Source organism: Patagioenas fasciata, chromosome 3, assembly GCF_037038585.1.
Source record: "Patagioenas fasciata isolate bPatFas1 chromosome 3, bPatFas1.hap1, whole genome shotgun sequence".
Classification (NCBI taxonomy): Eukaryota; Metazoa; Chordata; class Aves; order Columbiformes; family Columbidae; genus Patagioenas; species Patagioenas fasciata.
Window position 1 is genome coordinate 27,876,835 of NC_092522.1, and position 251,796 is coordinate 28,128,630.

Consider the following 251,796-nt stretch of genomic DNA (forward strand, 5'->3'; position numbering starts at 1 on the left):
TAACATGTCTGTCTCTGCTGCAGAAGCAGTGCTATCCCATGCTTATTATCTGTGTTATTTGTTAGCAGTACTGTCACTCAGGGTTTGACTCAGAACTTAGTCAGCAAACACTGCAGCAGCCTCAGGTCAGTTCTGCCTCCTGAGATTTGCAAAGCAGTTTCGGGATTTTTATTGCATTCAGGATTTGTTCCACAAAGACGTCCATCTGGCTGTGTTACAAGCTTTGTTATTCACATGAATGCTCAACTGTTTTCTCAGACTCACACAGACTCCAAGGATCTCTGTTTAACATGCATTCTGACAATAGGAATAAAGTCAGGACAATCAGAAGCATCCACATGCAAGACAGACATCTTTAAAGCATAACATATATTTCTGCTAAAGAAGAGTCTCACATTGTAAAATCTTTTGAGATCCCCAGATACCAGACTGCCTCCTTGTTTTCTTTTTTCAGATGGTGCAGAATTGCTGTCACATGTTCCCCACAATTTTTTTAAATTTCCTATGATCCTAGTGAATTTTTACAAAGTTAGTAATCCACCTGGAAGCTTAAATATACACACACTTGACATTTGTTACTCCAAATCACACCACATCCTTTTATTTGAAAGCCTAAAAAGCATGTTGGTAGTACCACCGAACAATTCAACATTCTGCTTACAGGCACTATACTCAGCTACCAAGGTGGCAAAGTCAGGGCTGAAAACCCTGTGATAAGCATTTCACACATATTTTTAGATTACTTTATTCTCTTTTTACTAGAAAGACATACTAGTTTATTAAAGTGATGCAGAAAATTGAACACACCTGCCAATGCTGAGTCACAGCGTTCCACACTCCCACTTTCCCCGTATGGCTTGTAGCTACCAACTGGTTGCCAATGAAGAAGAGAGCATCTACAGGGACTCCAAGACTGAACACTCCTACAAAAAATGAAGAGTCTATGAAGCTCATCTAAAACAAAGAGAAAAAAGCCAGTAACAATGGAATCTCTCTACTATTATTAAATGTCACATTTATTACAGTAGTCAGTAAAGGAAAGCCAGAACTGGGCTTGCAGTGTGCCAGGTAAGCTACAATTCAAGCAGCAAACTGGGTTCCGTTAAATTAAATGAGAGTGTGATGTCACCTCTGCTGATGCAATCATTACTTGGAAAAAAGGAGGCAATAGCAGGAAGAAGAGCCTATGCAAAATACGCATTCTTTATTTTTCTACAGCCATCAAATTCACAAATGGTTTTAAACATCCCAAAGTATTTTAAAAGCCCCAAAATCCTATTACAGCAAGCAGGACTCCTTTGTGTTGTTTTGTGGTTTTTTGGTGGTGGTGGTGGTTTTGTGTTTGTTTTTGTTGGGGGAAGGGTTGTTTGTTTAGGTTTTGTTTGGTTGTTTTTTGTTTTGTTTCTTTTTATCTGTGACTATTAGATGTCATTTAAGAAGCAGTAATTTCATGGGTTTTGCTAGACAGATGAATTTATGCCATACTAGTTTGCAATTACCTTTTAAAGTATTACAAGTTCTCAGAGCTCTTTTGTTTGGTTGTTTTTTTTAAAGTCAAATCAAATAGATGCAGTCTGACAACATATTTTAGAAACTAAATTAGGCTACAACACTTCATGTTTATTCTTGGGAAAAGACTGAACATCGCCAATGTGACACTACTTAAATACATTCAAATTTCTTTTTTAGCAGAAATACTTGAAGCCATAAAAATAAGCAGCCTGCAAAAGCCTATTTCTTTCTTTCATTCTCTTTTCATCTCCAGATCTTTAAGTTTGGTTACAGCCCATGAGTAGACACTACAGGCTATTAAAAACTGAAACTATTTATGGAACCAATTTCACCAATCATCACATACTATTCAAAATCTAGAAGATAAAACTTACCAGCAAATGCTGGCCTTCCAAGTAAAGAAAATATGGCATCAAGAACATTTCACTTAATAAAAATCAAAACACTGCAGAATATGACAGGCATTGATGACTACAGTTATAATAGACCTTAAACATCTGAGCTTTTCCACAAAATCTGTCCTCTCTTTTAGCTTCCTAGTCTCACAATAGATCCAATATGAATATTTTTGTTGAACTGCAAACTGGATAGCATACCACATTTTGTACTACTTATTGTACCATGGATTTAAAACTTACAGCAAACTAAAAAGGTCTGAGACCATTTCCAAGTTTGCCAGCTATGAAGTCCAGCAAACCAGCCCTGTAAGCAACTCAGTTTGTAAGTAATTCCAGACTATTAAGTTTTACTGCTTGGTAAGTACAAAAGTGGGGATACATTACACTACCGAGTATCAAGCTTCACTCACAAGTTTCCTATTCCATACTGCTCACTCTACATATTTATATTACTCCTCACTAATACACTTTAACTGCAGCAGACAGATGTCTTCAAAACAAGACTACCCAACAGCTGGAAAATCTCCCAACATTGTTTTAGATAAATTCAAATGAACAGAGTGCCATTCCCAACCAAGAAGCAGCCCTCTGTTAAACCCCAAGAAGGAACCTCAGGAAGCTCAATATATACTTATGTTTTAATCAGGATGCTAAACTGTTTTCCAGGTCATGGTACAATCACTCGATGCAGATAAGATTCAGCAGTACAGGGCACGTGAAAAAGGCCGTAATAGAAAAATCCACAGAAACAACTAGAATTGATTCCTCCAGAGAAGGATGAGGTTCAAGGAAATCAAGGAAGACAGCTTGAATGGTCTGGAGGAATTTGAAGTGTCAGTCCTGCTTAGTCTCAACAATCTTGAGATCCATCCACAGGGGAGACAATGCTATACGTAATGACAGGCTCTTGTCTTAAGGGTCCCTCTCTAAAATACTGCTTACAGCAGCAATCCAGCAGCAGTGTCTTATGTAAGTAATATTGAAAGGAAAGCGAGCGCTCTGGGAGAGCTCTATCACAGAGATGCCAGCCCACACAATTTTCTGAGGATGGTGTCGCCAGGCTCCAATGACTGTTCGAAACACACAGTTTCTTTCAGAAGATGATAGCAATGTACTACATCTCTAACACAAAGCAGGACTGCAAGCACCTGCCACTACAAAGAAACAAGACAGCTATAGTCAAGTTATTACTATTTAACACAAGTATATTTTAGATTTTTTTTAAACCAAGCAGCATGACCTATTATCCAAAAGAGGAACAGGACATTTTGTTCGATGTTAGCTGGACTAAAGATTCGATCCTGTGGGCACTTTCTCTCTGCTCCTCCTGGTCCCAAGCGGCACTTCATTTTACAAAGTCACTTCAACACAGTACAGCCTGTTTAGCAAAAGCGCTTTCTTCAGTTTTGTTGCCATGTTCAGTCATAGTCTGAGTTACCAGAATCTTATAATAACAGCATATTTTAAAGTTTTTCTTTGAAGTAAAAGTCTCTTTATTGTATTTGCCTCTCTTTGCACTTGATTTCCAAAAATTCAAGATGTTGCTTCACATGGCTTATTGCAAATCCCAAGGTAGCTAAGTCAAAACAGAAAATGCAGGAGGAATGTAATAGCATAGTGCTTAAAGCAATGCCTGTTACAGGAGTACACCTGTCATTCCAGCTCTTCCCTGCCTTTAAGAATTGGTCAAGGGCAGCATAACAGAAGAAAAGGCTTCTCAAGTATAACATTTACTCCCTGTTTAATAGAGATATTTCACATTTGACTGTTAAACACACTTTTCAGATTTTTTTTTTTTTTTAAATACAATGGAACCTCCTTTTCTGTTTTGTGGACCCCAATTACATAAAAGAACTCTATGAGCCACAAGTAAAAGAGGTTATGGCTGCATCATGTCATACAAGACTTCTGCTTTTACCCATCTCTAAATCTGACTTGCTGCTTCTACTCATTCAAGTATGAAAAAAGCAACAGTAGTTAACATAGCTAAAAATCCCTGGAGCATCTTTCAAGTAAGGTTTTCCTTTAAGGGCACATGGATCAAAACGTGAGTTTTGTCATTTTGACTTTAGTTAATGACATTAATTCTCATTATTTCAACTACTGAGATACATCTAATAACAAATTAACTCAGAATTAAGTTTCAGAGAAAAGCGTTCACATAAGGAGATTGCTGTCATACTTTGTTATCAGTATCCGCTGCCAGAGGAAACAGACATTACTGCCATAATACCAGGGATTAGGCTAGCGGAAGCTCCTATTAATGTTCCCTTCACTGTCTCCCAAACTTGCCTTGGATTTGAATGACAGTGAATCAGACAAGCTATCATATCAGTACCAAGGAATGTTTTCTTCTGAAAATGTCTTCTTGTTGTTTCTAAAGCCTTCCTAATTGTGTGTCCTTCAGCGCCAAGGTGCAGAAGCAGCAATTCCTGTATGCTTAGGGGAGTCGAGCGTGCTTTTCCCTATCTAGACACGTAAGTTATAAAATGAAGGCATTTTCATCTTCCAAATTCCATTTATGAACTACATTTGGCAGAGAACTGAAACCTTTTCATCATCTCTGTGCAACAATAGGGCTTTAAGACTACAAAGGAAAGAAAAGAGAAGAATCTCTCAGTAGTGGTAGCTTTCCATCTCAGAACCTTAGTTCCTCTGTGCTATGATGTAGATTCAAATGCAAGTTCAGGGAAAAGTTTAATTTGCATCTTCACACAAAAACTCAAGCTGAACTAAACAGTAAGTATTAGTTAGTATTACTTAGTATCTGTTCAGTAAATAGGCTACTTTCTTATTATTCATCATTTTGTTTTTGAGAAAGGATTCCTCTAGCATGACAGGGAAGAGAGTTAATATGCTCCAATGTGTTGCTTACTGTAGCTTGTTTTGTCATTTTGTGCCATTTTGTCATCACCAAATGTGGAGGGGTTTCGTTAGAAGGAGATATGTTGTTGAATTAGTCAGGCCCAAAGGAATGTCAAGGCCACTTTGAGAAGCTGAGAACAGAATCTGCTGTGAGAAAGAGGGGTGTTTCTTCATTAACAGGGCCTCAGCATGGCGTGAGTCGTCAGACCTATCATCGGTGGGGCTCCAGCGTGTGGACTGCCCATGATATTCATTTAGCGAATCCACGCTTGGAGCGTGGACGCATGATTAGAGAATAGTTGCGCATATAAGGAGACTTGTTTCTGTAATAAATGGTTTTGCGTGATTCACATTGAATCGGAATGCTGAGTTCTTTATCGCTCCAACAACCAAACACTGCTGATCATCCACACCTCAAAGTAAGGTCACAGACTTCTTTCTGGTTACACCCACACACCCCAACCACCAAGGCATTATAGTTACCAATTTCACTGCCACTACCACCATCTTGAATGCTCCACAAAATTATGCTACTCTCTGAGGCAACTGCAACCATCTTATCCTTGTCTCCATGAGGTCCTCCAACCACCTTCGCGTTGAGAGCCACTCGCTCAATTGTCCAGTCCAGGTAGGGACTCGTGAACACCTGCTGCCATCCAGATGATTCTTTAATTCTGGAAAGGCAAAGGAGGGAACAGGGAGCAGCTTAGACATTCAGAAACAGACATCTCAGCCTAACCCTGAACCACCGTGGATGATCCAGCCAAAAGCTTGGGTTAGCCAAATGCTAGAGAATGAGGTTCCACATAAGACTTTAGAAGAAATCTCTAATTTCCAGAGGCAAGGTGTCTTACATGTCCTGTAAGATACCCAATCACACTCCAGCATAAAGCTGTGCTATCTAGTCAGGTTTTCTGTTTATGGTATACTGTAAACAGACCATACTGAATTGACAATAAGCTTTTTTTTTTTTTAGAGAGTCATTTGCCTGTGCAATTTTAAAGACTTATATGATGCCAGAAAAGCACAATTTATCTGATTTAATTTTAGGCAATAGTATAGGATACTTTGCAACTGAGCTAGAGCACAGTGAATCCGAGCATTTAAATTATATGAATGCTAACATGGAAAGCAGAAACTTATCTATAGTATTTTTTGCCATTGTTGCCATTCTTTCATTTCAGCATTGCATCCTGCCTGGAGATGAAGTACCTCGGATCACTGTGCTCTCCCTATATGTGCAGAACAAATTGCAGTGAAGAGACTCAAGAGCAGGACTGCAATATCCATAAGCCTTTAAGTGCAACCAACACATTCTCACAAGCTTTATTATCAAGTTTTGAAGACTTATGCCATATTTCAAAGGGGAAAAAATACTACCTTTAGGATGCATTGTGCCTTGCTGTAGAGCTTTTTACTAAAATAATTATGATACGTATTTAAATAATACCTGTTACAAGAAGCATAAAAGGAAGTCACAAAACTAAACATCTGAGTATATTTCATATTTTACTGCATGGGATTCACTGTCGAGTCCACTACAAATTACCACTTATTTTGAGAAGCGATTCTGGCTAAAATTCAGGTGTTGCCCTTACATGAATATAACCCTTACAAGAATCTTAAAAAAATCACATCACTTGACTAGAGCACAGCAGTATAAGCAAATTTGTGGGTAGAGAGAAGTACTTTAAGTGTATGCCGTTCTCCTCAAACACTAGATATTCAAAACGTCTGGGCAAATTCACTTGTCAAGCAATAAAAAGGAGCAGGTACTAAGATGCAGCAGAGAGGGGAAAAAACTTTTACCAAAGCTGTATAATAGCAGAATGGAGGAGGGAAAATTCCACCATTGTATTCTTAGAATTCCTGCAAGATCCAGAAGGAAAAAAATATTCAAATCAAAACAAGATTGCTACCTTGAGCCATTATGAAGAAAAGCAGCATTTTAAATTGGCATATTGACCTGTGTCCTCTTTCAGCAACCGTTCAAGTATGACATGCTTCATCAAAAGCATCACTAATGACTTAAGTTCAATGGTAACAAGTCTCATGAAGAGATTACCAAGCAGGAAAGAAGCACTTTCACTTAAGTGACCCAGCATCCAAGGAAAACAGTCAGAGATAAATTCCTAAGGAGGGGACAATTAGCACAAAGACAATTGCAAATCATTGCCTTTTTGTCCAGTCAGACCATATTAATGTTCTTGTTTCCAATTATGCTTAAGTAGAGCAAAAGAAGCCACATCTAGCACAAATTAAAGCAGAACAAACTGCTATGGTGAACACAAGAGACAAGTCAGATGTGATTTAAGTTACGAAGTTTAAGCAAGCATTCTATATCGTGAAAAAGGCAGCAAACTGTGGCTTCAGCTTGGCAGTAAAGAAAGAAGCTATTCACATTACACTCTTTACTCTCTCTTCTGTTTCTGAACCACACTAGGACAGCAGTATTTGGTTTTGGGAACAGCTCCTGTTCAAACATTCCTTTCCTTCTTTTGGAAAAGACAGCCACTAATTAAATCAAGACTACCAGATGCAAACTAAGAACAGCTTCTGTAACATGAAGATGTTATTTATCTTTATCTAATCTTAAAAAAATAGCCAGTCTGTTAATAAGACATTTAAAGACATTTTTCATCTGTCCAGGTGAAGTAGCAAGTGCATAACAGTTTTGCTAAGTCAAAAAAAAAAAAAAAAAGAAGTTGAAGATGGGGTACATCACTTATGTAGCTAAAATCCATTAACCGTTTCAAGTTCTTTGATAGTCTAACTTCAAGGACTGTCTTCAAACCCATATAACTAGGAAGAACATTTAAAATTATTCTTTCCTTTAAAAGCCTGCTTTAAAACAGGCTTTTGTAATAGTTAAATTGTAGTCTGTTACTTTCAGAATGACACCAAAAATTGCCATAAAAGCAGCAAAATTTGAATTCCTATCAAGCAGTTTATTTGCACGAGCACAAGTGGCAACTGATATTTATAGAAGTAGACAACGCATGTGATCTACTGCCATTTCAGAGTAAAGCAAACTTTTTGCTTTACTCACAACAAATTATCATTTGTTTTTTTAGATTCCTGTAACCTAACAATCAATTATATTCATACCTGTAGCAAACAGCAAAATGGGCATAGGCAGCTACTATCCAGTTGTGGTGGCCAGCTACTATTAGGACTTTCCGTGGGTCCACAGGAAATCCTAAAAACAACATAGCTAAAGTCAGTCAAGCGATGGGTATGAGAAGATGAACAGAGACATCTAGAATAGGATAGAGCTCTCTGCTAGGATATGCAACAACACCTTTGATAATGAAGTTTCTGAACAAACATTTGTAGCTAGATTCTAGTTAGCAACATTGTTCCTCACAATCCTTAAAACTGTTACAGTTCTTATATGGAAAGAAGACATTTCATCACAGTGACTACAATGCAAAGTGTTCATAAGAAGAAAGAGGCAAGTATGCGCCTTGGTTTCAAAGCCTGTCAAATAGATTAAAAATTATTTTATCAAATAAGAAACACTGTTTTATTTTGTAAAAGTTCTTTTGTTTGATGGCACTGGAAATCAATGGTTATGGTCCTACTCTCCCTGAGTTAGCTCTCAACCTTGATATGCCAAAGAACTAATGCCTCGAGACTGCATCTTGTGTCTCATTTTCCCCAATACTGCCCTCTTCCAAACCTTCACAAAGAAGAATTAGCAAATCATATCCAAGACCTATTTTCATATTACATGGATACAGATTCACCTTTTAACACACTAAAGATTTTCCTCACACTACCACAATTTACACAATTATAGCAGAAACATAACACTATAATAGTATCATTTTGCTTGCAAAGTCAGAGCTGGAAAATAACATAATTCAAGCTTATCTTATTTACAGTTACATATATTTTATATGGAAAGTACTCTAGTCAAACAACTGAAGACCACCTTTGCTCTAGAAATTCAACTCTTGCAGGGCAAGATAAGCACCAGGAGCAAGAAAGAGGCACAAGAGCAGGAAGGAGATCCCAAACAAAGACCAAAGAGACACTGGTCTGTCTGGTTTTTATCATGGCTTTGGTACAGCGTGAGGCCTCACTAATACTGCATGAAGAACTTTGATTTGCCTTTCTCTCAACCTCATGTCTTGGTTGTGCAGCAGCGAGCCTTAAATACTGTTTAGGGTGTAGTGTTTAAGTAGTGTTCAGCAATGTAAGATCAGGCAAACACAGAATAACAGAGTGAAACAAGAAACAGTCACTCAGTTTTTATTTCCCAGTGACAATCATCTCCACAATTTGTTTTGGTTTTAAAAGTGACATTTCTCACCTAGCCTGACTGTACCTTCCCCAGTACCAGCAAGTGTAGGTTGGACACCACCTCCATGAATCTCACTCTCAGAGCTGTTTTGACCAGTTCTAACATCAGCTGGTGGCCCAGCAGTATTATTTATTTTACGGTTAGGAATGCCTATAAAAGAAAAGAGATGTTTTGTGCCACTTCATAAACTTCAGCAATATAACAGGTATCAATTAACTTTCAAACTACAGGATTAATACTTGAGCATTTTCATCTAAAGTCTAATTCATCTGCTACAAGAATGAGGCAATATCATTAACACTGAAACAGAAAATGCTTTTGCTCTCCACGCTCACATTCACAATCTAAGGAACTATCTTCAGAAAACTTGTCATCAATTGGCTAGATATCCCCTACACTTCATGTTAGCACATGAACTGTGTTCATCTGTACAGAGAAGTAAAAAATTTAACACGTACTTATATTGTTAAGGAAAGCTCATTTGTGCTGATATGTCATCTAGACATAGGACACCTAAAGCAATTGTACCTTCAGAAAGAAGAAAACGCTTCATACTGATAACATTTAGCTGAAGTATACTTGAAGAACCTCTACTTTTGTCCGCTACCAAACACAGCCTGTTTAGTATTAACATGCCATCCCCTCAGCTCAGTACTCTAAATACGCCATTTCATACAGCATACAGATAAAAGACTTGGTTTTGAATCAGAACGATGCTCGGTTCAACTATTCTTCTTAATCTTTCCATAGGAAAGCCTTCTCTGAACAGTCTGACAGCTAAACTACCTCAGCCAGTCACTCCCACAAACCAAAGCAATAAATGACTGCAAGCGACATCAAATCATGAACACAAAAATACCTGGAGGTGGCAGGTAACCGTGAAAAAGGACACTGCCACAAGAGGAGCGTTCCAGTTCCTCACATAGTAGCAATCTTCTCACTAAGGTGGAAAAACAGATATGACCATAGCTTTCACTTCCCAGGAAACATCACATTATTTCAAATAACCTTCTGTATCAGTAAATTTGAAAATCTTCAGGGTCACCACTGCTCAGGACTTCTAAGTGGATCATTACTATGTAATAAATGTGAGATTACCTCATATTAAAAAATATATATATATATATACCTAAAGGAGTAATTCCATAGAATTCAGCTTCATGCCTGAGAACATTAATACTCACTCCCCTAGAGAAAGAAAAAACAAACAAAACAACCACACAGAGCAAGTCAGTATCTTGAATATAAATACTTGCATATAACTAGATTACACAATGTGAACGTCGAGCGACCCATTTACTGAATTACCACCAAATGCATTGAACATGTGGATGTGTGAGATTTCAAATTGATCTTAATATCTAGTATCTTTCATTAAAACAACGATAGAAAAAGATTGCCACAAGCGGTTTAAATTACAAGAATCCACTAACAAAATATAATGCTACCATTTCTGCCTCTGCCACACCATACATATACTCTTTAGACATGATCTCAAATCCACAAGGGAGCTACTTATACCAGGCACTCAACTAGCTGAGTAAAACTAAACAATCTTCATTTGAAAAAGTTTTCTAATTCATCAGATGAAATTAATTTTCAGTTGAAAGAATTAGAACTTCTTACCGTAAATCTAACTCCTTTGTGCGAAGAAAATTTAAAATGGGTGCAAATGCTGCTGGATCTCGATCAATAAATATCTGCAAAGAAAAACTGCTGTACTTTTAACATTATTATGGAGCAGCTGTCCACTAAAATGCTTTTTTATGCTGAGCATGAGAGAGGAGTGGAAGATGAGGCAGTCAGCAGACAAACATAACCGGAAGTTTTTGGACCACCCCTTTGCTCTCATTATTCTTCTACCATCCACTAATTCAAGATTCTTAAAAGATGTGTACAAACACTGCTGCAAATAGATGACACTTAATAAACATGTTATTTAAGCTCTAGAGGCTCCACAAAGTTCAATGGGTATTCTCACTCTCCATCATGTGTTCGGAATGCAGTAAATGCATTAAGAGCAAAGGAAGTTTAGACTTTTTTTTAAATGAAGTCTATCACCATTACAACTACCTCTGTGCTTTTACCTAAGTAGTTGTGTGCTTTACTATCACTCAACTACATTGCTGTAACTATAATTTCACATAAGAATATCATACACACAGACTGAAATAGCCATTTTGCTAAGTATGTTTGCCAACAAAAGCTACATTTCCACATCAACTACATATGCAATACTGTCTAATGAAAATTATTCCTCCTTCTGCAATACAGCAATTAGCAGTTCTTTCTGTTTAAAAAAAGTACAGATTCTGCCTCTGCATTGTCTGTACAATTCAGAATGAGTACAGTAACATGCATATTGTTCCAGTCTCATTTATTTTGGAACGAAGATGAGAACCAAGAATTCCAGAGATATCATCAGTTTACATGAAAGTCTGGAGACCAGACCAGTGTCGTGACATTCAAGTAGCTATACCTGTGAGACCTTTATTCTGTCCTAAAAATCTTTAAAACTTGACTAGACGTAACTAAATTAAATACTCCCAGTCATTCTTGCACTTGATACCATGAACAGTATTCCAACTAGGCTTTGAGATAAGAAAAAGGATTATATATTTTGTATCAAGTACAAGAAAAGGAAAATACATGGTGACATTTTGAAATTAGTTTAAAGTCACGTATTTTCCTCCTGTTGAAATAAGTGATAAAACATGAACAAAAGGTCAAATCCAATTGAACATTAATCCTCATGGACTCTGCAGCAGAGATGGTGCTGTCAGCATTTTAAATGTGGGCTTCTGCAACACTTACCATTAGGGGTTATGTAATACAATAGTGACAGAGAAAATACTGGCAAAAACCAAAACAAGCTTTTTAAAGTCCAGGAAAGTAGATGTTTTTAATTCATTTGACCCATTGTTTTCCATGCTTTTAAGCATTAGCTGACTCAGGCAGTGTAACTCCCATTAGCACCCACAGTGAACAAGTCTCTAGCAGAGAACCCAAACGAAAATATAACATTAAATTAAGAATTTATCAGCAGGTTTATTACTCACAGCACCAGTTTCATCCTTCAGTGTGGAAATTCTTCCGCTCAGCAAACTGAAACACAAGGAATGGTCATTAGATGTCCCCCAGAAATGTAGTAACACAAATAAAACAGAGCAAACTGACTGAGAGTATTGCTATATTTGTGTATTGTACATTGCATTTTGGTAAAAATGCAGAGCTGAGCAAAGAACACTATCTAGGTAAGGCAGTACAATGGTGAAGTATCCCTCCTGAACAAAGGAGCAAGGAAAGGCTAAGTTTTCCTGGGCACCCAGAAGACTGCATAGTTTGTTAGAATCTAGTAAATCAGTAAGAGCTGCTCAAGTGAAAAGGAAGAGTAAACAATCTGTTCTGCAAGGACTTACTGGGGTGAATGAGTTTTTACACCATGTTATTTGATAGTTTCTTTCCCATCAGATCAAAGTACTTTTGCTCCAGATCAGTAGAAAACACAACATCAAAACCTTGTTTTACAGATGTGAGGAAAACTAAACCATGTCAACAGTTTTATTTCAAGATTGCATCCCAGTCTGGATGACAACTACCTCTGAGATTTTCCAGTACTGGATGATTTTCAGAACAACCTCCTTAGATTAGTGCTGAGAGATCAGGGAACAGCAAGGGACTTCCTCCTTGTGCCTTTCCTTTCATGCCTCAAAGAACGTGACGTTTCCCTGGCACTCCATTTATCTGAACATTTCAGTAAAACAGGAGCAGGTAATGCTGCCTGTGTCAGCTGCCAGGCTTTTACTGAGAAAGAGGTCTAGAGCACAAAAGTTAAATGCAAGGAAGCAAACCTGCCAGCCTTTGGGTCTTCTTTTATGTGTTTGGGATTAATTGGTGTGATAAAAGCAGAGAAACTACAGCACAAAACTACTAGGGTACAAACTGTAAGCAGCACATTCTACAGAAGTAGTAAAAGTTACAAGAAGGCTGTTCAATAATCCAAGAGCTCCTGTACCGCAAGTTAAAATCCTACAAAACTTTGACTAAATTCAACCTACAGCAATAATTCAAACAACACTGAAGACAGTTCTACCTTCCATGGTCAGTAAGATCACAACCAGCAATATAGTAATAAAGTCAGTGGCATCTCTCTTTCCTGCAGACTTGGAGCTTTATTTCCACAACACTTCATCTAAAAAGTGACAACTCTGCAGCACACATAAACTGCCATATCATCATTCAAGATAAAAGACACCATTTGGATAACAGCTTATTTCAAATTAACCTGTCTCATTGCTTGAGACAGGGAAAAAGCATAAGGAATAAAAACACTATTTACAGCATAAATTAAGAACTGAGAACATGTATATATTTTTTTTAAATGGCTGATAATTTGTCTCTCTCTAATGTGGCAATACATTATAAATACCTGGAAAAAAAGGAGTCTGGAATCCACATCAGTGTTTGTCTTGAAGTGCTGAACCTAGGAGACCAAAGTTACAAGTTTAGAATCAGTTGTAAAACTGGAAGGAAGTACGCTTTATGAAAATTCTTTGATTTGTCCTACAAAGCTGATATCAAATGGGTTTGGGAAATTTGAGATCATCTAAATGTCTGCACAGAGTCAAAGAGGTTGCACATTCTTTGCACAGATCGTCCTTAAGCATGAAGCAGGCCCATCCAGAGACCTCGAAAGTGTCATTCTTTGCATGTTTGTTTGTAACACACTGTCCCAAACATCCTGCAGTTTCTGGTTCTCATACTTAGTCAACATCAATGCTTTCAAAAAAAGAAAAACAAAAAAACCGTACAGACAAAAGAAGTTACTAAAATATAAGTTTATCAACAGCGTGCTACTTTTGTCATTAACTGCATGTTACCCTTACTTAGGATTCAAAAGGGTGCTACATTCTGCAATGCAAAAGACTACCATGAGCTTCAAGCTAATATTTTACAGTAACTTCAATTATTTACCATTTTGCTATTTGGGCCGTCTTAGGGGAAGTCAATAACAATACCAGTTAAAAGAAAGCAAGCATTTACTCCAAATCAAATTATTGAATAATACAAATTAAAGTATTGCTTATGATGTTTTGATTTAACATGAAGGAAGACGATGAGTTCATGCTCCACATCAGCTCTCTGTATATATCCTCCTACTAGAACCATAGCTAGGAAATCTTTGATGACCTCTTAATTAATGGGAATCAAGAAAGGAAATCCAAAGTAAAATTTCATGACAAGTTTACATATAGTACAGGAATACATTACAAAATATTTTTTGAATAACAGTACTTAATCATAACTTATCTAGTTTTCACTGCTTGTATTTTCCAGATTTGGAGAAGAAAAAAAAAATGTAAACAAAAAGCATTACTTTATACCCCCTAAGAGGCAGAAATACAAAGGCTATATGGAACTACCATCCTGCATAAAAAACGGATTGTCTAGCTGCTCACTTCAAGCGTAACAATAACAAATCTGTTCTTAACAGAAAGTCTACAGTACCAGTGTTCAAAGTGCAAACACGCGCAAGTCTTTTCTAAAGAATAATTTAAAAAAACTAAAGATCAAATAAATTTGCTACTTAAATGGAAAGTGACTTCTATTTGCAGTTTTGCACAGCTTTTACCATCAGTAACATATATCACTACCCTTCTCTAAGAGTAAGGGATAATTCATATAACTGTTATATTTTGTGCATAATAGAAAACAATGAGTTACATCAATTTTATCCAAGATTGATCCAGACACGGGTGATGCTGCATCTTTCCTCACAGTTACAAGCACTCAGCCCTTTTAAAGGTCTTCACAAGCTAAAGACTTTTATTTTCTTATACTTTAAATACTTTACAACTTTCCATTACATAGAAAGATATGGAAAAAGTACTAGAACCACAGCTAACTGGCAGCTTCTACAACACTGAATGATAAACACTAAGCTAGTTCTGAAGCAATAAACAAGTCTGATGACACCACTAAAATATTGCAGATCTTTAAACAGACGTTTGATGTTTGAGGACTCGATGGTACTGTCTTCTCAATACACTACAGCACAATCTCTGAACTGGAGGAATGTTTGCACTTAAGCACATGAGTGACAGTCAACTATTCAGAGGTGTCATTATTGACATTTTGCTGGTGTTTTGACCAGCTGGGTTCCATTCAAGCATTTCCTAAGTCAGTTAAAAAGCTTAGTAGCAAAACATCTGGTACTAGAAGATGTTTCAGAAGAACAAGCGACACAGTAAGGAAGACAGGATAAAGAGCCATCAACTGATTCCACATTCATCTCCTTGCAACTTTATCAGTGGGTTTAGACAGCACAAGGGTTTTCTGTCTTGTAAGCAACACCTCATACTAACATATAGGTTAAAACTTTTAATATATACATTAACCTATGTAAACCATAAGACTCCTCCTTTCCAGGATCCAGAAAGAAGCTTGGCTAGCAACATTTACAGGTGTAAGTGCAGCTGCAACTCCATGTAGCTAACATGCGGTGGTCACAGAGACATTGCATGAGGAAAATTACACAAACCCAGTGCAATATCCTCAAATACTCTTAAGCAAATAGCAGTCTACAGTTATTTTAAAGAAAACAAAGGCAACTGGAAACAGACACACTGTTAGTTATAAAACAACCATTTCATAGTCTATTGCGCTTATCTTACAACCAGAGGCAGATAGAGAGTCAAGAAGATTCATCAAATGTGTTACAGTAATTTCTGTGAATGTGAACTTGCAAGAGGCTTGTGCTCCCAGCAAACGAATTGACAAAAACTGAGATCAGGAACTGTTGGAGCAGCCACACACAGAGAAGTTCTGGCAGTCCCAGTGAGCAGTGGGAACCTCCTGTCAGAACATGGAAAGCTGGGGTCTCTGTACTAGATGCTCCAAAGTACAACTAATGTCAGAGACAGAGGAAAGAGCTGATTTTCTCTTCTCAAACAAGTCAATGAACAAAACTTTAAAGTTTCTGTTTTCCTGAAAGGGAACCACTGAAGACAGGGAAACGTGTATAGTATCCATGGTTTCCCATTTCCTGTCCAGATCATCCACTCCACTATCAGCTTTGAGTCACCTTCCTTTCCAAGCTGAGAAACCTGGCCCAGATATATTTTTCAAAGAATACTGGCACTACAAGGGAAGTTGCACTTGCAAAAGACCAAAACCTTGTACACAGGACCGTTGCCCATTGTCTCCCTATGGAAATGGAAATGTTCATGCACACATTTCCTAGTCTCTACATGCAATGGATAATTGTTAATAAGAATCTAGACCTTCAACTAGAAATGAAATACACACAACTGTTAGTTTGCCTTATTCTTCATACTCTGTGTAGGCAAGCCCTCTGAGGATGCATATTTCTTCCCCAATTCATGCCCTCTACATAATTACCTGTGTGGTGTCATTTAATAAGTAAGTTCTATTTAAAATTATGAGACTGAAGCATCTTTGTGATTTCACTTGTAATAAAAAACTAAAAGATGAACTGGTCTGTAATTTCAGAGACAGAATTCAATGAGGAACCTTATTCGGCGTAACATGAAATCTGGTCCAAGCCAACATCAAAGTTATCCTGAAAGCATCATTACAGATGAGCTTTGCCTCTGCAAGTGACAAACAGCTTCTCTGGGCTGAACCAGGTTCTTAGCATCATAGAAAAACAAACGAATTCTGCAACAATTTTTATGGTGCCTTCCTTTAACAAAGGCTGCAACATACAATTTAGTTATGAGAACAAGTTCATCTCTTGGGTAATGCAAGAAAATTCTTAAAATAGTAGTAACAGTTACCACTATTTATAGCTGGCTTCATGTTGTGTGCAGACTCAAGAAGTCACATCACTTCAGTTTCCACTAGCTATGGTAATCTGGATGAGTTCATGCCTGAGCATTTTGACAGGAACATTCACACAGATTCTGACTGCAGCTGTCCCACAATCATCTGTGCAAGCCTGCCAAAATGCCTACGTATGCCATATTCCACACTTCCAGCATATATTTGAATACAATATAATTCTTTATTCTCTTCAATACCTTAGTCTCTGTGGCTACTAAACAGGCTGATCACTAGAAGCCTATGGATCTGATGGCAAAGCAAAGCTGTCCCGAAGCAGCACTGTCCTCAGAGAGCCCATAAAAAGCACTACCGAAGTACATAGCTATAAACCCCAGGCATTGCAGGCAGACACCCCTCAGGACAGCAAACCTTCCCCGCACCTGCCTCCAGATGCCCCTGGCTCAGCTCCCCTGCAACACGCTGGGGGAATCTTTATTCAGCCCCCCCGGAGCCGGCACCACGTCCAAACCACGAAGTCCCCGCGGGCAGGTGCCAGGCGAGACGGAGCGGCACCCGGACCAGCCGGGCAGCGCCCCACGGGGAGAACCCGGCAGGTCCGGCCCCTCGGAGCGTGGCTCCCAGCGGCCTCCCTCGGTGCTCCCCCGCTCCGCCACCCACCGGCAGGACCCGGGGCCTGTCCCCCTCCGGCAGCCACTCCCGCAGCCTCGCTCACCTGGTGCCGCCCACGTTGAGCTGGATGATCTCCCCGCTCCCGGCGCCAGCGAAGCCGCCGCCGTTCCCCGCCATCTTCCCCGCCACCTGCTCCAGCCGGCGCCCGCCGGCGCCTCCCGCCGCCGCCGCCGGAACCTCGGAGTCGAGGGAAGCAGCGGCGGGGTAAGGGGAAGGCGGCGGGGAGGAGGGAGGGGGTGGGGGATCGGCCAGGGGGGCCGTGCAGCCCTGTGCGGCCGCCGGCAGGCAGGGTCAGCGTCCGGCCGGGCCCCCGCCCCGCGGGCTCCCCGCCGCTCAGGCCCGGTCAGGCCGCGCCACCTCCCCAAGCCGATCGAAAAACGCCATGGCAACACGACAGCGCCTGGGGGAGGAGGGTGGCCGGCGTGGGCCAAAACGCCTCTAACCGTTCGCGGAACGGACCCGGATGCTTAGAGACGAGAACCCACACACACAGCAGCGGCTGGGGCGTTAAGTCAACGCCTCTCGGGCGAAGGGGCGCGTCCGGAAGGGGCCGGGTGTGCCCGGCTGCCGAGGCGGGGGCTCTCTGAGAGGCGGAGCCGTGTCGGGCGGTGTCACCGCCGGCCCGGCCTGTGCAGCGAGGCCGGCGCCAGGAGCCCGCCCGCCCCGGTTGCGGCGTCACGCCTGGAGGAGAAGGAGCCAAGAAGGCGGAATTCTTGTGTTTTGTGTTGTTAAAGGAATTGGGGAGCCGCTTGGGCCGCCGTCAGGCGCTCGCGAGGGCGCCGGGGCCTTGTGTGTCCCTCTGCCCGCAGGGACCCTGGGCGGGGAGCTCCCGCCTCCAGTGAATGGCGGTGCCGTGCCAGAAGGAACATGGGAACAGAAAACTTCTTGAGAGCGAGAAAGCAGCGGTGGCAGCGTGGAGTTTAAAGCCTGGGCTGCAGCCCGCCCTCGTTGGTCAAAGTCCACACCGACAAAAGAGAAAAAATAGTAGACACGACAAATGGGAGCTTACAATGCAATTTGAGGAAGAAATCTATCCCTGCAAGCGAAGGAAAAATGCAGAGGAAATAAATGACCGTGTGGTTAGCAGAGGAAGTAATAAAATAGTGGTTTAAAGTTGTGAGGGTAGGCTTTATTATTAATTCCTACACTCAAACAAGGAGAGGAATTGGCAAATATGAGCCAGATACTTCAATTTGTTATAAGTTAAATTTGCCTAAAGATTTGAAAATGTGCTGTGAGGATCCACACCCTATTTAAACCTCACTTTTTTGTGAGGACACATGGATAGAGTTGAAGTGTGTTCAAAAATTATATTTTGAAAATAGTGTGAGAGTTATATGACTAATCAGCCAATACAATGCCTGGAGTTACATGGCCACTTCCTCACTTGCATACCTTGGAAATTCAAGTTTTGTTCCTCTAGTCGTATCATAGAGCCCAATTGGCCCAATCTATGAAGATACCTTTGCCAGGCAGTTAAATATTTTGGAGCAACGACTTTGCTGTCACAAGACCTTATCACAGAGAAACACAGAGCCACGTTAGGCTTCTTAGGCTAATTGGCTAACCAGCACAGTGTATTAGGTTTGGGCAAGGAGCTTATGAATACTGCTGTAATGCGTTCTGAATACGGTAGTACAGATGCTTCTATGGTGTGTTTTGCCCTACAGCCTAAAGGAAAATTGAAAAGCAGCCCAATGTGTCATCAAGGCCTGGACCTTCATTCTTTATGTGTGTATTGTAGTTTGGGTTTCTTCTTGGGTTTAAGAAGAGCCTGGTTTTGGATTTCTGCTGAATTGTCTTCTCCTTCCCCCGAAGGAAATAAAACATATTCAGGTGTGCTATCAGGCAGAGAAGGGAGTTGAACTTCCTCTCCTGTGTCCTGTGGGAGTCCTCTAACTATCAAAGTATTGGGTAAGCAAGTGGAAAGGTATATTTATTTTTTTATATTTGGAAGGAAGAGTGACTCCCTACTTCAACCTGTCAGCTTTTATAAGAAAAACTTAAGTTAGAGAGGGTTTGAGGCTCTGGCTCATGCTCGAAAACCATACCCTTCAGCTTCCCACTGTGGAAAGACTCTGTGTAGAATACTTGCACCTCTTCTCAGTGTTTCCTATGGGCCATTTTGGGTGGCTCTTAGGCTCCTAAATCATGTTTGCTTCACAGTGCCTACATACCATTAAATTTAAGATTCACCTCTTCTTAAATAAAACATAAACACCGTTGGCATTTGTCATACAATTTATGAAATTCGACCTGGGAAGATGCAATGCGAGAAAATCAGTGGTGCTTCAATGCATTCTCTGACAGTTGCAGTCCTCAAACACTTCCACTAGATGCCTCTGTTGTTTTTAAAGTAAGCTTCCAAAGGTAATTCCTGTTTAGCCTCACCATTTAAGGCATATTCTCAGGACAATTTCTCTTGATGCTGCAATTAAAATACGATTTGCAATCACTCCAAAAAAAAAAAACAAACCCAAGCTCATTTCAAAGCACACATTACGTCAGCATTATACCATATTAATATACAAAACAACTCTATGTTGCTAGTTTCTATGATCTTTTTATTAATTCATCCAGAAAGAAAACTGCCAGAAAAGTGTCACATGTAGTGCTATGCAAAAAGTAGACTTCAGAGTTAAATATGCATGCTTCTGAGTGATGATGGTACAGTTCAGGAAATAAGGAGAACCATGAAACAAATTATTTGCTGTGTGGTGTTGCACATTGTAATTTGATCTCTTTAATTGCAATAATTCAAGCTAAGAGTACAAGAGAGGGTTTCTTCCTCACTCTTATCCACTTGGGTATGAGTACAGTTTTCTTGTGGAGCATTCTGTTTTCTGGCCAAGCAGGGAATTATTCCATTCATAAGAAGGCAAATTTTGCTGTATAAATTGTATTCAGAGACACCTCCCAATGGCATGATTGCCCTTAAGCTACTTAAAATACAGGTCTAGGGAGGAATTTGCTGGGTACCTGTTTTGCTAAGTTGTTACCTGAGAAACAGTTTGGCTCCCCAGGGAGCCAAAAGAGGTTAGGTAATAAATTCCTTCTCTGGCTCCTGAGCAGAGCCATAGCACTGGAGATTTTGCTCCACCCTGGAAAATCTTTTTTCCGATCACTTACACCAACGCTAAATGCAGTGCAGCAATCTGTGCAACAGTATGGAGTGGCTGGATACCAATTCCCAAAATATCTTTTTAGCTGTTTAGATAAAGCTGAAGTCAAACTTTTTTCTTCTTTTTATTTTTCATAATATCTGGTTTGAAAAACCAATTAATGGTTTGGAAATGAATAAGCGTTTCATTTTGTTGGTAATATAATGTGTTACATTATTATTGACTAGGACTCTATTTTATAATAAAAGTCACTTTGCATATTTGAGGGGAGAGGTAGCCCCTCAGCATTTTAAAGTACCCATCTGAGTTTTTTAAACTCTTTTCTCACAAAACATGAGAACTTTGTGACAGGGACCTTGTCGCTGGATCATTCTGTAAACTGTCAACTTGATTGCTGGTGTTACACAATAATAATGCCAAATTAAAATTTTTCTACCATCTGCTCTAAAGGGAGGAGCCTTGGAGCCTCACCAATATAGTCACTTGGGGAAATAATACTGTGAGTCACTAGGAACAATGGCTAGTATATGCTCAGTTTTTCCCCAGCTTTGCTTACAGTTACTTAGCTTGAAGGATCTATAGTTTTTAGGTATTCACTTAATAGCTGAAGTCCAATAAAGACTACTAGAATAACTTTAAACAGGCCACAGGGGAGAGAGGAAGCTCATGGAACCATGTGCAATACGCATTTCTTCATTCCTGAATATATGGTTGTTGCTTGCAAATTGGGAAACCACCTTTCTTCTCAGCCCCAGATGCAGTGCTGCACAGTGGGTGACTACCAGGGATGTTCCCTTTGCCCAGAGCAGCTCCAGCCAACAGCCAAATAAAAGGAGTGTTGGCAGAAATGTTTATAGAGGCCTTTTTCCCTCCCTCTGAAAACAGAATTAAAGGAAGATAGATGATAGATAGATAGATAGATAGATAGATAGATAGATAGATAGATGATAGATAGATGATAGATAGATAGATAGATAGATAGATAGATAGATAGATAGATAGATAGATAGAGATCGATCCAGGAACAGATCAGAAGCAGCTTCCTAGAAGAGGAAGAAAGATTCTGCAATGTCCTGTAGAGAACGATGTATCCAAGTCTGCTGAATCCCTGGAAAATTCTTAAAACCCTCATTTTCAGAAAACAAGTCTGAAAATCTTCATGTCCAGCGAGTCTGGAGGAGATTATTATTATGCTTCAGAATAGCATTTGTTCTCAGCTGCCACGTGTGGGACATCCACTAATCCTGCTACAAAGGCCTACCGAGTTCTGCTTCCCAAAGGGCTGCAAAGGCCACATACCACTCAACAGTTTATTTTTCAGAATTTCTGCATTTTTTCCCCTGTAAAACTAAAAAAAAACAACAACAAAAAAAATCCAAATCTATCAACTGTCTTTTTGAAAAGTTCCTCCTCTTCCCAATACTCTAGACAAATTTAATATCAAAATAAGTGTTAAATTAATCACAACACGACAATATTCAGTATATCCTGGCAGAGCTGGGTGAGACAAGAGCTCAAGTGCAGTAAATTTGCATGTTATTTTACTAGTACAAGCTGTGTCCACAGTGTGGGGCTGTTTGCTAGTACATGTCTGTTGTGAAAGCCGAGGCTTTTTTCTGTTCAGGACTGTGGAATAATGTCACTGCTGCAGGCCCCAGCTTGATTTGCAAAACCCTTGAGTTTGTGTGCAAAGTATGCATTTGTGGTCATCGTTTAAGTCATTTGGCTACACATTTCTGTATTTACTCAGATTCTATTTGTGATCTGGATGTAGTGAGTAATCAAATATCTTCTGTAAGACTGCAGTCTGTCCGAGACAAACAGGCTTAGATTGCAGTAAGTTAGCACAGATTCATTTATGTTGGACTGCTGGGTGAGCAAACACTGCTGTATAGCAGGCTGAAGGTCCAATAAATACCTGTATGTAGTCTCAGGTATGAAATAATAAAGGCACTGGTTGTAACATAGACATTTACCTGAAACATTAACTCATTTATATCTTTTGTTCGTTTGTGAAGGACTGTTCATCAGTCTGGATTGGTTTGTGAGAGTCATAGAGAGGATTAAAGAACATGCATATTAGGAAAGACTACCTTAAAGTTAAGAACAAAACACAAATTCTGGAAGTAATCTGTGAAAAAAAATTATATATTCGATTATTTTGTTCTTTTTATGCTCTTTCTGAAAGTTTTCAGCCCATCAGTGTTGATTATGCTTAAGCATTTTAATGCTTGTTTTGTGGTTCCTTGTTTCAGTTACAATAATTCAAGGGTTAGAGACAGAAGCTTTGTATTCTGTATGTGAAGTTAATACTGGAACACCAAAAAGTTTTTTTACTTGTGTGATCTGAAAAGACAACTGTTATTTGGCCTGACCATCAGTATAGTACCAGCAAAATAACCCCACGTAATACCTTCTTCCTCAATTTGTCTCTTAGCATGTAATGTATGGTAACTTCTGGATGGTAACATCTGGATGTCTTTCTGAAACGCTGAAGGACAACAAGTGCCAAAACATCAAATCCACTGTGTAAGCAGGTGACCTGTTTTGCATTTATTTACCCATTCATGGATAAAAATCCATGCCATCTTTGTCATGCAATCTTGTCCACAGAATTTTACAGCCATCAGTTTGCGTTCTAATGAAGAAATGTTGAAGTGCTTTCTTCAGATAGGTATGTACTCAATTACTCTTTAAAAACTGAAATCTCCATACCATACAACAGCACAAGGGGGCATGCTTTTGCCAAATGTTTTCTGATTGATTGAGTTCAGTGCTAACGTTGGCTGCAGGATCAGAAATACCTGATAATCGACAAATCCATATAATGTTGCCTTCGGTGGCAGTGGCGACCTGGTTCAGGAGCGGCATGGCGACCAACCCCAGGCCGCTCAGGCCATCAGCTCACAGACACCAATGTGGTGGACGGCAAATGGCATTTATTGGTGAGTGACACAGCGTTATATAGCTTGGGTTTACAATGTCACTTCCGTCTGCTTACATCATAAACTATATGCTATTGCCTATCAAGAGAGGGGCTCTATCTTTCTGTACAGCGCGATATCTTCCGGCCGCCAGACCCTAACTACCTACAATATAACTCCAAAATACATCTCTCAAATGAGCCCTGAAAACTGTAGTAAGGGTGAGAGAGAATCAAAGTTCCTTTCAGCTCCTTTGTTCTAAAGGCTTTAGCAAATGTAGTTTATACACACAGGAAATTACAGCTGTCTAAACTGGAGGTAAACTGTGGCAATGAGAGGAAATACAACAAAAATGTCATATTTGAAGTCTTGTTACTACTTAATTTTGTTTTAAGAGAACATGGAGTTGTAATCTATATAAACAGCCAGGAGCAACCCGGATCTCTAGGAGTCCTTCCAGCTTTATCCACAGTATGCTTGTTGAGTTGATGAATACTTAAACCCACATATCAGGAACACTCACCTGAGTGCAAGGTGCCATGAACTGACCTTGCTGCATTTGCTGCAAGAAGTCCAAAACTCTACTGCATCCATTTTATTTCTGTGATCTTTTGTAATTACCTATATTTATGTGTAAATCTTGATGGAGCTTTGGGAGGTTCAAAATATACATACAACACCAATACTGACATAATCTTCACTGGTCATTATTTTAAACCATAACACGTATTATGTTAGCTCTTCACCTGAGTGACTGATTTCCAACACTTAGCAAAACGTGTGTATGTATGTATGGGTGTATGTATACATAATTGTTTTTTGATTCTAGATGGGTAGGGAAAGGTGCATTTTAGCAAATATTTTATTTACAATACTTGGTAACGGCTAAGCAAGTGCCTGAAATTTTTATCCATGGAGAGGAAGACTCTATTCTAGTCTATTCTGTCCAAAAGCTGTTGGTGGATCACTTGTACTACTTATACATCTTTTCATATGAACTTTTGATTTATGTTGGCTGCCACCTGCATATTCTGAGCGAGTGATCATATTTCTTTTTATTTCCTTTTTTTGAGGGCATGTTCAGTAGTGGGCTCTTTGATTTGCAAGCTTGTACATGACATGAAACTGGGAGGGGTGACTGATATGTCAAGGGGTTGTGCTGACATCCAGAAGTACCTTCAAGAGGCTGGAGAAATGGGCTGACGGGAACCTCACAAAGCTCAACATTGAGAATTGCAATGTCCTGCACCTTGGCGAAGGGCAACCACAGGCCTCATATGCTGCGGGCCACCCAGCTGGAAAGCATCTTGGCAGAAAAGGCCCTGAGGACACCAAGTTGAACAGGAGCCAACAAGGTGCCCTTGCCACAAAGAAGATTAATTGTATCCTGGGCTGCATTAGAAGAGAGGTCGATCCTTCTCTACTCAGCACTGGTGAGGCCACATCTGTAGCACTGTCTCCAGTTCTGGGGTCTTCAGTACAAGAGAGACATGGAGCTACTGGACACTCCAGTGAAGGACCACAAAAGTTATTAAGTGTGGAGTGGAGCCAGACTTTTGCAGCTCACCTGGAAGACTCTTGGCAATTTTATCCTTCTGTTATTTTTTCTCTCTATTCTCATCTTCACTGGTGATGATTTCCAATGGTGGGGTTTTGTTTATTGTGTGATGTGGTTTTCCTTGTCTCTCAAATCTGAGCATTGCATAGCTGACATTTCTGTTATTTTTGCATAGTTCACTAAGAGTATAACAAGAAAGTTTTAAAATGCAAGATCTAATTCTAACAGTATGTAAAGTAAAAGGCAATACAGCACTATTTTCACACCTTGCCAGAACTCTTTCTTCTTACCACAGAAGCAATTAATGTTGCATCATCTTTCTTTTCATATCACAGTCACAGAGCTTGACTCAGGAAAGGAAAGGTAATTGTCAGTTTTCTGCATTACAGTCACACACACACATGAAATCTTATTCATGAAAAAATATTCTGATCTTGAATAAAGCTTCCAAAATCTCGAGAGGCCAGAAATGAATAATAATGAAACCATTTATCACTTATTGAAATGAACTAATTACAATGAAGGTTGCCAATATTTTTTTTTTTCTTCCATATTTCTGGAAAAAAATACCCCAGTCCAGAAATGCTGCAAAGATGGAAAAAATCTTCTGTGTATTGGTATGTTTCAACTTTGCACAGGAGAACTAAGATTTTGGTTCAAAAATCTGTTAAAACATTATCTTAGCTAATATCACTAGAGGGACAAACAATACTAAGTATGGAAGGTTTTTCATTATACAGAAGGCTCCAGCCATGACCCAAACAGACACCATTACTGTCATTTCATATTTATATCAACTAGTGTCCTGTCCTTACCTTGCATTCTGCTTCGTATCTTGTCATCGGACATTGAAATGGAAAAGGGAAAGATTTCCTTGGGGGTATGGATTGAGGAGGAAGAGGGAGTAATTTAGAGGAGGTGTTTGAGGGAATGGGATGTGAGAGAACAGCGAAAGTCATATTTTGGAGAAAGCATAGCACATAATATAAAAAGGTCCTTGATTTGATTCTGTATTAAAAAAAATAAAATAAATGAAAATGAGATCTTTCAAACTTTGGTTGTACTAATAAGAATACAAAAAAAAAAGGCAGGTGGAAGAAAATATAGTTGTTCTTACTGCAGTCAGTGAGCCAAGTAAACAGAAGAAAAAGCATCTGAAACATAACAATTAAGAAGAGAAAACGAATTTTCATTTTTTACTCAACACAGTCGTACTTTCAAACAAGCTTAAAAGTGTATCTGCACATGAAAACACCATATTTACATGGCATGTTTATTACAAGCAAAATATCACTTTGTGATGCTAAGAAACACATCATTTTGTTGCTTAATATTTTTCTCCTGTGGGATTTCTGAATTGTTCTGTGGTGGTTTTAATGTTGGACATTGGAGAAGGAAGTCATTGAACGGGCTTCAAAGGGGCTGACTTTCGATGCGTGGGTACCTTGCTATTTCTGAAGTTGTCTTGAAAATATCTCCATTTGAAAATCCAAATATTAAGACATGCAAATGAAGTAGTCATTTTCAAAAATCATGACTGTGAAGTCCAATATCCTTTAGCAGTCCCTTGAGTCAGAGTTATTCAAATTCTAGCTATGGATTTTTTGCACCCATGTTGGCAGAGAAATGCTATATAATTACAGATCACATTGTTGATTGATGGTAACTTCATGAGTCACACAAAGGGATAATGAGCCGTTCCTTTAATAAAAAAGTATTTAATGGGTGGTGTTTCTACTTATTCCTTTCCCATTTTAAATGGATACTTTAGCTTTAGAGCTCTCATTTCTGTTTCCAGAAAAACACTTCCTATACTCAACCATACATACCAAATTACAAATCGCAGGCTTTTCTGATTTTCTTTAGTTGTTTAATAACACAAGATGTGAAAGCCAGTCAACAGCATGTCAGATAAAATTCGAGTAGCAGTTTACTGGGAGAGGAATACCAGCAGTGCAGTTTCACTTGAGGCTTCTTCATAGAAATGTGTTGCCTTAATGCAATTTAATAGTGTATTCCAATTTAAATGTCATTCTCACCTGATATAGAAAAGACTTAATTTTAAAATGCTGTCATATAATAATATATAAACAAATAATATAAAAACTATACCCAGTATTATCTGGATTTGTTTTTGTCTCTTTCATAAGTTAAAAAAAAAAAAAAATAGAAGCACTCGTATTTTCAAACAGCTGGGAATGATGTTTCTGGTTTGTAAATCTACAAACTGATTTAATAAGCAGTTTGTTAATGCATTATAGTATTTCTTTAATCTCAGAAATACTATATTCTATTAGAAAAAAAAAAAAAGTTGGTTTTTTGTTTGGGTTTTTTTTTTATTATTTCCACAGTCTTGCATCTGTATGTTTCTCTGTTTCCCTCTTGATACCCTATTTGTTAGACCTCTCCACCTTGTACCCATTCAGTACTGGTACCCTTCTCAGAAGGCATTTAGGAACTACCTTCAAACCATTTAATTTACTTGCATTTGCCACACAAAAATGTTCAAGTTATTATTTCCAGTGGCTACCACGTTGTGGTTCTAAACAAAGACTTGAGTTGCCGATTAATTAAATAATCGTTTCTTTGCTATTCAGGATCACAGAGTTTAACTGAAAGCCTACATTGGAGGAAAGTGATATTATTTAATCTTAACTGAACTTAATGCCATGATGGTACTAGGTTTGCTTACAGCATAGCACAAATGTTTTAAGAATTTTCAGGCCTTCTTAAAGAGCACAACATCTTCTAGTAGCACATCCTGGTGATGACAATGGTCATTGCCAGGTGCTTCTTTATATCCAGGAAACTGCCATAGTGACCACAATTATACAACTAAAAAGTGTCTTCCTAACCCTTGGAACTTACTGAGTGTCTTAAGTCTTGAAGTGTAGCTACACTTTGTCCTATGTAAACCAAATATGCCTGATTTTATTCTTCATGTGTAATTCCTATGATTCTTCCACTTTGAATTACATAATTTAGCAACTGCAGAAGTGTTTTGTCCTTTTTCAATCATATCCAAGGAAACGAATACCAATGAGGTTACAACTACAGGGTATTTCAAAAAGATGGACTCAATTTGAAATCACTATATCTCTGCAACGATGAACCACCCATGAGTGAAACTCTTACCATTTGAAAGGGCAGGGCAGAATTGAGGACATAATTCTCCACCCCACGTGTGATAAGTGCATAAAGATTATGACTGACACATTCAGGTCCTTGAATTTCTTCATAATATATGCAATATGAATTTTATTATATCATTTGTATCACAATAAGTCTCAACTTGACTCCTATTTGAAACAAATTATTTTAATTTCATTAAAAACATTCTGTAATGATGAATCAACTTACAGAAAACCCACAGCTCTTTCTTAATGTACTGAAGTCTCCTAAGAACCTTAAAGTTGGGAGTCATTTAAAAAGAAACCAACAAAACAAAACAAAGAAAAACCCACAAAAAAGAGAAAGAAAAAACAACCACACACAAAACCCCAAACCAACGAACCAAAAAAACCCCAAACAAACAACCCCCCCCCCCCAAAAAAAACAACAACAAAAAAAACCACCAACAAACAGTGACAACAAAACCAAACCAAAACAACAACAACAAAAACACACCACACATACACAACTTTAAATTAGTGATTCAATAAAATAATTTCTGGACCAAATAGAGTAATACCAATATGTTTCATTATTGAATATACTACTGAAGGGAAAGCAAAAAAATGCCTAGAAATATTGAAGTTATTTATACTAACTATGGTTGCACTGAATCTTGTGAATTTATATCTGTAGTTTTTGGTAGTATGAACTATATACTTCCTGTTTAAGAGCATATGCTGTTAGAAATAAAAAAGATATCCACATAAAAGCAAAATTATTATCACCTTAAACCAGTCAAAAGATACACCCATTTTTAATGGCAGACTGTAGTATGAAAACATCAGCACTTATGATCAGTCTGAATGACAGGGAGAGAATGATTATTCAACTGAAAGACAAATGCCACTGCAGTGTGTTTTTTTTTACTTTTTTAAGTCCTAGAAAAGCAAATCTAACGGAAAGAAAAAGCTCTACAAACTTTGAATGCACTTTTTGGAAGTCTGGAAAACAAAGGAATTTAAGTTGAGAGGGTGATAAAAGACGATATGGGGGGCTGAGCGCACTTTTCTTTAATCTCGTTAGTTATACCGAAAGTAGCCAAAGGCTGAATGACAGTTTTGTTTAAACTCTGTCCTGAATTTCAGGACCTTTGGGTACTGGGCTCTAACATTAACTGCATCTTTTTTTAATGTACTTCACTCTAAATAATAAATTATTAATGCTATTTTTTCCCTTTTTTCTTTTTCTTAGAAAAAGGAGAAAATGTCCTGAATAAGTCATTGTATAAGATTCTAAACAAAATTATTGCGTATTGCATTTCCGAAAGAACTGCATACATTCTACCTACATTGTAATTTAAACATAGTTTTCAAGCATTTATCTTGTTTATTATTATCTTACAGAATAAATCTAACAATACATTAAGTTCTTTTCCAAAGTTTAAAACAGGTTATTTTACTACGGTTTATTTGGCATGTCACATCATTTTCCCTTAAAAAATACAAAATGTAAAACTGCTTGAGAATTGGTACTTAAATATCCTGGCACATGAAAGTCATTGTTTATAGGGGTATCTGAGGAAGCAAGAATAGCTTCTTGTTCTTCCTAGTCTATGCATAGATAAATATTACCAAACTTCCTACATTGCTCCTTATCTAATTTATTCATCAGCTTCCTTTAATGTTTCATGTAAACATATTGCAGATAGCAAGCAATACTGTGGAGTTATGTATTAAAGTAGGAACAAACAAAATAAAACCAAAAAACCCACTGAAAACAATAAAGCATGAAATTGAAGATGTTTCCTGATTATTAGGTAGAACTTGGTCTGCAATCTTAAATGCTTTTTTGGGGTATGTGTAATCCTAAAGAGAAGATTGTACTTGCTCTCTTTGATGCCCTACAATCAAGACCTTTCAAACGCAAATCCACAGAGATGTCAATTTACAGCTAACCTGGAGTACCTCTTTTTACAGACAAACATTTATTCAAACAGAAAGAAAGACCTTTTCCTGATCATAATGTAAATAAAAAAAGAGTTTTAAAATAAATTAAGTGTACTGTGCTTGATCTGGTGTTTAGGGCAAACCCTAAAACCAGACAACTCTAATTCTTCCTCCCATTAGCTGTGATTCTATATAAAATATTAGCAATATGTCAGAGAAGCCTCCCTTTTTCAGCTCTTGTAGCAGCCAACATTTAGCAAAATGCTTCTCCCTGAGGAGATGTGGAGACACAAGTCTCTTCTTTCCATTTATTCACCACTAAGGAAAAAATATTTGCTTTAACTTCAGGATGTTGTCAGCTATTATATTCTTATTACATGTCAGGAATAATCAGTACTTTAGGCCATCAGTGCCAAATTGAAGGAGGAGCAAGCAGTTTAAAGTATTCCCTGAATTTAAAAAAGAAAAGTTAACTTGTGTAATTGTGCTCTCCAGGACCAAACTAAGTTATCTGTTTACAGGGAGAACTTTCCTTAATATTACCTATCCAGCGCTTACTGTGGTTTATCCGCCAAAGGTCCAGAGAACACTGCAATAAACCAGGCGAGGGGTTGATTGCAGTATTTTGACTGTTAGAGCAGCTCCTCAAGCAGAATGCAAATACAAAGCAAAATGTGGTATAGAAAGTACTGCACAAAATGCCATCTGTTCTAACCAAATACGGGCAAATCATATACTACCTTCCAACATGTTTGAATAATCCTTTAAAGAACCACCCCCCCTTTTGAAAACATTAATCACATATCTACAAACATCTAACTACAGAGTACGTGGTTTGACAATGAATTAGAAAATGCAGAAAGTGGTACCTCTATAAAAAAAAATCCTTTTACTACAGAGATACCTGTACTCAAAGCCTTCTGGCCCAGCCCTGGTATCTGTAAATGCAAGCAGACAAGACCAGAAAAATAACACACCCATCCTAAAATTTAATTGTTTTTTAAATAACAATACATTTATTTCTAACGTAGGCATTACAATATTATACTTACTTTTGAATATTCCACACTTTCATCAGGAGATGAGTGTAGCATTATAATACACACGTATCCTTAATTAAAATACAGCAACAAAACAGCCCATGCAGAGTAGAACCCACAATATAATACAGCTGCACAGCTCTTGGTGTTGAAGCAGTACAGAATTCTAGTAACTGAGAATATATGTGTCAGTGCCGCAGCTTGAACTAAGCTGAAAGTTAAGGACAAAAATGTTGACAGAAAGAGTAAAGCTGCTCAGCATGGTATAGAAGATTAGAGAAAAATTGTTCTTCTATCCAAAGGGATTCACAACTGTGATCTTTGCAATATTGTTATGTTATCAATTTTTCGTAATTATAAAATTTCTGAGCCATGTGACATACGTACAAGCGTATTAAAAAAAAATCAGTGAGGTAATGTTATAAGCAAGCAATATGGTTTTCCTCTTTTACAACACAGGCTTGAATACAGCAAGATGACACACACATTTGAATGCACTGTATATTACCTTTCTACTGAGCTGGATTTATTAAAATGCAATCCATGTAAAAGAGTAGAAAACCCCAATAATTATAAAAAGTAGAGCAATTCCCATAAGAAGAGGCCTTTGTAATCTACTCCCCTTCTCACTTCAGAGCTGCTGTCAGAAAAGAGCTGAGTGGAAATTCTGCATTGCAGCATAACATTGATGTCTGTAAATCCAAGCCTTAGGGTATCAGGTCAAATTTTTCTTAATTGACAAAGATCCCTTACCAGAAATGCCCTCTGCCTGTATCTCTGTTTAGAATATTCTATCACATAACCTAAGGAAGCATTTTGTTAAACACTAGGCAACCAAAATTCGTATTAGTTTCAGTTCCTAAATTTAAATCATAACTGAGGTAGAGTTCTCCGTAATAACACATGTTGATAACCGTGGCAAAACCTCACTATGAAAAAGAAGGGCTTGCACTTTTTATTGGTTAAACAATGAAAACATGCTGGCACCTCGCTGTGGCTCTAACATGCTAATGAGAACTCAACCAGCAGCTGAGATGTTTTTGACACATCATGCAGTTCTCCCTTAGACTGGATGTTCACTATCATGGGTGTCTGTCACATAAAATATTAGTTAGGCACCAGCATATATAGGTAATAACGATTCATCTGTTGGAGGAACAAGAATGTAACAATGAATGGGTTTATTGAGTATACAAATCAGAAGGTTAAAAAGGGTTGTAAGAAGTCATCTAGGCTAGACCTTCTTCCAGGGCAGGATCAGCCATTGTCATTAGTACAGATACTACCTTACTTGTATACTTTGCATTGAAAGGTTGCTCTGATGTAAATATATAATTTTCAACAGCTGTTATATCAATATCTAGAAAACACACCATTGCAGCTGTCACATAAATGTGAGGTAGATGGGAGGGGAGGAAGCTAATGCCAGGAGCAATGAAATGCCTGTTGCTGATAGTTGTCTCTTCAAGGCAAAAACACTCATCCCAGTGTAATTCCCCTATAGCCATGTTGTTCTGCAGGTCAGGTATTAATACTTTTGTAGCCAATCTTGTCAAGATATCCTGGATTCTCTACTCAGTGGTGGAAGTTTATGAAAAATAGTTTTATACCTAAACCATGTAGACAAGGTCTCGAGCACCCTTACTTGGGTGAACAGCTCTTATTTTTGTGGGAGGCCATTCAAATCCATTCCTCTCTTAATTGCATAAATGGATTTAGTATATGGTTTATGGAGAAGTGCTGTTTTCCTTCAAGCTATTTTTCCTAGTTTTACAATACCAGAGCAGAATTGCAAAATTAGAAGAAAATGGCAAAACCTGCTGGTTGTAAAGTCCTGACTATAGCTCCTGGAGAAAGTCAAGGAACATTTTGACAAAGGATCGAATTTACTGAGGAAAATAAAGCAAAACAGTAAAGCATGATAGGGTATTAAGAATAAATAATTATAAACACCTCACCCTGAGGTCTTATATTGTCAGCAAACTATGGATCAGAGTAGGGCACACTAAAACATGCCAGCTGTGTTTTATCGTTTTGTTCTCCATCCCTTTGTGTTATTTAAAACATATATCACGATGGCATTCTAATGCAACTGTGTATTGTAAAAATAACCTCTTAAAACCGTCTAGCTTCTTCCATCTCATGCTGAAGAGACATTACTGTGGAAAGAGGAAAGCAACTTGTACTGAAAAATACTAAAATATACTTATTTTTCCAGGGACCAGCAGTAGTAGGGGTAAAAGGGCTGGGAGCTGAGGGTGACCGGGGCAAGGCAATGTCCTCACCCACCGCAGGATGGTGCCACAGGGGCTTAGCTGGACAGACAAAGACATGCTAGAAATGAGTCCACTGACATGCCCAGGCAGGGCCAGGAATGAACAAAGTCCAGGGACCATCCAGGGAGCCCCAAGACCCTGGGGCTCTCCGCCAGCCAAAGGCAGCAGGAACCAGAGCTAAAAATAAGCGCAACAATCACCTTAACTGAGAGACAGACCAATGACCCAGGGCTGGCCTTAAATGGAGGTCCTGCATCCATGGGCAGAAGGTGTGGGTGGAGTGTCCCTGCTCATTAGTGCCCTCAGGCATCAGGCTGAGCATCAACTAAGGAAGTGCTCATGAGTGGAGACGGCCTGCAGGTTTAGCAAAATGGCTGTTATTAAATATTGCTCTAGATTAAATGTGGCTCTGTTCCTATCTCCATGTGGCAAATTCACGTGGGAGATCCTAGACTGGCCAACCTGTTAATGATGTGTGGCAGGTGGGATCTCTGAAAAGACTCACTGTGCTGAACAGTGAAGTGGAAGTACTAGTCCTGTGGTGGAGATTTGGGAGATGAATTGTTCTAGGAATTGGAAAAGTTCAAGTCCAAGCACTGAGATGGAAAAGGCATAGTAACAATATTGGTTGAAAACTATTTGTAGAGAAGTCTGACGCCTGTTTTGTTCAAAAATCTGTACCCTAAATGACCTGCGTTATGCAGCACAGGCATTTGCACAATACAAAATCAACTCCCAGCTAGTTCTTGTGCAAACTTCTTAAAGGTACTTTATTTCCTTGATTATGTAGTCTTTGGAGTTATTAATCTGGGTTTACATGAGTGTAAAGACAGATGAGATTTAAATGTTTAAATTTAACTTTCCGTTGTCTTAAAATTACTTATTTATGTTGAATTCCTGTTTCTGCCTTAGTAAGCCAAATGACTCCATGCTGTACAAATGCATGTAAGTAAATATGCAGAAGACAGTGAAAATTTCTTTGACACCATAGAAACTATGCAGAACAGGATTCAAACTTTTTATCGGACAGTGACACTCCAACTCATGTTAATGTGGTGACAATAATATTAACAGAGAAGCAATCTCTAATGCAGATGTTCTGTTCTGTGAAGTCGATACAACATATTTACCTTCTTCCAACTGCTATCATCTTGCTACTAAACATGAACAAAAAAAATAATCTCGTTGGACATGAATTTATTTTGGTTTTGTCCACTACTGATTTGTGGACAAACACCATGGTCATTTGACCAATGCTTATATATGTACAACAATGTAAATGCATACTCACTACATTATAAAAGCACAGAGATGCTGTTTTTCTTACACAAAGGTTTCTTGTTAGTTTATGACCTGGAAATGCCTTGATCTTATCATTTTTATAAGGTGAAGTATAAATTGTACTTCTTGTGCTGTCGTTTCACATCTCAGGCTTTTCCCTTACATTATCACTTTTGTTGTAGCTCTTTACCTGCTTTTTTGAAGATATTATGAGCAGTGTGGTGGGAGGAATATTACATAAATGATTCAGATGACACTTCGTACTTGCTACATGTCATTTTTTTTTTTCTAAGTTAGCTTTTAGGTGTATCTTAGTGTAAAAAAGATAAGAGGTTTTCACAAATAAATAAAAACTGGAGCTTTATCCTGAAAGCCATTTCAGTCTTGATGACTAGTATGTAGGATTTACTGAATGTGGCTGCATCTAATTCCTACTAAACAGTTTTCTAAATCATCAAATACATCTACCAATATTCTTGGTTCTTGTGGCATCAATCCAATTATTAAAAGCCAAATACAGAGCTAGTATGTGGATGGAACTACCTTATTCTTTTAAGATGTGGTCTGTTCAAAACAGACTTACTGCCACAGTACAGCCAGGGGAAGAAGTTGGGAATTTCTCTTGTCTGTGCTTACCAAATTTTTTTTTCTATAGATATGTAAAGGACTTCAGGCCAATTCCTCCTGTATACTCTTCTCCTTTCAAATCAGTGAGAATGAGATGTTCAAATATCTTTTAATTAAAATACTATCAATGGTAAAACAAATTTGAAAGCAAATAGAAATTAAAGCAAGTTACAACAAATGAGAATGACACTTCAAACATGAATATTTAAATAAAAGTCTAGGTTCTACTTAGATACAACATCGCATAAAGCTAAATATATTTTTAAACACTACTGTCAGTGAATTCTGGTAGGAAAGAATGCAATTGCAAAATGAAACATTAGATGGTACGATAATGAATACATTATCCTGTGTTACTGAATACCAAGCTAAGTCTTGATTATCCTACACAGATTGCTGGGGTGCCCTTGGTTCCTTCTGGGTTGAGTTTATGGACAAGATTTGGGTCATCCAATTTGCTAAGACCTGTGGGTACTTTTTGGTTGTCGAATCAGGGATTACAATCTGCTGTAGCTCTATGATTACAATGTAAATGAGTTATTTATAGATGACTGGCTCCTTCCTTCTTGATGCTAATGAAGAAACACCTATCAATTCCAACATAAACAGGAAATTAAGAGCCAAAGCAATGACTTTATTTTGTTAGCAAACATTTTCCTTTCAAATTAAACAGGTAAATGAAGGATTACCTCTTAAAGGGATACACATGGCATAAAAGCACCAACAATATTTCTATACAAGCATACAAGTAAAATCTCTAAGGAAAAAAAAAAAACAAACCACCTAAATGTAGTTTTAAACACCAGAGATTTTATATTAAAAACAACTAATACCTAAATGAGTTTGCTAGTTCAAGTCTCCTTATCAAGTATACGTGCATTCTTACATATTTTGGAGTCAGATTCCTCAACAAGTCACATTCTAAGAATTTTTATTCAAAATGGACTGCAGAGTAAAGCTCAAACATTTGTTTACCCTGAGCAGAATAAGGATAGCACTATAACATAATGAAGAGAAGTAATATTTGATCCAGCTTTGACACACTTAATAATTAGTTTCCAGCAAGATGAAGCTACTGCTGCAATAAGGCAGCTGCAGAACATAAGAAGAGAAAAAATAGACACAAATGTCTGTTTGCAGTAGAAAAACAAAATGCAATGTTCCTTCTGATAAAGTGCCTCAACTATAGGCTACTTCAGCAGATGCTGAAGGCACAGGAATGCTTTTGGTGGTTTCAGCACATTCAGAAAGAGCTCTTGTTTTCTCATATTCATCTGTCCATCCAACAAGGCAACATTTATTACAAGAATATATTCTGGAACATCTGCTTGACCCTACAAGGCTGTCAATGGTTGTCAATTATTGGCTATTTTTGAGAATTCCTCTCCTATTGTGGGGTCTTGAATGTCTGTCTGAACTTTTTCCTGTTGAAATAGCCATTCCACCAAAAGATCTCAAGGAATGTTGTGTAAACGGTGAATTCATAACCCAAAACATGAGAAAGTAATCTCCAAAAATCATAATTAAAGTAACATCTTTAGATTTATTTTGGCTCTCACGAGAATTTTATCTAACTAAATTCAGACTTCAACACAAGAGGAAAGAGAAACAGTACTTTCTGAATTTACCAGCAACTTTTCAGTGTGAGTGAAGATTCATAACTAAAAATAACATTATGCAAGATATTTTGGGGATCTAGTGGGAATTTCTCATATATATGAGATGTTTTTATTTTTCAGTATCATAACAACTGCATGCCACAGACTCTCAGAATTAAATGACCTGAGCCCCAGCATAATAAATAAAACTTGTTTAGAAAAAAATGAGGAACTGAAAAGCAGAAATTTCTCCTTCCCTGACAGCTTTTCCCCTTTTAGCACTCCAGTCTAGAATATAATTTTTAGAAGCAATGAAATTAAACTTGACAGAAGCTTGACTGTAAAAAGCTATAAATAACTTGAACCAACCTAGGAGCTTGCATGCACATCATTTTTATCACACTTTCATCCTCAAAAATAAGATTAGACTAGCTGGTCTGTATTAAAGCAGTTCATCAGTTGAAGAAGTTGCCTTTGAGAGATAAGGAGGCCTTTCATGAGAACCCATCTGGCTTCTGTGGTGTCAAGACAGGCTGCCTTGTTGCTGCCTGAGTGACAGTCTGTGTCCTCCTTGCTTTTCAGGATATCTGCTTGATGATATCTTAGCCCTTGCCTGCCCCATCCTCAGTTTCCTGTCTCCTAGTGATTCTTAGGGCTGTTGTGTACACTGACCCGAGAATTTCCTTTCAAAATCCTCTGTTTCCTTCTCCCACAGCTCTAGTGAAGAGACTTCTCTCACAACAGGCATTTCTTTCACTTCCACTTTGAAACCAGCAAGTGTGAGGAGGGAAAACTCCAAAACTGGAGCCAAAGCAAGGGTTTCCACTCAGGCAGGCCAGAAGCTGCCAGAGGCAGCCCAGCTAAGAGCAACCACACACATGAAGAAAGCATCTGTGCTGGCCAGTGAGGAGCAGGGACTGGTCCATGGCCTCTTCCCCAGCAATCATCCTGTCTCAAGGAGACACCTGCTAGGTTGAGGTGACATGGGAAGGCAGGAAGGGTTAGATTTATGATTTGGCTTTGGGATCATCTACTTAGGAAGAATTATCTGAACACTTCATTAATTTGTCCTCCTAGTAACGCACGGGAACAAGGAGAAAAGTCTACTCTTTTGACTTCAAAGCTCACATCTCACCTTCTGAGCCTCCACCCATTGCACACTTGACCAAGGGCCAGACATCATCTAATATGATTTTATGCCTTTTGTGACGGATACCACCAATGGCTTTGGAATCGCAGGAAAGACATTCCATACTGAAGCTAATTTTGGTCATGAGTTCTGGCCCAGTAGTTTCAGAAAGCTAAACCAAGACTTCATGTTTGGACAGAATTTGTGAGCATATCAGAGGCTTTTCTGTGAAACCACAATTTAAGGACTAGGCCTAGGCTTTATCTCCATCCTAGCCACAACACTAGCTCTAGGTCTTGACAGAAACTTACCCCAAGTCCATAGTTAGGGCACAAATAAGTGCTCGGTGAGAAAATCTTGCAGCTTTCTCCATCTTTCAGCAGCCCCTGGCAGCCATGTGCCACCTGGAATTCTAGGCTTAGTCTGTCTCCTAGGTAGCCTTACCTCAAGACCCATAGCAATGACAAACACAAACAAGTCTTGGGGGAGACTTCATATGACAGCCTTTCCTACCCTTTGACAGCCTCTTTGCAGCTCTACACCACCTGGAGCTCTTGGTTTGGTTTTATTCAATCATCTACTTGAAACTGAACTCTAGGCTTTGGCCAAGCCTTAGCCAAAGACCAGCAACATGATCTACATGAACAAGCTCTCTGAGGAGCATTGTTTATGCAGTCTACACCATCCTTTGGCACTCTTGTATTCCAACACCACTTGGAGCTGTAGGCTTGCTCTTTCTCCCAACCTTAACCCTGACTCTGGGCCTTGGCAGCGTGTTGACCCAAGATATTCAGCCATGGAACCACAGGGACAAACTCTAATGGGAGAAGGAGTGGTGTTGGTAGAAGCAATGGTGGTTGTTTTCATGAACAATATATTTAATTTAATGTTACAGTTGACAGTGCTATAGATAACTTAAAATAGCGTATTTTTCACAGCTAGAAAATTACCCTGAAAGAATATTTTAGAGTTTCTTTGGGGCGGTCTTAAATTACAGGAGCTGCTTTGCCTTGGGGATGCTAATGCTTCATGCTTATATAGAAACATGGATAAGGGGAAATAGTATTTCAGTGCTAAAATTATATTTAATTTATATTAAATTTAGTACTTGGTGAAAAATTGTAATTATTCTCCTTTTATGTGCTGTTACTTTATGGCATATTAATGTACTAGAAGTACATCCAGAGCCTACAACTGAAATTTAAGTTTGTACAAATACAGAAATACATTAAAGAATTTATCCTACAAAATAGATGCAGAAAAAATTCCCCATTATACTTATTTTACTGCCCAGTCCACCTTGATAGCTAACCTAGAAGCATCCCAATACTATTGTTGCAGCTACTTGTGACATTAAAATATCCTTAACACCTAAAAATTCTGCTTTCAGACACACATGGAAAAGTCATACTTTTAAGAGTCTTGTGGAAATGGATGATCATTGCATTCCTTATATTAAGTCACAAAACCCAGACATTTTCTGCATAAATCCTTCATGAAGGAAAAAGTCTTGAAATTCCTACCTGCTTGTTCATTTGGTATTAACAAGATGGGGGCTTGACAGAAAATATGGTGGCACCATTTTTTTTTGGTTGGTTGGTTGTTGATTTTTTTTTGGCAAGGCAATTACGTTGGTGTAAAGGGAACTGAGTTTCTAGACCCTGCCCCAAGGACTGGTTATGTACTTTATCCTATGGGTAATAACATAGAATTGAATTGATTGCATCTTCAGCACATTGTAGTGCTATACTTTTTTCAAATCTGGTTCCAAGGCTAAATGTTGTTACTGAAGTAACTCTTTCAAAGCTGATTTAAACACACAAATCTGAGGTTGAGCTGCCAACATATTATTGCTTTCAGAAACAAAGGTTCTTTTGCAGAAGCTATTGCACATTTTTCTTGTAATTATTGTCAGCAGAAAATGCCACAGTTGTCTCCACGCCATGAAGTTTTCTGAAAAAGAATTATTGAAGGAGCAAAGTTCAGGATAAAGCTGTACACAGATCCAAAAGTCTTTCAGCAAAGTTATAGACTTGAGTGACGCTATAAAAATATATACCTGAAAAAGGTTTCTTCTTTCTAAATATGTGTAGGAGAAAGCAGACAAGTTCTTTGTGGTAGGCATCAAGGAAAACAAGGAGATGACAGTCTTCTGCAGTTCTCTTTTTTGCTATCAAGATATCTTCGTTTTTAAAAAATGTTACTCCCTCAACTCTGCTTCTTTTTTCTCTGTTTTTTTGTGTTGTTTTTTTTTTTTTTTTGTAATATAAAGGCTGAGATATCTAATAAAAAAATATGTATTTCTCCAGATTAAATCATCAGTGCTCTACCACTGTCCCCTTGTTTGATGATGCTTGTGTGTTTAACTTCAGAGCCATCCAGACCCCAGCTATCTGCTTGGATCTCAGTTCTGCTTTAAGTTTTTGGGAAGTCTCAGTTATTACACTGAGTAGAAAAAGCAGAAAATAGGGTCTTGGCAGCCCAATGTGTTTGATTTTTAAAATAATGCTCATAGCTTTAGACAAAGTAAGTCCTTTTTGTTTGAAAGAAATATTTTAATACATAACTTCAAATGCACATATTTGAATAAAACTAGATTCTTGTCATCCAGAGTTGTTTTGTTACAATCAAAATTTTCCCATTAGGCAAGGAACATATTTCACTTGAGCAACTCTAAGATTTCCTGAAGCCATGGTCCCCACAAGGAATGTGACCCATTTGCCAACATCCTTAAGACAAAAATATTCTTGCTGATGAGCACACCCATTTCTCAGGGAGAAATAAAACCAGAAGCCACTACACTTTGTAAGGCTCACTATGCTCAGCCCGAATTACTGATAAAATATCAAACCATTACGCAGGTCAGAACAGCGACTGGGTGTTTCCCCTTGGTTTTATGCCTTTTTCCGGGTAGGAGAGGCTGTGGTGGCAAGACCAGCAAGTGGAGCAGAAGCAGAGGAGAAGGGTTAATAATGCAGCTCCATATATAAAAGGGAAAAGGAGGCAATATTAGGAAAGGAAGGCTATTCGTTAAGAAGTCAGGAATGAATAGGAGAAGGCCTGGTCATTTCCAAATGAACATGTGGTATTTTAAATGACTAAAGATAAAACAATCAAAAGAAAATTCCTAAGCAAAGTTTAAGACATTGCTGAAAATTCCAGCTTTTTAAAAATAATATCTTCATTGCCTTTTTTTTTTGTTTGTTTGTAATGTACCTTGCAGGGACTTAAATACTGAGCTCAGAGATGCTGGTTCAGCCTGAGGACGAGTGAGCAGTGAGTCAGGTGTGGAAACCTGAAGTATTACAATTCCCTAAATGTTTTTTCTAGGTTTAGTTTATAGCTTCAAGGACATGTTCAAAGGCTTGCAGAAATTGACAATAGAGGCCAGGTCTCCAGAGATGTTTCAGCACCTAATCCTAAAGATATATAATGAAAATGTTGGAGCCTATTATGTAATTTTATGTATTGAGTTCTAAGTCACTCAGAAATGTTTTTCACATGGGAAGACATTCTTTGTATATTAAGTGCCAGATTTACAAAATTTCTCAGAATCCTTAATGGAAAAAAAATAGGATATTCAGTGAACATGACTATCTGGCCATCTACATTTTTCCCCACCTGTAAGTTATAGAAAAATATTATTTACTATGCTGTTTGTAAAATGCAAAAGCTAACCAACAACCAATGGTAGGACAAGGGGTAACGGGTTCAAACTGGAACATGAGAGGTTCTACTTAAATACGAGAAGAAACTTCTTCTCAGTAAGGGTGACAGAGCACTGGAACAGGCTGCCCAGGGAGGTTGTGGAGTCTCCTACTCTGGAGACATTCAAAACCCGCCTGGACACATTTCTGTGTAACCTCATCTGGGTGTTCCTGCTGTGACAGGGGGATTGGACTGGATGATCTTTTGAGGTCCCTTCCAATCCGTAACATTCTGTGATTCTGTTAACATGCTAGAAGCTAAAGAGATTCATCAAAACCATGTTGGGGCAGGGAAACTTCAGGGGAAACTGCAAATTTGCATTGAAAAAGAACCCTTTTCCTCCTTTTGTTCACCCACCAAAAAAAAATCCTACTGAAAATCTTCAGCAACAAATTATTTGCTCAACAACAGTTTTACCAGAAAATGTATGCCTTATGAAATAGTTTTTTTTCCCTTTGTCTAATAGAGTCAAATTATACTATTCAATTTTCAGTGTATAAATTCTTGAAGAAAAATTTGGATCATGCTTTGGTCTCGGTTGGTTGGTTTTCCTTTTTCTGTTGTTTTTGTTTGGTTGGTTCGTTTTTGTTTTGTTTTGTTTTGTTTTTAAAGAAATATTGTGAGTTTCCATTTGGACAGTTTGCTTGTGCTGCTTTCAGAACAATGCAGGAGGAGGGAAATTGTCTGCATGTGGATAACAAAGGAGAATAGAGTATAGCTATAGATGCAAAAATGTAGATCTCTGTAAATCAACCAGAATTTGCATTGTTATGAAAGTGTTAATATATGCTTTCTCTTGGCATAGATAACCATTATTTTTCATTATTCATGCAAGTTAAAAAGTCTGAGATAGAGTTGGTATACAACACCAGCTGTGGGATGTTTTTTCCTGTTTGTCTTGGCCAGACAATATATAACATCCATAAAGCCAATTTTGATCATGGCATTATAAAAAACGTACGAAAATGCTTTGAAATATATTATTTTAGAACTAAATGGAAGGATGCTTATGTGAAACAAGAAAAATTACATCTGGGCTTCTTCATAAAATATATGTTTGATACATTATTCCGAACTTCTGAGGAAGATGATTAAGAAAGCAAGCCAAGCTAACTGGCTTTTTCTGATACAACTGGATACACAATTTTTTAAAAACAGATATACTAGTTCTGATACACTGTATAAAACCAATTTCTATTCTGATTTCCACCACCACCCTCCCCACAAAACCCAAACAAACAAATAAATAAATTCTGAGCTTCTATCTCTGCCTGTTCATCCTCTCTGCTCAGCTGCCATGTCAGCATTAGGGTCAGGATTTTACATCAACTGTTCTAGTCCGCCTCTTCAAGTCAGTTTACTGTTGGTTTCCTATTAATCCATATATGACTTGAGAGATGTGTATCAGAACAGCCCTGCTATTTTGGGGGCTTCCTTCATTTTACTGGTGCTATGGTATCTGCATTTTTGCCTAAACATAATGAAAATCAGGATTAAAATGTACATTATAAAGAAAACCAGAGAAAAAGCTGTAAATACACTTTAGAGCACTCTAAAAACCAGTGCTTCTTAATATTATTCATGGGAAGACCAGCTTCTCTGCCAGGAAGGATGCCTAATCTTCAGCTCATTTTTAGAACTCATCTTTACCAAAGCAGCTGCTATCAAACCCTTGTATTATACAACCAGCATTCCTATATGACTGAAAAGTACAATATCAATTCCTATTAACAGGCAATTTACAAAAATATTAACCTGAGATTTGCAGTATTTCTGGATCAGAAGAGATTTAGACTTCCTGGGTGAACCTCAGAGACACAATTCTGTGTTTCTGCATCGCTGCACTTCTTCGTTCAGTCCACTTTAGCAGAGGCATTTACAAAGCAGTAGCCTGCTATTAGGGTAAGCCAGTCCAGACAATGATCCCAGGATTGTGGGTGTCTAAGTGACCACCTCCGTCCACAAGAGTTACACCCATCCTACAGCGCCAAATTCGTATTTATGGATAAGCAGCAAGACATTTAAAGAGTCCGGATGCACTGAAAATCGATTAAGATTCAAATCTAAGCAGTCACCAAGACTCTGAAACTGCCAAAAAATTGCAAATTAGTTTAAAAAGAAAAAAAAAAAATTATCATGTAGTGGACCAGCCAGAGACTAGTTATGTTACTTTTTTCCTGACTCACAACAGATGTATAAACCATTCTGGTCATTACAAAGAAGCTCATCTTATTCTACTAAATATTAAGTGCATTGTTAAAACTGATGTCAAAATATACTGTAGTGTTCTGCCTTTGAAACACAAGCTAAATTTACTCTGATTTAAGCTAATGCACATTCCTAAAAACTCATTGACTGCAAATAAGTGTAGAACTTAGCTTAGGACATTCCCTCAGTATTAATTACAGTTTTCATTGGTTTATTTTTTCCATTTATTTTAATTGTTAGTATTTGCCTATTATTGCTGCAAATGTTTCCTTAGAAGTCTAGAAGAGTAAAATTACTTGATTACTGAAGACTTCTTTCTGACTGTTATTCTATGAGGCTGTGTTAACTTTTACTGATTAGTGAGACACAACTAACTTGGTCTACTAAAATGCCATTGAATTTTCCTTTGTCGTTGGACTCGCCTTGTTTCACAGGTACTGTAGAGCCCCCATCATTTTTACTCAGCTTGTGATCTCTTTCATTGAATCTTACCAGAGATTCATTTATCACTCCTATTCATATTAGTAACCTACTGATGTAAAAAAAAAAAAAAACAACCAACCAACCAACCATCAAAACCAAAAAACAACATCAAAAAACCCACAAAAAGCAAATGAACAAACCGCACAAAACACAACACACACAAGACAATAATCAACACGAAGGGCTAAGTCTGCAAAGCAACCTGGGCCACCAGTTGACCTTAATTATTATGGCCACCTTCACCTCGGTCTTCTTCACACCCAGCTTTTCCTCGTGGCTTATTTAAGCTCAGGCCCTTGAGCTGTGTTGAAGAAACACCCATACCTGGCCTTGTCCTTTGCTGTCCTGACCTGCTGACTGGTTTTCCTACATGAACTTCAGCCCTATCTCCTGGTACTCCTGACTGGCATCCCTGGGTGGACACTGGATTTATTTCATTACCTCACCATGTCTGGGACTGTCAGTAGACCCTAAGAGTAACCCAGCTGTGCTCCCTGACGTTTTAGGATTGCATCCTGGTTGCTGAGGTGAATGCCCAGCCTGTGTCACTGTTGGCTCCCAGCTCATCCTCTCTCTCAGATGAACCCTACTCTTGCTGACACTGGGAATCTTTCCACCTGGAAAAACCTCTAGCTTTGACCTAGGAACTGAGCGCTTCAGGACAGTATTTACAGAAAGTATCGTGGTCGATTAGAAGCTATCCCATGCAGACCATTGGGCATGATTAGGAAAAGAGAAAAAAAACAGGTAGGTCTTCAAAAACAAAACAAGTAGTTCAGAATTAGCTCTCCTAGAGCTTATGCCATAGGAAGAGCCATACTGGAATACATCAGAGATTGATCCAAGCACATCATCAGTGACAAGTAATAGATGTTCAGAAAGCCATACAAGAAACATCACATATCAAAACATTCTTCCATGTATACTCTTCAGGAGGTACATAGATAGAGGGACTTCTGAGGCAAGGTGACATCGTGTTTCTGCATTTCGTAGTCCCCAGTGGACATACCCTCTGTGATCTTTTTAATCCATTTAGGTGTCTGACCTCTACAATAACCCACGGTAATGAGTTCCACTATTAAGTTATCTGTTGTGTGAAAAAGCACATCCTTCCATCACAAGCCTGCTGCTTGGATGCTTTCTATTTCTTGCACCACTGGATCAGAAACAAAATCTCAAACAAAAACAGAAAAAAACCTGAAACAAAGCAGATCAAGAGGAAAGAGAGCAGACTAGCATGGATGACAATTCCCAAGCTGTATAGTAGACAAACAACATTACATGTGTCCTCCTGCACTTTTTATGATTGATATAACCAGGCTACACGTTCCAGAAAACATGCTGCAAACAGCTCAAGAGCCTAAACAGGCCAAAGCTCTGAGGAAGAGTGGGCCAAAGCGACAAGTTTTTTTCTTTCCAGAAGAATCCAAGTGACAGAGTTCAAATCTGGACGTGCTGTATTTGTGCGTGAGGTAAACACATGAGCCAGTAAGGGTTCCTGGTTGAAGCCAGCATAAATGCAAGGCATGCCTTCCCGTGGAGCATGCTTTTTTGGAAGAGCAGTAAAACAACAAACAGAGCTGAAAGAAATAACAAGAAATAAAATACTTTGTGTTCTAATCTATTGTGAATGTTTATCTAGTAAATACATAGTTCAAGTGCCTGAACCATCCAGATTGACTTAATTAAAAAAAAAAAAATCTTATGTGCAGCCTGTGTTCCAGGGAGGACAGGTTTTATTGTAATACATGACATGTCACTTCCCTAGCTGCACAGCAGAGCTTTTGAACGGAGCTTTGAAGGCCTTGTTTTACTGGGAGGAACAGTCATCTCTCCTTGCCTGGGCAGCAGAGCTCATATCATGAAACAAACTGGAGATCCTGTGCTTCATGTAAAGCTATATTATTTATTTCTCTGGATGTCTAGTCACTCTGCAAAACAATCACTCTGTTGTTAAACAATTCCTCATTCAGCCGTTTTCACTTCTGTTCACAACCAACCCATCACGGGCTCTTTTATGTCTTTAAATAGTAGCTGGTGGCATTTCAGCAGTTCCTGGCTGTCAGCCCATGCTCACCTACTGGAACATGCTTACAGTTTTACTTTGAAGTGAGACAGACGGGTTAAAATTACTATCAAACAGAAATGAAACGTTCTGAACTATTTTAGTAATCAGGTTGTTTCGTGAAGTCGGTAGTCATCCCAACAATTTTATTTTTTTAAATCTAAAACGTACCATTTTTCCCTTTAGTCTGAAGAACAGTCCCACTGATACTAAATGTCATTTAGCACCTGAGTAATGGAAGTAGTCAGCACATATTCTATTTTCCTTTCAGTTTGACAATGTACCTTTGAATATTATCTAGTTAACCAGAAGACTTGAAAAAAGACTGTTGTCCAAAAATGCTTTACTAAATTAAATTTAGTGTAAATGATCATAAAACTATTTGAAGAAAAACTTCTTTCCACTCACACCAAAATTTAGTTAAATGATTAAATCAAAATTATATTTGCCTCTATTTTCGATACTCCTGAAAGTTTCACCATTTTCCCTTACAAAAGAGAAAATACAACCTTCATAACAACCATGCGAATTGCTTGCTCAGAATGCTAATGTTTTATATGTTCTACATTTTTATAGGCTGAATTCCTGCTTTAGCTCTGTGTTACTGTAATGTTCAGTATAGTCAGGTCTGGCATGGATCTGTTAAATTATTTCAGGTCTGCAAGGAATATGAATGTCTGGATTAATGTTCTGCTGATATTTAACCTTAAAGGCTATGTTTCTGAGAAAAACACCAGTGTCCTGCCTTAATATGTGCTGCTGGTTTTAGTGGCATAACAAAGCAACTGAAGATAAAACAACAGACAAAATCTGCAGTTTTTACATCTGATTTGTCTTCCTCAGCTCTGATTTCACCCACGCAAGTCTACTGTCAGCATTATTTCTTCCTTCAATAAGGCCAAACGGTACTTGGTTTTTTTCCTACTGACTTGCGAAAAACAGGCTTGTTGTTGATGTACTATATGTTATTACTTGTTTAAATTTTTGTGCAGTTAAAAAAAAAAAAGAAAAATTGTGGCTTCTGGTTATACAAGTTTTTCAAAACTCTACTTGCTGCTTTCTTCAGGTGCCAGTAATATTTTCTGATAAGAAAACTAAAACATCCTAATGTATTTCATTCCAGATTGATTTTAATTTATTAATTTCTCTACTAGATTAAAAGAGAAGGTATTACTTTGAAATGCTGAAAATCATGCAGTAAAAGAAAGACCAAAAATATCGTAACTGAAAGAGTACAAAGATCTGTCATGAGCTATCTGAACATCCTGACAGAAACTGTGAGACTCTTCTGTAACCTAGTTTAATGCAATCCTAAATCTAGCCTTCCCCTGATCCAGTCTTACCTTAATGGTTTCATTAATGCTGAGCGTCCACTAATGCCCAAAATTAAGCAACCCTATTAGAAATAATTCTCTATTCATCCTTATAATCCTTCTGAAAATAAGCCTGCAATTTCATCAGCCTCTGGAAGACAAAATTCTATATCATAACCCTAACCCAGGTAAGACTGCAGTGGTATCAGGAAACATCCATCATTCACTTCATGCAGGCTTTTCTTTGCAGTGCTTCAGACCTCCACCCTGAGTCTTGAGAATTCCTAAAACCATTTCCCAGAAGGTCCAAGGTATCAGAGTAACTTGCTAACCCTCTCAGAAGCCTGTGCACAGAGATCACTACACAGTCCTGAATTTTAATGCTGAAATCTAACTGTGGTGTCAGGAGGCACTCCAGAAACCCTATGGAAGCTACAAGCTCCTGATTTTTTTGACCAGCTCTAGCAGATTTACATGTTAATGTAGCAATTAGTGAGGTAAAATATTTACCGGAACCATTCACCCAATAGCAAAAAAAAAGCTGCAGGGTCTATTTGCCTGACAGACTTTTCACAGAATCACAGAATGTTAGGGATTGGAAGGGACCTCAACAGATGATCCAGTCCAATCCTCCCACCGGAGCAGGAGCACATAGATGAGGTTACACAGGAATGTGTCCAGGCAGGTTTTGAATGTCCACAGAGAAGGAGACTCCACAACTCCCCTGGGCAGCCTGTTCCAATTGTTCTGTTACCCTCACTGAGAAGAAGTTTCTTCTCGTATTTAAGTGGAAACTCCGGTGTTCCAGTTTGAACCCATTACCCCTTGTCCTATCATTGGTTGTCACCGAGAAGAGCCTGGCTCCATCCTCATGACACTCACCCTTTACGTATTTATAAACATTAATGAGGTCACACCTCAGTCTCCTCTTCTCCAAACTGAAGAGCCCCAGCTCCCTCAGCCTTTCCTCATAAAGGAAAGGCTCCCATAATCATCTTTGTTGCCTGGACTCTTTCCAGCAGTTCCCTGTCCTTCTTGAACTGAGGGGCCCAGAACTGGACACAATATTCCAGATGCAGTCTCACTAGGGTGGAGTAGAGGGGAAGGAGAACATTCTGGACCTACTAACCACCCCCCTTCTAATACATCCCAGGATGCCATTGGCCTTCTTGGCCACAAGGGCACAGTGCTGGCTCATGGTCATCCTGCTGTCCACCAGGACCCCCAGGTCCCTTTCCCCTACACTGCTCTCCCACAGGTCATTCCCCAACTTATACTGGAACCTGGGGTTCTTCCTGCCCAGATGCAAGACTCTACACTTGCCCTTGTTATATTTCATTAAATTTTTCCCCGCCCAACTCTCCAGCCTGTCCAGGTCTCTGGATGGCAGCACAGCCTTCTGGCGTGTCAGCCACCCCTTCCAGTTTGGTGTCATCAGCAAACTTGTTGATAGTGCACTCTATTCCCTTATCCAAGTCATTGATGAATATGTTGAATAGTACTGGTCCCAGTACCAACCCTTGAGGCACTCCACTAGATACAGGCTTTCAACTAGACTCTGCCCCCTTGGCCACAACTCTCTGGCTTCTTCTGAGCAAGTCATGCTCAGGAGATGCATGTATTGATGCCCTGGCTAGACTTCTACATGCAGGACCAGCACTCTGACCTGGAGTATTTTTCTAGTACTCCTGGATGAGAAAAACTGGATTCACATTTTAAGAGAACAGAATATTTTTTTCATGTTAACACATGAAAATGTAAGGAACTTTGTGGAGCTGAAGAGCAGGCATGGAGGTACAGGCATATTTTCTCAAGACAAGCGTGGAAGCAACACCATGAATTCCTTATATTTAATCAGCATTTGCACTATTTGCTGAATGTAACTGTTAGTAGATGGTATAAAACCTAAAAATACAGCTAGTAGTGAGGTTATGGATAAAGAATCCATACCTCCATAGAAGCACACTTACTACCACTATGCTAGATAACATTCTGATACATTAATTTTTTTATTTTTTTCAATGTTTGGAAATCTGTGATTGGCTCCCAAATAAAATGTGTCTTGTTTTATGAATAAGGAAAAATTGTGGTCACCTCCAAGCCTTAAGTGCTGTGGAAACTGAACACAAGCACAGAAGGGAACTTTTCTGCTTAGACAAGTGCTGTGTAAGACAAAAAAAACCAAGAGAACAGACCTTCAGGGGAAACCTAGTTTGGGTTCCCTTTTATTATTTAAATAATTCACAGCATGGTACTGATCAGAGAAGAGGTCTACAGCTTTGATGTGTGGTTTATCAATTTCATTTCTGAATTGGAATATGAGACCATTTTCAGGCCTGAGAGTAGGGGTATAATTTCAGGAATGACAAAACCAAAGAGTAGATAATTTCAGGAACATTCCCAGTTGAACAAATTCTTTTCCGTGGTTATTGTGTCTTTATATTTCATCTGCTGAGATCACCTAAGACAGTCAAAGTGATAAAGTCTCTATTAGCCTGAGCATACCAATAATATTCAAACTGCAGCCCCTTTAATCTCCAAGATCACATCATTTAGCAGAGATATCTATCTCCAATCAGAAGTATCAAGCCCTTTATTTCTCAAAGGTTTCATTAAAGAAAATAATTTTGGCAGACTTCAGAGTAAGAGCTGTAGAAGTAGAGCCTCCCTAGAAGCACAATTGCTCTCCAACTACACAGGCTGAGCTGCCCATCTCTGGGGCTTCCCATGCTCAGTGTCAGCTGCCATGTCGATCTCTCATCACTGGTGACCTACAATTTGTTTTTTTAATCCATCAGCTTAACCAAACACCACTAAAATCAGATCTCCCCATCTGGCTGCAGTTCTTCTAATTCTTCCTTTTCCTGTTCACATTTGTCCTTTTTCTTTAAGAACGTATGGAAAGTAACATTAAAAGGGTGAAGTTTTCCTTTTATGTTTTAGAAGAGACCTGGTCCATCAAAAGGGAAATACATTTCCTCATGCTTTATTATACTGCTCCAACAGAGGACCAAATTCATTTTCATTAGTTCAGTATCACTCTGATATCTCTGAATTGCCAAAAAAATTAAGATTTTTTCGAAGTGTCAGTGGAGATTATTGTTAAAGATTATGGGGCTTTTTTTTAAACTGTGTTTTCTCTCCTCAAAAAGATACATGTCTTCTGAATCTCCCAAATTTAGAAAACTGGGTGATTAGAGCTACTTGGATTCAAGACTAGGTAGAGACTGGGGACAGAAAGACAGAGAAGTAACCCACATTTTGCATTGACAGCTATTCATGATTATTATTTTCAGCTGGCAATGACTCTTGAAGGATCACTGCAGGATTCCCTTGAAGGAGTTGGTTGTACCGAAATCATATGTGATCACACAAGACCAGAGAAGAATGGGTTTTTGTGTCTTTTCTCAGGCATTGAACTCAAATAAGGGTTGAAAATATTTTTATGTTGTTAATAAATCCATACTTGTGAGATGAAAAAAAAAAAAAAAAAGACACAAACCTACAGACCTTTCTATAAGGACACAAATCAAATAGAAATGCAGAGGGAAGGTAGAAATAAATTTTGTGCTGAAAAAATTTAAATATTCAGTGGAAAGAGTAAGCAAGAGATTTACTCTTGCGTACTATGTCTAGCTGTTTTCTCCCCATCCCAGGAGAGCTCTTGCTGCCATACTGGAGGGATTCAGCAGAGGAGAGGCCACCAAGATGTGCAGGGGACTGGGCACCAGGAGAGGCTGTGGAAGTGGGGCTTCCTCTGCCTGCAGGAATGAAGGAAGGCTAAGCAGGGAGGCTGTTGGGCTCCTCCACTACCTCATGGTGATCGTAGACAACACCCAGCCAGGTTCTTCTCTGAGGTGCACAGCAAAAGCAGGAGGCAGCAGTCACAAGCTGCAGGAAAGGAAATACCAGCTGGACAGAAGGAAAAAATAATCTTCCCACGACACTGAGCAATCGAAGTCTGGAGTTAGCCCCGGTGTGAGCAGGGGTTGGACCTCCAGAGGTCTCAGCTAACCTAAGTTTTTCTGTGGCTTTATGGTACAGAGGTAATATGTACTACATTCTTCTGAAATGTTTGAAAGCCTGTTCCAAAAGCCATTATTTACGTGAGGTGAAGCAGTTACAAGAGACAGTATGTATGTTTGGACTGGCAGTTTTTTGGGGGGCTGAAGTTCATGCTGGCCTCAGCTCCTGCTCAAACTCCTGTGTCCATCCACTAGAACCACCTGAACTTTTCCCAATAAGGTCTCTAAGGCAGCTAGCTGGTTCCAGATAGGAACCAGCATAAACCTCTACTGCACTTCCACCTGAAAATAATTAAAAGCTCAAGAGTCTTTTAATAGGATTGCGCATTTTTTAGGTCCTAAGAGACAGCCTTAATTAGTCTGATCTTTTGCAGGCACTTTTAGTTAAAGCAAATTGAGCAACAGCATCATCTGAGCTTGCAGTTCACACTATGATTTTTATATCGTTTCAGCAGATACAAAACTCAGCCCACAAACTTATCCTCACAGTCAGCACAATCTGCTTGCAAGAGTCCACATTTGCTAAACCATTTCCACGTCCATTAAAAAAGCGATCAATCAAAACCAAACCAAAATGAAACCAACCCCCTGTGCTAAACTTAAGGTCTGTTGAGCAAATGGAAGGAAATGCTATTTTAAATAGCCCAAAGCTAGCTTTAAACAGTCTTATATAGTTACACACATGACCATGATATCACATAGAGGTATTAGGAATCACCTCAAAAGTAACAGACCTGAGGTGACAGAGTTTGTGCCTTAGAGCAATTCGCGGTACACAGCACCTTCCTAGCACGATGTATCAAATGTGTTAACTACAGCAAGTCATCATATGCTACAATCCTAGTACATCACAAAATGTCAAGGGCACAGCCGCATTTCAGACACCCTCAAATTTCAGAAGTACAGCTCCAAGATGAGCTTAGAAATTGATGGCACCATGCGATCTAATGAAGTGTTAAGAACACTTTCATAACCCTTGTTCACCTGTTAGGGTTGTCTGGGGAGAAAATTTGGTCTTGGCCCTAGATCAGTTTAACCATGAACATATAAGCAAATTATAGCATGTGGTGTCATAAGAGTGTGGGAACACCTTTTCTTGTTTTACCTGTGGCCAGTCTGCAATAGTTCACAAAAAGTGAGCTAAATATTGGATCGAGGGAAGTTTTGTCATGTCTCAACCGTTCTCAACCTGCCTCCAAACAGGACAAGCTGTAAGCAGAGGATTAATACAATAAAAATACAGTGAAAGCAAAGTAATCTATTATCCTTCCAATGAGGAAAGCTAATTCTTTTGGACACAACACTACACAGGTACTTCTATGCTGCTGCTTACTCCTTAAATAAATAAAGAAATCAGCCAACACTACCTTTGGGATTACCTATAAGAAACCAACCAAGCAGCTATTTGCCTGATTTTCTTGAACCCTCTTAAGTCCTCTACATGATAAATGCTCATGCAGGAAGTAGTATAAGTGTGATTCCCTTATAAAAAGCTTCCTAGGCCAAATATAAGGTCAAAAAGCTCACCTTTTTGTGTGGTTACTACATTAACAAGTATCCAGGGACATATTTCCTGGCTGATACAAGATACATTTTGCATGCTGTAGAGTTTAGCACATGATGGTGGGTTAAGCTGGAAATTCCCAGTTCTCAAAGAAATGGTAACAATTAAAAACAGCACTTCACTTCCAGAACCAGCAGCACTAACACGGCTTTTGCGTTTTTGCAAGCTAACATCTTTCAGCACCCAGACTCATGTGTGTGCGTGCATTCACCTCCCAACATATAATTTGTTTCACATGAAGAGGTCTTTATTAGCCTAATTTTGCATCTGTGCAATATGCAAGCCACAACCATTGATCAGCATCGCACTGTAATGGACGCTGCACAACAGGAACAAAAAGTATTTCTTCTGCCTCAAATAATTTATAATTTAAGTCTGTAGGGCAAATGATAGTGAATGCTAAAATATCTTGCTAGCCAAAAGCATAAACAACTGCAAATATATTCAGTTCCAAATCTGCTTCAGTTTTCACTTATTCCCCACTTGAGGAGAAAATCAATCCCATTGCTATCAGTGAGAACCTTTAACTAAATGAGGGGAGAGTTAATCCACCTCTTCTTAAATCCCACTCAACATGTGAACAGAATCAGGGCCATTTGTCTCACCTGTCTCTGATGTCTGCCTGCTTTTCAAGGCTGTTTGCCTCTTTCTCTCTGCCTGTCTGAAGGAACTTTAGGAACAACATACCAGTTTAACTAATTTAGACAGAAAATAAATTGTTTACATGCATCAAATCGTAATCAGTATTGGGTATATAATGAGGTGCAAGGTAGAAAACACTTGAACAGATTAGGGAATAACTTGAAGTGAATGATGGAGAAGAAGGGACCCTGTATGGAATATTTATAGAAAAAAAAGGAGACAGAATGAGGTCAATAAGAAGTCAAGACTTGCTAGCAAACAGTGGTTTAAATAAGCCTTTGTGCAAGGAGTAAAGGAAAACAAACAACTGTAGGAGCAGGGGTGCTAATGAAGCCAGGTTTCCTATTGATTTCTGTCTCCTGCTTGCTGTTTTAGGTTCAAGTTCTGACTAAAGCTTTTACCACCAGGGTGGCATTTTGTGAGGCCTCTCCTGCCTAGACTCCCTAATGGAGCACAAACTCTGCCTGCCCAGGCAGTAAGATAACCACAGTTGTTCTGCACCTTTATCTTTCTACTTGTTTTTATGGGCCTTAGAGAAACCTCACTATTAAATTGTACTGAATGTAGCCAATGGATTCAAAAAGCTTCTAGGAAAGGAATGGATGCACAGGCAAACATGTCACAGTCCTGCACAGCATGGTCTCATAAGCTTTCGTGACCTTCAGAGAAGAGAGAGAGAAAAAAAAAGTTAGAATAAAAATAACATAATAACATGGCACCAAATGAATTAGATCATCCACATCACGTAAAAAGGGATGCAGCAGTTTTTAAAATGCACAGTCACTCTCTGCTGCCCTTTGTCCCACTTCACACCCATTTGCTTCTGCTCCTGGTTACACCAAGGTGGACTTCAGTGCATGATTCCCGAAAACAATATGACTATATGACAATTTGCATCTGGTGGCAATACGTGGTATCAAGCAAAAGCATTTGCTGTTCAGATTATTTGAACTAAACATTTTAACACAAGTAAGCATTTTGTCTTCTTTAAAAGATGGTATGGTAAATCAATAACTGCAAAATGTTATTACATTAACACAGCAGAAGGTATATGTAGAGCACCATCTGATCTCTATTAGAAAGTTAAAATTGTCATCTATTGGACATTATTAAAAGGACCTAAATGCAAAGCAGAGTCCTGCTGCTCCTGTGCTGAGTTAAACAGCTTTATAAACTGGCATTAGTCCTGTACTAGCACTCAGCACTGTTTCACAAGCAGATGTCACCCTTCAACCCCATTCTACTATGTCCCTGCCACGCTGCTTGCTCTGAGGAAGGTTTGAACCCTTGTGTGCAGAAATCACAGTGACAAGAAACCTACACACACCCCTACTTCTTTCTTTCCAAGGTACTTTTTTCTTTGTAATTTCTCCTTTGCGGTCATATAAATTTGGCTCCTTGCACTTTGACAGTAATATCTGCTGCTGCCTGGTCTGGGAAAGATATTCTGGATTTCTTGGGCTCCAAGAGAAGGCAGGAGCAAGCCAGCTGCCAAACTCCTGCAGGGATAAAAATGTTTATTTGTACATTGTGCTGGTGCTGTAGATACTGGGATGAACTAAAGCGTGCTGTTTCTGTGCCGTCACACCTAAAATATTATAACTAAGGACAGGCAACAACTGGGAGCTGCCCTGACAAGGCTGCAAGAAGTGCAGTGCAAGGTGAGCGAGCAGCATGCTGGAAGGGGACCCCAGCATTCGAAAGGCTGGGCAGATGCACTGAAAACATGCAGGAAACTACCACCTGTCTAAAAATTAACTGAAATCAGAAACATCCCTGCACAGAAAATCCTGAGTCAAGATAATGGAGTTCGAATAACTCACAGGGTTTTGTTTGTTTGGGTTTTATTTTGTTTTGTTTTTTCTTTCCTTTTTTTTTTTTTTTGGTCTCTTTTAAAGGACTTTGATCTAGCACCTTAAATTCTCCACTCTATACCACCTCAAAGTGCTGTCATCTTCCCTTTTTAAAATGACAGCTGAACAAGGGCAGGGCACAGAAGGAACTGCCTTCTGAAGAACCAGTTTCTTCCCTGGTTGTTTATGTGTTATTGAGATGTTCTCAAATACATGCTTCCAGCAGAATATGCAGACAGGTGTTCTAACAACACAGCTGATGCACATGAAGCAGAAAAAGAAATATGCAGAAAATGGAAAATCAGCCCTGCAAGGAGGTCCAGTCATACAGAAGGCTGCTTTTTCAGATTAAATAAATTGCAAGGTAAATATATAGCATAAACATCTGAAACACGGTGCCTTACTGCTCAAAATTTCACAGCAAATCACCTGTGTGCTGCACTTGGGTTTGAGGGTAAGAATTTAGGCATTTTGTTGCTGGGTCAGAAGGATTGGCTTTGAAGTGGCTTCCAGCACTAAGCAACAGCACTGAGTCTGCTTGCAGGGGCCTGGGTTGATCTTGGCCTGAGTATCCGTTCTCTCCTCTGGCACAAGCTAACATGCATTTTTGAGAAGATATTCAAGCTTCAAACTTTGTTCACTCATTCCTGCAGAGAGCTCCGTCGTCACCTCATTTGCTCTAGGTTATAAGCAAGTTGGCAGCACAAAGTATATAGATGATTTTGAGCAGTTACATTCTCTGATCTCTGGCTCCTTTCCCAAGTCACATATCAATCACAGTCTTGTGTATAAACTTAGAGGGATTTTTTTTTTTTTTTTTAATACCTGTTTAATTCAGTTCATGCAAGATCAAAATTAGAAGAAGGAAGAGATCCAGCTTTTTTTTTGTTTTTAATTTAAGAAAGTGCTGCATGGCAGACAGCTCATTTACACTGCTGTCCATTGGCAAATTGTTATTACGCTATTTAGACAAAATTGTCTTTTTGGCAGCCGTTCATTAGTGGTAATTACATTACAAACAAAATAATTCAGTTTAGAACTTCTTATTTTATTTTTGTAGGAATTAAGGAACAGAAATGGCAAGAAATTAAACAGAGTATGGATATCTAATGAACAGTAATCAAAGCACAACAGGTTATCCAGTTCTTGTTTATCAGATAAGCTACAATAACCAACATTGTAGGCCCTACTGGTAGTGTCCATCCTCACAGCTCACACTGATAGAGATGTCATGCAAGGCATCTTCACCACCCACCTTCTTTATGGTCCCTTTCTCATCCCTGCATCCAGAAAGGGTGAAGATCCTTGCAGGATTTAACACAACCACAGAGCTGCCATGTGTCTGGACTGAGCAGAAAAGGAGGAGGCAAGAGTTCTCTGCTTCCCCCCTCTGCTCTCAGTCAGCCATGGATCACTGGTGGAAACTGCCTTCAGCAGCCTGGAGCTGCTCATGACCTGGGCAGACTCAGAAGTAGGTTCCATCTCCTGCCATCACCTTCTTCTGCCGGTGCCGTGACAACCTCTCAGGAGGTCCTGGTCTACTGCTGTGGTAACTAATGGGTGCTGCTAGGCATTTAAACAGGCTCCTGACTGGTGTTCTTCCACCACATTTCTCAAATATAGAATAGGATGGACTCATTCAGCTTTTACCTGTTGGAGAGAGGAATACAGTAAGCAAAGAAAACCTCACCTCTCCATTTAAATAGAGGCCTCATGTTCCTGTTGTTTCAGAGCCTCATGCAAGCAACATGGGCTGGATTTTCTACTGATAATTTCCCATGGATCTCTCAGGACCTCTCTTTTCTGTTTCTCTACACACTTTCCATCAACAATGCTCAGTAATCAGTTGAGAGAGACTTCTTTGGTAGGTTTCTTCTTGGATTAATTTTTTCTTGAAATCTTTTCTTGTTTGGAGCTGCTCACCTCAGTGACTGAGTGCTAGTTTTGGTTACAGCACATTTAAATCTTCCCCAAGTTCTCTTTCACCTGTTTGAGCAAAGAAAAAGTTCCTTTACCAGTGTTTTCTGTTTTCCAGACTAACATGAGCTGTATCTAACCATTTTAAACTTCTCTCTACTAACTCTGTGGCCCAAATCAGCATGAAATAAAAGGAAATTTTACTGTTGAGAAGGAGAAGCTGACAGAGGCAGCATCTTTATATTAGACAGAGTTGTAGAGACAAAAAGAGACTATTTGTAAAAGTATGATAAATTCTTGCTTAAAAGATCATTGATAGCTAAAAATATTGTTTTAGCATACTATTTCTAAATCTAGGACATCTAGATGGGTGCATTATTAATGGCATCTCCTGTGGCTCATTATTTCTGCAAGGCACAAAATGACTTTATGATTTAAAGATGAGAAGATTCTGCATATATAAGCAATAGAGTAAGCATGTTTAAAATTATAAACCTTACACACTTGCTTACATAGGAACACAGTTTCAGTGGATGAAGGGCTTTGTGCACCTCTGTCCCTACCATGAAGCTGGACATTCATAAACAAAAAAGACTTATGATGTATATACAATGTGTGCCACTTGAATAGGTGCTCTGTACAGACTCATGGGATAATGTAAGTCCTAAGGGGCCTCTGTAGACCATCTGGTCCAACCCTGCTCACACCAGGGCTAACTCCAGATTTTGATCATGTTGCTCAGAGCCCTGGTTAGTCAAGTTCAGAACATCTCCAGATTCTGAAACTCTCCCTGACCTACTCTCCATCTTGGTATCATTGGTGAGCTTGCTGAAGTTAACTCTGTCCCATCATCCAGGAACAAAGACATTAGATATTACTGCCACCTCTGTCGATATCTGAAGAATATAATTAGTAACCAGACATCAGCTGGCTTTTAACTGCTAACCATCACTTTTGAAGCCCAACAGTCCAGCCAGTTTGATACTCACCTTGTAGTTCACCGATCTAGTCTCTGTATCTCCAGTCTGGCTACAAGGATACCATGGGAGACCATGCTGCAAGTCACTGAAACAGTCGCTTCATGATAGAAGGAAACGAGGTTTGATGAGCAACTTTTGTTCTGAGCAAAACCATACAAACTTTGCTCAATCACTCGCTCTCTGAAATAAATAACTTCTAGAAGAGTTTGCCATGTGATCTTCCCAGGGACTGATCAGCTGGTAGTTCCCTGGCTTCACCTTCTTCCTCTTTTTGAACATGGCTGTGCAATTGTCGAGTGATGAGGAACCTCCCCTGACTGCCATGACCTGTCTAGGACAATGGCAGCAGCCTCAACAATGACATTGGCCATTTCCCATGGCGCCACATGAATGCATCCTGTCCAGTCCCATGGTGCTGAGCACAGTTACTTTGCCTCAGTGCTCCCTGACTGACCTTCCTCTGCTACATCACTCCCTCAACTCTGTCCCTAGTCAAAAGGACCACAAAGAGCAGGGGACAAAAGCAAGAGAGACAGCCTTTTTGTCCCCAAGACTCCCACGTAATCCAGCAGCAGGTCTTCACACACACAGAGCAGTTGCACGTGCTGAAAAAGACCAGGCTCAATAGGAGCACATAATCTGGTACATCCTTGTGGTGTTGGGTATCCTCCAACTGGCTGGAGCAGACTACTCACTAGATCACAGGGCCCATAAAACACAGGCAACACATGCACCACTGGGTCTGTTTGCCAGCGGAGAGCTTCTGCCCAGGAAGCCCAAGCAACTAAGTACGAAATATGTGCTTGAACTCTAGATTTATATAATACTTCATTTGGAGAGGAAGAAAAGAAGGGTTTTTTTCTCCATTTTGAGACAATTTTTCCTCATTCAGGACTCAAACTTCTAATGAAACTATTAACGTCTATGGGACAAAATAAAACTGTGATCACAGTTTGTATCAAGATCAGATTCTATCAAAAATTGAAGCCATAGAGCATGCATATTAATAGTTTATCACTTATTCATACTTATTCCAGATTGCCATCTCAATAGAGTGCAAATACTACATTTCAAAAGGTCTTAGTCCTTTGTATGTGATATCTCTTTCTTGGAGGCACTTATGAATTTAAACTTTAAAGGTGAAAATTATAAAACTCAGTCTGAATAGCTAATATAAAAGAACTGTAATCCTTTGTACACAGTTTATACTGGCATGTTTAATCATATGCACAAATTATACCTGATACTAGGTGTATTTTATAAATTAATATGTGGAATTAAATAGAGAAAATAAGTATCTAATGAAATCTTCACATAGTTTGGACTTTACCTTAGAGAAGTGTAAAGGGGATCCAGTTGCAGTAATCTGCTGTTAAACAGAAGCTATCAAGAGGATAGCTAGACTCCCCGTAGCAGTATAAAATGAAAGAACAAGAGGCAATTTTTGAACATTGCAGCAGGTGAAATTCCAGATGGACAGAAGAAAAAAGTTTTGGTTAAGCCCTGAAACAAGGTGCCCATAGAGACTGAGAATGTCCACCCCTGCAGATATTCAAAACTCTGCTGGGCAAACCGTACATGAATATATAGAATATTAACAATGAGTTTAAAATTTATGGTGAAGGTTTGAGGAGTGTTTTATGGACAATATAATTCTCTGCTGTATTCTTGCCCTCAGCTTTGAGACACTGCATTTCTTGAACCTGGTCCTGCATAAACTTTCAATAGGTACCGTGAGTGATTCGTCCATCTTCACATAAAAGTGGAATTTCACTCTTAATTATTCTGTGCTACCCGGGGAGAGAGAAACATCCATTTGGAAATGGAACAAATGAAATGCTGGGATTTTCAAGGAAATTATTGATGACAAGAAACATTCAAGAAGCAGAATGTGTATTTTTGACTCCCTTTTAGGGTGGTGTTATCTTTCTGCTCTGATGGAAAGAGTTTTTGGCTATCTCTACACTCCACAGAAGTAAGACACAGTGAAAACATTTATATTACTGTTATGCTTAAAAATCTTAAATGTAAGTGTTGACAGAAGTGATCCTCATTTACACTTGCATCCCATTTTTATTGCACTTACAATGTAAAGATGATGAAGCATTGAGAGTTGGAATTGATACTTTTTTAATAAGTGCTAATACAGAAGACCAGAAGAGGCCAAATGAAGGATTCAGAATGTCCTTTCCCTCTGAAATACTTTGTGGTACCTCTGCCAGGATTAATCAAGCTTTGGCCCCCTAAACATGAAATAGCAGCTAGTCTAAGGCTCAGAAAAGGGACTAACTCTTCCTTCTATTGAGATTGCTGCTTGATCAGTGCTTGGAATTGTATTACGCTTCTTTTGTTGCCCATTTGGAATGGCTAAACTGAAAAGACACCACTCATTCATATTCTACACTTCAAGGTTCTCTTAGCAATCAGGAAGATTGAAATTTGAAAGCAGCACATTTAAGGACATGGCTAAAGGTCCTGGATTTATCACATTGAAATTCTCATGTACTACATGTCCTATTACCACTTGTGCTGTTATTACTGCTGTTTTCAGGTTGAAGGCAGCTTTTTTTTTGTTGTATTTTAATTACGGTTGTTATCCTTCCTTCAAATAAATTATCATTATGTCCTGAAGTTCCTTCTAGCACATGGTCAGCCTCTCATGCATCATTTTCTGTAAGATACTATACATCAAAAATGCAAATTACTGCTGACCACTGACCCATTTGCCTCTAAAGATCTTACTCCTTTTTGTTTGAAGCTCACAAGGAAGAGGTCTAATTAATCACTCTGGGTAGAAAAGTCCTTTCATTTCCAATGAAAGAATCAAAGAACAGCTGAAATACACATTTCACCTTGTCCCTCAGCCTTGCCTGCTACAGACTTCTCCCAGTTTGACTTCATTCAGTCTCCCTGCTAAGACAACTGTTAAAGCCTTTCAGTTTTTTGTGACAGGTGCATTTATTCACTAAAAACTGGTTAAATATCAGCTTGTTTCTTATTTACATGTACAACAAGGGGTCCCAACACCATTCTTAATTACACATCTGTAAATAGAGAGTAAATGTTTAAACAGAAACATTTCTGCATATCATCCCTAACAGGGCTGGTGTTGGACCCACTGAGTTTTAACTAACGTACATCATTTAAAAACAATCTAAAAATGGCACAAAATATATCAATGTAGCAAATCCTACTTCAGGTGAAAGTGAACTCTCTATGGAAACACTGCGTTATTACTAATAACATCCAATTTTTGTCCAGATTGTTTCTGCTCTGACTTCCTTGGTTTTGTCTTGGAGCATTCCGGATTTCATTTTAAGGATTACAAAAGCAACATCATTTTATTTTAATCTCATTCAAGTTGTAAAAATTTCATTACAATGTTTTTATTCTTCTGCATGTTGAATGGGAGGAGGATTTTTTCCTGAAGACAGATGTTTTTGTCTGCCCGCATTTCCCACCAGGGCTGTCTGGTGGACACATAAATGTGGAATTGCTTTAAAATCATACTCCAGATACAATCTCTGCTTTGTATCTGTTTTGTCCTGTGCTGCTGGCACTGTCAAGTGTCTTAGTGTGCTGGAGGTGAGCAGGAGGGAGCCTTTTACCTATAGCCCACTGAACTGAGCTTCTTCCCATCTCATGTTAGCTGGAGATCTCTCCCCAGTTCCGAGCGAACATGCACCCACACAACGACATGACTCAACTTACATCCTTTACGCTCTTCCCACAAAGTTTTTGTCCTGAATTCATCACACCTCACTGAGGGCTGTAATAATGCCCTGAAACTGAATAACATTTGTTAGATTTTTAGTTCCAACCTCAAGGTGTGAATAGCATGGTGTTTTCTGAGTTGGACTTCCCATCTCTCTCCTGTCTCAAAACCAGGTTGTGTGTGGCTGAGATGGAGACAGAGAGGTGCATCTCACCACACAAAGCAGCAGAATAGCACTGCATCCTCCCATGAGATCTTGAGGGCTGATATCAAACCACAAAGACCCTCTTCAGAAACCACATGATGACTCAAGGTATGAACATTCACCACAGAAACACAGAGGAAGATGGTGAGAGATATTTATAATATTGCAGCATTAACTTCATGCTCTGGTGTTTATTTTGAATCCATTTGCACAGAAATGCTTTTGTGAGCAATACAAAACCTTATTCAAGAGATATGGAAGTTTGCCATTTTCTGTTAGTGACTGAGTAATCAGATTTTGTCTTACGTAATACTGGGAAGACTGCGCTGTTTCACCTTAGTTTTCAGTTTCCATTACAAAAACCTTACATCAGCTCAGCTGCAGTATTTCCCTCCACCAGCCCACCTTTATTTTCTCCTTACAGAACCTGGGAATATAGGCAAATGCAGTCCTGCTTCCAATAACCTTTTTTTCCGCTTAAGAAAAAGGCATGTTTTATATTTTCCTGATACAGGCATCTCCTCTGTGATTTTTGTCTACAGATTATTGATCCTCCAGATATCCTTTCACAGGCTCCAAATTCTCTAGCTTTCAACCTCTAGGGATGTAAGCTAGATGAGATCTTCAGACTGCCTCAACAACACCATTTGAAAACAGCTCAATGGCATCTACTTAGGATTTGAGAGCCGGGCTATTTATTGCAAATTAGCACAATGCTTTGACTCCTAAAAGGCATATAAAATCCAAAGAAGCCACTTTCATCTCTGCTATTCTTCCAACAGAAATACACTTGTTCCTGTTGTTGAATAACTTAATTTTTAAAACTAGAGTGTATGGCCTTTTAATATAGTTCTCTACCCAGAAGCTATTAATGAAATGTACTTCACTACAGGGTTCCATGTAGTTTGGTAGATGAGTCTCTGTGATTACCCACAAAAACTGCAAGGCTGCAATGACCTCATGAAGGTGAGGATCTAATTTGATAGGCTGTTGATGAATGGAATATTCTTGATTATGTTGTGGTACAATTCGGGACTCTCTTATGCCATATCATTCGTGGGTACTGCAGTGATGTGTTAATGGTTTCTGTTCCTGCAAATCCTTCCTTAAACTCACAGAAACTGATCAAAAACATTAACTTTGGGGATAAGAATAATATGTATGCAAACCCTGTGTGATTTCATTTTTTTAATGCTCTTGAATAAAGTAACTCTCCTACCAACATAGAGCACAGAGTCCATAATTTCAAATATATCTCTATGGAAGAGGTCTCATGTGGAGATGGAGGCTTTTCCTGTGTTGACAGCCCGCTTAATATTTGATGATTAACACTGATTCTCTTCTTAGGAGACCTGTAGAACAATGGTCTAAGTAAAGTATGAAAACATCAGTTAAACAGTTAAAGCCATGCAGTGCTTAGGATTTGCTAAAACAGAAACTAGAATTGTGGTGTTTTTCCTGGTAACAATACACACTTACGAGATTGCAAGGTGTCACCTAGGGACACTGTCCCTATACTGGGACATTTACTGTAAACGTTACAAATGGCCACCTTGTCTCAGAAGGATGAATGCTATTAATCCATCAATGGATGATTTGAAGCATGAGCATAAGTCATGTTTTAACATTTAATAAGCATATTATATGCTATCCTGGGCCACAGGACACATCCAACAATTTGCATGATTTACGTTTCATTAATTGTGAAGAATTATCGACACAACTGTTGCCAAGAATTAAGTGATTGCTGTTTTGGTGTACTGAGAGTAGTTAAGAAAATGAGATTTGTGCTAGAACCTACATGACAAAGTAGAGCTTAAGAAGTAATTGATTTTTCTTTTTTTTTTTTTTTTTTTTTTTGGCACAGATTACACATCTACAGTGTTGTCAGCTAAGTAATCTTAGAGAGCTGTTGAGCATCCTTTAGTTGTAAGATTCACTATTTGTTTCCACAAAGACTAGAAGATGCATGCTCCATCACAGTTGTTTTTGCTATTTCCTAACACAGATGCCAGTTTTCTTAGGTATTTCGAAAAGATGTCCACAATGTCATGACCATAATCAACTAAGATTACACACATATAAAAGCACAAAAATGCCAAAAAGAATATTCAGGAACTGGGTAGATTTTAACTCTAGCCAAACCTGAATAAGTTCTCTCTCGTAAGACTCACATAAGATCATTCAGTTAGAAGGAAAGTGACAAAAAAACTTCTGAACTCATGTAAATATACTGTCTTTTCGCTTATGTCTTATGCAGGTCTATTTCTGAACTGCAGGTGTCCAATTATATTAATACTGGGAGTAGCACTTCCCCAGAAATGCAGAATTACTTGAACATTCATGAGTTTTTCTTACGACTTTTTAAAGAGCAGTGTGAGACATTAAAAAACACTGGATAGCAAAAAATAAAAAGACTGACTTGCCAAGAAGAAATGTGTCCTGATGTGTCCAGGTCCACTAACCTGGCATTTCTGTTGTTAGCATGCCAGGTGTTCAGGATGTCTAAGCTGGATTCATAAGGATTACCAGTTTCAAAATGGGCGAAAAAAACCATCTGTTTATGAGCTCTTAAACTCCAGGTGCAAGGCTCAAAATGAAATACTCCCACGTTCTTCTGCTTTATCACTGAGGAGCTTATTAATGGTTGACAAATCCCTTCCTGTTTGGAAAATTTCTGATAAAACATTCGTATCCTGGACCCATCAAGCTAAAGACCAGAGAGCCATGGATTAAATTACCTTCCAGTGAACTAAGTGTTGATAAAACACATTTTCCATTGCATTCTCTCACAAGAAATAACAGCAGTTTTAATCCATGAAGTATTATGAGTCAAACAGGCTTTTCAATGAAGACGATGGGGTGCATTAAAAAGGTCTTCCTGGGGTCCTCTTGGAGATTTTCATATACAAACATGGAAGATTGAGTCCTAAGGGTTTTCAGACTGGCGGCTGATACATCTGCTTTGTAAACACATAATATATTGTCATTATCCAGCATACTTGAGGAAAATATCTAATGAAATATAGTTGCCCTAGCTTCACAGCTAGGTAATACTCTCCGAAAATAGTGCCACAGGGAACCTATTTCAAAGGAGCAGGATCTCCCAAGGATAGGCTGTATCACAAGGCTCCAAAATCAGTATTTCCCTAATCAATCTTTCTCTATACTCAAGCATAATTTAAAAAATTAGGTCAAACATGAACAAAACATTTGAAAGTAGATAGTGTTAAGCAAAGAAATAAGCTTCAATTAATATTTAGTACTAAGCAAGTGGTTAAATACTTCACTGTGTGTTTTCTGAGGAAACAATATATTAATGTTTTTGCCATTTCAGAATTTTGTTAGAATTAATGTAGGGCTAAGTGACATGATTTTGACTAAGGCAAAACTTCCTTCCTATTCATACACTAAAATACCTTTCAAGCGCTCATGTTAAACATTTAAAGTGCTCAAGCTCTGGCACAGAACCACGTGTCAAAAATGTGTCCCCACCTTATACCTCATCATAATTTCTGCCTGTTCAATCAGAGGATGATAGTCTATTGTTAGCAATTCACTTTCTCTTTGATCTCAGAGAGAGCTGCTGACAAGTTGATTTTTTTTTTATCATTGCTTAAAAGACAGAAAAGTTAAGATTTGTATAAAAAGAATTGCTTCTCAGAAAAATCGTAAAGCCCATTGCAATGCAAAGCTGCAGAACATAAGCTCATTTCAACTAAGAAGTAGTGTTATGTGCAAGAATGTTCACTCACAAGATCAGTCTCAGATGGAATATAGCAGTCTCTAAAGGAAAAGGAGAAAGCCTGAAAAGGGCTTTATTACTAACCACTTATTAACTTGCTATCTGTGAAGACCAGAATTAGTTTAATGCTTCCAGAAAGCCAAAGTGTGAGAAACTAATTCAAGTTTTAAGCAAGCCAGACACATTTAAATGTGTATACAGTATTTTTTAAAAGTTATTTTCAAATTTGAAATCGCTGAAGATAACCTGTGAAAATCAGGTGTCGGGACTTCTCAGATCTGATCCTCAGTCTCTGCACCACAGGGCTCAGACCCCCAGTGCCTAAACCCATGTTAGATTCCTGCTAGAGTTGATGGGGAGTTGCTAGGGGGCAACACATCCCACCCACCACCTCTCTGTCAGCCATAGCCTGAAGAGCTTGGGCTCTTAAATTAGACCCTCAGGTCAGCAGAATGAATTTTGGACCAAATACACAAGCCTGGATATGAGTCTCAACTTCTGCAGCCTTCTAACTGGCAAATAATACTTCAGCAATTTTTCATTATGATTTATGTACTAAAACATTTTGTAAGAGACCTGCCTGCACTTTTCCTTGATTTCCACAACACTGAAGGCTGTTACGTGACAGAAACTTCATTCATGTAAGGAAATAACATTTCAAAATAAGCTTAAAACTCTCTTATTCAGTAAAAGCTCCCAATGAATGGACTTTAGTTCTATTTTGAGAAATATATTGAAAAACTGAAAGCAAACAGTAACCTGCCCTTTGTCATAGAAATTGCTTACTTTAAAACTGTATTACTTTCTGCTGCTTCATTTTATATTTTTTCTTCTACTTTGCACCAACAGAAACAGATAAATCTTGGTCTTTGTAAAAGCATAGCAAGTCATTTCCCTTTCACTTTCTATTTAGCTAGTTCTGTTTTCTTGTGATATATTTTCCAGGCCTCTACAAACTCGACCAAACATGGTTTTGTAATGTATTTTCAAGCCTCAGTTATGACTGCATAAAAACTTAAGATGTTCCCATAATTAGACCTGTCACGTTAAAATGAACTAGTTTTCTATAGCACAAAATCCAACTGAAGTATTCTAATAATGATCAAGAAAGCTTGAGTTTCTCTTTCTTACAAGAACAACTAACTGACTTAGGTGTCCTGTTTTTGTCAACAAGTTGAAGGCTGAGCTACTTCAAAGACCTTCTCAGTGCATTTTTTATATTCTTATCCATAACGAATGGTATCGCTTATCCCAGCCCAAAAATTTATTTCCCAAAAACTTACTTTTTGCTGTGAATACTGATGTCATTGGAGCTCCATATGGCAAGGAGCAAGTATGGGACAAAGGCCACAAGTGTTATCCACTTTGGATATGCCCCTAAGAATCTGCTCAGAATGCAACTAATTCTAGATCTCAGACTGGCCTGATGTCTTATGGGAAGAGTGTTTCACAGTTCAGAGTTCAAGATCTAAACTCAGTAGCTACATCCCATACTAATGGAAGCTGGTAATGCGCAGGAGGGAGAAAACACCTTTAATTGTTCACTAGGGGCTGCACATTCTCTGCTGAAGTGAAGGTCACAATAGCAAGACATGAAGGCAGGAATCTCTCAGAAAGGGGGAACACAGGTAGAAAGAGAACAGCAAAGCTTTGCTTTGGTACCAGAGGCTGTGAAAGTCTTAAATTGAGGTGGATTTGTTAGATCCAGGAGGGTACCTAGCTGTTTTACATTCACAGTGTTTTTGAATACTGCTATACACATGCTGAAACACAAGGGGATTTTCTAGTTAATTCTCTGAACATGAAATAGCAACCTCTGGACTCCACTGTAATTCCTGTTACATGCAGGATTTGGACCATTTCCCCCCCCTCCATTGTTTTGCAGTTTAATTTATTTTAGAAAATGAACTTCATAGTTTGGCAATCTCATAGTTCAGATTATGTATTTTTGGGTGCAGTGTCTCTCCCTGCATTTACAAGATGGCCTTTCACATGCTCCTGTGATTTCAGCCTGCTTCTTTAGAGCCAGCGATGCAGAACATGTTGCCAAGTGCCAGCATCATTTCAGTGTCATCCCTGTGATCTTCTGTACTTGCTGTTTCGCAGGAGAATCTCAGTCTGCTCTCAAAGACTGTTCTAGGTTGTATTGCTACAGAGGAATGGTCAAAGGCTCAGAAGGCTAATAAAATGGTTGAAAATTGAATATTGTTTTTTCATGTAATAATTTAAGTCAACCCATAGACGTGTAGCAGTTAGACACTACCATAGCCACCATCCTCATTGTCCACTGTAGGCTGCTAGTGAAATAGCAAATATACAGAGAGGCTCAGGACTATGATGTGCACAGCCAGGCTGGGGACCTTTCACACTTTCCCTGGTGAGATGCAGTACTTGAGCAAATATGATTGAGGATCTTCGCGGCTCTCTCTACCCCTTTTCATGCATTGCCCCTGCAGCCTTAAGGTCACACAGACCTACTCATAAAACACTCACAACTGCCCTTGGGCAATTTGTTCTGTTGAAAATAATTGAGATAAGAATAACAGGAAATTGCTAGATATTGGCAATAAAGTCATTTATTGTAATTGATTGTATAGCATGCCTTATGTTATTATGAGGTTTAATAATCAGAAGCACATAACTAAGTCATCTCTAGCTGTGGAGAACCATGAACAATATGCACCATAAAAATAGGAGCAGCTGTAGTCATTGATGTTCTCTGATATTCTAAATGCACACTGGAAATTGTATTATCGAAGATAACAGAAAGGGAAATGTCTTGTTTCAGAAATAGTATGAACATAATCAGATTTGTGAAACCAAATGATTTTAGTACTATGGGGCACTGTGCACTGAGAGCAGAGAAATGATTTGTTGAATTGTAATTCACTACTCAGTAGATGGCAGAAAATAAACCACTTCATCCTTCTCTGTCAGTGTGATTGCTATTCTTGACAATTCAATATAAATTTTGATTTCTCAGGTGCCACACATTGGAAGTAGGAAATTGGGACAATGCTTAGCAGAGTAGCTTCAGAGTAACCACTTGCACTTTTATGTTGCATTGAGGAAAGAACTGCATGGAAATAAGTCAGTGAAAGTCTGCTCTAAGCATCATGTGTTCCTTAACCAAATTATTATATTCCCACACTGCTCGTATGTGACTCCTTTGTGTATTTTAATTGCTCTTTTCCTAATTCTGGTTTTGTAACCACCTCTAAAGAGGTGAAAACGGGTTAAATATTTTTCCTACTTGAGAAAAAAAGAATATCGCTACATGTGAAGTCGAAAAGTTACTCCTTTAAGTCTCAAAATATGCCCGTTATAGATGCTCCTAGACTGTGCTGAGTCATACTATTCAAAATTATTTGTCTATATAGAACAACTGTATATTAATTATGGAGGACCATAACAAATATGCCTGAAATTATGGCTTTAAGGCATGTCTAACATGCATTTCATGGGCTGAGCTGCCCAGCTGGGACATTGATTTTTGCCAAGCCAGTGGGTTGCAGGTTAATTATCAGTTGGTGTGACAATGTACTCTGAGGTACAAAAGCAAACACAGAAGGTAACCTCATTTTTCCAACAGAATTTCTTTTTGGAGTGTTTGTCTCTGCATTTTTGCTTCTAACTATTATTAAACTGTAAGTGGAAGTCATATTGAAGTGCTCCCTCTCTCCAAGTAACACTTAATGCTGTTCCAACATCACCAGTCCTCTCACATCATACTCTCTCACATCTTTTTCCCCATAACTTCCAGTACATCAGTACAAATAAATTATCTCTTCCCACCTTCACTTTCTGTTGCGATACAGTTTCCTGCTTTAGAATCATAGCATAGTTTGGGTTGGAAGGGACCTTCAAAGGTCATCTAGTCCAAACCCTGCAATGAGCAGGGACATCTTCAACTAGACCAGGTTTCTCAGAGCCCCATCCAGCCTTGCCAACCATTTTCCCATGCTGCCTTTTGTGCTGGAAAAGTATTCCTCATCAATACCCACAAAGTTACCTCAATGATCTTCCATCATGTCCCTTGCTGCTCCTCAAAACTCAAACCCTGATACACTTAGCAGAGGTTAAGCCTCAAACATGTTGGTATGACTCCATATCATGCAAATAAAATCCAACTAATTGCTGCCTCTACTCAGTGACTTTCATCTGTCAGTCAGCATCTGCTGCTTTGAGAGCTTTATGTAGATAGTAAACTCTCTGAGGCACAGAAAATCTCTTTGCTCTAGGTTTAGAAAGCTCCTGACACAGTAAAGAGCTGGTCCACAATGGTTTATATAGGCATTGAGGCAATTCAGATAATAATAAAAAAAGTTTACACAAATATTACACCTGTAATTCAGTTGTTGTATAATAGAAGGTAACCAACTTTTTCTACCGAACGTTACACCATAGCTACAGTCATAACTACAAAAGCTTGGAACCCCAAGGCTCAGAATGTCTACAGATCATAATGATGTTGAAGATCACGGAAAATACTAATATGGAAGAAAAAAAAATCTCTTATGTACTGAAATACTCTCCTTTGAAGTAAGAAAAGATAAGGGCAGTATTCAGGACAAAATGGACCATAAGTCTGCTCCCTATATAACTTCATACATACAAAAAAAAAATGCAACATGAACACTATTATAAGAGATGTCCAGGACATGCTCAGCTATGTTAAAAATATACCACTAGTCTTTATGTCAGTCTAGTTTTGTCAAATATGTTTCTCATTAATACCTTGTCCTTTTAAAATAAGCATTAACTTTAATAAAACAGTGACCTAATACTCATGCCATTTAATATTTGCCTTTGCCAAGGAAATGGTTAATTTATAAGTCACAGTTTAGATCCTTATCTACTTGGAAGATCAACAAGAAAAAAGTAGCAAAGCGACTACTCTCCCATATATTATTTATAAATGTGTTACAATAATTGCTGTGTTAGAAGATCTGAATTAATCTGGAAGCTTGTATAGCAATAATTTTATCTTAAAAGGTACTTTAAAAGACCTTCTAGGTCTAAAGATGCTAAAATGATAAAGATACTTTTGTATAATTTAGAAGTAGAGAGACAGTAAGTCTATCAATTATAAACTCACTATTATTCAATCAGACTCTGTCCAAGTTAGACGAGGTGAGCAGAGATTCTGGAGTTTGAGCCAGGAATTGTGACATATTATTCATTATGCTCATGGCACAGCAAAAATGAAAGAAATAAATAAAGGAGGCATTTCTGCTGTGGCTGAGTGCTCCAATCAAAATATTTACAAGGCTATTTAACAAAGAACCTGACTAAGGTGAAATCTACTTTAACATATTGTACATTCCCATACCACATTTCGCAATTTTTTTCAATTCAGTAAGACTTCCTCCTGGAGGATTTAAAAAAAATTAATCCAGGGATTTGTATTTCTGTCTAGGCTAATATTTGTAGCTACTTCTTACAGAGTATCTTTTATTTTTGTGTTTAACACTTAACCCCAATGAAAAATGGTCTTTCAGAAGATTATCTACTGGTTGAGAGACTCTTAACACCCTCCATGTGCTGATGTTTCACTGGGCAAGCTTCCAAAACAGGCTTTAGATTACATATTCTTCAACAAACTGATTTATGTGAAGAAACAGCTGTTGAGTAAATAAGAGAATTGGGAGTCTAACAGAAGCAATGTGAAAATGTAGAAAAACTGGAAGCGTACAAAACTGAAAAAATGTCAGTAAATATCACCCTCTAGTAAACAAATGAGGAGTTCCTCTATTTTTTCTGCATCAAAATATAGTTTCTCTATGCCCTACTTGAAAGTCAGTTCAGATCACAATTTCAACAGAAAGATGATCAGGCAAAAGTAGCACATAGTTTTCTGCTGGATTTGTCGACTGGTTCAACTCACCCCAGCAGCTCAAGGGAAGGCTCAGGTCCACATGAAAGCACCTGCATCTGTGCATGGGAAGACAATGAGTTGTTTGGTCAGTTTGTGAAGCCTCAGCCCAATTCAAAGCCTGCTGAACTCGATGGAACTCCACATATATTTTCATCCTAGTTTTTCATCAAAGAATAGAGCATCATATTCATAGTGCCTGCATCAGGTTTTTTTGTTTGTTTTTTCAATTCTTGCTCAGCTCAGAGATTTGCTGTCACTAGATAAAATGGCAGGATGGTGAAATCCAGTAAAGAAGTAGCTGACCCACCAAACAGTTCATATCACCATGCCCCAAATACCGTGTATGAAATCTGTATTTTCCCACTGTGGGGTAACTGAGCAAGTCCCAACTCTAACATCTAAGAAGAAACAGCATCCATTTCTACAGACAGGTAAAAACATACCTCAGAAATCCTTCTCCCATAACCTATTTGCTTCTTGCGTCATGTAAAACTTTTGGTGCCAGAGGCCCCTCCTGGGGGAGAATTGCGCCATCCTCACACAAATGGAAAGGTCCCATGTCCTCCTTTGCCCTGCCCTGACACACCTGCGACACCATTTAGAGAGCAGGTCACCATTTGTGAAGGGAGATTAAAAGCCAAGCAGTGTTCCTGGCTCCTTACTAACTTCATGGCAAGGGAAGAGGGTGGAGGTTGTCAATAAAAGCCCTTTGCATTCCTTGCCTGATACGTGCTTTACAAAAGCCAAGAGCAGTTGTTGTTATTAAAAACCTGCAATATAAACACACTTGGCCTGATTTTCCTCTTGCTCACAATAAGCTTCATGCTTCTTTAAGCTTCAGTTGGGATGGAATAAGCCACTATGTATTGTCAGTGCAAGGAGAGGCTCGAAGAGGTGGCATAACAAGAATCTCCAGAAGAAAAGGCAGGAGGAATTAAAAAAAAAAAAAACAAAAAACAAACCATCACACAAACAGACAAACATCCAAAAACCCCACTTGGTTAAGTGCTCCCTTCCTTGAAGGCTGAGCATGGAATCAAAACCATGTCAATTGTATAAGCCTTTGCCCCATGCACTTCTCAGCTGCTTGAGTGATAGATTGTCTTGTTTGGAAAATTATTTTTTCCATGAAAGCTTTTTTTCTTTTCAACGTGTCAAACTGCTTATGATACAGTGAGAGAGACATCAAAGATTCTGCTGAGATTTTTTGATCAGAAAAAAAAAAGGTCAAGAGAGGGGAAAAAAAGGAGAAAGGAAACATGTCTCATCAGTTTGGGTTCTGAAACACTTTTCTGTAAAGCATTAAGATATTTAGAGAAGAAACCAAAACAACACCACCAACCCCTATCGAGTTCTAAAATCAGTCCCAGAGGTTATGAGCTTTAATGTTCTGCAAGTCACAGGAGGCCCTTTAGTTTGTCCTTGATCCTTTGAAGTAGCTGGAAACTAAAACATAGCGCAGAAGCTGTGGCTTCAATTAGACATAATATTGGGAAAAAAAAATAATCAAAGTTTGATAGGTCTTCCTTGCTGATGTCAAAAAAGAAAAAAAAATGTTCTGGAAGAGTGCCATCCTGCCCTGCTAGCTGATGTCAATAGAGCAATCACACACATCTAAATATTATAAAAGTCTGGGTAAATCTCAAACTTAGCTATATTTTGCACCTTTTTCCTCCACTGACTGGCTCCTTCAGACTTAAAGCTACATCTCCCCCTTTTCTTAAAGAAGCTTTTGATGCTTTCCTCTCATCTTTTTAGCACATCCAGAAAAATCAGTTAGGAAAGAAGGTGCTGGATTATTTTTTTTTTTTCCCTTCCTACTCTAATTTACAAATAATACCAAGGAACCAGGCCAACCACTTTTGAAGTCACTGTTATCCCAACTAACATTGCCCTAATATCAGAGGTCTTTAAGCTTACACTGGGCAGATAACATTAATTTAGGAGAGGAGACATGTGAGTGAGCTTAAATATCAGTTTCAATCTTCATTCTGCCTAATATGACTTGTTGTGTGTGCAGATAATTAAGACTAAATAAAGCACCTGTACCTTTACATTTATGCTTTCCCACTTAAGTCAGTTTATTTTTGGAAGAGCTGAAAGAGATCTATGTATATCTATGAAAAACAAACAATCCCCCCCCCCAAAACAAAACAAAACAAAACACACACAAAAAACCCACCACACACAAACCAAAAAACAAACAAACACACCACAAAACGAACAAAAAAAAAAAAAAATCGAAAGCAAAACCAAACAAACATAAAAAAGAACAACCACATCACAGGAAAACCACGGTAGTGGAAAAGAAAATTAAAATTACGGTTCTCATTCAGTTTTGATATCGCTGCCAGCCTGCTTGATCATCCTTAACTCCGAAGTGAACAAAGTGAATGACTGTTGTGTCAGTTTGGGGCTCGGGATCGTCAGGCTCCATATCCATAGGATCAGTGTAACAGCAGGGTTGGTGCAATGACTGTGTGCTGAGGATCTGTGTGAAAGATCTAAATTTTATAATCTACAGCAAATACCTTGCAAACATCACCGTACTATACAATGGGACTCAGAAAAGGGCCAAGAATATTAACATATGATTATTTTTTTAATTATCATTACTGTAACCCCAAGTGATGAAATCTTTTTCAGATAAAAGATAGTACATTTCCTATATTCATCCAGGGAGTGATAGATTCAGTTATGTTGTCCTTCTACACATTAATTAAAAAAAAAAAAAAAAATTAAAAAATGCATTTTCCTAGAAGCTAGCTTTAATAGTTGGGAAGAAATAGTGTATCTGTTTGCAAGCAACCTTGCTTTAAGTTACTTGTAATTTAAATAATGTATTAGTTACTATTATGTACTATTACTATTTTAAATATAATGTAAAATACACAGGATACAACAATGCTTTTAAACAGTAACTGTCAGCCAATGTTTCACATGTCATTGCAGGGTGAAGTGCAACTTGATGCAAGGTGAGAAACTGAGCTAAGCTCTCCATCAACACCTTCCATGTCACTCAGAGATGAGAGACGCCCTCAATGCATCAGGTCTCTTTTCTGGAAGGCAACAGCTCCAGCACAGCTCAGCAACAAGACCTTGTCCCCATCCCCCGCAGCACCAGCCGCCACTATCTTCTCTGGTGAGCAGAGGAGGAAAAGGGGCAGCAAAAATGATCACCCTGAGGTCACCCGGTGACATTCCATTGATTTGTCACCTCCTGTACCTAAGAAGGGGGGCCATTCAATCCTACTCAACTTGGTTCTGCACACTTGTTTTTTTCCTTTTGTACATTTTGTTGAATTGAGAAGACCAAGATATTCTTCATTTTGTAGCATCATTTAAGAAAGTGTTCAGGATTCTTCATGGCTTGCTGTTTTAAAGGAGGATTTACTATATCAGTAAGGCATAAAATACTGACCATTTCGTCAAGTGCGGCTTAACGAAAAAACACAACCAAACAAAATAACCTCCCAAACAACAACAACAAAACCAAAAGAACCCAAACAAACAAAAAACACCCACCACAACGAAACGCCACAAAACCAAACTACAAACACAAAAACCATCTCAGAGTTTTATGTGTTTCCACTTCTTCAAACAATTTGTTTTCAGAGTCTTTAGCACCTTACTTTCAGCAAGGCTTCTAGTCGAGATTGCTCATGGAATTGCATAGCTCCAGCTGTTATAATGGAAGGTGTCAGGGAACTTTCCCAAGACCCTGCGTTTGGTTAGTTATGACTTTGCAAAATACAAATCACTTTATGGATTTTGTGCCAAAGATGGACACTCCCTAGATCCTATTAAAGATGCCTTTGAGAATCACTTGTTTGCAGGTAATTAGTAGAAACTTGCTCCACCTCAACAGCTAAAAATCTTACTGAGTGTATGGAGACCATCTATAGTCTTTCCTGTCAAATAGCTCACATGTGTGTTAGACTGAAAACCTAAAGCTGAGCATGCTCTGGCCCTTCAGAATGTCTTAATGCAATTCCTAGAGTAATGAATTACTGTCCATTTTGCAGACTTCTCTTTTTTCATATACAATGAAAAAGAAAGACAGCTAAACTAGTTCTGCAGAAAGGTCTACCTGGTGCCTAGCTTTCCAAGCACATACCCTTCCCTGTCCCAGCCCAAAAGGTAGCATAAGCATAGTTCAGAATCAGAAACTTCACATTTTACAGCTACAATAGCTGAAAACCCAGCATTTTCAAATGTTCAAACTTTGAAGAGGTCTTTTGCCCACAAAACTCAGGCCCTTCGTTTGTACCAGAAAAACCAATTCAAAACTCCTTATTGCCATTTACACCAAAGACATAGCTTGCAGATAACCACCAGAGACTTCCAGCATTACAGATTTGCGGATCCTCTGAGCATTGTGGCAATGAAACTACACAGAGAAAACCATGGATACTTCCAAGCTACAGTTCTTAGTGTCATTTGTTTCAGGAGTCATCACTTCAGAAGTGTTGCTTATTTTAATAAAAAATAGTTTTTAAAAAAATATACTCCCCCAAATACATATTCCTTGTTTCTTATTCTTGTGCATCAAAACATTGAGTGTTTCCAATCAGCCATCTCAAAGTACACAAGCACCAGTGCTCTGATTCTGCTTCTTTGGGAGAGACAGCAACTACACAGGTATAGTGACTACTGACAACACTCTTTAGCTTATAAAAAGAAATGAAAACCAAACGGTAAGAAATCTCGTATGGATAGCTGCTCTTTCAGGGTAGAACATTTAATTTCAGATTTAATTTTAGCCAGAATAACTGGAGCACTTCTGCTACAGGGGACCTGTAAAAAATTCTGTAAATATTATAAATAAATCACCTTCAAAAGTAATTATCCCTCCTCCATCATTCTTTCTTTTCAGGGTTAGAAAAGTAATAAAACATTTTAGTTACCCTCAAGCAAAGGCACAAGGATACGCTAGTAATATTCTCATGTTTTTATCTTGACTGAATCTCAGGAAACCTCAAAAAATTTTAGGAGGACTGAAAAACAGGGAAGACGGCAGTCCCATGAAACCCTGAAAAGCTGCACATTCACAACTCATGTGGTATAAAATGTAAGCTCAGAATGCCTTTGATTAAGTCCATCCTTAATTATTGAAGAACAAGGTAGTATAAATAAGGGAGAGGGATAAAGTACTCAGATCTGCAGCATTATGTATACACCTTTCGTATCTAAAGAGGTCATTTTATATTTAGTTTTTCAGATCACATTAATTAGATAGCAGAAGTTATGGCTGACTCTACAAAAGGCTTACTAGCAAAAGAGCTAGGGATACTATTTGCAAATGAGTTGTCAACAACTAAGCTAGCAAATAATTTGGGGTTTGGTTTGGTTGTTTGGGATTTTTTTTTGGCAATTCCACAGGGTAACTAACTTACTTGATTAAATGGTCTTCACTGAAGGATCCTAACAAACACCACTTAGGCAAAATCTATCAGCAACAACCCAGGTGCCACCATCAGAAATTCTTTAGTTAGAAGTGGTCATGTAGTCTTTCAAAATTGTTCTGGATTTCAAAGAAAGCTGTAGAGCTAGATCTGAAACAAAGGTTGTTTTTTGTATACTGTCAGTTTGGGAGGACACAAATTTGGATCCAGATATAGCCAAGTAGGTTTCTTATTTACATAAAACATGACTTGTTTCTTCTCATAGTGAAACTGTGAAGGGCAGGAGTTTTAACAAGAGGAGAAAACTCTTCTCCTCTTGATTGAAGTAGATTGTATTGTATTTTATTTATATGTACATTACATCAGCACTTCACGCTTTATTATAATTATATCCTGCATTGTATGTTGTGTATGTATTGCACCATAAAATTGTTAAAGCATGGAAGGGTTTAGCTAAATCTTGCACCCAGGCCAATGAGATGGGTAGTTCAAAATAAACCTTTCCTCTCCAGCAGATAAAACAAAGTCTAAATAACAAGCTTAAGTGACTGCAGCTAGAGAAGTAAACTTAATCTCTTATAATAAATGGAGGGCCAACTATCAGCAGTATCTTTCTGAGACCATTTTTGCGCCACTTTCTTTCAGACTTGCTTCCCTCTAGGAAGAGGGACACAAGACTTCTTTTTTACTCCCTACTCCAAAATACACAATAAAGCTTCAAAAACTTAGTTTTCTAGTAGAGCTTCCATTTAAGATTATTATTGTAGCTTCATTTACTGTTAGATAAGCCTTGATTTAATTTTAGTAAACTGCTGGAAAACTTCTGTCTCCAGACACATACCTGGAAGGAAAGCCCCATGTTAGGTCACAGACCTTTCAATGAGGTCCACAGCACATGAGTGGCCTCAGGCAGCTTAACATCCACAGTTTATGGCTGCCAGAAACTTGCTCTTCATTTGCGGCACAACCTGCAGGAGTCCTTAGGGAAGCCCATGAAACAGCAGTTGATTTATGTGACTTCCCCCACTTCATTATCCCATGCAGCTGGTGAGCACATCTGCAGAAACACAAGTCATGGCTTATGGTTTTGTCATGTACACTGACTTTTAGGGCAGAATAAGTGAAATATTGCAACTGTGACAAAGATTTTTGAAGTTAAATTGTTACTCAGATGTCAAAAGAACTCTAATTTCTAACATAGTGGGACACTTGCGTTTTGGACATTTCTTCATCATCTTCTGAAATCTGACATGGGCAGATTGTCTGACTTTATGTATCTGTTTTCCAATTTTGTTTCACAAACAGTGATCCAGAATGTAATTTCCAAGACATGCAACTTTCACTAAGTAGACTTAAATTTTGAAAAATAAGCTGCTAGAAGTGTACTTGCTTAAAATGATTTCTAGCAAGAACTAAAAACTGTATCTAGGCTCTATAGTACTGATTTAGGTTTTGATCATCTACCACTCTGAAAATGACTGCAAAGTTGTTTTTCTTTGCAAGGGAAATAGAATGTTTCCTTACTTGGGGAAAACAAAACAAAACAAACAAAAACCCAACACCAACTTATTTTGGTTGAAATGTATCTCCAGGGCACACTGCTAGAACTCAAAATATTTTTTTTAACAAGCAAATATAAATTGTTCTACTGGCTACTTATGAAGCCAAAAGAAAAACACTAGTCATTCTTATCAAATTGTTGATACACACTCAAGAGTTATAAGCACAGTAATTAAATTTTAACTTCAAAGCTTGAAGAAAACCCTGCATATCCTTGGAGGGTCCAGTTGATAAGATTATCAATTATAAGCACAAAAATAAAAACCAGAAGTTAAATTGTACTGCTTGTCTCTGCAGTTAAATTAAAAGCAGAATCAGACACTGAATTAGTAAATCCAATGACACCAACATAAAATCCTTGAATTTAGTCAGAGATGATCATTAGGAGGCAGCAGGTTAAATCCCATCTCAACAAAAACAGAAATATTTCTTAACATTTTTTTTTTTTAAATTGGTAGGGAAGATTCCCCAAACAAACAAACAAAAATTCCAGGCATAAGAATTCTCTTAATCTTTCTAAAGAAATACATATATCTTGGGATTTTTCCTTGATTACGTGAGACATAGTATACATGCTCCAAAGAAAAGTACATACACTCAGCTGAACTTCTAACTCTTTGGTTCAAACGGTAATATCTTGACAATAATCACTGAAATATGAAATGGAAAACAGTTAACAGCAGCAAAAACCCACTGTCACTTTAGCATGACTCTTTTTGCAACACAAGGTGAATGTTGATGGCTCTGATATTCTACACTACTACAACAGCAGACTAAATCCTGCTACAAATGACTGAAATGCTGCCAGCTTGAAGATATGACTCTGAAAGCATCCTGATTACTAGTGATCATTAAAACAGAAACAGAAGTATTTCTAATTTTGTGGTGTTTGAACACAGAATTTATTTTCTATTGCAAGATCTTTTATTTTGTTGCATAAAACCTCAGATTTTGTGAAGAGAGAGGGGATTTAAGCACACTTTTAGCCTGGCTACATCCAGAAACATTACTTCACTACTGCCAGACATCCAAGCTACTTTCCAAATCAAATAAGTAATCACAGATTTGTATTATCCTTCCCTGGTAGAATGAGTTGAAGATTCAAAAAAATAAAAAGCAGTTTTGAATAACAGCTGTCATTTTGGTGCTCTGACAGTCAGACTGGCAGGCAGAGAGATGAAAAGCCTCATTTTATCCAGAGGACATGAACAGCCCAGACAGCAGTGCTGGAAGCTTTCCCTGTTGCCCTACCCCTCAGAAAACACAAAACAAACAAACCATTTTGAATAAATCAACATGGCTTATAAATTCCAATAGATTCCAACTCTATCTTGGCCGCTAATAGGTCTTGAGCCTAATCTAACATCCCAAAATAAAATAAACTATCTTTCATTTTCGAAGCATCATAGATAGTAGTACATCATGGATCAGTACTGCTGTTCCTGAATACGACTGTCTTTGTCTTTTCTTTCTTGAGGATCTCCCCTTAGTTAAAAGTAAGCAACTGAGCAAATAAGGCACAAGATATACTGTCAATCACATTATTCAGAGAAATTTTAATGACTGCTTCAGAGGTGTAAAACTTTAGCCTGAAATGTCTGGCACCTTCAAAACCACTGTACTGCAAGACTCCTTTTCCTGTATGACCCTTCATTTTTGAAAAAGGGCAAACAAGGCTTTGATAAAAACATTAGAGCAGTTCAATTTCTGTTGTAATCAGCGTGCTGTATTTCAGTATTTCTGTATTCGCAAATATTTCACTATTTCTAGAAAATGGCTCCAAGAAAACTAAGCACAGTGATGTGTAACTGACTCTTTAGTCACTTTATTCAGCTGTGGATACCATGTGAACAGAGTTGTTTTCTTTTCTAGCTCCAGAACTTTCTTGCTCTGACTAGGTAAGGCAGCTATAAATGAGATCTGCTGGCAAACCAAAGTTAGTGGAGACCACATTTTGCCCCATAAAAAATTGAGCAGGGTATCTATATATTTTCACGTAATTCAGGAACAAGAAGATGAAGATTAGGTGAAGATGCAACCATTTTTAACCTTGGTTTAGACTTCATTTTATCTACTCTATAGTGGTACGATGAAATTATCAGATACTTCTCCAGTGAGCTTGCCGTTCATGTGCTCACATGCCATTTAAGTTTGAGGAAGTTGGATAATAAAGGTATACTTCACACAAAAACGAACTGCCTCTTGAAAAGAGAGTCCCCTTCTGGTACTGGTTAACCTGAAGGCAGATTCAAATGGAGGATAAATTTCTCAAAGGCATTGCGAAAAGCCTGGTGTGAAAGATGTCTGGCACCTAATGACATCTGATCCACACAGTCTATAATGGATTTTATCAGCACTTTTGAATACCGAGAAATGCAGTATGTAACTGATCTCACATTTATTTCCTACTAACTTGCCTGCCTAAGCCAATAAAAACAAAACCTGGAAGCCAGAACATCAGCAAGTGAGTAGGTCTGCAGTTTTCACTTTTACTTGTAGTGAGTTTAACAGGACAATTACTTCAGAGTTTAAAATAATCTTTAGGGTTCAGATTAAATTCTGCCAAGCTTTAGGTTATATAAATAATAATTGGGTTGTAGTTTAGAAAGTGGACAGACCAAAGAGGATGTTTACTAGAAGCTTCAACAATTTCATTCTTTAATTCCCTCTTCACCATTGGTAGTAACAGAACTACATACAGCTACATTTACAGAGCCTAGTAGTTTGCTGAAAATCTAATGGTTCCTTCAAATCCTGGCCTGTCATCATATTGTTGCATTTTTCATATTAAGCTACAATTACCCTCTTTCAGCAGTTCAGTTACATTAATTTCTAGTTAACATTAGGGTTTGTCTACAACAGATACACTTAAAACAGCTGTAGTCCCTTTTGGAGCTGTACTATTATTGAGGCCATATGGCCATTATCCTGGTGTTGTTTCCTCTTTTTTCCTCTCCTCTTGACAAAATAATTTATCTGCAATGTGCTAACCCTCTTCAGAGCTGGTCTGAACACCGGTTTATTTTTATCTGCTGCGACGCTAACAACCTCACGGATGAACAAAAGTCAAGGGAAAAGAGCGTGGGTGTTCCAAAGGTAAAACTTTAACAAAGATCTCCACCCATCCCACTTTTTTCTCTTCATTAATATCAAGATGACAGCACAGTTTGAAAATAAGCAATGCAAACATATGTCATACTTGTTTCTCTGGTGTTACACTACCACCTTTTAGCACTATAATGTTGCCCGTTGTTTGGAATCACTGCGAAAGCCATTATCTGTCAGAGTCACCAGTTCCCAAAGTTCAGTTTTTGTTGTTTAACCTGGCTCTGCTGAAGGATTTGCCGATAAGGGTATTAAAGTAATAGGCAGGAATGAAATTCACTGAACTCCACAACTAAGCTCTATATGACCACATAGTCTAAAAACCTCAGCTATCTGATATGGAGGCAGGAGGGGAGGCGAGAAACCTTGTGGATATCAGAGAGCTGAAGGTGGGGATTTCCACAGGTCTTTGTGGCATAGAGACAGAATTAACATACAGTGTAATTTCTTTATAGAGTACAGGTCTGCCTCTCCTTTTTTAAACAATCTTAATCTAAGTTCTGTTTGCTAGTAGTTTGACTAAGGCAAATATACAAGAAATACATATTATATAAGAGTAAAAAATTTGCATGAAGGAGAATTGTAGACCAAGACAAGATGTCCAAATCTACAATATAAAAAAAAAAACCTTAGATGTTCTAAAATTGGTAGGAGAAGTGTATACACAACTGTTAAATTTCTAAATTTTTTAAAAAGAGTTGTAGATTGATGATAAAAAGTCTAGTTTAAGAAGCCTCTGAAAACATGCAGAAGAAATTTGGCATATGACAGTGGCCCAGTGGTGCAACCAAGCATCTTACATCTGCCCTGGAGCGGTCCTTTCTGGAATGAAAGCTCAGCCCCGTGCTACCCTCCTCCTGAAGTCCCACGAGGTTGTTCTGTTGCCTTGGCTGCGTGCAGAGCTTCAGCTTTGTTTTGCAGGGAACCAGGCAGCTTTCATTTACCAACAGCTTTGTCTCCATGGCTTCTAAGCCTTGACAAGACATTACAGAGTCCCAGTCACCCTCATCACCTCACTAATGAGCTGCCTTCATTAGTGTACTTGCCAGTTTCCCCAGAATTAGGCACTGATTAACCAAAGCTTGATATCAGAGGACGTGTTATCCCATTAATTTGGGATAGAGGACAGCTCCCAACTTCACAATGACAGATATCCTTTAGAAGTATTTAGCATCCCATTTTTAGGATTGTCAGACCACCTTCTTAATTCACACACAAGATGCTCTGGATTGTTTTTCCAGTCCTTGCTCAATCAAAATTGCACAAAGCAAATATTTGAAAGAAATTATGTTAACCTGTATTAGCTATTTCAGTCTAGTGAACACTTCCAAGGATGCAGTGAAGACTCAGCTACTTTTTCAAAAAGGTAACCACAGGCCAAATCTAAGAAAATTCAAACTGATTAGTTAATATGCAGTGTGAGATTTCAAGGAAAGGTAAGGTGATTTAGGTGATGTTCAATTACCAAATTTCTAAGTAGATTTTCCCACTCACACCTTGCCATAGGTTTCATTCACTCACACTCCCAGCCCCATGATCCCACAAGCCCCAAGACGTGTGACCAAGCAGTGTGGCTATTTACATGAGACATCTGGATCATTTGCATGAGACAGTGGATCAGAGATACCAGCTTTCAGGTCCTCACCACTTCTCTGAATTCCTCTCAACTGGTGACAACTAATGTTTGGATAGACCTTTTACACCCTTAGGAGTCAGTACTTGTTATCCTTAATTTCAAAATCTTGCTTACTTAACTCTCCTTAAACAAAGGTGCCATTCATTCTTTTTCCAGGTTTGTTTGGAAACAAACACAGGATCTTCCACAAAGGAGTCATCTGTGCTGTGGTCTTGCCAAGGTGGTCTTGACATAACAAAACCCCTATTTTGCTTAGCTTTACTTCTGATTTACCTGACAGCAGCATACTTAGGTTTTAGCAAAAGCCATTCTTTTAACCCTCGGTCTGACACTTTTTTCAATGCCTTCACAGACACATTTCAATTAATATTTCATTCATGCCAAACTGAATATTTTTTACAAGTCTACATCTGGAGATATAATCAGCAAAGAGTGACCCCAGAAATATTTTGCATATTGACCTAAACTTGAAGTGTCCAGTTGGTAACACACAGAGGCAATTCAGTCTCTCCAAGCACCATCTCACAACTCACAGCTACCTCAGCTCTTGACAGGGATGAAGGTAGATGAACTTAGCAACCCATATGCCCCAGCAAACTCCTTTACAACAAGTAAGACTCTTATGGAGACATCTGCTTTGGCCTAAAGAGTGGTGTTTGCAGCTCCAAAAGCAACAGCAAACTACTGTGCAGTGGTACAAAGAGAGTACCACAGGGAAGACAGGCTGAGGCTAAAATAAAGGGAGGAAGGAGAATCTATTCCTCTTGAGCACAAAAAGGAAGATATTATAATAGAGCAAACAAGCTTCTGGCAAATGCAAACCAGAACCTAGTAACACTTGCTTTTTAATCCATTTCTCTGCAGGAAGAGCAAATAAAACATTTCTGTTTGCCCACAGTACCTCAGCTGACATCTCCAAAAGCCCTTGCTTCCAGACACTGTGGTCTCTAGCACATGACTCTCTGTGGCCTGTTACCATATGTAGCTTGATGCCATTGTCATTATGCACTTGCTTCAAAGCCAGGATAGGAACCTTCATGTGAAAATGAGTGGTGAGGACTTAAATGATCAGAGCGAGGAGGAAGAATAAGCCTCTTCCAGAGGAATGCAAGACTGAACTAAGTAACTAAGTCAACACAGAAGAATAAAGCAATAAACAACAGTTGTTTGAGGGGAGCTTTTAAACACTAAACCTACGTATTTGTTAATTAGGACTGAAAAGGCAGGCTTGCAAGGATTTAAGAGCCAGAGTTACAAAGCCTATTAAGTTTTTGGTTGTCTGTGGTGATCTTTGCTGGATTGTTTTAGTATTGTTCCTATATACCTAAAGCTAGTGTCACTTTTTTCAAAACCGTATTTCACAATTCCCAATTCAATAAATTCACCTGACAGCCCTAGGTTTTGCTTTATTTAAAAAAAAAAAAAGTCAATCAACCAAACACACAAACCCAAAACCAACCAACCAACCAAAAAAAAACCCACAAAAAAACCCCACAAAACATGCAAACAGAAAAACACACAAGTAAGACTGGGAATAGTCAGGCATTTTTGCTTATCATTCCTCATGCTGCATCAGTACGGATGAAGTTAGATCAAAGACAAAAGAGAACAGAAAACTAAGAGCCAAAATGCAAACGTAAAGAAAACTAAGTTGCATGCAACTATTCTTCCTTCTGTACTAAAATGCAGACTTGCATGACTCCTTCTCTGAAAGCCAGTTGCACACTAGTAATTGCGTTGTCCTTTTAGTTATATCAGGCAAAATCCCACATTCAATAAGTAACATTCAGCAAAAACCTTGACAAAGCATTTTTTCAGTGAATTATCAAAATAAAAAATGTAACATGATGAAACAGGCAACTCATCGGATTTTGCACATCATGTTTTCTTCCCTCCTGTGCATTTCATTAATGTGCTATTTCTGCTTGATTTCTCTCTCCGCAACGTGATTGCTGCTGGATTCCTTACTATCCTGCTTACTTAACAACATTGCAACATCTCCTACAGTTCTCCAGGAATTCCACAACTGCAGGAAGAATTTTAACTTAGCATCATCAGTCATAATATTTTCTACCACAGGCATCACTATCTTGACTCAAGTACAAGACAGCCTCTGACCTAACAAAATTCTCACTTCTGGGTTGAGAGAAAAGCAGCAAATGGTATGTTAGGAGATAAAAAAAAAAGAAAGAAAAAAAAAAACAAAACACAAATAGTCAAGACAGCCCTTCAGCCCCCTTCACCCCCTTTTCCAACATGACCTGAACTCAATGCCCCCTCAAAGTGAAAACAAATGACCACATTAACCTTCCCCCTCCCTTGTTTTAACCAATTCACCAGGCTTTATCTGTATCCATCAGTCACAACCCAAGGGAGTCTGAAGTCCTCAACCTACCACAGCTTGCTGCTCTGTGCAGGCACTGCCCCTCCATGGAGCCCATTGACCCATAAGGCCTTACCACCACCGTCTCTCCCACTGCCAGATATCACCTCCACCACCACAGCTGCCCAGGGTGGAAGCTGATGAGATCCCAACCACACCCTGCTGCAGGGTACAAACCCACTGTGTTTTGCCAGAATATCTGGCTCAATCTTTTGATTTCCAGAGCTCTGGATTTTTGGAATTAGGCTATTTTTCAGAAGTAGGTTTACTCTTTAGGTTAGTGCACAGGGACGTCTTCCAGACTGGAGACTCAGCAAGTTGGCTGCCAACCTCTTCCTCTAGAGTTGGTTATCTCTACATCACCTTGCTTTACGTGAGCAGCGGGTCAGCAATTGAGTTCATCTGTGTAGGACTAACTAGCTTGCACTTCAGCTGTAGGGCTTTTGTCTCCTCACCTCCATGATTTGCCACACATCACTTCAGTTTCAAGCAGGAGAATTAAATGTGCTACCTTGAGAGACTGACCTGGTGCCCCATGGTTAAACTGCTATTCAGGGATGCATGAACTCATCCTCTCCAGCTAAAGATATTAAATATTCCAGAGAGCTGTTGGGTAAGAGCTATTGTGTAAAAAGAGGCAGTAACAAAACCCACTTCAGCCTGTTCTGACTGCACATTAAAAGGTCCTGCCTAAGTGCTTTGGGAGGAAAAAACCTTAGTAACATATTAGATCAAGGACCAGGGAAAGCATGTCACTGCATCCTCAGATAAATCTTGAACATAAAGCTTACCTCTATTTTCAGCATTTCCATTTCTAAAACTAGATCTAGACATGAGGATTCAGTGGGGACCTGAGGGAAACTGCAGCTTATGTGTTAGCAAACCCTAGTGCTTTCTACCAGATGACAGAAGAGAGCTCAGTTACTCCCCAGCCCCCCTGCCACATCCTCTGCATCATTAGCAGGGTCAAGTCCAGCCTAACTCATTGTGGCCAGGCTGAGGGCACCACCCTTAGACCCTCTCTGATGATCTGAGAAATTTTCTTGGCTTCTTTGTTGCTCTTGGGCCTCAATAATATGCGTAGAGGTTTGGGTCCCTATCTGGGGACCAAATGCTGGAAAATTAGGTTCTTTATGGTCTATTTTTAGGTACATAAATTCTTTATTGGACCTAAATCTCAGAGCTATACTGAATGAAAGCATCAATTATTAAGTATCACCTCAGTAATTAGTCTTTCATGTTAGCTGAAAAGCTTAGCATTCCTTCATTTGATCAGAGGTATCTCTCTCTCTTCTTCTCATTTTCTGTCATTTCAGATATTTTTATGCCAAGCTTGATCTTTTAAACTTGAGAGCTTATGAATTAGAAGGAAAATGTTCTGTAATATAATAAAAGTGAGGGCTAGAACTTATACTAATGCATATTAATCAACTCTGTATTTTATTCTACAAAAAAATCCCACAACAACAACAACAACCCCCCCAAAAAAAAAACAAACCAAAACAAAAACAAAACAACAAAAAGAAACAATCCAGCAGCTGATAGGTGCTTTTATACATCATAAGAATTCAGCTGTGTGGAGGTCACTCAAAAATGGGGCAAGACAAAACAGATCAATTCCCACCACATGATACTTCATCCTCACCTCTTGTGCTTATGTCATCTCCTTGTGATTTGCAAAGCAAAATGTAGACATCGTGCCATTTTATTTATGGATTTTAGATGCATAGAGATTACCTTAGAAAGTGCTCTTGCAGTATGACACTTTTTTTTTCCTTTTAGGCAAGTAATAGCATGACCTTTGTTTTCCTCCAGTGACTTGAAGGCTATGACAAGATCATCAGACAACCTGAATAGTGACTTTGCAGAAGGATGAAGATGAATCTGAGTTCCTCCTCTTTATCTACTTCTTTGCCCTAGTTTGATTTATTAAAAACCAAAACAACAACAAAATCCAGTTGTAACCACATCTGTCAACCTACCTGTCCTCCTACTTATGGAATAAATGAAGACTGACAAACATGAGACAGGCACTCACTTGAGTGGAAAAAGCATCTTCAGAAGGTTTGGCTGCTCTGTAGAATGGGAAGTGTCAGAAGGACCATTGTGGTAGCTCTTGTTCTGAGCTCCATGCAGCTCAGCACATGCCGTGTCACACACACACACTAACACTTGTTCAGAAAGCAAAATTGCTGAGCTGACAAGTTAAACTCCAAGAAAATCTCTCAAAAGCTTGACTTGAAGTGCCACAGTGATGTGACTATTCTGCTTCCAAGCTCGAGTCTGTGTTGCTTCAATATATAGTATGCGTCTTTCTAATGAAGCGCCAAGCAGAGGAGGTCTAAAGGGAAAGAGGTTGTACAGCTTAGGGGAGCCCTAAGCAGACCGAGTTCAGTGCACCTCCCCACCCTAGGATCGGCTGTAGGATGTCCACAGCAGCTTTTTCCCTTTCTGCCACTCAGCTACACTGACAGCGAGTGAGCTGAGGTGGCTGCAGACCCCAACAAACTTGAAAGTCACTTGATTTTGTAGCTTCAAGTGATAAGATGGATGAATATTCAGGCATATTAGCAACATCATTACGGTTAATTGCAATTGTATGAAGCTGCCACTCACTGCATAAATTGTGCTTTTGCAAATACTAAGACTTCTAGTTGTTTTAAAGCAAACCCTCTCCTGCAATGTCCTCGTTCTCCCATGTTTTCCTAAAGACAACACTACCCGGTGGGTTATTGGAGCAGAAGCTGTTGTGATATTTATATGTGAGTTTCAACTGTACAAGCAAATGAGAAGAAACTACAAGTAAAGACTTTTTTCCGTCATTGTCCCTATTCAGAAAATAGACAAAAGCATAATTTGAAGAACAGGGTCAAAAAAAGGGTTGGAAAAGGCACTTCAACAGCACAGTTCATGCAAACTTTAGAATCCTAGAGAGTAACAGAGCATTGAAATTATCCTTGCAAATATTGCATTCCAATTTCCTTGCCTAGTCTTTCAGTTTCTTTGGATAGAAACTATCCTTTTTTACTATAGCAGAAGACTGGGGGACAGAGTTAGTCAAAGAAATAGAGATGAGACTATGGCTTGATATGCTGCCCAGATGGAAGGACATCGCTTTAATAGGCATCTCATAGGAAGTGGAGTTATTTACGTTGCCTTTAGCGACAGGTTATTTGACATAAAAAACAGGACTCCGCCTCCTGGGCTTTTGATTCTTGATAGCAGCACTCAAAGCAAAGCTCTCCTTTTACATTTTCTCCTGTATATATTTCATTTCATGTAGCAATCACTGGCCTTGGATCTTTCATGAGTCACACCTCTGAAGCAGTCCAGCAATTTGGCTCCCTCATTTAGCAAAGCAGCTTCACGTCTAGTGTTTTACTGTGATTTGGCAGCATAGGTTTTAGTGAATTAATAATTTCTGTCATCTTCCATGAAAGGGAATATGTAGGTAACCTTTGTTGTAGCTTAAAGTGTAGGTCTGAAGTCTATTCCCTTTCATGTTTTTTTCAAGGGTCTGTACTGTAATGGCTGCCTATTTTTTTAGAAAAATTGTGACATTAAATAAGTACTGCTTTGCAGCTTAAGACTATGAAGTTTTCAGTGAGCCAGCAGTTCTGTTTTGGGGACAAGGCCAGATCTCAAGTGCTGGCTTTGACTTGCCTGTCACTATAGTGACTTAACAGATGTTTAGAGTGCTCTCAAATGAACATGACAAATAAAATTAGCATATTATCTGTGGTTCCCATCCTTTGCACTGCAGTGATGCTGTTTCTTTAATACATAGCCACAAATCATTCCCAGTGAACTGCATTGATTAAGAATTAAGGTGTCATCCTAATACCACAAAGACACAGCAATTTCTTAGCATTCCAATTCAAAAAGATTTATTCTGCGCACAATTTTCCGTTCTTCAGAATCACCCTGCCTTTCACTAGATAACCAAGGTGATAAACTAACTGCTGGTGGCCAAGATACACAGGGAGTACAAGAAGTTCTTGGTAGTCTGTATGAATGTGATATTTTCATTGTCACAAGAAAGAAATTAGGCATTTTGGTATCCCACCCAGTGAAAAGATGCAACTGTTTGATCACATGGTGAATCTGCATTACTATAATACCAACACAGAACCCCACTGCATACAGCAGAGAGTAAAGAGATGATCCTTGTCTCCAAAGGTTACAATCCCAGGACAAAAGAAAGTACAAGGTATGCAGAAAGACATGGAGTATTTCAACAAAATGGAAACAGAATGAGTGACCACAACGAATTTGCTCTGAGCATGACAGTAGCTAAACTGTTCTCTCTGTCTTTTTATCACAGCAAAAGATAATTTCTTAGAGTGATTGAAGGAAAGGAGATAAGATAAAACACTTATAGAGAGCTTCTCTCAAGCAAGACAAAAAGCATATTCTGACACAAACCTGCAGCAGAAGAAAAATAAATAAATGCAATTTCAGAACACTTCTATGTTACGTGTTCAAAATACATTTTATTTATTTTTACAGACACATCCTAATGCAATTGTTACCTATAGTAAATGGGGTTCTTGTTGTTGCTCTCTGAATCAGTGACAAACTGGAATAGAGTACATAAACCTAACTCTCAAACTCCTCTGCAACTGCTGTACAACACAACAAATGTAAAATAAAATTTAAGAAAAGAAAAAAAAAGAAAAAATGGCACCTTTCTGGAGAATACTGAGGAAAGAAGGAATTCTACTGAACTGTTGGACTGATTTTGTTTTTAATGATTTTTCAGGCTAATTATTTTTTGTTCTGGCTTTCATCATCATCTGTAGGATGTCTGGGGAATATACAGTCGGGTTGTAAAGGACCTCACTTCACAATACCCTGATTTGTAATGCTCTGGATTTGCATTAAGGATCACTTACTTCAGATATTGCTCAAATACAGACTGGACATCAAAAGCTACTGAGACAATTACTATCCCAAGAATTCCCAATGCTACTGTGAATTCATTTTTATTTTATCTCAGATAGAATAAGATTTAGTGGAGGCTCACAGGCAGTTTCCAACCCAAGCTATATAACTGCAGTGATAAGATAGCACTTCAGTTGTCAAGCTACTTCTCTTGCACAGCTCCCAAATAGCACAGGTGGAGGGAGGAAAACAAGCAAACAAACAAAAAAAATGCCAAACACAACACTTGAGAACATAATATAATCACCAGAGCTGCCCCCAGACCTTTTCAGGTCAGTATCCCCTGTCTTTCTGTTCTTCCAACTGGCTTCGAAGATCTTTTTGCTGCAAAATTACTGAACTGACAGGCAGACAAGCTGGAAGAGATAAGAAAACAGCTTTATTTTGGTTGCATGCAATTCCAACAGCTGTCTTAGGCACTGCAGGGAATGGCAACCCATGGAGATCTGCACACAATCGTGTTGTGCTCTTCATACATCATGTCATACCACAATCTCCACAGCAACATATCGTTTTCAAAATTTCTGGCATATTAATTGAGAAAACACTAATCAGATTCTTAGTCCATCTTCACTATTTCTCATGTATGATTTTTCTAAATAACCCTTTCCACCTGCTCTGGTGATAGTTTTATTAATTTCTAGTAGGACCAGAAATGTGCAAACCAAAGGCACACATCACGTAATTTTGCTTCAATGAATTACACTTGTTATGCAAGACACAACTGAAAAAAACATTAAAATGTATGAAGTCATTTAACTATAGCCTAGAGACAAAAACAGAAAAAACAAAATTAAAGGAAGATATCCTGACTTATCTTTGGAGCTAGCTATGCATTTCTGCATACCTTTTTCCTGGATGGAGTAACTTTGGATTTGTAATGAAAAGGAGGAAAGGTTTATGCTCTGTAGCTAAGGGCTGTACATATTCTCCAATGCCATGCTTTACTCTTGGAGCGGTAGTTTCTGCTAAATGACAGTAAGTATGGAGTGACTTTATTGAGTTTAGCAGAGTTAAACTGATGTGCCCTTCTGTGCTGACAATAAAAATTAATTTCCGTTCTAAACCTGATTTCCATGATCACAAATCAGCAGCATGAATTTAGAGAAATTTTCTCTTTGCTGATTTTCAAGGAACTGTTTTCTTACATTTTCAGTCCACACAAGTAGAAACCACTTCTAGTGCTAATTTGGTACTTAAGTCTTGCTCAATAAGACAGGCCAAGCTCAAAAGCAGCATGCAGCTGCTTGATTAAAAAAAAAAAACCTGACAACCCTGCAGCTTCTGCTCTGGTCTTGGAAATAGGAATCGGGTTTTTTTCAAAACCCTTTCTCTGCCTAAAATAGTGTTTAATGACTTCATATTGGAAAAAAAAAAAAAAGCTAATTTAATGTAGCATTCAGCTGTGGAGTACCTGTTCTTAAAAGCTGACCCTGTCCTACAAATACCAAACCCACCTCTTCTTACTCCACCTGTACAGTACGCGCAAGTTTCTTCCCTTTCAAGCTACCCCATCAACATTAATCAACCAGCACCGAGAAAGATGCAATATATTTGTAGCTGGGGCACATTCAGAGCTTACAAAAGCATTGCGAAAGAGCAAGAATACACTGATATAATTCAGACTACACTCTGACTTTCTCCTGGCAGTCTCTAAGGGCACTGAGAAATGAAAAGGTCTTTATGCCTGTGCCACCTCCACTTTTTAAAGTGCACAATAGTACATGACGTGTTACTCCCACTTCAACTTTTCAGAGCGAAGCCTAATTTTTTATGCTTCTTTTTGCCACAAACCACTAAGGTATTCTCTATTAAAAAAGCTTTCAGACTATGTGACTTTTCACTCAGTAGTTCAGAGGGGTCTCGACTGTGACTCTTGGGCTGTTATTCAGTCCAAATGAGCAATACAGTGCCTTTAGATCTGTAAAATTCCCTCTCTTCCACTACAGAACAAGCAAAGGTGACAAATTATTCTAAATGCTCTATAAATTACAGAGAAGGATATGCTGACTGTGGCTGTACTAGTTAAAACAGAACCTCTCTTGATCATGTTTACTTCCAGATCCAGTGGATTTAAATCACAGATTGCCTGCTGCAGTGATGCACTCAACCTTATGTGGGCACATCCAATATTTGCCCCTTTAAGACTATTAATTTTAATATTCAGATATCCCTGTTGGATTTGGCTCTCAACTGTCAGGAAACTGTCAGAAAATATAGGGAAACTTTGGACAAAATTATGATCTTGCAAAAAAAACTTTAGAAACAGCTTTTCATCACTCTAGTTTAGCATGCTTGGGTGCACAAATACTATAATCTTTGGAGAAAATGCAAAATCTATACAAAACAGGAGCAGATTTGTGACCAGTATAAAAGTCAGGATCAACAGTATAGCAATGTATTCCCTCATGTTCCCACAAGAAAATTTTTAACAAATAGATTCAATATTTCTAGTCATCCAGCAAAGTTAATCTCTGTCTCCCCTGAGCTAAACAAAACTTAAATACCCTTACTGTGAAAGAAGCATCCCTTCAGAAAAACTTCTAGGACCTCTCTGTTTAATTTGAAAGACAGAATTAATAGTGCAACTAAAATAAAAAATAAAAAAAAAAAAAAAAAAAAAAGGAACTATCACTAAACTACAGTGTAAGAAGTCAGGTCATTTCAGGCTGCTGTTCATCTTCTGAAGAATGTCATTTATTACTAGTGACAAATAAATACATTCTCATCAGGATCTCTATTATATGCATATTATATGTAAATCCTTCTTTGGAGTTTCTCACTGAGGACATTCATTTGCCAAAATCATACTAAAGACGTCTATATAAACAGTCTTGTAACATTCCCAGAAAAAGTGGTGTACCCAGAGCATTTAAGGAATACTACTATTAATAACTAATAACAATGGAGACGGAACACAATGGATTATCACAGTTTTAGTCACAAAAAATTCTAATATCAAAAACCTGGTCATAGTGTATTAATTACAAACCAGAGGGAGACAAGTTGCTTTCTCTGTAATTATTTGTCTACAACATCTAGATGAAAACCAGCTAAACATCCAGAAATAACTAAAGCAGGGAATAAATAATATATTATTTATTATATCACCAGTGTAGTTAGACTGCTATAATTCACAAAAAGTTGTGAAGTGAATCAGTTTTCTAAGATACTGATTTTAAATTGAGCTATATTGTCAAATCACTAAATTAACATGAAACAATGGTCAATGTACCAAAGTGGGTTTTTTGGTCAACTTAAGATGATACAACAATGTCAACACATATTGAAACCACAAATATATCTGAGTCCAGAATTAAAAAGCTGTATAAGTTACTGTATCAGCTGTTACGTATAAAGGGTAAAATGTCGTTGTTCTACAATAAGTTATATATTTTTTTATAACCTTATTCAACACATTCCTCTGAAAGTTTGTGAAAGCATGGTGAACAATGGCCTAAAATCAAAATGTTCAAGTTTCCTAAGTACAGTAAACCTATTACAATCGATTCTCACACAGGCTTTTAATAATTGTAACAATTTGACAAAGTATAGAATGGTCATTCAAATAAAAGAGCTAACATTTTTAATATCCCTGTGTAGCTCAACAGCTTTTCATTTCTAATAACAGTAAATCGACATCTTCTCTATTTTTAACAAGTGGGACACTTTGTTTGCAGTAAGTTTACATTGTTCATTTAAATCTTCAGGGCAAGACAAACAAAAAAAATCTTATTCATGTTTCTGTGACAAAATAATTACTTTAACTCTGACAAAATCATGTAAAATGTATATTTTTCTTAATATATAAAATCTTTTCCTTTCAAACAGTAATGCGAGGTAGGAAAGGAAAGGTAATTACCACATAATTGTATGACAGCAATTTATTAGAAATATTACTGCTGTATTTCAACACTATATGTAGTTTCCCTGACAGGAAAATTTCCTTCCCAGGAAATACAATTATATACATATATAGACTTGTGATGAACATGTATGGTTGAAGAAACAGAGTGGCCTTCCATTGCTTTTTCCATGGGGCGTGTTGTATTATATTCCTATTTAGACACCATTGATGTAGAAACAACACACTGGAGGAGCAAGAACTCAAAACAAACATACAGACCATATATTCTTCCATTTGCTGTCCTGGTCTTACAGGTTTGCCTAATGACCTAAGGAGGGTCCATTGCAGGCCAAGGACAGTCCCTTCCAAGATTTCAAGCTTCTGTGGGTTTCTACGTTACCCTCCAGCTTTCATACAATTTTAGCAAAAAAGAATTCAGGAAGAGGTGAAGAGAGGAAGGCACAGCTAGGATGTTCAGGAGATTCAGCGAGCCTCTGGGTTTAACCCTTTCTGGCATTTGCAGCTCAGACATTAGCACCTCAAGGCTGTCTAAATATTGGAAAAAGGAGGACAGGTAGCCTGGAGCTACAAAACATTGAGGCCATGCCAAAGCAAGCACTTCCCCTGGTACTCAAGCAATAATGGGGCATGGAAAAAATTCTCTGTGCCACTCATGCAAGGCTATCCAAAAATCAACCAACATAGACACTTCGGACACTTCACCAGATGTAGTACCCCCCCCCAAAAAAAGGTGCAGGATGATCATAGACAATAGCAAACAATACATATTAGCTACTTGCCTAACAGATTTTGGGTCATTTTTATTAATGTAATGTTTCCTCTAGCACTGAGAAAGAAACTATTTTGATAGGTGGCACGTGTGCCTTTACAGATTCTTATGTGCTAGAACTTGTCTCTTATCCAAAACGTTCTGCCAATGTCTTTTATTTCTTTTGGCAGTACAAGAGAAAATAACTCTCTACCATGCTGAAATACCATTTTCGCAAACTTGCTTAAGTAGCAAGTATCCTAACAGCCTGGAAATGTCTCTCTGTGTGTGAGAGGAAAGAGTTTACAAATGACATTTCATTAAGCCTCAATTCAAGCTTTTGTAGCTCCATACTTACAAGGCAAAACGGAACTATGCAAGATTTGCAGATACAAGAAAGACACAGGTTTTTAATACGAAAGTCCGCTCTTACAAGAATAGAAAGAAAAACCTTTAGAGTTCATTACATTTTATAAATTCACTAAACCATCCACAGCATTTGTGATCTATCACTGTATGTGGAGTGGGAGAAAAAGGTTTCCAAATAACATTAATGGTACTAGACATTTGGATCATGATAACTACCTACTTATACCATCTGGACTGTTGCATCTTCTTCAGCTATTAAACTTACAAATAAAGGATTTTATTTGTTACTGCTTTATGCCAAACAGGCAAATCTATTCTAATTTATGTCGATAAGGTAGGATAGTTTAGTTCTGTTACAAAAATGAAAAAAAAAAAAAAAACAACAATATATTTCATATATCAATTAACAGCTGTTTGGGTTTTTTGTTTGTTGTTTGTTTGTTTGTTTTGTTTTGTTTTTTCCCAAAGATCATATACAAAATCAAGGTGTCCTGGTTCTGTTAAAAACAAGACCTGTTCTCTTCTAGTGAATTTTCCTTTCAGCTAAGTTCTTCTAAGTACCTTCTAAGTAACTGCACTTTTCTGAATTTAGCTATGTGTTTTCTTGGACACTGTGCTCTGAAACTGGTAAGAGTGATGGAATGCAGGAGAGGCTCATGTTTAGATTTATTGCTATAACAATTAAGAATTCTGATAACATTCCATAACTGAGAGGGACATATGTGCAAGGAGGGGCAGACAGAACAGGTGACTAAAACTGACCAACTGAATATTCCATCCGATACGCATCATACACCCTATAAAAGAGGGAGATCATGAGGCTCTCGCGCTCTTTGACCATTGCCAGCATCTGAAGAGGACCCTGCCAGTGGTGCCTGGAAATCCTAGGCCTGAATCCAAGCCCTGCATCCCTGAATCCAGTTCTGGTTTGCTGTGAAGTCCCACCCAGGACTTCTGGGTGCCTGCCCCGCAGCTGCCAGAGTGATGCCAACTCCATATCGGGCAAAGATGCTACCCCAGGATATTAAAAATTGGTTTTGTATATTTTGTATATTTTCTCTATTTATTAGTAGGATTAGTAAAGCCTTTAAAACCTTTCCAGCTCGAAGTCCCTCTTCCTTATAATTCTTATCACTTTTTTCTATCTAAGGAGAGAGTGGAGAGGGGATTAACAGAGAACATCTGCTGTGGTTTATTGTCATCTTGCAATTAAACCTTGACACAAGATAAATAAATGCTGAATAGATTTAACAAATATCTATACTAATACCTCAAATATTGTCACAGGATCTCAAAACAACATATTCTTTTTAGCAGGTCCTGAGATAACTAAAATTTTCTTTAAAATGAAAGAAACTACATAAGCGCTCACTTCCATATGTTGGTAAATGGAAACAAATTGGTGAGAATGATCCAAGGGTTTAGACAAGGATATCACACCTCTGAGTGTCAAAGACAGTAAACCTTAAACATTACCAGTCCCTTTCTGAAAATCAGATCCAAAAAGCACTGAGACACATCCCACACAAAGGAGATTGAAACAATATAAGAGAACTGTCCTCTCCACTTACCACCACACAGCTGCAGACTCTCGTTCCCTTGGCCAAGTCCTAATTAAACAGCCCATTGTAAAATATTTGCTGAAGAAATAACTGCTTTGGCATGAAAGGTTTCTGCCCTTAGAGCTGCTTGTGCACACGCTTCTGCGGAAGGTCACCAGTGACCACAGGAGAGCTGGCAGGGCGGCAGGGCAGAGCTCCCTGCACCTCCCTTGCTGCGAACACAGAGCAGTTGCCACCAGATCTGTAGCACATGACAGGAGAAACTGCAGCCTGTTAAGTTTTTGAAACAAAATGGCAAAAATCACAACTTATGGTACAGCAACCAAAGAACTTTTTTTTTTTAATAATAATAATAAAAAATATTTCTGTGCTGGGTGAGTCAAGCCTTTATTGCTAAACCAGCTTAAAAAGCAGGTGGAAAACTGCTATACTCTGTAACCAATGAAAGCACGAACATCAGTTTCACAAATTATTTTTTTAGCATTCCAGTTGTAGCAAGCAGGAGATTCAGAAAAGCTTCTTTTAATTAAAAACTTTATTTTTCATTACAATTCACAGTTTATACATGGTAAGAACCCTCACCATGTGGACATTCAGAACACTGTGCTGGGGAGATGAGGGTCTTTGTTATAAGAGCGTTGCTCGGTGCTGTGTCATGGAACTTCCTTAGTTTTAAAAGCGTACTCTCTGTAAATGTTAATTCTTTGATATTTACACTGAATTGACTGAATTTACATATTAACTTATATTTATTAGAAAACAAGCTAAGCATCCAAAAAACATGAACATTCATATCTTGCATGTTATCTAATGGTCAGAGATGCTGTAAGATTTGCCACTTGAATCATGCCCAATCAGCAAAGTCCTATTCTCTTTTAATTTACACAGAGCCTAAATTATTCTTTAAGGCCTGTTCTATTCATTTATGTACAGCCAAGTTACAATAGACTAACATAAGGGAAAAAAAAAGCAAAATTATCCATTCCATCCTGCATTTCTTCTGAATCTCATGTACACCTACAAGCAAAACAGAAGATACAAAATTAATGTGTTTTCTTAAAACCAATAAAGAAAACCCATAGTCTGGTTTAGATCTGCTTCTCATCAGCCTATCCTGTCTGAACAATCATCGGTATTCAGATTGTGCTATTTATCAGCTCCTCTTCATGCCTGTACTTCTATTCAGAGTCATCTCTTTTTGAAACGTAGAAAGTCACAGTGATACCAGTTTCAATTGCATTCCCACGTTAGTCACAGCTCCGGCACAGGCAGCCGCTGTACAGTGTGACACTCAGGAAAGCACTCCAGGATTCCTGGGGAAAATATCGTATGGTGTCTGGTGTGACTTGTCTTAAAGAGGAAGTTACAAATCCTTTTCATAGAGCAAATATCTGGCGGGAGGTTTATGCTTATTAAAAATCACTGTATTTTTTCTGCATTGTTTTGTGGGTATGGTTATTAGAATACAGCAATTAAAAGCCTCTCCTGCCTCTCCTTGAAATAGTAATATTTATTTGCTCTTGTCATCTACCAAATAATTTAGTCATAGATAAGATGCAGAATATTTGGTACACCTGATGCAGAGAAAAAAACAACTGCTGAACACTGCTTGAAAAAATAAGACCCAAAGAGGGTCTGAAAATTCTACAAGTCAGTGTGAAACAAGTATCAGCTGGACCTGAGTAAAACAAAATGCTTCTGGGGGATGTGTTTGCAACTTTAAAAACTGCAGTGCCTTTAAATTTAGAGATAAGAATGTCATTTGATAATTGTTGAGTTTTGGCATTCATTCATGCTGGTTGGTATCTTCACAACAGACACCTTTAAAATACCATCGTTTCAAGAAGAATGAAAGCTCAAATGAAATACACTTCCCATGTGAAAAAAAAAAAAAAAAAACAAACAAAAAACCATACAGGAACTGCAGAGGTTCTGGTTCTTCAAAAGATAAGGCACTGACAAAAATTTCTTAGGTAAAAGGCTGCATAAGAATTTCTTGCCATTTACAAATGTGTTGTAGTCCAGAAATGGTCCATTCCTAGGCTCAGTAAGGTAGACCCTGAAATTTTAAGGACTGATCCCTCAAAGCTACATTGTTACCAGAAACAAGTGTGATTCATTCTTGAGGCCATATGGCACATCGGGAGAAGTGAAAAACAGTCTGGGCAGATAAAGGCAGAAGACGTTGCTTGTTCCAGCATCTTTTGATAACAGAAGTGCCATTCATCTTTGTGTCTTTGAAGAGATGCGATGGTAACTCTGGACTGTAGTTTCTGTGGAATTCATGCACACATATAAAATGCTATTAGCATTGATCATTGACAAGGTGGAGAAAAAAAGGTAAGTGGCCAGTCTAAGCCAAGAGCTTCTCAAGGACTGGGATCCAAAGTCATGGCTACTTAATGTTTTCAATAACAGCTATCTCTTCTGCGGCACAGTGTGGTGTCAAACCATTCATGTAAATGCTGTCCGTCTTTGTTAGAGCTGGCAAGATGTCCTTCTCGCTGGTCAGATGGTTGACTGATAGGGTTCTCTTGCAAGGAGTCAGGTCTTGATTGTGGTTGACGGCGAGTTCGGCAGAGAGCTTCCTTTTGATAGAGGTAGCCCGCTGGAACTTGTCATAGATCTCCACGCTCAGGCGCCTTCGAGTTTCTTTGAACTCTGCAGTGACATTGGCGGTCCACTCCGCAGCATGGGCTCTGAATTCCCCTACCTGCAACAAAAGTGAGACGAAAACAAAACAAAACAAAAAAAGGAATCATTATGGGGCCAAGAACTTTGCACACTCTTTAGGCTCAAGAGGCTAGTTAGAGAGCTATGAGGCTTTTGGGCTGGTGAAGAGCTGCTGGCATAAATTTCTCATGCTGCAGACTCACTCTTTTATTGATATCAACTAAACGAGAAGAAAATGTCACACTAGTAAGAGTTAACAATTCCAAAAACACAATAAAAATCTCTTCTGCTAGATTTTCTTTAATTATAGGCAGTCAACAATAGGGAAAAGCTGCAGAGCCCTGACAGCTGCACAGTACCCAGCTGGTCAGGGGATGCTGAAATCCCAGCAATCCAGGCTGTGTTGTGTATTGTTACTAGAGTGAGGGGTTATTTATGAGCACTTTTACTGTCTCTGGAAAGACCCCTGGGAGACTTGGCAAAGAAGTTTCTAAATATAGACAGAAAAGCTTTTCTAAAGGAAAACGTCAGCTGCTTGCATTCTCTTTTTTTGTGTGTGTGCTTGCTCAAATGTAGCGCCAATACAGCAGCAGTTTCAGTCATGTCAGCAACCTGTCTGTTGACCACCCTGACTTCTCTGAAATAACATACTGAAAAGCAGCAATGGAACTCCTTGTAATTTATACACTATTTATATTTTTGGTCTTGTACGTCCACCAAGCCACCATTACAATATTAACTAAGTTACATACGTAATTAAAGGAGACACATTTTGTGGAGATTATCTTCTTGTAACTGCAAAGGAAATAGATTGTTTCTCTTTAAATCTCTACTTTGTAGACAGTTTAATAGTTGGAAGGTATAACACAGGGAAGATAGACTGCCGATAAATATAACTCCAAAGCAAAGCATTTCAGAAGAACTGACCCACTTAAATAAATTAGTCTAATTGGTACTACTCAGTCCAGAATTTTGATCATTGGCAAACTTGGTGAGCACAGAAATAAATAAATAAATAAATAAATAAATAAATAAATAAATAAATAAATAAATAAATAAATAAATAAATAAATACATAAGCACAGAAATACAGCGGGTAAACCACCAAAGAAATGTGCCCACAGGCTTATTCATGTTTTGCAGTGCAGGGGAAAACAGGACTATAATGAAGGTAAAAAACAATCAGCTCATCCAGGAGTGACAGGGTTTAAGGAAAGCTTCTACCCTCCAGAAACAAAACAAAAAGATCTCTTTACCCAGGGGTCATTTTATTACATTTGTCTCAGCTTCAGTGAATTACACAGATGACTAATGTGGACCCATTATGTATATTTTCTAAAACAAGGATGATTATCCATAATACACAGAGGACTCGCCCAGCTGAATGACTATTAGTATTTAAATTGTGCAATTAGGATCAGACACACTGCACTTCAGATCTGAAAATAATGAAATCTGTAATGCTGAAACATTTCAGCTGCTACAATATTTGTATTCATAGTAAACAAGTAATAAAAATAAGATAGGTAGTATTAATGCACACCCTGGAGCAGCCTTTCATCCTCTGAAGATTTACTGAAGCAGGCTCCTCAGGTTCTGGAACAGGATTCTGTCCAGGGGAGCAAAGAGCCAGTATAGGGGTTCCTATTTTATCCTACACATTTGTACCCCTCAACAGCTGTGTAAGCATTCACCAAAGCAGTTATTTTGCTCATGCAAACATCTCTGGCATTGCTGGTGGTCACATTCAAGGAATGTTTTCAGACTGGTAGCTTAAAATTTGTGTCTTGGCACCCTTCTGGAGGATACAAGCACCCTGAACTGTCTCCCCGTGTGTTTTTTAACTTTCCTTTCACAAGTAGTTTCAGTTCCCACTTGCGTCATATATTCCTAGCAAAGAAAAGGAACAGTTGATCATGCAAGTCTATGTAACCTCTAGGATAGGCTCAGGATTCCCTTGCGAGTCCTCCTCACTGCATACTGGTGATGGACCTGTCTTGCACAGTGCAAGCTGCTATGTTGTAACATTTGTGCATTTAAGTTGTTCAGGAGAATTTTAAAACTCTAGTTGTTCGGATATCTGATTATTAAATTCTAATTAGACTTCTTTTGGAGAGCGATTTTATACAGCCAGCTGAAGAATCATAGAATCATAGAATGTCATTAAATATGCCTTTGGAGATGGGCTTATGTTCCAATTATGGTGATGTGGAACATGAACATAGTGGACTCAATCCTATCTTCCCACAGACCAGAGCTATGATGCTGTTTGGCTCAATTTCAGTTTTATATTAAAAATCATAGGGGGAAAAAAGAAAAAGTGCAGTGCTATTGCTAAGCAGAATTGAAATGTATCACTAGTAAAACAGAGGTAACTGGCACAGCATGAGAAACTAGAATTTCAGTGCCATCTGAACTGTTCATGCCCCAAATTACCGCTTTCAGTCCCTAGCTTTTGTGTGAACTGAAATGCACTGAAAATGTTATCTCTTCAGAATAAAACTCTTAATTCCATAGTACTTACAGACTCAAGCACAAAAGGTTACAGGGAAAGAAATGTGCATTATTTAACTGCCAGTGTTCATAAGCAAGTTGGTCTTATAATTTGATCCCTCCTTTATCCATATGAACTTTTCTGTATGTGTTCAGGTTCCTTCTGTCCTTAGGGTATGACATTTTACCATACTGCATTACAGCTCCTCTTCATCTGGGGGCTGACAGCCACAAAATGTCTTATGCAAAGTGATTGAAATGCCAGTTGCCTATGCTGCTCAAAAAAAATCAAAAAAGATCTTAACATCCCTACCTACTGTAACAATTGTTTGCTTTTCTCCAATTCTCTTGCCTTATTATGGCACACAGCTATGTAGACTCTGTAGCTGTCATAGTTGGGGCAATGCAACACGAGGATAAGGCCTCTTTATCACAAAAATTATTGACAACTAAGTACTTCACTTAAGGCTGAATGACAGAAAATATATCAAAATAATAGGAAAAACATGTCACAGTGTTAACACCAGGCTTAGACACACAAGAAGCAGCACTAATCTGGTTATGCTGCTCACTTCTAACCTTCAGGGAATACAAATGTCAACAGTAATGGGGACATGGTCCCTAGCCCAGCACCAGGATTGACTTTTCCCACATCAAAATCCAAATTAGACTGCAAGGTGTTAGATATATTTTACAAGGAGTATCAACTCTAACCTTTTAGCACTGTACTTTGAGCATCAACAGCTAGTAACTTTGTTAGGTATTTATGAAGAAATACCCTACTGCTTTATGAGTCCAAGGAAGACAGGTCTCAATGACAGATTCTGAAGAAATATGGTAAGGGTAATACAACTAAATATTCCACACAGCACACTTCACCATGAAAAAGTGACACTTTTCTATCAAATAAACAGCATTTACTCAATTCCTTGCCAAGCACAGGCTGGCTGGCCTGCAGCTATCACTGCAGATGGGCCTTGATATCACATACATTCTGCATCATATCTCACAGCCCCATCAAGATGTCTCAAATACCATGGGTCATCTCTAGTAGCATCTCTAAATGTCTATGTTAAGGTGTCTCTGTCTACCTGTGGTCAAGTGTCACGTTTACTCTATGAGGATATAATGAGGAATAACCTCTGAACAATTTGGGAGTGTGTCTATTCATTCCTGTTAAAGTCACTTTTTATTTAGGGGAAGGGGGTGTCTCTTTTTAACTATACATATTAAAAAAACCAAAACCACCAACAGACCCCCAAAACAAACAAACAAAACAAACAAAACAACCTGCATGAACTTCCTGAATGACCAAATAGGTCCCAGGCTGTACATGTACATTATCTCCAATGTTACTTAAAGACAGACATACTGAATTTGACAGAACCAGGAAAACACATGGACATTAAGCAACCATTCCTTCACCTTTTCCTGCCAAAATCCATCTAAATTAATAATGACTTAAAACTGGCTCCTAGCCAATATCACCGGTGTGACCAAAACTCTCTATTCATTTTCGTTGCCACCATGTGTTAGCTTTCTCACTGTCTAGCTGAGCTCCACTCCTGGATAGAGGCCAACAGCATAACCCAGAACATAAACATGTCCAAGGGGATGGATGCTGCTGCTAAAAGGGGGAAAAACAAAACAAAAACCAAAACAAAACAAGAAAAAACCAAGAGAGAACACACAGATCACAACAGATGTCCAAATAATCATACAAACACAACTGCCCAATATTCAGAAAGACCACTCATCCTGTTAAGTGTGGTCTGGACAGCACAAGCCATGTAGCCATAACCTTTACCTGAGTAGTCTGTACTGTGAATTAAGCCATATATTTGTTCTAACAGGAAAAAAAAAAAAAAAAAAGGCCAATTAGGAATTAGGTAAACCACTAAGTACCAAAAAAGAAAAAATATAGCACTATATGTGTTGTGCAAGAAAATTAGAATACGTATTTCTAAATAATGCATGTAGCTTTTTTTTTCATAGCTGTATGCTGCATATGTTGTTTCCCTTTGGCATACAGGGGCTCATACATTTTACAATGGCTATATTAGTGTAAGCTGAGAAAATGAATTAAAGATCCAGTAGAAGAGCTGGAGATATCTGACTGCACTTTAGGAACAACAGAGAAAAAAAAAAAGTGGCCTTTTTTACAGATATTCTTAACGCTCTAGATGTTCCTCAGTATATAATTTCTAACATTTACCCCTAATGTGTTCTCCAAAGTTTTGCAGCTTCATTTTTCCTCTCCAGTGTATTTCTGTTACTTGAAAATAACACATCCAATTAACCTCTCCATGTTATGCTACTCAGAGACAAAACTAGAAAGGGCATGTACATGTCACATTATCCAGGCAGCACAGTAAAGTACATAAAATTTTGTCTTTGCTCTCAAGAAACTAATCCAGCATTCATAGAAATTATTCTCAAAGTCCCACTTAAAAAATCAAAATTAAAAAAAAATGTTGGTATGGAGAGGGTTGATGGGTTTAACAATGCAGCTGCAGAGTAGATTGATTCACTGCATGGGTTTGTCTATCTGACATCTCACTTTCTTGCAGTTCTGGGCAACCATAAACCACCTTTTCCCACCTGAGCTACTGCTGGCCACAAATGTGTGCTCACTACATCAGTTGTCTATGGGCTAGAGAACACTGGGGTGCAGAAGAGAAAAAGTTTGAAAGTCATTTTTATTGAGGCCCATGTATTTCCTCTATATGAATGGGATCTCATTTGTAGTCCAACTAAATAAATTCCCATCCCAAGACTCTGTCTCCTGGTATTTCTGTAATTACAGCGTTATTAGTAAGCACCCAAACTCCATCATGCTGTAATCTTTGAATGGGTATTTAGAGAAGACTGTACTTGTCTTTAATGGTAAAGCAAAACACTAGTAAAATGCAACATAGAAAGACCAGAGACACTGATGAGATACCTGTGCTGAGCTTTCCCAGGAGTTTAACCACCATCTTCTATTCCTTCATTATGTCAGGACCTCAGCTCTGTAGCAAACTCTTCCGCACTAGGTCATTAAGCTACCAGGCTAATTTCAAAGTGAATGGCACAAATCAACTGATTTCTTTTTTTTGGTTCCCCTGACTAGTATACATGTCCCTCTGCTTTTAAGGTAAATATTAGAGAGGAAAAGCATCTATTTTGTGAAACTGGTATCTTCTGGAGTTACATTTAATTTACATAGACACTTGTATTTTTGTAACTATGGTGGTCAGAATTGGTCTGGGGACAACACTCTCCCACTGGAAATCAGATTATTCAGTCCTGTAATAAGTAATGTTTGTGAGTTCATTCTGGTGAGCAATGATTGTTTGGTTTCACCCACACAACTTCCATGAGCACATCTGATGCCTTGGATGAAATAAACCACATTCTCCAATGGGAATGCAGAAAGCCCATGAACTTTGATTATTTTGTTATGGAGAAACATCTATGGGAATATGTTTTGTAGAGATGTGGCAGATGGCAGATGCAGAAATGGTCCTTGCTCTATCATGGTCTGATTCAACAAAATAAAAAAGGTGGCCAACAAAATAAATAATAATAAGAAAACAACAACAACAAAAACCAAACACCACAAACAACACACACCACCTCCTGTCTACAGAACCAGAAGTACTCATTGTCACCATGATTATATTATTTTACCTTTTTTTTTTCATAAATATGAACACTCCTATGCTAGGTACCTCCTCAGAACTATTGTTGAATATTGCCCAGACACCTCTTTGCACAGAGCTGTACGTGGTGTCTCAATACTGTACACAAGTTAATGGCCTGACTCAGTCCCTAATGCTCTCCTTTATTAATAACTTCCAAGGATAAAAAAAGATTCTGACATTTTCCTATCAAAACCAGTTATTTTATTTAGCTATTTCATCTACCTCACAGAGCCACCCAGCCCCTCTTTCAACATGAGAGTGAGTGACATCCGCTTGTATTAACCACAAGAAACTATTTAGCTTCACATAAAGCTCTACCAGCTGAGCCTAAGGTGATTCAGGAGAACAGCATGTATTCTCTGTCTGCACTGTAAGGACAACAACTTTGCTGCAGCCAGAAATAGCAAATTTTTTAAGAATTATACTAGAAGCATAATGAAGCCCAAGCCCTGGCAGTTGAAAGATGGTCTCAACTTTCTCCCACAGGAAGAGGACAACAACTCTTTCATAAACTCATTGGAAGGACTTTCAATTTTGACTTGGTATTGAGTAAAGGCTATTGTAACTATATAGTCAAGTCCCAGTAAAAACTACTGATTTCTTAACTTCCCAATGTTTATAACTGGAGTAATCTTTGTGTGAATTATTAAAGATGCACTTTGTCCAACACTAGTATCACAACTACATTCATCCCTTGTAAAAGAAAGTATTCCATACTTTCTTCAGTCCTTTTTGTCCATGACTGCAAAGCACAGTTTCCTCACAGTCAACAGAACTTCTTGAAAATGCACAGGTATTCTGTATTCTGGCTTTATCTGGGGACTCATCCACAAGACAACTATCAAATACATACACACTCATTGTTACTAGCATTTTTTGGTGTCTTTTCCTAACAATATCCAAACTCAGGTTATCTTTAAAAATAAAGTTTTCAGGAATGTTAATCATGAAAATGTGAGCTGAACAGACTCCAGATTAAATATCACTCTGTCAAATGAGTTAAATCACAGATACATATGTTGCAGTAACTTAAAGGATCGATTATGTCTTTTCTCCAAAAAAAAATCAAGGTTTCCTAGTGTAAAACATGATAATGTACATTCAGGGAACCTTCATGGATAATTAACTCCAATAAATGCCACTGCTGTATCTGAGCTCTCTTTAATCAGCTTTTCTTATTATGAAGTATAAGTCACTTGCTCCAGTTTTATTTTTGCAAATTCAGTAGCTCTCACCATCACCACCTGGTTGCGTGCAGGCCACACCCATGGAGGGATTTCCATGTCCCCTGAACCACCCAGTTGGCATGGTGAGACCAGGGGGAGCACTAGGGGAGAGCAGGGCCAGGTGGGGAGGCTGTGCCACCTGCCCTTGGCAGGCACAGCATGCAGTGCCACTCCTGGAAGTGTAATTTCAGCAGCACACCTCTTGCGATCGGCACCACACCAGCATCGCTTCAGGAGCTGGTACTTAAAATGCAGTAACAAGACAGTTGTCTCTAAAGGCCTTCAATATGCCCAGCTAAGAGGAGTGATATAAATGATATAGATATAAAACCACACCAAAATGATAACAGCGTAGATGTTACCTCTGTGTGTGTTGAATCTGAAGCTGAGCAGGCATCATATGTCCAAAGTACACAAAGCAATGAGGAAAGACATTTCAAAAAAAAAAAAAAAAAAAAGAAAAAGCGTCAAAAACCATTGGCAGATTAGTTTCCCTGGGACTCTCAGAACAACATGTTCTTTCGTTCGCACATAGTAAGTACAGTGTGCTTGTACAAGAGTGATCGATACAGAAACTTGGTATTACAGACTGTTGCTAGGGCAGGACCGAGAACACCACTAGGATGACTTATATTCATCATCTCTTGAGAAGGTAGGAGATCAAATTGCATTCAAAACCAGGTCAGCCATTTCTACTTTCTCCTTATGCCAACACTCTTTATACATCCCCAAGAAAGCTAGGAAGGGACTATATTCCCATCTTTTGGTTTTAAGGTGTGATTTGGGTTTCTTTTTTTTTTGTTTGGTTGGGTTTTTTTTGGGGGGGCAGAGGATTGCTGTTGTTGCCATTTTTTTCTGTTGCTAATGAAATTTGATCAGAGACCTACGGCTGTCTTTATCATGGAAAGATTTTATATTTTTCTCTGCCTCATATAATCTATTAGAAACTATTAGAAACAATCACCTTTTTGAATGTGGCCATTCTTTCTCAAATACACTTTTCTCTACAACTTTGATGGACTGGAAAAAGCTCTTTCTGCTAGGTGAACTCCTCTTCAGATAATTCTTCTGCCAGTTTTGTAGCTCTCTGCATTCTTTCTGAAGTTTGGAGCACAGATCTAAGGACTGTTTTCTGGTAATATATCTTCTAATAACATCTGCAGCAGTAACACCACTTCCCTACAGAAACTCGATGATCCTCTGCTTGTGCATCCTAGAATTGTGTCATCCATATTAATCATTGCCTTGCAAAAGGACTTCACATGCAATTGCTTTCACACCATGACTGTCTCCCACTAGTATTTCTGATTCAGTGCTTTGTAGGAACAACCTCCACCAAGTCAGACTGATCTACCCATGGAACTTGTGTGTATATGATTGTTAAAACTACTGCAAGGTGGGCTTTTTTCGAGGGGCGGTTGTGTTTTGTTCGGTTGGTTTTTGTTGTTGTTGTTTGGTTTGGTTTCTATTTTTTGTAAGAAAAGGAAAAGCCCAGTTTTCCTCAACAAAAGCTGATCTACCTCACTTAAAACAACCTACGATGGATCAGCAATTGGCTCATAGCCTCTAATTACCAGGCTGAAGAGCTATTCTTATTTCCTCCATTTCTAAGTGAACAGAGTTTGCTTCTTAAAACAGTGAGAGACAGGTTAAGAGATCACCACCATTGAAAGAACTCCTCCTTCTTCCTGCTTGGTGGCACACCTTCACTGAACAGCATCTGAGGCCTGTTTCTTCACCTGGTACACTGATTCAACTCATTGGAACCACGCAAAACTGTTTCTCACTTGAGTCCACTCATTTTTTCACCTTCTCTTGCATTCAGCCTACATTTAGGGTCCCTCCTTGGGAGATACAAGAGATGGATTCAAGTTCTCTTGAGGCTGAGACCCATATGCTGAGTGAGCCTGAAGCTATTAAAATGGAAAGACAACAAATACTACAGGGAGTAAAACAACCTCCGTGGCATCATCATGACAAGCCTATTTGTGTTTTGACAGATGTGATAGTTCTGCCACTGGTGCCAAGAAGATTAAGCAGAACAATGATGCAGATGAGTCAAATTGGTTTAATTTGTTTATGTATCTCAAAGATTCCAATTGCCTCTTAAATTTCCACAAGAAGTGAGTGTGCTATTTCTCATGAAATTTTAGGCTTGGTATTTAAAGATGGATCCCTACCATTTACAGCATGAAAATCACTTGTCCAAACTTGCCTAACATGAGTCTGTCACCTGGACTCTTGATATAGAGTGAAGAAAACACGCTCTGCCAGGGTGCAATTCATCCTGTATGGTAGATGCCTTAAAAAATTCAAATGGATCATGCTAGAAACACCCATTTCTTTCCCCTGACTATAAAGCGAATATAGATGACTAGGTCAGATGTTGATATCTACACTGGAGAGGAATCTCATCTTCATTGACTTGAATGGAGTCTGGACAAGAACCTAACAAAGATAATATTGTGAGGCCAAGAGACACAAGTACTTAATTTAAAAAAAACCCAAGAATTTGAAATTTATAGCCCAAATGACTAAGATTCTTCATTGGGCAGGCATTTTTGCTGGAAATGGCTGAAATTCAGAAGCTACTGCATACTGAGGTAAAAGAAAAATATGACAAGGAAAAAAGTCCTACTGAAACTTTATCTTTCAATGAGACTAAAATCAGAAGACTTAAAAAGTGCTCTGAGTAATCAGAGTATAGAGAACAATGAAGAGGAGGGAGTTTAAGGCAAGCTAGTACAGCTGAAGCTGAGCTTCAGAGACAGATCGCCTACTTAAGATTACAGCACACAGCATGTTCCAGTGACTTTCTGACACTTCATCTGTCTTACTGTATGAACTGCTCCAGCAGCAGATCTATCCTTCTAAAACTCCCACTTCTTTCTCTACTTGTCTTTCACTTCCCTCCACATTTGATGCATTCGAAACTCTCAAGAGTATTTCAGGAGACAAAAGCCACCTGAGCAACTGACAGACGTTCTGGTTATCTGGATTTTAATGTCAAAATACAGCATTATTGTGGATCGCTGCATATCTGATCAAATTTTTTTTGTCTCAGTTCTACTTGCATATGGCAAACTTTCCAGGTAGTATCCTGAAAGAAAACACATGTTTTATTTTGTTGAAACAGTGAAATGCATTATTACCACAAAGTCTTATGTAAACTGCTTTTGAGAACAATGCTACTGCATTAAGAAAAATATTAACAGGACTACAGATATTAGGTGATATTCATTATCAGCATGCCCACTTCCTGGAATATGGAGGTGTCCTTTCACAATATATACCCTAAATGTGCTACGATAAATGATTTTTTTACTTTAGACTACAGGAAAAAGCAAAAAGAATATTATTACAACTGCATACCAAAACAGATACAAAATTCTTTGGCAAATATGGAGTTTTGGTTGTTGAGGGGAAGTGAAGAGAGCAGCTTTTCAACACTTGCAACCCCACTGTCTTCGTCCTGGACTCTGGTACAATTCCCTTAACTTGACTGCTATCAGCCCCTGACACTAACCCCTTGGCTGATATTAGCCCCTGGCTTTAGACCAATGAAACTAACACAGCCAATCACTATTGTATTATTTGCTACCTCCTGTGTCTTAAACATGGTAGTCTACTACTTGTTTTGTTCATGGAAGGTATGCTACAAATCCTACAAAAAATCTCATTTACTTGTAGGTGTTAATACCTGTGAAGGAAGATTTTCAGTGTCTTATATTTCCTAGGAAATATATTAAAATGTTACAGCTTTCTAAGTGCATTAATTGTAATCCTATAGACTTTACCATAGCCTCTGTCTCTCAGGAGACTTCAGTACATAACATTGTTCCTAATTTCAAAGGCTACCTTTAGGCATAATGAACTATTTCTCCAAAAACTGACTGAATGTTTCCTTACATTACAGTCAAAAAATATGCTTAGAACTAAGATTTTTCCATTGCACTTATTTCTACTATTTGAACTCCAGATATGTTCCTCTGCTATTATCTGCATTCATAGCAGCTGGAACAGATAATTGTAAACTTAGGTTTAACTGAAAAAACAGACAATACAAGCAATTCAGAGTCTCTTTTGGCTTCTGCTGGCATAGAGGAGACCTTATGACTACATTTCCACTGAACTCCCTCAGCTTCTTCACTCATTTTTTCCTAGGCGGATGGTAAGTATGAGCTAAGAGCAGCAGTTTTTATCATAAAATGCTACCTGCAAAGTGAATATTTATACAACTTCTGCTCAAATATAGCCAACCTTATAGCAAAATGCAGTGTATCTGTATACAAGTTTCTCCCTACAAAGTATAATTAGGATAGAATACAGATATAATTTTTCGTATTTTCTAACTAGCACACAACTTGCGCTATGTCATAATTCAGTTCTCAAACTGATCTCCATAATTTTTAAAACTGCAGCATTTTTAAACTGCCAGAACATTTTCTTTCTGTTTTGAAATTCTTCAAGCATGCCCAAGCAATGGGTTAAAAAGTAGGGGAAGATTTCTGAGCATCAGGGCCATGATTAATTGAACAAATGGTACCAATTACATTATGTCTGTCTTTAATCTAACCTAACCCACACGAGACACTTGTATACAGCAAAATCCGGAATACATGCATCAGCCAAGAGAATTTGGATATATCTGAAGAATGAGGTTTTCCTTTCTGTAGACAAAATGAATAGGCTTCTTTAGGTCACAAAGGTCAGACAGAACAGAAAGACGAGATAGGACATACGTTCCTGGTGCCTGAGAAAACAAAGTCTGGCATAGCGTTGCGCTATATAACCTGGCAAATGGGGTTTTCCTTGATGAAAATAGGAATGTGTTTAATGTGTTAAAGGAATCCGTAAGTTTGTTCAATTCATGTTTCTTTAAATCTTTTCCAAATTTAGTCTGTATTGAAATAGCTTCAGTATAAAAATAACAAGACATGAAAAAATACAAACATTCTTAATATATTATCATCATTATTATAATATAGATGAGACACTCTAAACAATATTAAACACTCAGTGTGCTATGTACAATTATACACTCAAGAGAGCATCTGATCTAGGGATCCTACTGTCTGGATAGAATAGAAGAGTATGAGAAAAGCAAGATTGAAGACTAGATTAATTCTAGGAAGTAGTGTGAAGAACTAAACTGTGTCACCAGTGTGTGAGCAAATGCAGCAAACCCAAGCTTGAACGAGGTATTTTTTGCACAGATCCAAATCATAGTGCAGTCATATACCACATTTTTTTCAAGAATCCCAGAAACAACTGATTGAACCCAGAAAAACTGACTGTAGATTAGGAAATGCCCCAATTTGAGACCAGTTGCACACTAGGAGAGTACACAGAGGAAACACCACGTGTTTGTCCAGCTCTTACTCCTTCCCAGTGCAGAGGGAAAATGGGCTAGACCAGTCTCATTCTGAAGTTCATGCAAGTTAACAGCATTTGAAATGATCTACTGGTTTCCTTGCACTCAGTATAAATCATGCAAGTTGGGTGTAGAAAATGCCCTCAGTGCTTTTCCAGAATACAAAATGATGCTGCTGCACACTGTTGAACGTGCAAAAGGGAACACTTGTGTGATACCTGATGTGTTGTATTTGTGAAGAACGCTACTGAAGCTCGTTGTGTAGGGAAAGTTATAAATATCCTTCCAAATGTACAGCACAGGGGCAAAAGCTGATACTCTTTAAATGCAACTGATCAAATAAACGTTGTACTCTGCTTCAGAGCTAAGTGTTTATAAAATACCGAGTAAAAATGTACTTAAAACAGACGTGCCACAATGCTGTCTCTAACTACAAAGAGCTATGAGCATAGCAAGGGCAAGGAAAAAGGGCTGCCCACCCCACAAGCCTCACAGAGTGGCCTTCATCCTGCCCAAGCACCCAGCTCCCAGTCTGCTGCCACCATTGCTACTGGGGAAGAGGCAGGGACCCCAGGATCCATGATAAATTGTGTATGGGGGTCAGCTGTCCTTGCCAGCAAGGTGTTTGCGAGCTCAAGGATTGCCAGGATTATATCTAGGTATCAGCACCATGCCCTACAGCCAGGAGAACAATTTTAAACAATCCAAGTAGTAGGGCGCTGCACGGTAACCAAAGCATTCATTCCATCAAAAAGAAATCAGAGTTTTCATATTTGAATAGCACAAACGAACTGATGACTGCAGAGGAACTGAAGGTAAACTAGAGAGAAATAATACGTTGCTTAAAACAAAATTGATTTGTTTCTCAAACTCTAGTAAAACTTGAACTGTGCTAACTGCAATCAAAGGAAATTTTATTTATCCTTTAACATTTTCAAAACCAATACATCTTCTTAAATGACAAATTTCAAAGTAAAATTTGTAGCATCATTATAATAATACATACACATTTACAAGTAAAAGTATATTTGAACTAAAAGCAATACACCTGTCTACAAATAACTAGGCATTGTTCCTGAAGATATTATGGTAAAATAGACCCAGGCATATTTAAATAATTCATTCCTATACCTTACATGATATGAAACATTTCTTTTCTTACCACTATAAAATGTTCAAAGGTATCTTAAATATAACTATTTAGTGATTTAGTATTTTTCTGTACATACCTGCATCCCATATAGAGACTATCAAAACAGAATAATATTTGCCTCAAAAACTAAGGACTATGTTCTACTGTCTAGAACAATACTTTTATAGATTTTATTTCCTTTAAGTCTGATGCAATTGTGCATATACACTTAGCAATACCTTTAATTTATTTTATATGCAGCCAGGTAAAAATCACTGTATGTTTGACTAGGCTGCTACAAAGTTTGCTGCAGTTTGAGCAGCAGGATAGACTTCATACATAGAGAGCTTTGACCCATGACCTAAGAACGAAAGTAGCTATAAGCTCACCTAGCTTCTAATGAAGGCTTTTAAAAAGTAATATCCCTTTCCTTTTTAAAATGTTCTTACCTCTTCCTTTGTCTTTTTAGAAATGACTCTTAGCCAGTCTCCAATCATGCTGAGGACAGCTGCAAAGTAAGCAAGCCCAACAAGGATCCAGAACCACACCACTGGCTTATAAAAATCTTGGTACTCAATATCTGATCCCCCTGAAAAACAATGAAGTTAAAAATAAGCCAGACTTAATAGTTACAGGTGCAAAACTGTTTTAAAATTAATTATTTTCCCAAAAGGAAATAAAGTTCTGTTTCTTACAACCTCTTATATTTTCTTACCCGTGTAAAAATTCATAGCAAAACATTTTGTTGAATTTGAATAGACGATAATCTAAATTCATCCACTCTTGAAAACACAGTTTGAAGCACGTTCATTTTAGACAATGGTTGCTAATCATTCATAATTTAAAAATGAACACAGATAAACTGATTCAACTTCTGATATATCATTATTGAAGGTAAAGGTCATTGAGGACAGCTTGAAGGAAAGGACTTCCCACCTTCTCCAAATAACAATGCTGTCCCAAATTTAATGTATTGTTCTGGCACGTGTAATGCCTTCATAATGTGAGAAATCTGATTTTGCAAGGACTTGAAGAAGAATAACACCTTCATTGACAAGTGTCCCCATTGGGTAGACAACATGATCATGTCTTTTTTGCAGTGGAGGAAACCAGGGTGCAGGGATTGAACTGAATAGATCATACTCAAATAAAGGTGGATAAAATAGATAGCAGCTGAAGGCAGATTTTTTGAATCCCGCTGCTGTAAGCACCAGTCACCACCTTCCAGTGTTAAAGTAAAATGATAAATTTCGGAGATGTTTATAACTGAGCTTTCAAGTGCAATGTAGCTACAAAGAACAGGTGCCTTGTTTATACACACAAAGTTATACTGACCCAGAGCTCTTGACAACACAAAATATCTCAAATTTCACATCTTGCAATACAATAAAACAGAAGCCTTGCAATTCAGCTATGTTACAACAAATAAAATCAGGCTCCTGGTTTGAATTGCTGCAAGTAGAAGTGTGCTGTGTTTATCTGCCCACAATGGAAGAAGAGACTCTGCAGTAAAACCTTCTCAGGAACATATCAGTCGTCGGTATGGGTACATGATATGTTGCCATGTGTATCTGAATCCTATACTGAGAAGCCAAAGGAAAACTGCCCCCCAAATATCAAGCACCTTGTTACAGTAACAAGCTCGACTCTCATTAAGAGTATTATTTTTTCCTAGTTGTTATTATCCAAACATCACAGAGATTACATGCAAATAAGAGAATTTAACTGATGGTTATTTTTGTACAGAAACCCTCATAGACAGAAATTTTGTTATTTTCATGTCAATAAGCCTTTTCATCAATAAAGTCCATTGAGTTGCAGTGGTTTGCTCAACTGTCCAAGAGATGAAGCCACATCACAAAAATGGATATACTTCAATACCTATATGTCACCAGTATGGTAGATGACAGGGCTCTGTCTAGAACAGAAGACAACCAACCACCAAAAGGTTGAGTTTGTCAAAGCCAAGACAAACAAAACATCAGATACAGAGCAATTTGTTAACATTGTCCGTCTTACATCAACCTAGTAAAACCAGATTCTTAGAGATGATTTGCATAAAATCTGTTGTCATTCAAAAAAATGGTTGATTACCACCATGCCTTTACTCTATCAGGACTTAGTAATGACCCATGCTCAGTGGTTCATCTTCTCTAGCTGTTCTTACAATGCACAAGAAAGCATGATATAAAGTACCCATTCAGCTGACTTCTAATTTTTAGTGTGTAAATTTTATAAACCAAAACTGGAACCTAATTCTGCCAGTCTGCAGGGAGTACTTCCTTAACAGTTTATACATAATTTGTTTACAGGAATGTTAATTACCAGGGCAGGAGTTAGGACACATTCATATTCAACCAAGAGTTTTCTTTACTGTCTGGCCAGGAGGTGGCTCCATCTAGCCATGCCCAACGGCGTTCAGCTTTCCTGAAGTTAGAAAGGGGCAGTGAACAACCCTATGGGAAAAGGCTTAACAGTTAAAAGCTTTATTAGCTATTGAGTGTCTGAATTTCAAGAACTCCTCAAGAGAGGTCTCAATTTAATTGAATGTTGGGGAGAGAGAGAAAGAGAGGGAGAGGGAGACATAGCTAAGGATGCTCTTCGTGAAATACTACTCTCTTGTGATGCTTAAACGTCACAGTGTGCTATAATGCAGTCACCCAGGAATATCATGAAATAGAATTCCACGTACGTAGGAAATCATTATCAAAGACAACTGATATTAAAGTAAATGGAATTCATTAACTACTGATTTACAATTCACATAAGTGGGTATGAATGTATTTGAGTATGGATAGGTAAAGGTATTTCTACTGAAGTATGACATAATTCATCTTATTATTTTACTGATAACATTGCAAAAAGCATATCAACACAATACATGTGTATGAATTTTTCATAGCATAATTTTTATTTCATAATTCCATAGTATTTTTTTGCAATACTTACTATTTTATGTAACCTTTTAGGAAGCAAAAGGCTGAGAAGCAAGAATTTGAATTTAGCTTTTTTTTTTGGCAAAACCAATTTAGTGGGCCGAGGAACAAAATGTTTCTGCAGCTTTGACCTCCACCTGAAATAGGTTACAACCACTACAAAGAAAAAATACATCTTCCTTCTCAGATTTGGTCAACTGGAGTGTGCTTGCTTACTCTTAACTTAGAAGTCTCACTGCCGTAATCTTTTACCCAGAAGAGCCACCATTTATTGCAGAGATGTTTTGTGGGAAAGATTTGATCCAAAGTCCCTTGAAATCAATGAGAAATCCAAGAGTTTTTCCATCCATCTCCATCACAGGCTATCGTGTTGCTGCTGCCCCTATTCTTACATCTGCCAAATAACTTGAAATTATTTAAGATTTTCAACACTGTAGAAGGCATACGCTGTTTTACGGCCCTAACACATATTACTTACTGAGGTAAAAGGTTTGTGTTTTAGTGAAGGGTGGCATTAAAGCAGATTTCAGTGGTGCATTAGGACAGATTGTGGTTATCAGGTAAGGGATCAGGCTTTCAAATATTTTTATTTTTTTAATTTACATAAAATGTTTACATTTTAAGTAAACATTTTTCTTTATTGTTACCACTCTTTTCCTCATTCTTTCTACAGCTGACTCAAAATAGAAACATGCAATTATTTCTGTAAAGTTGTCTGGTTTTGTTTGCATTTTTACTTCAAAAGTAGAAGCAGAGAATAGAAAGTGGTATTGGCATTGAATATCTTAATTCCATACCAGCATAAGGTTATTCAAAAGTTGGCCCTTCAAAATAAGAATTTTTTTTTTTTTTAAATTTTTAATCGACAGAACAAATTATTCTGGGTATACAGATGCAATTAAATCCAAACACAATTTTAATTGCAGAATAACGAGTAGCTGTCCATCATCCCTCTTGTGAGAAACCTGGCCAAGAGGCTCAATCCAGATATGTAATTTGCCCCACTCCAAAGAAATATAGAGATTCAGCCCTGCAGCTTAAAATGAATTACCTCTGAAGACTGCAAAAAGGGACAGAGACAGAACTGGCTTGTGTGGAGATGGTGAAAAGCAGCGTGCTTGGGACGAGATAACATTGCGCTGTCGGCGAGAAACGATGTAAGTACCCCATACAAGTTACTTGATGCTACTAAGTGAAAAATGAAGAGCTACTTCCAAACACAAAACACAGCTATAAAACACTCCTCACATGCTGTCCTATATGGAAACTGAGCAAGACATGGCAATGTTGACTTAAAGTAGCCTGCATGGTTCACACCAGGCAGCCTGTTACAGATGTGAAATTCTGAGGTGGCAAAGAGCACTTCCAGGTGCCAAAAAAAAAAAAAAAAAAGAAAAAAGAAAAGAAAAAAGACACAAAGGCCATGGGAGAGGAGAGCACACAGCTCTTACAGGATGCTTGACACGTGCCTTTTGCTTGGCATGACAGCAATTTGTTTCTGTAGAGGTCTTTCTGCCAAGTAAGTAATATCCCATAGTAAGAACAGAGCAGCTGCTATGACCACCAACTGAAGCGTTCCAGTTCGGGGAAATTAAACAAGATGAAAATATTTCAGTACTCTACAAACGGGGTCTCAGGTCAAGCAATACAGTGCAGACCCAGATTTCCATATTACAGTGGCAACACCCCAAATTCAATTACAGACCAAAACAGAGAAGATGCAAGAAACTAAAAATCAGAGTACATGCAAGAAGAGAAAACAAACCACCAGACACCAAAAAAAAAAAAAAAAAAAGAAAGAAAACAAACCCAGACCAAAGTAGAATATATTTTTTAAGTGAAGAGTTGCAAAGTTCTGTGATATGTTGAATTGAACTGATTACAGCATAACCTTATATCATCATTACGCCCCGCTCTGAACAGACTACTCAGACTACTGATGTGCTATCTGTTTCTGACCTCTACCTACTTCTGTCAAATTTTGGACGTCTAATCTAATTTAGATTTGAAAGCTGTTAGATTAAATACTTTAGAAGTGTTTGAATATCCCTTCCAATCTGCACTGCAGTTAAAGGATTTATCTGCACATATAACAGTATATTGTTATGTTTTACATATATAACTCAATGATAAATTTAGTACCCAACAATATCTTTCATTATACTAAAAAAATGACACATTTGACATGAACAGTCTTCTTACTTTTCTCTTTCATAGAATATTCATTATATCAGCTGGAGTTTCTTCTGTCACAGTAAAGCCAATGGTTTCTCTTGAAAACAAGAGAAGGGATATTTGACTCTGTCCTGATTTTCATAAGACAGTGCAAGCTATTATTTTGAATACTGTTCATATATTCTTGAACATGCACTACAAGGGCTCTTCATCTTTTCCCTCCTTGCATGCACCTTGAGCGATCAGCCTTTTAAAGTTTGCCTTAAAGCTTCTCTTGCTGGTGGAAATTGCATCTGAAATTTCAACAGGCTCCAAAAAGCAACTTAGATTCTGAGAACAAAAGAGGATGTTTGGGCATTCTAGTTTCTGGGAACAGAGTACTTGTTCTCCAGTACAAATGAGAAGAAACTTGTAGAAAAATTCTGGAAAACTCTATAAGAATTTCTAATATGACAAACTGCAGTACAGGCTTTAAAACCATTATGTTCCTGAATCCCAAGTTCTCGTGTTGGCTCCCTTTTGGTACAGCTATTCAGAAACTCTCCTTTACCTCCTGAAAGTTCTTCAGGGCTTCTCTTCAACTTCTAATTGCCAGAAAGCAATGAGTTCCATGTTAGTCATGAATTATAGATATTGTAAGAAATGTTATTTTAAACCCAAATACATGTTAACACAAATGTCACAGTTGAATGCAAGGCTTGCAAATCTGTTTTCCTCTAGGATGGCACTTGCAAAAAAAAACCAAACAACAACAAAAAACAAACAAACAAACAAACAAAACAAACAAACAAACAAAAAAACCAGAATATTTGGAAGTTTTCAAATATTTAGGAATTTTGGATTTTTGAGGGAACTTTATTAGCCAAAACTGACACATAATCATAAAATATCCCATGGAGCCCCAATATGCTACAAGAATTCACAGAATCACAGAATGTCAGGGACTGGAAGGGACCTCAAAAGATCATCCAGTCCAATCCCTCTACCGGAGCAGGAACACCTAGGTGAGGCTACACAGGAATGTGTCCAGGCAGGTTTTGAATGTCTTCAGAGATGAGACTCCACAACCCCTCTGGGCAGCCTGTTCCAGGGCTCCGCCACCCCCACTGTGAAGAAGTTTCTTCTCATATTTAAGTGGAACCTCTTATGTTCCAGTTTGCACCCATTACCACTTGTCTTATCATTGGTTGTCACTGAGAAGAGCCTGGCTCCATCCTCGTGACACTCACCCTTTATATATTTGTAAACATTAATAAGGTCACCCCTATTGCCAATTTTATTTTCATGGTTTTAAGAGTCCACTACATTTGCAAATTGGAGTACCACTGCCTACCACTCTGCTTTAGATTTTACTATAATTCTGAGTGGAAGAAGGTAATTTTCACTCTAAGTATTACTTAAGAAATATGCCTTTTTAGCCAGCAAATACCAGGAAAAGGAATAAATTAACATCAATGTGAGTGTTTTTCCAAGTGCATTGTCATCTAGGCACTAAGTGGCCTGAAGTGGCATGCCTCACTGCGACAAACCAGAACCAAGAACATCATAGTCTAGAGGCACAGATACAATACCTATATTCTATCATGACAACCTTCCCTATAGCCTCATACAGTATTACATGCCTTAACCCTACACGCTTGTTTTGCCTCTGTTTATGGCACTCAGGTTTCCTAAACCTTCAGGAGGGAGCACAAAAGTCTGCCACAAAATCTCAATGGCACTTAGTGTCTGTATGGTAGCTATGATTTACTTAAAATAAAAACAAGCAAAACAACAAATCATAAAGACAACTTACTAATTTGTTAGCATGCAAAAGATTCTGCATACTTCATCAAAATGAATAAGGATGCCTAGCCCTTAAGACAAATTTTATCAGCTCTATTGAGAACTTGTTGTGTCAGTTTTCTTCAAATAGCTGAGTATTTATGCACACCAGTTAACTGTAAGCTTCCGCAATGCAAATCACAGTTAATTAATAGCTTACCTATTTTTTTTCAGAATTTTTATTTAACTAGACAATTATGTACCTGCATGACAAGGAAGCAAACAGTGCATTTCGAAAAATCCTTCAAGTCATCTCCTATAAACTGAGCATGTTAGGCCACACAAAGATAGTATTTTCAACTTCATGTCTGACAAAAATACAGTCTAGTGGCAATGTTAGCTTCCCAGTTATGATAAAGATAGTCACCTAACCTTGTTCTCTTGAGCATCATTCCTACACACTGAAACTCTAAGTCCATAACATATTACAGTTCAAATACACGTCTTGTGCATTTAACTATAAAAGAAAATAGAAAACATTAAGAACATTTTTACATCCTGCATTTACAGTGAAACTTTAAAATAATAAAAGATATATGAAGCGAACCATAAAAGTCCACAAACTATAGAAAAATATAATCCAAGGACGTTCTGTAGAAAGAGAAAGTATTTCCTGGTAACATTAAAAACCAGACGTGAAGTAGGAACAAACTATGATATCAAGTGGTCTACAAATAGAAAAACCTGCAGAAATTTATAATGAGAGTAATAATGAATGTACTCAGTGTTCCAGTTAGAGCCAAGTGGGCCATTTCACATAATACCTTGCCGTTAAATATAACCAGGCCTTTATACACTATTATTTTTATTCTCTGACATACACATACCACCTCGGGAACAAAATTTAAAACACCCAGACTTCTGACATGGAAAAAGCATACATTTTTACTCTGACCAGAATCATAAATTCCTGAAGACAAAATGGAAATAAGAGAAACAGTATGGGAAAGGGAAATTGATAAATCAGTTATATTTATTCAAAAGAAACATTGAAATATTTAACAAAACAAGACAAACAAACAAACAAAAGAACACACAACTGTGTAAAAGTCCAAATGGATTTCATTTGTTGGTTTACAGCCCAGTTCTATATTTTATAAGAATCTTTCGAAACTTCTCATGTGGACTTCATTTTTTTTTTAAAACACAACTTCATATCTTCCACACTAACTAAATTTCCCCCTGTTTTACTCAGATAATTTTTGAATATGCCAAACGTTTCCAACACTTCAGAGATCTCTGAGGGACTTCCCACCAACTTGAAAAACTTGCCAGCAACAAGACCAGTCACGCTCCTGCCATCAAGGCAAGCTTGAGGAAGGCCTACAAGTCATTAGGATGAGGTACCCAACCTGAGGCCCTCGCTTTGGTGCACATGGACTCATACAACCGCCATGGCTACAGATGGGACACGGAGGAGCCCATGCCACGTGGATGTCTACTGGCAAGTCTTCCCTCCATCAGGGCAGCTCACTGACAGCAACCCAACACTGCTGGCCTTCTCACCAGGCTTTCTAAGCTCCACCTGCCTTTCAGAGTTCAGAGGTGAGAGGCATCTCAAAATGAGAGATGATGGCACTGCATCAGGAGAAGCAGGAGATCAGGCTGAAGAACACAAGTCTCTAAATTTCTAATCCTCCCCTCCACACATCGCTGGCATGGACCAACACGCTTCCTCAACACAGACAACATATGCTTAATCCTCTAGTACCTTTCCAGAAAAAAATTGATGCACATAACTGGTCAAATACACTTTTAGCTCAGTTTGAAAAAAATATTTGCAACCAATCCAATCCAAATGAACAGAACCATAGAAGTTGGACATGTTATCTATGGGTTGTGTTAAACCTTCCCCTTACATTACAAAAAACAAAGAGACAGGTGGATGCATAGCAATCCAAAGAAACAAAGCACAGAAGCAGGATCTAACAATAGAAACACATCAAAGGCAGAAACAAAGCTCTGGAACAACTCTTTGAAAGTACGAGATGCACATGAAAAAAATGTGTTATATAACCCCACAAGGTAAGACATTTTAAGTGATTCCAGCTGAAAAAATAAACTCAGCAGACTAAAATACTGTATTAATTCCTGCACTTCACTCAATCTGTAAGAACAAAAAAATCTACCTAAAAATTAAGTAAAACATCTTTTAACAGTACAGTAGAAGAAAAAAAATAGTGTGCAGAGAAAGAGACCATGCATTTTGTTGTCCCACCTCCTGTCTCTTGCCTGCCACATGATCCAAGATGGGGACAGGCCCCTTCATGTGCACTGACACAAGTGATAAAGGGTAAAATTGGGAGTGAGGCACGACAGAGGTGTGTCTGTTCCAAAATAATACAAAATGAAGACCATATATCACTGTGCCAAATACTATAAGATAGTTATGAGAAAAATCTTACCTGCAACGTAGTCACCAAATCCAATGGTAGTTAAAGTGATAACCACAAAGTAAATTGCATCTAGTGTGCTCCAGCCTTCTATGTGCTTGAATATAACTGCAGGAAGAGCAACAAACAGCACGCAGCCAAACAGTATGAATATTATTGTTGATATTATGCGAATCTTTGTCTGACTCACATTCCATTTCTGGAAAGGGAAGGGAAAAGAGAGGAAACCCATCGTTAATAAAACTGCAGCACTGTACATAAGCACCTATCACTCACGGTCCCACAGTAAGCACTATGTTGCTCAAGAGGACAGTGCATTAAAATTCTCAAACAAAACAGGGAAATCAAAGCAGGGCTTTACTTTGAAAGGGTTTTCAAAGCAAGCATGACTACCCTAGAAAACACTTGCTAGCAGGAAATGCTGAGCAGGGCTGGACTCTTCATTGTGGCCAGGTTTGTGGTCTGGGTGATGGCATGTATAGTATTAATTAATATTTACAGCTGATCATGCTGAGGTTTTGAGTAGGGGCTAGATATTTGAGTGAGCTTCAAGTAGTGCTTGCACCTGCAATCTTTCTGTTTTCTTGCATCCACAAATAACGGAATAAATTAAGTAACCATAGAAAACAGAGCTGTAAGGGAGAGATCACCTCTTCCAAACCTGCCCCAAGACAAAAATAAACCCACTGTAGACATATTACTGGCCAGGCAAAATGTCATCATGCTGAACTGTTCTTGTCTTCAGAAGCTTTTTCCTAATGCTTAACTTGTATTTCATCCCCTCCAGTTTAAGTTTATTATTTATGATCTTATACAAGGCAAACAAAGAAATTGCAGCTTTGTTCTTTCCAGCAAACTTTTAGAGGTGTTTTCTTTCAGTATTCTTTAGACAGAAAAAAAAAATTCATTTCTTTCAGGCTTTCTTCACCTGCCCATTCTCACAGCTCCTGGCTCCAACCAATTAACTGACATTTCATCAGGCATTGCACTCAAAACTACATATTAAAAAAATCACAAAATAGAATGGAAGGATCCTTTCTTATGTTTTATCTATTTAGTTTTTTATACTCCTATTTATAATTCTAACTATGGTGCATGTTTTTTCACAGCAGTATGACATTCAGCCATGGAGTCCTCAAAACACTTCTACAAAATTACACTTAGACAACTGTTTCCTGACATGTAATTGCATGTTTTATTGTTTCTTCAAAGAGTACTTTGAACATGTCCTTCCTGAACTGAATGCTATATATACAGACTGCTCCTCAAAATTTTCAAGATAATTTTGAATTCTAATTCTGTCCTCCAGTTTTTAACTCTCCCCATCTTAAGATAATCTGTAGATTTAATGAACAAAGTCCTTTATCTGTTGTGTAAGCTATTAATTAAATTTAAGAGTACCAAAGCTAGAACGGACCACTGCTAAGTCCCATCTGACATGCCCTGCCAGTTTGACAGTTTTCCTCTCAGTACAGTTTTGCATCCATCCAAAGCATGTTGACTCAACTCAAAGTAACCAAGGGATTGCACAAAACTGAAAAGTTTCACAAAATGAGACCAAAAAGGATATCAGACTGTTAATGATATTTGTTTTCTTGTATTTAAGTTTAGTGTCAATGTTTTACAATCAGCATGACCAAGGTCCAGGTTTTGTAACCCAAATCACAGTAGTAGTTTCGGCTACGGCAATGTGAAATTCCCTGTTCTAACCTATCAGTGCCTCCCAGTTCTTCTTTTGGAGAACTAGTACACAGAACAAGGGAGTGTTCCAGACTACAACATGTAGATCAATATTTTCATTCAGATAATGCCAAAAGGGGACAAGATGCTGCTTTTTATATTGGGGGCATTCTTGTTGTAGGGATACATCCACTATGAAAAAAAGGAAAGTCATCCCTATGAGCAACAGGCTGAGAGACACACAAATTAGTCTCAAATTTTTTGTACTTCTAAGCAAAAAATAAAATTCAGTTATTTAAAAAAAAAAAAAAAACAAAAAACACACACACACACATCACCCAGAAGGTATAAAATAAAATTGAATGTTCTTGCCCATTTTAGACAAGTCTCAATTGAAATACATGTTATTCATCAGTACCTGGTTTGGACTTGAACTGATGTTTCAAAGTCAAAGGTATTTGGCCTCTCTTAAAAAGCTTTCAGGCTTGTAGTTACCTATTGCGTAAGATTACTCAGCACAGCCCCGGTTTGCTTGGCTTCAAAAATAAAGCCATGGCAGACCCCTTCTGTATAGAACTAGTGTTATGCATGCGAGATCAAGGCTTGTTGTGGAAAAACAATCCTTCTAACACTTGCAGTGCTGATGCAAACAGCTACAAAGTCAGGCTGCTTACCAAGTATTCACTGGATATGACATATTCCACATATCAAAAGACAAATGATTTGAACACTAGGTAATATTCAAACCTACCACATTTTATTAAAGATTAGTAAAACACTTAATTTTATAAAGTTTCATTTTACCATTTATTCTATGTTTCAAAAATCTCAGTAAATACATTTTAACAACTGCATTAGTAAAATATAACCTTAATAAACTTTTCTGTGTGGGAAACAGAGACTAAGCAAATTAAGTTTCTCTGCTAGAATTCAAGGCATTTGCGTGTTAAGAACTGGGTATGGCTGAACTTTATCAGTATCTGCACAAGCTTCTAGTTGGTTTGACAGGCCTTTTCTTCTACTGAAGTTGTGTCACTTTGCATGAATAATTAAAGATTAGTAGACAAAGAAAATGAAGGGCATGAACCTCTAGGCTGTCCTAAGCAGTTTTGCCGAAGAGTTTGAAAATCTCTTGAACTGTAGAACATCCTGCAGCCTAGTGACAAGATCACAAAGAGGAGTCCAACATCAGGGAAGAACCAACAGGCTCTGTCCCAGTTAGGCTGTCCACCTTCTGTAAATGCCCAAAGCTGTAGTCACCTACAGACCCATAAATCTGGAAACATAGGTGCCTACAGACTATAAGCATTTCCTCAGGTGTGATGACATCTGAGTAGAGATGTTAAGAATTGTGATTTTAAATTCAGACACCAAATGTCTTCTGAGAATCAACTCAAAGCAGCAGCAATAATTTCCTTGTAACCCCTACGATTCCACTCTTCCACCTGAGTCACTGATTTCCTGCCATAATCTATATGAAAACCTTTAAAGGTAAATATTACAGCAAGCTTAGGAGTATTATAAGGGCAAAGCAAAAATGTTTTGGATCTTGTTCCTCTTCCCAATGACCGTTATTGTAGAAAACATTGGGCTTCACCCAGTTCTCAGTTTGACGTGTTCAATAACATGCTCAGACTTCGGAAAGTTCTTCCTACCTTTTACTAGACATCTAGTTACAATGATGAGCTATACTCTGTTTCTCAGGCTTTTCATTTCCCTTGTTAACTTCAGAACAATGAGCAGCATGAAGAATGAGGCAGTCAGCATACTCACAACAAAGGTATCTTCTACTTTGGCGATTCCTTTTCCAAAGATTGTCCCTAGTTGATCTCCAACACCAGCCAACAGAAAACCAAACAGAGGAATTCCCAATAAGGCATAGATGATACAGAATATCTTTCCACCTTGTGTGCGTGGGGAGATGTTTCCAAAGCCTAAATTACAAACAACTTTAGATGTTTAAGAAGTTACGTGCATTATATTACACATTTTAAAAGGACTACAGGAACGGAACAGTTAAAAACAGGTCCTACAAGGTTAACCATATGACATAGCAAACATTGTGAAAAAAAACAAGTGACAGTGTAAGTCTCATAATCCTCTCAGAGTTAAATTTAAACTGCTGCACAATTAACCAACTTATATTATATATGTACTGTAGAGAAGAAAAACCAATTTTTTAAAATAAGTGATAACTTTTCTCATCTACTACATGTAGTTAACATCAAGTGGTTAAGCTACGCCTGAGCTTCTGCTACCTGGAAATGTCTGTTACTGGACTTGTAATAGTCAGGCTGCAGCACTTGTAAACAATTTTCCTTCAGATGTGCTGTGTTTCTAAGTGAAACAGCCTGAAAAAAAAAAACCCACTTGGATGAGCGAAACAGGGATTTCTGGCATAAATAGAGTCTTGATTATTAAAGACTTTCATTCTTTCAGTGTTGCAAACAAAGCTTAGAGAAACAGTTTAGAGTTCACCGCTCTCTCCACTTGAAAGTGGAAATAATTTTGTCTTCACTGGCTTGACACCCCAATATGCCCAAAACTTCTAAAATACAAAGAGCACAGGCCCAGCATCTGCAAAATGTCCTAAAATGCATCTCCCAGGACCAGTATTTTAACAATTTGGGCAGGGTCACCTGGGGAGAACCCTACAGACAAGTTTCATGAGCATCAGTCCTCAGTTGTAATTCAGAAGCTTTTCTCCTCCAAAGGATCATTCAGTGTTTTGGGGGAGCAGTTGAGCAGTTGTAGTAACACCCAAGCATTTTGGACATTGTTCCACTTTTCAGCACAATGTGCATTTTGAAGGAAAAATACTTTTGTTTGAGGGAAAAAAAAAAAAAAAGAAAAAAGAAAAAAGATCTTTTGTCAGAGACAAGTTTATTTTCTATGGAGAAATTAAGCAAAAGGCTTTTTAAAAGTTACCTTTTTTTTTGTAGGAAAAAGTAACTTGTAAATAAAAAGCAAAGTATTTTAGAAAGTAATTGAGAAATTTGTTTGTCTTAATTAAAAAAAATGCAATTTTCACATGAAAAAGCTGATAGACAAATTTTATCAGCTCTATTGAGAACTTGCAATGACAGTTTTCTTTTTAAAACAGCTCTAGTATTTATGCACAATAATGCCTATAAGCTTCCACAAGGCACAGCATATTTAATGAATAGCTTACCTATTAATCAGAATTTTTATTTAACTGTTTTGAACATGTTGTTTTAACATAAATATAGATTCTCTTTGTGAAAACTATTATCTTAATTTTTGGTTCTGCTCTTATGTGGGTAAACTACATCAAATCTCTGTTGTCAACACTACTTTTTCCTTTCAGTACATAGGAGACAAAGCTTCCCCTCACCCAGCTTCATTAAAATACAAACAAATCTCAGTGGAAATATATTTTACTCCTAGATATTGAGCCCTAACATCAGTTTCCAAATAGTAATCAAGCAAACAATGTTCAGTTAGATTAAAAAAGAGATTAAAAAGGAAATTAAAAAGTTGATATTAAAATTGTCCCCAGATGATCACTAATGAACCCTGTCAACTGAACTAAAAAAAAAGACAAAATTATAGGAAATATCATAAATTACAAGTCGTGGAGTCCTCTAACTTTGTAAACTTTTCCTGCACTAATATAATGAAAATGTCTGACTCAGTCAAGTGGAATAAAGTCACAGCACCTTTAGCCCAACCTTCTTCTCCCCCTAACTCAGAGCCAGGGCTAAAATTACTGGTTATTATAATTCAGGAAATTTCAGCTCCATTGAGTTCACTCTGTCCCTTCATGCACCAAGCAGAAAAACCCTTGAGTTTTAAAATAAAATTAGCTTATCACCAACCAAAAAGCGACACACAGATCCAAGCTACTCTGTTTCCATAAACATGCCTGTTTATGCATCAACAGGAGCTTGAACAGTTGCCAGGGCATAATTGCTGCAGGGTCTTAATGCAATTCAGAATCAGGGGTCTGGATACACCAGATTCATAAAATTCATACTAGGGGATTTAGAAATAGCTCTCCTTTTTTTTTTTTTTTTTTGACAAGAACTGTATTCACTTGCTCTACAAAAGCGGTGTCTCATAATGGTGATAAAATACCAGTCCAGCAAAGCACATGCCAAGCAGGCAGTTTTGCTCAGTTAACTTCATAAAGCAAAGCGGCATTCTCTGTGCATCCCACAGCTATTACAGAGACAATTGCTGCTGCGGCATTAGTTCTCATCTGCTGCTCATCAGTATGAGGACATGAAGTACATGTTCAGCTCTATATATTCTCCTCCCTAAATCAGTCACGTTTTGCTCAAGAAAAAGATGGTGCTTCACTTGACTTCTACCCTCACAATTTGTTGTTTTTCTTCATGAAAAACAATGAATGCTTTTCTTCCACAAATGACAAAAAGGTCTTGTATGATTAATTATAGTTTTAAAAAAATCTCACACATTACTAGATAAAATAATACTCCAACAGTCAGTAGTTCATCTCTGTCCAGGTGCTCACTGCACATAACACAAACCGTGGAGTGCTCATGCTAGGACATGTGCTTTAGTGAACTGATCTACCAAGGGGTTTCCATCACGCATTCATCGTATTTCCTGCAGTGTCATGTTTCGTAACAGTCCACTGCTGGACACCACAGCCTACTTCATGAGTTACACAAATTGTCCTCACATCCTACTCTCAGTTTCTCCCGTGAAAAGCTGATCCATCGTTTATGCAATGGGAGAGGAAATGTATTTATATTTCAGGCAGTTTTGTCTCAGAAAAGTAAAAAAAAAAAACAAACCAAAACACAAAAGAATAAAAAAATCCTGCTATTAGGTGATACCCAAGGAAAAGTTCATTTAGGGCACTGTGCTTGGAGAGGTGCACCTTCCTGCGGGAATGCCACTGCACATCCCTGCAGTTCTCCATGCGCAGAGCAAGAATGCCTGGCACTGCTGCAGCAGCTCCCCAGCACAGCGTTGCTGCTTCAGAGTTTCCACTTCTGCTCCAAAGTCTGATATAAAGTCTGTCTACAACCATCTTATTTACTGAGAAACCTCAGGGAATCAGCCACATCACAGCGTACTTTCCGCTGCCCCTTCTCCCTCTCTGAGCTGCTTGCCTGGAGGGGCTGGGGCCGGCACACCCCTAATTGTACAGCCAGCCTCAGTGCCTCGGTCTCTCTTCACACCTTCAGTCCTGTGCAGCTTTTCTCTTCCTTGCTTTCTATTAAGCGGGTAGTTTCTAGAACCAGTTGCTTCCCCATTACATTTTGAACATGGAAATGAACAAAGCGCTTGATTTATCACTCTCTACAGCTACCTGAAAGGAGGTTGTAGCATGGAGGGGATTGGTCTCTTCTCCCAAGCAGCAAATGATAGGACAAGAGGAAATGGCCTCAGGTTGTGCCAGGGAGGTTTAGATTGGATATTAGGAATTTTTTTTTCACAGATAGGGTTGTCAGGCATTGGAACAGACTGCCCAGGCAAGTGATTGATGCACCATCCCCGGCAGTGTTTAAAAGATGTGTAGATGAGGTTCTTAGGAACGTGGCTAAGTGACAGCATTAGGTTAACAGTTGGACTCAACATTGAGGGTCTCTTCCAACCAAAATGATTCTATGATTTAAACTTGCTAAATTTATCAGAAAGTATCCCTCAAAGAGCTTTTAACTAACACTCTCCACAATGAGTAGTACAGAGTACAAAACTTAACTTGCAGATTGGGATGACTTTTACCCAAGACAAGGTCCGTACCATTTTCAGACTGTCCTTCCCCAATACACCCCACACACATTTCACTGTCGTAACCAGGAGCACAATTTGCCTCCTAGTTTCAACAAATCCCTTTCATGTCCTGATAAATGCTTAGCATGCCTTTAATGCCCAAAGGACTACATGCATTTAGAATATGTTGTCTCTGACAAACAGCTGCAGAAAAGAAAAGCATTTTAGAAGGAGCTTCCAGTAACCTTTGAGTGAATTAAGAATAAAAGGTCATTGTAAATTGATAGTAACTAATTGCTCCATTCAACAAAATCACATATTCCACAGTTTCAGCTCGAAAGTTCTTACAGCCTTCAAGATTCAAAGCAGATTCAAAGGAAACCTGAGACTCTTTGGTCAGCTATAGAGATGGAAGCAAGAATATGCTAAATGGAAAGAAAAAGCCTGAGAGACTTCACAGGAATTATTTATTTTCGTATCCTCTTTTTTGGACATATTTGCGGATTAGTATACCTAACTTTTCCATCTGAAATAGATTTATTATTAAGTAGAAATTAATGACTTTGATAATTACAAATATATTACTGCTTTTGAGGAAAACAACATCTGAAGTTTCAATTTCTAGTTGGTTCTCCCCACCTACATGACAAACAATAGGTTACATTGCAAATATGGAAAAGTTCAAAATGCTAGAAATTCTCATAGAATTGACAAGACACTTTTTTTTCAGATGAGAGATGAGAGTGTCTTTGCATGCAAACCTTCATAAAAAAGAAGATTGTTTTAACTAGAGAAAAAGATTCCTTTGCTTTCTAGTTAACTGATATCTCAGTCTTACAGAAAGCTCTTTTAGATTCACATTTTCAAAGCTGAGTTCGAAGCATAGAAATTCCAAATGACTATGTTTTCACAGAAATTTCCTAGGCAAAGCAGGGCATCTACTGAAACTAACTGGCTGCAACTAAGTAATTCTCATGTGAGAGATTATAGGTGCTTTTGAGAGTTGTAGGACTAGATTTTACTTGCGAAATTGACTGGAAAAGAGTGTCACCACTTATGATTCATTTATATCAAATAGCTCAAGTGGGACTGAAAGGTCTGAGGAAGGCTTAGAAACATTTTCTTTCCAAACAAGAAAATGTAAATTCAAGTACCAGTAATTGCTTTCTCACTGTTTTTGACATACCTCAGATTACACTAGACATCATGCATCAGATAGCAAACAAAGTGAAAATTATACCAAAATAATGTCATATATTTTGAGATATGAGAATCTACTCTCAGCTGTAGGTTTGGATATGTGGGCAACTGATGAAACAGCTCCATACTGAAAGACAAACAACTCGGTGAACGCTCATACCCTTAATTACACAAAAATGGATTACAGAAACTTGATACTGAGAAGACTGCACAGACTCAGACAAAATTCTGAGCTCCAGGCTGCTGAATCCCATGGGACAGAGCCTGATGAACTGGCTGCCATGCCCTTGGCTTCAGCCACCGGCCACCACGTGCCGCTGGCAGTGGTGCTGGTGCAGGTTCACATCCAGCCCCACTCTGCAGCTCAATTACAGTCATTATCCTTTGCAAAGGGCACACGTGTGTTTTGATACTGAATGTCAAATTGATCTTATGAGATCAAAAGATGCATTTTCCAGGCCCTGAGGAGCTATCTGATGAAGTCTTTATGAAAGGTACCGCATTTGATTTCTAATAACTACGATGCTTTTTCCCCTTTAGAATGCCATTTGGGCTCAAGAGATTACCATCTAAATACATGACTGCACATCAGTGCCAAGGCAAATATATGCACTTATTCATAGTTAAATAAGATATCCGTTCTAGCATAAATACTGGTCTGAACATAACCATTAAACAAGAAGGCAGTATACATAACCATATGGGTTATGTGGGAATCTCTGGATGTGCTACAGGATTCCTAAAGCTTGTGTGCTCATGGTAACTGTACAGCAACATCCATGTTTTTCCACTGATTTCCTTGGTTCTCCTCTCTTTAACTCTGTCCTACACTTCAGACTTTGATATAATTGCACGTGCCCATGTCATATACATATATATTTACAAATAAATACTTCATGGGGTTTTACGGCTTTGATTAGTAATAGCATAAGGGCATTTTCAGTCTTCCATGAGACTCTCCTCCCAATATTGTGGTGTAGCTAGAAAATTCCTATTCTCCCTTTTACAAACAGGTGAGTGAAGCACAGAGGGAAGGAAAGTCCAAAATTCTCTGTATCATTTACCTCCATAACTCGCACCAAATCTGTGGCTAAGGACTATGCAATCACATTACAGTGGCCCTTAACTAGGGAAAGTTTGGCATCTAAAGTCCTCAAAGAACCTCAGTCAAGCTTATTTGAGGCCACACAGTAAGCTGTTGCGAATACTCTCAAAATCTATGGACTCCCTTTTTGTTTGGGCATATGCACATATGTTCCTGAATACAGTGCAAGAGAACTTGGAGGCTGAATAAGAGCAAAGAGTAAATCTGAATACATGGATGAATTGAATGTGAAAACCCTTGCAGTGAAAACACAAGGATTGAGATAACAAAATACTAGTACCTTACTAGTAAATATATATACATATATATAATAGAAATAGAATATTAAATAAAAGATACTCAATGCAATCCCTCACAAACTCTGTCCGCACTGAGCAGCCAGTCCCAGGAAGCAGCACCTGGTCCCAAACAGCTGATCCCGAAGAGAGAAAAAAGGCAGAAAGGCCCAGAGGCCTCTGCAAAATGACAAAAGCTGAACTAAACATCCCAAACAGAACTCCTCTGAACACTCCCAGCTCTGACAAAGAGAATGAAGAAGTAAGAGAGAGACAGGAAGATCCTGACTCTCCTTAAATATGAAGCATGACACTAATGGGACAGAATACTCTTATTGACCAGTCTGGATGTCAGTCAAGCTCTGCCCCATCTCTGCCCCACTTCCTCGATGCCTCACACCTGTGGGCAAAGTACTCAGAATGTCCTCGGTTCTCAGACCAGAGCAATTAAAAACATTAACTCTATCCCAGGATGTTCTCTTATGCTCAAATTAAGTGCAAATAATGATCCTGCTGGCTATGAAAAAGAAAGGTTTCTGACTGCATGAAGAAAATTAACTCATTTTCAGTCAAACCAACACACATGCACATATTATAGCCATGTTTTATAGAGAGCCCTCACAAGCTGTTCCTTGTGGATTCTTTTAGAGGATGCAGCTAATACTCCTCCTCCAAGTTAATTTCTCAATTTAAATGTTAAACACTTTATCTACATGCAATTGATGAAATTGCCACATGGATCTTGCTGAAGAAAATATCCTGTGCAATGACACAGGGGTGAAGGTACCACAGCAGTCTGCTACAAAACTGAAAATCTCTGCTTTACAGAAGTTCGGTGTAATTTCTTTACTAGTCACTACAGCTTCCAGAAGCCAGTTCTCTTAATGGTTTTAGTCAATGATTTGGAATGATATTTTCAAAAAGTACAGCTCTTTACTTAATATCTTTGCTCAGCACAGTACTCTCTTTGATATTATCTAGATTCCAACCTAGCAAATTCTGATTTTTAGCACTAATCCATAATTCTGTGTCACAGAAGTGTCAATATATTATATTGAAGGTTATAATGTTTTGATTCAAGCCTGAAAAAGTGTATTTTATTTTTTAAAAAATCCTCTAAATTACCAATACCTCTGAATTATAGCACAAAACCTAGACAGACATTAATAAAATGTTAATATTCAAGAACTGACGAGACAGACACTGATCTGCTTTCAGTGGTTTCTTTTGATCTGTGTTCTGTGGGAGTAGTAATCAAATCAATAAAACTTCTTTTAAAAGAAGCAGCTAGAAATATTCACAGAAAATTAGTTTCCTTCAAGTCAAAGTGCTGTGCTGGAGAGGACACAGCAGCTGTTGCAGTGTTCAGTAACTCACATTCAGTTGCTAAGGTAGTTTCTCAAGGAACTGAGTAATAATTGTTAAAAGGCTTTTAAAAGCTTAAACATCAATTCAGATAGCTCTGCCTCCCAGTACAGGTCCTTCATTTCATTCAGCAGTCACTTTGTCCAGTGAAAAGTGTTTCTTTTTTGTTGTTGTTATTGCTTCCATTCATTCTACCTCTAATTCTTATTCTAGTAAATTTGAATCAGCTCCAAAAATGCAAAAACTCCCACTTGATTTTTTAAGTGAGATTGATCCATGGGAGCAAGATGCCTGGCTAACACAACTAACAAGAACTTAATATAATTTAAAGGAAAAAGTTAATAGTTCATAATATCACAAAACTTCTACTACTCATACATTCTTATCAAGTGTAAACATGTACCAGATGTGACAAAGTTACATTTGTTCTGCACCAAAGTCATGAACAATATCAATGTATAGATAAAATATGTTGATAACAGGCAATCTACAGCAAAGCAAGAATTATTAATTATAGACACACTGACAAAAACAATCTATGAACAATTTTTCTGACACTGCAACTTTAATGGAGATCTGAAAAAATTTTTCTAGAGTTTGGGGGCTTTCTTTTAATATATTTCCTTTCTATTCCATATAAGTAATTGAAGAAACAGGTTTGGGTTTTGGTTTGGTTTGGTTTTTTGTTTTTGTTTGGTTTGGTTTTAGTTTTGTTTTTGTGGGTTTTTTTTTTACAAATAAAGCAATTCTTGATGCTGGGTAAAACAAGTTCTTACTGGCCTCTCCATCCCAAGTACAAAGCAATCCACATGCTTTCCAGCAGAGCTAAACCATACCCAGCCTTTACATGTTTCTGTCCTCCCTACAAATAATAAAAATGTAGCAAAAGTGTTAGCAAATTAAGGACTATGGAAGACTTACAGCAACAAATGAGATGAGAACAGCTAAAATATGTCAAATACCCAGCACTTGCCCTTTCTCTCCAGGAGCACTACTATTCCCAGAGGTGAGAACACCCAGCTTTCTCTTGTGAAAGACGTTCACAAGAGATGTTCCCTGGTCTCAGGGAAGTCACAGATTTAAAACAAGCACTAAAAACCCCGTAATCCTGCAATCAGCAGAGTCAGACCTCTGATCCTGTTAAGGTGATAAAACTGACCAAAATCAATGCAGGTACCTTGACCTGTTAGGTAAACTGCAATTTTCTTTGTGGTTTTGAACTTTTCTTCATGCACCTTATTTTATCTTAGAAGAACTTCCACCAGGTCAGTGGTCAAACACGCAAATATTTTGCCTCAGTTTTTACTGTCACTTATCTATTCTTGTTTATAAGTTACATGTACACAGCCCATATATCCAGATCTTTTGCCCTGAATCAGAGATTCTGGGGAAGGGAGAGCGATCCAGGAGAGATGGGAGGCCAGAGACTACCAGGAAAAATAACCTCCTTCTTTGCACGTATTTAAGCACAAAATTGCTTAATCTTATTAAGACAGGTAAGAAGGAGAGCTTTTCAATAGAAAATCTATATACTTATCTACACACACAACCATGATATTTTGCACATAATGTCAAATATCTCTTGACCCAGCCCTAAACATACACGAGCATATTAAGAAACAGAATTTCCTCAAAAGAGTTAAGGTTAAAAAAGAATGCTACCAAGTTTCTATAAGAAAAAAACTCTGAACATTTTTACTCATAGTATTATTTTCTTTACTGAGAAAATGAAATAATTTTTTGTCAGTGAGGCTCAGCATCAAGTGTCTAAAAGTGTGAAGTCATTCTCCTGTTTCTTTTTTTTTTTCTAGAGCAATCTTAACAATTAGGACTAACATGGGATCTTAAAAACAAGAAAAATGAACCACCATGCATAAATAACTCTACTGACTTCACATTTTGGATTCTAGCTACTTATGTGTTATATTCCTGATTCAGCAAAGCAAATAATGTGATTAAACATTTTTAAAGATATTGAGGTAACATTTAAATACCTGAAAGCATATACACCTGCAAAGATGAACAAACATATATACTTTGTCAAATGAAATTCTCAACACATTTTCAATTCATTTTCAACACTGTCGTGATGTGGCAGAAATCAATCCTGGAAATCATGCTGTCACCATGTCTTTAATTTCTGATAATTTCACACTAGAGTTCAAAAAATCTTTTATTACAATGTCATTATCTAAGCAACTGAAGAAAGTGCAATTATAAGACTGCAAAAATATTTAAAATTCTTCCAAGAACCAGGAATTAATTTCTGCTTTCACAATTTTTGATTTCTAGTGAGTTAAAACTATGCAGGTGTGTGGGTTTTTCCTCTGAACAGAGAGTGCTTTAACAGAAGGTGGTGGGAGATGAGCCCCCAGTGGCTCACCAGCATCTACCAACCCTCAGTATGACCCATGTCTTCACCCAACCACCTGGTGAATTATCACACTGGAGATTCGCACTTGATTCTTTAACAAAGAGAGCAGTCTAACGATGGGAATCTATAGAAAATAATAAAGATAAGCTTCTCATAAGAGTTTGTGATTCTAACCAAAACTCCCTAACAGAGCAGTAATTGAATGTAGAATTGTCTCTGTGCATGCTGTAAAGCCATTGAAATGACGATTGGCAGGCACTGCAAAATAAATTCCAAAGTTTGTACTTTAAGTACATTGAAATATTTTGGTTTTACATGCCCAGCTTGCTTTTGAAAGAAGCCAATGTGATTCACAGTGGACAGGAATTTCAGCAAGGAGCAAAAACATGAGCAATCAGTTCCTTCACACCTTACTTTTAAATACATAGGCTGTGATTTTTCTTCTACAAAGACAAATCTTTCAGAAATCTCTAATCACCTCACCTGCAGGTAGGAAAATAATTTAAAATGGGACAGAATACTTCGAGACAAGGAATAAGGCTTTCAGCTAAAGCTCTTAAAGTTATATTATCTTGCATTTCAGTTCACAAAGGGAAAAGAAACACTAAAATAAATGCATCTAAAAATTAACCATGTATGAAGATACTTCTCAAACATTATTCCACTTCTTCCCCTAACCTCCAAAGCCCTGAGCTGGAATACGAACAGCTCAGTTAGTGTAGACTAAGCCATCTGAGTCTGCTAACACAGCTCTGAGTCTTGCTTTCAGTATGGGATATGCACAGTCTCCTGAAATGAGCTGTGAAATTCAGTCTCAGTTAGACCAAGCACACCAACTAAGAGTAAAAAAATTATTTATCTATTAAGCAAAGGGAAAATCGAAAGGAAAATAACTTGAGAATCAGCTCAACCTTTTGGTGTTCCTCTCTATCATGGCTGTGAGGTACAAGGCACAAGGCACAACCTGTCTCTTCCCCAGCCTTCCCAAAAGGCCTCCAGGTATTCTCCAACCTTGGATCCTTGTGAAGACTATCAACCTGTCGTCCTATTTAAATCTAAACTACTTGAGGGCATTTTGCATGCTGCAGAGTCAAGCCCTTTGGTTTCTCCATCCTTTGGTGTCTGACAGCCCACATGAAAGCAAACGAGGACTCAGGAAAAATACCAGAAGCAACCGAAGTCCTGCGTTACCACAACAGCAAGCAGCAAAATGGAGAGGGAAAAGGAAAGAGCATCACCTTTGGGGAGTGCATGTTGGTGTCTTTCAATACAAATCAAAGTTTCAGTTTTAATGGACTCAGGTTTGATCTAGTTCCTACTTGGAACAAGCATCTTCACCCATATGCCATTTTTAAAACACAGAAGCATCAATTTACTTTTTTCTCTGTCTCTCCTTTAAGCAGTACATCTTGTAAAAGCAACAGCTCCCTTTTCATCAAAAGCACAATATCTCTTTGAACTGAAAGACAAGGAAAGGAAAACCTTTTTCTGAATAAAATAATATTGTTTTTCTTTCCATAAAACATAAAAGCATATAGACAGATGAACACAGCAGGTATGCAAGCTAAGGACAATAAATCTTAGTGACTTTTAAATAGGACTATTCCTGGTATGAGAAGAGGACAGTTGCACTAATTAAAGTATACCCCATGCCCTTATTCAACCCTAAAAACCAAAATAGTAAGATGGAGGTAAGAAAAGTAATATTCTGAATAGTATTTTAGCAGATAGCATATGTTGATCTTAATTTTTCTATTGTTAGTATAGCATTCTGAAATGCACTGCAGAAGAGAATATGTGTTAATTAGCATCAGTAAAGATCACTACTACTCCATGACTATCAGAAATATGCAAATACTCATCCTTTCAATGTTTTCGCTTCTGTGAATTCTATATTAATCACTCCAGTTTGACATAGCAAATGTGCATGGAATTTAAAATTCCCTAGGCTACATTTCAAGAAAAAAATCCTGTATAGAAAAATAAATTTGCACTCATTTTCTTAAAATGCATTTTGCCCTTTCAAACAGAAAATAATATTTGCCAGAAAATATTTCGAAGTTTTTTAACAAATATTCTGCAGCAGAGTTCATAAACTGTCTTTTGAAGATCTGAACTGGTGTTAAATTTAATCTTGTTTCTTTTCCTTTGGGCTTTTAAGACACTTATGATATTTACATATAGCTTTTGTTCACACAAATATTTACTAAACTGTTGTTGATAAGCATTTCCATCCTGAACAGGTATTTGTGCTTATTTCACGTATCATCCTCATGGAACAATGTGAAAACCCAGATATTAAGAGTCCAGGTTAATACGAGAACATTACTCATCATACTTTTGTCTACCTCTCCAAAGGTTTCTGTTTTTATTTAGGAATATATGATCCTGAGAAAAAGACATGAACATAACCAAGACTGCCTATGTCAACGGGTTTGTAAGAAGCCAAATGCTGCAAATTAGTTCCTTCAAATTTTTTGGCAAATAAAACCAGCTAATTTTGCAGAAGCCTGCCTAACAATCACAAAAAGAGAAAACAAAAAAACACCAAAATATGTACTTTCCCCAGTCCATATTATTTTATTTACATTCAGCTTGAACAAGGAAATTAGAGTAGCTAGTTTGTGTCCAAAGATCTAAACAAAATACAATGGCTCCAATTAATTTATATGGAATAATTACTACCCAGAACATTTTATATAATAACTCTAGCTGCTTTTGCTTACAGGATTTCATTTTCCTCAGGCAACCAGAATGGAACATACCTGGGACAATAACTGGGAAAACAGTGAATTTTTTAAAAAAATTCCACTCCTAAAGCCTAAATTAATTTGTTTACAACTGTCTGATTCTACTGGACACTATTTTTTCAGGAGAACACCATAATCCTCTGATTATAGCCATTAATTTTGCAGAAGGTAATTAAGCTATCATCAACTGAAGCCTGATGATTTTTATCTTGCTTTTACTAGGGCTTCTTTTTGGAGACCAGAAATATTTGTAGGAGCAATCTGTGTCAGTTTGATATCTCACACTTTCATCTGTCAACACAAAAATGGGAAACAAATTGTTTGTTGCCATTTTGTTTTTTTCAGCAAAACTCTGACTCTTGGTAGAAAAAGAACCGTCAAATGAATTCTTTATGTATACACACAAGCAGACCACAGAGAGATGAAAGCAAAATTATGTCTATTCATATGCCCAAAGACTCGGGGGGATTCATTAGTGTAAGTCTTTTGATTCCCTTCTTTAAGTGATCATGGACAAATGTTATGATATTTATCATCTGGTATTTTAAATTTTTCCACACCGATAGGCTCTCAACTGATGACTAAGACACTAATGAAATCCTTACAGCATCCCAAGTGTTAAGGTCAAAGACAGAAGAACCTAAGCACCACATTTTTCCCCCCTAAATAAGGCCACAAAATTAACTGTGTGTCTTTCTGTGGTCCAATATACATTAGCTCCAATCAAAAGGAAGAAACTCTGGGACGTAAGGGTCTTCCACAATATAGTTCCTGAAATCAATCTAAAGTACTACTTTAGTATTCAGAGCACAACCATACAGCAAGAATTTTACACGAATGAATGACAATAACAGTTCTTCGAGATGGGACTGTTGGCAATTTAGGTTACTTGGTAGCTAAATACTATAGCACTACATACATTAAAACAGACTAAAATTATGAATAATCAGACTAGAAATATTTTTTTCTAGACAACTCTTTGTACATTTAATTTACACTCAGTCCTACAGTTCAGAAGGGTCAAAATAGATAAAAAGTTTTGAACTGAAATGCCTAATGAAGTGTCTACAGATAAAATTTATTCTCAAAAGAAATACTGCTCCCAAATGCATTTTTTCTATTAGAATAAAATGGCTATATATACCTTTTAGAGTAAGTCCAGCAGTAGAGCCTAATGATCCAAAGCTCTCTAATTGGAATAGCCACTATCAAAATAAGTAGACATAGGACTAACGGCTGCCACACTCAGGAAACACAAGAAATACACAAAGATTCTACCTAATGGTGTGCTATTCCTTCCAGGTCTTCAATTATATTCATACAGCATGCACACACAGAATAGATGCAACAGATGTGTCTTTCCTTCTTGTTCCTCACTTCAAGAAAATTGCTCCAGACATTAAGCTCATGCTAAATCAAAGTGCTCCAGAAATGCAGTAACAGTTATTTTTATGAATGCATATTGGTGCACTTATTTAAGGAAAGAAATGCCCTTGCAAAAAATAGTAAGACTAAGCTTTGAATACATCTGCCTTCAAGACCACACATACAGATTAGAGTACATGCAGATAATAACAAAAATAGATCAAATCATGAGTTTGCATACAAAGAGTAAGTCTCATATCACTTGAACTGAAAAAGAGGAATCAAATTTTAAAAATCAGAATCCTGAAAGTGGGTACACAATAACTCTCAAAAAACTGTGTAATGGACACAGAGTTTTGGAAGTGAAATTTCAGGTTATCTGTTCTGATGAGATGTTGAAGTACTTGAGCATCATACAATATTGATCATGAAACACACGAGTCACCTTCCTTGCCATCTTGAGAAGATTTTTGCCAATTAAAATGCAAATCAAGTACAAGAATAGTATCACATTTTTCCATAGATATCTCTAGATTAAGTACATTTTCAGTTTTGTATTGACAAAAAAAAAAAAAAAGTTGGAACGATTTCAACTACACATTTAACCACCTCAGAGTAGGTAATGTGTTTCCCAGTTCTTCTTCAGTCAAAGAAAGTACTGCGAACTGAAAATAAGTGTATTCAATACTACAGAGAGAGTATGTCTCTATATACCACAGTTCTTTCCCTGCATATCTTAAAAAATATACTGCATATGACTAAGCCACTTGATACTACCTCTTCTATGCTGAACAATAGCCTCCAGATGCACATTTTCATATATCAGTAGAACTGGGGGGAAAAAAATATATGTATACATAAATCTGATATCTACAGTGGAGAAAAAAAGTCTCCATTTAACTGAAGCTGGCCTAGAGCTTTTCAGTGCAACCCTCTCTTCAGCTAAACACTACATTTTGTGCCTCAGCTTTGTGGTACAACTATGTACTCCAACTCTTGGTAAACACTACAGAGTCCTAACAAACATCCAGTGCACAACCAGGCTTTCCTACAGCACTGTTACCATAATTTAGAAGAACTGAGCATCTAGAAACTACCACACAAACTAAACACTCAGTTGAACAATTTATGCTGGGAAATACAGGATTCCACATAAAAATATCCTTAAAGTTAGAAGTTCTCTCTAGTCAGGATATCAGCTTTGCACAAAGCCAACAACAACAACAAAAAAATTAATATTCTTATTTGGCATCAGAGTTTTCGGATACAGGCCTGCCTGCCTGTAACAATTGTGGCAGACCAGGAGAAACTGAGGAAGTGATATAAAGGGTGAAGTTCAAATAAAATGTTTAGGATTGCACAAAAAACTTGCACATTTAAGTAGCTACTGTTTCCTTTTAAATGTCTCACTCATTTTAATTCTTACCACTCTCAAGCTGATTTAAGAACAATGATCTCCTTGCAAAATTATTGTCATACATACAAAAAATTCAGAGCTCAAAACTGGATCTATACCCTGGCCTTTGGACAGTCATGTAATTAATTAAGAATATAAATTCTAACGCAACTTCCCTCTGTAAGAGCTCCCCGATTAATAAAAACAGCTATCTAAAATTTCTTTGTGTTGTTCACACACATAAATAAAACAAGACACACTGCTAACACCATTCTTCTTCTTCAGGGAAGCGACAGGAGTGTATTATTTTTTTTTCCACTGTATTTTGAAGCAGGTACAAAGTACAGGCCTGGCCACTCGCCCTCTCCCGGTTTCACTATTCACATAACTGTTTCTGCTTTCAGCTACCACTACCCCTGTGTTGCTTGTTACCATCTAGCTTCAGGAGAAAACTTCATCTTTTAGCCAACTGACATGTGATGTCCTGGCTGAGGAGGTTTGAAACATGGGAGAACATGAACAGCGTAAAGTAAAAAAGGTTTTTTTCCCCTCCAGTTACTAAGTTATCTTTCTTTTATTTGCTCCCACACTCCTTTCACAACACCTGCTTCAGAGGAGGTTGACAAACTCTTCAGCTCCACCGAATTTAGTTCCGTTAAGATCTCTCAGACCGGAAATCAGACCAGGATGGAAAGTTCAGCTGGAGGCTCTCACCACAGTACCAAATCTCTGCAAATTTCCTGAGACAGTTTCTTATAAAAGCTGCATATATTTCATTTTTCTACCAGAGATCAGACCTGCATAAGCTCAAACCCTATTCATGTCTTCAAAAATACCTGAGAAATCCCTTAGAGATGTTACATAAAACTGTGCTATTCTCAAAGGGGCTGATAATACACATCTAAGAGCACTCCTGATATCGCTCAAACCAAAAGGCTCCCCAGACAGTCAAACATATCCATTAGGCGGGAGCTTAATGAAGAACAAAACTGCAGAGGACAAAGTGCCACAGACCTCCTCCCACCAGGTGGGGAAGTATCAGGGTAAAGAGGAGAGGACCAAAACTACTACTACATTACCACCCAAGCTAATGCGTCACACAGCCTTGGTGCAGCCAAGGGATCTTGGAGCACAAGTCTGATGAGGAGCAGCTGAAGGAACTGGGGCTGTTCAGCCTGGAGAAAAGGAGGCTGAGGGGAGACCTTATTGCTGTCTGAAACTACCTGAAAGGAGGTTGTAGCATGGAGGAGGTTGGGCTCTTCTCCAAAACAGTAAGTGGTAAGACAAGAGGAAATGGCCTCAAGTTGCACCAGGGGAGGTTTAGATTGGATATTAGGAAGTATTTATTCATGGAAAGGGTTGTCAGGCATTGGAACAGGCTGCCCAGGGAAGTGGTGGAGTCACCATCCCTGGAGGTATTTAAAAGGTGTTTAGATGAGGTTCTTAGGGACATGGTTTGGTGCTAAATTTAAGTGATGGTTGGACTTGATGATCTTAAGGGTCTCTTCCAACCAAACTGATTCTGTGATATGGCTGTGAAACTCTCTGCTTACCCCTGTTCAGACTGGAACAGCAGATACTAGAGGTTTAAAGTCCCTGTCTGCTCACATGCAGGTTGTATCTTTGCATCCCACGGACAAATACATTCAACGGACATTACACATTAGTTGCCAACATATACCAGCTACATGGGGAGTAGCAGTCAAAACGACACCCAGAAGATCTTTGGTACACAATTTGTGTATATGAGAACTGTTTTATCACAGTTGGTCGACATCTCTTCTCTTTGCATTGATTTGAACAGAAATCTCTGCATGAAATAAAAGTTAATATACACTTGTCAGGACATGGGAACAAACACTCACTAATGAAAGGTAAAGCCATATACGGCTTGCAGAGATGCCAACATACATGTCATGTATTTGCATCAAGGTCTTTTAAATATGTGTAAACATATGTTCATACCTTTAAACATGTATTATTTGTGCAGTTAGAATAACAAAGTTTACTGTATACAGTCTGTGTTATATAGTTCTTCCTAGTGCATCACTGAGCCATGGTATTGTAGCCAAATACCAGGAAATCTTTGTGTTCTTACATACAACAAGGCTTATCCTTCTGGAGGCCTTTCACTGCAGTTACTTTAAGCCCCATTAGCTCCAAGCAAGCTGAGGTTAGTCATGGGAACACCTGTGGCTGCCCTACAACACAGCATCCAGGAACAAAATTGCTCCACTTTTAGAACAAGTAACAGAATATCCCTGAAACCTCCAGTGCACAATTACCTTACTAGGTTGGATTTGAAACCTTTCTGCATTGTTGGCTTGGACAGTATACGCAGCACTCGAATGCAGCAGGAAGGTCTGAACTCAGCATCTATGCACCAAGCCACCAATTTTGAGTAGGACTTCAGTTGAAAGTGCCCGAAATACAGAGGGTGTGGGCAGCAGCTGAGCCGGTGGTGAAGTACATGATAGCTGATTGCTGAACTTACATGCTTTAAGGAAACTGAAAGCCAGTGAGTTGGTAGAAACATACATTTTCTATGAAAAATTGAATTTTGACATGTACATGAAAGGACAAGGATTGGCAGAGAGGACTTTGGCAGCATCAAAAAAAATCATCAGAATCTAATATGTAAAAGAGAGAAAACTAAAATGGCACTGATTTAAAGAAATGTGTAAAGATTATATAGCCAAGTAACCTAGAGGCAGTTTCAGTAAAACTACCTTTACATCGGACCCTGGCAGTATTCACCAGACTGAAGGAAGGTGTTTTTTAAAAATATTTTTTACAATGTATTTAAATTAATTTTTATTACTATTACCAAAGAGTTCCTCACGGGAAGCACAAAATGCCGTGACTATGGAAAGTCTTCAGAAGCACACAGCTCTACCACAGACTGAAAACAGAAGAGTGGAAGATTCTGGGGTTAGACATCAGTGAACTCGCAAATACTGAATCCAGCTGCAACACCCGGCATGTCTTGTCTTCTCCCAGTTTCAACATCAGCCCTTTTCCACAAGAGTTCTGGAAGATCCTGGCCTGCAGAGAACCTCCTCATGCTCCTCAGGTCAGGCAGAAGCACAGGTGCTTGTAGGACCTCACATTTTCACTATATCAGATTTCACACATGTTATTTTTAAATGTTTGTGTTTGAATAGGATTTCATCTGACTCACATATAGATTTACTTGCTGTATGCATCAATGCTGCCAAATGCTGTCAAATCTGCTCTTCTCTCTGGAATCTTCTGATTTTAATTTCCCTAGAAATTTATTTGCAATTTAGTATTTAGCAATAGAGTTAATGATAGTGCCATATGAAATATATTACATGACAGATGTATTACCAGCGGCTTACAACTGGACTAGCCCAAAAACTATGTTTATAAAATGTTTTGTGATTAAAAGAAGCAGCTCCAAATGGTGCTGCTCACTGTCTCAAAGCCCCATGCTCATTCAGACACAGCTTGCAGCCTTCCTTGGTGAAATGTGTTCTGTTGGTTCTGCAGTTATTTTTCCAGGTGGGTTCAGAGGGAGGACAGATGAAAAAGGAGACAAGAAAGGTGGGTGTGGATGAACCTCAGATGAAAGGATGTTAGAAAAAGATGGGGAGAGAAGGAGAGAGTGCTGGAGAAGGCAGCCAGCACAGGATGAAGAACGCCCACTTGGGCTTCCAGACAACTCAGAGGAACATCCCAGCTTTGATGATTATGGTAGCTGTCTTCTCTTAAGAGTTTCTCCAAAGGCCATATGCCAGGAAAAGGCATAACATCCCCATAGCCAGAAGACACTTTGCACTATTCTGTGTACAGTGGTACCTCATCAATAAAGTATTCACCATCCCAGCTGCTTTTTCTGCTTCTCCTATGGTTTTTTTGTGTTAGTTCATAACCAGGTCTCTGTGGGAGCATTTTCACAGAGGGCTGCAGTAGAGATTTCCATCCTGCCTCTGCGTGACTACTTAGCAACGTGCTGTTCTAAGAAGCATCTGGTAATCTTTCATATCTTCCAACAGCTTTCAGTACTTCATTTCTCTATCCCGTCGCTAGAGATAGGTGCTTTAAGTAGATCACAAAAGTTTATCTTTTCAAAAATCCTGAACTGTCCAGATGAGAATAAAATAGTCCTATCTTTCCATGCAGCAGATCAACCATCTTACAATTTCAGGAGTGCATGGTCAGCCAGTGGCAAGCTACCATGCATTTATTGCCCTTCTGAAACACATCATAGCATTTGTCCTCAGCGAAGGCACGCTGCTCACTATTGCATGCATCCTGCCTGGTGGGGAACTCACACATGCCCAAGACTGGCAGGCTATTTTCAGGATGTTTAACATTATATTTTCATATATATGCACACACATTCACGCATCTGTCACAGGGTTCACAAAGCAGCACAGAGTAAAGTTACTAAAAAATGATGGATTGATTTCTCTCAAAGTCAAATATAAAATATATTTATGCTAATGAGAGCTGAATAGGGGCCCCATTCTATCATCAATCTGTTTTATTGCTAAGTCTACGGAAAAGTCCTGATGTTTGTTTCTTTGATTCCCACTACTGTTGCCCTACCATGGCTGCAGAGCACAGGACAAGGCTTGCTCAGCCAGTCAAAATCTGGGGAAGGGACGTCTCTAATGTGGAAGCCAATGTATCACAAATACTTTTCTTGTTTGAAAAATAATTTTGACTGCTTCATTACCTTTTATGAAAGATATCTGTAAATTTATTTATTCTAAATCTGATCTCTTATTTTCAGCATATTATGGAAAGAACGATTATTTCTAAATAGTTCTTAGAAGTTACTACTCAGAAAAAATGTAGGCAACTACTAAGGTTGAAGTGCTCTAAATATAAAACCTAAATCATGGTGACAGAAAAAAAAATAAATGAGTAACACGGATGGATCTTTACACTTCCACTGTCAGTGCCGTACTTGATATTTGCAAGACGATCCAGCAGCATATCATTACAAAAATCTGATTTTAAAAATTAAGTTAGAACAATAAACATTTTTAAATCTTTTACTATGAGAGTGGAGATGTGAGTCTCTCGATATCTGCCAGACTGTTGAAACATTTTATATTATAGATAGGCCTAATAATTGTTCTTTTATAACCAGGATGGTAGAAGAACATAAGTGGGATAAAATGATAAAAAAGTGAAAGCTCTTTGAGTAGAGTTTCTGATACAATTAGAAAAACAACAGTATTTTGGGTAAATGTGGCCTTTCTCAGCTATGCCCAAAAAGCTTATCTGTTTTTCCAGCTGTTTTGAGTGGGTCTAGTAAAAGATAGTGCCTTTCCCTTTCTTGAATTCTAGTCATGTTATAGTCATTTTTCTCCATCATAAAATATTGTGGTTTCATAATATCAGTATGTAGCAAGACTTGCTCATGCAAGAAGAAATCCCTATGAAATACATTCTTCCAAACTCTTAATAGATCATCAAGAAGTAGTGGTCAAACCCTACAATCTGCTTCATGCAACAGTTCCCACTTTCATTAAGTACCTTCACTAGACTCATCTGAGACTTATTTTAATTTTAAAGATAATTTGAAATTGAATTTAAATTATTTTTTTAGATTTCCAATTTCTTTCCTGTCTATCTTTCCTTCCCTATTGTTATTTATCACCAAGGCTATTTTTTAACTTTGTAAATCTCTCTAGTGTACAGGATCAAATATTTAGAATAGAATGATAGAATCATTTCAGTCAGAAGAGACCCTCAGGATCATTGAATCCAACCATTACCTAACCTAACTCTAGCACTAAACCATCTCCCTAAGAACCTCGTCTAAACACCTTTTAAACACTTCCAGGGATGGGTGACTCCACCACTTCCCTGGGCAGCCTGTTCCAATGCCTGACAACCCTTCCCGTGAATAAATCTTTCCTAATATCCAATCTAAACCTCCTCTGGCGCAACTTAAGGCCATTTCCTCTTGTCTTATCACTTGCTATTTGGGAAAAGAGCCCAACACCCTCCATGCTTCAGCCTCCTTTCAGGCAGTTGCAGACAGTGATAAGGTCTCCCCTCAGCCTCCTTTTCTCCAGGCTGAACTGCCCCAGTTCCCTCAGCTGCTCCTCATCACACTTGTGCTTCAGACCCCTCCAGCCTCGTCACCTCCTCTGCACTCTCTCTAGTACCTCAATGTCTTTCTTATGATGAGGGTCCCAAAACTGAACACAGTATTTGCCATACCACATTATCATCTAGGTTCATTGAGCTATCACTGAGGGCAATTTTCAGGGCTGGCTGCTTCTAAAGGTGGCAGAATATGGCATAACACAACACACCTCTCCTACCGTGCTTGAAGGAACTATACTCCTGCCTTCTCCATGCATCACTATTTCAATGAAATAAAAAAGCTGAACTTAGGATATCAAATGATGATTTCTGTTATAAGTTCCAATATATTGAGCTCCAAGATGAAATATCTGCCATCTACAGTTCCTGCAACTGCAGCCTTTAAAACAGAGCATGATCCTTGGTTTCTGCAACACACTCCTGTTCCTTCATATGGAAAAAAAAAATCTATTGCACAAAGTCCTGGACAAATTGATGTTGCACACTTGGACATGAAATTCAGATTTCTCACCCCTCTAGTGAAGCACTCCATGCAAACATTTGTCTCTCCTGCAAATAAGTCAGTGAAAATAAAAGGAAAAAAGGAAATGTTGGTGTATTACCCTGTGCACTAACATAAAGTCAATTGGTTTAGTAGAAGTATAAAATATTTTTTTCCTTTCTATGCCAGACCTAACAAAACCATTCTATTTGTAATACTGCAGCTTCAGAGGCACCTGTGAATCTACATATTTAACAAGACACCTAGCAATGAAACATTTAATTCTTGTATTTCAGTATCTTCGGTCTTATCTAAAACTATTTTAAGATTAATATTCTACTAAGTAGCAATTGCTCAGTTATAACACATGTGCATTTCTGATGGCACTGACTCATCTCTAAGTATTGCTGCAGGACCACACTGGTTGCTGCTCCTTTTGCCCAATCATAAGAAATGCATCACTTGAAGACTGCAAGATAAAAACACATTGCAAAGAGTATAGAATAATGACTTCTCAGTCTTCACTGACCTATACTGAACAAAAAGGAATACCAGTTTATTTGAACAATCAAATTGCTATTTCATGTTTGCCTGTAGACATGAAAATTCTGAACAATTTAACAGGAATGACTAATTAGCAGTCAAAATTTCAGACAAGAGCGTGCGATGCTTGCAAGTACAAATTTAAAAGCTATTTACTAGAGTGAAAAATATATTAACACAATCTGTCATAAGTAATTACAAATTTATAGATGTCTCTTCACACAGATGTTCTACAAACCATTTCACAGCAAAATAAGGTATTTCAGGCAAACACAAACCTAAATTACATTTTTATGTAGCCTAAGACTATACCACTTCAGGGCTCAGCTGAAGCTCAATAAATCCCATAGTGAGACCCACAAAAATTAAAACTTTCTCTCCTGATGAGCTATAATGCAGCAGTGAATCAGATAATGGATTCTTTTTGTGGTAAGTACATTTTCTCTGGCCAGTGCTTAACCAGACAGTAGGCAGGCATATGGTCAGATAAGTTCTCCTTTCTCAGGCTGTTGAATTGCATTTTTCCAATTACATTGTCTAAAATGTGGACCAAGGTTTACAGCCTCTAATATATCTCCTTTCATATCCACCATCCTTTCTTATATCAGAGAAAGAACAGAGCAAGCCAGAGAGCAAAGTTTCTTTGCCTTCACCAGGAGCACGGTTGTGGCTGTCGGTTGCCCTAATGCTTCCAGAATTCTAGCAAATGTATTTTACTGCACCCGTTTCTCCAAGGAGCAATCATGGCTGTTTGCCAAAAGTCTGAATTCTGGAGGGTTTTGCAGATCATCTCTGCTTTTCTTTTTGGAGTGAAGTTTACCAATCTGTGGTGGGATAAAAACTTGAATTGGTATCTTCAGGTCAGTTCAAAGAGGAGAAAAGGTTTAACCCAGAAATTATGACGGCAGATTTCTGGAAGCATTTAGTGACATCACATGTGTTTCAGCATGTTTATGTTCAAACCTAAGACTACATTCAGACTGCGAACATGACTTTAGAGTGGGTGCCAACAACATTTAATCAAGGACCTTTTTAAGCCATTAAAATTACCTAATTTATTTCTTATAGAGTACATCACCCACTTAAAAGCTGAAGCTAGAGACTCTAATAACCTCTGACATTACCTTATTTAACTAAAAGATTATACAGTAAGATTAAAAGATCCACCACAACATTGAAAAAACTTTCAGTCTTTGAGTTATTCTGCTGTGGTTTTTTGGTTATTTGTTTTGTTTGTTTTGGTTTGGTTTTGGTTGTTGTTTGTTGGTTTGGGATTTTTTTTTGTTTGTTTGTGTGTTAGTTTGTTTTTTAAACTAATATTTAAATATCACATAAAATTAGATTACATAGATTAGAAGTAGTAGAGATCCTTAATTTGAGAGAACTTTGATGCAGGATTTTTCCTTGATCATGTTCTTACCATTATGACCCAAAATACTTGCTTCAAAGAGTTTGTGATCTAAATAAACAAGACAGACAAAACAATAAAACAGTAAAGAGATCAGAACGGTGCATGGTAAGCACCCTGCTGGTTTCATAATCAGTTGCTTGTTGTGATGTATCACAAAGCAAAAAGCCTCGAAAACCGAGGTCATCCATCCACGTTTTCCCCAATAACTGTCCTGTGCTACACTGCCGAAAGAATGCAGGTAAACTACGCAAGTCATTACTAATGTATGATCCAATTATATTACTTCAAAATGGGAGTCTGCAAAAGTCACAGGTGAATAAATAATCCTCACTATGTCTAATCCCGGGGGGTTAAAGAGCTGAAAAAAGACAACTAAAATATTCCGAATTTGGACAAGAAGAAACAGCAAGTGTAGACAAGAGGAGGGAATTTCCTTCTTATGCAGTCTCTTCAAATGGTGAAAGTTTTTATGGGTTAACGAAATGCTAACATGTAATAAAAGTGACCTGATCCTTCAATAATTTATCTTTATAAAAAATGAAATACTTTATTGAGTTAAAATAACTTGTACAACTCGCCTCAGTGACAGAAAAGAGTTTATTTTTCGGTCCCAGAAGTAGCGAGTGTAATCAATCCATTCTTGAGAGGTATTTAATTCAGATTATAGGCCTGGAGAAAGGAAGCGAGACAAAAAAAATCTATATAGTGAGAGTTGATGACAGCAAGAAACAATTATTCAGAGTTAGAGTTGAAGCCTGGCTATTGGAAACAAGAAAGGACTCCAGAGCAGTGTGCTTAATTCTTCCATTTGGCTACAACTTCAGACATCCTCATGATGTTCTGGCAGATAAGAAACACCAACATTTTCAAATCCTGTCATCCTTAACCAGATATAGCTTTAACACTGGATACTAGAACTTGAACATACATTTTACAGAAACAAACAACAAGCTCTGTAGAATGAAAAAATGCAGCTACCTTCAAAGCATTAAAAAAACACCTTAACATTGATAGATTTTGTAAAGTATTTAAGTTATCAAGATTGGAATTCTTTTTCCTACTCAGACTGCTTGATACTTTCTGCCTATTCATCTGAATATTAAATCAACACTTCCATACCCACAGTATCTGAGCGTACTGAATTTCTGATTTCAGATCAACAACTGGTTAGAATCCCTGCAGATAAGGGAGACTAACTGGGACCATGATTACCACCAAATTCCTGTCCACCAAGTGAGGCTTGAATTTACAGTTTGTATCGTTGCTATGAAACCTCCACAGTAAAGATATCCATAGGAAGTAGCATCTTTAATCATATTTGGGTTTCGCTAGGTCCTGTTTATTGTTCCAGCAAAACACATCGGTATCCCACACAGGTGCCAAAAAGGGAGCAAAGCACCTCCCTAGTGAAGCCACAATGGTAAAACTGTCTGCAAATTTGTCCCCACAGAACCGAAAAGGCAAAAACATAGATGTTAGTCTCTTATTATCAAAGACCATTTCTAACTGCATCTATTAAATATTAATTTAAATTTTAAAAATAAAATAAATAAATCTGAGAATGTCTTAGAATAGGGTGACTTTCAGAAAGTAAATTAACTAGAAGGTAGAAGGTGTTACTCTTCCTCATCCTGCTGAGTAAGTCCAGACTAAAACTTTAGCCATTCATACTCAATATAATTACACCTTGAGAAATAGAACAACTCATCATACATTTTAAACGCTGATAGTTCTACTACCACACATATATATTGGCTTTTAGCTAGTATGTAGCAGACAGTTGTCATTCCTTTAGCTTACATCCCATTTTTTTCACACCTGGAAAAGCATATAACTGTTCATTGGTCAAATCTAGCATGACTAGGAAAGGGTAAATAATGCATATATAGGGCTCTTCTGTGCTGTCACCTGCAGTATGCATTCCATGAGTCCTTTTTACTGCACATTTTACTATTAACTTGCAAGTGACAGGTGTGTTCCATAAATGTTTGTTCCTCCCAGATGAAAAACTGAAGTCATCAAAATATAACTTTTGCACTCAGTGGTTACACTTGCATTGCAGTTCAAATCAGCTGTTATCACTTTTCAGCACTACCTACACTGACTGTATGCATGTTACTGTAAAAATAAACTTGTACTACTGAAAAATATGGGTTTCTAACCCACACCGGGATGTGAGCTGGAATTTTGCTTGCAGTCATACTGACTGATGCAGCTCTTGCAAAAAGCATGACACCAGAGGGTGAGATTTTCCAAAGCACCAGAGGATTCAATACAGCAAAAAGACTCATGAAAAAAAAAGTTAATGGATTTTGTTAATTTCCCCTTTGCCTGTATTTCTACCCAGCTTCCCTTTTGGTTTTTCAGGTTTTCTAATGTAACAAAGCTGCTGGCAATAATAAGAAATCTATAAAACATAGAGAGAGCTCAGTGTATAAGAAAGAAATGCTTTTATAAAATATGCTAATGGATATTCTCATGTGATACTTTATGCTATTTTACTCTATAATGCTGGTGGCACAACACATCAGATTTTATACTACTGTCAGTTCACTTCAAGAAATATGTAAGCACTTACTTATAAAAAAAAATAAAAAGCAGTTATCTTCTGAATTTCACTGAAATAGCATCCATCAGGTTTTTTTAGTAAATAGGGGACAAAGAGTCTATCCCAGGCAACTGAGCCTTTTCTTCCGCAGATTCTAGATCTCCAGCACATCACTGGAATATCGAGGTGTAGCTATTCCCTGTGAGCAACAGCCCTTGCCCTGCTCCAGCCAGCCAGAGTGCCAAGGGACATTCCTGGGACTTGTGAGAGCAGATGTGCAATTGATGTATACATCGAGCAAAGCCTCAATGCAAGTGATCTTCTTCAGATCTTAGTTTCCAGAAAGAAAAACAAAATAGGAAAAAAAAAAGAAATCCTACATTCGGGTCAATGTGACAGGCAGAGTGGGACTTAGACATCTGGTATAAAACAACATACTATTTTCCCAGATCTGCAAAACTGCTTAACAAGAGATCTTCAAGTCTCCGGAACCTTACTTAGGTGCTACAGACACCTAAATAAGTGCATTGATTTCAAAAGCGATCAGTAGGCAGGAACTCCAGATGAGATGGTCAACTTCAATTTCAAAGGAGGTTGCAGCCCAACGTGCTACTCTTATATTGTTAGTCAAAATAAAAGATAAATAAAAAATTAAAAATTTTAAAAAAATAAATAAATCTGGCATTGATTAGGGCCGCAATTCCCTTTTTTAAAAGCTGGTCCTGCTTAGCAGCTCAACCAAACAATAAGTGCAAACAGCTGTGAATAAAGAAACACATAATGGTAAACAGCTTAATATGGTCAAAAGGGGAACTTACCAACAGATCACCCTGATGGGATATACACACTACATACAAGTGCTTTCATTTTGACCTCTAAACCCTGCATGCTCACTGACTCCAATTTTGTTACTTCTTGTTTAGTAGAAACACAGGACAAAACATTCCCTTTTTTTTTTCCCAAAATTTTCAAAAATCCCATACCTCTGTTTGCTTGTAGGATTTGACATTCTCATGGTTGGTTGCACCACTCCTGATGCAGTTACAAAAATAAACACCAAGGGAAACAGGAAATCATTTCATTCATCCTAGCATTCTGCAAACAGTGTAATCATATTCAGCAAGTCTTCCTGGCAGCCTCTCCTTTATTGATAACAACAAGCTTTGGTAACCTGGAAATTAAAATGGACATGATCGGAAGGCTCAGAAACCCTATACTGACCAGCCAATGAAAACAAAATCCCGTTCCATTAGCACGCTGGCATTGACGGAGTAAGCTGCGAAAATTTCGGTGCTCACTTGCAGTGTAAATTTGGGACTGTGTCACAACTGTCAAATTGACATTTTCACTTCACGGCAAGACCTCAGCAGAACTGCATCAAGCGTGGTCTGCTTTTTAGAAAATTACAGAACGTACAAAAGAGTGATGGAAAGCTGTATACCTGGCAATTTGCTTCAACACAACTTTTTGCTGGTTTTGAGGAAAAGGGAGATTAAAAGGTCAGAATGTGCAAGCACATCACACTGCAAAAATGGTACATCTTACTCCTTGCTTTGCAAGGTCCATCAACAAACAGACACCATACCTAAATAAAACCATCAGTGCTGCCTAGAAAGAAGCTTAACAATGAAATTAAAAAGGCTATTTTGACAAAACAAATTTGTAATGAAAGCACATCAATGTTGAAAAACATTCCAGATGGTCAGAAAAAAATGTTCTAGAATATAAACATAGTTGGAAACTCAGTGTTATGAGAAAAGTAAGTAGCTGGAAGTGCTCTGCAGCAGACTAAAAGACCAAAAATGCGTAAAAAAGCTTAGTGCAAAGAAGAAATGAAAAGTGGTATGAAATGTCACTGATGCCACCACCTTCCCTAAAGAGACATCACCCTTTTATACTATCCATTGTCAAGTTTCTTGTCCAGAATTCAGAATGTACCAGGTCAACAAAATTCCCTTATACATTCACACTACTGAGAGGCTACCTCACCCTAAGCTTTTCTAACATTGCTAATAACTTAGATTGTCAGAAATATCAGATCCTTTCTGTTATGAATATGGCCTGTAGAACAGTCAAGTGCTTGCAATTTACCATATACCTGCACTTTAGATACGTGTGTATCGAAGAGGGGCTGGTAGAAAAAATAGCACTTCTCTGTTTAATTAAAACTGTGTATCATCCCATAAAATTGCACTTCTTCGATTTCAGAGCCACCCTTAGCATTGATGAGTATTCTGACAAGTGCAGGAATAAAAGCAGTCACCTCCTTCTCTTACTTCCAGTTGTTTTGGTCAGTCAGGCTTAATTTCTTTTTTATGATTTGCTCATTCAATTTTTTTTTTTTTTTTTCTGATATACCAGCCCTCAATGTCTCTAACTGAGCTCTTCATCATCTGATATAATCGTCTTTCAGATCTTCATCATGGTCCTTTCTCCATCACTCTTCCATCTTCCTTAGTTCCCAGCAGTCTTATCCTAATTATTACTTCTGAACCTTGTACAATCCAAGTGTTATTTCCTCAGCATTCAAGTCAAACAAGCTCTCTTTCTCACTGCCTGAACAAATGCAGGAGAAAACTGAGGGCATAGTGGTAATACAGCCTCTACTCACTGTTCCTGGGAGAAATAATTATAGATGAAATCTCGTTTAGTCACTACTGTCCTGGGAGAGAGTATGCTCAATTCAGATGAAATATTTGGAGACTTTTGCTGCCAAATCCCAACAGGTCTCCCCAGTGCACGGGTGAACCACTATTTGTCAAGAGCCAATAACTGGGTCAAATTGAGACAATTTTTATCAGGAGCAACAAAAGAAGAAAAATTAGAATGGAACAAATAGACTAAAAAGCTACTTTAGGCCTTATATCTTCTATTTAGAACAGCAGCACAGGGATGGAAAGATAAGCACAATGTTAACCTAGATGAAAGATTGAATTCTGAAGAGATATCAGGAGCATTTTTTTAAAACAAAATAGTTCTTTCTGTTGACATTTTATCAGATGAGGTATACATATTTAATACACTTTGAGAGTTGATATGAAATCACAGTAAGACAGCAGGGGTTTTTGGTGGAGTCCTTTGCAGAGTAAGAGCTGAAAGGAGCATTTCCACTTCATTCCCCAGCGACTTCTTCAGCATATCTCTCACTACCACATTTGCACAGACCATAAATCTTAAACACTCATTTTCTGCATTGCTTTGCAGTTGGTCTTACCAACTAGTTATACTCAGCTTTGCCACACATATACCCCTGCTAGAAGTCATATGAAATCTGGACACACGCATTCAGGTTACTAGTGCAGGATGAGATCCATGACCCTGCCCTAACCAAACTTTACCTCTCCTTATGCAAAGGGAGCCAAATAAGATTATTTTCAGTAGAGGAGCCTTGAAAGAAACAGGTCCTCAGAAGCCACATACTGCAATGTCTACCAGGGAGTCAAGTTCATTTAAGTCATAGCCTCAAATGCAGATTTGAATACTGATATGATGGAGAAAACCACATACCAGAACATTTTTCAGGAAAATATAGAATATTTTATGTTTTTTACTTTTAGGGGTTCTCACCAACGCTCTCCTCAATCACCTCAACATTTGCACTTCACTCTATTTTGCTTGCTTCTTCTCTCTTCCTTCTAAAATACACAACCAGAAATCCCAGCAAATACAGAAATTTATATTGTAATAAACAAATTCGAGTAATCTTTTCAAATGAAATTTTTATGCTCATCCTAGATAGTTGTGTTTCTTCTTTGGTGGCACAAAAATACAACAACAACAAAAAAAAGAAAAGCATTCTAACATAAGTACATTATACTTCTTAGTCTTCTGAACTAATTGAACAAATTTTTCAACATCCTTTGCAATTTTTTATCTTTATGGTTATCCAACTTAATATGTAACACATTCAATTATCAGCAGTATTTGTCTTTTTATGACATTAAACATATTTTGTATATTTGAGTTATCAACACATTATTCTGTTACTTTGTATTTCAAAAATTGCAGTGAAATGGTTCCAGAAGGGACAGATTTAGCAGTAGGATTTTATAACTGTTTCAAATCAATAAGCAATGTAATAAAACTTTTAAAAATACCCTTCCTTCACGAGAGAAGCAATGGGGAAATGACAGAAAGAAGTATTTCTTACAGTGAAATTGCATTTGAAGCCATATAACTAATTGCAAATCTGAAAGTGACAAGTCAAATTCAGATTTATAGTCAAAAACATTAATCTTTTTTCAGAATCTTAGCTGCTTACTATTCACAACTGTTCCCTAAAACATAAATATTTACAATTTGTTTCTTGTCTTTTTAGGAAAAAAAACCCTAACATTTCTTTGCACTCTTTAATAACATTTGCTAGGCTTTTGGACCCAAAAACCATAACCATATTGCCGTAGGTAGCCACATGAAACTAAGTTAAAGACTAGTCATGAGTTAATTTCTCAAGAGGTTCAGTTTCTCACTGCATACGCAAAGATTGGGTTCAAAAACCAAGGTCTGGTGAAAATAAAGTGGAAAAGGACAAAAAATTACAAAGTGTTCTTCCATTTTTGATCTGGAGACACAATTATTAGCAACTACTGGACTTGAACATCAAGATGGTTGCAACGTATCCTCGAGTGCTAAGGTATTGATGGAGCTCTGTGAGCTCCTGCCTGTGTAGACACGGGTCTGTTTGAAGGCATGTGCTCTGGTGAACCAGAGCAGCAAGGGAGGTCACTGTCACTCCCAACAGGCTCACAACTTCCAGGAGTTTGAATAAGTGCCTTTTCCACTATATGTCTACTTGTAGTGCTTAAAAAAGTCATTATGGACCAGCTGGAATAACAGTAGAAAGAATACATCTATTTTAGATGAAGATATATAAGGCTCTAGTAGATGTTTTCATGATACAGTTTCTGATATTACGGTTGACACCACATTCTTTATGTGCTGAGAGAGCAGTCATTTGGGAAAATGACTGCTAAGCTCAAGGCCTTGGCATGTCAATTTTGTTTTTTCATTTTCCTGGATACAGATCTCGAGTTTGCAGCAAGAGACATCTTCCTTCCTACCCTGCTGCCAATATAAAACTTTCTCAGGCCCTAAAATATAAGTTTTTCAGGAGGAAGGAGGGTGTGTACAGGTTGAGTCTATATGCCCATGTCTGAGTTAAGATACCTATTGAAGCAAATGATCTGAAAGATAAAAAACCATGTGCCACGCCAACAATGAGCTCTCAGAATAAAAAGAGGTGACATAAAGATGATTTTCCCCTCTTCTTCAGCATTGTCTCCAATGCTGTGGTTGAGTTACCATTTTTTCTTGCTTTTCTTCTCAACCCTCTTTTTCCTTTTCTTTGGACATGTGGAATAGGACTGACTGGATACTGACATTTTCAGGTGGAAAAAAAGAGTATCTTTTTTGCTTTGCAGCATACACAGTATCCCAGGGAACAATGCAACAATATTTTTCATAGACAATTTTAGCATTCCCATTTCCCTCTGCTACCCCTTTCCCTATTAGGAACTGTCTGAAACTGTTCCATACACAGAGCAATCAGGTAGTTTTGCACTTCTTTGCTGAGATGAGACACATTTGTTCTAAAAACATACCCACAAGCGAGAACACGTAAGTAGAGCAAGCCAAACCCGTCACCAGTGAGATCCCTTCCTACAAGTTTTATGCTGTTGCACAGTAGTAAACGCAAAGCCAAAGCTGACCCACTCAGACACCAAAAAAAAAAGCTACAAAAAATCTTTTCTGAATAAAGTCCTGTGAAATTTTTTTGACCCTGACATCTCAAATAAATCAACTTCTTACGAAAGATCTAGTAGCAGTATGACAGATTATGTTCTATTAAAACCGAGTTTATTAATTTTATGATGTGCATTATGACATTTATTGGATAGCATAAAGGATTATAAGATAATAAACCAACCTGTTAAATAAGCATCAAGCCATGCTTTCTCTAGTGTTACTTCTGCTTTTGTTAGCTGGCTTTGAAGCTTAGTAGATTTACATCTCCCCACCACAGAGCCTTTCAGCAGACTACAGGAGACCCAGAAAAGTAAAACTACAGATGGTTCTGGACTGCTGCCAATAGCCACCCAAATACATGGTCAATATTTTTCACTTACATGTTCGGCACTACTGTGATGCAATAATAACAGTAACTGTAAAACAATATCTTATTGCTTTAGGGAAATGCTAAAGGCTTTATTTATTATCCCCTCTCCCCAGGAACCACTTGTGGGATGCAAGTGCTACTGTCATTAAAGAAGGGCTTGGGAAACACTATCCATAAATAAACTCTCAGTTCCATTTGAATTTCTTGGATTATAAGATTTCATCGGTAGGAGTGTGGGCTAAATGATAAGGTAAAATTATAGTAATAAGAGGTTTGGAAAGCTGGAGAATCTGCTGTAACACTGGAAACCTATCATTTTCTCTAAATGGTAGTAATCCCTTTTTCTTCTATTGAAGTACTTCTTAAGGTATACTGTCTAAAGGAAATAAAATTTTTAATTTTTATTCATATTTATAAAACCACTTTTACAAATTATTTTTATAAAGTTGTCTTATGAATTTATAAGGTCTTGTCTTTGTCCACCGAGAATATCCATAGTGTTTCGCTGAAACCCATGACAGCTCTCTGGAGATGCTCATAAACCTAATTTTTAGTCTCTTGAGAAATTAAAATACCAAGTTACACGATAAACATATGGCCCCTAATTGGAAAGAATGCCTTCATTTTCAAAAGGTTACTCATATATGAAAATACGCTGCTCTGAACACCAAATCACTTGATGGCACGTAATACTATAAAAAGTAAGAGAAAGCACACCCACTTTTATGCTTATCACCATTTTCCTGGGAAAATCACAATTCCAAGGGCTTTTCACGACTGCTCTGCCTTCTGTCACACCGTCAGCCCTGTAAACTGTCAGGAAGGTGGTTCATTGCAGCAAGACAATGTCAACCACACTATGGCTTTCATGTGAGTTTGCTGTCTTCAGGTCCTAAAAGACACAGCTCAAAATTGCAATGGACTGGAAGATTCCCTTCAGAAAGGGTCTCTGATGAAAAGCACCTTCGACTCCAAAGACAAAATATTCTATGGAAGTCTTTTTTACCCTAGATTTTCCTGGTTTCCTATCACAAAACCTGAAATAAATATTTACAGTTGCCTAGTCTGGTCTGATTCTGATGACTCTGGTTTGCATAAATGACCTGAAATATTAATTTTTCAAATGTATTTCTTATTGGGTTATCCTGTCTCTTGGAGACAGGGGACCTGTGGCCTGGATGCCTTTGCGGATCCCTCTCTCTCCTCTAAGCAGGACTCATGCAAATTTCAGTTGAATCAAGTCAATAAATTAAATAAGGAAACGATTTTATTTAGAAAAACCTTAGTTTTACCTAGAAACAAAATAGGGAAATAAAATGTTCCACTGCTTTAGAATAATTTTTGAATAATTTAATTCCTTGAACACTTTTCATACATTAACTTTTATCTTTATTCAGAACTGAAACAAACATTAAACACTTTCTCCAGTACCATGGATACTTACAACATAGAGTTTTGTGCTGTCAGAAGAGGATAACATAAAACTGATCACTAAACTATGCTTTCAAGGTTCTTGCTTTTCTTGATTATAATCTGTTAAAATTACATTTTTCAATACTTGCTTTTTTATTGCCTTGTGGTCCTACTACTATAAAACCATTAAGCTTGTTACTAACCTTGGGGAGGTAAACTTTCATTCTGTTTTCACTAAGCCTGTGTTGCACTTATTCTAGATGTGAAAAAACATTACACATAGACATAATATTTAGAGAGAGAGACATGTATATACTAAAGCACACAAAAATTTTAGCACTCATTCACTTCTACATAAAGAACAAAGGTACATACAACACTTGAAAAGAACCTCCCCCCGCTTCCATCACAACATGCACATAAATATTACATAGAGATAATTATTGTGACAGTGCTACGGTTCCTTATGCATTACTCTCATGATGTTGATCTTAAACTTTTCTTGTTTGATTTCTTCAAATTTCCAGTCACCTTTGTGGGTGCCCCTCCTATGGTCCATGAGCTGCACTACACCGTTGAACTGTATGCCATGTGCATTGTATTGTAGTCAAAGGGTAAAGAATCTGAAAGGTCAAATGCTGCTCCTATTCACTCCTGCTCAGCGAGACAGTGGTTCTTAAATGCGGGACAGACCCAGAAAACTCCCTGGGCTTGTGAGCACTGATAAATCACCCAGCAGCTTTGGACTTCTTTGAATGCAGCAGAAGCCTCAAAGTAAGACTTAGAATGTAAATCTGCCAATCAATACAACACTTATAACTGATTAAACTAAGATGAACCAAATTTTTACCATGTTCTCATCTTTTTCAGAGTTTAGAGGAAACAACAATTTGGAGTGGGATTAGACAGACTTGAAATTTCATACATCTCAGTCAAGGTTTAATGCACATGTGCTTTAAATCATGCCCTAGTTAACACTTGTGATTACACAGTTGACCAAATTCCCCCCTGAAAATGTTTCCACAACGTCTACTAGTCACCTTGCAGAAATACACAGCAACATTTTTCATCTACAGAGGAATCATTTACTCAGCTAGGAATCCTTACAGACAGCTATAATTTATGTCCCTCCAGCTAAAGAGTAACTCTCTACTTTAAACCAGACAATTTGGAAGCTTTACCATTAACAAATACATGTACACACTGGAAATCAAAAGAGTTTCAGCTCATTTACTATGAAAAGATAAGAAGCTGTGTCCTACCTATGGTGGTAATAACAGTGCCAGCAAAGAAGAAGGAACTTCCCAAGTCCCAGTGACTGTTCTGAGTAGATGTGTTTCCTAAAGGTATGATTCCTGCATTTATTGCTGCCACTACTTGCTGCAAGTTTAAAAAGATTTTTGTCAATATTCATGAAACAATAATATTAATACACATTATACAGCAAATTGATTAAATCACTTATTAATCTAAGCAATAAACCAGGAAAGGATCAGTGTTGCTCTGCTAGAGTTTTGTCATTCGGTCAGGCTACAATTTAATCTCCAGCAGACACCTCCAAGCAATTCACCATGCAAGCAGAGCTATAAACTGCAGAGCATTAGAGAGAATGCAAAATCCACTGTAACAGTGACAGCATCACCTTAACTAGATCACAAACACAATTATTTTTACTGTTGCAACTATTTGATGAAGAAAAATATGCATTAGACAAATATTTAAAATGAGAGTTTCCCAAAATATTCTTCTATTGAGTTAGACAAACGAATGTACTTCTTAAAACACGGCCATTTTAAAACTCCAACAAAAAATGCCCACGCATTGTTCTGGATCAAATTAACTCCATTTAGTTAGAACACTTTTGTAGAACAGATAAATCAATACTTAAAGATGAACAATTACACTTATGGTTATAAAACTTTCATTATGTTAATAAAAAATTCAGAGTCAAATATTGAATGTATATCTCTAAGTGTGTACAACTGTATACTTCATAAACTTTGTCTTGAAAAATTCTGTTCTAGCAGCTAAAATGAACAAGTTTGCCACAAGTGACATTTTCATAGTCTCAAGAAATATGAAACATTTCCTGTTTCAGCAGTGTCACCTACTGTAAGTTCTCATTACAAAAAGTATTCCTGTTTAGTTATATCTCTATTGCAGATATATACCAGTATTTGAGTTAAACAGTACATACCAAGAAAAAGTATTTTCAAACTTGCAATAAATATTTTAAGGAATGTAAGTTATAATTTCATTCTGAAACTTTAAAACGAGACTTATTTCATAATCATGGTCCTTATAATACTCATTGGTGTTTAACAAAAGAACAACAGAGGATGAAATACTGCAAAACTAAAATGAACATTTTAACTAATAGTTTCTGCTTGGCAATTTGTCCAACAGTGATTATGCACATATTCAGCAATAGGGCAGAGCAGAATGGGTTTCCACATGGGCAGTCTGTTGCAGAGGAAAAGTCTTGTGCAGTAGCAATAATTTTTTCCAATCCCAAAATATATTGATCATTTGCAAAGGAAAACATTTGCATTTCTAAAGAGTGCCCATCAAAGTCAGTTCATCTGGACAGAAATTACAAAATACCAACATTGGATGAACCAGGTCACCAATTTTTCGTGATGGGATCTCAGCTTAAATCCAGCACTCCTAGTTTACCATTTTCAAAGCTCAGATGCACAAAGTGGCCATTTTAAAGTCCACAGCTGCATCTGTGCAGCAGCAGGGATCTGGCTGCCACACCTAAGCCATTCACAACATCCAGGGTTGTCAACAGAAAACCCACCGGGGTATCTTTACATAGACTTTACACTGATTCTTTACTTTCAACTGTTTTCATGTCAACTTTTGTTTAAAACACCAGAAAGGCAGACATCAAAGCTGTGGAATTTTCAGTCCTACTGAGGAAGGAGAAAGGATGTGGAAGGAGAAGGGAAAAATTTTCCTTTGGGGTGTATGACTAAATCTTCTTCTACATTTGTACATCACATACAACTTGGCAACAGTAAATACAGCAGCACTGATATCAACAGGTGTTTACATTACTGTAGGAAGGGACACATCAGAAGAAGCAGCCTGTGAAAACCATCCCTTGTATTGATTTTATAATTTATGCAATACAGATATTCCTTTTATTTATAAACCCCAGTGTGCTGCATTACCAAGCCTACTGAATACATTTTGAGTTCTGTTGCATTTCAGTGGACTGAGAACTTCCATCATAAGTCCTTGTACCTGCCAATGGGAACATGCTCTCCAGTGAGAACATCACACAGTAAAGCACTGGATCAATATAATTTTATGGGACCATTCATGTTTTATTACAGTTTATTGTAGTGGATGAATGCACTACCCAGAGCAACACACCTGTTTAGGCAGTCTAACAAGACCAAGTTTTATACAAATCCAGATGTGAAATGTTTTCAGAGCTTTATATCATTGCTACAAATTTTTGAAGCCATAGTACCTCAACATCTTTTATATGAAAGGTGTGCCAATGTCAACTGCTCAAAGATGCCTTCCAGTGATGTACTTCCTAACTGCACTACAACGTACCTACAGACTGCCAGGAAAAAAAGATATAGCGTAACCCAAAACTAGTCTGCTGGGTCAGACTTAACAGAACACAACAGATGGCTACAAAAGACAATTAGCCACTCTTATTGTGTCTCTGATGTTAGCCAACTGCTAATTAGGAAAAGAATCAAGGTAACTAGGCAAGTGGTGCTTTCTCTTCATACACCCTCCTGGCTTCTGCTATGCACAGTTTTAAGGACCTTTTGAGTGGGAGGCTGCATCTGCATCATGGCGTTCAGATTGGTTCAGGTGGATCATTTCACCAAGAATTTATCTAACTGCTTTTGGAGCTCACTTGTGTTTTGGGAGCCAAGTCACTCTGGCAGTAAGTTCTGCAATTTACTTGTGGATCATTTAAAAAGCATTTTCCTTTTGAGGTATTTTGTGCTTCAAAGTAATTTTATACATTCTTATCTTATGAGAAACACTTGAATAGCAATTCCTTCAAGAAATGAATGATCTTACAGACCCAACATCTGCCACTTTTTTCCAAATTAAAGACTCTTTCTTATTAAATTCTGTATTTACCTATTTAAATGAATATTTTGAATGTTGTGTATAAGTTGTTTTGGGTTTTTTTTTGTTTGGTTGGTTGGTTTTCAGCTGTGTTTCTCATTGACTTTCTTTGTACTGATTTACTTTATCGATTGCCTTAAACATAGTTTTAGTCATGAAGGGCCAGATTATGCCTTCTTCATCACTGGGTTATAAAGTTTGCAAACACACACTACTATGCTTTCTCCTGTACTGTTCCCATGTTTGGGAGGAGCCAGCCTTAATACTAACAAAGCTGTTGCATTATATCCCTTCAGAGTCTTCTGTAAGAGTCTTCCTTACTGACAAAAATGGCAGGTAAGGTTGCTGGTTTACAGAGATGATTACTCCTATCATAAAGTCTTTGAACGTTGCCTGCAAATTTTTTGAGAGGGGTAACTACATTTTCAGTTCTTTGGATCAGAGGACATCTTTTCTTGGTTTGGTCAGTGCCTGTGATCAAATCCTCATTTAAGTCTATTCCCAAGCATAATTTTAAAAGAAAATCCTATATAACATGACTCCTAACATATGTACATTTCAGGATACTAATTTCAGGGTAGCATCTTCTTTCTGACTACAATGTCCACTGCACAAACTTACCTGGGATATTGGATACTAACATTTCCTTCACACAGAATAAAAACCCAGGCTCATGCAGCTGGTTTCCACTAACTTCAATTATGGCCAGGGTCTCACCCTCAATGTTCAAATAGCACGCTGTTCACTGGAAGTGCTGCTAGATTCGATTTTCTCTGACACTTAATTTGTGGTCTTCAGCCTTTTTTCTTGACTGATGCCTTACTACTAGAGCAAACACAACCACTTCGTTTGTCACAAATTTAGCATGTCATTCTTTCCTTCCCTCTTAACTTCTGTCACCTGAGCCCTTCAGCTTATCTTAACCTATACAATAGTGATGGTAACTCTGTTTCTTTTGAATCTCAGAACAGTGAGAATCATGAAAACTCTATGTAATCTGTACGTTTATCATATGTTGCAGCCTGTAAATGCTTTGTGTCATCTTAACATGGGAATTTCTCAACTTTTTAAAATTACTTTACAGTATTATAGTTTACTGACCGCCTCAGTGGCAATTTTTCTAGTATTTCTTATCTTTATTCCACACGTAAACTAAATTTCGACTTAAAAACCAGTTTCACTTCGTGCTACAGAACAAGTCAGTGTTAGAGCAGGGATGTGGACAGTTTCAATTCTTAAACTGTGTAGATTATTTCACTTGCCTTATCTTCTTCCAGAGCATTTGCCTACCAGCTGTTTCATATGGGATGACTGAGGGCTGAGGAGAGGAGGGGTCACCCAGCACATGGCACCCAATCAAGGCCTCTATGTACAATGATTTTAAGAATAATACTATATGGTTACAATAAAAGAAATAGGTTTTTCACCATTTGCTAATTGACAATTGTCTTTATAATAGTGAAAATGTGGGGGTTTGGAGATAGTAAAAAGAATTGAGATAAAATTTTCAAATATCTAAAACTTTTAGGAACTTAATTACCATTTTTTAAGTTATGTGAATTCTTAGACTAGCTCTGTACTGTACCTTACCATAAGCATGAGTTGTGCCTGAGTACAAGTCCTAACTGGTACTATTTCCAAGCTACCTGGCATTACACCAATATTTGGGAATAAGCTTTAGTAGAGCATCAAAGAAAAGAGACACTTGAGTGCAGAGTGGATAGGGCAGGCCTGACCTGCCTTAATTTCAAAAACAGGACCTGAGCACCTAAGATACATAAGCATCTCATTCACGCTGTATGTGCTTTTTTGCTTGAAATCAGAATACTAGGAAAAAGACAGTGACAATATCAAATCCCTTTTAATTTAATGGCTGCTTTTCATTTCCTATATGATTTTAAAACACTTCTTGGTAAATACAGCATGCAGTTTAGTGTTATTGCATCCTTGCATTCACACAGATATCTGTCCATAGAGGCCACAGTGAGATGATACCCTTGCAGATTAAGACAGAGAATTTTGTGACTTTTTTCTGTCAAAATGAGAGATAAAAAAGCCTTTCCAACAGCACGGTTGTTTAACGAAAACAGAAGACAATTCTCCTAGGTCAGGGATTTCAACCTCCAGTCCTCTGACCCTGCAAGGAGTCAATGGAGATGACTGACAAGAGCCAGCCCACAGGCAGTGGAGCTACATCCACTACACAGGGGTCTGCAGAAACACAGGAGCAAGACAGAGAGGCTATAAAGTGAGAAGGGCAGCCTCTGTCTGTCTACCACTGTCTCATAGAGGCATCAAGCAGAAATAAGTACATGTCAAACTAGTCAGCTTAATGCTCATCTCCTTGTTCCACATCAGGCTCTGAATATGTGCTTTTGTACCACCTTCCAGTCACTTCTCTTTTATGAAATGATGTAACACAACACTTCATTAGTCTCGGCTTTTCTATCCAAAGATTAAAATAGAAGCACCTTAAATTATGCTTCTGATAAAATACAGAGTGTGCAGTCTTTCTCTACCCAGCTTGTCAGGAGTTAGCTTGTGCTCCCTGGCAATCATTTAACAAGAGATTTCAAAAAGTCAGACATGCCTCAAAGTTTCTGGAAACTCATTTCTCAGCCTGTGCTTCTTCCTTCATTGCTGCTGCCATTTGACAAGAGCACTCTCTCACTCTCCAGTGTGATCATAAATCTCTTACGGCCCAGCTACTGCACAAGTCCTGTGTTCTTATTTCAGCTTTGGTTTACAAAGAATGGAAATCCTAGTTCTTTGTTCAGAGGCACACTAGGATGCTTTTAACACTTAGCAAACAACACACTTTTGAGCCTCACTGTTGACAAAGATTGCTATGATGTTTGGATTATAATTCTGTGACTGCTTGGTTTTCTTTTTAGTTTGTATTCTATAACATATTGATTGTAATCTGCACAAGAGACTGGTACTCAACACACTGAGGAACTGAAGAAGTCTTTTCATCCTGTGTTCACAATCTACTTGAACTAAAAATTTATAGAAATATATTGAAATACATTTCTATTTCGAAATATGCATTAAAAGCAGACTGCATATCTAAATTTTGTGTGTGTGCATACATATGTATGTATGTATACATACACATTCAGGGAAGAGGGCTTTTCTTTGCCTCTTGAGATTAAAGACTGGAAGAATTATTCAGACAGCTGCTCAGCAAAACTCACTAATGAGTCATATCTGCCACCCTTTCTAAGACAAAAGCTGTCATTCAGATGCATTCAAGCTAGCTAGGTTTTAGGTCCTATAAAACTGTTCATCTGAAGTAAATGTGTCCTTCAAGAGCCCTAACACCAGAAGAGGCAAAAAAATATTTGGAAACCATCCTGCTTTGATAAGGGCAGTTAGAATTTATTTATTATTCTCAAAAAAATGTCTATTGTTCCTGTGCTTATGAAGGATAAAGACTGTGTGCTTCAAAAAACTCCTTTTGGTTTAACTGCCATGTAGAAAATGACTACAGAAAAGGGAATTGTCCTGTCAGTGAAGGGAACGCACTCAGGCAACAGAAAATTTGTTAAAAAAATCCCTTCCTCCAGACACTAAGTGCAAAACCAGAAGAGTGGATCGGGGTGTAAGAAGACATCTGGAACTGGAGCAATCCCAAGCAAAGTGCACACGAAACCCAGGGGCTTCTTGCAGCCCTTCCAGCTTTCAGTCAGTGGACTCAACCACAGCAGGTGGGTACCTGTGTGGGCGACAGGTCTGAGTAGGGTTATGATCACAGGTCTTCCACAGAGATCTCTTGTGTAATAAATATTCCTCTGATCTGGGATACAGGTAGAATTTGGTGGACTTTACTGTGGAAGGCAAGAACAGCATCTGAACATTTATTTCTGACAAGAGCAAAGCAGCAAGGAAATACTGGGGTGAAAGCCAGACTTACAGACCAGAGAGAAGAAATGAGAAACAGGATCTTACTGTACCAGTTAGGGCTACCTGTATACTTAGGACTACATAAGCTCGAGTACTTTGATGGGCAGACACCATACTAGGGACAGACTCATGCATATGGTAGCAATACAAACTGCAACTCCTGCACTTAATGTTTAAACTACTTTAAAAGCCATTTATTTCATGTTGCCTTGAAAACACCACCAACGGGCAGCTCAGCTACTGGTATTTGCAATTTTTCATAAGCTTCATGTTTGAAAAGCGACAGTACGTTAAAAAACTGATGCAATGGTATTTTTGGATCCCCAGATGAATAAATAAAATATGCTGCAGCATCATTTTATTTCATGCTGGTCTATCAATCTTCTCCAGTCTTTAACGTTTAAAAAGCATAAACATCTGCTGCTTGTAGGTTAGGATCCAAACATGGATCGTTACTTCTTCCTTTGGGGGAGGCTGGAAGGAATTGTAAAAGGGAGAGACTAAGAATATTTAGGGTATAAACTGGTGCATTCATATTCCCTCAAACAGTTCCTGCTTAGAGGATCTGTAAGCTACAGCTCACAAGACTGAGAATCCCTATAAATGTTGTGATTCAAAGAATTAATAAAATTTGATACAAGACTAGTAGTCTTAGCTAATGAATTTTAAATTTGTTTAAATAATTTTCAGATCTGTCTGATAACAAGATCTTTGCATCTCTGTGGTTTATTATCAAAAATGATACAGCAAGCTCAAATACCTTCTAATCTCTGTGAGATAAAGAAGGGTTTGTATTTCTATATTTTAACAATTTTCTACACAGTCAGAGAGGCTGAGGCTCAAGAAGCTTATCTGACTGAAATAAAGCAACATATTCCTGAGGATGCAGCAAAATTATTTGCTTTGGGCTACAATGCAAGTGGTAAAAAGCCCTATGAATAAGACATAAAATCAGCTACTGGTGGAAGTGCAACTTAGAATAGGTACCTACCTTACACTATAAAAATGAAGGTACAGAAAACAAATATTTTAAAATGAAATATTTTTACAAGAAATTAATCACATTAAAAGGCACTATGACATTGTGGTGATGCCAGTTTGATGAAAGGGACACTGCTCCTATGTCATTCATAACTGTGTCAGGCTTCCCTCAAGAGAGAAAGAAAAAAAACCCACATTTTTCCTCAAGGGAGATAAAAGGAAAACACATTTTGGTCTCATTCACAGTCTAAGAGATGAATGGAAAGAAAAGAGAGAATGCAGCTGACGCAAATGTAAGATGAAAACGGGCACGAGGCATGATTGTGGACCCCAGCATGGAGAGCTGTTCTCATGTTTAACCACAGCCCATGCAGAAGACAAAGAGACCAACTTGTGAGATCAAGGTCAATTCAGCTAATCTCAGTGGTTCATTAATTCTCTTTTTTGTTGGTTTTGAATGCAAGTACATTTTTGTGGGCTGTCAGTTTTCAGAAGAAGCCACATACCCTGAAAGGGACTGTACATAGGACTCTACAAGAGTCCTTTATTGCTGAGACATCTTGATGCAGCACCCTGAAAACTTGCTCAGATTTCAGAATGAAGGCTTTATAAGATAAAAAATACCACTAACAGCACTTGGAACACATTAAAAGATCGTACTGTTTTGATTGTGCTGTGGTATTATTCCTTCCCTTTGTTAGGCTTTTCAGAATATATTTGAAGGATGTTTCTGCTAAAGAAACTGGAAATTAGGTACATTCTGTTACTAACTCAAGTTTCAGTGTACCTTTACTTGAGAACTCTTTACTGAGTTTCAGAATTAACTTGTTAATATAGCGAAAATAATTCACACCAGCTTGCTGGGACACTCTGGATATTTAAAATAACATAATTGAAATTTCTCTTATTTCCAATTTTTGTATGCAAAAATAATGCGTTAAACAATTTGATGCTTGGGGTTTAAAAGGATTTTTTTTTTTCCATTTTGGTTTTTAAAGGTCAGCACTAAAACAAATAACTGCTGAGCAACACATAATTAAGTGATATTTACATAAAAAGCTCTTCTGTTTCTTTTATTCATCTTTCTCTTTGGCAGGGGGACAAATATTTGACTGCCATTGCCAAGACATCCCACAACGTGCAATACTGGTCCTTCCCTCCTAGGAGCAACATGAGCTCTGGGTAGGGGGAAAGTAAATTCATTGTTGTTTCATAGGAAAGCCTATAGAGGGAAGGAGGCGTATGAAACAACAATACTGACAACTTTACAAAGTTGTTGGATATCATATTCAGTCAGGCTCACCTGTCCCCCGAGACAAACTCTTAACCCCAGGAGATGTCATGAAGGTATATATATATATATATATTTCATGGCCACGCAGCACTGCGGGAGGACATGGATGCAACCTGAACGTCAGCAATGGAACCTAAGGTCTCTTTACATTTGCTACTATGCACAGGTGCATAAATGCGGATTTTTGTAGATACTTGGCAATATACTTTGTGCATCTGAGTTTGGAAACAGTCTCCAATTTTTTAAAATATTTAGTGGCAAGCTTGCTATAGGGAACAGTCAACACACTATAAAGAGAGCTAGGAGCAGACTGAAATAATTAGATACAAGTTCTCTAGAGAATTTTTTTCATTCTTTGATGCTTATTGTTATTTGCATGTGTATAGCTGGATTACTCCCAGGTTTCTATCAGCTTCAGCCAACAGAAAGCTCAGTGGTTGAGAAAAATCGGTTACGTACGAAATGTACAAAATCCCTAGTGTAAATAAAGAGCAGGTTTATATATTTTTCCACATATACATAAAATCCACACAGTCTGAACTACATTTACTCTTTTATCCTGTCACCTGGCAGTTACTTTGCACTGTATGGCAGGGTCAAGTTTAGAGCAGGCATGGACAGAGAAACCAAAACACCACCCATGATGAATTGTCAAGAGTTCTTCTTCAGAAGAAGGAATAGTAGCAAAATGTCTGGCCATATCCCTTTCTACAGCTTTATAATGTACTAGATATTATATATAATCTTCACCAAATCAATACTGACAATAACTGAGATCCTGCCAAGACTTTCCAACTAAAACTTTAAAAAACAAAGTCTAGCATCAGACCATGCACAGCTTGCTGGTCTGATGTATCCTCATTAGACTCACCAAGGTAGCATTTGTACGTTCACGAGCTTCCCTCCTGGGATATTCCACCAGTGATTGCTGTGCACTGCCCACCTCAGCACTGCTGTGTACAGCATGCAGTGATCCACTTAATATTGTTGTTAAATCTGGCTTCGGGCTACAGCAGAAGGGGTTGAAACTACCTGGGAAAACTGGCCTCTTGGGTGTACAGATGTGTTCTGCATGACTTTTGCACATTTTAAGTGTGGTACTAAATAAAAGTGAACACAAAATGACAAAAAAATGATGTACCTAGAAGAAGGTCTCAAAGTCATACATTGCTGTTGTGCTTTGCAGGTATATTTTATTATAGCGAGGCAACAAGTAACTGAAGTGGTAAGTGAAAAGGTGTGAGGAAAACTCAGGTTTTTCTGAGGCAGCTGAGGCTACTCGGCTGTAGCCATTAACTTTGCACATTTTCTATGCTGCAGACCAGTTCACTGTTACCCTATGATTTCATATAAAATATATAAAGTCTGTAACAGTATCATTATCACTGAGTACACCTAGAGGAGCCACACAGTCTCAGGAATTTGAAACCAAGGAATAAAGCTGTGTGTGAGTTTATTGACAGCAATATATATTATTGTGCCAGGAAGGTTCTTGGTGACTGGTGAGATAAAATGAGCATAGAAAAGACAGGAAGGGAAAATTCGCTATCCTCTGTGTATTTATAGAAGCACACAACCCTGTGCTCTAATCAGCTCAGTGGCAAAGGGAAGATTTTAGCAAAGATGATGGAAACTAGATGGCCCCTGGGTGCTAGCAAACGGAACTTTCATTCCACTTGTTAAATTTTTTTTTTTTAGCTGAATTTGTGCTCTCAAAGTAGTCTCCCTAATTTGCTCAGCTGATTAAGCCGCTGCACATCGTACTGTTGGTTAGCAGTCTTGGGATAGTCAAGCCTGCTTCAGAGAAAGGATTAAATGGCAGATTAGAAGTTCTGAAGGTTGAAAAAGACTGTCATGATAAGCACCTTCAGCAATGACTAGCATGAACCAGAGCCAAACTAGTTTCTGGATTCCCAGAACACAAAGTTCAAAAAGAAAAGTTTATAATGAATTTCATTATAGTTTTACTCAAGGTAAATACTTGATTAAAGAAGACATTACAGTCTGTAAGCTCTGTAATTTTCTTCACACACACTAATCATTCCAGCTTCCTCCTACACTAGTACATATTAATTTTCAGTTTTATAGCTTTCAGTGAATTCTTAAATATAATTTACTTTTTCCTCACTATTCGTTTTTATTCATACAGACATCCAACAAAAACTGAAGAAACACTGCATTATATTGTAATAGCAATCAGACAGACCCAGAAAGACAAAATGTATTTGAGCAATTTAGCTTCTGTGACAAAGTGGTAAGTAGGGAAGAAATATGAGCCCATAGTCAAGATAGCAGCCTAGGCTTGGAAAAATTGGTATAAGACTCTATTTCACCACTGTTTTCTTATTTTACTTTGGGCAAGTCGCTTAATTCTCAACCCTTAAACAATTCGATGTGATTTGTTATCACATATTCTACATTAAAAAAGGCACCCAAATGCAGTTGTAGGACCAGGCTCCCTATGCCTCAATTCTCTTCCTATAAAAGGTGTGTAATAGCATGTTCCTGTCTCCATGTCGTGGTGTTCTTCATCTCAGAGAAGCAGAAGGGAACAAGAAGAAATTGAGTTTTCCATTTACCCCAGCAACCAGCACAGCAAACTCTTCCCACAACTATCTCTCATCCACATGCTGTGGAGGCTGTGTCACTCCCTGTGCTTCACAAACCTGTGGCTTTCTGGTCACGCCAAGATCGCTGGCAAAGATGGGAGCTAATGCTGATACAGGTATCTGTGCTCCAATAAGTGTACTGAAACTGTCATTTATTTTACACAGAACATCAAATGGGCATTGAATGCTGATGAAGTGGGTTTTTATTACCAATCTGTGCTTCTGGGTAGGGAATCATAAATGCTGAAATATCTAAGTACTCCAGAGCAAATTTCATCAGTTTTTGCCTTAAGGACCATCTCATAGAGGATGTAAGATAATATTGCTTCGAAATTTCTATTTTCAGCTTCACAAGTACAGGATCTGACCTAAAAACTTCACATGGGGATATTTATACTAGCTACGAGGGATTGTCTTAATCAGAATGCACTTGTACATTTCTCTGAAAGACTACCCCACATTGTGCTGGTAAAACCACTGAAACATAGTTATTACACAGCATCAGAATTAGTATCAACAGCTCCTCCTCAGGCATGCCTAGTCAGGACACATGGAGATAGAAACTACCTATCTAGTTCTGTGCTACCGCAAATAAATATTTCCTATGGTTCTGAGGCAGATGACCTGCAAGGGTTATGTCACGTTAGTTGGAGCACACCAATGTACGTCACTTGTGGATGTGTCTTTAAGAAGCAGAGGAAACTGAGATTTAAGATCAAAATAGCAAGTCCGTGGTACTTTCCTGTACTTAAAACAAAATCAATAAAAAGAAACATACAGCTGGAAGGAAAGCTAGCTTGATACAATCACTGTAAATTAGAAGTCCTTTAAGGCAATGGAGGGTATATTTTCTTCCTCAGAATTAGGCATTTCAAATATTGACAGACCTAGTAAGGCACAATCAATATATCAATTCCTTTGTGAACTATTAATTATATATATTGCTGATGAATAACCATTTAATTAGCATAATGGGAGGCTTCAGTGAAAAGGCTGTCTACCAAGCCTACTAGACCTAAAAATAGCAAGAGCTTTTCAACCATGAGGCTTTGCATGAAATTGCTATTGCTCCACTTCTGGGCTCAACACTTGTTACATAGCTCAGCCAATACAGAGCTTGGCTAATAAAGTTTTTCCCCTTTATCACAGCAGTGCTGCCATATGTAATTTGTCCCTCTAAGGCAGGGTGACAAGGGCTGGGTATGGATTACCTGAATCAGTTCATCAAGCTCTGTTGCGTTCACACAGGAATGCTGAGAAACAAACGTCTGCTTCTGAATCACAATGGTGGTTCTCTGGGAGGTCTCATAAGGCTGCTCCAGAGCTTTAAATACTGTTGCTCCAATTATTAAATACACGACTACAACCAGAAAAATTGTTGAGACTGTCTTCCATTTCATAACATTAATAGCCGAATCACTTTCCTCTCGTGAGGAGAGCACAGTAGGTTTGGTGGAAAATGATAATCTTGGTTTGGAGTTCTGAGTGGCCGATTTGGGATCCAGCAAGTCAGGTGCCGCCACTGGCAAAACAGAAAAAGAAAGTTAATTTTTACAGTGCCGCTCAGATTTCGTTAATTTCTTGTCAAGAGATTACAGAAATTCTGTGGCTTCTAACTGGAATTCTTAAACTGTTGAATCTTTCTGTTAAATCCCATGCCACATTGCAACAGATTTGCTGCTCTGAGTAGCAGTATCTATTTTACACACATATGGACATTCGTAGCATTTTCTATACGTATCTGTCCCCTTATGATATTCAATCAGTTCCAAAATGCAGATTTCCTCTACACTCTCACATTTCTTTAAATTAGTATAAGATGGTATTTTGGTGCAGAAATTCTTTACATCCCTTAAGCCCTGCTAAGCAGCTTTCCAGCTGTGTTTTACCTCAGCATTACAGAAGTAGCAGAAAAATACAAATTCTGCTTTCTCACCTATTTTGTCCTGTGCTCTGACAAATGGTCTTTGAGAACAGTTGCACGATCACTTCTGAGCTCCCCAGACACAGCCATAAAAACAATATATTGCTCATCATCCTGGTGTTAAAGCGTTAATTGTGGATCAATAACACCTTTCAGAAAATACCAGTAAAACATATGTGTACTTACTGGAAAAGTCACCTATTTGTTAGAGCATGGATTTTTATTTACAGCTACAAAAACCCACCAGGTTACGAAAAGAGCAGCTGAGTGTGTTATCAAGTACCTCGATAACTCATGTGACTACCAGCAACTACACGGGCACTAAAAAAAAATCCGCCACATCAAGTGCAGGTAAAGGTCTCCCGTGGGAAGATGGCCACAGCAGTTGACCACACGAGCTATATTTAAATCGTTTTGAATTACAAGTGCATTTTGAACCGCCACCACACCGCTTCCAGCTACCGGTGGGAAAAGCCCAGATCTAAATCTAGAGGAAAGTCTCCCTCGGGACGGCCGAGGTGGGACACGTCCCCAGCAGGGCTGGCGGTGGCATTGGCAGGGTCGCCCCCTGGGCACGGCCGGGCTCAGGCACCCACCTCGGTGCCGGGAATGGGGCCGGGATAGAGAGAGACCCCCACCCGGCCCGAGCGGGGACCCGGACACCCCGCTGCCGCGGCCCCCGCCCCGCGGGCAACCCGGGGGACGCGCATGCCCCCCCTGCGCCGCACACCTTGCCGGGGAAGCCCCCCTCCCCGCCGCCTTCCCTTTCCCGTCGCAGCCCCCGCGACCCCCCGAGCCTCCAAAGACGGTGCCGGGGGCCGCGGCGCTCCCGGCCGACCCCGCCGAGCTCGCTGCCCGGCCGCCCGGGGCAGCGCCGACCCCTCCGCGGCCGCCGGTGGCGAACAAAGGAGCGGGCACCGGGCACCGCCGCTCCGCCGCCAGCCCCGCCGCTCCCTCCCCGCGGCCGGTGCAATGCGCTGGGGGATGCCCAGCGCCCCCAAAGGGCGCAGTCCCGGTGCGGCGGGTGAGCCCCGGAGCCGCTGCCGGCGGGGATGCTCCGCGTCGGGGAGCGGCGCGGGGGCGAGGCGGCCGCCGGCGGGGCTGGGGCGCGGCGCGGAGCGGGGCCAGGAAGGGAAGGCAGGGGAGGCAGCCAGGCAAGGTACAAAGGGGACCCGGGCCGCCGCGGCGCGGGGAGCATCCCGGGGTCCCCCCGCGTCCGGGAGTGGAGGAAGAAGGGGCGCATGCAGCATCGGCAAGGCTGGGAGAGGGGAGGCACGCCATTGTGCTCGTACTCACTTCTCATTTACCGACCCGGTGCCCTCTCCTCGCTCCACGGGCAGGCATTTTTTCAGGGCTTGGGTAGATATAGTTAAAGCAGATTAAAAAATATAAAAAATATTAAAAAAATAAAAGAAAGGAAGGAGCAGACAGAGAGGAAGAGGCTGATGGATGGGTCTGGAGGAGAGGGAGCGGCAGGGGAGGGCGGGCTGGCAGCGCGGATCCCGCCGGCTCCCCCCGGCCCCGGGGCGTGCGAGGTGCCTCACGGCGCGCATCGCGCATCGCACATCGTGGCGATGTGTGTGTGGCCGTGCGTGTGTTGTCTCTGTGTGTGTGTGTGTGTGTCCGTGCGTGCTCCGGTGCGCGGGGCGTGCGGAGCAGCCCGAGCCTGGTGATGTCTTTTGTGGGGCGGCGGGCACCCGCGCCGCTGGTTACCCCCCCACTCCGCACCCCTTCCGCGCCCTCCACCGGCGGGTGTGCAGCGCCGCGCCGTTCCCCACTGCCCCCGGCCCGCCGCGGGGTGCGCGCCCCTCCGCGCCTGTCCGCGGAGGCAGCCTTACAGCCCGGTTGGGCGGCGGCAGATGCTGTACGGGCGCAGGGAAAAAATTGAGGGGAAGGGGAGGCGAGGGGGAGGCAGAGCGGTACCTGCGGAGACCAAGGTCTCGCCTGGAAACGAGCGAGGAGGGAGACGGGAGGGAGGAGAAAACACCGGCCACCCCCGCCGGCCACACAGAACCTGTCGGCGGTCCCCGCTCCAGCCCCAAACGCGACCGCCTCGCCAGAGCCTCCCCGTGAACTTTTGAACTAGAAGAAATGTCAGGGCAGCAGGAGCGGGGGGACAAGCGGGGAGACCCCGGCCCTCGCCGGGGAGCGGCGCGGAGCAAGGCGGCTCCGTCCTCCCCGGCTTGGCCTGGCGTTTAACCCGTGTGCTTTGCAGCCCGGTGTTTTGCTGCAAGGAGTTAACTAGGTGGGATCTAGGAGTCAGGGGTGGTAGCTACTCTCCTGTCGCACGGACTGCCAGCGTCCTGCTTCCTTCCATTTTAGTCTGACAGATACATCAGAAATGCTGCTTCACCTGTGGTTTCTGCCACTAAGAAGTCTGAAATTATTCCTGTTATCTTTGCCACGGGCTAACTCCCCAATTTCCTGGTCATCTATCACCTGTGTCGTTATCCATGAGTCAGTTGTTCACATTGAGGTGATGAACATCTGCACTTGCCTAAAAGACAGAAGAGTATTTACCAAGAGGATCCAAAAACTGTTCCCACTATCACTCTCTAAAAAGTCTTTGCAAACATGTTAAAAAAATACTCATCATAACGAACGGGTATAGGTCACAAGCATTTAAAGCCCGAGGCTGTATCTGTAAAATGGCCGAAGACAGTCATGCCTTGGGTGTTTAATGAGCTATAATCCTGCTCAAATCAGCACCACCATCAGCAAATGCTTTAGAAGTTACTTATTTCAATGCTTCTCCATATCAATGTGACATAATACAAATGAGTGTAATATTGAGTTCCTTAGGACTTCCATTTCAGCAACATCAATCACGCCAGTTTTCCCTAGTGTGTCCACACATCTCCACAAAGCGCAGCATTGGGTAGGAAGCCAATTCTGTTGTTTCAGTTTGAGCTGGAGCCCATCACTCCCCATCGCCATGAACCAACAAAGCAGTTGCCAAGTGACAAGAGCCACTGGGCCCAACCCAACAAACCCTTTTGCAAGTCAACCTTCAGTCATGTGGTTGCCTTCACTGGCAAAGTCCCAATCCTTGAGCAACAGAAGAAAAGTGAAATGCCCACTCCACTCTACTGATACTCCATTGCTCAAGGGATTCCTAAAGAGGAAATATTTTCATGCCTGGATCTTTTTTACACAAAAAAAAAAATCACCATCTTTCTTCCCAAAAGATTTCGTAACCACCAACCTATATAATCACAGTTTGTTCCTATCTCATGGAAAAGAATAATTTCACAGGATTTCTTCCAACATCCTATGGGAAAATAGGCATGAAAATTTTCCTTCATGCTGACCTGTGTGTCTATAAAATGTTGTGGAAAATAGTACTACACATCTTCTTTAGCAATCTAAATATTTGGAATAAGATTTTGGTTTTCCTTGAGAGGAGGAATTATTATTAAAAGCTGAAAATGGGTCAGACATTGCCTACAATTTGAAATCAGTGGGAAGCCTCCCAATAGCTTCAGGAGGGTTTGGATCAGGCCTTAAATTGAGGCATTCCACCAAAAGGGGCAGAAACCATTTTGAGTTCCACTATAGGAATGACTGAATTGGTACCTTAACTTGAATAACTAAAGAGCTGTCTCTGTGAAAGTGATTATTTCCATTAATTACCTAGTAAATGTCTCCAATATCTACATTTAGTTTGCTGATATTTTCCACTTACTGTGATCCCAGATGTAAACCCCAGCTGGAGCTTACTGCTTACTTAAAGTGAACTTGATCTGTGCTTTCTCACTTCTCCTACAGGTGTAAGCACTCCGCATATGGTAGGGACCTCTAATGACAGGCATCTTCAAATCCAGCAAGAAAACCAGTTATTCTCTTTGTGGTGTACAACAAAAAACATTGGGTATAGCAACTCCTATTTTCTGGAGGCCTTATATATACCCAGCATTTATTCTGTGGAGTCGTGCCCTCCCAGATTTTTATTGCAAAGTATACCACACATTGTTTGAATATTGTGCGTGACTGTTTTGCCCTCAGATTTGGAACTGACATTCTACCGGTTTGATGCATCCAGCTTTACTAAACAAACACACTGCAGCATATCACTGACAAAACATACCACCAACCAACAATGACAAGATTAAGTAATAAAAGGTGCTACAATACAGAGCTCCAATCTTGTAAGCAAATGGGTTTGCTGCTGAGCCAAATACATTTATCTGGACAAAAAAATGTTCCTAAGACTAAGCATGTGCAGGTTTGTGTATTTCATGCTAACAAGAGAAAGACTCACAAAGTACAGGACCATCAAATGCTGTCTAACAATGTATTGGCAAGAGTTTGGGAAGGCCACGTTACTCGCAGACAGGGCTGCTGGAAGCTGCTCAGCCTTTTGAAAAATAGGCTCAGCCGAGAGAGGCAGGCATGCAGCACGTGGAGGAAGTCAAAGCTGCACGATAAGCCTAGCAGTCACAGATCCATACACCTAACACCTGTAAATGATCTAACCATAGCTTTGATAGAGCAAGAGCATACTTGTAAGGAAGTAGTTATTCCAGGAAAATATCACCCTAGAAAGACCAATCTAAAAAGTGTACATAAAAAGTACCTTTATCTGTCACTAACACTTTCCTCTTTCCAAGTGCAGGAGCCATCCCCTCCCTGGCAGGCCATGAAGAACACTTGCTTTGTGCCCGGACAAGGGGCTGCTGCTAAGCCCCTACCTCTGGGTGCAAGAAACACTCCTGTCCTTTAACCAGCTTCGGAATAGGAGACACAACAGCTTCCAGCCTCTTTTAGTTGCTGAGGACTTCTACATTCCCAAGGGATTGTTACGGCGAGGGTTCCAGTGAGGGCATTTCCCTCACTGACTTCAACAGGCTATTCACATGGGCACCTATTTAACTCGCCACAGGGTGACCCATGCGTTTGATCGGACAGACTATTGCTCTGGGTTTCAGGCCTTGCTATGGACACGGCATCTGCCACTCCAAAGAAAATGATACATCCTTGTGACACGAGAGCAGGAAACCTCTGCCCCTCTTCAGAATCAGCCACACCACACACCCGGTTAAATTTAAGGATAAATCTTTGCTACTGCTAAGTTTCATTACAACAGAGCTCAGCACAGATACTACTGGTCTTATTTAATAAGTTAATTTTAAGGCTTATTTTACTTATTCAGCAGCACTTATAAATGTCTTGTCTCTTGACTTCTTTGGAGACATTCAAAGATCTCTGTCAGTTCTTTATGGATAATTATGACATTAAAGCCATGCCATGTTCTGCCATTAAACCATTAGTCATAGCCTGCTATAGGAATTTACACTAAACGAGAAACTAATGGCATACAGCCTGCTTTCCCTGTGAGCAAACGAGGAGACAGAGTGTGTGCTTCTCAGGCGGTGAGGACACCGGACTGCTCCCAGTGACCTTGCTGAGACCACAGCATCCCAGCCCACCACCAGCATTAGGAGGGCAGAGAGAAGGCAAGAGGCAGGAGACACCCGCAGTTCAGTGATACTCAGCTATCCTCTGCCTCTGAAAATGGCAAAAGCCTTAAGGAATCCCACTTAAAAACGTCATCACTTTTAATTCACATTTTTAAATTAATTAAGTATACGCAGTACAACCAGAATATGTATTAATGAGTTTTACCTCACTAGCAACATATTACATCTACCATGGGTGTCTGTCTTATGGTGTGATGAATTATTTCTTCAGCAGAAAAGCCATTGTTTCTCACCTCATCAATTACTAGAAAAATGTTTACATGTACCGAGCTATTTTCATACAACTCAGCTGTCAGTTTTAATTAGGTTCTAATTCTTTCCATCACTAGTAATTCTTATCTATTTATCCACGTGAAGCAAGTGGGAAGTTGTTTTAGAGGGGAGGGGAGGGGAGGGGAGGGGAGGGGAGGGGAGGGGAGGGGAGGGGAGGGGAGGGGAGGGGAGGGGAGGGGAGGGGAGGGGAGGGGAGGGGAGGGGAGAGGAGAGGAGAGGAGAGGAGAGGAGAGGAGAGGAGAGGAGAGGAGAGGAGAGGAGAGGAGAGGAGAGGAGAGGAGAGGAGAGGAGAGGAGAGGAGAGGAGAGGAGAGGAGAGGAGAGGAGAGGAGAGGAGAGGAGAGGAGAGGAGAGGAGAGGAGAGGAGAGGAGAGGAGAGGAGAGGAGAGGAGAGGAGAGGAGAGGAGAGGAGAGGAGAGGAGAGGAGAGGAGAGGAGAGGAGAGGAGAGGAGAGGAGAGGAGAGGAGAGGAGAGGAGAGGAGAGGAGAGGAGAGGAGAGAGAGAAGAGGAGAGAAGAGAAGAGGAGAGAAGAGAAGAGGAGAGAAGAGAAGAGAAGAGAAGAGAAGAGAAGAGAAGAGAAGAGAAGAGAAGAGAAGAGAAGAGAAGAGAAGAGAAGAGAAGAGAAGAGAAGAGAAGAGAAGAGAAGAGAAGAGAAGAGCCCAGGCTATACTAAATAGGTATGCAGGGACAATGAAAAAACTTGCTAGTAGAAATAAAGAAAACAAATGAGGAGATGAAAAAGGAGAACATTAAGTATCATCTGTGTTTTAAAACCACCAGACTTACTGTACGTGGCAGTAGCCATAAGAGAAAGTGCAATTAAATTTATGAATTATTTTCAAATGTGCAGAAGAGGCTCTGTTTTCTGGCAGCCTCTGTGTGTTCAGATACATGGAGATACAGATTTTTTTATAGAAAGACAGCATTTGCTAGTTTTTTGTTTGTTTGTTTCAATTTTTAATTCAAGAGCTTGTTCTATGGATAGACCTCTTATTTTATCTTTTCTCAATTATTTTGTCATTTTCTTCTTCCCCCATGCCAGGCACAGAGCTCACAAATCACAGCATGAAACTACTCTGTGTGCTAGTGCTAATGTCAAAATATGGCAGTTATAAGTAATGGTTAGTTAATTTAAAGAGGCATAGAGTTTCAGCTTTTAAATCACTGAGCAAAAAAAAGTATCTCCCAGGTTCCCACTTAAGCACCTAAACAGAGGTGAAGAGGTAATTTCATATCACATTAATAGTCTGACTTTGAAAATCAGGGCATCACAACTTCATAGGTTTATCCACAAAGGATCACTTGCCCTTTCCTGTGACCAGATCTTTCTGCCATGATAAAGGTGCCACCAGCACCATGCAGATGGGTGAACAGCGCCCAGTTTTCCTGAGGTGCTTGGACAGCAAGAGTCGTAAACTGCTGCCACTCAGATCAATGGTGCATTGCCATCGCTCAGTGCTTCCATCCTTGAACACTCTTCCCTCTATTTTCTTTAAAGCGTAGACCTTTAAATTCTGGGCTTGGTGGTTTAATCTTGGGTTAGCAGCTATGGACTGTGTTGGCAGGAAGACAAGGTTCTTCCTCATCCTTTCAGCTTTAAAGTATCTGCAAATTTATCTTTACAAATAGGGTCTTTCAGTTGTGTTATGCCACTGATGTTGAGCATGCAAGGAAACTGATCCGCTGTTTTGTACAATTCTCTGGTTTATTTTCAGTTGTTAGAGGGAACATTAAAAGCTGGCCTGCAGCTCCAATGAAAACGCAGGTACAAAATATAGAGGAAGATTGACCCACATTTTCCTCTTTGCGTAGCAAATACAAATACACCCTAGATGTAAATACCCCAGGCACCAAATAGAACCAGAATCAGACTGTGACTGATGAGAAAGTTACTTTATATGTCTCCTTCACATAAAACAGCTAAAGTTAATATTATGAAATTTCCATGACATTTCAGCAGCCTGGACATGAATGTTGTTCTGTTTCTAAAATGTTCAACATCTTAACATTATTAGAATCACTTGCCTGAGAAGATCACTTGCCCTATCACATGAATGGGCAAAGTAAGACTGTAAAAAATTAATTATGCTAGAGTAAAAGGTATCATTTAATAAAAAATATTTTTCTAAATTATTTATATTGGTAATAGATATAACACAAGTGACCTCTTGTAACAAGTTACACAACCTTTCTGTGAATTTATTTGTTAAAAATGGGAGTATAACGATTTTAAAAGCATATGTGCCATGGAAAGTTAGTAGAAAAGCCATAAAGAAAGAAATTCCTGAAATTATTGCTTTCCTAGCTTTTCATATTCTATCTTATAACAACTTCAGCTATTAAGGAGATTGCTACTTGAAAAAATTTACTATAAGGCATTTTCCAGGAAGAATATCTTAATGGAAGAAATACAACAAAAGTGATGAGTAAGGAAGCCTCAGGCTGGACATTTGTGCCAGATCTTGGGGACTCATTGGCAATTTCTTTATTTTACAGGGACTTTTCTTACTCGTAAAAGTTGCCTAGAATATTTCAGAAAGTCAGCTATGATCACAATGTTGTAACTAGTAAAGTAGACTTGTGGGAAAAATATCCCCTATTTGTAATTTACAGGGTCACAGGTCCTGCATCCTGCCAGGAAATCTACAGAAATACGTGTAATCTGGATGTGAGGGACTTTGGATATACCTGTCCATCTCAACAGAACCCTGGGAGCCATCTGGGAATTAGGAGCAAGCTGCTGCATGCGTAAGATCGTGCAGCATAACACAGAAACCTTGCCAGCTCCTGAAGGTAGGGCAGGTATGGTCTTAGCAGTGCACTCCGACTAGGAACTTCAGCCTATCAGAATGGCAAACTGGCTCAAGTCCAGTACATCCACGACATGTCTGTGCTGCCTCCAGTTCTTGAGTTACCTTTATGTCAGCTACTTTGGGCTTTTCCATATCATTGTTCAGGAGACCGACATGGCATCTGATTTGGACAGAAGCGCCTATATGCAAAATCGTGATCGCAAATAAGCTATTTATTTTAATTTCTGTGTCACTCAGTTTTTCACCACAGGTGTTCTTTAGCAAGCCTTCTGCTTTTGGACAAAATATACACTTCCCACCATGCTGCTCAGCACTAATGGCATTCTTATGCCCAATTGATCCAGAAAATAAGCCTTCCTTACTTATCTCCTCAGGGGAGTTTATTTGGAAGGCTTTTCTGAAAGGCTAGCAGAACAAACTTCATGTAAAATGTAGGGACAGTTACCACTTTCTTTTAAAGCCTAAATAAAATACATGCACTAGATTTAATGCAATAGTGCAATGATCGAAGGACTCTCTCAGGATAAGGGGACAAAGGATTCTAATTATTTCTTCTGTATAAAGGAATTTAAATCCACATCTTTCACCTTCCTGGAGAGAGCCTGTCACTGAGACTTCCCCAGTTCCAGCAAGCGGTGGTTAGAGATCATCCATCCTAATGCATTACTGGTGTTAGAGAAGTTCTGTTCCCTAACACTGCACTCAAGTGTGCTGTCCTGTAACTGTGTCTGGTCTCTAGGAAATATTACTGAGCTGTATTTGTTGTTCTCACATATTTGTGCAAATTAAGGTCTAAATTTGAGTGTTATAAATAGTATAATAATATACCCACATGGATGCTTAGAACGTTTAACCTCCTTTGCCATCAGCAGAAAGAATTTTACTGAAAACAGGTAGATGATCTGTTTAACCCCCCAGAGCAAGTACAGAGCTTGTCACGATGTTTTGCCTTCCTATTGCATCAAGGGTTTCTTCAGAGTCAGTCAAGTGCTGCCTTCCAGCTGAGCCTACACTGTCACAGGAAGGCACTCCAAAGGCATCTTTACAGAGCGAAGACTAACCTGTGGCAGGGAGAATGCAAGACAGTTGGACCCCAGCACCAGAGAGCTGCAACAATTATCCTGGAAATTATTTTGGCGTAAGTGCCTACTAGCTAGATGGAAAGACAAATCACTTTGAAGCCTAACTAGAATGAGATGTAGCTACAACATGTTTTATTGTTTCACTTCTCATACCTCTCTCCAGAAACAGTCACTGTTTGTTGTGGTTTTGTTTTTTTAAATCTTCACATTTTAGTATAATAAATTGAATTCATTTTTGACTGAAGGCTAGTTAGAACAAAGACGGATCTCAGGATGGGTGACAAACCTTAAGCAGCCATCTCCTCAGGTTGTGTACGTCAGCCTATTTGTACAGTCCCAAGCACCCAAAGTGTCTCCTCTAGCTTGCAAGATTCAATCTGTTTACTGAAAAAAACATACTCCGGGTAGGAGATTAGTCCCCCCCCATCAATGTTAATCAGAACCTACTCAGCAGGTATCAGGGTAATAAGGAGACGGCATGAGATTCAGATGATCTTTTGAGATCCCTGCCAATCCCTTACATTCTGTGATTCTGTAATTCTGTGATTCTGTGACCTCCTCAGATTTATAACAATCCCATAATCCAGCAGGCATTAAAGAACTCTGATGTAATCCCAGTTCTTCCTGTAGAATCCAGGATTCATGAGGTGGGAAAAGCACAGAGGGAGGAAGGGAGCAAATACTCCTAGTTAGTGATTATGTATTCACTTGGCAGAGGACGACATGAGTTCCTGCTCCAAGGACTGTTTATGCATTTTAACCAATGACAGTTTCAGCGAAAAATCCAAGTACAGAAACAAATTACATCTGATCACTTCTACGGATATTTATCACTGATAGTCAGCATCAATCTTAGTCAGCAAACACTACACTGACACCACCTCCTTTCAAATTGTTTAGTAAGTTTACTTGTTTGGCATGCAAGAAGACAAACTGTCAAGGATGCTGCAACGCTCAGAAAATTCCTGCTAACTCAGTTCAAACAGAGTAATTAACAGAATTAATCAATTTCGACTGAATGAGATCAAAGAAATATCCCATCAGTTCACTGTTTAGAACAACTCAAGGAAGATTTATTTCTGTCCCTGTGTTCTCTTGATCCCAATAGGTTGTTGATGACAGAAGAGTAGAAAGAAAGCTTTTTATCATCAATCACTTTCATTATTACTTGAATACCCGCTGTGTACAAGGATCCACACATCTCTCTATTTTTAGACACGAAAGCAACCCATCAATAACTGCTAAACTACTAGCCATTCAAAATGATCACTTAGGGAAGAACACACACACGATAGCTGCTGTGTAGAATATTTCACAGAAAGCTATATGTGGAAAAACACAGCTTATATTCCAAGTGTCACACCCAGCCATGTTTCTCTTAAAGTAAATAACATTAAAGTGTGTATAACAATTACTGATGAACAAACAGCAATACACCCTTCAGTATACCTCTTGCACATTTTAGATAGGTATACATCTGCATTAGCTGCACATACCGCATTTATACACTACCCATAAACTCTAATTATGACTATAATATTAAAGATTTATATTAGTATATCATGAGCAGTTTATGATAATGAAATAAACATCAGTAGCTTAATGAAGTTGTTCACACACTTCTATAATGCAACACAGAGCTATCACTTAGCTGAACAGACTACTGGCATTGAAATGTGTGATACTCTGACCTGCAGCATGGGACTCTCTGTCTTACCAGAAGTCTTTCTTCTAGTCCACATTCACATCTGATTGGTTACTGTGTATTGATGCAATCTCACTGACCTAGATTACACCACTGTAAATAAAGTCAGCCAAGATTTGGCCATCGTCTCTTGTGATTTCACCTTGGCTGTTGGGCTTTGGGCTTTGCCAACACAGCGATTTAAGAGTCACTGTGCACTGCACTGGTGCACCTAGCTTTGATTAAACACAGCAGATGCAGACCAGAGTCAGAGCCTGAGTTCCCTGTATAAGATATGGGGAAAGTCAGTCACCCACAAGAGGAATTCACAACGGTCTTCCAGAAAGTGCTATCAACTCACCACTGAGCAACCCTACAGGAAATCAAGTATACTAAACCTTGTCAGGCTCTGGGATTTAAATCTCTCAAGGGAGGATCTGTCCACACTTCAGATTCCAGATTCACCTCCCTGTGAATACTTTCATCAGCAAGCCATTGGGTGGAGTATTCTTAATCCCCAAATATTTAGCTACTTACGATTTTGGCAATAAAGCACTTACTATTGGCACCCATGTCCTAACAGGCCAAAACTGAACACTTTTATTCCATTTTTATGCATACCTTATTCAGGCAAATTCCCATCTACTTCAAAGGAAGCCTAAAAACTTACAGGCATTCAGTTCTCACATAATCTATGGCTATGTCTACATTTATGTTCCCATGCATTCCTTGGCACGCCACCGGGGTCCTGCTTCATGGAGTGTTCAGACCAACGCCCAGTTACAACATGCCATGGCTCATGCTCAGGCTCTTGGATTGGAGCTTTCCTTGGCATGGGAACCAGGTCTGAAGGATGTGGGGACACACGACTGGCACATGCCAGGGTCTTGCCCCGATACTGAGGTGGTATTCAGCCTTCATCAGCTTTGAAGCCCAGGGAAATGGGAAGGACTCCCACATACTCCTTCAGGCTATGAAGATAATGAGGGGTCTGGGGCATCTTTCTTATGAGGAGAGACTGAGACAGTTATGTCTGTTCAGCCCGGAGAAGAGAAAACTGAGAGGGGATCTCATCAGTGTTTGTAAATATCTCAAGGGTGGATGTCAAGAGGATGATGGGACCAGACTCTTTTCACTGGTGCCCAACCATAGGATGAGGGGCAACGGACACAGATTGAAGCACAGGAGGTTCCATCTAAACATGTGGAGAAACTTCTCTACTTTGAGGGTGTCAGAGCACTGGAACAGGCTGCACAGAGAGGTTGTGGAGTTTCCTTCTCTGGAGACATTCAAGACCTGTCTGGACACATTCCTGTGCAATCTCCAGAGGTCCCTTCCAGCCACAACTACTCTGTGATTCTATGAATTTTTGATTCTGTAACCCTCAATAATAAGTAAAATCCAATGTTTTCAAGAGACTGCTTTACAACTATATTTAGTCTGTATATAGTTATTATGGAACTGAATTTGTCACTGCACAACTTGGGTTTTTTTGTTTGTATTCAAATTGACTCAAGATTTCATATTGACCTGGGTATCAATATCCAATTTATAAGTAACAATTCCATCCATGTTGAAGGGGGCATTTCAGTCATCTGAAATAGCTCTCTATCTGAGCAATTTTCACAGAACAAATTTCTTCACTGTGCAGAATACTTATATTTAATTTCATTTTAGGTACATCTTCCCACAGATAGTTTTGTTTCTTGCCAAAATTGTAGCTCTATTAAAGGCCACACACTGTTTAGTTCCCTCATTTTTCCTTCAAGTGTAAACTTTCACATTACTTCTCGCAAATTCACTCCACGTGAGAACTCAACTGTTGAAGTGGTTTTTTTTTAATTTTGCCAATCCTTTTTTTTTTTTATCAGATTTGTTTGTCAGACCAATCTACTGTGCCATCACCTCTTTTCTTTCTAAAACTTGCGTTCTCATCCAAGAATGTTCTGCAGTCTGGCAAACTAACACAGCTGCTTCTAAACATAAGTCAGAATTTCATATGATGTTTCTGCAAAATGATCTCAAATTAGGATCCCATACACAGGGAAAAAAAGCACAGGCGTTTTTATAAATGTTAAATAAAGCTCTCTTTGAGGTGTTTCACATGCAATTAATCCTTTCAGAATTTCATTATTTTAAAGAGTGTGACTCTTTTGAATTTTATTTTTTTTTTTTTTTTTAGCCCAAACTGGTAATTAGACTGCTCTTCTTTAATTGTAGGTAATTTAATACAATCCACTGCCTCTGGCCTGAGGTCACTGGAAGAAATGAATAGCTAGTTTTGCCCACCTTTCTCTTTGGAAACTTTTATTTTTGAAGAGAAAAAATTCTCCTTTAATGCCTCTGCCTGATGCTGTAGTCCTTAGCTGCTATTCCAGGTCCTTCATCCCTCACATTTTCTTCTACTTTTCTGAAGCTGAATGCATGTTTGTTTTTCTGTCTCTTCTTCAGGTACCACAGAGTTCTCTTGGTGGTAATTAATGCAAGTGCCCAGTTGGCTCTTGTAACTGTGATGAATCTTTCTAATTGTAACGAGTAAGCTGAAAAGTATGTATCAGATATATGTAACACTGGAGCTTGTGAGGGAGGGAAGCTTATGTTTCCCTTTACCGTCCTCTTCCTGTTGATCTGTTCTGGTTCAAAGCAATACATCGCATAGGGAATGTTACACTTCTGTCTAAGATGATTTGAGGTCCAATTATCCTTAAACCCTGAGTCTGAAATACACTTTGTGTCCATAGGAAGGAGATTCTTATGAACAGTAAGTATCCTATAAGTGATTGGGGAGAGTTGGTACTTTCTGAAAGGAATCCCAAGTGGCCAGGCCCTGAGCAGAAATCCAACAAACATCACAGATTTGGGGTACTGATTCTTTCAAACCCACCCACAAAGAGCACTACCTGAGTGAGCTATTGCATTCTGGTCCTTATCCTGGTCTTATCGCCGTATGAATACAAAGAAGTGCCACATAATAACTTAGGTTCTTTGAATATTTTTTGACTAAATTTATTAGAAGCCCTGTTAAATCCACCATCTTGTTTATACTGGGTATTTTTGCTAGTATCAGCGTTACAGAGGAGGTGAGGTTTGGCCAGCAAGTGCTATCAGAGTTCTCCATGCCAACCCACAGGCCACAGTGAAACATCAGTAGCAAAAGCGCACCCAGTTCTAGTCATTAGTGCACCTCAAAAATTAACCCAAAGAGGAGCAGAAAAGACTTCTATATGGATTGTGTTAGAGGAAACTGTAACAGCTCAGCTCACTTATTCTGGCAAAATGAAGGCTGAGAAGACATCTGATTGCTGCATGTAGATCAATCAAAGAGAGCCAATAGACCACATTGGCACAAATACAAAACCATTCAGTGAATAAATTTTGGCTGGAAATCACAAAAAGCATGGGAAGAGCCAGCTTCTGGAACAATCTCTCAATGGGGAGGATGAGAACAAAAACCTCACATTGTAAAATAGAGGCTGGTCAATTTATAAAAAAACAGATTTATCTGACATGCTGCCCACAAAAAAACAGATTGGTCTCAGAGGCTCAGTGGCAAGATGGTCAACCTTCCTGACCCCATAAGCCACATTCTTTAGTCTTCACAGAGCCATGTAGACTTCAAAGAGCTGTGGGGAGGGTGGATAGCTCAGCAAGTCCCAGATCTTTCATTGTTCCCCTGTGGATTTGGGCTGGATGGCCTCTGCACCCCAAAGTCATGTCCTTTGGCACATGTCCCCCAGCGGCCTCCAAACCAATGCAGTCCACTGCCCCATAAGCACTGTTACCTCAGCATGGGAGGACATTTGGCATGCAGTGCAAAAAACCCAAGACCTTCATCCGAAACCCTCTCAGTCACACACACCGAGACATAACATCCTTCCACCTCACAGCTCTCAGGTACCAGGCTGTCCTTTATCCATACTAAGGAAAAGAAAAATCAGCTTGAAGAACATCTTTTAGAATAACATTTTTTTGTAAGAACTCATTCTCTGATCACCTGTATTTTTAGCAAGGGTGGCACTAAGAACCACAGTGAAAATTGGACATTTTTATGCTAAGTTATCATCATCAGGCTGAAACACCATGCTGATAACTTGAGAAGACTTGAGATTTAAGAGGCAATAACGATGTCCTGGACTGCAAGTTCTACCAAGGCCAAAACACTCACAGCAAGTAAGCGTCAAAGCCAAGAATATGTGCCATTTATTAATAGAAGATGAAGCTATTGCTGAGTTAAGAAGTAGCCTCAAGTTACTAATATAATTAAAAATTGTGATCAAATATTAATGAAAAATATGAAAAATTATGAAAAAATTTAAATTATGAGATGTCAAAGTGCCAAATAAATAATTCAAAGACAGATTTAAAAAAGCAATGGGAACACCCTTCTTCTGCTTTTTCTGCTTCTTGATGTTACTAACCCTTTTTTACCCTTTCTAATATAATCCTCACACTGATATTTACATAGGTTAGCATGGTTAGTTTCTCCTACAATATACTTCTGTTTATAATATATGTTTGGAAATTGCAGAAGAGGCTGTGCTTGTTCCCATGTGAAATAGAAAAAATGTTACAGTGAATAGGAGGAAAACCCTTTCTGGGGCAGTCACAGGGAACAAAATATTTGTTTGTGGATAGAGTTTGGAAAATTAATCAGAAGAGTGCACATGGGCTGACTGTGAGTTGTTCAGTTATCTAAATGTTTGCTTGTTTGTTTGTTTTCAGGATTTTTCCATCTCCATTTTCTCTGCTGTTAAGAGTTATTCATCTTACTTTGGGTAAATAAAAACCTTTCCTTTTTCATCTAAAGGGTGTCTGAGGTGGATAGGACTTATTTGTTGTCGAGGAGGATCTAAGAAGCCAGGCAACTGCTGAAGCTAAACTAAGAAGGCAGTGTGTTGTGAGAGTCGACCCTAAGATGGAGCAGTATTTGCCTGAACATCGCTGTCAAGAACTTAGAGAACTGAGGCCCTGACAGAAAGAACGCATGGACAATGACTTGGAGAGAGGCCCGAGGAGAAGCATTGTGTTGCACTGGTTTCTCCGATATGGGGGGCTGCTGCTTACAATGGCTGCTGTATGGACTTCGCTTGCTGCTTCAGCCAGACCAGCCCCCACCTCCTGTTATTGTTATGAGGGTCTCTTCAAGCCAAGGACAATAACTGCCGTCCAGAAGATGTGTTCCCACCTGCAGCCTCAGTTACACATGTCCTCCACCTGCTCCCTCAAACAATGGTCAACGAATAGGAGCACGCCCAGAAGCTCACCAAGGGTCCTGAGGTCACCCAATGGACCAGAGAAAGACCGCTGAATGCTGGACACGTAAGTGTTGGCAAAAGAAAGCGTGAATCTTTCGAGCCTGCACAGTACAAGCCTGGGTTGCAAAATCAAGGTGGAGACTGGCCTAAAACAATGGGAGCAAGGGGGGGTGAAGAAGCATAAAAGATGGCTCCCGAATGGACATAATGAAAGATCTTCCCGCCAGAGGATTCCGAACCATGACGGAGGACCGGCTGGTCTCCACAGGACCGGAGACCAGAGGGACACTTCTGGAACTGGACTGGTGATAAACACAACCTCATTTTTCACGTTTACTTTTACTTTTCCCCATTTCTTTTCCCTTTTCTTTTTCTTACTCTCTCTCTCTATCACATGCCGCTTTATGGGCAAATTAATAAAGTAACACTGCTTGATTGAATTATAACCCCCTGGCATTTTGGTTGCCTTAATTTTGCACTTTGAGATCAAGGTAAAAGAACCATCACAAGTCCATCACCGAATGGACCGTGACATGTGTACACTGACTTGCACAGGTCAGTCAGAAGCTGGATCTTCCCACACACTTGAATGCCCTCTTCCACATGCTGTGAGAATTAAAATAAAAATTAAAACTTTGTATTTTTTTTTAAAGAACTGGGTAAAATACCCTCACACACCCCACAAAAGCAACTAGACTGCAGCTCAGGACCCTCACCTGGAATAAAGAATCAAGAGGCAGTATCAGTCTCTTGGTCCAACACCTTAACTAGCAGTACCAAGCAGTTGCACTATTGTGCCCATTGTGTAGCTGAAAGGCAGGTTCCCATGGGAACTTTTGGTCAGACTGGTGCTTTCCTGTGAGCAAAGGGTTTTTTTCTTGAAGAACTGGCTTTTGTCATTAAAAACATTTTATTATACCTCAAAAATATTTCTCACCATCTCCAGTTCATGCTAGCAAAGAATAGCAACACAGCCTTGGCCCCGCTATGCTAAGTGTGTGTTCCTGCTGCCTTGTTCTGTCTGCCACCAACCTGGATGGAGGCATTGGTCTTTCATGAGTGTTGTATGTCCCTATTACTATATGGGATGCAAATAGACACCCATAGCTAGAGTACAAGGTATAAAAAGCCATGCATGGTTAAGGCACTATGCCGTGTGAATAAATTCAGTAAAAGCAAAGTTCCCAGCCCATCTTTTTTCCCATAGATTATGGGAAGCAGAGCTCTGATGCACACTTTAATGTTAGTTTGAAAGGAAAAGTGCACAGTGACCAATGTATCAGTGAATACATTTTGGAGAAGCTAAGACAGAGGTTTCCAGACAAATGCCTACCTAGTTGGAGAATTTTAAAAGGATGGCTGGGAGTTCAGTAGAGAAGACAGTAGACTTCCACCCTGTTCTGAACTCTGAGGACTGCCAACTTGTGCCAGGAATGACCCTCTGCTTAAGAGCTGATGACTTTCTGTCTGAAGATCTGTCATACAGGCTGCTTTACAGGACATGCTCAAGTCATGCAGCTGGAGGCATCCACAGTTCTGCCATCACTGTCCTCTTACACTCCTGTCTACCCATAGCTTTAAATGTACTTGAGTTTTTGTGAAGAAACTGTTCTGCACCTACAGCTAAAAATAAGATTTCTGCAGTGTTCGTCATGGTTTACTAGAAATCCCAAATGTTTTTGCAAAGCCTGTTGATAAATATATTTCCTGGATAGAGTTGCATTTTTCTTTCCTGTCATTACATATCTGTTGAGAGACATTTTATATCCACCAGTTTTCAATTTGATCTTTTAAGCCACCCTACTCCATGGTTTTGCACTTGTAATGAGCGTGATTGCATTGTGCAAGGCTTTGGTGCAAGGCTTGGTCCATGTTAAATAAAGAAAGAAGCAACAAATTTTGGCTTAAAACATAGGGTTGGCAGGGTTTCTTCTATTTGTCAATCAATTCTGGATGAATTCTGATGCCTGTACAGAATCCTACTGATTTTACCACAAAAAAGCAATCTGGGTGAGCTCTTCATAGTGGTGTCCCCTTCTGCTGGATACTTATCTCAGTTGAACAGAAACCTGAAGTAGATTCTTGAATATAAGTATCCCAGCTTCCTTACAGGATTAATGGAATGAAAGATATAAATGATCAAACACAGATATTTTGCAAAGTCAGTAACATATCGATTCTTCCCTCTGAGGATTTTATTTATGCTAAAACATTTTTTTTCTCCTTATATTCATAAAGGATAGGCTTTTCAGATGCAATTTGTATATATTTTGCATATTTTTTAGGAATACCAGAAGCTTACCATTGCTACTAATTCCCTGTTCATTAAATTAATTTTTCTTACTCTTCATAAAAAGGCATGGGTTATAAATTAGCTTCTTTGGGATTTTTTTAAATCTGATTGCATTTATGTAGCAAGAGATCCAAGACTCTGACAGCATCCCTAAGCAGCTAAAGAAGAGATCTCCAGAAGATTTGCTACACAGGCAAATGGCTACACAGTCCAGGTGCAGCACCCAGGCAATGATGAATTTAAACTGTCTGGTTAAGCATATGCAGTGAAACACTGGTTTCACTGAGTGTCAGTATTTAATTCAATGGAGTTTTACACTTAATTTTCCTTTTCAAAGAATCGCAGAAGGGTTGGGATTGGAAGGCACCTCTGGAGATCCTCTAGTCCAACCCACCTGCTAAAGCAGGTTCACCCAGAGCAGATCGCACAGGAATGTGTCCAGGCAGGTTTTGAATGTCTCCAGAGGAGGAGACTCCACAACCTCTCTGTGCAGCCCGTTCCAGGGCTCTGGCACCCTCAAAGTGAAGAAATTTCTCCTCATATTCAGATGGAACCTCCTGTGTTTTATTCTTTGCCTGTTGCCCCTCATCCTATCATTGGGCACCACTGAAAAGAGTCTGGTCCCATCATACACTTCGGCAAAGGCAAGAATTCTGTCCCACCTTGAAGAGGACAAGTACTGTTACTTTCTACCTGTGTTCAGTGGCTTTTATTGCACAGGTTGAGTGCTAGACATTTCTCAGTAAGCCACAGAACCACCAGAAAGCCACTGCTGTCCCATTGTGTGGCAATTGCCACAGTCTTCAGAAGGACTCAACTCCAAGCAGCACATCCAAAGAACAAAGGAAGTTACAGCATCTCTGAGTGTCTCGCCTCTCTGTGTTTGCTGAGAGCATGAAGAGAGATGATAGTGGCCCAGAAGACAGATGGCAAAGCACAGCTCACATTCTGAAATACTGACTACACTGGGACTGAGCTATGTCAGCGGAGCTCTTCACTGAGGCCCTTCTCTGCCATTTTCTTGCAACTGTTCTGTTCATAGCAAATTGCATTCCAGAGGTCATCAAATCCAAATAGCAGTGACTCATACATTAATAGGATTTTACTATCAGTCTCCTACAGTTTGTTCTTTACATAGGTTTTCCAAATTAAACCATAAGTATGATGATGCCTATCACTTTTCATCAAATTTCTGCATATACATCAGCATACATCTTTCTACTGCAGCCTCAGACCAGATTATTTCTGCGATTGTGTTTTTTTACTCTTCTTGGCCAATGGTTTTCAAAATTCCTTAAAATAATTACAATAACATTTGAAATTAGTCGATGTCTCATCTGAAGCACCACAATATAAAAAAAAAAAAAAATAAAAACACTTCAGAAATCTTTTCCTACTTGAATTGGTCATGGATATAGTTTCAGTATTCTATTTGCTTTTTTGCAATAGCCAAAGCTACATTGGAGGTAGCACAACTTTAAAAAATGTATATAATGCAAGTTCACTGTGATTTTCAGTATCTTGCACTCATCTCTAATGTTTGAGTTCTGCCTGTCTGGACTTCTTTTGAAGCAAATGCATATTCATGTGAGAGATCAGACTACGTACACCAGGCTCAGCCAGCTCACGGCCCCTGCTGATCAGTCTCCCTTTATACAGGAGAGTCGAACAGCAGCAGTTCGGGCAGCACTGCCCCTGTAACAGTTAAACACAGTCTCTTATTCCAAAGTGTAACCAGGTGTTCAAGGCTCTGCTTTCTCCATGCGAGAGGAACAGTGGGGCTGAGGACACATCTCTTCTGGTATATGTGTGGTTCAGCATGTTCAGCTAACAGCTGTCCTGGCCTCATTGACTTAGACCCTGATGAGGGATCCAAAAAGTGGGTGAAGATTCAGCTCTCAGAGTTGTTGAGGCTGCACCATCTCAGGCCACGTGTATGTAAGTGGGGATGTGATCTAGGCTCCTGTCTTCCCTGTGACAAAGGTCACCTCTGGTACAGCCTCTGCATCCCTCCTGCCACTTCTGGTGTGATGGTAACATCTCTGAAACTATCCTCATCAACCAAGGAATGGGGGCAGAAGGAGACTTTGAAGGGATTCTGGAGCACCCACTTATGAGTCCTTTGGAGGTAAAGTTACAACTCTGAGAAAACAGAGCATGGTGTCAGCACTTTCTTTAGTGTTCTACCAACTTTCCTGTGTGTAGATAAGTACACACAATGCACTTCAGCTGTTTTGTTAGCAAATACAAAGCAAATGGTAGGTGGGAAAATTGAAAGATCTATTTGACAGAATAATGGCAATATTAGCAAGATAAAATCGTTATGTAGGCATGTCTCCCACTGAGGAGTGTTTGTTTTGTACATGTGTTTTTTGTGAAGAGTGGCAAAAAAATAAAAGAGGTATTACATGTAGTAGAGAAAATCCGAACAAATGCCCTTAATTCAACCAAACAAGAACCCAGAACACATCTAAAGGCAAGTCAATGGAAATTTTGCCTTATTCATCAGTGCTACAGTCCCAGGCACCCTTAATGATAACGTTCTTTCTTTTATAAATTATATTACAACCCCTAAGTTATTTATCTCTGGTCATATGATGGGGTTTCTATTTAAATTTAAGTTATGTGGTTTTACCAGTTTGCCAGAGATTTGACCTTTCATTTGCCTTTCTCTAAGACCTACCAACATATTTTTAGACAATGATACATTTCTGGTTTGGAACATGATGAAAATGAAGACAGAACAACAAAACAGCAAGCATTTCTCAGTGGCATAAGGGATAAAAAAAGGAGATTCTGTGATTTCTGTGCTCAACGAGTTTTCAAATGAACAGTTCAGCAACCACCATTTAAGTGACTGTTAAGGGATATTTCTTTCTGGTATTAACAAACTCTCAGTTTATAATACGATACATCATATATTGCTTCAAATCTTTGAGGAAGAGAACAAGTCAAAATAATTTTTCTCCTAAATAATCTATACATAACAGTTTAAGTACAAACATACAAAATGATTGTTTATTTTCATCTTTGTTGCAAGGCTTGGTGCATATTAAATACAGAAAGAAGCAACATATTTTGGCTTAGAATCAGAGAATCACAGAACACAGGGTTGGCAGGGTTTCTTCTAATTGTCCATCAATTCTGGACAGATTCCTTTGCCTGTATAGAATCCCACTGATTTTATATACAGAGACTTATATACTTACTGGGTAGCAGGAAAAAGTGAGGTTTCAAACTCCCTTAGGTTGCTTTCCAGCTGATCTATCTGTGTCTAATATATTGTTCCAGTATAACAACTCCTAAAACTACTAATTCATTTTGTGGAAAAAATGTTGTTCTTCTCTGAGCTTCTCTTCCCGCCACATATCTTCAGTAAAAAGCATTATATTACGATCTTAATCCTGATCCCAAAGTAAATAAAATAGTTTCCTAATTAAGTTTATGTATTTTGAATCACTTGATTTCGACATCAAGCGTTTAAATAAGTGAGTATTTTAACTTGTAAGGAGTCCAAGACTAAGACAAAAAAAAAAAAAATAACTGAGATCCAAAGAGATACTAGGATATATTTTAGGCTTTTGCATTGTTTTATATGCAGATTCAAAATTATAAACAAGTGACAGACTTTCTGTTACATGTAACCAGCAACAGGTATTCTTCATCTAACAGAGGTCAAGTTAATGTTTAAATAATTAATAATGGGATATACTGATATCCCTGAAGTCCCCCTAAAGTAAGACACTTTGGATTATGGCAGTAGCCTTTAATTTGACCCAAAAATCAAACTTGGAGTTTTTGATGATGATCACTTTACTGCCATAAACCCCACATGAACAACGCATTTCCAGAGCACAGTTTCTTGTTTGCTGGAAAGAGACTTTTGAAGTAGACTTTTGTTGTTGTCGCTTGTTTGTAAATCTGTTTCATAAGCCAGAATCAAAGGCGTGGCTCCAAAGTTAAAACTAGAAGACTGCCTGGAAGTGCTACTTCGTGGCCACTGGACACATGTAAATTTACCTGCTACCAGAGGACTATTCATCCAGGAAAATAATGAAGCCCTGAAGTTTTAGCTTCAATTTAAGAAATAAAGAAGCACTCCATCTAGGTTGATATTTACTATGCGCACACTAGGTAGAGGAGAAGATGTCTTCATTTTAACTTAGGCACTAGTTAAAACATTTTAGATATTGTGGAGCAATATCTAAAATATTTTTCAAAAAACATTCTGATTCTCTTTATCCTTTTTTAACTAGAACTTTGCAAAATTTGATGCTGCAAGCTCACTAGTTGGCAATTTACTGTTTTTGTTGTTTCACTTGGGTTCATGTGTCCCGAGTTTTCTTTTTAACTTAATATTTTTCCAAAATAAATGAAGTAGTTAAAATGGATTTCTGCTTAAAACATTATGGACTGGCAAAGGAATTCTGCTTTTATGGCTAGAAACAGCATGTCTTTATAGATCCGAGCATGCAGATTCTTGCAGAATGTGTGTAAAGCATATTTTAGAGAACAGTTTTGAAAATCTCTTTCAGTGTTTCATAACACAGAACACATGAGCCTTTAAAAAAAAAAAAAAAAATTATTAGTTAGGTGTCCCTGTAGTGCAAGGGGTTTGTTTGTTTCAAGAATTTAAAGACATAGTCTTCCATTTGGAGAGCTAATTCTACTGAAGTTTAAGAACAAAAAAAATTTCACTGTTAATGCTGCACTGTAAATTGTCGACATTTCAGCAAAAGGTTTAAGTAACAATCTAGAACTTCATCTGTCACAATTGTCTCTTTTATTTTACTGAAGTGGGGTTGCTTTAGTCTAAGCGCAGAAAAGACTTAAATTCTTTGAAGCATGCAGGGATGGAAAGCTGCAAAGCTGTATGGAGGTTGGTTTGGTCTAGTTTGATGGAGATGACAGTTAAAAAGCTCTCTGCAGAAAGCCCTGTCACCAGGCACACCTTTTCTGACAACGGGGTCTCTCATGCCTGGATTAGCACTCAGTTCTTCTCTCTTCTTCTCCAGTCTACACAGGCTGAGGACTACCTGTCACAGCCTCGTCACCGCTGGCTCTCCATCACTCATCTTCCCGTTGTCCTACCACTAGAAATACTAGCTCGGATACCGTATCCTTGCACAGCTGCAGAGCAGCATTTCACCTATCACAGTTCCAGTAATTGACAGAGAATATAACATCTGCTTAATGCACTAAGTGCTAGTCATACTATTTCAAAGAATAGATAGTGACCAAAGCAAGCTGAGCTAAACCTCCTTCCAAAAGACGAGGAACAGAAGCTGAACACTGAAGATATGCTGATGTTCTGCAACTTTTGACACTGATTTTGTCTTAGTAGAGTGCTGTTGCAGCAAGGCTTCAGGAGGCCAAAACTCAAAGTCACGGCTACTTTTACTCAGTGCTTATTCAGATAAATCACATTGGATTCTTTTGCCCAAACATTTTGGTTTGTTTGCATCTACAGGAACCTGAACCTGCCCAAATTTTAAGTGTTTGTTTAGGCATAGCATGCAGACAGAACAGTTGGGAAAGGAATTTTTAGATTTTTAGACTAAAATCCTGGGCATGTGAAAGAGGAGGTAGAAGAAAAACCCAGCAAACTTGTGCAAGATCACAGTGGAATCCTGGACTATAATATATTACATTTCACTGTTAACCTGCATGTTATCTTTACAAAAAACACTGCATGAATAAAATCATCCCTCTCCCAGCCCACTCTGACCACCCTTTAGAAAGATGTGCTGTCTTTGAGTAACTCAAAAATCATGCATGGACAACTCAATGCATTTCCTATAATGTTTCAGGTAGTAAGTATTGTTTCAAAACATAAAATGACAAAAAAAGTGGTCATGACTACTTTAAATCATGCATTTTTTTCCTTTTCACCAGTCAAAAATAAAGAAGGATGTAATAAATAAAACAGTGGAAGGAGGCCAAAAAGGTATTTGTTTTCATCTTATTTTGTGGTTTACCGCATCTTATTGAAGATCTCAGCATTATACCATGTGGAATGTTATATGAATTTTCCTGGCAGCATGCAGTAGTTCCTTTCTCTTCCAGAAGTGGATGTAGGAAGCAAATCCTCTCTTTTCATTACAGATTAATTAAGATGGGAAGTGGCTATATATATGAGAAAATTAAACCACCATCTATTTTATGTAAGCCACTCAATCAAATTAAAATAAATGTACAAAAATTCTACTTAATCTCAACATGGTGCCTCTCAACTTCTCAAACCTACTTTGTCAGAACTGCTTACATTCTTTACTTCATACTTTACAGTTATTAGGAATTCATTTCCATCTTTTTGCTCTACCTTTTTCAAAATCTATCTCATTATCTTCTCGCAGACAATTTTCAGCTCTCCCCTGTTCCTGCACTTGATATACTTTCAAACTTAAAATCTGAAGACCAATGGAATAATGGAACAGAGGCTGCAAGAATAAAACCTCATCCATTTGGATGGAGCATGACCTAGGATATACCAAAAATATTTGGAAAACGAACAGCTAGTCAAACAATAAATGCCAGTTCTGGGACAGCCTTTTACTTTTTCTCCTTTGCTTTCAAAGATAATACCTATTTCTAAGACATTTAGAAATACCAGAAATATTTTCTCTTTTCTATTCTCTTAACAGACTTTCACCTTAGCTTCTCCCAGTATCCTCAGAGAAAAAAGTTGAAGTGCTGTTTGTGGTATAAAGCTATTTATAATTTTTCCTTATTTCTGCTCTTAAGGCACCTTTCTTGTTTTAGATTATGGCTTTTCTGGCAACACCTATATTGCAAATACTGAAAGAGCATCAATAACCCTAAAGATGTACAGAATAAATGTCCATTGCACACAACCTTCAAAGCAAATAAAATCTGATCTTGTTGGCTTATTTGCATTATGTTTTGTTTTTCATATGAAAAGGTTTTGTACTAAAGTCCATGGTTAATATTTAACTCCAACTTCCTCTTATATGTGATGCACAGACTCTCTTTTGAGATGCATTCTAACGTACCCTTCAGATTTAATGTCACGGATAGACAAAGAAAAGGATTGTGTTCTACTAATCCAAGCCCCTATATGAAACTTACATTTCAGAGAGGATAGAGTTGATAATTCCTTGTGTTTTCTCTTGAAAAGTATTTTTTGTTTTTAAATATTAAGTTGGTGCAATTTTACCCAACAGACAGCAAATAGCTGAAGTTATATACATTCTATAAAATGCAAATTGCATAATATAGCATGATGGCTCTGTACCATTATGCCTCATTACTAGGCTGAAAATTACTGACACTGTACATTTTTCTCTTTAGTATTCTATCATTTGAAATTATGACTGCACTGTAGGTTACTTTATGTAGTAAATAATCTAAAAACATTTCCTGCCTGGCACCTTACTAACAGCAAGCAACACTTTCCTTCCCAGGTAGTCCTGACACCTTACTTAAATTCTAGTTGTGTAATCACGTTCAGCCTGCCTGAGGTCTCCTTTAGGCTTTGCAAATGTATTCTTCATTTGTCATGACTTTGTAGTGGTGCTGCAGGCTACGGAATAGCTGCCCTTGGGTGCTACAGCATCCTTGGTACCTCTGCATAACTTACCTCAGCAGTTTTCCATACTCTTTAGAACCACAGGATAAAAATTGGCAGAAAATAAGTTATTGGTGGTGATGGTGTTTGTTTTCAATATTTAAAACCAAATTCTTGAGCTCATCAGCTTCCTAAAGTTTTGAAATGACAATCTTCAGCTGTAACACTAAGGGTTGACAGGTTATCTAAAGCCTCTGACATTGCTTCAGAAAGAAATTAAACTAATTCTAGATAAAAGTACATAATCACTGGTTCCATGAGAGACTAGAGAAGGAAAGAAAGTAACACAAGGAATAATTACCATTGGCTGGGCTTTTTTATCAGTAATTCCAGCTTTAACATTCACATCCATAGTACACACCTTAAAGCAGTAAAAGAAGTATATGATAAAGCATTCAACTAATTCAAAGAAAAGTGGTCCTTCAATAAAAAGGGTGAAGTATTTTGGAAGGCATCATTTCAGCATAATTAAGCATTTAAAAGAAAGATAAATTCTAGTTCACTTTCATAGAATCATAGAATCATTTTGGTTGGAAGAGACCCTCAAGATCATCAAGTCCAAACATAACCTAACTCCAGCGCTAAACCATGTCCCTAAGAACCTTGTCTAAATGCCTTTTAAATACCTCCAGGGATGGTGACTCCACCACTTTCCTGGGCAGCCTGTTCCAATGCCTGACAACCTTTTTTGTGAATGATTTTTTCCTAATATCCGATCTAAACATCCTCTGGCGCAACTTGAGGCCATTTCCGCTTGTCCTATCACGTGCTACTTGGGAGAAGAGACCAACACCCTCCATGCTATAACCTCCCTTCAGGTAGTTGTAGACAGCGATAAGGCCTCCGCTCAGCCTCCTTTTCTTCAGGCGAATTAGCCCCAGTTCCCTCAGCCGCTCCTCATCACACTTGTGCTCCAGACCCCTCACCAACCTCGTCGCCTCCTCTGTACTCTCTCTAGTATTTCAATGTCTTTCTTATGATGAGGGGACCAAAACTGAACACAGGATTCAAGGTGGGGCCTCACCAGTGCTGAGTACATGCGGCTAATCACTGCCCTAGTCCTGCTGGCCACACTATTCCTGATACAAGCCAGGATGCTGTTGGCCTCTTGGGCCACCTGGGCACACTGCTGGGCAGAAATGTTGAACAGTAGACAGTGATCCAGTTGAGTCACATAACTCTGTAAATCACAGAACTGCATCAAAGAATAAAGTTCTGTTACTTGGCACTAAAGCTTCCATTGTGAAGGTTGTAAATTGTTTATCCCCAGTCCAACACAATTACTCAAGATTATGTTAACCCTTATGCTCTGTGAGGACTACAGACAACCAAGCAGAAGGAGAAAATTCCTGCTCACGGACAAAAACACTCCTACATCACATTGGAAGGAAGTAGACTTTTTCTAAATTAGTTTTGAATAGGGAAAAAAAAAAAAATTCTAAACCCAGAACCACTCCTTTTGTGGTGCCTCTGAAGACTCGTCTCTCACACAGAAACCTACACTGCGAGTCTGTAGTCTGACAGAGATCTGCGAACAGATTTTCCTCTTTCATGCAGTATAAGTACTAAAGCATTACTTTTTTCTCTCTCAGATTTTGTCTAGGGTTTTCCTCAGGGCCTATGAAAACTTTTGAGCCACAACCTGCTGCTAATTCCCAAATAAAAACACAAGGACCTCCAATATCTGACTGCAGTAGGGACTACTCACACTAATATGTTTAAATGAAATACTGTTTTAAATCAGTTCTTGGGGTAAAGATCAATCTTTTCCACAAATTCTTAACTTCCGCGTTCCAAATTAATCACCATGTTGTTATATGTAAATAAATATACACAGTACTTAAGTCATAACTGTGATCAGTGCAAAGTTAAGGACATCTCCAACTTCCCAAATAACCATTGTGGGGGACTACGGTGGGTCCGTGGATTCCCTGACAGAGGGCATGGGAACAGAAATTAGCCTTGAAGATACGAAAGCCTACCCGTGAGAAAGATGGGAGTAAAGGAGTATCCGGAGTTGTTAAGGATGTACCTGTGAGAGAGAAGGGAGTAGAAGAGTAACATTGATGATAGCAAAATTAGTCAATGAGATGTTACGGCTATAACTTGTAACCAACAGTGAAGAGACACATGAATTGGTAAAACTGTGTAGAAATGCACTTGTGGCAATAAATGGCATCTACTACTTTCATCCTGGAAGAACTTAGTCTATGTCATTTGTCTGTCTCAGTCACGGCATACGGTGACCCCAACGTGATCCTGTATGAAGAAGGATCTCGCATGAAGAAGAGACAGCAGTGAAGCTGTGACAGCCAAAGACGAGCTGTAGTACAGCTGATAGAGCAGCAGGGGGGAGCTGCCGAAGATCTGGATCCTTGAAAAGACACCACGTCAAGAGCTGGTGAGCTACCGGGAACAGGACGAGCGGGGGTGGAACTTATCTAAAGAAGAGGGTATTATATTATCTATATGGAAGTTGCTTTTGAAGAAGCAGGGTAGTAGCCTTCTGGAATTGACTTTACGAAGGACTATGTTACTATGGGGCAAAGCACTACTGAAAGATCCAAAGAAACAACTGAACTGTTAACAACATGGCACTTGTTGCTAGAGACTTTGAGAGGATTAAAAGAGCAACAGGAACACACAGAGACAGCAGAGAGGGGTGGCTTCTCTGGTCTAGATTTAAAAAAGAAAAAAAAAAAAGAAAAAATAAAAAGAAAAACAAGAAAAAGAAAAAACAGAAACAAAACAAGCCCTAAATGCTACGATGGATGTGAACTTGGTATTGTATGAGGTTGTATTTAAAAGCTGCTAGAATATGAACTGGTTTGGATCTAGGAAAATTGAATAATGGATTGATGTTTAATATGCTGGTTTTTGACATCTGTAAATTGCAAAAGGTAAATGGAGCTAAGGAATGTAACTATTGCTGAGCTACTTGGAATTGCATATAAAGTGTATTATGGTTGGAATGAAATGGAAAAACAAATGTGTTGTAAAGTGTGAATATAATTTCAGGCCTGTGTCAAGCTGCAAGATAAACTCAGCTCATGGTAACCGAGGAGTTTGCCAGAGCCTCCCACTTCCTACCAGTGATTACGCCATCTGCGTGGCCTTGGCTATATCTGAACTGCAGCAAGAAGAGAAAGAAAAAAAAAGGAAAGGAAAGGAAAGGAAAGGAAAGGAAAGGAAAGGAAAGGAAAGGAAAGGAAAGGAAAGGAAAGGAAAGGAAAGGAAAGGAAAGGAAAGGAAAGGAAGGAAGGAAGGAAGGAAGGAAGGAAGGAAGGAAGGAAGGAAGGAAGGAAGGGAGGGAGGGAGGGAGGAAGGGAGGGAGGGAGGAAGGGAGGGAGGAAGGAAGGGAGGAAGGGAGGAAGGAAGGGAGGAAGGAAGGGAGGAAGGAAGGGAGGAAGGAAGGAAGGGAGGAAGGAAGGAAGGGAGGAAGGAAGGAAGGAAGGAAGGAAGGAAGGAAGGAAGGAAGGAAGGAAGGGAGGGAGGGAGGGAGGAAGGGAGGAAGGAAGGGAGGGAGGGAGGAAGGGAGGAAGGAAGGGAGGGAGGGAGGGAGGGAGGGAGGGAGGGAGGGAGGAAGAGAGGAAGGGAGGAAGGGAGGGAGGAAGGGAGGGAGGAAGGGAGGGAGGAAGGGAGGAAGGGAGGAAGGGAGGAAGGGAGGAAGGGAGGAAGGGAGGGAGGAAGGGAGGGAGGGAGGAAGGGAGGGAGGAAGGGAGGGAGGAAGGGAGGGAGGAAGGGAGGGAGGGAGGAAGGGAGAAAGGGAGGAAGGAAGGAAGGAAGGAAGGAAGGAAGGAAGGAAGGAAGGAAGGAAGGAAGGAAGGAAGGAAGGAAGGAAGGAAGGAAGGGGGAGAGAGAGAGAAGGAAAAGAGAGAAAGAAAGAGAGAAAGAAAGAGAGAAAGAGAGAAAGAGAGAAAGAGAGAAAGAGAGAAAGAGAGAGAGAGAGAGAAAGAGAGAGAGAGAAAGAGAGAGAGAGAAAGAGAGAGAGAGAGAGAGAAAGAGAGAGAGAGAGAAAGAGAGAAAGAGAGAAAGAGAGAGAGAGAGAAAGAGAGAAAGAGAGAAAGAGAGAAAGAGAGAAAGAGAGAAAGAGAGAAAGAGAGAAAGAAAGAAAGAAAGAAAGAAAGAAAGAAAGAAAGAGAAAAGAAAAGGAAAGGAAAAACCTGTTTGCCAACTGCTAAGTAGAGAAAGGGGGGCTTTATTCCCCCCACTCTGTCTTTTTTTTCCTGAAGTGTTGCCATACATCCTTGTGGCACTGCGTTGCTTCTCGGCTTTGAATCAGGGGTTGTTGGTGCTGTTTCTTTCTGCTTCAGTCTTGTTTCCTAGGTTTTGGCACATCTGGGAAAAGAGCTCATCATTTTACCTCCTTGCTGAGGTCAGTCTTTTCACAGTGGTCAGCTTTGGGGGGTCAGAGTGCTCAGTGCTTCTCTGGGTCAGACTGGTACTAATTTGGGTGTGGAGTGGAGCCAGGTTGGTTTGATGTGGAGTTTGAACTGATTGTTTTCATGCTGGGCTGGATGTCTTGCCATCTCAGGTGGGGGCGAGAGGGAGGTTTTATTCCCCACCCCACGCCCCTCCCCCAAGCAGTGTTACTGCTAGAGAACTGTAATACTACATGAAGGAGTGTGAGGGTGAAAATGAAAGGCATCAAAGTGGATCCATAGTTCTAATGAAGCTGGGAAATTAAACAAAAAAAAAAAAAAAAATTTTTTTTAATAGACTCATTCTGTTGTAACTGGTTGTAAGAGACTTCTTAGTAAATTCACCGTGCTAGTTTTTGAGGTCATGGGAGAGAATGAAAGAAAGGCTGTTTTTTGAGACTAACGGAATGACAAATTTGCAACAAAGTTTTAATACGTGAATTCTTGTATTTGCCAGAAAACCCTATACTTCTCTTGGGTCAAGATTTGTTAAGTAAATTGTAAGCTCAAAAAACGTTTTCTGAGAATTCTGTTTAGTTGCATGGCCTACAAGAATCTGCTTGGATGGTGCAGATCTGCTTGCTTCAAGCGAGAAATCTCCAAGGAAATTTTGAATGCTGTATTTCCACTAGTATGAACAGCCAATGTCTCGATAAAGCAAACACTACACTGATAGAACCGAAACAGGACTTCGATCCGGTAAGGCAAAACAATATCCAATAAATATGACAACCAAAATGGACTTAGAGATTTTGAGGAATAAATTTATGACAACCTTACAGGCTGACTGCATTCGATTGGACTTGCAGATTCATCTGTTTATAGCTACAACATAGAAAAAACCTGTGGCTATTGTGGGACAGTATGATGAGATTGCTAACAGACTGGTATACCGATTGTTACTCAGATCAAGAAAAGCAGGGAATGAATTTAAGTCTCAATAGGCCATGATCCTTTTGTCATACATGTACCATTTGTGAAATTTAATTTTGATTTTTTTTATTTGCAATCTATGTTTTTGTAAATTGCACTAGCTGATTTTCTTAACAACACAGCTTTTGGCATGCATAAATGTAAAATGTAAATTGCTGCAGAATCTGCAAGTCTTTAACATCAGGTCAGAGACCATACATGTATCTGGTCTGATCCTACATACTTGCACAGTTTTTGTTGATGGTTCTGAGAAGTCTCATAAAGCTGTAGTGGTCTGGCATGAAGATAACAATTGGCATCATTCTGTAAAAATTATTGAAGGTTCAACCCAATTAGCAGAACTTGACGCAGCTTTACATTACTTAGTGCTTTTTAAGGAGGAACCTCTAAATTTGATTTGTGATTCTGACTACATAGTCAAGGTCCAACGCACGTATCTGATTCTGAACTGGTTCTTTGTTTTTGCTTTTTCTTTTTTTAAAACAAAAAAGGGGGAGAAGTAGGGAAAATACCACAAAACCAATTGTCAAAAGCATTGTATATGATGAATCACTTATATCTAAGTGGTGCAGCCCAAATTTACCCTGTGATGAAACACTTTGCAAGTATGACCCAAAAAGATGCTAAATCAGAAAGAACCTACATTAGTTATGGTCAAATCACTAGCTAATGGTCAATGGAAAAGGCCACATCAATTGATAACCTGGGAGAGAGGCTATGTTTGTGTCTTTACAGATCAAGGGCCACAGTGGTTGCCGGCATGAAATGTGAAACCTGTGTTATCTTCCTGACAATGACTGCTGCAGCTGCCGCGTTATGGATGCCTGCACAGGCAAAGACTAAGAAGTGGATTACTTTAGCCAACATGACTGACCAGGACTCCATATGCCTAGCTATGGCATCTCTGGAAAACCTGTTCCACACATGCTTGGTTGGCATCTTCTTTGATGACTACCGCAGCATCACACGACTGTTTCAAAATAGTGGTCGGTGCAAAGGCATTGCAATGAACTGTAATAATACCAACATGGCACTTTGGATTAATTGCCTCCTGGAAGCAGATATTGAACCACTGGAACTGGAATTGCTGGCATCTATGCCCATGGATGCTCGTATCCAGCTGGTTTGTGGAAAGTGTCAGAACAATATACAAGAACATAAATGGATAAAACTGCAAAATTTTTATGCTACCCTTGGTGACTATAGAAATAAAACTTGATGGTGTAATGTCTCGCAGAAGAATCCAAGGGGTGTCGTTGATAATGTGGGAGAGTGACCCCAAAACCTCCTGTATGGTATATTCTGGATCTGTGGAGATAGAGCCTGGCCAGGAATTCCTTCTAATGCTGTTGGAGGACTGTGTATTTTGGGACAATTAACTCTCTTAATGCCCAATGTATCTATGATAATAGATCACAGAAGAGAAAGATGGGAAAAACACTTTTTGCATGTATATGATTCAAAATGTGATGATAATGTAGATTTTTGGGCATCAGGGTTAAGAGTTTTAGGACCTCTTGTATCTGGTGTTGGCACAGCTGAAGCTTTAAATATTTTAGAAAAATTAGGATGCTGGCTAGTTAAGCAAACTAACAGAACTTCTAAGTCTTTAAGTGGACTTTTGTTAGATGTAGATTCTGCAAGACATGCTACACTGCAGAATAGAGCCACAATAGATTTTTGCTGTTAGCTCAAGAACATGGGTGTGAAGATTTTGATGGGACTTGTTGAATAAATTGTTTAAGTGGCTGGGGGCTTTCAGGGTTGCTGTTATTGGTAGTGAAAACAGGAATGATTGTTTTGATGATTGTTGTGGTTGTGTTACTAATGTTGCCATGCATGATTTCTCTGCTGCAAAGGGCCCTGCAGCGGACAATGAAGGCAATTTTTTTAGCACAAAAACAAAAAGGGGGAATTGTGGGGAACTACAGTGGGTCCATGGATTCTCTGACGGGGGGCATGGGAACAGAAACTAGCCTTGAAGATACGAAGACCTACCCGTGAGAAAGATGGAAGTAAAGGAGTATCCGGAGTTGTTAAGTATGTACCCGTGAGAGAGAAGGGAGTAGAAGAGTAACATTGATGACAGCAAAATTAGCCAATGAGATGTTACTGCTGTAACTTGTAACCAACAGTGAAGAGACACCTGAATTGGTAAAACTGTATAAAAATGCACTTGTGGCAATAAATGGCATCTACTACTTTCATCCTGGAAGAACTTGGTCTATGTCGTTTGTCCATCTCAACCACAACAAACCATACTGAATAACTGACACAATTTGCCTAAATTATGCCATTCAGATACAGCAGAACTTCAATATGTACACAAGTGTGCTTTCTAAACAGATCTTACTACAAAATCAACATTTCAATAGAAAGATCATTAATTAAGACACCTTTATTTAGAACAGACATGTATGTCATCTAGGTTTTTTTCTGATTTAATTATTTATCAATTAATCTAATTCAACATTCTAGTCCACCATCTCATGTTATGGAAACAGATTAAAAAGCTTAACGTTTAACTAAATTAATTGTCTATAGTAGTAGTACTTACAGTAAAAATTATGTCTTGCTTGTGGGTTCCTCATTTGGTGATGTAATATTCAGAAGTCACCATGCTTTTGTTCTAAGATAAAGTGGTTCCTTTATGGCTGCCTTTAAGGAGTCTTCTGAACAAGTCATTTCGTCATATTCTCTTCCAAAGTACACATATCTTCTTTCTCTGTATTTCCTGTCCAAAATACTCAATGTACACATAAAAGTAAACCAGTGGGTTACTAGTTATGACATATGGCATTTGTATCATGTTTTGCATTTTCATAGTGCTTTACAAAGGGCAGCTGATTGAACAGATCAGGAAGCTCTTAGAAACCTGAACTAAAATCACCCAGAGTCCCTTGAAAGATTGAATTACTGTATTTCCAGAAGGTTTTAAAAGACTACTGCTTCTTTACCATAAAAGAATAGATGAAAATCAGTGTTCCCATTAACTCTTCCTTTCTTGAGCATCATTCACATGAAGCATACATACGCAGCATGCACTCTAATTGCTGTTGAAAGATCCCCAGTATGTTTTAGAGAGTCAGGTGTGCTTCGAAGTATACAATTTGCTCCATTGTTTAAAGGAGGAAGACATACCTTGCTACAATTTATTTTTTAATTTATGAGTTTCCTAAGTAGCAGTCACAAACAAGGCTCTTAAGCATCTTTTCTCAACTGTATCAATAGTTATTGATTAGGATGAGGGAGAAGGGAATAACATAATCTTTATAAAGTTTGATTTTACTTTCTGTAACTTTTTTTAGAAATTTAATTCTTCATGTCTCCCCAGTTCACTCTTCCTCCCCATGGGCTGCAGTATTATCATTACCCCAATTACAAATTTTGAAAAAGGACCCTGATTTATTTAGTTCCCTACCCTCAACTGTAGACAGATTTCCCAAGTTCAGGTGTCAGTAATCTAAGGCATGTTGTTTATATTTCTATTGAATTCCTCAAAAAAAAAAAAAAAAAAAAAGCATAATTATTCCAAATTCTAGAAAATCATATCACGTAGGAATCTTACACAGAAAAACTGGTCTGTTAGTTATAATATTTGTGTAAACATAACTGTCACAACAGTCACATAGCAGTGCAGACAATACTATTTCAAGTAACGTGATGATATGGAAGCCATATAACCTCATTCTTAAATTTCTGGTAAACCTTTTAAATATTTCAATATGTGGTGAGGGGTTAAGAGAATGAACATAACTATGCGTCTCTCTTAAACATTCTGTAATCCTCTTGTAAATACTATGCATTCACAAACAAAGGAATATCATCGTCAGGAAGAAAAAGTCTGTCTTGATCTCAACTTATAGCCAAGCACTTGTGTGTGGTTGATTTGCAATCCACTATCTATAATCCAAATTCTTTTATGGCCAATGGACTAACTCCTCCAGACAAAAAGAAAATTATCTGAAAAAAAGCTGATTTTGAAGGTTGTGTTACACAGAAGTCATTCCCACTCTATTCAGTTAAAAAGGAACTTTTGCTTGTGAATTTCACAGGCTGGTAATTTGGGCCCAGACTTTGGAAACAGATCCATATATAACAGAATTAAAATAATTCTAGTGCTCATGGCCACTCACATGATGTCATTTTTTAAGACCTTGCACCGAAATCAAACAAACAAAACGGTTAAAACCTGTATGGTATGGGGGGCGATGGTTAAAGTATAAGTATGGAGAAGCTTGGCAGATTGATTATATTACACTTCCACAAACACGTCAAGGTAAGCGTTATCACAGTATGTTTGGGATTGGAAGGGACCTCAAAAGATCATCCAGTCCAATCCCCCTGCTGGAGCAGGAACGCCTAGGTGAGGTCGCACAGGAATGTGTCCAGGCGGGCTTTGAATGTCTCCAGTGAAGGAGACTCTACAACCTCCCTGGGTAGCCTGTTCCAGTGCTCTGTTACCCTCACTGAGAAGAAGTTCCTTCTCAAATTTAAGTGGAACCTCTTGTGTTCCAGCTTGATCCCATTGCCCCTTGTCCTATCATTGTTTGCCGCTGAGAAGAGCCTGACTCCATCCTCGTGGCACTCACCCTTTATATATTTATAAACATTAATAAGGTCACCCCTCAGTCTCCTCTTCTCCAAACTAAAGAGCCCCAGCTCCCTCAGCCTTTCTTCATAAGGGAGGTGCTCCACTCCCTTAATCATCTTTGTTGCCCTACGCTGGACCCTCTCCAGCAGTTCCCTGTCCTTCGTGAACTGAGGGGCCCAGAACTGGACACAATATTCCAGATGGGGTCTCACCAGGGCGGAGTAGAGGGGAAGGAGGACCTCTCTCGATCTACTGACCACCCCCCTTGTAATACACCCAAGGATGCCATTAGACTTCCTGGCCACAAGGGCACAGTGCTGGCTCATGGTCATCCTGTTGTCCACCAGGACCCCCAGGTCCCTTTCCCCTACACTACTCTCTAATAGGTCATTCCCCAACCTATACTGGAACCTGGGGTTGTTTCTGCCCAGATGCAGGACTCTACACTTTCCCTTGTTAAATTCCATCAGGTTATCGCCTGCCCAACTCTCCAGCCTGTCCAGGTCCCGCTGGATGGCAGCACAGCCTTCTGGCGTGTCAGTCACTCCTCCCAGCTTAGTGTCATCAGCAAACTTGCTGATAGTACACTCAATTCCCTCGTCCAAATCGTTAATGAATATATTGAATAATATTGGCCCCAGTACTGACCCCTGAGGCACTCCACTAGATACTGGCCTCCAACTGGACTCCGCACCATTGACCACCACTCTCTGGCTTCTCTCTTTAAGCCAGTTTGCAACCCACCTCACTACTCTATTGTCTAGACCACACCTCCTCAATTTAGCTGTGAGGATGCTGTGAGGGACTGTGTCAAAGGCTTTACTGAAGTCTAGGTAGACCACATCCACTGGTCTGCCATCATCCATCCACCTTGTTACATTCTCATAAAAGGCTATGAGGTTGGTCCAGCATGACTTCCCCTTGGTAAAGCCATGCTGACTGCCCCTAATGACCCTCTTATCCCTGATATGCCTCGAGATGACACCAAGGATAAGCTGTTCCATTACTTTCCCAGGGACAGAGGTGAGGCTGACCGGTCTATAATTACCCGGGTCCTCCTTCTTGCCCTTTTTGAAGACTGGAGTGACATTTGCTTTCCTCCAATCCTCGGGCACCTCTCCCGTTTCCCAAGACTTGGCAAAAATGATGAAGAGCGGTCTAGCAATGACTTCAGCCAGCTCCCTCAGCACCTGCAGATGCATCCCATCTGGACCCATGGATTTATGGATGTCCAGACTATTTAATTGTTCCCTAACCCAGTCGTCATCGACTAAAGCAAACTCCTCCATTAACCTGGCTTCATCCGGGGTCTCAGGGGTACAGGGTTCCCCAGGACAGCCTCCAGCGGAGTAGACAGAGACAAAGAAGGCATTCAGCAATTCTGCCTTCTCTGTGTCTTCTGCCACCAGGGCACCCACCTCATTCATCAGTGGGCCTACATTGCCTCTGGTATTAGTTTTATCTGCTATGTATTTGAAAAAGTTCTTCTTGCTGTCCTTGACCCCTCTCACCAGCTGTAATTCTAAGGAGGCCTTGGCTACCCTAGCTGCCTTCCTACATCCTCTAACAGCAGCCTTATATTCCTCCCAAGTGACCAGTCCCTGCTTCCATGACCTGTAAACTCGCCTCTTCTGCTTGAGCATACCCAACAGATCCCTATTCAACCACGCAGGCCTTCTGGTTCCCTTCCTCGACTTCCTACGTGTGGGGATGCTCTGATCCTGAGCATGGAAGAAGCAATCTCTGAATGCAATCCAGCTCTCTTGGGCCCCTTTTCCTTCAAGCAGTCTTACCCATGGGATTTCCCCCAGCAATTGCTTGAAAAGGCCGAAATTAGCCCTGCCAAAGTCCAGGGCTGCAATTCTACTTGCTATTCTGTTCCTGCCACACGAGATGCTGAACTCCACCATCTCGTGGTCACTGCAACCCAGGCAGCCCTCAACCTTTACTGCTTCGACCAGACCCTCTTTGTTAGTGAGGATGAGATCCAGCAGTGCACCTCTCCTAGTCGGCTCCTCCACCATCTGCATGAGGAAGTTATCATCAATGCACTGGAGGAGCCTCCTGGACTGTGGCTGGCTGGCTGAATGGTCCTTCCAGCAAACATCAGGGAAGTTAAAATCACCCACAACAACCAGGGCCTGTGACTGTGAGGCCACTCTCAGCTACGCATAGAAGGCCTCATCAACTTCCTCAGTCTGATCTGGTGGCCTGTAATAGACACCTACAACCGTATCACCCCTGCCAGCTTGTCCCTTGATCCTGACCCATACACTCTCAACTTGTTCCTCATCCGCTCCTGGGCAGAATTTAGTACATTCCAGTTGCTCTCTCACATAGAGAGCAACTCCACCACCACGCCTGGCTGGCCTGTCTTTCCTGAAAAGGCCATAGCCATCCATGACCACATTCCAGTCATGTGAACTGTCCCACCACCAGATCATAATCTCCCGACCGAACATAGGATTCTAACTCCTCCTGGATGGTTGGAAACATATGCCGTACCTCATGCTACAGCCTGAAATACTATCTTGGGCCTTGAGAAGCAAGTCCTTTGGTGGCACGGTACGCCAGAAAGAATTGAATCAGACAGTGGTACTCATTTCAAAAACAGTATTATAGACAATTGGGCCAAAGAACATGGTATTGAGTGGGTATATCATATTCCATATCATGCACCAGCCTCTGGGAAAATTGAAAGGTACAATGGTTTGTTAAAAACTGCACTAAAGGCACTTGGTGGTGGAACCTTTAAAAACTGGGATTCACATTTAGCAAAAGCCACTTGGTTGGTCAACACTAGGGGATCAACCAATCGAGCCGGGCCTGCCCAATCAGAAATTCTACGGACTGTAGAAGGAGATAAAGTCCCTGTAGTACACATGAAAAATATGTTAGGAAAGGCAGTCTGGGTTACTCCTGCCTCAGGCAAAGGCAAACCTATTCGTGGGATTAGTTTTTGCCCAGGGACCTGGCAGCACCTGGTGGGTGATGCTTAAGGATGGAGAAATTCGGTGTGTACCTCAAGGGGATTTGATTTTAGGTGAAAATATGCAATGCTGAACTGTATGATGTGATTTGCCGCACTAACAATGTTTAATAAGTGTCTTTCAGATCAAGGCAATGGTGATGAAACTAGAGCTAGCTTCTTCGAGTGGCGCCCGACACCTTCTTCGAAGTTGGTGTCCTTAACCCACAAACAGTGGTCATGAGATGCACTTGTACCATTTTTCCTGCCCTGGGAGACTGTTGTGACAAAATGAACTTAATGAACTTTTCAAAGGATGGTCCACTGATTAATTACTCCTGTGTATATATGTACATATGTACATATGCATATATATATTTATAGTAGTAGTGATTAATTAGATTGTATTGATAGATTGTATTGCTAAGGTTTAAGTATTCAGTGAATGTCATATTATAAGGGGTGGAACGTCCTGGTTTTGTTAAAAACAAGTTTCTCTTTTAGTGAATTTGCCTGTCAGCTAAAGCCTTCATGTTAGCTGCATTTTCGTGGAGAACCCAACACATGTTTTGGTTAAACCTAGCAATGGAATGCAAACTTATTGATAAGCACGGATGGACATCTCGCGAGAGGGGCAACGAGAAACTGATGACCGAGAGACTGACCAATGGTGTATAACATTTCATTCACGTGAATACTTCATATAAAAGTGGGAGATCACGAGGATCTCGGCCCTCTTTTTTCCCTTTTTTCCTCATGGCTGACATTAGGAGAGGACCTTGCTGGTCGTCCCTGTGAATGGAGGCCTAGTGAGAGACTGAATCCAGCTCCGGTTGGCTACAGAGTCTAATCCAGGACTTTGGGTGCTGGCTCTGCAGTTGCTGAGACTTACAAGACTGGTTTTGTATATTTTGTATTATTTTCTCTTTTCTTATTAGTAGCATTAGTAAAGCATCTTTAACTTTTCCAACTCTCTTCTCTCTGTCCTTCTTTCCCTCCCGATCGCCTCTCCTGAGTGGGAAGGGGGGAGAGGGAGGGGCAAAAGAGGGAAGTGGGGGGCAGAGGAGGTTAACAATACATCTGCCAGGGTTTGATTGTCACCCCACAATCTTAACCCTCGACAATTTCACAGGCTGGTAATTTGGGCCCAGACTTTGGAAACAGATCCATATATAACAGAATTAAAATAATTATAGTGCTCATGGCCACTCACATGATGTCATTTTTCAAGACCTTCGTAGAACCTCTTAAAATGAAGATATGCCATATGTGGCTCCTTGTGATAGATACGTCGACAGTTTCGCATATCTATTTTTCACAACTTTCCACCAAAAGCTCTAAAAAAGTTAACATTTCATCTAAAGGCATGACATCTGAAGCCAGGTAAATATTTTAAAACACCACATTTTTTAATTAGATTTCTTGGTTTTTGTTTGCAGTGACAAGCTGGAAATATGAGTTGTAGTTGACAAAGACCAAATAAAATTATATCATAGTAGTCATTTTAACTAACTTTAAAACTTAATACTTATCAAGAGCTTGACAGCTATGATGAAGATGTAGATATAAATTAAAGCAAAATCTGCCTTGCAGCAAGATTTAGTTATGTATTATTTCTTAATAAGTCACTAGTGCAATGAATTCTTTAAACTAGAGAATGTTTTCTGGCTTTGTGCATTTTAAGTACAGGATCCTACCCACTCTGTAAGCAACTGCGTACACGAACAGTTCTGATAGAAAATGCTCCTCTAATCCCATTTAATTTAAAGTGATACAGATCTTTTGATCCAGCTTTCTGTCTCTCTTTGAAAACAAACATGTCAGTGCTGCCACCTAAGAATCAACAAAAATCAATCCCAAAGAAAACCAAGTCTCAAGAATTTTAGGTCAAAAATAAGTAGGAAGTTCTTGGAACTAAAAGAAGCATCAAAGATGGTCAAAGTGAGCCCAGCACTGAGCTGAAAGCATAAGTTGTCTAGAAAGACTTTCCACATAGCATGCTTTTCTGCTCAAATTCTGTTTTGATTGCTTGGCTTTTTTCTACAGACAAAAACATTCTCCTGGTGTGCATGTCTACAAAAATGCTTTCAGATGATCATTCTCTTTACTTAAGCCATTTTTGATCATTTGGATATTACACAAGCAAGCAAATTGCCTGTTCTCATTTCCCATTTCTGTAAGTTGTGTAACTCGTTTCTGTGAGCAATTGCTACAACCCTCTGTAAATCTAGTGTGCATGCTCTTGTGTACTGACAATAATTAGGAATGTATGAAATGAATTCATTTAATATGAGTCAGTTGATGAAGATCTTCGAGTGCAAAACCAGAGTGGGGGAAGAATCAGAGTCTCTGAATCAGAGATTAATTAACAGGTTTTCTTGGAATTCCTAGAGGAATGGGAACTCTGCTGGATTGTCCCCTGAGAAATAGGCGACAGATCAACACTCAGTAAGTCCCCAAGTCCTTCAGTTTAAAGCCCACCTCACCAAGTTGGCCAGCCTGCTGCCAAATATTCCCTTGCTTCTTCCAGACAGGTGGATCACATCCCTCCCTGACAAGTAATAGTCCTCAAAGAATGTCGCATTGTCATAAAAGCCAAAACCTTCAGGATGTCACCAGCCACAAAGCCACGAGTTAATGTGCATTATACATCTATTTCTGGCTGCCCCCTTTCCTCCCACTGGTAGAAGGAAGGGAAAGATGACTTGGGCACCAGTGATATTCACTTGCGGCCCCAGGGCTTGATATCTTCCTTGATTCTACCCGGGTTCCACTTGCAGTGTCATTCATGCCTACACGGAAGAGTAACCGTGCTCTACAGATGCAGAGTGAGATCAGAGACTGGAAAGGGATGACCATTAACTGTGAGGGAAACCTCAGCTACTGCCTGAGCCAGCTGGAGAAAAACCTTTCTGAGGGGTGAGGATGGCTGCCAGGCATGACGGGATGGTTGGGAAGAACCTCTTAAAGCAACATGGGAGTATAATTGGTTGAGATTAGGAATTTGGTGGAGGGGGCAGATTAGTACACCCATAACCACCATCAAGGGGTTTCGTGCCCATCCCCTGCTGCCCAGCCTGCACTGGAGTGCCCGTGTCACAGAGGTGTGATGTCAGCACCCGTGTTCCACCTGCAACGCTGGTCCCTGGCAACGAGCATAACACAGCCCCTTCATCCCCCCGCTGCAGCTCACCCCATCCTGTCTTGTCTTCTTACCTTCTTCTGCTTTGCCCTACCACCACTCCACCCATTCTCTCCTGCTCCTGCTTACCTTGGCCGTTCAACCTAACCCTTTTCACCAGATCCCACCACCTCCACCCCATCTTACCACTGCTATCGCAATTGTAAATCACAAAGGTTCGGAGGAAGAGAACACTTCTACTGTTGGAGGTAAAGCCCCGCTCCATGGTGGTGGGCAGGCGCATTGCCCGGGCAGGATGGAGCAGGCATCGCGGGGATGGCGTGGGGACCCTGCTCTAGGGCGCTCAGGGGACTGAGAGCTTGGCTCACCCTCTCCACCCAGCCCTGCAAGGCCAAGGGCTGGAAGAAGCCCTGTTGGGCTGCTGGTCCCCTGCTGAAATCAAGCATTCCTGCCTGGGTGGACACATGCCCAGCAGAGCCTGTGGTGCCCTGGGCTCGTGCTGGAGGGATGCTCGCCGGGAACACCTGGTGCCGCCTGAGCTGGTACCTCCTCTGCCCCTTTCCAGGCTGGAGCCTGGGCAGCCCAGCCTTGCCTGCAGAGCAGCACGTAGCCAAAAGCCACCTGTGTAGGGTTAGGGGATTCTAGGCACTGAGTCAGGTTGGGGGCTGGCGTTTGTGCCAGGGACCCCCCATAGGGCAGAGACATGGCTGCCTACCCCTGCCCTCTCTGCTCCAGGAGGTCCGCAAGAATGCTCCACTCCCGATGTTGCTGAGGCACATGGGAGCGCAGGATCTTTTATCTGCAGGCGCTGTCCTGCGGATGCTGGTGGCCCAGGAGCTGCCAAGCCTCCAGACCACTCCTGCTGGGGGACATGCCCAGGGGCCCATTCACCCCACGGCTCTTCCCGGGCAGCAAGAGGGGGCAGGGGTGCCGAGAACCCCATCCCATGGGTCTGCTGGGCTGGCCAGGGCAGGACCAATGCACTTTTCTGCTTGGCTTTTCCCTTATGATACACCACCTTGTGTCGCGGGCTGCAGTGCTGGCTGTTTGAATGGTGGAGAGATGAAGAAGAGGAGGGTGGAGATGATGACAGAAGAAGCCATGGAGATCGATGTGGTGGTGGAAGTAGAGGAGATGGACGTTGACACACAGATGGATGAAGACATGGATGTTGATATACAGGGGGACGAAGAGATGGACGTTGATGTACAGGGGGATGAAGAGATGGACGTTGATGTACAGGGGGATGAAGAGATGGACATTGATGTACAGGGGGAGGAAGCGATGGAAGTTGATGGCTAGCTACACTGCTGTGGATGTTGGGTGGGGTGGGGTGGGTGGGGTGGAGTGGGATGGGATGGGATGGGGTGGGAGGTGGGATGGGGTGGGGTGGGATGGGGTGGGAGGTGGGGTGAGGTGGGATGGGGTGGGGTGGGATGGGATGGGGTGGGATGGGATGGGGTGGGAGGTGGGATGGGGTGGGATGATGGGGGCCATACTGCGGGGAGAGTTTTGGTTTGTTATATTTAGTTGGGTGTTTTTCTGTAAATATATATATTTATGTTTTCTCAGACATAAGCTCTCTGTCTTTTTCTTGTGTTTGCTGGATTGTGATTGCCGCTTGCTCTGGGTTCCTGGGACTGGAGGCAGCTGGGGGTGCTGGCACGGCCACCTGGGGGTCAGGGGTTCCCTGTGCACAGAAGGGGTCCCACTTGCAGAGGTCAGGGCACTGGGCACCAGTGAGGCTCATGGGCTGCTGGGGAGTCATGTCCCCAACAGCAAAGCTGCCACCAGCAACAACTGAGCTCTGATGTGATCAAGTTCTGCATTGATGCTATCAAAGCAAATAGCGAAGGACCCATGGGCAACGGGTCTGTTGGGTGTTGCACAGTGGTCATGAAATTATTGAGTTTTCTATTCTTGGAGAAGCTAAAAGAGTGGTCAGCAGAACTGCTACTTTGGACTTCTGAAGGGCAGACTTTGACCTGTTCAGAAGCCTGGTTGGCAGAGTCCCTTGAGAAGCAGACTCGAAGGACAAAGGATTCCAGGAAGGATGGTCTCTTTTCCAGAACGTCATCTTTGAGGCGCAGGAGCAGGCTGTCCCCATGTGCCAAAAGGCGAGCTTGCGAGGAAAAAGACCCGCCTGGCCGAATACAGAGCTGTGGCTGGAAGTCGGGAATAAAAGGAGAATTTATAACCTCTGGAAGGAGAGGCAGGCCACTCAAGAGCAATACGAGAACGCTGCAAAGTTACGCAGGGAGAAGATTAGAAGGATCAAAGCCCAGCTAGAGCTGAGCCTGGCCACTGCTCCGAAAGGCAACACAAAATGCTGCTAGTAATCTATCAGCAACAAAAGGAGGGCTAAGGAGAATTTCCATCCCCTGATGCATGTGAGGAGAAACATAGTGACAGAAGATGAGGGAAAGGCTGAGGTACTAAATACCTTCTTTGCCTCAGACTTTAACAGTCAGAAGAGTTGTGCTTCAGGTACCCAGCCCCCTGAGCTGGAAGAAGGGGATGGGGAGCAGAATGAAGCTCCAATAATTCAAGGAGAAATTGTTAGCCACCTGATACGCCCGCCGCTTAAACACCCACAAGTCTATAGTGTCAGATGGGATACACCCAAGGGTGCTGAGGGAGCTGATGAAGGTTATCACTAAGCCACTCTCCATTATCTATCAGCAATCCTTGTGTGATGCCCATCTACAAGAAGGGCTGGAAGGAGGATCCGGGGAATTACAGGCCAGTCAGTCTGACCCCTGTACCAGGCAAGGTCACGGAGCAGATCATCCTGAGCGCCATCGCACGGCACATACAAGACAAACAAGCCATCAGGCCCAACCAACACAGCTTTATGAAAGGCAGGTCTTGCTTGACCAACCTGATCTCCTTCTATGACAAGGTGACCCACCTCGTAGACGAGGGAAAGCCTGCGGATGGTGTGTACTTAGACTTGGACACCCTATCCCACAGCGTTCTGGAGAAGCTGGCAGCTCAAGGCCTGGATGGCTGCACTCTCCTATGGATCAAGAACTGGCTGGGTGGCTGGGCCCCAAGAGTTGTGGTGAACAGAGCCAAATCCAGTTGGTGGCTGGTCACGAGTGGTGTTCCCCGGGGCTCAGTATTGGGGCCAGTTCTGTTTAATCTCTTTATCAATTATCTGGACCAGTGGACTGAGTGCACCCTTAGTAACCTTGCAGATGACACCAAATTGGGTGGGAGTGTTGATCAAATTATCTTTTCTTTGATAAAATAATGCAAATCTCATTTGTAGTCCAACATTATGCACCCATAACTGTGATATCATGTCTGTCACAATCTTCATCCTGCAGTCATTGAATGTTCTATGAACTGAAAAAATATTACAGCTAGTAGATCTCATATTAATTTACATTTTGTCCTCACATTTTATTTGCTTCCTTTCTTTTCCCTGCCCTCTTCTCCCCAACCCCATTCCCAAAAATATTTTTTTCAGGATCTCTGTAGTGTCTGCTGTAGCAGGCACTTATTTCAGATGGCCCAGAAGACTTCAGTCTCAGATAAGACAATTTTAGATTAAAAAATGGTTGAGGCATATTTTTTCTTTAATTCCACATTTTAACTATTTATCTGTAATTTTTTTTCCTGTGCTGATTGCAATTTGCAGTTGTAACATATTCCCCAAAAAGCCTGAATTATTCATTTCAACAGCATTCAAGAATACTCTTAAACCCTCAAAATGGCTTTATCTTTTTCTCCTTTTCCATTAAAAACTCCATTAATCAATTCCTATTTTCTTTTTTTGATGGAATGTCAGAGCATGAAAATAGAGACAATTTCAAATGGTGTACCAAAAACACATCTCTCACTTACAGGCAATGTAAGTGCACATGTAGTATAGCACATGCATAGTAATCTATGTTTTTGATCGTGGTAGCAATATATGCCTAACCTTGGAATAGACCCTGAAAGCATTTTTCCTAATGTATCAGAGAAAGGTTTACTGTGCTATACCAGCTAATAGAAGACAACACAAGAAAACATTTAAAGTTTCAAATGCCTTTTTGGTCTTCTACCACCAGACATAAACCCATTGACGTTTTGTAAAAAATGAAGCAAATTACTCAAATTGCCCTTCTCTGAAGAAGGTAATAAAAGACTTTCCTGTTTACAAGGTTCAACAAAGTTCAATTGTTTGTCTCACACCTCAAGTATACAAAGCTACCAAAAAGGAAGAGCAGGAAACGCTTGTTCTTTTTCACATCATAGGACTATTAACATCAGCCAGTTACTATAAATGCCAGGCTCAAGACATCCGCTTACTTCCTCGCATAGAGTAACTGGCCTCAGTTCCCAGCATCAGAGAAAATGGGTCAACTCCAAACACGGCCTAGGTTCAAAGCCAGTGCACAGGGACAAAGGTGGCCCAAGGGCAGGACAGGTTGCCCACACAGGCTGCGAGCTCCTTCAGGCTCAGCATCCAGACACATGGCAAAGCTGCTCACTCATCCCATGAGCATCTCATCCTCAGCATCTTCCTAACGCGTCTTTCACTTGCACCTGAAGATCAGTTCTTTTCCTGCTTCAAGACCAAGTCAAACAGATGAGTTCCAGGCATTGCTGGAGTTGATTTTAACTAAACTGTCTGTCTGTCCTGAAACAGATCAAGGAACACTCACACACTGCCATGCAGTGAATCAGCTTTTAGTAAGGTGTTGTTTGCTGCCTCTTATCTTTTAGCTATCTATCCTCTTGTCAGACACAATTCCTGAAAATAGTCCTATAGGTAGGCTATAAACCCTCTATACCATGAAAGGCATTATAGTCAAATTTAGCATTTCAGCATGCAAGTTCTAAATGAGCTCAGATAAATAAACCAGTAGTTCACTCTTTGAATCTGTGTCTGTCTTTATTTAAACACCAAATGTTTCACTTATTTAAATAAAGACATCAAATTCCTTGACCTGTGAAGCTTTAACTTTCCAAAAAATGTAATGTTTTATATATTCATACTAGATATGCCATTTATAGGGATAAAGAAAAAATACAAGCTGAAAGAGTGGCATCATTATTCAAAATGTTAAAAGTATTTTTCTTATAAAATATTATCAGATTAATCAATGGCAAAACAGAACTTTGGAAAATTTCCACATACAGCTCTTAGGAGTTAGAAATATAAACTATTTTTCTAAATAAATGTTCATATCCTTTCAAAGGCTATGTATTCTTTACATTCATTATGGAACCTGTATTCTTTACAGGTTCCATAATGCCTCTCTTTTGAATCTCATATCATTTTGCCAGGGTAATACTGACTCTGTTCTATTCTCCAGATACAAATACTAGGGCAAAATAAGGTACCCTAACTGTGTCATAGCTGGAAGAATTAGGGATAAAACTGTTCCTGCTCTGTACTTCAGCCCCTGAATTACACATCAGCTACAGAAAAGTCATGCAATGCCTACGAAGTGCTAATAACTGCTGGAAGGTAAAAGTTTGAATGTATGTACATTCAACAGCATCACAGGCATAACTGTACTAGTGGCACCACTGATTTCAAGTATGATTAAAATATTTGAGCTGATGATTTTATTTTCATCCAAGAAATGGGAAGGGAAAAAAAAATCCACAGGAACTGAATTGAGGATTTTAGATGCAAAATTATGTTTTTAAAGACATAGACATCTATGTACACTCGTTGGCACGAAAAGTATTGTTATACAATAGGAACATCATACTGCACTGACCTACACTGACACGCCACCACAGCTGCAGCGGAAGTAAAAAGTGACAAAACTCGAAACTGAAGAGAAAATCTTGCAAGATCAAAATTAATTTAGGCATTTATGTGACAATTTTTTATGTAGAAGAATACCTAGAATTATGTACTTGTTATAAAGACATTAAATAATTTGTAGCAATTCTTAATAAAATTTCTCTTTGTTAATACTTAAGATGAGCACTTACACAAAAAGTGTGAAAAGGTGGCAGGACTAAGGATGAATATGAAGAAATATCACACAAATGCAATAACAGAATCAGACAGGGTAAGAAGCAAAATGAGTTTTAAAAGCAATGATTGGAAAGAAAAAAAAAAAAAAGGTAACCAAGAAAAGTTTCTATTAATATTTCAAAATTAAGAGAAAAACAAGGGAGAGTACAGATTCATTACTTCACAAGGAAAAGAGCGAACAGCAGATGACTCAGAAAAGGTTGAAACCTAAGGTAATAAAGTAAACTATGCAATTAACATAGTTTCAGTTTTAACACAGTCTTACCTTGCTGCTAAGCTGCAGTTTCCCCCAGGAATAAGACGCCCCATGTCTCCATGGAAAATCTGTGTAACTGTGAGGTAACTATACTGGCAGTCACAAAGTTGATGTTAGAATAACCTTTATGCTAGAGCTGTAAAATGCCTGGGAAGGAAAACTGAACCATTACGGCCTTTTTACAGGGAGCAGCATGACATACAGTTATATTTGGGTTTTAGGGGAAAGGATAGAAGTATCACAACAACTTGTGTTTCTAAGAAAAGCACTCTTGCCTTGAATGATATTGGATCAGTCTTAGAAATGGCCTCTTAGCCAACGGCTAGGAGAAGGACTGAGTGTTCACAAAAACAACTGCCAATTTGGAGGAGAGAACGGAGCACGAAAAGGGAGAAATTTGGGACACCAGCAATCCTGTTCTGTCCTGTTTTAGTCTGGCGCAGCAGCTTTCAGCTGTTTACTGCATTCATTTTTTCTTATAAGATCATCCTCCTCCAAAGCACACAGAACCAGTCTTTCCTTAAGCAGCTGATCTCTTCATCCATCCTTGCACACTGCCAACCTCAGCCTAGCCAAGGACAGATTTTAAGAGCTGGATTCTGTTCCTCCTGGATGAACAGAATCAGATGGATGCTGTCTGCAGCTAGATCTGCAGTAACTCACTCTGCCCGAAAGGTCTGTAGAGACAGGATTAATTCGAAGACTGTGAGACTGTGTCACTGGAAAAAGACAGCATAACTCAATATCCCTAGCATAAAAATGGAGTTATTTATTGTCATTTTTCAGAAAACAACTCAAACTTTTTTCAATTACATGAGAGCACACTTCAGTTTTAGAAAATATGGGTGCTTTTGTATACTTGAGGCAGATGGATAGCTGCTGTGTCTTAGAAAAACACAGGGCTGCATGTCAGAAAAACAATATGCCATAAGTTAATATTTAAATATTTATATATCAAATAGGTGACACCAGACACCCAAACATCTTGCACATGTTGTTTGCATTAGGTTAAGCTGTTTTGCTTGATGATGGGAATGTGACATTAGGAAATTATAGCGATCCTTTCTGATGAGTCTGAGCACCATCCGCAGAGCATCTCTGGAGCAAGACTGGCACCATACATAGCTCACGTCCCTGCCACCCACTCAGCATTTCTGACATAAGGCTCTAATCTACTTTGGTGTCATAAAGAGGTGAGAAATCTTACCCAAGAAATATCAACACATAAATAACCGAATCAAGAGCTAGTCTAATAGTTACATTTCTTTTTTGGTGCTGCGGGCAGTGCATTCCAGATGGTGTGGGTGCTGTGAACATCTCCGAATGCCTTCATCCGAAGGAAGGCAAAAGTTTCGTAGAACTTTGGAAAGACCAAGACTGGTGGTTCTTTCAGTAATATTATTTAGAAAATACAAGCCTGCAAGTGGCCTATTATTAAATATCATTATTATATTACATTACAGATGCACCTCAGCTTTTCTAATGATTTCATAACAGTGAGGAACAAAATTGCTTCTATTTCCCATGACAGGCTTAACAGTCTGAAGGATAAGTAAGAACTGAGCTGCTAGATCCATGCTAGCATTTAGTATCCATGAAAATCAAAATTTTCTCCATTGCACTTAAACAAAGGGCATTAGATGTTTTCTGATCATAATCTGAAATATAATCTTTGCCCAGAACGTAAAAGGAGTAAACAGAAATATTTACAGTCATTTCTGTACAAAGTATAGAGAATCACTGCAATAAAGTGTATCTGCTTAAATCTGTGCCCAAACTACTCAAAAGGATTAGGTACCATGAAGCTGCTGTGAACTGTATTGTTCTTCCATGGACTTACAGACAACTAGTTCTTACGGATATTTGGTTTCCATAAATAGACAGCTGAAAGCATGTATTTCCTTCTACAGTGAGACTGTGAGATGTTGCTGACTGATATCCTTGAGGAAGAAGAGAATTTATTCTTCTCCAGTTCACCAGGTGAGGAAAGAGTCATATCAAAAATAGATCCTGTTCCTGCTTCCTCCTGTCATGTTAGTTCCACAGTCAAAGAAAGTTTTCTCATGAGGATACAGAGATGTCCTCCTACTCCTGTGCCACATAAACATACATTTGAAAGCCAGCAACAGTCAGACTGGATGGGAAGGAAGAAATACAGATGAAGATGAATACAAGAGAGAACTCCATCTCCATCTCTACTACATGGACTGTAGTGACTTGGAAGAGCAAGCTGAAGGCAGGGCAGGAAAACCGCAGAAGTTTTCCTGCCCTTTGTCTAACCCAGAGCCTTTGTGAGCTAAGATGGTTGAAGTTGTCCTACGGAGGCTGGGGGGATGTGTTGAGAGGGCAATGTAAGTAACCAAACTCAACTCAGATTTTCTTGCCACCACCTATTATCAGGAGTAGTTATTCTGGACTCAGCCTCAACCACTAACTTTTGCAACAGAAATAAATATTATTTCCCACATTACTGGAAAGATTTGCAGCAGCTCTGTCACAACACGAGAAGCAAGAAAAAAACTGATCTCCAGCTTCGTTTAGCCTACACATTCGCCCTGATGTGGAAATTACATCTATCTGACCTTCCTTCTCGCCAGTCTGTCATTTTACATATTGTTTCTGCATTTTATCCAAATGTCGCCAAATTACCAAAAAAAAAAAAAAAAAATCATCACACATATTCCTAAATCCATTTGAAGGCACTAAATGTAACAATGTGATAAAATGGTACCTATTACATTAAAAATCCAAGCACCTAAAAGCATGAAAATGAATAATTAAGAACATCAATCTGCTGCCCACAATATAGCCACATTAAACCTTTTTCATCACAATACCATTTGCTGTCACACTTTGGTTGTTTTTAAAATATGTAATTTTATTTTGTTGATGTCAGTAGCTAAATGTGTTCACTGAAAATAGTGGGATCTGGATGGAAGGTGCATAGAAACAGAAAAAATAAAAGAAAAAATACTCAGCTTTTAGAAACAGGTTGCATTGAATTTTGCTACTTGGCTTTTACTGCTGTCTTATGGGGAATGAAAGATGGGAGGTACATGAACTTGAACCCATAACTCAATGGAGTTCTAACAGAACCACAAAAAGTAAGCCCAAAACACGAAGACCATCAAATACAGGATGGTCATTTAGTCCAGAGACAGGACTGCCATTCTATCCTAACAGTTGCTCCAGCAAAGACTTTCTGAACTTGCAAATAAATTAGCAACCCCACCACTAAAACACAGCATTTTTCAGCAAGTTTCTATTGCATCTAAGTGATTAACTTATGTTTTTAGGAAGAGAGAATGAATCATTTGTTATTATTTTACTCCAAGTCATCAAAAATAGAAAATTTAATCTGACCTCTTTAATGTAAGGAAGTTATATTTCAACTAGATCAACCTGAAGATTTTGGCATAAAACCTATATAAAACAGTTACAATAAGCATTCACATAAATATTTATGATGCAACATCAGTTATTCTTGCACTCTTTCTTTAAATGAACAAGAGATGTTTCATAGCACTTAACATGGAAAACACATTTCAAAGCTGCATCCACAAGTCTTAATTTTATGTTCTCATATGGAGGAATTGGAACCTAATCTGAAACTATGCTCTTCTCCAAGTCCACGGGGACTGTGCCATTCACTTCACCCTTGTTAGAAAGTCACCCATATATCTATTAAACACAGAGACCGAAACATCAGGGCTGAATTTTTTGGGTTTGCCCTTGCACAGCCTTTTTTATTAGTTTCTGTTTAAGTAGAACCCTCTGCAGAACTGAGGGCCTGCTCATGTCATTGGAACCATCCTGAAGGGAGATACAAGCACAGCTTTGAAAGGATTCAGATAGTTTGTGGATAAGTACATGAGGGAGATGAAATCTAAAGATGGATTTTACAAGTTGAAAGAGAATAGATCAAATTGAATTATTCATCCAGCTCCAAACATTGATTAAATCCATAGCTGGTGGCTGAGGACTCAAGCCAACACAGATTTACAACTAAATAAAATTTAGTACCAGAAATTGTTCCATCAGTTGTGTTTGCAGAGCAGGCTGCAGCTTCCCCTTCTCTCATTTTTGAGATACACTCAGTTAATATCTTATTATGTTGCTTGCGGAAGGGAGAGGGAGAAGAGGACTTACATTTTTTTCTGACCTGTGGTTCAAAGACAATAGGTGCATTTTTTGCCTTTACAATATTAGTGATAAAAGAAGTACATAAATTCAGGAAGTATTTAGATCTATGTTTGTAAGATAATGTTAACTAACAATCAATGAACATTAACAGCTTGTTCGAATTTTTGAAGCTGTGATAGAAGCAGGCAGAAGATACTTTCTGTCTTTAAGTTGGCCACATCTGAATAGTTGCTGTTTGCAACTGTGAAGCATTAGGTTGTGCCCACTGTAGGAAACAAAACATGTGACTTGATCAGTCAATAGTCTAACGTGATTCAGAAAGTCATATATCCCTATTTCCTCTAAAACTCACAGAAATATAGATGTTACACAAGTAGACCTGATAAAATCAGGCCACTCTCACAGTCTGTTTCTAATGCACAAGGCAGACTGCTGCTGGTGCACCAAGCATGAGCTCAACCATATCAAACAGTTCTTGAAAGATACAGCTTGTTGTTTATGTTCTGCCTGTAAGAGTCTCATTAAGAGAAGTCAGGTACTGGTGAAATGTCATGGCTTTGCAGGGTGTCTTTTTTCTGATGAGTATTTCTTCCGAAGTCTAGTTTGTCAAACTGGAGGAGTAAGAAGCAGCAGAATGCCCCACGAGGGGCTATGGTTTCTGTACAAGTAGAATGTATGCATATAGGTAATTCATACTGAGATGACATTTGGGGTGCCACATGTTTTCATGTGCTGTTGAGGGCACAAAAAAAAAAAAATCAAACCAACAACAACAAACGGGAGGTCTATTTGGTTTGCATTTTTTTGACCAGAAAATAGAAAATGTCAGACTTAACATGTGCATAGAGCTTTCCAAAGGATAAGATTCTCTAGGTCAGTTCTTGTCTTATTTACATTTGTTTTTCTATTGGCAGAATTAGATTTGCTCAAATGGAATCACTCTTGATTTACTCAGGGCTGAGAACAAAACAATCTTATTCTTCTGTCTATTCCAAATCAACATTATTGTAAGAATATGAATTCTCCCAACAATTTTATGATTTAAAAAAAAAAAAAAAAATCCTGTTCTTTCAAAACGTGGTCTTCTATAAGTTGTTTTATCTTGGTCAAGTTTCAAGCTTTATGTAATTTGTGTTGCTAATATTACCTCATTTCAAAATAAGGCTTTGTACATTTTTTCAGTTCATAACCTTCCTTAATATAATTGCTATAATTGTACTTTAGCAAGAGCACTTGAATGCTTGAGAATAATATCTTATTAAATCTATGATAAAGTAGGGATGGAGCAATTATATGCTGGAAGGGGAAAAAAATCACCAGCAATTGCACGTTACAAAGGTTGCAAAGTGCCTTGATGAGCTGACTGTGGCTCTCTGATTGATGAACAGCAGTAGATATGCATAAAAGAGTGTGGGTGCCTCTAGCGTGTCTCTGCCTTCAGTGAAGTCAAAGAAAAGCGAAAACAAAGCACTTTTCAGAAATCCGTTCTCTTGCTTGGACTGATAAGCTTATGAAATAAATCATATACATGAAACATAAGTGTAATGCAGAGAGTACATGTACCTATATATACTATGTTTCAGCATATTCATCCAATTAATTTCCTGTACTATTTCTGTGGAGCTATTTAACACAGAACAAATGTGGTTGACTATTGATTTGTATTCTGATATGAAGCAAATCAGCAACAAGAGCTGTGTCAAAACCTAGAATGGAGATCCAGTCCCTTAATCACTTGTGGAGAAGTGGAACAGTTTTTGAAGGGGAATGGGCTTTTGTTCTTTTGTGCATGGGTAGAATCAGACGATGGAGAAAAGATATTTGCACTCTGCCATGCTGAACTTTCTTTAAATGTACCCCCTGATTTCTAATCTATGTTCTGATGTGTTTCATAGAAATCCCATGTCAATATTATTCATCTATAGTAGGCTAAATTTTACACACTGCAGTAGCAACAGGTCCCCCAGTTCTTTCTCCTCCAATAATTCCTAGAGGAAGCATAATTTTCAGCAACACACAAGTTGTTTTCTAGTTACAGCTTATGGGGTCATGACTTATTACATTCTACATCAATGGCAAAACTTCACTGACCGGAAAACAAAATACCAACACTGAGTTCCCTGGAGAAAAATCCACGTTTCTGTTAGTAAAGAAGCAACCAGGTTTAGTGCCTGTAGCTAAAGCAATACCACCTCTCGCTACTGTATCACACAGAAATTCCCACTAAATCATTCCTGTAGCTTAGAACTTAAACTCTATGGTGGTTCAAGGTAATGGAGGATAAAATTTCCACAGCTGTTATGTATCAGCAATGGAAGCCCCTTTCATGCCAGTTTTTTGATCAATATCTTTCCAATACTGTCTCCTGCAATGATACACAAATTTCTGTGGGGGGAAAGAAAAGAAAAAAGTATACTGGTTCTTTTAGGTTTTTACTACTGGCAAAGCTGTATATCCGATTCATTTACTTTTAGCATGAGTTGTTTCATTGTTTGTCATCTGACCCAGATCTCTCAAAACCCAAAGGCAGCTGCTTTTATCAATGTAGGGCCATTAAGAAGAATCAACCAAAATAAACAGTTGCCATGTTTTCAGTTGCATACTGCCCTAAAACTCAAGATCCCAAGCAAATTCCAGACCCTCACAATTTCATGGACAACTTGTTCTCTTGCAGTCTACAGCCCATGTTTCCCTCCATACAATTAAAGTCAAACTTGCTAAGCCCACTTACCTTGCAGATGTTCTCACTGGAAATTATCCTAAAATAAGTCAATTATTTTCTGGGAACTTATATCTGGAATATGGCCCTTTTGTGCAAGGACACGGTTCAAGACGGTGATCTGCAAACTGTAATACAGTCTTGTAATCTAAGAAGCTCTTCCATTTGCAATGACATCAAAGGTATCTCGGCTTTGGCATTTAGAAATCTAGATACCGATTAAAATTCTGGAATACTCTGACAACAGCTGTTTTAAACAGAAGTTACCAGATGGTAATATTTGTGTGGGTACCATGTCGTCTGGCAAGGAACAAACTAATGATGCACAAAATGCTTTGATGCACAGCCTTCAAGCAGTAAACTTAAAGTGGTACGAGGCTTCATACAAGGACTCATCTACCCTGCTTTGCAATTATGTGTGATACAAGCAATTTTTGCCAATACAAGTATATAGGTAAGGAGACACAAAGTTATTCGGCATCTAAGTGTTGTTGGGATTAAAATGAGTCTCATCCCTCAACATGACTAATATTTGTGAACTTCAATGTAAATTTGCAGAAAGCTATAGATCATGTTTTAGATGCATTGCAGTTAAGATGGTGGGTGTTTGGAATATAAAAACCCAGCAGTCATATGGAGATTAGAGCAGAGGCCTCTTTCAATCATATTTTGGAAATGGAACATGATGACAGCCTAAAAGCCAAAATCCAACTAAATCTGTCAAGCTTAAGAAAAAACACAGGAAAAATCAGGAAATACTATTCATATGGGCCTATCATCAACACAAACAAGACTAGAGCTGTTCCCCACAAAGCATAACTTTGTGTTTGAAGGCAAATAAATTCAGAGCTACCTGCTCTATATAGATGCGTAAGAGGCTCTGATTAAACTCCTTTGGGATGAATGATGTGATTGATAACAGAAGAATGACAGAAATACTATGAGGATTTCTTGCACTGGTCTTGCAAGGATGTGTGGAGATTCTGAGGGTTCAAAGCATCATCAATATCCTGTTTCATTATTTACTGAAGAAGTCCACAGAGCAGTGTTCACGCAGAAACAAAAGTAGCAGTATCTATCAAACTATGTGCGGTTTAAAGAGAAATGTGGTTGTGCCTTTCCACTCTTACTCTATAGTTCATGCACCATATTTGTAACCAACCTGGCCATGCAAAATGCAAAACTAAAAATAGACCTTCATAAGCACCTTGATTTCACTTTCTTCGTTTGACCTTCGAGCACTTCCACTATAAAAATAGAAACCGATTTAAAGTACATACCTTTACAGATCAGGGTTCGGTTGGAATGTCCCTGAAAATCATGCTGAAAAAGTACCCTGCTGATTTAAATTGCAACGATGAAAACTTTATCAAAGAACACCAAATAATGCTGAGTGATTAGTTCAACATTTTTGTGTGCTGGAAAGCTCACTTAATTTATTTGGTTTGGGTTTGGGTTTGGGTTTGGGTTTTGTTTTGTTTTGTTTTGTTTATTTGTTGGGTTTTTGTTTTTGTTTTCTTTTTTTTTAATTAAATACTCTATTTCTCATAAAATACATTTTTCATAAAATAAGAGAAGTCTGCTGACAAATAACAGACAACCAAAGTTTACCCAAGTCAGATAAATTATGTTCATTAATATATACCTCTACAAAGCACAAGCATATTAGTCATTAGCATTATTACTGCTCTTAGGAGAGAATCCTGTAAGTATGTATATGCTAAACTATCAACTGTTTAAAATAGAGGAAAATTAAATATAGATGGTCTAAATCAGTTAGTGCTCTGTGACCAGTGATCATCTTTTGTTTCTCTATCCTGCTGTTTAGGACTTCTGAGAAAGAAATTAGAGTGATAATTGTTGTCCCTAGAAATTTAAGACAGAATAATCACATCAAATCATATCAGCTTATTTATGTATTTTTTTATTTGTACTGCTGGACTATTTCTCCAGGATGACTATTATATTCAATATCCTCAGTATATTAGCATCCTGCAGTAACGTATTTAAGTTGGGCATGTTTATTATATTTACTAACCAAAAGACAAAAATAACAGAATGAGAAGTAATAGAATACATATATCTTCTGTGCAGTTAGCAAGCAATATATTTAAATGTTTCTCCTTCCGGTTTATTGACTTAAATGAAAGTCAGCAACCAATTCTAAATTCAATACAATTTACTTAGTACAGCCCAAATTCTGTGCCAGAGGTCTGAGCAACCCTGAACTTTAGGTACTATAGTAGACCTACAAGATTCTGCAGCAACAGGGAGGAATTCTCACTGGAACTCATCTGTACATCTGCATTGGGCAAGTGTTCTGCAGAGCCACCAGCAAGAATATGATCACATCTTGTCCTGCCTGTCTGTTGTATGTGGCACTGACACATGAAGAAACCTGGTCCATGTGCTCCCTTCACTTTCCAAACACATGAAGTGTGAGAGAAGCTCTTGTGCAACAGAGGAAATCCAGAGCACAAAAATGCTCTCTGAAATGAGCTGGAGGACTAGATGTCGCATCCCTGGAAACACTCAAGGCCAGGTTGGATGGGGCTCTGAGCAATCTGATCTAGTTGAAGATGTCCCTGTTCATTGAAGGGAGGCTGGACTAGATGACCTTTGAAGGTCCCTTCCAAACCAAACTATTCTATGATTCTATTAAAGCAAGTGAGTCACTGGCCCAGAGTGGCAATGGCAGAAGGCCAGGGGCTCAGCATCAGCTGAGGCAACAAGTGCCTGAGGTCACCATCACTGTCCACCCCTCCTGATGTGAAGCTATCAGGTCAAGGATGTGAAAGGGTGGCATAGCCTATTCCCATATTCAGAGGAGAAAAGGTGCAGCTCCCGAAAACTTTCATATCTGCCCAGACTAAAGTTCCAGCCAGCTTGGTATCCGTCTTTGAGAATAGACACAAGTCGTACACGGAAAAGAGCACAAGAACAGAGTAAGCAAAATAATCTCTCTTGGCAGACCACCACAAATATATCACAATACAGTTACCTTGTTTTAAATGGATGAGTTGTCACTGGTTTACCCTGAATTATTCCATCAACACTTCTACTTTCCATAGAGATGGGTTTAAGCCACAAATTTCACATGCAGTTCTAAATTCCCTTGAATTTTCAGATGAAGAGATATGCCAGGAATTTAAAATTTGTTTTCCCATAGCTGAGAAATTATTCTTACAAAACAATAGTTCTCTCCTGTTCAAATACAGTAAGCGAGCACACGTTTTATTCTCCTAAACTGTGTGCAATTGTACAATTAAGCTGTTCCTATGCCGTTTATTTGTCATGATTCCACTTTGATCATATCCACATACTGAAGTATTCAGCTGACAGAACAACTGGCTTTCTTTGTAAATAGTGGATGAAAAGAGATGAAAGCGGAGAAAATGTGCATCCGACACAATGCTGGAATTTAGATACACGACAAAATATCTAAAATGCTAAAGGATCTTAGGGCCTGAGGAGCTTTTTTGTCTCCTGAATTATCATAGGACTTTTTGAATGTTACAGGAATTGCAGCCTTCAAATAAAATGTAGATGAAAATTGTAGAAACTCTGGAGGTCATCTTGCCATCAGTAAAACAAATTGCAAAACTGTTGCAAGACAGAGGTAACAGGAGCCATCTATCTGGAAAGTCATTAAATACTGAGGCAAATTTAAAAGTATGTCATTTCGTTGATACACAATCTTTAAAACAATTGTCATACACTGTCTAGGTAACCTTCATAACATAAGCGTTGTGTCTACATTTTGAAAATACGGCAACTAGGGGTGATTTAGTGAGCCTCTAGCAAAAGTGGGGTAGCTGTGCCTCAGGAGCTGCCTCATTCTTTTTGGCCTTGAGTAAATGTCAGTATCAGGATTTAAAAACAGAATTTCTTCTCTCCTCTTCTCAGGACAATATCCAAACCACTATCTCACTTCGTATGTTGCATGAAAACAGAATTAAAATAACACCAGTATCTTCCACCTTATACTATGTATATGCCATCATTTTAAAAATACTGCGTGTAACTCTGTCCAAGCTCAACCAAAAGCACCTACGATCCGAATCAGAAAGTACCAAGTAAATTACTTCCCAAGGTCACACCCTTCACTGGCTTTATTACATCTGCACTACACCACCCGCTAAAATTGTTACCCTACAGGCTAACTTCTGGAGAAATTCTGCTTTTGCGGATCTATTGTTCTTAGTATACAACACTATCAAAGTCATCTAAGACTTGCCAACGTTTTGATCATCTCTTTACACCCTGTGGGCAAACAAGTACAATTAACGCAACTCAATCTCTTGAGTCAAAACTGCTGAGATCCAAGAATCTCATACTTTTCTAATAGCAAATCCATCTTTAATCCACAGCATGGGAACATGAATTGAATATAGAGTAGGAATAATGCCTTAGCAAATATCCTAGATTAACATTTCAATTGCTTTTATTACCTTAATAACAAAGAAAAATTAATAAAATAACTGCAGGATTAAGCAGTTCCTGTCCAATGTTCCAGTCTTATTATGATTTGTTCAAACTCATCACATGTACTTACATATCCCAGTTCTCAGAGAAGGAAAATGCAACCTATTTGTGTTCAAAGACAACGTATTGTAACAGGAAGCATTCCTAGCAATGTACAGGTCCTAATAAAACCAGCAATTGGATAGAACAGAGACATTTAGCAAATGGAATTTTCACCTCAATCTGTACCTGCCATTTTTAAGTGACACCTCCTGACCCTGTGCAAGAACGGGCAAATGGTGTTAGATGTTTCCTAAAATTTTACACAAATGTCTGCAGGTAGACAAAACCATGCCAAGCAAGTTTCTTTTAACAAGAACATGATCCTCATTTATGCTGCAAAGATGCTCATAGGGGTTTTCATTTTGCTTATCTCCGTTATCAAGTACAAATTCAACTTAATCATGAAGCTACCATGATCAATTAAGATAATGACAATGGTGTTCTTTAAATTACTTATTTCTAACTCTGTTTACACCAGTGAATTGCATTAAAATGCATCTTTTGATTCGGGGTATTCCATGTCTTATTATAAGTCTCTGATTCTAACAATTTTATCCACTTCAAGATCCCTTCATAGCCTCCTGTGTAGGTAAACAGGGTACAGCACAAATGAGAGCCTAACTCCAAATAAAGACAGTTGTGTTTAGCACTGTGTTTGTTACCACATTAATTTCCTGCATTCCTGTTCCAACATGAATGTCATTTCTCAGTGCAGAGAAGCCTCAGTTGTAGACAGTTTACACAGATCAGCCTCAGGCCCCTAATACTCTGGAACAGAAATGTTATTTTTTCCTTGGAGACCCATGTCATGTCGGGAATGAAGGCTGACTTGCCAGCATACAAACGAGGATGCTAAGTGTATTACTTGGAGCAGGCATTCCTGAAATTTTCCCAGGGATGAGAAAGATTATTCTTTCTGTGCTATCAGTACTGGAATTACATATTTTCAGAAGCAAGGGAATGACTTTGGGGAGTGATCAGTTCTTCTCCTTTACTTCCCACTACCACCAACCAGTTCCAGACCCTTTCCCTTGCTTTTGGCAGGATGATCCCTCTCTTTATCTCCCTATTTAAAACTGTGAGTGATGAAAGAATGTTTTATTGCTGAAAGAATGTTTTATTGCTGTCAGGGAGGAACGGTTACACAAGCAGTAGGGAAAGGAACATGAAGGAAGGAAAAAGGTATATGGCTAGGTTTGGTTCTGGTTCCCTATCTTCCAATAGTCCATAAAGATCCATGTCACAGAAACATCTCATAGCACATATTGCCTCATGTAGAGTTAAATCATTTTTTTAATTTGGAAATTTAACAATCAGCAAGAATGTTAGCTGGCAGTACACAGCAACTCCTTCATCCAAGGAAGGATTCACATCTCCAAGAAGGACATATTCCTTCTGCTGTCAGTGAGCCATTTTCTACTTCGTGCCACAGAGTCTGCAGAAGGTCTGTCAGTCAAGACAAAACACATAGATTCAAAAACATGGTGTACACTTGGCCATGCCATTCCCCACAGTCAGCTATAGCAAGGAGGGGAAAACGTATGGCATCTGTGGAGGATATGGGAGAAAAGGTGATTTCCAGTTCACCACTGTGTGTGGTAGGAGAAAGGTACTGCTTCTACCGTCCTGGATGCTTCTCACCCGCACACCCATGTTCACAGACATCCATACAAACCAGTGCGGAAGCCCACACCCCAACATGCTGCACTGCCACCTTTGCACATTCATTCAGGACATGCCAAGAATGACGCCTCCTCAACCTCCCTGTGCAGCATTATGTGGGACTGTCCCTCTCTCACGCTGCCATCAGTACAGTTCTGACTTCTCACAAGCTCTCCTGCTGTTCTCAGTCCCTCTGCAGATATCATTGTATCATTGCAATCACCCTGTGGCAGCTGTTCTTACCTTCACCAGGGTCTTCACCACCAGCAGCTGACGTAACTCATGTGACTCATGACCATGAGCCATGTATATCATATGTAGCGTTTGTATGCTTGGGAAGAAGCTTTACTTGGAAACAGAAAAGTGAAGAGACAAGGATGGCTGTACCACTTCTCTCTCACGTATCAGCAACATGGAGGTACACGTTGTTGCAGCAGATTTACAAGTAAACCAACTTTTTTTTTTTTTTTTTTTTAGTGATCAGGGTTATTTTTGGCCAAGAATGTTATTCTTTGAGTGCCTGAGCTCCTCTGGAGGCTTCTTCTTCCTGTGAACCATGGACTGGTTCACTGAGCAGCCTCCAAGTCCTGTGGTAAGCTATGAGTTCCAAGAAGAATGAGTCAAGTGTTTGCCCACATGAAATTAATTCCCTGTTATTTTAGGAAGAGGCAGAGAGGCTCGTAACTCATTCTCATCACTGCTGGGAAGCAATCACCAGGTCTCTTGCACAACACAGTGCACAGGGTTTTCATAGTGATTTAGGCAACATAATATTACAGCCAAGGTAACACATGACATGGCAATGCCGTGGAATGTGTCCTTGTAACACAAAGTAAATACTTCAACGGATATTTCTGTACCTCACTTCGACAGAGATCATCCATCAGCATCCAGGCTGAGATTTGTTGAAAATATTATGAAACAGATTCTGCTAATTATTTTCAAACTAATTAATAAAATGCTAACAACTAACAGCATTACTAACAACAACAGTAATAATTTGAATTGCTGTCAACGTCATGAATTAAATCCCACAGATATCCATCAACATCTATGCTAGTCACTTTTCCTTTGAATGTGAAGAGCTTGGAATCCCTTGGTCATGGATTTCATTTTGGAAAGGCAAAGCTCAATCTGCAGATATTTGACCTTGTCTTTCTCTAAAAAAGCCTGAATCTGTGTTAATCCTTTTGTTAGCTGTGGCAGATGTATCTTCTGAAATGAGCACAGATAAACTATACTCAGCAGGGTCTCAGGTGAAGATGGTAAACTCTCCAGTCCAAGCTCTACTTGACACAGGACCTAAAGATAATCTCCTTTATCAGATGGCATGTTTGTATCTTGAGTGCTGTTGCAGAGACTAAATTACTGCAGCACTCCATATGGCTGGTGGATGGGTTCATCCAGTCCGAGGTACTGTGTAACTGCAATGTCTAATTAGCTCCATGATTTCTGAACTTATAGAATACACCAGCCCTGCTTGCAATGTCCGTAGCATTAATAAAGGTACTGATGGTGTACACCAAAACAGGGCTTAGAGAGTAGACGTCTTGCACCAATTCCCAAATCCTGCCTTCTCTTATGGGGTTGCATTCAGTCATGTAGTTTCCTACGAAGGATGAAGGGACAGCTCTACAGACACATGACAGAACAATAAATAGCACAGAATACAATGCCATTAAAAAAAAAAAAAAAAAAAGAATGGCAAGTGGCCACTCTAGCTGAGATTGAGGCTAAATTTATTTCTAAAGCTTCCCCATCAACTAGCTATTTAAGGCTTGCCTCTATATTTTTACCCTTCCTGCTGGTTTGAGTTTCTGGATCATTACTGCAAATTAATGATAAAGATATTAGTAAGATAGACTCCCTTCCAATATTTGGAAATATATTTTAGAAACGCTTTCCTCTACCAGTTTATTGCAGCCAGAAATTAAAGGTTTCCAAAAATCAAATCAGGCCATTTACAGTTTAGATAAGAAATACAAAGGATACATCTTCCTCTTAAAATTTCAGCAACAAGAGTAACTTATAACTGTGCCATGATCTGGAGGTAAATGAGCAGATGTAAGTACATTTATTAGTACCCATCAGTTTAGCTTGGTTGTGAGTGAGAATGTGGATTTTGTACATTACATATAGAAAAAGATGACAGAAATAATCTCAGCAACAGCTTAATTTTGCAGTCTTTTTGGTGTGCTTAAACTCGCACAATCTCCACTAATGTTCACAGGGCAGTATAGACATTGGCAGCTGGTATGTTCTCTAGAGGAGTAAAACTTGTGCTAGAGTGCAACTAAAGAGAATGGGCTCCTTCCTAAGTGCTAGTTGTATGTGGCAATCGCAGGCAGTAATACTTTTCAATTCCCATACTATAGTAGCCTTCACTGAATAGTTTGAATCTCACATTGATTCAAATGTGATCCTTTGCTAATGCAACCACCTCACAATGTATAAGGTGTGTTGGTTAAACTCATGTACCTGCAGCTTCCTGGAAAGAAAATTTAGAAGAGCAAAACCCCAGAAAACTGCAGAGGAAATTTCAAACATGTTGTGGCACATGCAGATTATAACAATATCCAGTGGAAGACAGGCAGAGAGAAAGAATAACACGAATTTGTACAGCAAACCCACAGATACATTAAGATTGACAGAGGTTGGGAGTATTCAGGGTTTTTTTATATTTATACTTTTGATAATTAGGCTCTAAAGCCTCTAAGGAGTTTTTGTAGCACAACTACATTTAAAATCTTAGTCCTTATGTTTATTTTTACTTCAGCGTTGTCTACCATGGTTGGACTAGCCCTATACACCAAGATGGTGACTAAAGAGTGTAGTGAGATACCTGGAGACCTCTTTTGTTTCAGTGATTCAGCAAGAGGGAGACTGTCATACATTGGTTTAGGTTTTAAAATGTGATGGCATCTCACTTTTGCCTTCCTTACCAATTATTTCGTATGTACCATATGTATGTAGGGAAAAATTCCCTGGTGTCGATCTGCTTGTGCTTGTAAGATAAAAGATGGGGGAAGAGTGAAGTAGAAGGGAGGGGAGAGAAACAGAGGGGGGGTGGAAAAATGGAGAGAGGGAGGGAGAAGAAGAAGAAAGGGCATGCTGGTTAATGTTTTTCTTTCGGCTTGTTTTTATGAGTCACTCCACTAAGTATTTGCATTAGCAGGTCTCCTGCTGCTGCTGGATCATTGAACTGTTTGTTTAGTTGCTGTGCCTCTTGAAAAGTCCAACAACATTAAATTTTTATACATCTTTCTCGTATTTTACTAACTAATTGAATCTTTAAGAACCAAATAACTTTTCATCACTGTGGTCCCTATACCAGTAGCAGTTCTCCCAAAGTCAGTGCTATTACTCACTTGAAGTAAAGGTTACAGAACCAGACTGATATTTATTCTTGCTTCTTCATGTTGTCTCCTGACCAAGTTGTACCAGAAAAAGTGAAAATCAGAACATAACTAGAATGTCACAATAATCAAGTTTAAAGTTCAAAGCTTCTTATTCCCATTTGTGAACCAAAATAAAAAAGTTGCTTAATCTTGAAGGACATTTGCAAACCCAAACACTGAGTATAACTTTTATCAAATCACTTTGAAAGCGTTGTATTCCTCTCTTCAGATACGAAATAAATATTGCTGAGAAATATTTTAAATCAGAAGCTACTTATGAATTAAGGATGATGTTGCCTTATTCCTGCAGAATGGGGTCTTCAAAAAAATCTTGCTATTGGGTTAAACAGGAGCAGAGCTGTAAGCAAAACTCTATCACGGCCAGCATGAAAAGAAGCTGCTACGTCTAAGAAAAGCAAAGGAAGAAAAAACAGCAGACAGCTTTTTCTGTCTTTATGAGGATAACCAGCAATTTTCTGTTTGATCTCCTTTATCTGTTGCTTATTCTTCAACATTCTGAACTTATTTAACAGTTTACTTTCAAAAAAACCCTCTTTTTTTCTGCTTTTCAGGAGTGCCAGCATAAGATATGTTAATTACATACAATACAAGGTAGAAATCTTCCCATTAGATTAAAAGAAAATAAAAGCATCAGAACTTACCTGTTCACTGAGTAGGATGGTTCAGACAAGAGATCCACGCTATGTGAGAAACTGGATCCCAAGAGGAGCATTTGTAAAGGAAGCTCTTCAAAATAGCTTTATATCTTCTGCATAAGGCATTTGTTTTGGTTTTCCTCCTCTTCAATCAAAACAATGACTGATAGGAGAAAAGTGAGTGTTTAGAGGACGTAAAAGCCTTATCTTGGTTCTAGAAGAATGAGCAGATTAAGAGCAACTTTTCTTGATTGCAGGCTTATGATCTACGCAACTTTCTCTTAAGCACAGTTCAACCCCAAACAGCAACTGTGTATAAATGGTATCTTCTTACTTATTACATCTGTTCCCTGTGTGAGTTAGGAGATGTGTGTGTTGACTTCAGTAACAAAAATATTTTTTTTTAAGTTACTTGTTATTCTTGCTATACCAACATAACTAAGGGAGCATGAGCTACAGCTCTTGTGTATCATCAACAGATCTCTGGGATAATTAAAGGACTAGTCAGTTATTTGTATGCAAATTAACTGCCTAGGTGAAATTTAAAGCATAGCTTGCATTTCAGAACATTTGTCACCTGTAGTGAACTGCTAGAAGACATGAAACTAGAAGATAAAAATGTTTAGTTGCCTGATTTAATCTGAAGAGTTTTAGGGAAAGAAAGTTTGTCTTCCACTTGCTACCTGGGCATATTTTATTTTGAAGTGGCTGGAAATGTTGAACACAATTTTCTAAAGCTGGAAGTTTAATCTCTCTCCTGTATAACTGTTGCTGTATTCTAAACACGTACTTGCACTATATGCCACTTTGGTTTAAGAGTCACTTTAGAGAGGGGATGTCACCAGGATGACTCCGGAACAGCAGTGTCACTCTCTACTTAAAACTTATGGCAAGACACTGCTACAGCCTGTGTTCTGCAACTTAAACTATTTTCCAGAGCATGGTATTGATGTTTAAACCTCTTTAACTATACATAAGGAGCACCATTGGTGAGTATGCTCCACTCAGAGTGCCCTTCCTCTACAGCAGGTGACACTCAGTAGCTAAAACAAAAATGTTCCTCTGTAGTGTCTAGGGAACAATGAATAAGAGTATACAATAACTAGCAGTTAATTAAAATATTCCTTCAGTTGAAGTGCTAAGACACTATCTGAAAAGGCTAGATTAATCCCTGCTAGTGATTCCATGAAGGGCTTGTTTTAAAGTTACATGAGCCTATGCAGTTGCTTTGCCAATGGTATATATAACATTTTTGCGTCATACTGCAGCCTGTAATTCTTCCACCCTGGGTTCTTCACCTTCAGTTTTGCTCTCTGACACAGCTTCTTAACAGCTTCTTTTGGAGCTGCATAACATGGAAAGCAGGAGACACGTAGGTCTGGATAAACACATTTTTAAACAACTGCAGAAAATATCAGGGTAGTGCTCACATGAAATCTAATTTATCCTCTGGTCACTTAATATGGATGATGGATGTTAGTGATGGAATGTGCGTGCCCTGGGCTATACACTGGTTCATTACGCACACGCGGCTTTCTTTAAGTTTAATGTGAATTTAACATACCAAGGAAAGGGAGGACATACTCTTCAGGGTGAATGCACATTCTCAAAAAAGCCAATGAACTCCAACTATAAGGACTATAATGATAATGTTAAAGATTGGATATTGATAACAAAGCACTTCCATGACTGAAACATATGCTTCAACTGTTCATCTCAATCAATGGCATGTTATTGACAGCACAGAAGTATGTTTTTCTGCCAGCTCTTTGCCCATCCAGTATAACTCTTACAATTTATCTTGTGAGGAGCATTCCTGCTTCCGAGATCTTATTTTTTATAAAACCCTCCAAGAGACACACAGTTAGGAAGTGCCCAAACGCACATTCCCAGTTGGTCAGTCAATACTGCCCTTCTTTCTTGTTGTTTTTGGCCTTTCTTCCACCTCAGGCTCTTGGCAGAGGTGCCTGCCTGCAACCTGTCCCAGGCACACAGCCTTTCATAGCCACCCCAGACCCACACGGAAGTTTGAAGTGTTTAATCTGTTGAGCTGACACATTTTATCGCTCGCTCACCCTTTGCTACCTGTATTTCTGGGAGCACTCTGGGCAACGTGCTGTCTCCCCAGCCACCCCCTGCAGACGCCTTGCCTTTGCTGCCGAGACCCAGCCTTGGCTCCGAAAATAAGGCACTTATTTGATATCTGGACTTTTGTGTCACATTTTTCCAACTAACCTATGGACTCATCATGACTGGTGCTCTGATTTTTAAACTGAAGTATATATTTGCAGAGTTTCAGAAGCTGAGGCACCTTAAAAAAACACACATACCACAGCAGTGTGAGGTTTGCAGTAACGTCTCAGCACCACTAAAATATTGTGATAAATCTGAATGGTCTCTGAGTATGCTGACCACTGAGGCTTAAGCTTAGTTTAGATTGAACATTTGGTTCCTTCTTTGAAGTAGAAATCCTCTCAGAAGGAAAAACACAAATAATAATTAAGGATGTGTATTATGAACTTTTCAGTCACTCAAAACATGCGCAGATCAGATCTCATGTATATGTGTCCAAGTATTTGTTTCTGGAGGCATTTTTCATGTCAATGAAGCACATGCGAAGATGTCTCTCCTTAGGCACTTTATAAAAATATTTGCTTACTGTTCTTATTATACTGTGCCTTCTTTTTCTTCAAAATGACCAAATATATTTTTAAGGTCTAGTTAAAGAACATTTCTGTTCAATGAAATTATTAGACATCAGGTTAGAAATAAAAAAAAAAAAAAAAAAATCTGAGCTGGGAACTGTTTGCCATAGATAATTTTAAAAAATCTTTGAGAACATTTCATTCAGCAACTGTGAAACAGAACAGCCTGATGAAACTTTCAGCTCAGGAAATCCTTAGGCCGCTGTCTACTTCACTCCTGGGATGTTATTTCTGTGAAAAGTATAATCCTAGTCATACTCTTTTTTTCTTTTATTCTCTTCCTCTAAGCTTTTGTTACTGGTCATTGTCAAGAGAAACTGGCTTAAATGGTCTTCTGAGTAGTATCTGTGGAAATATTAAACTAGGAAGAGTAAGTTTCAATTTGTAACCATGGTGTGAAGATATAGTTTTCCGCTGATTCTAGCACCCTGAATTCCTGCTCTCAGATTTTTCTAGCTATAAATAAGAGCCACTTACAGTGCTTTTAAAATGCCCCCTCAACATCGTCGCTTCAGGGGGGAGAGCTGTCCCTGCTCGTGGCTCGTTGGACTAGCTGAGCTTTAGAGGTCCCTTCCAACCCAAACCATTCTGTGGTCCTGTGATTCGGGAGGCGCCCCGACGGGTGGGGAAGGCAGGAGATGGCTCCGGGCAGGTAGCCCACGGAGAGCAGCCGGCGGCGGCTGCGGGACGGGGCCGCAGGGCAGGGCAGGGCAGGGCAGGGCAGGGCAGGGCAGGGGGAGCGGCGGCCTGGCCTGACCGCTGAGCTCCTCCCCGGGCAGCCGCGGTTGCCAGGCGGATCCCCGCGGGCCGGCGGCTGCTGCTGTGCGGGTCTCGGCACCTCGGCGGCTGCGTTTCTTCCTCCCTCCCTCGGCCTGCGAGGTAACCCGGCACCCGGGGCAGGGGCCCGGGCTGCGCGGGAGGGAGCGCCGTGAGGGGCCTGGAGAGCCCCCCGAGGTGTGGGGAGGGCAGCGGGCAGCTCGGTGTGCCAGGAGCCCGGCTCTTCTCAGAGGTGCCCAGTGACAGCACCAGAGGCCACGGGCACAAGCCGAAACATGGGATGGTCTCTCTGAACATTAGGAAGCACTTTGTCTTGTGGGGGTGGCAGAGTGTCGGCACAGGTTGCCCAATGGCATCTCCATCCTTGGAGAATTTCAGAAGCCACCTGGACAACCAGGTCTGGGTGAAACTTCTTGGGGGGGGGGGGGTGGACCAGCTGGCCTCTGGAGGTCCCTTCCCACCTCACCTGCTCCGTGAAATCCCGTAGAGCCTCGCTCAGAGGTACCAGAGCTGAGGATCCTCCTTGGCTTAAGACTTCCAGGATTGTGCTTCAGTTTAGTAAAGGCTTTACAGTCCACTGCCGCTGCTTATGGCTTTACGGCTGAGAAGGTCTCTTGTGGCAAACTTTGATTGCAGCTCGCAGGCCTCCAGTCGAGAGCTGCCTGTGCCTTGAGAGAGCGAGCAGCAGGGAGTTGCATTTGATTCCTCCTCCTTTCGGCTCTGACGTTCTTTCAGCAAGCAACAGCAGGGATCCCCTACTACGCGGTGTGATCTCGCTCTGTTAAATAATTTCGCTTTGTAACAGGAATGCTCGTACTTGCCCAACGAAAAAAAAATCTAGCTGTAAAGCCTGGTGGTTTAAATGGTGCTGTAGTTTTAAACAATGTTGTTTTCTCCTCCTGAATGCTCTGCTTGAATTCTGATCAAACCTGTGTCTTCTACCATTTGAGAAGTTCAGAAAAAAACAAATAAACAAAAATAAGAAGACTGTCCCATTCACTATAGGCCATTTTTTCACTGAGAAGAGCCTGGTCTCCATGATAAAGCCAGCCAGTGTTTTGCTGCAGCAGCATAGCCAGTGGTCTGTTGCGAATGCTCATGCATCTGAAGATTCTCAGTCCTGCTTCAGAGAGATTCATTGTAATTAGGTACAATTTTGATGATGTTGTCAAACTGCTAGCAGAAAATGGCTTCTTTTTTTTTTTTTCATAAAATAGAACATTTAATTGCAATAGTCCAGTTCTGCTACACATTTTGGAGGGTTCATTTTATAATGTCTTTGGCTGTCAAAAAAACGTTTTTTTCAGCCAAGCTCTGATGGTATTTGAATAAACTGGTTTAGTGTATAGTTTCAGAATACAAGATAGAGGCGTAGCCTCTCTGCTGCTCTCACAAACACACATGTACCTGCCCATATTTCCTCATACCTTCTGCTTTAAATCACCCTTCTGCTTCTAGTGGATCAAATTGTGACCTTGTTGATGCCAATGTCAACATCATTATGGACTTCAGTGGGGGCTGGAGCTGCAAACAAGTTCACAATGGTGATTGAAAATCAGAAGTAAAATGTACTTGCCTGTTACAATCATTATACATTTGTTAACTATTTTACTGGGCCAGTTTTTTAAAGGATAAAAATAAAAGCAGATTTTATTGGGGTTTTTTCCCCTAGCTTTCTTTTTTTCTAATTGAATTACAAAGACATGAAAATATACACAAAGGTGTCCTGATGATTTCTTAACTAATATAATATGAAAAAATATCAAGAAGTTGCAACACAGTAAAAATGTTCCCATCTGAATATATGAAACAGTTACATAGCTGACATTATAGACGTTTGCTCATTCAGGAAAGAAGACCTGTCAGTTGCCCAAAAATGGGGAGAACTTTCCTAAGAAACACCAAGGAATATAAAGGTGCAGGTAGGTGAATAAAGATCTGGCTGGTGCTGGCAGCCTGATCCATTAAGATAATGAGAAAGTCTTAGCTCTTTTATTTACAACTGGTTGGCCCCATTCTGCATGTGAAGTGAATTCTTACTGAAAGCTTTTATGCCTGTCACTCAGGAAAGAAGCATTATAATATCATTATTTTAATCCTGCAATGTCTGATTAATCATGCCAAAACCACACAAACATACCATGCTAACTTCACAACTTAGAATTCTCCCAAAAACTTGTTGGTCTCGACTTTGGCTGAGTTTATTATTCGTATCTGATAACGTAGTTTTCCCTGCCCTTCAATACAACACTATCTTTGTGACAGTATAACTTTAGCAAATTTGGCTGTGAATTGTGGGTTTAATTTTATCTCAGAAGATTTAGATATCACTGGCTGTCTTTAATTATTTAATTCAAAACTTGGAAGTTGTTAATGTGGCCTCATTAAGTCAGTGTCAGAGGATACCGTTAACAGGAGGAGTACTTGGAAAATTTGCAAATGTTAATATTACTTAGCGACTGAAAGGAAATTAAATGCTTTCAAGGCAGCTGCTGAAGTTATTGCTGATACTATAGACTATTGATAAATACCAAGATCTTGTTTTTCATTATTTTGATTGTGTTTAGAGATGACACAAACTACTCCATAATGAATTTTAAAAGATTTATTGGGAAGAATACTAAATCTATTCCTTTATTCAGAAGGTAACTTCTGGCTATTAGAAGATGTAGTATAAAGACAAGCGCAGGTTGGGTTTTATATATGTACTCACTGAAGGATTTTTTCAGGTGCTTGAAAGGCAGGATCCCTGTGGCAGGATGCTGAACTAGAGGGATGGCAGTTCTGATACAAAAGAACAATCATTTTATTGACATATGTCACCAAAAAGTTACAGGAAGCTCAGCTTCTTGAACTGTCTGTGTTCATAACCTCAGTGATTTATACTGGCTCTGTAGTTATCCCCTGAACTGGGCTTCATACATCCTCCTGTGGGGTTTTTATTGGCATTTAGGAACAGACACATCACTGTTCCTGCTGTCCTTATGCTGGAGGCTTTATGGTTAGATAGAACAGAGCTGTTTTATTGGCTTTTGGCCACCGGGGTGGTATTTTTGTTTGTTTGTTGGGGTTTTTTTTTCGCCTACTCCAGACAATTTTGCAGTTTGCTAGCATCCGGTGCTTCACCCTCCCTTGTCACCGCTGTGGCCACAGCTGTGGCCGACCTTGGCTTTGCTTTGTGTCACCTGGCACTGATTATTCCTTACCAGTGCCAAAGGTGCTGTATTGAGATTCCTGGCAGCCCCACCAAGCGCACAGCATGCCCCTGAAGTGACATAAAGAAAATTCAAAGTTCCCATTTTTTTTTTTCCTCCTCTTCAACTATCAGTCTGTTATTTCTATCTGCTGCAGCTGCTGCAGGAAGAGGCTGTGTTACCTTTGTGAACTGCTGAAACTTGTAGCTGACTGCTGTGAGCCAGCAGGCTTCAAATGTGAACTGTGGTTCCTTGTAAAGATCTGATGTTCTAGATGGTCACCTTTGACCTACCACATGGTACATCAGTGATGATTTACAGTCCCGTGGTTTGAAAAATTGAAAATAGAAATAATACAATACTAATAAATACCACAATAATTTAATTGAATGAAATTATTTTCTTGTGAAAGTCCTAAAAAAAAAAAAAAAAAAAGATAGGTATAATCATGTAATTCATTCACGTAATATTGTAGTTCCAATTGTACTGAAGACTTGTTGTTTCTAGCAATGCATTATACCTGGCAAAAAGGGGGAAAATTCAGTAATTCCTCACTGTGTAGAGCAGAAGTTGGCTTCAAAATGTCTTGCTTTGTCAGGCAATAACACATCGATGTCATGTTGTGTAGAAAAAGTCAAAGCATGTGCATGAGCAGGGGAAACCCAGACAAGTAGAAGAAAAAAATCTCTAAAACTCAAGAGAGAAGAGACAGCAATTACTGGCTGCTCTGGTTAAATATACCTTTCTGGGCTTTTTTTCATCCTTTTAATTTAGTTTCTTTTTTTAAGGTACATTGTTATTTTAAAATGAGTATAGTTCACACAGCTCTTGCCATTCCTTGGCATCTAGATGCTAGGATAAAATTAAACAACATGTTGTATGAAGGCCTGTTAGTTAAGAGCGCATTTGCTCAGTCCTTTTTCTTTCTTTTTTTTTTTTTTTTGCTAGGCATTAGTTCCAGTTTCAGCCTTTAGAGTTAAGAGGAGGCCAAACAGTAAATAAAAGATGCAAGACTGTTAGAATTTGGATTTCTTCTTGTTATAGGTCAGTGGCCCTGATGCAGCCTCTGCCTTTATTTCGCTCAAAACAACAGAGAGGAATTACCAGCCAAGCTATACTGACAGAAGAAACTGAGTATGAATTTCTTTTTTCTAATTTATAACTTACAATAATATATAATACAATATATCATATGTATAACATAATTTATAATTTACAAGTAAAGGAGGCTGTAAATTGGCAAAACTCTTCCCAGTGCTACCCTGCATCTGACTAGAACTTCCTCTGGTCAAATGTGTCTCCAATACTGTACATAAGTAGATGCCTGGGAAAATATAGAACCAGGGCAAGAATACAACACTTTCCCCTACTACTCTCCCTCTTCCCTTTTTTCCTTTCTCAGCCCTTTGGGGGAAAATGGTCGTTAATCTTTGGCTAACCAGTGTGGTGGACACATAAACCTCAGAGTTTTCTAACAGCACCCTTCTCATGTTTCAGTGCTTATTTGTACTTAGATTATTTCTCCTGACTGGCTGATTGTGCTGTGTTGATGTTTAAATATGACAGTTCAAGACTCATTTTGTGAGGCACATATCTGCATAGAGTGAAGGACAACTATTGCCTTGAGAAACTTTAAACCTCTGGTTTAACTAGACAAGACAGATCGGAAGGGAAAAAGGTACACATCGTGGTCTTTGATGCTCTAAGTCATGCACTAATTATAAATATATTCCTAAAGTAATTTCCAGTCTGGTAGATATAGCATTGCTGCATAGCCAAGGCAACAGAAGCCTTCATAGCAATTTGAAGCTCAAGGAAATTTCTGCTGCCACAGCACTCAACCCTCGTCACAGGGAATAAAGAGAAAACATTTGCTTGCTCTGGGGGTGAGTGGAGCATGCTGATGTAGTAGGCAGCACATCCTTGGCCAGATGCTGCCACAAACCTCCCAGTCAGTAGAGAAAGGGATACTTCCAAGCCATAGGCCATGTCCAAGGTGACACTTGGGCACTGGAAGAAGGGAGAGACAGTATTGCATCCATCCTGCTAAAGCCAGCCGTCCCCTTGCTGAGAAGAGAAACAGGATTTTGGAAGGGATGTGAAAGTAGAAGTGATTTTAGGGCTTGAATTTTCAAAGGAGTCTAGAATAACTGAAATAATGTGCCAGCAACAGGTTCATATTCATCAACAGAGACAGCATAAATTTATTTATATCTTGCTTTTACCTGCCCAGTAGGGGCCATATTTCTTGCTGATAAATGCAATCTAAAGTGCTTCACTTACACCGTGCTTATTTTAGAAACTCAGAAAAGGGGTCCTGCCTGTATTGAAGTGACTACTTGACTGTGTTGCCCACAGAAATCCATGAGCTACCACAGCATGGCTGTGTGCTTGAGAGGTAGCTCAGTTACTTTCTCAGGCAATCAAGCAATTTGTTCTTCATCAACTAGAGTTCATATTTAATGAATAGACTCCCTGTTGTTAAGTTCTCCCATTTGGATGCCATGTAAAGGATAACAATTTGCAGATGAGTTCTGGCCCATGAAAAGCCCAATAAGAGTGATTCTTTATCCTGCAGGGCAAGAGTATAGGCTAATCAGTACTTGAGCAACCCTCAGCTATTTAATT

At 39.1% G+C, this 251,796-nt stretch overlaps 2 protein-coding genes across 5 annotated transcripts in view; both read right to left on the minus strand.

The window, feature by feature from the left end:
* The window catches only part of KCTD3 (potassium channel tetramerization domain containing 3), a 28,273-nt gene extending 10,231 nt beyond the window's left edge, over positions 1 to 18,042 (minus strand). The window contains exons 1-10 of one of the 2 annotated variants that reach the window (XM_065833865.2): positions 17,603 to 18,042; positions 13,514 to 13,567; positions 12,144 to 12,189; positions 10,711 to 10,784; positions 10,214 to 10,272; positions 9,944 to 10,024; positions 9,094 to 9,234; positions 7,884 to 7,974; positions 5,259 to 5,449; positions 808 to 923 (exon numbers count right to left, since the gene is read on the minus strand). In XM_065833865.2, coding sequence (XP_065689937.1) covers positions 808 to 923; positions 5,259 to 5,449; positions 7,884 to 7,974; positions 9,094 to 9,234; positions 9,944 to 10,024; positions 10,214 to 10,272; positions 10,711 to 10,784; positions 12,144 to 12,189; positions 13,514 to 13,567; positions 17,603 to 17,676 — 927 coding nt within the window. In that variant the 5' untranslated portion in view covers positions 17,677 to 18,042. Of the gene's footprint in view, positions 1 to 807; positions 924 to 5,258; positions 5,450 to 7,883; positions 7,975 to 9,093; positions 9,235 to 9,943; positions 10,025 to 10,213; positions 10,273 to 10,710; positions 10,798 to 12,143; positions 12,190 to 13,513; positions 13,568 to 17,602 lie in introns of both variants that reach the window. The other variant, XM_065833866.2, reaches the window with a different exon arrangement.
* Positions 18,043 to 98,572: 80,530 nt separating this feature from the next.
* KCNK2 (potassium two pore domain channel subfamily K member 2) lies at positions 98,573 to 211,177 on the minus strand. Of its 3 annotated transcripts, none has more exons than XM_071805986.1 (7): positions 210,993 to 211,177; positions 175,902 to 176,212; positions 163,053 to 163,170; positions 127,421 to 127,581; positions 123,980 to 124,166; positions 115,089 to 115,228; positions 98,573 to 100,768 (listed from the first exon to the last, which is right to left on the minus strand). In XM_071805986.1, the coding sequence occupies exons 1-7, from the start codon at positions 211,024 to 211,026 to the stop codon at positions 100,451 to 100,453; spliced, it is 1,269 nt and encodes a 422-aa protein (XP_071662087.1). In that variant the 5' UTR covers positions 211,027 to 211,177; the 3' UTR covers positions 98,573 to 100,450. The 3 variants fall into 3 exon arrangements, with proteins under 3 accessions (XP_071662087.1, XP_065690467.1, XP_065690468.1); XM_065834395.2 differs by lacking the exon at positions 210,993 to 211,177 and adding an exon at positions 177,911 to 178,328; XM_065834396.2 differs by lacking the exon at positions 210,993 to 211,177 and adding an exon at positions 176,627 to 177,206.
* Positions 211,178 to 251,796: the final 40,619 nt, after the last annotated feature.

Coding starts and splice junctions, on each gene's coding strand:
- KCNK2 (XM_071805986.1), bottom strand. CDS start 211,026: ATGAGGAACCCACAAGCAAGACATAATTTTTACT. Junction 163,171..175,901: donor AGCTTGATGAACTGATTCAG/GTAATCCATACC, acceptor TTAAACTTGCAG/CAAGTAGTGGCAGCAATAAA. Junction 127,582..163,052: donor CACTGTTATTACCACCATAG/GTAGGACACAGC, acceptor TTTGTAATTTAG/GCTTTGGAAACATCTCCCCA.